The following is a 268,401-nucleotide window of genomic DNA, read 5'->3' on the forward strand; positions in this document are numbered from 1 at the left end:
ATCCAGCTTTTTTATCATAAATATTATGTCATAGTATATTTTTAACTAATTTCTGCCTCTCCTTGTCTTGCTCCACCCTCCCAAAAATGGTGGGAGGGAGTTGGAACAGGACTGTTTGTAATTCAAGTAGACCCCACTAGAGTGCACCAGATGATCCAAAAAGCTAATTTAACAAGAGTTTAAAGTTGCAGAATGAAATCATAATCCTAATCATCAAGGAACAATTTCTGAACATTTAAGCAAATATGGGCCTTGGAAAATAGTGACTCGGAAAACTATTAAGAACAAGACCACAGAATTTATGTTTACTGAATTTGTAACTATTCTGCACCATGTGTTGGCTCCAGGAAATGCGTATGTTACACTTTTCAAAGGTAAAAATCATTTTAACATTTCTGTGTCAATAATGAACAAGCAAGGACTACTTTCTTGAATGTGGACGCTGTAGAATATTACACTGAAAGTTTGGTGGGAATCTATTTTATGTTCTGATAGAAAGGTGAGGGGAGGTTATCTGTCTCAGGATAAGAGAAAGCAAAAGCAAGCACGAGAAAACGTGAGCATTAAAACAGGAATCATGGAGGGCTAAAGCATCTACAGGAACACAACATTAAAACTTGGTTATGGATCTAGGTGGTTTTAAATGAGAAGATAAATGTGCCTAGAGCCCTTGAAGGAAAAGGTAAGGAAAATGAGAAACCCAACTGCATGGACACTACAGGGAGCGTGAGTGATGGGAGGGGCTCAGGTGGAGCAGAGGCAGTGATGACCCTGGAGCACGTGTCATCCCCTGGGCTCTCAGAAACCTGATGTTGTTCTGAAGGTTAACAATAACAACAGAAAGTGGATATTGGTGAACATGCCAGAGCAGGAAAAGGGGGAGGCATCTGATATTTGACCTTTTAAAACAAAACAATGACTAGCTGCTATAAAACCCAACCCAAGAGGTCTTTACACTGTTCAGACCTCTATCAAAATCACTGAAATCCTGCTCAGGAGGCAAATCATATCCCTGGAAGCCACTTCTCAGGAAGAAGCAGAGAGTGGTCAAGACTTGGGAGGGAATGAAGGTGAATTGGAAGAAATGGCTCCCTGACTACATAATTCTAAGTACAGAAAACTGCAAGTGATTCCACGAAAAAATGTTTCTCCAGTTAAATGGACTTGACAGCGAAATATGCCACATGTTGGGAAAATAAGAAGAATTTATAAAGAGAATCAAAGTAATTGAAAAGATGAACATCAAAAGCACAGGCCAGTCAAGAGGAAGTTGTGCAGGTGCAGCAGCCATAAACTCCTGCACAAGTTTTAGATTCATTCTTATTTTTAAAATTATCTTTGAGTGGCTGAGCCACAGAATTCATGCACCCAGAAATAATGACAAATCATCAAATCTTTGCGCTTATTTATAAACATGATACAGTATTTTACTGTGAAGGGCTTCAGATCAGCGAAGTATATAAGAAATGAATAGTCCAGTGTAACTCCTGTGAAGGCAGCAAGAAAAAGATCATTTAGACAGGAATTTAAGTATTCCAGAAATGTTTAGGAAGATGCTACTAGAACTGACTGAGAGGCTATGGACACCTGCTTGAGCTTTGTAGTCTACTGGGAAAAGCAGCAATTCCATTGCTTTGGGAATTATTGAAAGGTAGGAGGTCTCATGGTCTGGATCGACATCTCCAAGTAAGGGCGGGTGGGGGGGGGGGCGTAAAAAATCAAGAGGCTTTTGTGGGGAACATCTGCAGAGAAATCTCACAGTAATGCGTGTAACCAGAATGAAACTGACATTCCGTGGGCTTCACTGCCCTGAAAAAAACATAACAGTTATAATCACAGAGTGTTTTGGAGACCTGAATTGAGCCTGTATTTTCACCAAATGATTGCCTTCTAGATACTTAGTGTATGTTTTACCCATAGGAATACAATGATAACAGCAATTTATGAATAATTTAAGTTGAATTGAAATATAAGCAGCAAGAGCTCTGAGACAAGTTGGTAATTGGAGTGGTTTACTTTTATTTAAAAATCAGGAGAAAAAACTTCAAAAAATAGTGTTTTGTTCCTAGTAAACACTTCTTCAGTCTTAGTCATTTTGCTTTTGCTTTCTTTGCCCGCCTTGACAATTTCTCAATTAAAATTCTTTATAAACTGGTTGAAGTTAATATGAGGCTGTTCAAAACATACTTTTAAAAAACTATGTCAGATAATTCAAAATAACTGAATTCAAAGAGCAGTCAGATCATTCTATAAAAGGAAGAAGGCAGACAGAAAAGAACTACTTGAAAATGATTCTGTTAAAGATAACTATGACATATTGTTACATGAAAAAAAAAACTGCCAATAGTATGTATAGTCTAGCCGCATTTAAAAAGTGACAGAGTATAGATAGGTTACACATGTACACAGTTTAAAGTACAAAAGAACACACCCAAATTATTTTATATTAATGATACTTATAAACCTATTAATGGTATATTTATGGCCGATTCTTGTTTCTTCTTTTTACTTATTTGCATTTTCCTTATTTTCTATAGTTACTATATACTACTTTGAAATAAGAAAATGATTTAAAAAAACATATTTAAAAGCAAAACTACTCATTTTCATATAAATGCCTATGGCATAATCCAGGATATCAGAATTGGTGACACAGAATGGTACTGTTGGATCTGACTGCTGTATTTGGGGAGATTTTTTCCTTCTAGCGAGTCATGGTAGTTTACACAAAGTGAAGTCGGGCAGGCATCTTTCTGGCGGAGCTCATCACTTCAGGCTCTCTCCTCACCCTCCCAGACCCTCAAGAGCACACCAAATCTGTTTAGAAGAGGCCTCTTGGCCTCAGTACCCCATCTGCGTGATTTATTTTGTACACACCCCACTGTGCAGCCAGGCCTTCCTCCACCTGTGTCTAACTGTCTTGACTCGCACCTTGGTTGCCTAATTATTTCCTTTCTTCATTCTTATCTCTAGAGTTGCCACTTCCATTTTTGCCTTTTACGTGACAACTTATGTCTTGCAAGGTGGCTTGGCTGAGTTCCGACTAGACATTGCACCTGATAGCCCTCTCTTTCTGAAGATCTCTTGAGGGGTCTTTCATGTGGGGAAGGATTTGGGGGTGCAGATCCTGGCCTAGCCGACCTATTTGAACAGCTTGATTCAGGATTCAAGCAAACACCCGGCACTACATAGAGGAAGCCCCAGCTGTAATGAAATTTAAATTCAGCGGGCTGGTGGAGCTTAATAGTCACGGGGACAGTGCAGGTTTATAATACCAGGAATCCAGACAGGGTGGGTGGTGGTTCCTGGGGAGGTCTGTCCACAGGATCAAGGCTCTAGCTAATAGGTTGGGTTTACAGGACACTGTCCAATCTTTAGGGGAGAGCCAAAAGAAACAGGCAGAGCCCTGGTACTCATATCATACAACTGATGAACTAGGCAGGTTAATGGAAGGTCTCAGAAATGGGGCGGGGGGAGGCAGGGAGGTGCTCAATGTTAAGAACTAAGGACAGGGGAGCTCAAATGCAGGAGCCCTATGCTCAGAGTGCAAATATAATATTATTCATACAAGAGGCCAGTTGCAACTCTAAGACCTGGACAGGAGCTTAGGGATTTAGTACCAAATCTCACCAGAGGGGGACCGAGGCAGATAGCATTGTCTCAGAGGCTGGGAGAGGTCAAAGAGCAATGCCAGGGAGAGGCTTAGCAAATGCGTAGGGAGCCCAGATTGAAACTCCAAGGGGAAAATGGACCAAGAAAAATTAAAGTGGATCAAAATCAGAGAATTCTGGATGCTACTGAGCATTATTCAACCATATTAATTCATTTGACGTTAAATTTTAAGTACTCAAATAACATATAAATATATATTTGTTGTAAAACTTCTAAGTTATTACAGATAAGGTTAAAGTCCCTTTTTTATACCATCCCAACTTGGTCCACTCCCCACCATCCGCCAGTGATATCCCAGAGATATCACCGTTACCATCATTCCTGACTTTGTATGAATTTATATGTGGATTTTTAAGGTCAAATATCCCCAAAGAAGATCTTTCCAAATAGTTAGCAATTTGAAAAATGACTAAAAAGAAGTAAGCCTCTTGTACCCATGTTGAATGGCTTTTGATGAGGCTACCTTGATATTACTTTTCCTGGAAAGCGAGCTTGCTGTCTTAGCTCTGCGTGCTGGATCACCAAAGGCAGCACTCAGTATCTGGGCTATGGCATCAGAGGTAAACAGAGGCCCAAACATAAAGACAAAAGAGTATGCTTGGAGGTATTTACTATTGATATTAATACCAATTCAAGTAGACACTATTAGAAAAGCCAGATCTTTGTTGAAGTCCTTGCATTTATTTTTTTGGTGTAACACTATTTTTATTTTAAATGACAGATAGAGAAAGGGCTGTATGATCTCAGTGTTTGAAGCCTTGGAGGTCCAAATCTGCAAACATGAAACAGGTCACCGATGTCATGATGTGATGTCATGTGATCCACATATCCCTCTTTTTTACACCTGCACCCCACACCCCAACCAAACTAATTTGAGAATTTCTTGCTGTAAAATTTAATCCATTTAGTTTAAGCGTTTGGTCCTCATAAAAAATGTAAATAATTGAGAAGATGAGTCATACAGTAAAGGCTTGTCTATCATGGATAGGTGGGAAGGGAGAGAGAGGATGCTGGGAAAGAAGCAGAAGAGGAAAGAAATGAGCCCACAGTCAGGAGATAGAGCCCCAAAGACAAATGTGACCATAGTCTTGATTTGCCTGGGACCAATACTGCATCTTTAGAATGAGCTTTATATTTCCTGCAATCTCTTTAGCAAACAAATGTGCACATAATTCTATTGGCTTCCCTATGGATTTTAAGCGCTGGTCTCCAAATAATTTTCTTTCACAAGAAAGTAAAACAGAGGATAATTAGGAAGCAGTGAATAGTTTCTTGCTGTACGCAGACAGTATTACCAGAATTTTCTATTTTATAATCCTCCCAGGAAAATATGTATACATAAAAACTAAGTGAGAATGGGGATATTTTAAGGAGAGAACAATGGGGAATAGGAGAAATGACTGAAAGTTCATATTTGTCATAATTAGCTTCTTAAGATAAACCAAGGTTTGTGTAAGTAAGCCATGGCAGATTTTTTTTATTTCAATATTAATTTAATATATATATATATATATAAAATATATCAATTTATTACCTGTTTACATGTTTGTGTATAACTTAGAGATTTAAATTTCTCTGTGAATTTATTACTTCAAATTAGGGAATTACAGCATAATCTTACTCAAATGTAATAAATATTAACAGTCATCATGCCAGTGAAGAGCTTGCATATATAATATTATTATGAAATTCAGAAAGGACATCCAACCTTAAAAAGCATTTAAAGTTATTTTTAACCGAATGTTAATCTTTCAAAGGTACTTGGAAACATCACTATATTTGTAGAATCACTAGTAGTAACTGTCAGATGCAATCTTGGACTTCTTGTGAAGAAAACTGACTCCCCCAAATTCTTATCTTTATTTTAAAATCTAAGTGCATAGTTAGGAAGGAGTGTATTTTTCACATGTTCAAGTGATCAGAATTTTACAGGCACAAAAGTACACATTTACTAGTAACTCAAAAGAGTTCTCTGTGTCTCAAGTACACATTGACTAGTAACCTAGTAACTCAAAACTGTTCTCTGGGCTCTTCCCTCAAATCTCTCCCACAAACCTATTTTATACTCCAATACACCTGTGAATATTTTTTCCACAAATCATACATGCCCTTCCACATAGTCTTTAACTTGATAGTGACCGTGTTCCTCTAACCAAAGTCCTCAGGTCCCTTAAGAATTAAAATATTAAAAATACTCACAGGACTCATAAAGATTGAGCGTAAGTAGTATGAAGAACCTAACATAGATCCCTGAACTAAGAACCTAATATAAATTCTTGAACCCTTGACTATTACACTGTTGGTTTTTGCTCTATAACAAACCACCTCAACTCTTAGTGACTTAACCACCATTTATTTAGCTCATAGTGAGGAAGTTCAATAATTTGGACTGGGCTCAACTGAGCCATTACACTGATTTGGGCAGGCTTGACTCATCTCAACTGAGGGTCCCTCACAAGTCTGCAGCTGGCCTCCAGGTCATCTAGAATTTTGTCAGGCATTGACCTAAGTTCACTGACCTGCATTTCCAAGATCCACCCTTTGAAATCTGACTTTAAAAAAATCATGGCAACGTTTTTCTATTTTTGGTACCTGAACCCTTCGCCATGAACCACTGAGCTTACCCACAGATTCTCTGTGATCATATCTCTAAGAATCGTAGTGTGTTATATGTCAGTTATATCTCAATAAAGCTGGGAGAGGGGAGAATCTTGAGTATGATTTGTGTTTACGAGGGCGGACAATTAAGTTCGCAAACTCATCCTGGAAAAGTGCTACCTACCTCATTGCTGAATATCACTACAGTCACCTTCAAAGTACTCCCCTTGGGAAGCTATGCACCATCGCCAGTGTCTAGTCCACCCTTCAAAGCAATTTTGGAACTTTTTTTCTGGAATGGCCATCAGAGCTGTTGTCGTATTACCTTTGATGTCCTGAATGTCGTCAAAATGTCTTCCTTTCAATATTTCCTTTATCTTTGGGTAAAGACAGAAGTCATTGGGGGCCAGATCAGGTAAGTAGGAAGGGTGTTCCAATACAGTTATTTGTTTACTGGCTAAAAACTCCCTCAGAGACAGTGCCGTGTGAGCTCGTGCAAGAGCTATGAATTGTTGGTGAGAAGAAGTTCAGGTCAACTAACTTTTTCACGCAGCCTTTTCAGCGCTTCCAAATAATAAACTTGGTTAACTGTTTGTCCATTTGGTTCAAATTCATAATGAATAATCCCTCTGGTATCAAAAAAGGTTAGCAACATCGTTGCAACAAGTTCATTAACTTAATTGTCAGGCCTACCTGGAGTTTTAAAGACATTTAAAGAAGCAAGTGATTTGCAATGATTGCCTCTCTGAAACTGGTCTTTTGTGCCCTCTTAACTACATTAGTCCCAGTTTTTTTCATAGAGAAATAAAAAGAGAGCTCAAGAGTTCCGCCTTTTCTCTGCCATCTGTTAATAACATACCATCTGCCCCAAGTCTTGACCATATCTCTTTTTTTGTCGTTCTTGCTCTGAAATTAGCTTAAGAAAAAACCACTTGAAACCATTTAAAAATTTTTGTTAGCATTTCTAAGACTCAGCACATCCTACCCTTAAGGTTTTCTGATAATTATTTTCCTAGGTTTATGTCACTTTCACATACTGATGCTTGAAATTTGAGAAATTTAGAAATTTTACATTAGAAGTTGTTCTTGTTGCGGTCTCAGTCTTTTGCAAGATTATAGTGTTAATAATAATAATCTAATGTTCTTCATTTACTGTAACGAGGCTCTCTTTAGATGACTAGACTTGTCGGCTTCAGTACTGTCACATCTGCCTCTGGGTGCATGCATGAGTCACCCATCGTGTACAACTAACTGGACATAGTGTGGAATACATAACAACATCGCTTCTGTTTTCTTCCATTTTCTCTCTTCTCCTTTCACCTCAATGCTCTCCAAACTTTCAAGTCTTAAAATCATGTATTTTCATGTTTCTACCTGCCCTATGTGTTCCATCGGCTCCATCTGAGCCAAGCATGTCCTTCTACTGCTTGATTTTGGCCTCTGGTGCCACTCTGCTATATGGGGTGATGATAATTATAAAATCATCTTCATAATTCTAGTGCTAATAAATCCTAGGCTTTAATTATCCTTCGCTTCTCCTATCCTTCCTCTGTCCTCTTTCTCCCTTATCCTTCCTTTATCAACTGTTTACTGAGTGATTGCTACATGCCAGCTGCACAGGATACATCAGTAAACAAGAACTTATAATCATCGGAGCTTATAGATTTTAATCAACAATGGAACTTTTGACAGTATTTAAAGTATTTATTTATTTATGCAACTTAATAAGTATTATTTATTGAGTTCCTAGCACATACAGAGCAATAGGCTAGGAAATAAAATAATAAAAGTAATGGCATAGTGTGGGGTTGATATACTGAAAGAAAATGTGCTGTGAGGTCAGGTAGGCCTGGAATTGAAACCCAGCTCCAGGACTCTGCTGTTATCCGCAGTCTCTTCATTTAAAAAAGGGTGATTACCACACTGTAGGATGGTTAGGAGAGCTAGAGATGTGTGTTTGTGTTTGTGTCTATGTAACTATTTAATCTGAATAAGACTTTGAATACAGTATCCTCAGGATGGACCAACATAAAGTGTATGTCTTATCTATAAAAAGGGAAACTCATTAGCTTCCCCAAATTAAAACCTGTTTTTCTACTGGATATTTCCTTTAAAATGATACGCCAGTCTTCTTTCCAATAAATTGAGATATGGGTTTCTCAGTCTGATATTCCACAGGAGGAATCATCAGGTTTTAATTTTAACGATTGTAACATTGACTACTGTTATGTTATAGATATGTTACAATTATGTTGTTTTAACATAATTTTGTGTAGAATACTTTTTATTTTTGGAAGTATTTAATGATGTGTTGTCCTTTTTACTTCATGGACAAGAATCATATATAGGAGAAAATGGTACAAATGCACTATTGATTTAAAGTTTTAAAGTTCTTTCAGAATCTTTATTAAAATCCTACCACATGAATCAGTGTGGGCAAAAAAATCTTTCTGCATTATATTTTTCAAATTGGCACAAAACAAAACAGCATGTTACCCTACACCCTCTCATTTTTTCTTCACTGTGCTTCATAATTAAGACTTTTACTAATGAAATAAGTACATTTAAAGCAAAATAATTTGTCAGATGATATCATGGCTAGTGTCTTTCCTGGGGAAGAAATGAAGAAATAGCGATGAACTCAATATGCCCACAGCCTCCTAAAACTTCCAAATGTATGCAAAAATCATATGTTGGAGACATGCCATTTGAAGGTCACTTAAAAGGAGGAGTCAGAGTCCTCCTGCCCATAGAAATCAGTTTGTCCCCTTCAGGAAAAGCCATGGCAGATGGCAGAGAACTTCAGAGACTTCATGGTCTCATAAATGTTGGTGTCATTGTTATAAGAGATTAGATAAGATACTTCTTGGTGAGTATATCTAGATAGTATGCACAGTGGGCAGCATACAAACCCTGGAAAATGACTGCCTATGTTTAAATCACAGATCAGCTGTTGAACAGCTATGCAGTCCTGAACAAGTTACTTAACATCTCTGGGCAACAGTTTCCTCATCTGTAAGATGGTGATAATAACTGTACATACTATAGATTATTAAAAGGATTCTAACAGTCATAAAGAGTTTTACAGGAGTGCATGGCATAGTAAGTGTTTAATAAAAATCAGACATTATTAGTATCAAACATACTCAACAGAATAGGCAAACCGTTAGCACATGTACTGCTACATCCCGTACCAAGAGCACACTCTTCTGTTGAACTCAAGACATACACATAAGCACTGAATCCTTCTAACAGAATCCTTCTGACCAGAGCCCCAACCAGCCACTCCCATTTGACTCAGATGAAAACTACATCAAAAGGACCAGACTACATCGCAAGGAACGGACAGCGCTAGAAATAGTACTTACTCCAGAGCACACCCTAAAATTGCATTAAGAAAATAGTATGCACAGGTATTTGAGGTGGTTTTCATGGTGTGGGAGGTGAGTTGTCTGGCAGAAATAGGGAAGGCAGGCTCCATTTGGCAGGCTCTGACACACAGCGCTCCCATTTCAGTGGGAGATTCACGTGCATACGTTTAAACTTTGACAGTGATCATGTAAAATGCCTTCCCTGGATCACACTGCAACTGGTTTTCCACAGAGATTTTGTCTGTAAAATTATCCCCTGTGCTTTACATCCTTCATCTCACTTCCTTTCACAAAGATTATTTTAAATCAGATGTGAAAAAATAGGCACCAGGCTTTGTACCCAGGGCCTGAAAGAAGGCAAGACAGACCTCATGAGAATTAGGCAGTAGACATAGAATTTTAGAGGCACAGACTGGTTAAATACATGCATCAGCTGAAGTTCTTTTAGCATTTACTTTGTATCAGTAACAGGGCTATCTATGCATGAGTGATGGAGAAATTAATGTGATAGGGTTCTTATATTTAAGAAGAACAAAATTTTAATAGGTGACAAAGATACGTAGGCAAATAATTATAAAAAATTCTAATAAAAACATGATAGGTTTGGTGTTAGCCGAATTTTCAAATAGATACAAGCCCAAATAGAAAGGATAATTAAATGCGCTGCTCAGTGTAAGTGGTCAGTGGCAGGGTGGAGAATAGAATTAAGTGCTCTGCTTCCAGCCCATTGTCCTTACCTCAACAACAACTAATAATAATTCAATAGCTTAGATCTACATTTACACTACCTTATGCTGCAAGCACAAATCACTCTCACATAAATTAGCTCACTTTTCATAAAACAATCGTGCCCTGCTTCTGGTTTGGTTAGCTAAATCGTGGGTATCTTCACACACTCTTGGGGTATCTGCTGTAGTGAAGGCATCGCAGTCTCATTGTCAGTGATAAGGAGAAGCATTAGGATACTCAGGAGTGTCTGGAAGAAGAACTTCTAAATTTTAAGAATAACCAATTGATATACAATTTCTGCCACCTAAAGATTTTTCAAAACTATTTGCATGCCTGGTGTAGAAGACAAACGATGGACAAGAATAAAAGTTCAGGGAATAGCCTGATAGTTCAGCAACATAAGGGACTGTGACACAAGGAAAGAACATTATAATGTTTCATCACAAATGACAAAAAAAAATTTTTACATTTAGCATGGAATTTTTGAGATGTGATATACTTTCACCAATGTCAGTATTAACTGAAATAGAAGCAAAAAATAATTAGAGGGGGGAAAATCAATACAGTGCTTGCTTGGGCTACTGCATACTGAGTATTGGTTCTAAAATCTAAGAGGAGTTGTCAGTGGAAAAGTTAAAATCAGTATAGCTGTTTGAGAACTGAGCAAGGGAAAGAAATGTCATGCAGGTAGATTCAAAATATTTTTTAAAAGTTTGAGGTAGGGAGCCATCAGTCTTGCTTTTTGATAGAAATCTAAAATCATCTTAACAAAGTTCTTAAACCTCTTTATCACAAGGTGGGGAGTAAATCAATGAATTGAGTGATATGAAAGAAACAATCAAACACATTCTTTAACTCAAAGGAAGAGTCATCTTAGGAAACAGACACATTGGAAAGCTCAGGTAAGGAGAATATTTATTATTTCCTTGTCTCTGGTGAAGATGCATTCTATTTGTGAAAACTGATTTAGGTATTGACAAAAATATTATTGTTCTTCTCCAGGACCACAAACTACTATAGTTTTATTTTGTTCTTCCTCTCACAGCACTAATGATTTTGACATGGTATATATTACATACCAAATGGAACATAATGCACCAAATCTAATCATCACTCAAGACAACAAATACTACCTTCACGGTTGTGGTTTGGAAGAAACCACAAAACAGCATGTCATTAAATATTCAGCATATTTCCTCGCTTCTCTTTGTCAGAAATGGAGTACTCCATTGGAGTGTACTCAGACTGTCAAGTTGGTATGTTTTTCCTAATAACACACCTGTTCTCTAAATAGAGCTGCTTCTATTTAAGGAGAAACCAAATTGAAGTTATATCCTGCTATATTCCTTGTTTTTGAGTTGTGTTACAGTGGATTGCTACAAGGAGCAAATTGTACCAAGTCCAAGAAAGCATGAGTTCATGCAATAACTATTTTTGGTCAAATCAGTGATTCATATTGCTCAAAATTTTAATTGGTAAAAGCATAAGTCTGCAAATATTCTCCCATTTCTTTTTTGAGGCCAACACTGTTTTCTTTATTTATGGAGTCAGAAGAACTGGGTTCTAGTCTCAGGTTTGCTGCTAATTAGATGACGCCCTGGTCAGGTCACTGTGTTCACTGTCACTCACTTTCCTAACCTGTAAAGTGAGGTGTTTTATGAGACGTTTCCTAAGATCTTTCCTACTAAAAAAATTCTCACTCTGTTCATGAAATTGTACTGTAACACATTCTTTCAGCATTTCTCTGACCACATAAACAATAACTAAATATTGATAAGTTAGAGACAGTTACAGGTCTTGTAGGACATATAAATCATGATTTGGGATTGGGTCTGGATCAAAATTATTTAGAGACCTCTATCAGTTTCAGGAGAAAATAGATTTTAACTAGATTCAAAGACTACATTGATGTTAAAACAATGAAATATTACTTGGCCATAAGAAAAGATGAAATACTGCCATTTGCAACAACATGGATGGATCTTGAGATTATCATGCTAAGAAAAATAAATCAGACAGAAAAAGTTGAGCATCATATAACTTTACTCACATGTGGGCTATAAAGCTGAAAGCAACAAATGAACAAGACAAAGAAACAAAAACTTATAGACAGAGACAACAGTTTAGTGGTTACCAGAGGGTAGAAGAGGGAAAAGGGGGTCAAATATATGGTGATGGAAGGAGAACTGACTCTGGGTGGTGAACACACAATGCGTTATATAGATGATGTATTATAGAAATGTACACTTGAAACCTATATAACTTTACTAACCAATGTCAACCTGATAAATTTAATAATAACATTTTTTTTTTTAAAAAAGAAAACATTAGGTCACGGTTTGGTTTGTCAAGTATTTGAATTCCATCTAGTCCTGTGGAGGTTTTCTAGTGAAGAGTCTCTAAATGTTAATTTTCTTGTCATTAAAATCAGTAGAACTATTATGCATATTGAAAAATTGCTTTTCTAACACCTCTCAGAACCTTTCTTCAGATTTCCTCTGTTAGACCTGGGGGAGGAACAAACAGTTTTGGAAGTTAAGGCCTTCAAAATGGAGCAAAGGGGAGAGACTGGTGATAGTGACTGGGCCACTCTCCTTGAATTGGTTATAACGTGTAATAGAAACAATGTACTATGTCCTGTGCTTATTGAATATTCAATAAAGGTCTCTAGTGAATTTTTTGAAGGAATAAACTTTATTGTTTAGAGTAATTTTGGATTCACAGAAAAATTGAGTGAAAAGTACAGAGTTCCCATATATCCCCTGCCCCTCCAACTACTAACACCCCCCACCAGAGTGGTACATGTGTTACATTTGATAAACCTACACTGACACCTCATTATCACCCAAAGTCCATAGTTTACATTAGAATTCATTCTTGGTATTGTATGGTCTATGAGTTTTGACAAATGTATCATGACACATATCCACCATTGTAGTATTGTACAGAATAATTTCACTGCCCTAAAAATCCTGTTCTCTGCACATTTATCACTCACTCACCACTAACCGTTAACAACCACTTATCTTTTTACTGACTCCATAGTTTTGCCTTTTCCAGAATGTCATGTAGTTGGAATAATACAGTATATAGACTTTTTTTGAATGGCTTCATTCATTTAGTAATATGCATTTAAGTTTCCTCTATGTCTTTTCATGGCTTGATAGCTCACTTCTTCTTATTGGTAAATAATATTTCATTGCTTGGATGTATCACAGTTTATCTGTTCACCTACTGAAGGACACATTGGTTGCTTCCAAGTTTTGGCAATTATGAATAAAGTTGCTATAAACATCCATGTGCAGATTTCTGTGTATATATAAGATTTCAGTTCATCTGAATAAATACCAAGGAGTGAAATTGCTGGATTTTATGATAAGAGTATATTTAGTTTTGTAAGAAACTGCTGAACTGTCTTCCAAAATGGCTGAACCATTTTACAATCTCACCAGCAAAAAAAGGAGAGTTCCTGTTGCTCCACATCCTCACCAGCATTTAGTGTTTTCAATAATTTGGATTTTGGCCATTTTAATATATGTGTAGTGGTATCTCATTGTTGTTTTAATTTGCAATTCCCTAATGACATATAATGTTGAACATCTTTTCATATGCTTAATTGCCATCTATATATCTTCTTTGGTGAGGTGTTTGTTCAAGTGTTTTGATCATTTTTTAATCAGGCTGTTCATTTTCTTATCGTTGAGATTTAACTGTTCTTTGTATATTTTGGATAACAGTTCTTTATCAGATGTTTCTTTTGCAAATATTTCCTCCCTATCTAAGGATCATCTCATTCTCTTCACATTGTTTTTCACAGAGCAGAAGTTTTTAATTTAATGAGTTCCAGCTTATCAATTATTTTTTTCACGGATTGTACCTTTGGTATTGTATCTAAAAAGTCATCTCCATACACAAGGACATCTGGGTTTTCTCCTAGCTATCTTCCAGGATTTTTATAGTTTTGCATTTTTTTATTTTTTTATTTTTTTTTACATTTTAGTGGAGAAGGGGAACAGGACTTTATTGGGGAACAGTGTGTACTTCCAGGACTTTGTTTTTTTTTTCCAAGTCCAGTTGTTGTCCCTTTAATCTTTGTTGTGGAGGGTGCCATTCAGCTTCAAGTTGTTGTCCTTTCAGTCTTAGTTGTGGAGGGCGCAGCTCAGCTCCAGGTCCAGTTGCCATTGCTAGTTGCAGGGAGCACAGCCCACCATCCCTTGCGGGAGTTGAACCAGCAACCTTGTGGTTGAGAGGACGCACTCCAACCAACTGAGCCATCCGGGAGCTCAGTGGCAGCTCAGCTCAAGGTGCCATGTTCAATTTTAGTTGCATGGGGCGCTGCCCACCATCCCTTCAGGGAGTCGAGGAATCGAACTGGCAACCTTGTGGTTGAGAGGATGTGCTCCAACCAACTGAGCCATCCGAGAGCTCAGCGGCAATTCAGCTCAAGGTGCCGTGTTCAATCTTAGTTGCAGAGGGCACTGCCCACCATCCCTTGCGGGAGTCGAGGAATTGAACTGACAATCTTGTGGTTGAGAGCCCACTGGCCCATGTGGGAATCGAACCAGCAGCCTTTGGAGTTAGGAGCATGGAGCTCTAATTGCCTGAGCCACCGGGTCAGCCCCAATATAGTTTTGCATTTTATGTTTAGGTCGATAGTCTATTTTGAATTAATTTTTGTGAAGGATGTAAGGTCAGTGTCTGTACTCATTTTTTTGCATGCAATGTCCTGTTGTTCCAGCACCATTTGTTGAAAAGATCATCTTTGCTACATTGTATTGCCTTTTTCTCCTTTTCAAAGGTCAGTTGACTATATTTATGAGGGACTATTTCTGCCTCTTTCTTCTGTTCTATTTATCTATTTGTGTACTCTTTTGCCAATACCATAATATCTTGATTATTATATCTTTATAGTAAGTCTTGAATTTGGAAACAGTTAGTCCATCAACTTTGCTCTTCTTCTTCAATGTTGAGTTGGCTATTCTGGGTCTTTTGCCTCTCCATATAAACCTTAAAATCAGTTTGGTGATAATCACAAGATAACTTGTTGGGATTTTGATTGAAAGGTACTTATTTTATAGATTAAGTTGGGGAAAACTGACATCTTCACAATATTGAATCTTCCTTTCCATGAACATGGAATAATTATCCATTTATTTAGTTCTTCTTTGTATCTTTCATCAGTTTTGTAGTTTTGCTCATATAGATCTTGTAAATTTTTATTAGTTTTATAAACATGAATTCATTTTTGGGGTGCTAAAGTAAATGGTAATGTATTTTTAATTTCAAATTCCACTTGTTCATTGCCGGTTATAGCAAAGAGTATTTATATATTAACATTGTATCCTGCAATCTTGCTATAATCAGTTATTAGTTCCAGGAGTTTTTTGGTTTTCTTTCTTTCTTTCTTTTTCTTTTCTTCCTTCCTTCTTTCCTTCCTTCCTTCCTTCCTTCCTTCCTTCCTTCCTTCCTTCCTTCCTTCCTTCCTTCCTTCCTTCTTTCTTTCTTTTTGTTAATTCTTCTAGATTTTCTACATAGATGACCATGTTATCTGCAAACAAAGCTAGTTTTATTTCTTCCTTCCCAATCACTATACCTTTTACTTCATTTTCTTGTCGTAATGTGTTAGCTAGGCCTTCTAGTAAAATGTTGAGAAGTAGTGGTGAAACGTCCTTGCCTTGTTCCTGATCTTAGCAGGTAAGCTTTGCATGTCTCACCATTAAGTATGATGTTAGCTGTTGTTTTTCTGGTAGATTTTCTTTATGAATTTAAGAAAGTTCCCCTCTATTATTAGTTTACTGAGAAATTTTATTGTGAATAGGTGTTGGATTTTGTTAGATGCTTTTTCTGCATCTAATGATATGATTGTATGATTTTTTTCTTCTTTACCCTGTTAATGTGGTGGGTTATATTAACTGGCTTCTGAATGTTGAAACAGCCTTACATACCAACAAATCCCACTTGGTTTGGTGGAAAAAAGAAAAAAAAAGAAAAAAAATATATATATATGTATGTATAATTCAGCCATAAGAAAGGACATCCTGCCATTTGCGACAACACAGATGGAACTTGAGGGCATTATGTCAAGTGAAATAAGCAAAACAAGAAAAGACAAATATTGTATGATCTTACTTATATGTGGAATCTAAAAAGAAAAAAAAAAGGAAAGGAAAGTCAAAGTCATAGAAACAGAGGGTAGAAAAATGGTTGCCAGGGGATGGGGCAGGGGGTGGGATAGGAAAGGTTGGTAAAAGGGCACAAAGTTACAGCTATAAGATGAATAAGGTCTAATGTAAAACATGGTGACTATAGTTGATAACACTGTAGTGTAGAATTGAAATTTGCTAAGAGGATAGAACTTCAATGCTCTTACCAAAAATACACAAAAAAGATAAATATGTGAGGTGATGGATATGTTAATTAACTAATGGTGGGAATCCTTTCACAAAGTGTATATATGTATATCCTATCATCACTATGTACATTTTAAATATCTTGCCACTTTATTTGTCAATTATACTTCAATAAAGCTGAAAAAAATATGGAATTCCCCCCAAAATTCATTAGATTTTTACACAGCATAATTGTTATTCTAGTCAGCAGTTTTCTAGCTTTGTTTTTCATAAGGCAAGAATTCAAGAACCAAATGTGAGTCCTCCTCTCACTTAACAAGTCAAAAACCACCCTTCTTGGAAAGTTTGGTCCTCTCCAAACAAATATGCTTTGGGGACTTTTTTCTTTCCCAAGATAATCTTTTCATGACAACTATCACATAGATAATGAATTTTTGCTAACACCTAACATTTTATCATAGATTTTCAACTATTTCCTAAAAGTTTATTAAAATAGCCATGCTTCCAACTACAAGCAAATGATCACTTCTCTCTATCACTGTTTTTTGAATCTCATATAATTGTATTAATTTCATTTACCAACTAGTATTTTGAGAGCCCTTGTAAGACATTCTTTCAAGATAATGCTATTAATAAATCCACACAGTAGTAAATAAGAGTTCTACTTCGTGGAATCATAAGTCATAATGTCAATTTTGCAACAATAAACTAATCATTCAGATACAGATTAGAAAATCTTTGTCTTACAAATTTTCTCTTCAAGTATTTATATTTGATTTTTGCATCTCTTAAAAATATTTAGTAATCAATTTCCTAAAGCCAAAAGTATTTCTTGACTGCATTTATTTTTTGCTATTGAAGTTTGGCTTTTATAAATTACATTTGAAGTTCAATAGAGCATTTAAATTTTTAACTTCCTTAATTAATTTCATCATTTTAGCACCATGAATTTACAGCGTTCCTTCGGGCCTCTGTTCATTTGTACATAATTCACAAAGGCAATACCACCGAGCAGTGGCCAGAGTGAGCCCACAGGAAGGAGGGTATCAGGCCCCTAGGGTCTAGGCTAGTGGTAGGAGAAACGGTTTCCTAGTTCCTTTCTGGCATGGACTTAGTCCTGAAGCAAGCAGAGAAACCTAGGGAAAAGGGAAGTTGGTAGTCTAAAAAAAAAAAGACTTATTTACTTTTTTCCTTTCTTTCCCTCCTACAATTCTCCTCATCAATTCCAGCATGTAGGTGTTTTTCTCAGAACACCAAACAATTCTTCAACACCAGCTGGGTGTCCTACAATTCAGCTCAATCCTGACACTATTTACCTGGAGATAGCATCAGATGCCAGCGTCAGATCCCACAGGTTAAGGGCTCAGTCCCACAAGACTGCTTCCTCCCCTGACACTTCAAATGCCAATCATCACAAGTCCAGGTTGGCACCTGTGCTTCTGACCTACCGGCTATAGATCAGATTTCAAACAACCCCTTCCTTGAGTTTGATTAATTTGCTAGCATGTCAAACAGAACTCAAAAAACATTTTATTTACTAGATTATGGGTTTATTATAACAGGATGTAACTCGGAAGCAGCCAGATGGAAGAGATGCATGGGGTAAGGTATGGGGAAGGGGCATGGAGATTCAGCCACTCTCCTCATATCTCCACATGTTCACCCATCTAGAAACCCACCCTTTTGAGTTTTTATGGAAGCTTCATTATATAGGCATGAATGGCCATAGGTGATTGATTCAACCAGCAGGCCCACTCCCCTCCCCAAAGGTCAGGGGTGTCATTTAAAATAGCAACCCAACATGTTTGGTTCTCCTGACAACCAGTCATAATCCTAGGGTGTGGTCCAAAAGTCACCTAATTAACATAACAAAAGCTATTTTAGGACATTCCAAGAGTTTTAGGAGCTCTGTGCCAGAAACTGGACAAAACCAAGTATAATCATAAATCACAATGTCACACCTCCTCTTCTCTCCTCTCTCCCTGCTTCAGTTTTACTTAAAGAAACAAATTCATTCAGATTAGTTCTCATAAAGATTTAATGGGAGGTGAGGGTAAGGGGGATCGAATATATGGTGATGGAAGAACTGACTCTGGGTGATGAACACACAATGGGATTTATAGATGATGTAATACAGAATTGTACACCTGAAATCTATGTAATTTTACTAACAATTGTCACCCCAATAAATTTAATTAAAAAAAAAAAAAAAAAAAAAAAGATTTAATGTTAGAATACTGAGAATCCACCCCAGAGTTGGATTGTGATAGGAACCACAGAAGACTCTCTCTCTCTCTGTCTCTGTCTCTCTCATTGTATGACTTTTCTCTTATGACATCTGTTTTTCTTTGTGCACCTGCTCTATTTACATCTATTAACTGACTTCTCATTATTATAATTTTGGCTTCCACCATACCTGTGTCTTGACTCTGCATCATACCATCATCCTCTTCCTAGTTTACTCAATTTCTCATTCCCCAATGCTGAAGCCCCAATAAATGAATCTGATTGGCTCAGTTCATCTTTACAAACCAGAGCATTGACAGTCCTAATCTACTGGGTTAGGGTTGCATGGTGCAGAAGGGGTTATGAGCAAGGCAGGCAATGATCAACACTCTAGCATAGTCTCCTAGCTTTCTCTCTTTATTTTTTTTCAAATAGTTACTCTTCTAAGCAGCAGGGTTTTAAAGACTCAGTCTCTGCTTTCAAAAAGCTAATGGTCCAGAAGAAGTGAAAAGCACTCTAGCAACAGCTATTAGGTACTGTCATAACTGCTATAATAAAGGCTGCTAAAGAAGCACTCAGAAAGGGCTCCAAAAGGAGGGCATGCCAGGAGGTTCCTTAAGAAAGATGATACTTGAGCTAAGTCTAAAGGAATGAGTAGGAGTCACCCAGGTGATGGGAGTGGGAGGTTGGTGAAGGGGAAGAACACAGGGGATTCCTGGCAGAGGAAGTCATTGGTGCAAAAGCACAGTGGTCAATGACACAGGGTAAACTCCCGGGTCTGAAAGTGGTTTGGTAGTGCTGGATGCCTGGCAAGAGAGAGCGACTAAGCGGTAGTCAGGGGCTAGATCATGAAGTGTCTTGTAAGAATTTAGAAGATAATGAAACCACTGAAGAATTTTTAATAAGGCTGTAACACAATCAGATTTGCATTTTATAAAGATGTCTCTGGTAGCAATGTTGGCAGTGGATTGGGCAGATGCTACTGGAGACTGGAAAACAAGTTAGGTCACTCTAGGCCTCAAGGTTGGAAATATGTAAGGACCAGAATTAAGGCAAGCCATGGAGTGGAGAAGAACGGATGGATTTGAGAATCCTTAAGAAAACAGAATACACACACACACACTAACCTAAAAGAAAAAGGGGGTCAGGGGTCTGGTAGCTTTTCCTCCTTAAATACTCTCCAAACCCACCCCTTAACAGAGGTCCTAGTGGAAACCCCAGTTCTTTCTTCCGTGTCTTGCCATGGGTGTGTGCAATGCGTGAGAAGAAGCAGGGAGGGGATAAGGTTCCTCTTTAGCATCTAGGGAGAAGTGCTTTAAGAACTTTCCAACTCCCTTTACAAAACCTTATCCATTTTCATCCCTCAATTCCGCTTCCCTCTGATTTCTCTGGCTCCTAGCCCATTATTCCATGCTCTATTTTTCTTCCTTGGCTGCTCTGCTCTCCCATCCTCACTTAACTGATATTGGCCAGAAATTCCTCACTCATCTATTCAGTCAATATTTACTAATTTCCTGCTATGGTCAGAGAGGAGAGAGTGATCAAAGAGCAATTTCTCCATGACATCACAACCACTTACTATAGCTACAGAGCCAGGTGGGAATGTGTGAATGCACTGGGATTAGCAATAAAATAACCATCCAGTGAGGCTTTAATAAACTCAGTGTGCACACCAAATGTTACTGTATCTCACTTTGTAGAAACCAGAGGAGAGTTGATATAGGTTTCCAGATTTTATTGTTTATGGTCAATAGCAAGGGTAGGGACAAATATAATTTTGGACTGTTTCGTTTGGAGGCCCCTCTGGCCTATTTTACCTTCATGATCTCTTAGCTCTGCTTTCACTCGCCAGTGTGTCAGCAATAAATAAAGTGACTGTTTAGGGCTGAGAACATATAACTTCCTCAGAATCATGAGAGGTTACCATCCTCACCCCAGATAAATGGTTGCTGTACTCAAGCATCACTTGATCTTTAGCCATAATGACTCCCTGCCAACAGATTTATTGTCTCCAACATGATAGCCAAGGACAAGAGGGCGGGGAGAGAGAGACGAGAGAGAGAAATATGAATTGGGAGAGGATCCTTGTATAGAGTTTTATACTAGGCCAACCTGAAATCAAGCTACAGCCCTCTGTCTCATAAAGCACCTCACATCAAAAAGCAGAGCAAAATATTTCTGGTTCATTTCTGGAAGGGAAACAAAGTTGTGTGTGATTTCACGTCCACCAATAAGGAAGGCACAGGAGGACGAACAATGGCAGAGCACACCAGCCTCTGCTTCACAATGACTGGCAAGCAGGGCAGGCAGCGTATCAGTACATCTAATGTCTGATGAAACATTTCAAGGTGTGACTGAAGTACAGTTGGGAATAATTTAACATGGTTGCTAACAGCTGGGAAACATAATACCTGACAAAAAATTCCTGAGGGTGATATCAAGGCCAGGACTTTTGTGTTTGGACTGAAGTCGTACAAAGGCTACAAAGACAAAGCTTTAAATCTTGCCCAAGACACTGACATGAGGTTACATAGGGGATTCTTGTAGCCAACCAAATTGGACTCCTCTAGAAGTTAGGTAAACCATCTCTGTCTTGGCTGCTATGACGGCAATATAAGGTGGCCAAGGACAGTCACAAAAAAGTTTTCTGCAGTTTCCCTTAGATTGCCCGCTGTCTCCAATCTCCAGAAGACTAGATGTTTCCCCTGAAGAGACCATGACCTTGAGGCATGGTCCCTCTGGCTCTCCCCTGGTCCTGTTCCCCACTTGTTCAGTCAGCTGTATAGAATATACAAACATTTTACCACATTTAGGGCAGGTGATTAAAGCTACATGAACTTGTAGCAACACACTCCTTTGACATAAGTTAACATATGATGGCATTTTATGGCAATTTTGGAGGCCCTTTCCTAATATGCTTCTACTTCCATCTTCCTTGCAAACCAGAGCAATTTCTCTCAGCTTCCTTGGTTAATGAGAAAGTGAAATTCCTTCTCTTTGAGCTATAGGTTCACCTCTGGTTCCAGGTCATATCCACTTAATTGCTTGAATCCATTTGAATTGTCACTTAATTTACTTATAAAATTATCCCCAATTACATGTCTGTGGGTCAGAAATTCACAGCTACCCATGCCATAACCACTTCTTATTCTAAAACCTTCTCTAAAAGATCCAAAGTATTTTTCAAAATTTACCAATGATTCTTTCTACCACCTAGGGTTTTCTCCATTCCCAGGGAGCCCCTGCTCCAAGGTCAACATCTGGTCTGTACTTCCTCCTCAACAACACGTAAAGCATCGCCACAGCACCTCTCCTGATTGCCCATATTATTGTGTTACTGTCTAGTCTTCCTTTGATTTTGTTGAGAGATGGGAGTTTATTTTGCACCATTGTAGTTAAGCTGTATTGGCAGGATGGATGGGAGTCAGGGAGGTGCAAGCCACTGAAGTATAAGCATAGAAGGTCAAAGTTGTCAGAGAGAGAGATGGGGGTGGGGAGAGAGAGACAGAGAGAGAGAGAGAGAGAGAGAGAGAGAGAGAGAGAGAGAGAGAAAGAGAGAGAGATCTCCTTTGTAGAAAATCCCCACATGCTGCAGTGGTTAATGCTTTCTAGCCACCTAATACAGTGTTAAGTTAATGAAGGCAGTCATTTTCTTTTTCTTCCTATAGAATATGGTGATGATATTTTTTACAAACCTGGACAACCTACCTATTTTATTAGCCAATCCTCCCCTATAGTCATCGCTGTCTGAAACAAAACTCTCACTGTTCAACACAGCCATGTCATTTCTTTTGTTTCATTACAATGCTTATTTTTACCAATACCCAATGGCCTATTAGTGAAGGCACATTTTCAGAAATCTAACAAATAAGCAAATGCATCCTTAGATCACAGACACAGCTCTCCTATCTTGTTTTGTACAAAAACGGAAGTACTTATCACACCTACGTACTATTTTCTGTTCCTGTTTTTTTATCCACTTAAATGCATTTTCTGGAGAAGTGACACATGATTCCTAGTTTTTAAAACCTTAACTAGAATTTCCATCTTGGGCATTAATGTGAATACCTTCTGAAAATCTATGATGATATTCAAGTCCTCTTTCATGCTTTAAAATAGCTCTATAACTGAGCAAATAAGAAAAAGAAAAAGAGGTATGCAGGCTAGAGAATAACTAGAAGGCTGTAACAGTAACCCAGTAGAACTTTTATTCGGGAAACTGCACCGATAGCATCCCTAGTGGATTCTTCCCAACAATTAAGGAAGAAATAATAGGAATCTTACACAAACTCTTTGAGAGCATAGAGAAACAGAAAACATTTCTCAACTTGTTTATCGTGCCAGCATAACCCAGGCAACAAAAACTGAAAGGGACATTATAAGAAAAGTTATAGCCCAATCAATCTCATGAACATGGATGTAAGAAATCTTTTAAATAAATGGTTTGAGATCCATATGAAAAAAAAAAGAACCTTGACTTGTAACTCACACTTATTCAAAATGGATTGTAGATCTAAATGTAAAAGCATGGCGAATAATAAAGCTAGGAGCATAAAACATGGAATAGTCACAGAAAGACTGTTGAACTTAACAAGCTGACACAAAATAGTACATTCTACATTTTATAATGTTCAAAGAAAGACAAAACTAATTTATGATGACAGTTTTTCTAAAAAAAAAACCTCCCAAATGATTTTAATGTTTATCTAGGTTTGAGAACCACTAATATAAAGAGGAGGTAACCAAGGTCCCAGGAACTGAGGTGATTTGACTACATTCTCTTGACTTCTACCTTTGTTTTAATTGTGCGAACAATACTGCCTCTGCTGTCTGGGAAAAAACGATTTCACCAGTACTTGATTACATGTGCTATAGTTGGACTCCCAAATCTTAAGCTATTTATATAGTCCCACAAAACCCACTCGATGTAGATTCCGTAGACTGCCTGAGAGATCACTTTCATTTGAGTGAGTCAACATTTCTGTCTTTTTCCATGAAAAATCTCTTGGACAATTTCTATTACTTTTAAATGGCATGTGTGTAAGAATGTCCATAAAGAAACAGGAAGGAAGTAATATATATTTCTCTCAAATGTCATTTCACATCTCTACCTGATACTAGTTAAACCAATGTTCTGATATTCCCCAGTGTTCATATTCTAATTTTTTGGCTTTAACTTTCTGTTCATTTAAAAAATCATTTAGAAAGATTATGAAAAGACTCAGGGAAAGGCAATTTTCTCTCTCCTTCAGGAGAATGAGAAACATAGTTATTGGTCCATTACAAAATGCTTATGAAGAACAAAGCTGGAGGCATCAAGCTCCCTGATTTCGAACTATATTATAAAGACGTAGTAATCAAAACAGTATGGTACTGGCATAAAAACAGATGCATAGATCAGTGGGATAGAATAGAAAGCCGATAAATAAATCCATGTGTATATGGTCAATTAATTTATGACAAAAGAGCCAAGAATTATATGATGGGGAAAGGATGGTCTCTTTAATGAATAGTGTTGGGAAAACTGCAGAGTTACATGCAAAAGAATGAAACTGGACCACTATGTTACACCATACACAAAAATTAACTCAAAATGGATTAAAGACTTGAATGTTAAACCTGAAATCATAAAACTTCTAGAAGAAAATATAGGGAGGTAAGCTCCTTGGCAAAGTCTTGGTGATCATTATTTGGATTTGACACCAAAAGCAAAGGTAGCAAGTGCAAAAATAAACAAATGGGATGACATCAAACTAAAGTTTTTGCACAGCAAAGGATATCATATATCTAATAAGGAGTTAATATTCAGAATATATAAAGAACTCATACAACTAGATAGTAAACAAACAAACAAACAAAAACCCAACATTCTCATTTTTTTATGTGGGCAATAGATCTGAAAAGACATTTTCCCAAAGAAGACATACAGATGGACAACAGGTACTTGAAAAGGTGCTCAACATCACTAATCATCAGGGAAATGCAAATCAAAACCATGATGAGCTATCACAAAGGTGATAGAATGGCTATTACCAAAAACACAAAAAATAAAAAGTGTTATGTTGGTGAGGATGTGGAGAAAAGGGAATCCTGAGCACTGTTGGTGAGAATGTAAATTGGTGCAGCCATTATGGAAAACTGTATGGAAGAGCCTCAAAAAAATTAAAAATAAAATTCATATGATCCAGCAATTCTGCTTCTGGGTTATTTAGACAAAGAAAATGAAACACTAATTCGAAAAGATATATGCACCCCTATATGCATTGCAGCATTTTTTCACAATAGCTAAGGTACGAGAACAACCTAAGTGTCCATTAAAGGATGAATGGATAAAGAAAATGTGACACACACCACACACACACACACACACACACACACCAAGGAGGAGGAGCAACACGGATGGACATCAAGGACATTATGCTAAGTGAAGTAAGTCAGACAGAGAAGACAAATATAGTATGATCTTTCTTATATGTGGAATGTAAAAACAAACAAACAAAATTTAGCTTATAGATACAGAGAACAGGTCGGTGGTTACGGGACGGATATGTAAAGGGGGTCAAAAGATACAGATTTCAGATTATAAAATAAATAAGTCATGGGGATGTAATGCACTACATGACAACTATAGTTAATAACACTGTATTACAGATTTGAACGTTGCTAAGAGAGATCTTAAAAGTTCTCATCACAAGAAAAAATTTGTAACTACGTGTGGTGACAGATATTAACTAGACTTATTGTGGTGATCAGTTAGTAATGTATATAAATATCAAACGATTGTGTTGTACATCTGAAACTAATATGCTATTGTCAATTATGCCTCAATAAAAAAAAAATCTTATTCTGTTCAGTCAGAGCCTTAATTCTACATGAGAAATGAAAAAGGCAGAAAAATGCTCATATTTTCTGCTTTTGGTATGAGCAATGTGGAATACATTCAAATCAATAAAATTCAAGACTGTCCACAATATAAATAAAACAGATGTATTATCACTTTGCACATCTAGTAATTAGCAATCATGACAAATAGTTCTATGAAGGAAAATCAATTGACACATTTCTGTGTGAAAAAGATTGGAATATTCACAGCTGAAATGCAGAGATAGATGACACCCGGAAAACCCAAAGGAAAGGTAAGATAGTAAGAAAGACTAATAAGGAGAGTGACAATAATAAGCCTTATTGCAACAAGTTATATTGGTGCAGATAACCCCTCACTTTTTTTTTTCCTTTTCTCAAATCTTTATCCCTTTCTAAACTCCTTTCTCTCCTTTTCCTCATCCTCCTTCTTTTTTGGCTTCCAGGGTGTTGTCACCTACACAACATGCTCAGTGGGACGAGAAATATATTTCCTTATTAGTTTATCTGAATCACAACTAATTTTCTTACCAGGGAGAGTACTGGTTCTCAACCTGTAGCTTTTCTTTTACATTAAGTACATCAATGGTACTAAGCCATAGCCATCCCATGCCATTTTCTTTAGAGTTTACTATTTCCTCGTACTTCTCAACATGCCTGATACATCACACCCATGTACTTGTGACTTCCTTTCCACAGGTATACCATCCTGCTTCACAGCCAGAACCAGGGGCTCTCTACACTTCACCCACCCCCAGTACTGCAGTCCACATTGCCAGTGGGATGGCAAGTGGTCCAGCTCCAAAGCCCCATCTTATTACCTGTGTGCTAGTACCACTTCTGATACTGTCTCAGGTTGGCTTCTCTGGGTGTGGAAATCAACACATGTGTAACGGAAGGGCAGTGGCAGGTCGGGCTTAGGGAAATGTCAAACTGTGGCACAGAATGACAAAGCCTCAGCCAATCTGCCGTATGCTAGAGCACATGCCATAGTTAATGATCGTGGTGCCACACTGGACCCTTAATCCCTGCCACCATCAGTTACTGGATGTGGCCTCTGGGAAGGGGCTGCCTGCAGCTGAGCAAACGCAGAAGGTGCTGACAGCTGGAGCTTCAAGTCCTTCCTGGAAGGGGGATGGTTTCTGCCACGGAGATCCATGAGGCCAGAATGCAGAGTAGGTCAGGTCCGAAAGTGATCCCAAGCCTCCAACATGACCCCAGATCACTTGAAAGACTATAGGTTTCATTCTGGCCTGACCTTAATTTGCAGCCCAGAATGGGGGCCCAACTTCCCCATTTACTTTGGAAAATACTTCGAAATCTCACTGACCTAAATACTTGGTGCACTATAAGGTCACTACGAGGGTTTTTTTTAAATGCACTTTTAAAAGAGATTTCTGTTTGATTTTTCAAGAAAGAATGCATATGAAAAAAGATTTTGGAGGAAAATGGTGTAACTCTAACTAAAAGTGATTTAATATCATCAAGGGAAAAGGATTGGGGGAGAAAAGAATTCACAGCCTTTCACAGAAGTATGTTCAATCTTAGGCCCTGCTTTAAATGTTAATTTCTGAGCTTATGAGCTTCAGCCAGGTTCTAGGGGTCTAGGGACCATTTTTCGAAAAATCTATAGCCTTTTCCTATCTCCCCAAACCACCCAGATCAGGATCCCATAAATCTGAAATTTAAACTCCATTCTGGGAAAAAATAAAAAACAACAAAACTCCATTCTTGGCACTGAAAAGCTTTAATCATTAAATCTAGTAGACATTTAAAAATTCCTAATTTGGGGGCATTAATTCCTTTCTTTCTTGAGAGTTTCCTTTGTTCTGCCTCACCATAAAACTGAGCTCTATATTACCACTAAGCTTTCTCTGCTTGAAACCGCTGCTATTAACCAGCAGAGCAGCTTCCACAAAAAGGTCCACTAGGCAGAAAGCATGGATGTTACCTTGACAAATGACACACCGAAAGGGCACACTGGGCAGGCACCAGAACCCTGCTTAAGCGACTCCAGCTCTGTAGGTTCAGCCCCTGCACAACATCTCTACTGTAGTCACGACCAGTCCTTACAACCAATCAGCCTGAGGATCAATCCCTCTCATTAATGTGCAAACAGCAACCAAGGCTCAACTACAAATGAAAGGCACACACAACCCACACGAGTGACCAAGTGACACACCTGGAGCACCCAGCTCAGGTGAGTAGGGATACTGTGCCACTGGGCCCCACAGGACACCTATTACATAAGACCACTCTACTAAGACTAGGACACACAGCAGCTCTACCTAGTACATAGAAACAAACACAGAGAGGCAGCCAAAATGGGGAGACAAAGAAATATGTCCCAAATAAAAGAACCAAGCTCCAGAAAAAGAACTAAACAAAATGGAGGCAGCAATCTAGCAGATGCAGAGTTCAACCCGCTGGTTATAAGGATGCTCAGTGAGAACTTCAACAAAGAGATTGGAAACAAACAAAGAAATGAGATAAAAAACATAAAAAAAAACCAGTTAGAAATGAAGAATACAATAACTGAAAATAAAGAAGACATTAGAGGGATTCAACAGGAGTAGATTAAGCAGAGAGTCAAATCAGTGATTTGGAAGATAAAGTAGCAGAAAATACCCAGTCAGAACAGCAAAACTAAAAAAGAATCCTAAAAAATGAAGACAGTTTAAGGGCCCTCTGGGACAGCATCCAGCATACCAACATCCACATCATAGGGGTATCAGAAGAAGAGAACAAGGAATTGAAAACCTATTTGAAGGAATAATGAGGGAGTCCTTCCCTAACCTGGCAAAGGAAATAGACATACAAGCCCAGGAAGTGCAGAGAGTCCCAAACAAGATGAACCCCAAGAGGCTTACATGAAGACACATCATAACTAAAATGCCAAAGGTTAAAGACAAAGAGAGAATCTTAAAAGCAGCAAGAGAAAAGCAGTTAGTTACCTACAAGGGTGCTCCCATAAGACTTTCAGCTGATTTCTCAAAAAAAATTTTGCAGGCCAGAGGGACTGGAACAACATATTCAAAGTGATGAAAACCAAACACCTACAACCAAGATTACTCTACCCAGCAAAGCTATCATTTAGAATCAAAGGCTAAAGAGCTTCCCAAACAAACAAAAAAAAAGCTAAAGGAGTTCATCACCACCAGTATTATACGAAATGTTAAAGGGGCTTTTTTAAGGAGAAGAAGAAGGAGAAAAAAAAAACCATCAAAAATATGAATAATAAAATGGCAACTACATATCTATGAATAATTACTTTAAATGTAAAAGGATTAAATCGTGTATGAAAACACACAGGGTGGCTGAGTGGATACGAAAACGAGACCCTTTCATACGCTGCCTATAAGAGACTCACTTCAGATTGAAGAACACACACAGACTTAAAGTAAAGGGATAAAAAAAGATAATTTACGAAAATGGAAACAAACAAACAAGTTGGGGTAGCAATACTTACACCAGACAAAATAAACTTTAAAACAAAGACTATAACAAGAAATAGAGAAGGACTCATTAATCCCACATCTGGGTATTTATTAAAAAAAAACCCAAAACACTACTTCAAAAGGACATTGGCTTTCATATGTTCATTGCAGCATTATTTACAATAGCCAAGCTATGGAGGCAGCCTGGGTGGGCATCAATGAATGAATGGATAAGGAAGAAGTGATATATATATATATATATATATATATATCTAGGTCCAACATGGGTGGACCTAGAGGGTTCTGTGCTAAGTGGAGTATGTCAGACAGAGAAAGACAGATGCAATGTGATTTAGTTTATATGTGGAATCTAAAGAAAAAAATAAATGAACAAACAAAACAAAAACAAACTCATAGATACAAAGAATACTTGGATGGTTGCCAGATGAGAATGGGGTTGGGTAGATGGTGAAGGGATTAACAAACACAAATTTGAAGTTACAAAATAGTTACAGAGATATAAATTACAGTATAGGGAATATAGTCAAAACTATTGTAATAACTGTATTGGGGGAATCACTTCATAAATTATATAAATATATAACCACTATCCTGTACACCTGAGACTAATATAAAATAATATGTCAAGTATGTGTCAAGTATAATTTTTAAAATTTTTAAGTAATACAAAAAAAATTTTAAGTATAAATTGTTACAAAATAGTCATGGGGATGTAAAGTATAGCATAAAGAATACAATCAGTAATATTATAATAACTATGGTGTCAGATGCATAGTAGATTTATCAGGGTGATTATTTCTTAAGTTATATAAATGTCTAATCATTATGTTGTACACTTGAAATTAATATAATATTGTATGTCAACTGCAATCAAAAAATTAAAAATTAAAAAAGAAAACAATGCTCATGCTTTAAAATTCAAATAAATGTAAAAAAATGATACTGTATCTATAGCTGGGTATGCTGATTTATTTTAAATTATGACAAAGCATATTATCACGGAATTAACTGGTATATAACCAAAACTTCATATAATCATACTCTATAATAAGTTCTTTTATAATCATAACATTAATAACTGCATAATTTTTTATTGGGTACCATAATTTATTTAGTCATTCTTTCATTTGTGGACACTTAATCTGTTGAAAATTTTTACTTTTCAAATAAAGAGGAGAAAATGATCATTGCAATAAAATTTTGTTCATATTTTGGCAAAGAAGCATTATGAAATCTTTGATACAGACTGACAGACTGAATACCAACTCTTTACAAAGACTTCCCATCTCGTCAGAAACTCACCAACCAACCTTTAATGTATTTACTAATTTGATTAGGGAAAATCAAACTTCATTGTATAAATACAAAATAAAATTTTATATTGTATTTCCCCTGTGAATAATTATTTTTTCCAATGTTCATTTATCTACTAAAGTTCCTGGCATTTTTCTCATTGATTTAGATGTGATATTTATAGTTACTATATATATTGTTTTTGTTTTAATCTATGTTGCAAATGCTTTTTTAATTAGACATTTTAATGTAGAGGTTTTTTCAAAGAAAAAATTTATATAGCCAAATCTATCATTTGCTTACTAAATTCTTTGTTTATATCTAGGCTTAGAAAATATTCTCTTACTCAGACATATATTATTTATTTCTATTTTTGCCTATTTTCTGTCTTTACTTTTAGATTCAACTGTTTAGTCCGTTCGGAATTGATTGTGGTATGTAATATGAGATGAGAATATGACGGAATTTTTTCAAATTATGAGCCAACATTTCAAAACAGTTTACTGAATCTTTTTCTTTTCTACTCAGTTATTATACCACACACAATAATTCTATTGTCTGTTTCTGGGCTATCTATTCTTGAGTGGGCAACAATGTTTTTATTATTGTAGCTCTATGGTATGTTCACATACATGATTGGCAACTCTTCTTCTTGCTGTTTTCCTATATATTTTCAAGGTTTTGGTTTTCTAATTGTTAATTTCTAATATTCTATTATGGTGAGGCATTTTTATAGGTATTGCACAGATAGTTTTGGAATATCCTGGAATTCCTTCTTGCCTTGTACAGTGTCAGTTTTTGTAAATGTTCAATGTGAGCTTAAAAAAAATGTGAATTCTCTGATTGGAAGGCACAGGGTTATATGTATACCCATTAAATAAAGCTTTTTTATTTCATTGTTAAGATCTTCCATATACTTACTAATTTTATATCTACTTGATCTATGAATTTTTGAACGCTGTGTAAAATCACTCATAATGATTGTGGACTTGTCAAATTTGCTTATTATTTTCTTGGTTTCAAACTACTGTTTTTCAACGTATTTTGCCTTTTCTCTTTGGTAGTTTTAACAATTTTTTTTTTCTTTAATGTTCTATAGTTTCACCATGGTATCTCTTACTTTGAATTTATTTATTCTGCTTGATAGTCACAGTGTACTTTTGTTATGAGAACTCGTATATCTTTTTGCAGTTCAGCTATTATTGCTTTAAATATTATTTTTCCTCCATTCCCTTCTTCTGGAACTTCTATTACACATGTGTTAAGCTGCTATATCTATTCTGCATGTGTCAACTGTTCTTTCATATATTTTATCTCTTTATCACTCAGAGATAACTCTTCAGCACCATCTTTTAATTTATTAATTCTCTCTTTAACTTGGTGCAATCTATGGTATATTCTATTTCACTTTTTAATTTTAATACATATTTTATTTTTTATAATTTTTAAATATTAATTTTTTATGTCCAATTTTTTTACTTTTACTTTCTATATTGTATTTTCTTGTTAATCTGATTCCTTCATTTAGTTCTTTTAGCATTGTACATATATTTATTTTAAAGTTTTGTCCAACTGTTCTATAATATTGTAATCTAAGGTCAATCCATGTCCCATTGTTGATCCTGTTAGATGGCCTTGTGAGATTAAATTTCTTCACACATTGTAAAGGTTTGGTCATGTATCTGAAATTAAATCTCTTCATGTGTGGTAGAATTTTGTTTTTAGGCTCAATTTGATTGCAGAAGTTTGGTTTTTGTCTTGTTTTTTTTTCTCACTCTCTGCTTTTCGCTATTTACTTAATTTTGTATTACATTTTATTTAGAATTTCTATATGTTTGAAATGGATGGGATGGGGAAATAGGTCCTTATCAGTTAATTTTGTCATAGGTCTTCTCTTTATCTCTGTTAATTTTGGTGTAAATTCCTCCAAATGTCACTGAGATTGTGTTTAGATATGTTAAAACTTTAATTTAATTTGGGAAGAATTGATATTCTATTTAGATTTCCCAACCAGGAACATCAACTATGTGAATTACCATTTAATCAAGTCAGTTTTTTCTACCTCTTAATACGCTTTCATATTCTAATGCTTTCTGGAGTAGTGAAAACCATAGTACTCAAAATAGGGTTATTGATTAACATTACTAACTTAAAATTCCTGGAATGTAGCCAGGATGTGAGAACATTCAGACTTGATGTGATACTTCTCCTTAATCCCTACAAGGTTTCTTATATCAATGTCACTCTTGATTTGTTTCTTGCCATCAAAGGATGCCATGAGCAGTGCTTCAGGCTCTGTAAGGACATCTTCTTGAACTAGTTTCCTAGTCATTTGTTTCCTCTTTTAAGGACAATGTCAAGGCCCAAGGCCAGAAACACATGGCATGGCCATCAGCCAAGAACAGAACTGGCCTATAGGGTAGAGCAGCAGCAGTTGTTAATAGAAGGCATGTGTGGGTGTGTGTTTGTGTGTATTTGTGCATGCTAAGGCCACCTGCTCATAAATCTTTGGAAGAAGGAATCTTTTCTCATAATTGTCAAGCTCTACTGCCCCTACCTTGTACCTCGCATTTTGTTGATTATAAAGTATCTGAATGCTAATTATCTGCTGGTGCGGGGGAGAGGGAGGGATTACAGCAATCTAATAAATAAATGTCATTATGTTCATACTTCATTTAAAGTCGACTTTTTATTCAGAAATGGGAGCTTTCTAATGTTTTGGCGTACCAATATGTTATACGCTTTGACCTACTTAACTCTTTTCATTTTAATTTACTTAATGTCATATCTGCTATCTTCAAAAGAAATGTCACTCGGCCTACCACTCATCAAGGCAAAATTTAAGATATAAACAATTTGTTTTAAGATTTTCCAAACCAAGAAAAAAGTTTACAAAATGTAATAACTTCTGAACTTTTTCTCGAAATGACAAATTATGTATATCTATGTGTGATACATATATACATACCTATATAATTTGTTTTTCAAAATAAATATCCTAAAGTTTAGACTGAATCAAAGTTTCAAGATCTATAAAATTCCTGATGACAACAACAACAACAACAAACAACACAAGATCTCAATAGACAAGAACAAAGCCAACTTGTCTTGAAATGAAATATGTGCTACATGGGTCATCTCTTTTGGAGTCACAAAATCAATTTGCCACAGGATAAAGTAGTTTCAAGTAAGCATTTTAAATTATACTAATTTACTACATCACCCATTTACTCTAATGAAATAACTAAACACAGCATTTATAGACACTTAAGAACTTTAAAAATATATACCAACAATTATACTTAAAATTCCACATTAAAAGAAAAATTCTAAAACACAATAAAGTGAGTTATTATAAGAAGGAACTTCTGAAATGTTAGTCGTTCCTCACTGATTACACTGTGCAACAAACACTTCAGGGGTCATGAAAAGACAAACCAAAAGAGATTCAGAACATTCCTTTGGCTGAATTATGTCCTTGTAGTTTGCCACAAATCATTCAATTAAAATAAACAGCCTTGAGGAATTATAATAATAATCTGAGTCTTTGAATCTGTTTATACTGAATGCTTATAATTCTATCCTATGAACACCACTGAAGTAGGAAACAATAAATATGCTATTACATTGGAAAATTTTGAGACTAGGTTTTGATAATCGATCACAGAAAAATCCTAGTTCAGAAATCAGCTTTCCAAGAATAAAAACAAAAAAACAAAAAAAAAACACTTTAAAATGTCTTACGTATACCTTTCATTCTCAAAGACCAGAAACCATGTGAGTCCATAGTTATTTCTCTAGGTTCTGCAATGTTCCTTCAACATTCCTTCTGAGGATTTAAATGGATTTAATTTTAACTGGAATGAAATTTAATAAAACTGTTCCTCATTGCAAAAAATCAGTGATTGGAATAGTTACTGTAACACAAGCTTTCAGCTTCTCATCCAACTTTTCATTACTAGAGGATTTAATAGTAGCACCTTTTTCAAGCCATCCTCTTAGTCCTTAAATATCGACTGTCTTCAACTGTTGTTCTAACATCTTACCCAGCCCTTTCTTATTCCTAATCACAGAGGCCCAGTTAATCATAAGCATGATACAGAAGAGAAGTAACAAGTAGGTTCTACAGGTTCAGGAAAGCATGCCAAGTTGTGAATCTCCTAAGAGGACAATTTGAGTTATTGACTTTCAGTATTGGGATAGATGTTAGACACTTAGTCCAAATTCTCACCTCCTCTGTAATATTCCCAACAGATGGTATACAGTATCTAGCTAAACCAATTTAATTCCAAGGAATTCATCATCGTTCATGATAGAGCATTTTATTTTGAATAATACTAACGTGACTATTTAAAAGGACTCCTATATTTAAATAAAGAATGCCTATTCTGTCTTCTCCAAGAAAGCACTTAACATTTTTTAACGTAACTGTGTATCTACCTACTCCCATGTTGCCTTCCGCTTTCCAAGTTAAGCATTGGTACATTCTTCAGTTTCATTCCTTCACCCTTAATCTTATAAGTCACCACTAATCTTATAAGTTTGCTTATATCCCTCGTAAAATGTGGCTTCCAGAAAAAAATAAGTTTCAGATGTCGTCTGATCAATGACAACTGAGATGAGGCTGCCACCTCCCTATGTACGTGTAAATCCTGTTCTAGTGGTTTTGCTCCATAATATGGAATTTGCTTTTTGGCAAGTATCATCAAATTGTTATTTCATTTTGAATGTACAGTGAATTAAACTCCCAGGGTCTTTTTATCTGCTGTCAAGCCAGTCTCTGTAATCCAATATGTACCTTTTTGGACATGTAGGAAGAAATTTTCATTGTTTTCTTTTGCACTAAAATTAACTAACAAAAAAAGAATAAAAAATACTTAAATACCCACAATTCTACCAATATAAGTCGGTCAATTCAACTATTTAAATTTTCCCCTTAAGTCTTTCCTATATGCTAGTAGCAATCATATCTTAGATACTGTTTAGCATTGTTATTTCATTTCACATTATGTCATAAGTATGTTTCTACATGGAGTCCAACATTTTCATTTTTAAAAAATCTGCAAAATTTTCCTTTAAGTTGATATACTACAGTTTCATTAAGCACGTCCAGTTTTTATTGTTATAAATAACTCTACTTAGTTCCTTGGAATAAAATCCCAGGGTTATAAGGTTAAAGGGACACCTTTATGAATCTACAGCAGTATTTCCAAACTGCTTCCAAGATGGAAGAAGATGCTTGTGCTAGGTTTTCCCTAACTCTCCAGGAATGACCATTTAAGAATATCTGTTTTGCTCAGATTATAGGATGGGTTTAACTCTTAATGTTAGAAAATGAAGAACAGTTATTATCCTTTTCTACTTTATGCCAAATTTTCTAGCAAATGCTGTGCAAAGTATCTTTTATAACATGGCCTCAGCTTACCTTTTCTGGATCATTTACTCCTGCCCTCCTCATTTCCTCCTGGTAGAGTTAATACCGTCTACGTCTTCCAATAGTCCTTTGTGCCTGTGCATGAGTAAGAGAGAAGGAGTAAGATATACAATTCATCATATTGTTTCATAATTGTCATCTACGTGTTTGTCTCTCACCTAGACTGTGAGATTTTCAAAGGAAAGACGAAGTCTTCATTTTTATGTTACCAGTAAATACTAGTGTACCTAACATAAAGAATAAGTGTTTTACGAAGGAATGGACAAACATACTCATTCTATCTTGTCTACAATGATAGTACCGTTATTCCATCTTGTCTACAATGTTGTTACCATTTTAATGGTACCTGGTTATTTTTCAAAGATGTGTTAAACATTATTCTTAATGTTGAATATTTTTTCACGCTTATTCAAGATTGAATCATCTGTTGTCCGATTGTGCTCTTTGCCTATTTATATGTTGGGATAAGCTTTTATATTTCCCTCATCAATCTGAATGTTCATTTTCAGTTAGCAAATGCTTATATAGCATTTATTATTTGCCAGGTATTGCTCTAAGAGCTTTACAAATATTAACTCATTCAATCTTTGCAAAATCCTTGGTGCTATCAGAGGCACCGAGAAATTAAGAAGCTTGTCCAAAGTCACACAGTTAGTAAGTGGTAGAGCCAGGATACGAACTTAGGGACCTCAGGATCCATGCCCCTAAGCCCTATTTTATGCTACTCCTATTTATATTTTCAAATTAATGTTCTGTAATATTTTCTATAATCACTCATCTAGTCTATGGTTGTGCTTTTTACTTTAGCTGCTTTGTTTTCAGTTGTATTAACACTTTGGAAATGATTTCAGTGTCCAGGAAAATACAGACCAAAGCTAAGTTATGATCCACAAAGCCCTTCTTCTTCAAATAGGTTGGTTGTTTTCAATGTTGATTTGCCCACCCTGGCTTCTGGCACCCTAAAGTGGGCCCCAGGCATCCTCACACCCACTGACTCCTTCCCCCACACTCTCACGTGCAATCCTGACTGTGGAAATTTTACTTTTTTTTTTTTTTTTTTTCGGAATGTAATTTACTATCTTTCATTTTGCGAGACCCGAGATCCACTTATCTGTAGGAATGACTTTCTCCAAAACTTTTGTCACACTCCACTGCTGGGGACTGGCTGCTCCTCTGGCTGGCTATCCTGCTCACCTCAGTTAGGTCACCTGGACACTACTAGGCAGATGGTGCCTTCCACTGAGAAACTCCTACTGCCTTGCTTCTACTATCACACAGAACCCTTTGCAACAATAACAGGTTTCCTTTGAGGCTGAGCCAACCTCAAAGCCCTTCAAAGCACCTTTGGGTGTCATGATCTTAAACTGCCATTTATGACCACAGAGACCATGGCATTCCTTAGAGTGCTATGTGGATGCCGACCATCCAAAGCACTGTACTGATATACAATTCTATACTCCATTCTGCGTCCTCTGCCATTTCTCGGCTCACTCAATTCCCATTGGTCACAGCCCCTCTGTAGGGATTCCAGCCTGTCTGGCTGCATTAAGAGAATCTATTGCTCTTTTTCTTCATGTTTTGTTCTCTTACATCAAAGTTTAGAAAATTGTCAAACACTGAAAGACACTGGGACTAGAAGGCAGGTGTTATGCTCTTCCTCTAAAATTTAATCTCATTAATTTTGACCTATTATTAATCCACCTTTCATCATTTTTCTGAATATGAATTCTGTTCCTCTATACATTCACATCAGCAAATTTATCATCTAAAACTTGATAAAAATAAATGCCTCTTCCATTTTCATCAAAACTGCTGGCTTCATACAAGATTGCTTACATATACTCAGGGTCTCCTGTCTCATAGCAATACCTAAGGATACACACAGCTGTACTGTAACCCGGTTTACATTTATCTCTCTTATCTATTATATTGTCATTACATACTTTGAAAAATGCTGTCCAGAAATCCAGGTAGATTGCTTATATAGATTTGCCTGATAAAACAATGTCTTTGTGTTAAGAAAGGAAAAGATGTCCCTGGGGATTTTGTGATGTGTGTTTCATATATTTTTTTAATCTTTCCATATTCAGAAGTTGTAAAATTGATGTGGGATACCCCTACATGACTGCGGATCTTCTTTCCATCTTAATAGTCTCTGTAAGTTTCAGAGGTAAGGCTATCTACTACTAAGGTCCCTAGTTTTATAATTTCACAAGATTCCTTAAGTCTGGTAAATTTTTGAGAAGAACCATAAATATTTCAGAATGTTAAATTGACTGTTACTTTATTTGGCTCATCAGATATTTCTTGATCATCAGATTTGCATTAAAATAGCTTTCCAATAAGTATTAAAAGAAGGCAGATTATTTATTTAAAGTCATCAAGATATTATAGGATTTATTTTGAGAAGAATACAATGGAGACTCTTTTCATATAAAAAGTAATTTTGTCGCTTTCTTAATTAAGATATTTCAGTTGTTTATAAAGATAAATCTCTTTCCACTTTATCCCAGATGACTTCCGTCTTCCTATGAAAGACCCTTGCTACTTCTAGTCCATTATTTCATCCATTTCAGGTGAAACTGGAAGTGCACAGTTCCAGGAACAATTAACTAACAGTTCAGTGATCTGATCACTTAGAGAATTTGACTTCTGCCTCAGACATTATTTTGTATTACAAAATAAATTTTCAATGGCTCAGCTATAAGAAAGTAGGTTCACAGCCAGGGTATTAAAATTTGCAATTCAAGTCCTGAAGTGACTGCATGTCATAAATTCCACCCTGACCCACGTTAACCCTAGCAACAGGGCAAGCATAATAGACATGAAAACCTTTCACCTCCCCTATGAAATTCTTGACATTTTCCCATTGTTATGGGGATTTTCTCAGCTGAATGCACACACGCAAAACTCCAAATTAGTATTTGCCCTTAGCAAGCTCTCATGATATTTTTCTCTGGTTTTCCAGAGCTAGAATCATTAGTTTAACCCCTCACCATTCAGAAAACAGAATCTAATACAGATTTCTATTTTTAGGCCTATGTGTTTCTAGGGCAATGTTTATCCTATTCATCCTGACTTTCAGTAATCTCTCATTCCAGAGAACAAGACTGAAAAAAATGAACATCTTGTAATTAGGAAATTCACGAACTACCCCACTGAATACTAGAAAGCATAAAAATTAGAAAGCTAGCACTGGTTTTAGTTCCTTAAATGCAGCGTTTTTTCAGTGACTCACTGGCAACACCAAGTGAACAACTAGTTCCTGGTATGAAAGATACCCTGTTACTTTAACTTGTCATAAAGAGTAACAGGTTAAAAATCTACTCTTCAGTTTGTGTGTTTTTGTGTAGTGTGGAATCTTGGCCATTTCCCCTCAAAATAAACCAGCAACATATAACTGTTTCTGTAGTCACACACATTTGAGTTCAGTCTAGTAATGCTTATAAATGGGTAATTAACACCTTTGCAATTAGCTAAAGAGCCTGTTTCATTGTGATGTTAATCATCTATTTTTTTTATCATGATTAATTTTATTTTAATGTAGTCATAAAGGAAAGCAATAACATGAGAATATGTAGTTAGAAAGATATTTGTGGACACTTTAGAAAACATTAATGGTTTCATTTGCATGTATTACAGAGTGATGAATGCAATGGAAAATGTTTAATCCCCACATTGTAGTGACAGGTAAATTTTGCCCTGTGGCAATACAAATAACTGAATAAAACAAATTCACCCTTTGCTGTGTGCTAACAGAATTACTACTGGTCATACACCATAATTAGTAACACTTCACACTCTCAGGAATCTTGGAGTGTAGAAAGCAAGTGGAAAAAAGAATATTATCTAATGCAACAACAATTCAAATGTGCATGTGATAAAATGGTCACTTTTAGTATAGCATGCATGGAATGAGATCTTCAGAATTTCTCAGGAGCAGGTGTTAGATATATAAATATACATACAGAACTGTACATAGGGCCTCTCTGTGTTTGTTTCCCTTTCTCTCTGTTACTCTGCTTTTTGAAGCCACAGACTTTATTGCTTATTCAAGAACAAGTTACCTGAAGTGACTGTTAGCATAACCAATGTACATTATTTTGTACTACTATGAAATCCATTTAGAATGCCCTGTAAGATAGATGAATTGTTTATTCTGAAATAGATGACTCTTCAGCTATAAGAGCTCTGTCTATTTGATTATTTTCAATATAGAATTAACTGCCTTGTACACAATCTTCTGATTTAAAACTCTATGAAAAATACATTTTGTGCAGTGTGCCTTTGACAGAATTACTTATTGGCCCCTGAGGGTCATCATCTGCTCTTAAACAGGATATTTTGCAAGGTTTGAGAAATTACATATACCAGATAATGAAACTGACATTTCCTCATCTGTTTCATTCTGAAGAACTGAAATATGACTTTATTATCTGTAATGCTATACTACATGCTTAGTGATTGATAAGACTCACTCCAATGATTGAACACTGCACAGAAACTTCCAAATAAAATTTGGTTAACAAGCTCAAGCTGGGCTGCTAGTGCCACAAGCTCAGCATCTATTTGCTTACTATACATGCAACATCTAGGATACAGTCTGGCACAGTATGGGATACCAAGAAAGATAGTTGGGAACTGAGGGCTGAATGAGCAGCTTCTGAACAACAAGAGAAAGAGATAGAACAGAGCAGGTAGGAAACTGCAGAGCACTCAAGGAGCCGCAGGAACTCTGGTCTGATAAAGCCAGTAAGCACCGTTGTTCACACCCCTCCTCTTCCACAGAGTGGGAGATGGGAGCTCTATTTAGGTGCTCTGGATTCCCTGCAAGATCACCTCAGTGCTTTTCCAGCAACATTGCTTGGAGGCTTTTGCACTGAACAAAGGCAGCAAGCAGGGTATCACCACACCCACCCCATGCCCTGCCTGAGAGCTGTTCTGGCCCTGCATGTCAGTGACCCAGGTGTCATAAGAGCCTGCCAGGGTCCAAGGGGCTTCCCAAAACTATTCAGCATGTAAAGCCTACACAGAGGTCTCTTCTTCACAAGACCACTTTCACTACAACAAACAAAAGAGAGACAGCATAGAGAAGACTGGAGAAACGCGGGAGCTCTCCAGGGACTTTGGGAATTTTTTGGGGTTGGAGGGGCCAGTGAGCACCATTGTTTATGTCCCCTTCCACCTCCATAGAGTGGGCAAATGCTCTATGAAGATGCTCTGACCTACCTGCAAGGTTCCTGCAGTGGGTTCCTGCAGTGTGTTCCTGGATATATCGCCTGAGCCCATTTTGGCCCAAACAAAGGGAGCAAGCGGGAGCAAAAGGGTATTACTTCATGCAACTGGCCTCCCCACCTGGAGCTGCCTGGGCTTGATAGGCCATTGCCCCCAGATGCCTTAGGCACCCGCTGGGTTCCTATCTGCTTGCCCAAACCACTGACACACACAACATATACAGGCTGTTTCTACATAAGGTCACTTTTTCGAGACTGGGAGAGATAGCTATTTTGCCTAATTCATATAAACAAATATAGAAACTCCAATAAAATGAAGACAGGATCACATCTCTCCAATGAAGGAAACAGAAAAATCTCCAGATAAAATAACCCTAAGAAAATGGAGATAAGTAATTTGCCTGATAAAGAATTGAAAGAAAGGGTCATAAGGATGTTCACTAAACTTGAGAGTGGAATAGAGGAACATAGGAAGAACTTCAACAAAGAGTTAGAAAGTATAATAAAGAACCAAACAGACATTTTGGTATGGAGAATCCCAGATGGCAGAGTAGATACATGCTGTGCTTGCCTCATCCCATGAACACATCAAAATTACAGCTAAATTATAGAATGATCAACCTGGAGAACCATCTGAAGTCTAGCTGAACAGAAGTTTTATAACTAAGGATATAAAAAAGAGGCCACACAAAGACTGGTAGAAAGAGCGAAACCTTCATGTGGTGGATGAAAATTGGGAGGGATATCTCCGCCACAGACGTTCCCCATGGAGGAGAAAGGGACCCCAGCCCCACGCTGGGCTCTCCAGCCCAGAGAACTGGTGCTGGGAAGAGGAGGCTCCACAACATCTGACTGTGAAAAACAATGGGGATTTTGACCATCTAGCTGTGATGGAAGTCACATAGGAAACCCAGATGTCCTCTTAAAGGGCCCTCACAGACTTGCTCACAGGCACTCACCCTGGGCTCCAGTGAAGGAATGGTAACTCAGGGGGCCTTGGAGACATGTGGGGGACAGACTGAGGTGAGTGGCTTTGAGGTGTGGGCTGGAGGATAGGTGCAATTTTCCCTGTGTGGGCTCCTTCTCCCTTGCAGCCAGCAGGCGTGTGCAGTCTTTCAGTGTTGCTCACTGCCCCACTCCCATGGCCAAATCTGAATCTGATTGGTCTGGTGAACTCTGCTTGCTCAACCCTGGTGACTCATGAGACCCCACCACACCCAACTCTACTGCACAAGGCTTTATCAGCAGCTGAAACTTATGGGAGCTGGCAACCAGCAGCGGGGCTTGGTGTGTCCTGACTTTATGTGGAGCTACCCTAAACCCAATACTGGCAGTAGCTTCCTCAGTTTACAGTGTGGCATCTCCCACACACCTCCAGGTGCAGCACAGGCAGTGACCAATGGTGGATCTCCAACAGGTCACAGGCACTGGCTGACCTGTGTGTGCACTGGAACCCCTCCCAAGAGGACCCAAAACCAACATACTTGGAGATTGACTTCAGACCACAGCAGATATCCACCCAATTAACCCTACAAGTGGCACACCCAAGAGCCTGTCTAAACAGGGACCAGTGCACACTGGGGGGAATCCTACCCTATGTAGTAAGCCCCTGCACAGCAGCTGTGGACATGGCCAAACCCCACAGAATTCAGCCTGAGGGTCAATCCCACCCACTGATGTGCCAATAGCAATCAAGGCTCAAATATAACAGGAGACATACACAACCCACACAGGGACTCTCCTGGAATACCCAGCGTGGGTGACTAGCGAGACTGTGCCACTTGACCCCACAGGGCACATACTACATAAGGCGACCCAGCAAGACTAGGAGATGTAGCCCATCTACCTAATACATAGAAATAAACACAGAGAGGCAGCGTAAATGAGGAAACAAAGAAACATATCCGAAATGAAAGAACAGGAGAAGACTCCAGAAAAAGAACTAAATGAAATGGAGGTAAACAACCTACCACATACAGCGTTCAAAACAGTGGTTATAAGAATGCTCAAGGAACTTAGTGAGAACTTCAACAAAGAGATAGCAGGCATAAAAAAGGACATAGAAAAAATAAAAAAAGAACAGTCAGAAGTGAATACAATAACTGAAATAAAGAATGCACTAGAAGGAATCACCAGCAGACTAGATGAAGCAGAGGATTGAATCACAATTTGAAGACAAGGTAGCAGAAAACACCCAATTGGAACAGTAAAAAGAAAAACGAATTTTAAAAATGAGTTTAAGAGGCCTCTGAGACAACAAGAGTAACAACATTTTCATCATAGGGATACCAGAAGGAGAAGAGACAAAGCAAGGAATTGAGAATCTATTTGAATAACTAATGACTGAAAACTTTCCTAATCTGGTGAAGGAAATAGGCACACAAGCCCAGGAAGTACAGACAGTCCTAAATAAGATGAACCCAAAGAGGTCTACACCAAGACACATTATAATTAAAATGGCAAAGATTAAAGACAGAGAATCCTAAAAGCAGCAAGAGAAAGGCAACTAGTAACTTATAAGAGAGCTCCCATAAGACTGTCAGCTGATTTCTCAACAGAAGCTTTGCAGGCCAGAAAGGATTGGCAGGAAATATTCAAAGTGATGAAAAGAAAAGATCTACAACCAAGACTACTGTACCCAACAAGATTGTCATTTAAAATTGGAAGGACAGAGAAAGAGCTTCCCAGACAAGAAAAAGTTAAAGGAGTTCATCACCACCAAACCAATATTGCAATGAATGTTAAAGGGACTGCTTTAAGATGGGGGGAGGGGAGATTTAAAAAAATAGGAGTAATAAAATGGCAATAACTACACATCTATCAAAAATTACTTTCAATGTAAATGGATTAAAAAACATAGGGTCCAATAAAAAAACATAGGGTTGCTGAATACGTTAGAAAACAAAACCCTTACATATACTGCCTTCAAGCAACTCATTTCAGACTGAAAGACACACACAGACTGAAAGTAAAGGAATGGAAAAAGTTATTTCATAAAAATAGAAATGGAAAAGAAAAAAACATCTGGGGTATCTGAAGAAACCCAAAATGCTGCTTTGAGGGCACATGTCCATCCATATGTTCATTGCAGCATTATTTACAATAGCGAAGATGTGGAGGCAGCCTGGGTGTCCATCAATGGATGAATGGATAAAGAGTAGGTGATACATATATTCAATGCAATATTGCTTGGCCCTGGAGGGTAATGGGTTCTTTCCAGGTGGCATGGATGGACCTGGAGTGTATTGTGCTGAGTGAAGTATGTCAGATAGCGAAAGACAAATGCAATATGATTTCACTTATATGTGGAATCTAAAGAACAAAATAAACAAACAAACAAAACAGAAACACACTCATAGATAGAGAACATTTTGATGGTTACCAGATGGAAAGGGGGTTGAGGAGGTGGGTGAAAAATGGGAAGGGATTAAGAAGTACAAATTGGTTGTTACAAAGTAGTCAGGGATATGGGGTATAGAAGAGGTATATAGTTAATAATATTGTAATAGCTATATATGGTGTTAGATGGGTACTAGATTTATCGGAGTAATAGATGGGAGGGATGTGGGACATGGTGAAAAAGGTGAAGGGATTAAGAAGTATAAATTGATAGTTACAAAATAGTCATGGGGATGTAAAGTAAAGCATAGGGAATATAGTTAATAATATGGTAATAGCTACGTATAGTGCCAGGTGAGTACTAGACTAGTCAGGGAGATCACTTCTTAAATTATACAAATGTCTAACCAGTATGCTGTACATCTGAAATTAATATAAAATAATATTGAATATTAACTGTAATTGAAAAATTGAAAAATGGGAGGAAAAGTGAAGGGGAATAAGAGGTTCAAATTTCCAAATATCAAACAAGTCATGGGGATTTAATTTACAGCATGGGGAATATAATCAATAATGTTTTGATAGCACAGTATGGTGTCAGATGGTTGCTGGACTTATGGTGATCACTTCTTTAGGTATCTAAATGTTGAACAACTACCTTACACCTGAAACTGATAAAATGTTGTATGTTAGCTACATTTTTAAATAAAAGTCTTTAAAATAAATAAATAACACACTAAAAAATGTCACAAAAACAAAACAAACACCAAACAGACATGAAGAATATAATAACTGAAATGAAAAACACATTAGAAGGATTCAATAGCAGATTAGCTAGCACAGAAGAATGCACCAAGGTTTCCATCTCAGATTCCACCTTAAACTGAAAGCAAACCATATGATATGTTCTTGCCTTTATCTGGTTTGTGAAGGATCCAGTCTCCTAATATGGTAAATAAGACTGTATTATAATAGAACCTTCAGTTCTGACATAACTATTTGTTCTATATTGACCTGTACAAACATGGCTTATGGCTTATAACTAACCTCAGAAATTAAAACTTCACTACGAGCTCAACAATATTACTTTATGATCATCAAAATGATATTTAAAATCATTTTTATTTATAGAAAAATGCTCTCATTTTAAACAACATGGGAAAATTAGGATATCATTTGATCACAACCATTTTTTAATTATTAGAAAAACATACTAGAAAAAAAGATACCAAAATAACAAGTGATTATCTCTTGGTGGTAGGATTATTCATATTTTTATTTCTGCTTTTCCATACCTTCCAAATTTTTTACAATAAACAGTTACTATATGTGTAATTTCAAAACTTTTATGTTGAAAATATTACCAAATCACTATTTATTTTTCACTTATTTTAGTTCCAGGTAATTATTCAAATCACCTCTGCAACTTAATCGTGATCTATTTTTCCACAAATGGCTAAGATCATAATTTTATTTGCATGAGTGGGTGTCAATGCTCTTCTGAGAATAGAAAGGAAGGCTTTCACCAGAACATGTCACCACAAAAAGAAAAATGAATATACACTTAGAAATGTCAATCCATTTCTATATTCCTTTTTTAAAGAAAGGAATACAACTATCTCATCTGTGTTCTATATTTCCCCATGCTAACCTGAATTTATGGCAGATGTTAACTATAACTTAGTATGTGGTACTTGGGAAGGATCACTAAGAATTGCTTTTATTAATTTTCTTTTTAGAAAAGAAGCTACCATTTGAAATTGCTGAAAGTTCCAATTTCTAAAGTGGAAATATCAATTAGGCTTTGTAATAAATTCCCTTTGTTTTGGGAAATTCACCAGGATAGAACTTTTTGTTACATAAACATACCTACCATTGTTCCTGAAAAGAACTGTGAAGTCACCATAAATCTGAATGTAGTCACTGCAGGACACATCCTTGTTATGTCAGGTAATACAAATGGCTGCATTTTCAGGCAGACTGTGACTTTGCAGAGTTAGAGAAATGTTTTCCCAAAATATGGATTTACACTGAATGTCAGTGCCCTACACATATCAAGATTGAATTACTCAAAACTTGGGAAACACATTTTCAACTATTGTGATTGTATTATCTGAGCCTTGACTGTCAGCCCATGCTCTGCGTCTTCTGCTAAAGGAATGGGAGTTTCAATGTCAATCTAGCTGGGACAAGAATGGATGGGCCTTGGCGATGGGGAAGGAGGGAATCTTTTGAGATATGGGGCTAAAGAAGTGGGGGCCTGAAGTGAAGAAACGTGGAGATTTCTCCTTGGCTGGAGTAGTAAACTGGCCTCCAGACACACAGGAATCTGTAGAGGGATCTGAGCTACATACAACCCTGACAGTGGGTTCAAACATCCAGGGTAAATTACTTTGGCATCAGATATTATTTCCCAAACATTCAGTAAAGCCTTCCTAAGCAACATTGACCCTCACCTCAAAGGGATTTAGAAGGATTAAGAGGGGAAAAAAATGTGTCTACAGTTGGAGCAACTCTGTCCAGCATGCACTGGGTCAAGTCTTATCAGGAGTGGCCACAGGTAACTCGGGGAGCTGTGGAGTTCAAAATGGCCTGCAGGATGAGTTAGAGATGTGGAAGCATTCCCTAGTGATTCCCAGGAATATGTGAGAAGAGGAATCTAGGAAAGAGATTGTAGATTGAAATAGGGCAAGTAGGAGTCACCAATAATTATAGCTTTTGAATAGTAAAAATAAATATGACCCTCAGTTAGAGAAGAGAGGTGTGTTGTCTATGCATATATAACCTAGTCTTTATAATATTTTAAAACAGAGTTTGAGACTTTCAGTCAGTCAGATGACCCATTTTGAGTTCTCAGTTTTACTTGTTAAAATGTGTTTAGCAAACACTTCACCAAGAAAAAAAAAATGTGTTCCGTATTGTGCTTTCATTTCTACCTAATTCCTTTTCTCTGTGGCTTCACTAAGAGATTGTCATTCCATTCTTGTAAGTTTCTTACTGTTAAAAAGTTCTTTCTAATACATTCTTGTCCAAGCTAACGGTCTCTGCTATGTATAAGGAAAGAATTGTGCCCTCTGCTACAAAGAACATACCAAATTCCTTCAAATAATAAAATAGAGTAAGTCAACTTTATGTTCCCGATGGGCTGTAGGAGTTCATAAATTATCAAAATCCTATTAATAGTCTCAGCAAGTACACTTCTGAGGAAAGTAGCCTAAATCACTTATTTCCTGCATACACATTATGGCTCCCACCACATGGTTTCAGTGAAAACAACCCTGGTCACCACCTCCAGGAGAGTCCAAGGTGGAGCAAAGGTAAATAGTGGCAGGTGACTAAGAACCACAGAGGCAGAGGAAGTGTCCAGACACCCTCTTCATGATGTTTAGCAAGATTGACTTCTAGTTCTTGAAGAGCAGAGACAGGGCTCCATTACTGTCCAGTGACACCAGGATCCAGGCCACTTTTTTTGTATCACCTATCAGGTGGAGGCCATTTATCTACCTTATCCTCAAACTAGTAGTAGCCTAGAGAATTCTAATATGTTATTATTAATTGTTTGTGGTGGAGGGAGGATGAATACAGTGAAGTTACTTTCTCTCTCAGAGCTTTGTGGATGAGACGGGGCAGACATGGGTCTATAAACACCCCCTGTTCTGCTCTTGCCTTCTTGCCCCGGGGACTATGGATTCCCTTATAAGGCACTCTCTCACTTAGCCCCTTAAGGACTAAGGCTGAGCTCTGAGTGCAGTTCACCCGTGGGGGTCCCAGGGCACAGACTTGTGTGCTGTGTGAGGGACACAGAGGTGGTGGTTGGTTGGGGCGGGGAGGGCAGCAGATTACTGGGTCTCTGAGCCTTTTGACGACTTTCTAAGGTCCATCAGGCACACACTGCCTCTCTGGGAACACAAGGGCGGCTGCCCCAGAAACACATCCACGGACACTGTGCCTCCTTCTAGTGTCAGTGAGAAACTCATTCATCTCACAGTCAGGGACTATAATTGCTTCCACTCTGTGAAGTTTGGAATTCCACTTCTTCAGATGTAATGACCCTTTCTTCGTGGAGAGTCTTGTGTTTGTGAGTCACACCAATATTGTGTTTTCATTTCTCTTTTGTGTTCCATTAATCACTTCACATTCATTTTGCTTTCCCTCTGTCCTCGCCCCCATTTCCCGGTAAGTTTTTCTCTACCTCAATACTTTCCTTCCTGAATTATTCATTTTGTCAAGATGCACTTTATTCCTCCTAATAAATTGAAGGATATCAGCCTGAATTTAGAGCATATGTAACCCCAAACCAAGAGACAGACCTGCCCACACCTGGAAGATCCCTGCACATTTGCTTCAGTCCCTCCCTGCTTCCTGAATCCCAAAATTTGGGGATGGGATGGAGGAATTTTCTTTGAAGCAAAATATATTTCTTTGAACCACTAGGTGAGTGTTGTGAACACCAGGATTTGGAAAGCCTTCCATCAACTCTGACTCCGTCCTGGGTAAGGACTCCGTGCTTTCTATCTTTGTCACCCAATGCCCAGAATAGTGTTTGATCAAAAGTAGGTGTTCAGTAACTGCATATCGAATGAAGAACTAAACTAATGAAGGAATGACCAAATTAAATAAATAATGAAGTACCAGTCATAGGCAAAACAGTAAAAAACAAAATGTATTCATTCAGCCTATCATGTTTACCACATTTTGCCTGACCTCCGAATGGCTCTAACATCTTCCATTATACTTGACCTCGGTGATCCTCATAAGATCCTGAGTCCTTATCCCTCAAATGAAATATTTTGATGCTATAATTTGCTCTTTAAACATTTTTACCAGAACTTAGTTGCTCATTATTTGCTTCATCCAGGGCCAGAGTCTCTGTGCTTTTTATGATGACAGCTCCCTAATGTAATAAATACATACATCTGGTAATTGTATAAAGGTAAATAAGTTTCCTCAAGAGCATTCTCTCTCTGTGTTTAGGTCTGGTGAATTCATCTGAATAGGGTCTTCAAACAACAATTAGATACAATGTCTTTGTCCTCGTAAAACTGCAGACTTCCTGGGAAGTAAGTGAAGCAAAAAAGCATTGGGAAAATTCATTGGCTAAAATAAAGTACTTTATTTATAGCACTTGTTATAAATCAGAAAATGGCCTTTTCATCTTTTGTTGTTTTTTAAAGAAGATACTACTATGGTCATTCTAAACATTTTGCATATATTTAAAACTAAACTTTTATCTCATATTATGGTTTATAGATTAAATTTTAAGCTAGAAAGAAGAATGAATCTTTTACTTTTGAAAAAAATGACTATTAAATCTTATTAATTACAAAGTGAAAATTTTTATCTTTAGTTTTTGCCACCAAAGAATTTTTAATCTGGTTTACATTTTTAAAATTCTGTATATATATGATATATTGTTATATATACCTGATTGTTGCATTACTTTTTCCTTCAGAACAAAATAAAATGTTTTAAAAAAATATAAACCCACCTAAATATACACTAAAATTTACTGTTGGCAAAGATAACTATGACATAAGAATAAGTGAGTCAGATAAACAACATTAAAGATTCAAAATGTAGGCCAAGATCTGAGATAATAAGGAAATTGGAAATCAACTAACACGTTGGGACAAACATTTGGATCATCAAGGGAACCCAGTGGAATGAATAATCAAAAGAGCTTATGGAATTTATTTCTTGAGTATGAGAGAGAGAGAGAGAGAGAGAGAGAGAGAGAGAGAGAGAGAGAGAGAGAGAGAGAGAGAGAGAAACTCCCTAGCTATAATAGGATGACTTAACTGGATTGTTGACAGAGGTGGGAGGATATACTAGATAAACATTCGACTATCTTGGGCCCAACAATCCTTTATTCTTACACAATCTTCCTATTCATGTGGTCCTGGTATTTCAAACTAGACCATTAATTTATTTTTTTCTGTAATATGAAAATAAGCACTTTTTAATTTTGTTTCCAAGATTTGGTGATATGCAAGTAAATTTAATTCAATAATTTATTTTACTTGGAATAGGACCACAGGAAAGTTTGGAGCCTCTGAACATGGTTTGAGGGCCTTTGGGTGTGACCCTATGACAGTGATAGTTGACACTGATTAATTCCCACCACACACTTTTATTTTTCTATTATAAACACAAAAGGACTTAAATGTACTGGAGATACATTAAACAAAATAATCTATACATAAATTTTTATTTTGTTCAGGCTCCCACAGCAATAAATCCTAAGAAAAAGGCAACAATCCAGTGATAAAAAGACTAGGAAAAAAAGCCTTGCGATTCACATATAAGAAACATACATATCAGAGAAGAACATTTCAAGACTGAATATGTTCAATATCAATAAAAGATAGAAGAACTCTTTTCTCTTAATAAGGAAAAAGAAAGAAAGTAAATCAGAGAGCAGAAATACATACCTCGCTGTTTCCATTGCAAGCATGGTGTACCCACTAGCTTGGCTGTAAGAAAGACTTGCAGCGCTGAGGGGGTGCCATCCTGGAGAGGAACTACAATCCTTGCAGCCCAGTGTTCTGCTGCTGCAGAGTCGACAAGGGGTTGCTGTGAAAGGGCAATATAGTGTAAAAAAGCACGAATGTAGGAGCATGTGTAGGATGCTATGGGAATATGGAGGATGGGCATCCAACTCAGCTTGTGAAGGGACAGAGGTGGGGGCCGAGGGTCTCAAATGTCCTACGTCAGTACATCCTGCTGAGGATCTGGACTTAATCCTGAGGTTAGTGAGAATTCCCTGGAGAATTTTAAACTCAAGAAGACTGTGATCAGAGATCTCTTTTAGAAAAATCACTTTGGCAACAATGCAGAAGATCAATTAGAAAGGAATGGCAGAGTAGAAACAGGTCTATGAGTTGAGAAGCTATCCAGGAGAGAAATGGTGGTGACCTAAGACAGAGACAGGTGGAAAGTGAAACCTGTGAAGAAAGGAAGGTATTCAGGAGGCATTAGGGAAGTAGTAGATTGCCTGTGGGAAACCAGGAAAAGGAAAGAGATAGAGTGGAGTCAGCTAGTTTGCTATGGATAACTGGTTTCCTTTGGGTCAGTTGTCTTGTGAAGACACCAGTTTGGGAGGCAATATGCTGAATTAAGTTCTTCATCTCAGTCCTGATACTTGAAAATGTCTGTGTACAAGTGAGCCTCAAAACCTATTTCTGTGTCAGGACAGGTTAGATTATTCTGTGAAAAAAAAAAAAAATCGCTCAGAGTTTCAGTGACTTAAGTAAAGGTGAATTATTTATTCATGCCCTATATCCTTAATGGGTCAGCTGGGAGCTCCATGTTATGCCCACTCAGGGAATGGCTAACAGATGAGCTGCTACCGGAAGCACTGCCACGTGCTGTGGCAAACAGAAAGAGAAACACGGCCAGTTGTATGCTGACTCTTAAAGCTTCTTTCCAGAAGTGACAAATGCTATATCCACTCAGTTCATGAGTCAAAGAAGGTCACATGGCCACACCAACTTCAAGAGGGCCAAGAGGGGTATTGGGGGAAATAGAAAGTTTGGAGAAGAACACTAATTGCTACACTTCCTAGTTTGTAATCATTATCTAAGGAGACTCATTGCCAACTATCTATAGATCCATGAGAAGAATATACCCCCAAAAAGTTGCCTGAAGATCTTAATAGTCCTTCCACCTCGACCGTTTAACTTAATACTAGATTAAGTTCATTCAAGGAAATAATATTTTTCATTATTATTTTCCTACCCTAATCTGGTACATTCACTTTTCCTAGCCCAACAATAGGAATCCCACCCCATTTCAAGCATGCTTTATTCCCTCAACAAATTCTAAATATTTACCATGTGTCAGGTTCTGGGGATATACTAATGAATAGGGCAGACATCAGACAACATGGCTATCATCAATTTGCTTAAGGTCTATAAGGAAAAATACAAATTAAACAAATAATTACAGAAACAATTATTTACTTATGATTGGAATAAAGACTGTGAAGGTAAATAAGGTGTGTAATGAGAATCTAAGAGCAGGGGATAGTTCAGGAGGTGGGGGTGGTCAGCTAGTTGGGAAGTTGGTCAGGTAAATGTCCGGGGAATGATTACAGGCAGAGAGAAATGCTTGTGGGAAGGCCAAAAAGTGGGAAAGCCATTGGTTTACCCATGATTTCCCATTCATTCATTTATTAAACTCTATGAGCATGTATTCAAGAGGGAAGTGAAATAAAACCAGCATGGTTGAAGCAGAATAAGCAAGAGAAAGAGGCGGAGGGCTGGAGGTCGAGCCAGGGGTGAGATCAGAGGTTGTCACAGAACAGATTAAGGAGATTGCACATTATGCTAAAGCAATAGGAAGTCACTGAACTTTTAGGCAGGGGAATGACATCATCCATATAGAGAAATATAGACATGTGAGGGCTGTTCAAAAGGACATTTACAAGGGTAATTAATGTATTATACACAACAGTGGCTCATTCGCCTTCAAGTCTTTACTCAAATGTCCCTCCTCCATGAAACTGCCCCCACTTTTGACCCTCCTACCTAAGATTACATTGCCACTTCCCTCATATCAGCCTTTAGATCCCACATACTCTTTTTTCTATAGCATGTGTCACTTGATAACATTTGAGACAATTTACTTATTGTATATCTTCTCTTCCCAGGATGTAAGCTCCACTGAGGTAAGGATTTTTTTTTTCTAGAAAGTGCTTAGCACATGGGTTTCCAACAAAAATTGTTGAATTCTTGGCATATCATATTATTTAAAGCTATATTGTAAGATAGTATACCTATCGGTGTTCATGATTCAACATACTTAGTTTAAAATAACTAGTTACTAATTATGTGGTCTCTAGGCAAAGCATTTGCTGTGATTTAATTCTTAAATATGAAAATTGCTGCTGCTGCAGAAATTCATCATCTACTTATTCAGGTTTATGGGAAATATTTTTAGTTGATAAAATACAACATACAAATATATTTAGCTGCTAGGAAGACACTGAGCAAATTTTAGGAAGAAAAGATTATGAACTTGGTCATGAATCATGAGTCACAGTGATAGCTTAGCTATTTTACAATGTTGCTACATACTCCTATCAAATTGTATTGCCATGCTAACAAAATTATAGTATTTTCGAAACACAGCAGTGATTAACCCTTTGAACCTGCTTTTGAACAATGGTAGCCTTACTTGAAGGTGTTTTAAGGACTAACATACAGTTGGCAAGTTGCAGCTTGTGACAATGTCTAGAATTCTGTGGAGAAAAGCCAGTTGATTTGTAAAATGTGTCAGGCAATCTTTTAATTTCTCTGTGTACCTGGCCTCATAATCAAAAGGACCTTAAGAGTTTCCTGGTTTCACAAATTTATTTCACAAATTAAATTTTTCAGAAGAATTCGCTCTCATTGTCACTGTCGTTACTATCCATGATTTCCTATTCATTCATTTATTAAACTCTATGAGCATGTACTACTATGTTTTAGGTACTATGTTAGATATTGATCCACTCATGCATCAGCTCACTCATCAGACATTTGTTTACCTGTATTGAGGAGAGGCACAAATTTTAAGAGATAAAATGGGGTAATTACATAGATAGGAAATTAATTTATCTATAAAAATAGAGAAGGCTTAGGTAAATAGAGGAAGATATATTTGGTTTTTATAAAAAGAAAACTTATTCAATTAGTGCTAGTTCTAAATATTATTTTAGCTGTAAGGCTGAAAGCAAGAAAAGGAGACTATAATTGAAAATCTTTATATTAAACATACCGGGGGTGACAAAAATATGTATACACATGACTTGTAGTCATCTTTTGTTATCAGTATATATTGAGTATTACAATTTTAATGGATTTTTCCTTTGTTAAAATGTGTGTACACTTATTTGGCACCCTTTGTGTATAGCTATATTAAACCAAATATAAACACCAAAAATTATGTTATTTTGATTAAATGTTTAGCACTATAAGTAAATGTGTTTTCGTATTATCAATCTATTTTCTAAATCACTTGAAGACATCTTACACATGAAACTATAATACAAGATAATACAACTGAAACAGGCCACAATTCTGGCTGAGCTTGATCACTTGCATCTGCACCCATTCTTTCAAATTGGGCTACTTTATTCATATTTGCAGTATTAGTGTTACTCCAAGCCTGAACCAAACCAGGTAGAATTTAAGAATGACTTTTAGCTCTGGTTCTACATTTTCTCTCTTACCAGCACTCCAACCAATGTTGTGGTCTTGCCCCTGACCGTGCCCTGCTGACTTACGGCTCACTTACCTGGACAACCCCTACTTGGTTCTCAGCTCACATAGTGTGTGCAATTTTGGCTTAGGCACCTATCCCTTAACCCCTAGATATGGGCTGATGTCCATATCTCATTTTTTTCATGTTTCTGTAGCTGAACCAGCCTAAATAAAACATCAGAATATATGTTTTCAGCAACAGTTAAAGCAATCTATTCTACATAAACTTGCTCATAGTTGATAAACATAGACAGAGATAATGCCAGAATATTCTTCTACACATGTAAGCAAGTAATTCATTGCATTAGCCCAAGATATCCTTCAGGATTATGATGATAATTCCTATTATTTTATTTCTCAAATAATTCTACTAATTGCTGTTTTTCTTTAAGTTTCCACATAGGAAGAAATTTGCTCACCATGGAATGAGCATATCTCTACTGACATGATGTAATGCAGGGTCTCTGGTCCTGCTCCCTGCACCAGAACGCAGGATATGGTGAGGCCAAAAAGGGACACCAACGGGGCCATGGATGGGGGTTTCATACCACTATAGTCTCCCCGGCAGCAGGGTTGGAGACACAGGAAGCAGGCTCCACATGATGCGCAATCCGCTGTTGGCTTCTCTGCCAACCAACCAACTCCTTGTGTAGCCACGGCAGTTATACTAGTGACTAATAGCTAACTGGTAACACCTGATGGCCACCCAGCCACAGCAGCTGGCCATCTGATTACAGCTGATGGCCATCTACTACCCGAGCCAACACCTTTCCACGTGAGGCCAAGAGCCTGGAAACTGCTCTCTGGGGCTCTGTCCCCACAGGCTGGAAGCCCTAGTATATTGCTTGATGATGGGTACTTTAGTTTCCTAAATTGGGGAGCCTAGATGAAGCTGACAAAATTTAGAATCGGTGAGGTATTAAGCTCCAGAGGTGTGTGTCTAACTTTTCAGATGACAGTGACACTTAAACTTATCATAAATGTCACATCCTGCCTTTGAGATGGTCACTATGGAGAAAAAAGTGGCAACAGAGACTCTCCAGCAATGAGTTCCTTGACTGTGGCCTATCATTAAAATGATTGCTCCTACACACAGCTGTAGGAAACGAAGCAGTTGAGATAAGGATATGGAAATGCTTCCATGATACCCAGCTGAAACTCAGACAACTGCAACTACAGAAAGTACAAAACATGTAAGGACTTATCAATGCCTACTACACGGCAAGGCTGTGGGCCACTAGAAGATTATAGCCCCTGAAAGACAATATACGTAAGCAGATATAATCACTATCAAGGGTTTAGAAGCAGGAGAGTGTGTATCTGAGGCAGATCTCAAACAGAGGCAGCCACACAAACCATTACTATAGTTGGAAATCAATCAACAATATTTATATACACAGTTCAGAAAGGGCTATGGCTCCATAATAGGGACCATGTGGTAATGCAATCAATAACAGCTGCAAGTGCAAAGGACAGCAACCAGCAATAAACTATGCAGCTGACAAATAAGGTCCCTCACGGGGTAGCACCCGGCTAAGAGCTAAAGCCCCCAACAAAATTTCAAAGATGCAAATAACAGTATGTGTTATCTCAGAACTAATGGACATCTTCAACATTTTGTGGACTATTAATGAAAAATACTTTCATATCCCTAGGAAACAATGTTACATAAAAGCTGTTTATTGATTTTCTTATTTGATTCATAATTTATTCCTTTTTCCCGTGAAATGGAAGCTTTAAGGTTTTCTTGTAGTGTCAATGTTTGTTCTTTCTTATCCGCAAAATCCTAAGAAAACTTGACAGGGGCTGAAGAATAAAGTCAGTAACAATGGAAACAAATTGGCTCTCTCTCCACATCTAGATATAAGAGATGCACCATCGACACTGAGGTGTCAAACCAAGTTCACATCTCTGATAATGCCTATCTAGAAGCATCTTATACAGAGAGACATAACAAGACTCCAAGTCCACTAGTGATAAATGCCAGGGAATTTCTTGCATTTTGTTTTAATGAATACATCTAAAATCATCTATAATGACAACAGAATTAACCCTGTTTTAGGTTGAGTAAGACACAATTTTAAGGTCAAGACATCCATTGATCAAGTCTGTAATAGTAATAAATTTGGGAAAGTACATCAACTCATTCTTTAGTTTCTCCATGGGAAATCATTGGCACCCTAGCATTGTTTTTTACTATTTTCCTACTTAAAAGTGAAAATATGATCCTCCATTGAAAACTTGGGTCTCCAAAGTAACATTTTTTTAAAAAGGAAATTATATATTTTGTTTCATTATGCTTTTACCTGGGGGTTATTTTGGGAACTTTCTGACATGAGGCTAACATAAATATTTGAATAAACTACAAATGTAAAGTCTTCTAATTTTCTAAACATCCCACAACAATGCTCTGTGCTGTGTAATGAGTTGTGAATGTCTGACGCATTAGGTCTTGGACAAAGGAAAGTACTCAAGGCAAGTGGAAAGAAATTCAATATTGTTAAATGTACTATGCTCTAGAAAGAGTAAGGCCTTCCTTGTTCCAGACAAAATTAGTTTAAATAGTACCACAGCATTTCATTCTCATTTGGTTGTACTGAACATCAAAAAACCATAAACTTTCTATTTCTTTTTAATGTTCTCCTTATTGGAGAAACAGAAGTGGTTGACTGACATAATTATAGTTGGCAATTATATAATTATAATTATAGTTGATCTGTATAATTATTTTTGCATGAGAACTTTTTTAACGGGCCAGTAACATGTATATGTTCCAGTTACACAATTTGAGGGAGTGTGAGAATATCAGCTCTCCTCCCAGTACGCTGCTGTGTTCCTGGAGCTGTACAAAGACAAATGCATAGCCTTCTACAGCACTCATGCAATGGATTATCAAGTAGAGCCCAAGTCATTCTCCCTAAGCAGCTGACAATGTAAACTGAGCTGTAGACAAATACAAACAACTGAAAGTAGAGGAGAAAGTAAATTAATAAGAGGAAAACTTAAAGAGATATACACTGGATAGTGAAGTACACTAGCTCAGCCCTCACATGCTTTTAAGTTAGTAAGTTTATTTGGGAAACTTCCTTCTGCAAACAGACATTCCTGATTATTCCTCTCCCTTCTCAAAGAAAAACCTTTACACTCCCAAGAATTTCCTTGAAATCATCTCTTTAGATTGGAAAAAAAGAAAGAACAAAGTGCTGTTTATAACAGCATTACTGTGCAATGACTATTTCTGAATAAAGAGCTAATTAATATTATGAAATGAAATCTAGTATAATATTATCATACCTTTATCAGAAGCAACAAGTGCAGTGGAAAGAAAACTGGACTGGAAGTTCAACAACTGGAATTTAGGACTGGTTATACCATTATCTCACTGTGTGATAGAGGGAAAGTCACTTAACTCCTAGTCTTAAATTTCTTCATCGGTAAAAGGAAGGGGCTAAAATAGAGGATTTGGGGAAGATCTGCTGATTATATACAACTCGATGTGAGGTCTTGAAGGATGAGTAGGAGTTGACTTGGTATATGAGAGAAAAGAGTCAAACCAAGGGATATACATTGTTATTTTAATGTATGCTCAAGTAATTTTTGATCAGTTGCCAATTTGGGGGGTATAGTGTTCAATGAACCTTAAGTAAATTACTCAACCTCATACTTCTGAAAGTATAGGTTTCTCTCTATAGATTCTTCACAAGGGTTTACTTTTGCATGTCACTGTGATAGTTGGTCCCACAATGAACCTCCCAGTAACAGTCTTCTCCCCTTGCATCTGCGCTGTCTCTGTAACTTGCTTTTGACCAACAGACTACAACAGAATTGATGCTACGTGACCTTGCAGGTCATAAGTACCTCACAGCTTCCACCTGTGTTTCTCAGAACACTCCACCTTGGGATGTTCCTGCTTGGAAGCCAGCCACATGAAGAAATGTGACTACCTGGACCAGTCTGCCACGAGGAACCCAAACCACATAAAGATGCCCTGTATTTGTGTTCTGGTCAAAACCTCAGTTGAGCTCTCAGTGAAAAGCCAGAATCAACTGCCAGACATGTGAGTGAATAAGTCATATTGCGCAGTCCGGTAGAGATTTCCGATGACTGCAGCCCCTGTTGTCATCTGATTGCAACCACATGAAAGACTTCAAAGGAGTACTACCCAGCAGAGCCCTGTTAATTCACAGAACTGTGAGAAAGAATTCAAAAAAATTTTTTTTAAGCCAGTTTGTGGTGCAATAGGTAACCAGAACATTCACATTAGATTTAAAACAGGGAAGCAAAATGAAAATACCATATTTAAATTGTTTTAAGTATTATTATACATGTAAAATAAACATTTTCCTTCCAATATGTCAGTTGTCATGCAATTTATTTCTAATTTGAATATCAGGCAGAACAAAACTTAATAAATATGTTTGTCCTGTCTTGGAATATACTGCCTCTTCATTTATTTTCATTCTTAAATAACTTGAATCATTTCCTGGATAAAATGTTGTATTTCCCTAAAGTGATCTACTTGCTTGAATCTCAATCTTACTGATACTATGTGCAACCTACTATTTTCTTGCTACATTAGAATGCTCATCAGTTTTATGATCTCTTTCATGCTGTCTTATAAAAGAGAAACGATCTTTTCATCTCCATATAAGTGCATTCAGGATATCAAAATTGCTTGTTGTTGTTGCCAGTTGCTTTTGAGTTTGGATAGACATGTCACATTTGTGTGTGGTGGGGGTCGGGGGGATATATTCCAATATAGTTATTTCTGCACCTCACATATTTTTTCTACTTTGACAGAAAAGCACCCCTGGAACGAAATCACCCTACAGTTTTACCATACGAAGAAGACTGGACTTTTTAGAGAAAAAATATGAATTTCCAACCTCTACCTCAGGTTGCTACCTGAAGCAATCAGATGGCTCTTAGCTTTATTTATGTTTTCTTTTTTCTTTTACTTTTGTTGTCTCTTACAAATAAGCTGAAACCAAGAGCTTGAAGACATTTGCCCTCACATGTTGATATAAATTGTCAGTCTACATGTAATTATTGTTGGGTTTTTTTCTCTAGTAAATCTGATACTCAGAAGAAAACATGTTTGTTAAACCAGAAACAGAAAATAATCTGTACAGTGACATATATGTACATTAGCTTAGAAAAAAAGTTCATGTTTTTCTAAAACGCATGTTTTGAATGTCTATTGCATGTGATTTCTTTTCTGACCACTGAAAGAGATCAAAAGATCTTTCAATTTGTAAAAATAGTGAAAGTCAATGCTTATTCTTGCTTAAGATTTATTGAATATTATTTATTGTGTGCCTGAGTCTTCAAAGGGAATACATCAATAAGGAATCATTTTTCTTTCTGTGAATATACTTCTTTATTTTAAACAGTTTTCTTTCTTTCAATTTAATATACAACATTCATGGTTATATTTCTAAGTTTTCCTGGATATGAGAACCTGGTGCTTCTTAATCTTTGCCACTGGAAGTATGCTACTATTTTCAAAACTCAGTAAGACTTTCTTCCAAAATGATCAACAACATTTCAAAAGTTGGTACTACCCTGGACATAATTTACTAATTTGATACTTCTAGAGTTGGGAGATTTTCAAATATTTTTCTGCTGCCACCCATGGTGGAAGGGTGTCTATGTGTGGGATACTTTCCCATGAATAATACCAGAGATAAGAGCAACATACTAAAGATAGACTATGGCTTCCCATACTTCTCAGTGCTATCTGTACATAATTTACTGTATGTAATTAATTTCACAGTATTATAGGATTGACTGTGAATCCGCTCCAATTTATTTTTGAAAAGTAAATTACTCATAGGTTGTATTATTTTAACCATTATTGGAAATATGTTAATTGCTCAAAACCTTTTAACTAATAGCAACATATGTGACACAACATTACTATCGGACAATTGGAGAACCTCTATTCTACAGTATTTCCTTATTTCATGTAAATTGTCTAATTTATTGGCATACTGTTGTTCATAACATTCTCTTATCCTTTTAATGTCCATAGGATCTACTTACTCTTTAATTCTTAACACTGAAAATTTGTGTCATCTCTTTTTTTCCTTGCTCAGCCTGGCTTGGGAGCTTATCAATTTTATGGATCTTTTTTAAAAAGCAAGCTTTCAGTTTCATTAATTTGCCTATTATTTGTCTATTCTCTCTTTCACTAATTTTTACTCTTTATTATTTCCTTCTTTCTGCATGCTGAGTTTAATTTGTTCTTTTTCTAGTTTCTTGAGGTTGAAACTTAAATAGTGATTTTCAGGTCTTTCTTCATTTCTAATATAAGTATTTTAATGCTAAAAATTTCCCTCTATTCACTGCTTTACCTGCATCCCACAAATTCTGATATGCTGCATTTTCATTATCATTCAGTTCAAAGTAATTTCTAATTTTCCTATGGGAAAGTTAGACCCATATTTAGAATGTGTTGTGTAATTAGCAAATATTTAGCAATTTCCAGATATGTTGTTGATTTTTAGTTAAATTTCATGGTAGTAAAAGAACATGGTTTGCATGATTGTCATCCTTTTAAATTTATGAGGCTAATTTTATGGCCCAGAATGTGGTCTATCCTGGTAATGTTCCATGTTCACTCAAAAAGAATGTATTCCACTGTTGTCAATTATGTAAAATTGGTTGGTATGGTTATTTCAAGTCATCTATGCCCTTATAGGTTTCTCTATCTGTCCTATCAATTACTAAGAAAAGAGTATTGAAACCCTTAAGTATAATTGTGCATTTGCCTGTTTCCCCTTTTAATGCTATTAGTTTTTGCTTCAGCCTATTGTGAAGCTCTGTCGCTAGGGAGATAAACATGTAGAATTATTACATACGCTTGTTGAATTTTTATCTTTAAAATGTGATGATGTGCCTCCCTACTAACATTGTGCCTCCCTACTAATATTCATTATTGGGAAGTCTACATTGTCTTATATTAATATTGCCACTCTAGGTCTTTTTATCAGATCTCTTGAGGTATAATTTACATGTAATGAAGTTCACCAATTTTAAGTGTACAAATTGATGTTTTGAGAAACATATGCAATTGTGTAACCATCATCACAATCATGATACAGAACATTTCTATCACTCCAAAAAGCTACTTGCAGCCCCTTTGCAGTAGATCTGCTCCCTGACCCCTGGCATCTGATATGCTTTCTGTCTCTATATAGTTTTGCCTTTTTCACAATGTTAGTTAAATGGAATCACAACAACATGTAGCATTTTGGATTATGCTTCGATTTAGCGTCATGCATTTAATATTCAGCCATGTTCATCTGGTCCTTGTTATTGCTTATTAGCATCCCATTGTGTAGACATACCACTTTTTGTTTATCCATCTACCAGTAGAATAACATTTGGGTTTCTTCCAGTTTGGGGCCATTATACAAAGCTACTACAAGATGGGAGTGCAAGTTTTTTAATGTAGATGTGTTTTTATTTCTCTTGGATAAATACCTAGGTTGCTATTTCTAGATCATATGGTAAGACTGTTATTTGAGACCTGACAATGGTGGTTTGGGGCAGTTTTTCTTAAGTCATCACGCTTCCAATCAATGTTAGAGTCAGTCCCAACAGTTATGAAATCATACTGAACATTGCACCCGGCAAAAGAAAGGAGAGCACAACAAAACCTTGATATCTATAGACAGACATTTTACTGCCTGGAGGCCAAATAGAGGCTACCTGTGGCCAGGAAAAAAATGTCAAGAAAATTCACAACCGAAGTTCTGATCCTGATTCTACATTGAGAACTCAAAAGATTTTTTAAGGTAAAGGCAAAAAAAAATAAAAAAAAAAAAAAAAAATTGAAAATGTCAACACATGAAACTATTAACCAAGTCCAAACCCATTTAGAAATTCACGTATGCAATTCAAATATACTTAAGACATTCAAACACTATATATAATTGGCAGAAATTACTTTTTAAAGGTACAAAGCGTTTTCCTTACACACCCAAATGATTACTTTAATATAATCTGGGACTCGATTAATGGCTTTGTTAATTATTCGTCCTTGCAGCAGACCTTCGTAGCCGTTAAGACTCAAGTGGCTAGAATGACCTGCCCATCCTGGATCCCAATTGTAACTAAAACAAGTAGAGGAGCTTCAAGAAGTTGAGGACGCACAGGTAACGGGTGCGGTTGGCCCGCAGAAATCTAACATCTTAAAATCCCCCTGCCCATCTGGGCCAGGACTGCGTTTGACAGGAGGGCGTGTGTGAGACAGAATGTCGGGGAGAAGGGGCTGGACTCTGACAGGCGGAGCGCGACCACGCCCTAGCCTTGGCCTTCACCGAGCAGAACTCCGGAAGCCCACTGGCTGGGCTGCGCCGACGCCCCCGCGGATCCCGGCGCATCCCGCAGTCGGCGGACAGGTGTGTGCGGCGCGCGCGCACGCAGTGCGTGCCGGGTGCGGGTCCAGCGGGCGGGTGGAGGGGCTGCTGGGCGCCTGGCGGAGGGTGATTTGCTGGGTGGATGACGGCCTCCCTGCCACCGTCTCTGCTCGCGCTTGCCGGGGATGCTCGCGTGCGGCCCCCCCTTGCCTGTAAGCTCCCGGCCCGAGGGGACGGCGTGTGTGAGTAGCTGGGAGGGGGCAGCCAGGCGCTCCGTGGAGAGCTCGCCCGGGTTTGTCTGTCGTCGTCACCTGACTCTTTGGAGCAGCCACAGCTGAGGTGGGGGCGGGGATGGGGACGCAGCGCGGAGTGCTAGAGAGACGCGGCGGCTCTGGCGGAGGCGGCGGCGGCGGGCGGGCACTGGCTCCTGGGGCCACGGGCTGCGGGCGCAGGGACCGCGGAGCTGAGGGCGGGGGCCGGGCTAGGGCTGGAGGCATCGCGCCCCGGGGTACCGGGTCCGCGCGCGGCCGCACACACCCACCCGGCGCGGCTTTCCTCGGCAGCCCAGGCTCCGCTCAACCTGCGGCGGGCGGGGTGAGTACCCGCGGCCCGGCTCGGCCCCCTCCCTCGTGGAGGGCATGCGGGGATCCGGAGAGGATAATCCTAGGGCGCGGAGAAGGGCAGCGGCGGGGTGACAGCGCCGCGGCGCGTTCGAGGGCGGGCTGGGGGCTGGGCTGGGCTGTCAGCCCGTCTCTGCCCGGCTGCCAGGAAGGGCGAGGCGCTCGGGGTCTCTGGCGCCTCCGCAGAGCGGAGAGGCGCCTGCGGCGGGGATTTGGGAGCTAGGGGAGGGGGCCCGGGCGTAGGGCGGCGGCGGTGGCGAGGCGGAAAGGGGAGGCGAGGGCATAATATGGCGCAACGTTAGGATAATCTGTACTGTGACCGAGGGAGGACGAACCCATTGCTGCAGCAGCGCGAGGAGGAGGAGAAGGAGGGAAGCGGCCAAGGCTTGAGTATCCGATTCATTCTCCCAAGCCTGCGGGCTGCAAGGAGGCAGCGCTGCGGCGGGGCGGTGAGAGGTGGGCACCCGGAGGGTGCGGCGCCCAGGGAATAACCCCGACGCACGCCACTCCGGCACCCGGGGATCAGGTTGCAGGCAAAGTGCTGATTGACAGGGGGGCGCCGAAACAGTGACGCGGGGCTGGGACGGGGACGGTGTCACCAGGTTGGGACCCGAGCCCGCGCTGGGGTTCCGTGATGGACCTACCCTTGCTCAGGACCCCCAGATCGCGTCGCAAGAGCGAGGCTTCACGCGTTGCTGGCTCTAGACGTGGTACCAGGGCGGGCACAGCGAAGAGAGCCGCCGTGTGGCTGGAGGAAGAAAGGCCTGGGTACTCCGAGGGTAGGGTCTGCGGGTTAAAGCGGGACCATCTCCCCCTTTCTTCCCCCACAGAAAAGGAGACAGTAGAAGCAGACTGAGAAAATGTCGGGCCAAACGCTCACGGATCGGATCGCCGCGGCTCAGTACAGCGTGACAGGCTCCGCTGTAGCCAGAGCAGTCTGCAAAGCCACCACTCATGAAGTGATGGGCCCCAAGAAAAAGCACCTGGACTGTAAGCATCTCTTTATATAAGTGGGACATGCGCACGGCATACGCGCCTTGGATGCCTGCGGTGCAGCCTCGGCTCACTGTCCATAATGCTGCGGCCTTCAGAACTCCCAGCGGTGTTGCCCCTGGGCTCAAAATCTCCAACTGTGGAGGTGTCTCCTTGGGTCAGCCCTGAAACCTTGTCTCTGAGCCTTTTTTTTCCCTATTGACCTCCAAGGTCTTGATGGAGAAACATATATAAATACTATAAGATACCGAGAAATTGTACGTTCTGGATTAGGCATTTTTCGCTTTTTTTTTTCCTTTCTCCAGACCCACCTCTTCCAGGTTAGAGGAAATCAGGGGTTGCACGATCATAATAACAACAAAAGATGGATTCATGGAAGGTCAAACTTGTCACCCTAGTTGTTTCCTAAATATGTTTTGGATAGTTTTTGAATAGTGTCCTCTTTTTCAGTGTGCTGCTGAGATTTGGTCTGTGAGTGTGGGTGGGTGAGTGTCTGTTGTATGTAACCACACCAAACAAATAAATTCAAGCTATTGAATGAGGAAATTGCACTTCATAGATAATGGCGATTTCATTTGACACTTCCTGGCACACTTCTTTGTCCCATTCTCAGAAACTACTGGGCGGAATGACTTTGCTGTGGTCACAAAATGGATGTACTTTCCCAGCATTTGAGACAGTGCGATTTTAGATTAAAACATTTGATTCATAATATTTTTTCCCCATGTTGGTTATTTGATGGAAAAAGTAACTTGGAATCTTTATATTTCTGAAATGTTTATTTGATTAACAGTAAATCTTTTGTTATTGAAGGACAAATAGGGACCCTTAGAAAAAGGCTTTCACCTGCTTTAGCCAGTGAGGCTCCTTATTAAATAAGGTTACATCAGAGTGTATTCTGGAGTTGCTGTTCAGACTTTTTGACCTGCTTAGGATCTGTCCTGTTCCGATGTTTGTTGGTAAAGGTCAGTGTTGGTATGAGAAACACAGGTATAGCCATTTCTCATCGGGCTTCCTTTGCCCATTTCCTGGTTTTCCTTTGCTTCAGGCCTTCCCCAGTGTTTGCCTTGTTGCTGCTGAAAAAAATGGCACCAGTGTTAGAATTGACTCTAGTGCTATTAACTGTATAAGCAGACTTGAAACTTACAACTGGACATTGAAAGGGTTATCCAGCCATGTGAACCTGTTGTCTCATTAGATTGAATGGTTTTGCTTCTATTAGCTTGTTTAAGGAAAAAACACCAGTATTCCTTTCCTGGGGGAATTTTTAACAACATTTGTTTATTATGGCATCATGTGTTATGTATACAATACAGAATGAGAGAGACTACCAGGGCTAGGGCACCTAACAGAAGTGGAAATTACAAATTCATGACCAGCTTGTCTTGCTGCAGCATGCTGAATCATTTAGCCATCTTTCCATCAGTTTCCCCAACTCTGGAAAGATGACTCATATCTTAAAGGTATGTGTCAGTCTAGTAAAGCCTCATAATAAAAAAACTATAGGTTATGGATTTGCTAAATGCTATGAATGTGATAGATCGATATATCAATGCATTTCACAGAATATTTGCATTTTGAGCATCTCATGAAAATATTATTCAGGTAAAGATGGACTTTTCCATATCTGTATATGTAGTCACCTTAATCTTTTAGACCTGGAAAAGTCTCTTTAAAATTTTCAAGGTGGGAGGTTTTCCAGCATCTGCAGCATATGTTAGTGAGTGGGGATTTTAAAGATGTGGGACATAAGGGTAAGATTCCGTATTTAAAGCAGCTGAAGTAGGAACTGGTATTGAATTATTAATTTGAATAATCCTATGAGCGAAACGTTTATTGAGCAGTTACTATATGCCACGCACTGGGCTTTACATTATTAATTTATCACTACTTAACAGATTCATGGAGGGTAATTAACTCTCAAAGCTTTTAACCACTGCACTAACTGCCATCTGCAGTTTATTTAGTAACATTCTCTGTTGAGAGAGGGAGAAAAAGGAACCATATTAGCCTGAATGGTCTGATTTTCAAAACACCCATCCTGTTTGCATGGCTTTGTGTGAAATTGAGCATCACAATAAACACACTCATTGCATGTGCACTGATACGCACACTATGATATGCATTAAAAAATTTTAATTCTGTTACTTAAAAAAAAGATCAAATGCCAAGTACTGAGGAGTATTGGGTTTTCTTTTCAGCATTTTAGTTTTCCATTAAGTCATAAAATAAATTATATGCAGTTAAAACCATCATTAGGGTAGAATTTTGGAAGATAAATATCACGTTACTGATGTGTCCTATTTTAAGAAAAGATGATATGGGAAATTTGAGTATATAAATAATGGTTATATGCATTGTAAGAGGGCATCTTTGCTCAAAATTCCTTGTGAAGTTCATATTAAATAACAGTAAACTGCCTTAGTAATTTATTCACAGGATTTTAGTAATATATCAGTTATAAAAGTGAGTCACACCTGGTGTTAAACATGCAAACACGTAACTAATTTTCCCTATAGACACTGAAGCATTCTTAAAGTTAGTGTTTTAATTTTGAAATTATTGAGTACTAGTTGGGAGGAAAAGAGCACAAAATGTAGAGTTGGGGATTTGAAACAAACCAAAAAAAAAAGTTTATAATTAGTTTGATTTGTGTATAACTTTCTAGTTTGGAGTTTGGATTCAAAGATTATATAAGAGTAGGGTTTATGGTTCTGTGATTTTTTTTCTCTTAGATATCAGATTAATTGAACAGGCTCAAAATCTTTATGAAAAGTGTATTTAATGTTATTTAAAGTACTGGTTTAAAAGATAATTTTTTTTCTCTTTAGGTTAATAGGCCAAGAAAATTGTTAATTATGGTGATTATAAAATGATACTTAATGGTACATGATTTATACATTTGAAGAAATTATTTGTTAACATCTGGGGCAGAATGACATATGGTGAGAAGGTGGAGATAAATTAGACATTCTCAGATTTTTTTTTCAATAACATTATGTTCCTTAAAGAAAAATATATTCCGTAAAGCTTCACTATAATCAGCATTGATATAGTAAATGTAAAGGTTAAGGTTAACCTAATCTAAATAAGCATTACATATTTTAAAGTACTTTTGGATTATGTAAAACTTTTATTCCATACTCTACCCTACTATAATAGTGTTGCCCTGTGCCCATGAAAGTTAAACACCTAATCAATGTTAGTTTGACAGTTTTTCTGGGTCCCTCTGCACATCCTCACTTCCTTTCCCTTGTAACTTTGTATACTTATTTGATAGTACATAAAACATCCAAGACCCAGCAAGTATTTGCCTCTTGGTTACAACTGTTGTACATTTCAGTTGCTTTTCTTCTGTTTTGTAGTTGATGGCATGAAGGATAGCTCAAGTCAAATAAAGTAACAAGATCCAGTAGGGCACCCAGTACCTACCCAAATGCTGTGTCAAGGTTAAAGAACAACAGCAAGAAAAAAAATAAAGTTGGCCAAAAGTGTAACACCTGCAGAAGGAAAATTTGGAAAGTTTTGCAGCCCTGATACAAAGATTCATTTCGGTTAATAGTTCTTAGGAACAATAGGCTGTAAAGTACCTTATTTAAGATTATCAAAATTCAAATTTAGACTTTACTACTGACATCAAACCAAACCTTATGAAAAGCCAAATTGATTATTAGTTATATGTATATGTATGTATTCTAAACCTCTTGAGGGTGTTTAATAATGAGCTTATCCCACATAATAAGCAGGTGATTCAAGCTCTGAATCTTATGTTTGAGAGATATTTTCATTTTATAAGTGATTCTTTTCCGCTCACGTTAAAAAAAAAAAAAGACTGTATTTATTATAAGAATATCTGATAAAGGTAGGGTGACATATGGTCTGTGTTTAGACTCAAGGGAAATACTGGCACATAACCACAAAATTCCTGCTGCTTTAATTATATTCATGAAATATCTGCTAATAAGTAAAAAAAAAAAAATTGTGAGTAAACAAAATGAAAACTTAAACCTAAGTTCATTTGCTTTAAATAAACTTGCTTGGTATATACATAGGGTGCCAAAAATAAATGTATGCACATTTTAAGAAAGGAAAAAACTGTATTAAAGTTGTAATACTAAATATATACCAATAACAAAAGATAAATAATACAAGTCACGTTTGACTTCTGCAATTACAAGAGGTGCTCAAAGTGGTTACCATCAGCGTCCAGACACTTCTGATTACGGGGAACTACTGCTTGAGCAACGCTGACCAAGGTGTCCACTTTCATCGCTGCACATGCCGTTTCAGTTTGCTCACACAGTACCATGCACCTCAAACTTACAAATGTGTGCAATTGTTAGGTGTGTTGGAGGTTCTGTTGCACACTCACGCCTCCATTGTCATTGTGCTTTGTTAACATTCTCGAATTTCAAATACCACTTCAAAATGGTCTTGTGCTCCTCAAACGACAACAGTGTTTCTGCCATTTTCTTTAACTTGCTGTCGCATGGTGACACTTAGCATTCATTTGATTAACGCCATCTTTTGAGCGAACACCATACTACACATTGCTGCCGTAATTCAGTTCAACTCGAAAAGTAATACATGGCTCTTAACATGTGTATATGTTTTTTTGACACCTCTGGTATAAAATATATTTTGATTTATAGAAATGCTATTTGCGCACAAATTCAGTTAAAACCATATTTATATTTGTGGGAACTTAGAGAGCTTTTTACAATGCTAAGATCCAAAAAGTAAGCAAAGTTTATTAAATAAAATTAATTGGAACAATGTATAAAAGTTTACTGAACACTAAAGCAACTTTCAATATGAGACATACACTAGCTTGCTGTAAATATATTTTACTTTGGTTCCAGTTATTCTCATTTAACTATTTATTATTGTCTAAATATATATTTCGTTTTTCTGTATCAAGGCATACTCCGTTCCTTCTTAATTTCATCAGAAGACCTAGTCTAAATGTGAAGATGGTTTAGAACAATCCATATTATTTGTTAGGCACTCAAGAAGAGATGAAGAAGATACACTTCTGAAAAGCTTTCAAGCTTATTATTATTATATCATAAACCTATAAGGGGTCCAATCTGCGTGGTCCTGTGATGTTTTCAGTCTATGCTCAGCATCCCAAGAAGGGAGAGAAGGGATCATGCGAGATTCAGGGGTTGGCAGGAGCCAGGGAAGCAGAAGAGTGGCAAAGAGTCTTAGGCAATAGTAGGGAGCTTGCTTCTAAAATGACTTGAAGTAATTAAGGAGGCTTTTTACTAGCCAGTGGAACAATAAGGATTTCTTACTGGATCTTCTTACATCTTCATTTTCAAATAAATATTTTTTTTATGGTATAATGTTAAATATATTGGGGTCATTTTAGATGTTTTTCCCCCTTTGCCAATCAATGTGGTTAGCAGATATTTTCTTAAAACCATTATGAAATTGGTAACTCAAATTAATTTTTTGAAAGTTGCTCTAGTGATTTAAAAAATTGCATATATATAAAAATAAGTAAAATTATGCATGTAGTAGGTAAATTCAGATCTTAACTACAAAATTAGCTTGTAGCATTTTAGATTAAAATCTAGATTTTTGGTACATTGCCATATTAGTTTCAATGTTTAATAGATGTCCACTGAAGTCTTATTTGTAATTTAATCTGGATACTTATTTGCCATGGATCTCTCAGCTTTTCACAAATAAATATCCTTTAAATATCTTACTTCCTCTCTTCAAATTTATTGATGCTAGGCTAGAGTGTTCTTTGGAGCTTATCTTGGTTTCAATAACTTGGTAAGGAGGGTCAGAAGTGACATACTGTATCCCGCTATTCCCTCAGGGTCAGGGATGCTTTCCTCACAGCGTTGTATTTTAGGTGACTCAACTCCTGAGCCAGCAGCTACTGAGAGAACCTTCAAGTATAATCATAGTGCAGTTAAATAATTTGAAAAGCCACGTTTCTTGCCATTAAAAATATTGTAAATCCCTTCCTCTTTTCAGAGGAATATATTGTTTACTTGTGAAGGGAAATTTTGGCTGTTTTTTCTTAGGTGTTTATGTTATGTGCTTTATCTTTTGTTTCTCATAAAAGGGAGAATAGTTGAATGACATACCCAATATCAATTGCATGATGACCTATAAGTAAAAAATGATGGAGTCTTTCTTAGGGCACAAACCAAAGAGAATTGTACCCTAAAGCCCACAGCTTTCTATAGCTGTCTTCCTGCTCTCCCAAGTGTGTGAGGACCCCCTACCGCCAGCCCACATGTCCTCAAGGTTTCTCTCTTATGCACCTTTAAGAAGGGTCTAATATCTTTTTTTTTTTTATTAACGTTTATTGGGATGACAATTGTTAGTAAAAGCTACGTAGGTTTCAGGTGTACAATTCTGTATTACATCATCTATATGTCACGTTGTGTGTTCACCACCCAGAGTCAGTTCTCCTTCCATCACCATATATTTGACCCTTTATACTCTCATCTAGGATCTAATATCTTCTAAAGGATTTTATGATATACTATTTCTGGCTACTCAAGAGTGAGAAGCTGGATCTTTGCCTGCTTCGTGTGGTTTTGCTTTTGGGCCTCATCATTTGATTATTTTTGTAGAGTTAGCAATTTTATTTTAAATTATAATTCTCCTTTTTCCTTTATCATTTATTCCCTCTGTCGTCTGTATGTTAACCTCCCCTTCTATCTCTCTTATAAACATTTTCAATTATCTCCATTTAAAACAAAACCACCTACACACAACTCTGTTTGGACTCTATGACCCTTTCCAGCAGTCAGCCTGTCATCATCCATTGCTTTTCTTTCACAACCAAACTTCTTGAAACAGTAGCTCACCATTCCAAAGAACACAAACACAACTCTACCCCTCTTTGGATATTGCGACTTTGATTGGCTTCATTCAAACATTAGAATTGCTGTTAGGTACTAGGCATTGCCCACCCATATGCGCAAGCCACTGACCTGGGAGGTATCCCCCATCTCTCTAGTCCAGAGGGTTATTAATTATTAAAAACTCTCTGAAGTCTCCTTCTTTAGCTGTCTTCTGTCTTCATTTAGATCAGAAATAAATCTCATCTGTAAAATGAAGATTAATAATAGTAGCAACCTCACCTTTGGTGAGGAACAAGAGAGATAATGCGTGTAAAAGACCTAGCCCAGATCTTGACACATAAATGTAGAAAAAACATCAGTTGTCATTACCACTACTGTTAACCATAACTAGTACAATTGCTGTTTTTGCTACTGTTGCTGCTACTACCGTGTTTCCCCGAAAATAAGACCTAGTCGGACCATTAGCTCTAATGCGTCTTTTGGAGCAAAAATTTATATAAGACCCAGTCTTAATTTAACATAATATAAGACTGAGTCTTATATAATATATAATATAATAATATATGATATAATATAATACCCAGTCTTATTTTAATGTAAGACTTGGTGTAATATAATACAACACATAATACAATACAATACTGGGTCTTACATTTTTGCTCCAAAAGACATGTTAGAGCTGGTGGTCCCGTTAGGTCTTATTTTCAGGGAAACATGGTAGTATCATTACTGCTCCTACTACCACCATAACTACTGTTATATAATCATTAGTGATTTGCCCTTACCACTTCTCCATGCTTGTTTTTTGCCCCCTCCTTTCAGTTACTTCAGTTTTTGCTTTAATTCCAACTTTCCCCTTCAGTAGTTTGGAAGCTGTATATATTATTTCTGTTCTTTAGTGATTATCTTTAAAATTTGAACATGCATACTTGAAGTCTAAAGTAGATCAGCGTCTCTTTTTTTTCCTCCCAAAGAAAAGAAACTTTTAACTCCAATCACCCACTTCTTACTTACGTGCTATTATTGTCCAGTGTTGTAATTCTACCATGGTTTTAAACCCTAAAGCTAAACGTTATTATTCAATATATGCAGTGTTTATTTAGTTGTATCCACCTTGACGTCTTTGCTCACCATTCCTTCATTATGTCTAAGATTTTCTTTCTTCCTTTTTCTTTTTAATTTATTTTTTAAATTATAGTTGACATGCAATATTATATTTCAGGTGTACAACATAGTGATTAAACATTTATATAACTTAGGAAGTGATCACTTAGATAACTCTAGTACCCATCAGCCACCATACATAGTTGTTATAATATTATTGACTATATTACCTGTGCTGTACTTTATATCCCTGTGACTATTTTTATAACTGGAAATTTGTACTTCTTAATCCCTTTCACCTCTTTCACCTATCCCCCACTCCCATCTGGTGACCAATTTGTTCTCCATATCTATTGTTCTTTTTTCATTTATTTTGTTTTTTAGATTCTGCATGTAAGTGAAATCATATGGTATTTGCCTTTCTCCATCTGACTTATTTCACTGAACATAATACCGCCTAAGTCCATCCATGTTGTCATAAATGGCAAGATTTCATTCTTTTTTATGATTAATATTCCATTATATATATGTACCACATATTCTTTATCCATTTGTCTATTGATGGATACTTAGGTTGCTTCCATATATTGGGTATTGTAAATAATGCGGCAGTGAACATACAGGTGCATATATCTTTTCAAGTTAGTGATTTGGATTTCTTCCTTTGGCTAAATACACAGAAGTGGAATTGGTGGGTCATATGGTAGTTCTATTTTTAATTTTTTGAGGAATCTCCATGTTGATTTTCATAGTGGCTACATAATTTACAATCCCACCAGCAGGGCACAAGGGATCCCTTTTCTTCACATCCTCATCAGCATTTGTTTGTTGATTTATTGATAATAGCCATTCTGACAAGTATGAGATGATACCTCATTGTGGTTTTAATTTGCATTTCCCTGATGATTAGTGACATTGAACATCTTTTCATATGTCTATTGGCGATTTGTATGTTATCTGTTCAGGTCCTCTGCCCATTTTTTAATTGGATTTTGTGTGTGTGTGTATGTCTGTTAAGTTGTATGTATGAGTTCCTTATATAGTTTGGATAGTAACACCTTATTAAATGTATCATTGGTGAATATCTTCTCCCATTTAGTAGGTTGTCTTTTTGTTTTGTTGATGGTTTCCTTCACTGTACAAAAATGTTTTAGTTTGAGGTTGTCCCATTTTTTTATTTTTTCTTTCGTTTTCCTTGCCTGAGGAGACATCTAAAAAATACTGCTAAGAGCAAGGTCAAAAAGTTTACTACCTATGTTTTCTTCTAGGAGTTTTATGGTTTCAGCTCTTACATTTAAGTCTTTAATGCATTTCAAGTTTATTTTTGTATTTAGTTAGTTTGTCCTTATATGCAATTCTAGATTGACAGTTATTTTTTTCTTTGAAGATAATATTGCATTCTTTTGGCTCCCATTGTTGCTCTTAAGATGTCAACTATTAGTCTTCCTAATGTCTTTAGGTACCTTTTTTTGTTTTTGTGGTGGCTTTTAAAATCTTGTTTGTCTTGTCCTTCTGTAGTATGTGTGTGTTTAGATATAACCTTGTTTTTATTATCCTATTTGGAACTTGGGTTACCTGAATCTGAAAATTCAGGTCTCATAAATTCTGGAAAATTCTCAGTGTTTCAGTTACCATTAATTGTTACCTACACTCATTCTCTTTCTTCTCTCCTTCAAATATGATTATACATATGGTAGGCCTTCTCATTATATCTTTATATCTCTAAATACACCTTTCATAGTTTCTAATATTTTCTTTACTGTTCAGCATGCTTTGTTTTTCAGATATCTTCCATTCAGTTTATTAATTCTCTTTAGCACTTTCTTGTCTGCTTTTACTCATCCTTAGTTTTTAATTTTATTCATTTATATTTTTTCATTTTGAAGCTTTTCAACTTTGTTCTCTTTTTTCTTTTTTTTTTTTGATCACATACATTTCTTGCTCACATTTTTTAATTCCTCATTTATGTCTTTTACCATTTTGAACACAATTCTTTTTATACTCTGTATCTCATAGATAGATCCATTACATGAAGTTCTGTTTCTGCTGTTGTTTTTGCCTCTCAGTCATGATTTGTGTCCTCGTGTGTTTTGTAATTTTAGACTCTGAGATCACGTTGACTAGGATTTCAACTGTGGGAATTCTGGGAAGCCTAGGATCATCTAAAGAGGATTTGTGTTTGCTTCTGTTAGGTCCTACAAGTGCTGCTATTTTGGGGGCATCTTAAGTTAATGTCTGCTATTGGAGTTTCTTATGTAGCTAGGTCCATGATTTGAAAATGCAAAAAACTCAAAAGACCTTTTTTTTTGTAAATTATTTTATGGCAAAATTTGACCTGATATAACCATTATACTACCTACCATGAAGTTTCATGTGTTGAGCTATAGAAATGTTGTCATATTATTGTGTGCTGTCCAGATTATACTGGGGTGTTGCTTAATATATGGTGTATGTACCATATTACTTTTGTAAAATCTGAAAAGTCTTAAATTTTGAAACATGTATGACTCTGAGGGTCTTGGCTAGAGGAATATAATTCTTTAGTCAAAATGTGAATCACAAACTTGAGCAAGGAGAAAGCCATGGTTACAAATGCCCCAGAGATATTTTTTCCCTTTTATCTACTAAGAATCTAGACTGAGTGGGACAAGATTTTCTGTTGTCTTTCTTTGCTGGGAGATGTTCTTCTTCTCCCCCCGCCACACCACACCCCCCCCCCCCCCGCCAAGTTTGCTAAGGGAGTAACTCTTTGAAGATCCCAGCTTTATGTGGAGGTCTCAGTTCCAAATAGGCACCTTGCTTATGTGGAAGAATGCCTATCATATTAATCTAGGTTATGAGGTATTTTTTTTTTCTTGATAGTCTACCTGTACGCTAGAAATGGAACCAGCCTGTTTTCCTATCCTCTGTGCTTGCCTCTCCCCCACCAACCTTCTTCCCCCCAACACACACAACACAGTTCATTCCTGAGCAGCTTTGAAAGTTATTAGATTCACTATGCATTATTTTGGGACCTTTGCAATGCTGTTTCTGTGTTGTAATATATTTTTTAAATCTCATATCTAAACCCTAGCTTTAGCCATTCTTTCTCAGGGCTTAGATGGGTTGCTGTGCATATGTACCTCTACCTGTCAGATCACTCAGAGAGCTGTGGTGGGATTCTATTCCATGGTTTTCTTCTTTGTCTGGTCTGCACTTGCATTGAGGCTGCTTATCTCTAACTACCTTATCCCTAAAACCATATGACGTGAGCAGGTTTTGGTAAACATTTGTTGAATGATTTTTTATTACACATTTTACAATTACCAAATTTTAGGCCCTTTTTTAAAATAAAATTTGTATTTAAAAATTTTACTTGCTAATCTTCCAGAAGAACAAGGAGTTGAACTTGATCCACTTTCTCTCAAAGTTATGAAAGCAATAGAAGTATGTAATATTGGAGGAAAACAGACAAATAAAAGAAACATAAAATTGCCAATGTAGATATTAATGTGCTTTTCCTGAAGGTCTCTCAGCGCTTACATTCATATGATATGATAAAAGTTTAGTTTGGGGAAATTTATATTCTTGATATGAAGAGAGTTTTGGTTGTGGATTTAAAAGCTTGTGTGCACGTCTCTTGGTGCATATCACCAATGATTAGATAGTAGATATTAGGTAGTAATACAGAGAAAATTCTTTGTTAGTATTTTGTGTGTGTATGTATGTATGCACCCACTTGCTTTAGTTTGTTCTGAGTTGGGTTGAGTTTGGTAGCATTGCTTTTCAATATCCATTCTATAATTCGTAAGTATGTACATTATAAATAGTAAGGATAGTTATGGGAGTAAAGCATTATTTCAGAAGTAGCTACATACTGTCAAGTTTCACTGAAATGATGTTATGTACTGTATATAGTGATACTATTCCCTAACTTGATAATATTACCATTAACAACTTAAGGGTTTTAGAAAAGCAGTAAGGAAAGGAGACAAGCTTAAGCTAAAGCTTCGGATTGTTTTGCCTTTGTAAAGAGAGCAATAAATGTTACCATATTTAATTTGGCCTTTAATGACCTGTTTGGAGAAATTATAAATTACTTCCAGTATTGAGGCTTTCAGTAGCTTATTTAACACAATCCCATTATTTATTCATTTAGCAAATATTTGGGTATTTACTAAATACCAGGAATTGTTCCAAGAGGCAGGGATACCATGGTGAACAAGATACACACAACTCTTAGCATCAGACAGCTTGCAACTTAGTAGGGGATACAGAAAAATAAAACAAATAATTACAAGTCGTGCAAAAAGAATTATATTTTTAACAGGGGAGGCAAAGACTACAGTAGAGGTCCATTGCAGAGGAAGTGATGTGTAAGCCCGACTTGAAGAATGAGTGGGATTTAACTTCAGTAAGGTGTGGATAAGGGCTGCTGCATTGTCTGTGATCTAGGAAGAAGCTCAGAAAGAGCAAGGCATATTTTAGGAATTTAAAGAACTTAAGTGTTGCTGAAAAACTGAGTTTAAGATGGCCGAGAATTTTAAGAGATGAGAGCTGAGTTGTAAACAGGGGCCAGATCTGGGAAGTCTTCTAGGCTGGAGAGACTCTTAGAAGTTGTCCAACCTCTTCATGTTTACAGATGAGGAAGCTGAGCCCCAAAGAGGCAATATCATGCATTACATATGTCTTAATACTGAGTAATTCTTATCTGCCTAGAGCAGGTGCCCCCGTGGGTCATTGCTGTGTTCATCTACTTCTGATTGCTGTATCTATGCCAGAAAATATCGATATTTCATTTCCTACCCAGGAAATGAAAAATTATTTAAACATATATGTGTATGTGTGTGTATATATATGCATACAAAGTCTGACAAGTTCGCAAACTCATCCTAGAAAAAGTGCCACATACCTCATAGCTGAATATCACTATGGTCATTTTCGAAATACTCCCCTTGGGAAGCTCTGCATCAACACCAGTCCACACTTCAAAACAATTGTGGAACTTTTTCTGGAATGGTCATCAGAATTGTATTGTATTACCCTTGATGTCCTGAATGTCATCAAATGTTATCAAATGTCATCTTCCTTTCAATATTTCCTTTATTTGGGGGTAAAGAAAGAAGTCATTGGGGGCCAGATCAGGTGAGTAGGAGGGTGTTCCAATACAGTTATTTGTTTACTGGCTAAAAACCCCCTCACAGACAGTGCTGTGTGAGCTGGTGCATTGTTGTGATGCAAGAGCCATGAATTGTTGGTGAAAAGTTCAGGTCATCTAACTTATTCACGCAGCATTTTCGGCACTTCCAAATAGTAAACTTGGTTACCTGTTTGTCCAGTTGGTACAAATTCATGATGAATAATCCCTCTGCTATCAAAAAAAAGTTAGCAATGTTGTTGCTACAAGTTCACGAACTTAACTGTCAGATCTTATACCACACATACACACACACACACACACACACACACACAAACAAACATTTTAACAGTCTGAATTCAGAGTCACCATAAATGCATCACCCAGGGCACTCGTGACACAATGCACAGCATCAGTCAGTTCCTGATGGTCTAGGACTCCTCCTCCGAGCCTGACCTCTTTGTATCTTTTCCCACTTCTTAGCTATTGCTTGGTTCTTGAGTCATGGTGCTGACACCAGAGAATGCTACCTATGCCATTAGTAACAGTGAAGACAAAAAAGATTACAGACTTAGGTAATTTAGTTGAAAGTCTTCTAAAAACTGCATGTTAAACTTTAAAGGCTATTTAATTTGGTTTATGATTGTGGTGACATAATTTATAACATTCCTAAGTATCATCACTGAAATCAGAGAATTTTATATATTAGGCTTAACTATTAAAAATTTGAAACACTAAAACAAAATAAACCCCCCATCACCATATATACTGAGTATATCTAGGTATTTTAATGCCATACTTCACTGGGTTTGTTTGTTAGTCTGTTAACACTAAAGAACAAAAGCTAAAGTTAAAAATTTAGGTTAAGAAAATATCCAAGTGAAGAATTTTACCTTTCTCCTATTCTTTCCAAAGCCAGTTGTTTTCATGTCACCATCCTCTGTAATTGTTTTCCTCAAGATAAATATTTAAAATATGTCATGAAAGATTCTATTGATTCTTCCTGAGATGAAATTTTAAAACTTCCTGTAATTTCCCTATCAACTTAATTAGCATCAATTTGTACATCTTACAAATCATCTATCATCTAGCTAAATAATTCAGTTAGACCACAGCTTGATGAAATGTTGTTCTTTTTGTCTCCCTAACGCAACAGGGTTGCAGTCTATTCAGGTTTTTCTGGTCTCTTCATTAAGTATTGTAAGGGTTAACATTCTGTTTTTGGCTACCCTTGAATGAGCATAACTATAGCCGTGGAAGTTCAATGGAAGGCTGATTTGAGGCTGTGCTAATGAAACGGCTGGACTGTTAAATACCTGCATCTCCTCATTGCTTTGTGGTTTTCTATTCTGTTTTTCCCACAAGAATTCTCTTATCATTGTTCCAAAGGAGTCATTTAACTTTTAGTTATATTTTACTGTATTTTGTGAAGAACCGTGTGCTATCTAGCAACATTACTCTGTCGAGGGTCTGTTCTATATATGTATCTCAGTGGAATGGAGATGTGACTTGGATCCTTCTTGTGGGTCATACTAATCATTTCGTTCAGCCTGCTGTGAACTCAGAAGTGTTTCTGAGAATGCTCCCTATGCCATTGGTTGAACTCAGCATTACTTTTTCAAATGGAAAAAGAAGAGTGTAAACTGGGCACTCAATTGGTGGGAGTGTAAATTGGTACAAATATTTGGGAGTGTGGATTCGTAATATTGATCAAAACTCTTGAAAATCCTTTGATCCAGCAATTTAACTGCTATAAATTTATCTTAAATAAATGGAAAAATAGAGAAAAATATTCATTCAAGGGTACTTGTTGCAGCAATATATACAGTGTATGGGAATGCAAAATTAAATACACATAAATAGTTGATTAAAAAATGGTGGTGTAGCCAAACAATAAGATACTGGGAAACCTTGGAAAATGAGATTCTTAAAGCATATTTAACATGGAAAGACAATTGATATGATCTGGTTTTCATTTCTTTGAAAGTGTGTATGCCCATAATATATATTTTGGTAGAATATATGCCAATATTTTGTCTGCGGGTTAAAGATGTTTTACTTTCTATTTTATATCCATATTAATCATGACTTTTTATTATGGGTTACAGGAACATAGGTCAAACTAGTTCAGGCAAAAAGAGGATCATTTTTGCCCTTGTAACGGAGAGAAAGACAGGGATGAAGCTGGGCCTCTCCGGTGCTCGCTCAGTATTCTCTCCCTACACCTCCTCTTTCGCTTACCTCCAGTTCACACAATAGTGATGGAGCACCTCCTTAATTCTCACAAATGGACTTTCTCAATGAGTCTGGAAACATGATGGACTAAGGCTCACATCACCACAACCTCAGCGAGAGAAAGGAATTCTCTTCCTACAACTAGAGTTATACAAAATTATAGGGAAGAATTCTGATTTGCTTTGGTTAGGTCATGGTTTACATGTCTGAATTATGTGGCATAAGACTATGATTGTCAGTCTCAACCAGAACTGCCTAGTTGGGAATCCCAAGAGATAATGGCCTGGTACAAATTTTATTTCTTGCTCATATCACAGTCTTCTGTGGAAGGCTTGGTCTATCTAGGGATTTTATCACCTAAAGTTCTCCACTGGATTCTATGTATCTGTCTGACAGAGGGAGGCAGAAAGGGGAATACAGCAGGTCCTCAGATAACGGCACTCCTTTCAACTCTGTTTCATTATTGATGAGATGCAGTAGGAGGAATTCAGCTCTTGCTTATATCTATGGTAACATTGGTTTCATTATATGTCATTTCACTTCAAATTGCAGAACCTATGTATGATATTAAGTGAGGACCTACTGTATTGTGGGGGAAGATTTAGGTCAAGGACTAGACATCATTTCCCCTGTATTCCATTGGCAAGAATTCAGTGGGCTCTCCAATAATGTAGGCAAAGGTGGGAAATGAAGTCTGGCTGTGAGTTCAGAAGGAGAAGGAAACGGGATGTGAACACACAGCATTAACTTCACCGTGTCCATAGAAAAAGAAATTGGATTGTGATTTGTCACCTGTATCTTAAAAACACTTATTTTGTGCCACTGAGTTTGCCCCAGAGATTTCACTGCCACCATCACGTGATCATTAGCATCTAGTAATGGGATAGCTACTGTGAATTTTTTTTTTTCCAGTGAAGCCAGATGATTCTGGAAATGGATAACTAATGGCTGGTCAGTAGACTCACCATATATTCCTCCATTTTTGGCAGACATGGCAAATTGATCCTGACATTCTTCAAAACTTTCACTTGACCTCAAAGTGCATCCATATACAGTGCTTTGAATTTCTGCTGTCAGTCATAGGTGACAGTTAAGATGAAATAGATTTGCCATAACTTGTTTAGGCAATTTATCCATACTGGATACTAATGCAAATTGCTCCCTGGATTTACCTAGACACCAAGAATTGGCCTTCAACTTGGATAGTGCCAAGTGCAGGATTCATCTTGGTCTGTTTGATAGCAAAAGGCTGATTTTATATTTTGCATTTAATGGAGACATTTATAGCTATTGTGAGACATGGAAAGGATGTTTTGAATTTTTCATTTAGATTTTCATCTAAACTTTCTGCAGCCATCAAATTTGATACTAATCAGTGCTTTAAAAATGCAAGTTACACAATGTACATTTGAATTTTAGTACCAGGAAATTTTCTTTGAGTTGCTACTCAGGTACCTACATGGATATGGTTTCTTTTTTAACGTAAGGTGATTCTTGATTCCTTTGTTTGATGTATAATGCATTAGCAGTCTGTCTTTTCCCGTAAGATTTAAGTGAATTAAAATAAAGGGGTTCTGTAAGAGTGAAAGCAAGGCTTACATACTGTGCTTGGCACATGTATGCGATCAATTGCTGTTATCCTCACAAACCCCTGGAAGGGAAATACGTTTATTCTTACTTTCCAGGGGAGGAAAACAGGGCCCAAAGAGGCTAGGGACCATCCAAGGTCCCACAGCTAATGAGGGAAGAGTTAGCATTTCACCAAGGATACTAATTGCAAGACATTTTTTTCCTTTGCAGCATGTTTTTTGCTTGTTGTCTGTGTCTCCAAGTGTCACAAGTAGCAATAATCCAAAACAAAACCCATTAAAACATTATTTTGGGGAATGAAAAATGGGGTGAGATCTCAAGGCAGTTTATTAGTTAATTAGCTAGGTGGACAAATCCCCTGCAAAGGCCCTCCTCTGTCTAATTAGTGGGTGGGAGAGTGGAGAGGGTGGGTGCAAATTACTGGAAACAATCTCCCCCCACATCAGTTATGTCTTTTGATGATTAGCTATTGAGGCCTTTATTTTAACATACTTTTTAATTAAGGACTTTGGGTGGTGATGGAAAGTACAGCAGAAAAATTACTGATTTGTGATCAGAGGACCTAGTATAATTCCAGGCTCTATTGCTTTCTGGCTGTGCTCTTGGACCAATTAACTCAGTCTCTTTTCTAAGGCAACGTGAGGATATGGTAAACTTTAAATGAATATATTTGTTAAAAACAGCAATAATAACCAAATTTCAACTCTAAATTGCTCTATAAATTATTGTTATTGGAGGAAAAAGCATTTTGGGCCCCAACAGTTATCTTTCTAGGTATCTTTCAGGTACTGTGTGCAGTAATAATATGCAAAACGAGCCCAGCCTCAGCTGCTCTGTGCTTATCTTTGTCATCTGCTTAAGAGATGATAGTTTATTTCTAGAAGATATGAAAACATATGGGGGCAGTTAAACCCTCACTATATGGGGTCATGATCTAGTTTTTGTTCTGTTCGCAAATGGTAGCACGGATTATTAAAATATAACTTGTGTTTGATTAAAATCATCTCCTAATTATTGAGACTTGGTAAATAGTTTTAGACTTAACATTTTTTCAGATATTAAACTTTCGAAATACAGAGTCTTTTAGTAAAAGAGAGTTACTGCTTCTTTAAAAAAATAATGGTAGTTATCCACTGAAATGTTTAAGACACGTAGGAAGTGATAAAACTAAAATATGTGGAGTGTATATTGTTGGGCCTAGATTCTTCATGGTTACGGTTTTGTATTATTCTCAGGTTATAGTTGAAGACATGACTAGAAATGGAGAGCCATTAAATATATATTGTTTTGCATTAAACAGTAGTGAATTGTCCTTGAAGAAAGGCTTTTTAAATATTTAGTAAAAACTTTGAACTGATTACAAAGTTGATTTAAAAGTGAGATCAGTTTCATAGTGAATCTCAATTTATATTATATATACTAATAGTGAAATATATTTGAAGGACTTTGACAGTTTTTAGTACTAATAGAAGGTGACCCAAACTTATCAGAACCATATAACAAAATTTAGTCAATAAATAATGTTAAGGATGCTGAGGTTCATTGTTTGGATTGAAGGCTTTTTGAAAAATTGTTAGCTGGATAATTGAATCATTTTAAATTTTGCATGTAAGAATTTAGTCCTTATAGCTAATAGTAAGTTATGTAGTTATGGTTAAGAATTCGTGACATTTAATATACTATTTGACCAGGTATAATATAACTTCAGAGAGGTTATAATTCACAGAGCTTATCACAATCTTAAGTATGTCATAATTATTCACTTTTTTATTTTTAAACTATTTGTGTGTGTTTTGCTATGTATTTCTTAAAATTGCTAAACTTGGCCAGTTTCTGTTAAAAGTGTGAAAAGGATGAACATTTGCTTTGTCTTGGGAGTACCAATTTTGAATTAAACTTTTAATCGTAAAAACCCGAGAAATTGTCTGTAATAGATCATTAGAATTGAAATACATAATAGAATATTAGCAATTTCTGCATCATAGTATGACTCATTATATATATCTTGTTTATCTTATGTAAAACTGTTATATTGTAGTTTAAATAATTTTCTTTATATGATGTGAAAGTTCTTAGAAATATTAGTGCCTTTCCCATACTAATTTAATAATTATTTTTGGACTGTAGTTAATAGGGGGCCCAAACTAATGTTACCCATTTCATTTTTATTGTAGTGTATAGCAGAAGAGAGGAAATTGAAGAGTTTTAGGGCATGAGGTAGAAAAGCAGAAATTGCCAAAGTTATAAGACTTAACCTGTCTCTGTCAAGCTAAATATTCGCTATTCCTGTTTCCAAACTTACTCCTATGAAATATACACAGGGTTTTGACTGTCAGCCTTCTCTTTCCTTGGAGGTACAGATATAACCAACGAAACAAAACAACAGGTTCAGTGTGCCTATTGCTTTAGCAGAGAATTAAGTATTTTATTATTAATGTGTGACTGAGCTGAATTGTGTTTCCTTAAACCTACAAACCTTTCAATGAATGCTTCCTAAGTAATTTTGAGATCTCAAAATTTGTTCTGTCTCTTTATGAGTTATATAGCAAAAGGAGGATAATAAGATCACAGGTTTCCTAAAGATCTGTGTTAAAGGAGAGGTGCTTCAGGACTATGTTACATTTGTCTTGAATCACAATATTATTCATTCCTCAAGAAGAGATATGATCCAGCATAGTAGTGTTAGGAAGTACTCCCTGGAAAAAAATTAAAATATTCAAATTAAGTTATTGCTGTCCATAACCATTAGAAAAACCGCAGTACATGATGCTCCCTTTTGTCCTTATGCTCAAGAAAACTTACCTGAGAGTATTAATATAAAATACAAAAAATACGTTTTTTATTTTTTACATTAATTATAATGCAAAGAAAAATGTAACTGTTTAGAGATAAGGTTGAGTAGAAGGAAATTGTTAAAATTAATAAAATCTTTTAGTATATAAAAGAAAATAAGGTAATGATGAGAAATGGCAAGGAAGTAAATGGGGAAAAAAAGTGAAGAAAATTACAGTAAGCCACTTAAGACAGCATTTTATAACCTGAAGAAAATGAGGACAGTTAAATGTCGAAATAGAATGTGTAAGATAGAAAGGTGAGGCAACTGACATGATGAAGAAATGGGAGGTTTGGAAACAAGTATTTGACATGGATTAAAAAGAAATTAAAGTATGATATATCTAGAATCTTTTTGAGGAGTAATATCAAAGTCTATTAAATTATTTTTTTAATTTGAGACCTCATTCTTTGTTATCTTCTCTACTGACCTTTGTACTTATATTACAGAGTGAAGGGAGCAGCGTCATGCTGAAATTGAGTTAATTTTTACCAGGTTTTTAAAAATATCCCAAAATTACTTTTAACACGTGTTTTGTGTTTATTTTTTCTAGTAATCTACCATAAATGTTCATTTATTATCGCTATATTCAACAAATGTTTATTGAGGACCATAGAATATTTTGCTAGGTATTGGCTTTCTTGGTCTTATAGATACATAGTTTGGTATGAGTGCTACGTAGTTTCATTGGCAGGAATTGGGCAGCATGAAGCCTGTGTCAGCCTTTCTCAACTGGGGTTCCTCATCTGAACCACAGAACGCAAAATATAAGTGACTATTTTCTCAATCCTTTCAATGATGGTATATAACTAATATCATTCTAGATGCATGAAAGGTAAGTTAATTTGTTACATATAATGGTTGTTTTAGGGTAGTGGGGAACCCAAGTTGAGAAGGACTGGATTATATGAAACTGTTCATTTCCATCAGTAGAAATATGAAGACCCATCGTTTTTCTTTATCTCGGAGATTTAAATAAATGGGAGAAGAGAGCTGAAGAGAAACATAGGAAATAGACATCTCTCTGTCTTTTTGGACTACAGGGTCTTAGGAAAGCTATGAGGCTGCGTATTGTTCCACGGGGCCTGGATAGGTGGAAAACTTCATCAGAAACAATGACTGCTGTTGGGAAAAATGAAAATCCAAGTCAGTAGGACCTGAGGACCTTAAGAGAAAAAGGGGCAGTAGAAGTCGAATAGTTCAGTAGGATTTAGTGGGGACCTATCATTGCTACAGAAATGATTAGGTTGAATTCTGTGAAAGTGCTGATGTTGTTAAATCATTTTTTGACTTCCACGATGGTAATTTTGATAGTTCAACCAAATGTGTTTCTCATTCTAAATACACTTGTAAACTCTTAAATTGTAACCCCTTTGAAAGCTGGAACTGCTATCCTTGATCATGTGTGAGAGTCCCTTTTCTGTGAATCTTATTTGGTCACAACAGCAAATGCTATACATACTTGTATATATTCAGTTCTTACAGACTGTTATTGATACAACATAGTTATTTGCCTACAGCAGAAACTAGAGAAAAGCTGGGACAGCTTTCCCAGGCCCTACTCTGGCCTGACTTCAGGTCTTGAGATCTCCAAACTCTTACTTTAGACAAGCCGTTCTTAACAGGGGGCAGGTTTGCCCCAAAGTGAAAACTTGACAATGTCTGGAGATGTCTTTGACTGTCTAGACTGAGGAAGGGAGGGCGCTACAGGCATCTTGTGCGTAGAGGCCAGGGAAGCTACTAAACCTCCTGCGATGCCCAGGACTGTCCTCCACAACCAAGAATCATCTGGCTCATAATGTCAGTACTGCCAGTGTTGAGAAACTTCTAGACTAAGCACCAGGGAACTTAAGAAAGCACACATAAAGTTGTAGATCATACTTCTCAGTGGTGAGCATGAAAAGTTTGTGAGGAGGTACGCAGAAATAGGAAAAATAGTTTGGAGAGAATATAATGGAGCAAAACTGATGGCCAAAATATCCTGCACTTGTGAAGCTGCTTATCTGCAGGGCACACTCAAAGCTCTTGACATGGACAGTTTTAAAGAAGAGTTGGGGTTTTTGGTGGGATGTAACAGTGCCAAGTTTTTCATACACTTGAATGAAGGGAAATGAAAATTAGAAGATCGGACGTTATGGAGTAGGATAAGAGGGAAGTAGCCGCAACAGAAAGTTTGAAAACTGAAAACTTTACTTGAATTATATAGTTGATGTATCTACTACTATGGTTATTAATGAGTGTAAAGTCCTAGAGAGGTACTGGTATAGGTATGAATGGAAAAATAAATTGTGATAGGATAAACTCTTTAGTCGTAAATTTTTAGATTTTATTGATGCACATGAGAGAAGTTTAGCTTTTTCTTTGACATAAATTAGCTGTATGACCCAGAAGATATGGTAAACATATTTGACTTAAGTTGCTTTTAGCTCTGAGAGCTATGAAGGGAGGTTAAATGGTGTCCTTGTAAAGAACTGTTCAGAATGAATAATAATGAAGCACTGTATGTGTGTTATGAAAAAGATGGTTGCATTTTGATTTAGCTCGTCTGTATGAATAAAAATATAAGTGGACATGGGTAGTGTGTAACTTTTTGTTGCCAATTATGAACACTGAAGGTTTGAAATCTTAAAAACCACTTTTGTCTAGAACAGTGTTCTGATAAGTATTTAAGTTCTCCAGGTATCTTGCCAGAGCCTGTATTAATCATAATGTACCTGAACTATCGTGAAGTATAGGATTGAATTACTAAAGAAACTAATTGTTACGATGTTGTTAGGGTGGAAATGACTGAGTTCCATTCTGAGACATCAGAAAGATCTTTCCCTACTGGCCCCCCAAACTACAGTGGCACTAGGAACTTGATTCTTTTTCTTCCTGTTGGATAGAAGAGGTAGTGTGGGGTACCTGCTGGGGCTTCTCAGGTGTGCAGGACTTGGAGAAACGGAAGGGGCGGGGGGTGGCCTGGGGTCTCGGGCTGACCTACTGACTGACCTCGTTACTGCTACAACCTGTTATATCTAAATTTCTGACCACTCTTCATTTTTCCCCCTGCATTCCTTCATCAGTAAATGTAGTCTTAGAATGTTCTCTAATGCAAATGTAAAATCTTTTCAGTTTTTTGTTTTATTTTTTTTCCCTAGAAATTAAGGCTATGAAGGAGAGGCTTTTATATTCTTTTCATTTCACTTAAAAATTCTTGTTCTCTCTTTCACTGCAGTAAAGATAAAGTGATCATATACTTAATGTGTGTGTATACATATACATACACATATGCGTATACATATATACATATACATATATGTATATATGTTGTATGCTGGGTATTTCAGAAAGAAAGTAAATTGGGGTCTTTTTTGGACATTTCCTTCTAGGAAGTTCTGTGGAAGGTTCTGAAGAATAAAAGCAAGACTTGGGAAGGCCAAGGATGGGAATCATGCTAGGAGGTGTTACCGAGGGTTCTTACCTAGGAGAGGAGCAGGAGTAGATGGTACATTACGAGGTACCCTGTACTAGCCTTGGAGTAAAAACCAGATCAGCACTGGGGAGATACCCTAGAGACTGGGCTGTAGATACAACAGAGGAGACAAGTCCTGCATGTCTGCAGCAGGAGTTACCATTTAGGGATACTGTTTATTTTTAGAAAACATGTTTCACATATGTGGGTAGGGAGCTTGATTGGAACAGAAAGCGGATGCCTCGTTGCTCTGCTTAAGTCCTAACTATGAAACATTGCTTTTCTTTATGGCTTGAGAACGTTTGAAAAGGAGCTGTTGAATATAAAGAGTTAACTGAAGGTGAAATGGCTGTTTTTTTCTGAGGGCAGAATAGCGAGTAATGGGCTATGGTTAGAGCCTGAAGAACTTGGGTTAGATATTAAAAAGACACGCAGGGTTAATCAGTGTTGGGATATGGTAAACTTACTAACGTGGCAAATTCTTCTCTAGAGACTCGTAAAATATTGTTTTTAGAGAATATTAATGTAAGTGCCTTAAGCTTATCTTCAGTCCAAGGCTCTGTTAAAAAACAAACAGCAAAAAACAAAACAAAACAAAAAACATAAGGCTGTCATGGAAATAGGACATGAGTTAATTTATCTGACACACTTGAAGACTAGACATAGGTAGTTGATCACCCTGTAGCAGTAGCAGGAAATCAGAAACCCAAGCTGCACATATCTTCTAAAATCTCCCTGGCAACGAAGTCAGCAAAGGCCATCCTTCCAGCAATTACTGCCAGCCAGAGACCTGGCTTGAGATTGTTTGTGGATTGCCCAGAACACCACGATCTTCTGTTTCAGTGGTCAGTTACAAATGTCATCTTCTACCTCTATAATACTGTATACTTTTAAGTTTCTGTTCATATCAGTTGTCCTCTGGTTGTTAAAGCACAGAGTTCTTTTGAGAACCCTATGATAATTTTTAAGGAAACAATTGGAAGAGGGTAAAATATAAAAGCAACATAGTATGGCCAGTGGACGTATGTGATGATTTCTATCTCATGGCTGAAGACACTATGCTAAAGAAATCCATTGATTTGCCTAAAGGTTATGGTGTTAATGCCAGAACTAGCTGTGTACAGATCCTAAAAAACAAAAAGTAAACTTCCAGTTTTTGTCCTAATGATTTTTACCATCCTAGAGTGAACTGAGGATGCAATATTTGACACATGCATTGCTCACTCACCCCTTACCCCAATCCCAAGCAGTAGTGGGACATGGCCCTGGATTCAGAGTCATGCCAATTGGCATTTGGGCAATTATGTTGGCTCCTTGAAGCCCTCTGAGTTGTGATGCTGCCTTTGGGAGGCATCATAGACAGTCTCTGTTCTATTCCAATCGGTCAGAAGAATCATGGTAAATTCATAATATTCGTTTTGAAAAGTGGCTGATGCCTGTGTCTCAGACTGGCCCATGTTTGGGGAACTTTGGAATATAGTTTACTATGATGCTTAAATGTTGACATAACTCTGAGGACATCCTTTTCTGTATTCCAGACAATAGTCATACCTTTGCATACAGCTCAGACATTACACAGGGCATGGGGCTCCGTGGGGTTGGGAGTGAAGTCAAAGAAGAGAGTGACAAAGTAGGTGAAAGTGGTGAAAAGAGAAATAAGCACTTTTATACAAGCACATGCCTCACCTCCACTGCTTGAATGTCTTTCCCAGAGGGAAAACGACGCCGTTCATCCAATTGTTCAGCTGCTACAAGCTTATCATTCTTGTCTTGTCTGTAGCTCATGCCTCCCATCAAATCTACCAGCTAAGCCACTTGGCTCTACCTTTCAAATATCCAGAATCCTACCTTTTGTTTTCCTGCTTCTGTCCCCATTGCACACTGATACAAACTCATTATCACTTCTCACCCGAACTATTAAAATAATCTCCTTTGTCTCCCGAACTCCACTCCCCCCGCCCAGTTTGCGCTCCATGTAGCCACCATAGTAATTCTTCAAAATATAGGTTGGGTCATGTTACTCCCTTGATCAAAACCTTCAAACAACTTTTCATTGCATTGTAATGAAATACCAAGTCCCACCTGTAACCTATAATGCATTGAGTTACCTGGTCCCGATCAATTCTCTTTTTGCCACTTTCTCCCTCGCTTGCTGCTCTCCAGGAACACTGGCTTTCTTGCTGTTTCTTGAACCCATCAGGCATGTTCTCACCCCAGGACTTTTGCATTTGCTGTTTGCTCTTCATGGAACGTTCCTTCACAAGATGACTGAATGGCTGGCTCCCTCACTGCATGTGGGCCTCTTTAAATGTCATTTCCGTGGTGAGACCTTTTCTGATCACTCTGTCTGAGAAAGTACTCACTAAAACTCTCCATCCCCTTATTTTGTTTCTTACTGCATTACTTATCCCTGCCTCACATTGTATATCTAGTTGTTTGTGTCCTCCATTAGAAAGTCAGATCTATGAAGGCAACTATGTCTGTCGTGTTCACTACTGTATTTCTAACAGGTAGAACAGGGCCTGGCACATGATAAGCATTCGGTAAGTATTTGTTAATGAATGAATTGATTGAATTAATTAACAAAGTATGCTGTCTTTTTTGATATAGGTAGGCAAAGGATGGATCTAATTATAATTGTGTGTGTTTGTACCTATCCCTTTTAGTGTATACTATACTATGTAGTATAATATATCTCTGTATACAGAGCGTGCCAAAAACATGTATACACATTTTAAGAAAGGAAAAACTGTATTAAAATTGTAATACTCAATGTATACTGATAACAAAAGATATTCATGTGTATACAAGTCCTGTGTATACATTTTTTGCCCCCCCCCCCCCCCGTATGTTTATATTGCAAGCAAAGTATCTAGCACAGAGTCTGATATGCTGTAAGGGATGGATATAGTGTATCAAGCTCTGTGCTAGTACTTTGATATCCTTCCCTTAAAATGTATCAGTCTCTGTGCTAGATAGTTTGCTTGTGTTACCCACTTTAATAAAACAGCTGTCACATAAGTGCTATTATCCCCATCATGGCAATGCAGAAATGTAGATGAAAGGGGGCAACTTTGCTCAAGATCAAACAATTATTAAGTAACAGGTTATAGTTGAACTGCGCCTGGTCTGGCTCCAAAGCCTTAACTGAATGACTTAACTGTGCTGTCCATTTACTGCATCTCCTAATTTTAAATCTGCCATGATCCTGTAAGGGAACAAAGAGTATTAAAAAAGGAACTTTTGTAGTATATATTTCTACAAAGGACTACAAAAAAAATTACAAAATATACATATTTTTCTTTGAGATGAATGAAATTACCTAATTTAGAAACTAGATTACATTAATGATCACATGTAGTAATATAAAAATAAAAGTCACCATATAGTTGACCCCCTTTTACCTCCCTTTGTCTTCTGGTAACCATTAAACTGTTGTCTGTGTCTATGAGTTTTTGCTTGTTTGTGTTGTTCATTTTGTTGCTTTCAATTTTATATCCCACATATGAGTGAAATCATATGGTTCTCGACGTTTTCTTTCTGACTTATTTTGCTTAGTATAATAATCTCAAGATCCATCCATGTTGTTGCAAATGACAATATTTCATCTTTTCTTATAGCCTAGTAATATTCCATCGTACATATGTACCACATTTTCTTTGTCCATTCATCTGTCAAAGGATATTTTGGTTGTTTCCATGTCTTGGCCAGCGTGAATAATGCTGCAGTGAACAAAGGGATACATGTATCTTTAAAATAAACATTTTCAGATTTTTGGGTAGCTATCCAGAAGAGGCATTGCTGAGTCATATAGTAATTCTGTTCTTAGTTTTTTTGAGGAGACTCCATACTGTTTTCCATAGTGGCTGTACAAGTTTACATTCCCAGCAGTAGTGTATGAGGGTTCCCTTTTCTCCACAGCCTCTCCAACACTTGTTATTACTTGTTTTGTTGATAATAACCATTCTGAAAGGTGTGAGGTAGTATCGTATTGGGTTTTTGATTTGCATTTCCCTAATACCTGGTGAAATTGAGCATCACTTTGTATAATAGTATAATTTGAAGCCTGGGTGTGGGATACCTCCAGCATTGTTCTTTTTTCTCAGTATTGCCTTGGCTATTCAGGGTGTTTTGTGATTCCAAACAAATCTGGTGATTTTTTTGTTCTATTTTTTAATAAAAAATGCCTTTGGGATTTTGATGGAGATTGCATTAAATCTGTACATTGCTTTGGGTAATATGGACATTTTAATTACGTTGATTCTTCCAGTCCATGAACATAGAATGTTTCTCTTTTTTGTCTTAAATTTCTCTTAATAATGTCTTGTAGTTTTCATTGTACAGGTCCATTGCATCCTTCAAGTTTATTCCTAGGTATTTTATTCTTTTTGTTGCAATTGTAAAAGGAATTATTTTTTCTATTTCATTTTATGAAAATTCACTTTTAGTATATAGGAACACAATGGATTTTTGTACATTGATTTTGTATCCTGTAACTTTACTATATTTGTTTATTGTTCCTAATAATTTTTTGGTGGAGTCTTTAGGGTTTTCTATATAAAGAATCATGTCATCTACAAAAAGTGACAATTTGACTTCTTCATTCGCAATTTGGATGCTTTTTATTTATCTCTCTTGGCTGATTGCTTTGGCTAGGACTTCCAATACTATGTTGAACAAAATTGAGAGGGGCTTTCAGTTTTTCACCATTAAGTATGATATTAGCTGAGGGTTTGTCATACATCGCCTTTATTATGTTGAGGTACTTCTATACCAATTTAATTAAGTGTTTTAATCATAAATGGATATTGTGTCTTGTCACATGCTTTTTCTGCATCTATTGATATGATCATATGATTTTTATTCTTTATTTTGTTTATGTGCTATATCACATTGATTTGCATATTTTGAACCATCCTTGCACCCCTGGAATGAGCCCTATTTGGTTATGATGTATAATCTTCTTAATGTATTGTTATATTTGATTTGCTAGTATTTTGTTTAGGATTTTTGCAGCTGTATTCATCAAAGATATCGGTCTGTGGTTTTCTTCTTTTGTGTTATCCTTGCCAAGTTTTGGTATCAGGATAACGTTGGTTTTATAAAATGAGTTAGGAAGTATTGTCTCTTCTTCAATTTTTTAGAAGAGTTTGAGAACAGGTATTAAATCATCTTTGAAATTTTGGTAGAATTCACTAGTGAAGCATCTGGTCCTGGACTTTTGTTTTTGGGGAAGTTTTGGATGATTATTTCAATTTCCTTGCTGTTGATAGGTCTGTTTAGATTTTCCAGTTCTTCGTGATTCAGTCTAGGAAAGTTGTATATTTCTGAGAACTTATCCATTTTTTCTAGTTTATTGAATTTGGTGGCATATATTATTTCATAGTATTCTTATGTGATCCTTTGTATTTCTGTGGTATCTGTCATAATTTCTCCTTTCATTTCTGATTTTGTTTGTCTTTTTTCCTTAGTGAGTCTATCTAGGGATTTGTCAATTTTATTAATCTTTTCAAAGAACCAGCTCTTCATTGCATTAACTTTTTCTCTCTTTTTTTGTTCTTTATTTCATTTAATTCTCTAAATTTTATTATTTCCTTCCTTCTGCTATCTTTGTGCTTCATTTGTTCTTTTTCTAGTTCTTTAAGATACAATGTTAGGTTGTTTTTTTTTGGATTTTTCTCGGTGGGTTTTTTTTTTTTTTTTTTTTTTTGTCTTTTTTTTTTTTTTTTTTTTTTTGAGATAGGCCAGTAATGATATAAACTAGAGAGAGATTTTTATTTTCTTTTTAAATATTTTTTAAATGGAATAGAGGATGCCTTTCTAAATTTAGGCTTCTGATAAAAGTATACCTAAGAATGAAATAAAAGTAACTCTTCTTGTCTAATTTGGTGATTCAGTTGTGTCTAGTAAAAGTTATGGAAAGACATAGGCCTCTAAACCCAACTATTAGATTTAGTATGAAAGCATTTTAGACTGAGGCAGACTAATGTTAAGCTAGTAATAGCCCTCTCATTTACTAAGTGTTTTTTATATGTCAAGGCCTATGTTAGGTACCAGGGACCCAAAGACACAGATATGACTCCATTTTTCATATTGGACCATGAGCTACAATGGGGCAGAGACATACGTAAATTAACAATTATAATTGTGTGTGATAAGGACTATAATAGAAGTACATATGATAAGGATTAACACAAATGTCAGTATCTGTTCTGTAAGGTAGTTATTACTCTCATTTCTAGGTAAAAAAGCAGAGCTGCAGAGTGGTCAGATTAACTTGTCCATAAGTAACAGAGTCAGGTTGTGGTCTAGGTCTCTGGCTACAAGTCCAGTGTCCTTTGCCCCATTCTGCATGGAAGAAAAAATCAAAGCCTGTCTTTCATTTGAGGGTGATGTCAGAAAAGACTTTTTGAAGGTTATAGTGTTTAAGATTGTTCTTGAGAGATGAGATCTCAAAAGGGTGAGGGTAGAGACATTCTAGGCAATTAGAACAGCATGAAAAGATATCAGTACAATATTGTTGACACAGTTTGTAGCCAAGAAAATATTAGGAAGGTAGCTGAGCCTTCTAGTGAAAGACCTTATACTTATTGCGTTGAGGTATTTATATTTAATTAAATGGGCAATAGGAGGCCCCAGGGGTTTTTTGAGTGGCTGCTATGATCAGTTATTTTACCACAAATATATCTAGTTGAGCTGGAGGTGATTCAGAGAACAGGTTATAGAGCAGTCCAAGCAAGAGGTAATGAGGGCCCTGTTGTGGGCTACCTTTTCATTTGGTTCAAGTGGTTGAGAGTCTGATATAATCGTGCAAAAAGTAGGTGATCGCAAGTTTGAGAGCTATTTGGGTTTGTTGCTATTTTCTTTTTTAGTGCACAATTATTTACAACTCTTAAAGTTGTTTCCCACTTACATCTATTTCTTTAATTCTCTTATTTTGATGATACTTTCTTACCTTAGAGAGATTTTCTAACATATTTTCATTGCTTAAAACTATCAAAAAGAGAGATTTTGTGGCAAAATGTAGTGGGGTTTATATTTACTTGCCTACCTAAAACAACTGAGACACTGGACAGAGTTTATCAAGTAACTCTTTTCACTGTATTGGACGTTAAGCAGTAAAGGACAGTGATCTGTGAGAAATGGAAAACAAGCAAGGTGATATCTAGGATTGTCCCAGCTTACTGCCATGAGAGAATTTCCAGACTATAGCAGAGTATGGAGGACCCCATTTGGATCCTACTGATCTCCTGCATTGTGGAGGAGATAGATCTTTGAGAAGACGGAGAAAATTGAAAAGCATTTATTCAGACCAATCAGAAAAAGGAAAGAAGACATAAATTACCAATAGCAGGTAATTATGAGAGAGGTGACACTACTACTGATTCTAAAGATGTGTAAAGGACAATAGGGAATTCTACTAACAACTTAATGCCAATAAATTCAACAACTTGTATGAAAAGGACAAATTTGTTGAAAGGCACAAACTACCATGTTTCCCCGAAAATAAGACCTAGCCGGGCAATCAGCTCTAATGCATCTTTTGGAGCAAAAATTATTATAAGACCTGGTCTTATTTTACTAAAATATAAGACTGGGTATAATATAACATATTATAATATAATATGATATAATATAATACAATGACTGGGTCTTATATAGTATAATATAATATAATACTGGGTCTTACATTAATTTTTGCTCCAAAAGATGCGTTAGGGCTGATGTCCAGCTAGGTCTTTTTTTCAGGGAAACAAGGTACCAAGGCTCATTCAAAAATGAATTAATAACCTGACTAACCCTGCATCTATTAAATAAATTGAATTTACGGTTGACAGACATCTGACACACAAAACTCCATGCCCAGATGACTTCATGGGTGAGTTCTACCAAACATTTAAGAAAGAAGTAACCTCAGTTCTATACAAATTCTTCCAGAAAATTGAAGATGAGAGAATGCTTCTCAACTTATTCTATGATACCAGCATTACTCTGATCTCCAAACCAAAGACATTATGAGAAAAGAAAAATTATAGACCAATATCCCTCATGAACATAGATGTAAAAATTCATACACATTTTTAGCAAATCAAATTCAACAACAGGTAAAACACCATGACTAAGGGGATTTATCTCAAGAATGCAAAGTTGCTTAAACATTTGAAAATTAATCAATGTAATTCACCAAACTGAAACACTGAAAATGAAAAACTTTGTGATTATCTCAATAGATACAGAAAATGTATTTGACAAAATTCATTATCCATTCATGGTTTAAAAACAAACCTCTCAGCAAATTAGGAATAGAAGAGAACTTCCTTAACTGCACATAAAATAATAGAACATCTATGAAAAACTTATAGCTAACATCACACTGACTAGTGAAAGACTGAATGCTTTCTCCATAAGATCAGAAAAAAAGACAGAGATGTTCTCTCTCACCATTTCTATTCAGATTACACTGGAGACCCTAGCCACACAAAAAAATATCAAAATCACAAAAAACTGATTTTATCACAAATAACATGGTCATCTATGAAGAAAATATGATGGAGTCTACCAAAGAGAACGGATAAATGAGTTTAGCAAAGTTGCAGGATTGAAAATCAATATATAAAAATAAGTTTTATTTCTCATTATTGGCAGTGAGCAATTAGAAATTGAAATGAAAAATACCATTTACAATATCATCAAAAATGAGAAATACTTTGGGAATGTATTTGACAAAATATGCATAAGACCTGTAAACCTATATACTGAAAACTACGAAACACTGTTAAAGCAAATCTAAATAAATGGTAAGACCGACCATGTACACAGATTGGAAGACTCAATATTGTTAAGATGCTAATTCACCCAAAATTGATCTATAGATTCAACAGAATCCCAATCAAAATCCCAGCAGACATTTTTTGTTAAAGTTTATAAGCTCAGTTTAAAACTCATATAGAAATACAAAGGATCTAAAAGAGCCAAACCAGCTTTGAAAAGAAACAAAGTTGAAAGGCTAACACTATCTGATTTCTAGAACTATTATAAATTTGCAATAATCAAGATAGTGTGGTGCTGGTGTAAAGATATACAAATAGATCAATAAAACAGGATAGAGTCCTGAAATAGACCCAAAGATTTGTGGTCAATTGATTTTTGACAAAAGATTCAAAGGAAATTCAGTGGGGGAAAGAAAAGTATTTTCAACAAATGGTGCTGGAACAGTTTAATATCCAAATGCAAACAAACAAACAAATCAATCAATAAATAAATCATTAGTCATACCTCATACCAGTTATAAAAACTAACAATGTATTATAGACCTAACTATACAACCCTGAAACTATAAAGACTTCTAGAAAAGACGTAGGAGAAAATGTTTATGACCTTGACTTAAGCAAAGATTAATTCTTAGATATGACAACAAAAGCATGATCCATAAAAGAAAAACTTGATAAATAGGACTTCATAATTAAGAACCTTTGTTCTTTGAAAGCTACTGTTTGAGAGAATGAAATGAGAAGCCACAGACTTAGAGAAAATATTTGCAAATCATGTGATAGAGGCCTTGATCTAGAATAACTCAGTAATAAGAAACAATCCAATAAAAATGGGCAAAAGATATATAGCAATGGCAAATAAACTAATGAAGAGCATATGAAATAAACGCGCAACATCATTAGTCATTAGGGAAATGCAAAGAAAAACCACCAGAGATACCATGTCACACCTATTAGAATGGGAAAAAACAAAACAAAACAAAAACAACTGTAATGCTCATGCACTGCTGGTGAGAATATAACATGACATGACCATTTTGGAAGTAGTTTGGCAATTACTTAAATATTTACTTTCAAATAACTTAAACATTTCACTCCTAGGCAATTACCCAAGGGAAATGAAAGCACATGTTCATAGAAAACTTGTGCACTAATGTTCATAGCAGCCTTACTTGTAATAACCAAAAACTGGAGTCTCCCAAATGTCCATTAATAGGTGAATGGATAAAAAAAAGTTTTGGTATGTCCATATAACAGATACACCTCATCAATAAAAAGGAATGAACTAGTGATACATGCAACAACCAGATGAATCTCAAAATAATTATGCTGAGAAAAAGAAGCCAGACTTTTCCCCTATCCACCCCCACCCCCAAAAGCATGATTCTCTTTATAGAAAATTTAGAAAATACAAACTAATGTATATTGGCTGACAGCAAATTGGTGATTACTAAGGGACAAGGGGAGGAGAATGGGGAGGAGTAAGGAAAGAAGAATTATAAAAGGGATTGAGGAAATCTTTGGAGGCGATGGGTATGTTCATGATCTAGATTTTGCTGATAGTTTTATGGGTGCATATGTTTGTCAAAACTTATCAAATAGTGTACTTTACGTGCAGGTTTTAGTATGTCAATTATACTTCAATAAAACTTGTTAAAACTACCAAAAAGATATCTATAGCCCCAAGTTTAACTAAGACTTTGAAGTCTAAGGATTTCAAATATGACAGATATTTGGCATTTAGATTCTCACAATTTTTAGTATTTTTTGTATATTTATGTTTATGCTTTGTTTAATTTTTTTGAAATTCTTTAAATGGAAATGCTTTATATGGTGAGGGAGTAAAACAGTAGAAACTCATAAACTACTGGTAAGAATATACAAGAATTTACTAGTAAATTGGTACAATCACTATGTAAAACCATTTCGTAAAGTGAAATATGTGCATACCCTACAAAACTAGCAATTGTCTTTTTAGGTATAGACCAGCAATAGCAGCTCTCAAACTGGTCCGAGGACTTTTTTGTACTCTTAAATTATTGACGAATTTAAAGAGCTTTTGTTTATATGAGTTATACCTCAAGATATTTACTTTATTAGAAAACAAAACTGAGAAATTTTAAAAATATTTTTCATGTTAAAATAACAATAATAAATCTATTGACATTTTAACACAAATAATACTTTTAAGGAAAGTAATTATTTTCCCAAACAAAAAGTATAGTGAGAAGAGTGATATGATTTTATATCTTTATATATCTCTTTAATATCTTGCTTAATAGAAGATGGATAGATGCTTATATCTGTTTCTGTATCCAGTCAGTCGGGATTATGTATATTGCTTTAGTTAATGTATATAAGGAAAATCTGACCTCACACAGATGTACAGTTGAAAAACTTAGTAGCCTTTTCAGAAAATTGGGGATATTCTTCTTTGGTACGACACCATAACTTTCTAAGTGGTAGTTTCTTAAATTTAAATTGCAATGTTGAATCTGAAACCATGTCAGTGAACTTTTTACTCTGCCATTAAAATCCAACTTTTATACTCTGTTATATTAAAATCCATTCTCATTGGTCTGTCTGTACTTTGAATGAATTGAATGCGTTATTTTAAGTGTAATAGCTACACTAATCATTTGGAAAATACTGGTTCACTGAGTTATTCACAGCTTCCAAAATTTTGACACTTTTCATTATATAATATCAACAAATGATATTCATTAATGTCACCAGTGACCTTATGAGAAAAGTCTTAAAGAACTGGAAAATTATCAGGTTTACGGTTGCAGACACAAGTTTTCTAAAATTCTAGCTTTTACTTGAAAGATTAAATTTTATCATTGGCAACCAGTGCTGTCATTCTTTTTTTTTTTTTTTTTGAAGTGACAGCTCACTTTCTTTATTTTCAAGAAAATAAGTCTGAATCACCATTGGTTTGAAGTCTGTCAATCAGTCTTTAAAGTACAATAGTCTATGACAAAAGTGGCTAGTTCAGCTCAGTTCAGTCACATGATTGCTTATCCTTGAGACAGCCATTGATTTTTGTTATACATCAGAAGTGCTTTATGCATACTTTCTACTTAGTGACAGAACAGGGTGGGCAGATATTTTCTATAAAGGGTCAGACAGTAAATACTTTAGGCTTTGGTAGCAGTTTCCTAGTTGTACATTCTGTTCTTGGGAATCGGCTTGCTAAGATTTTCTGTAATATTTGACCCTGGTGACTCCCAACTGCTTCTTGGAATTTTTGAAGCTCCCTTCTTAGTTGGCTTCCACAATTTCACTTTCCTGGGCTTCTCTTTACCATTCTGACTGTTCTTTCACTTATGTTTCTTCCATTCGTCTCTTAAATGTTGGTCTTTCTTTTCTTTGATTCTTACTTTTCTTATTTATAACATACAATTTTCATGATCTTTGCGTGATCTTTGGGTTCCTCTTCTACTTTGAGCTCCAGTTTCGTTACCGATCACTCCCAAATTTGTATCTAGGCCAAATGTTTCTCCTGAGCTTTAGAATATGCTTCCAGTCTCCTATCAGACACCTCGAATTAGCTCTCCAACAGCAACCTCAAATGTATCATGTCCAAAATAGTTTATGTCTCCTTTGAAAACAACTTTCCTTCTATTTCAGTAAAAAGCATTTACAGGATCCCAAACCAGAAACCTTGATTTGTTCAGGATTCCTTTTCCCTTCACCTCTTAATATCCATTTACTCACCTGTAAATCCTGTCAGTTGTACCTCCTAAATACCTTTCTGCTCCATTCATTATCTCTTCCACCTCCACTGCTATTTCATTAGTTTAGGTTCGTCTCATCTCTGAGTCTCAACTGAGCTTTCTAACTTAACCATTTTTCTGTCTTGTAATATCTCTAGGCAAAGAAGATTATTCCTTGTCCTGTGCTTCTGTTTACCTTGTAGGTAGTATTTAGCAGTTGCTGAATAATGTTGTTGACTGTAAAAATGAAATCTTATTGATACCTTTCCAGGGTATCCGCTTAGTCTGTAGAGTCCAAACTCTTTAATGTCACGTGTGAGATCCCTCACTGGCCATTGCCTAGCCCTTAAGTTCCTGTCCACACCCAGCCCCCAGACCACCACAGGTCTCCAAGGACACAACACCTCTTATGGGAGTGTTTTTGCATATTTACTAAAAATGTACTTCTCACTCCTCTCTCGTGTCATAGTTGACTTTAGGGTCTTCCCATGGAGTCCTTCCTAATCCATGTGTTCTCATAATGCAGTGCACTCTATGTATAGCATATTTACAGACATTTATTTTGGATGCCTACTTTTTTCAGACCATTTGCAATCCTATAATAGCCCTGAAAGGTAGTAATTATTACCCCCATTTAAAAGAGACATTAAGGAATTTGCCCAGAGTCACACTTCTAGGCAGGAGCTAAGCTGAGTTCTGGATGGGCTCTTTCTGCTCTATTATTGCCTCTCTTTACTTATCTCTTATAGGAATTTCTCTATTATCTGAATATGTATTTGTCTCCTCTGACCAGCGCTATGTTTCTGTATCTCCAGAGCTCAGTTCAATAAATAAACAAATAGAGGAATTTGTAACTAACACAGAATTTCAAGTATAAAATGGTCCCATGATATAGTCTCAGAAAACAATGTTATAATGTAGTGATTTTTCTTTTTCAAATAACTTCATATTTTGGGCTAAAATGTGGGTTTTGTACATTTTGTTCAACAAATTTTTATTGTGCATAGTGCTCTGAGAAGTGCTGCACAGGAAACAGACATTGGTATGACTGTTTGCATCCTCAAGGAGCTTTGAAATCATAGGAACTTATGACACATACACATCTAATCTGAACATCCAGCAAGAACAAAATGCCGCAGGTTTTAAAGCAGAGGGAGGTCACTTGGGGCTGCATTTAAAAGGGACCAGGAAAGATTTCTTGAAGGATGGATAGCATTCCAATAAAGGAAAATATTGAGGGAGGGGTGTTAAGGGAATAGGGATGAGGACTGGAATTAAAAAAAATATGTATGTAAAGTAAGAAATAAGCCTGGTTTGGTCCATTTATAATTCAGAACAATTATTGATACCCTTTAGTCTAGAAGTTAAGAGCTATTTCAGTGATGGAATATCAGCTTTTTAAACCTTGTTATAAAATAAAGAAATGCATAAAACAAATGCACCGTTTAATGATTACTGAGTATGGATTTTGAGTAAGGAAAAGCATGGGTTTGTCTCTATATTTGTTGTGTGGGATTTCTTAGGAACTGGGTATCATATGCAGTTCTCTGCATGGCGGATATCGCCTGCAAAAGACGTCATAGGGTATTGTTTTCTCTGACATCCACGCTGCCTCAGTGTGGCTTAGCTTCTCTTCTTAGCACATGATCTTTGGTTGCCTCAGCTAACTTTTTGACAGCACCACCATGTTTTCTGAATGCTAGGCAGCCCCTCTTGGCCACTATATAAAAATAATTTGTCCTGAGATACACCTGGAATCATACTGATTATATGTAGATGTGGACGGTGAATATATTTTAAAGGTTTACTCTCTTAGCAATTCAAGTCAAATTATAGTAATTTAATGCATGCATGATGTTCTGTAAAAGCTTAGATGGGTGTAGTAGAATTCTTTCCTGTTTTACTTGCTATTTGCTCTCATTCTGCCACTTACAGGACAAGTATATTTATTAGCATCTGTCAAGATTGTATTTATTAGCATCTATCATGATTAAAATCCAAGTGAAGTATGCTTTTAGCTATAGTATTTCAAAAAAATACATTCATGTTACTGACTTCAAATGGAGCATAGAGTAAATGTCCACGTATTTGAAGCAATTGTTCTTGGAGGGAAAACAAAAAAGATTAATATGAGGCTTAGATTTCCTGGAGTTTGTAATTTTCAAAAATGACATTGGTATCAGAAAAGAGATAAATGACATCAGAAAAGGGTACAGAAGAGGATTCAATAGAAAAAAATAAGTTCAAGAGAAAACAAATACATTGGGTAACAAATATATTTATGTATCCACAAAAATATGTGTGAAAATATTATAGTTTAATTCTTTTACATTTTATGAGCTATTGTCAAAGCAATTTCAGATTCATATTTTAGTAAATAGGTTTAAAAATTTTAAATTTGAAATGAATTTTTGTATGTAACGATTAATATCATTAATTGATATCTTCTATTTTCATAGATTTGATCCAGGCTACCAATGAGACCAATGTTAATATTCCTCAGATGGCCGACACGCTCTTTGAGCGGGCAACAAACAGTAGCTGGGTGGTTGTATTTAAAGCTTTAGTCACAACACATCATCTCATGGTGCACGGAAATGAGGTAAACGAAGTAAACTTCTCTTTCCTTGGTGGAGGAGGGAGGCTTTTACAGAAGACTATGGTGATGACTTAAGGCCCTTTGCATTTCCACCAATTAGAAGAAAAAGGGGAAATCTGTGGTTGAAAATCATCTCGAGTACAATTTTAATCTTCTCTTTAGCTATTTTCAAAAAATGAAAGTTAAGTTAGGCATTTTCTTGGATTGAACTATTGAATATTACTGGTACCTGAAATGTATGTACCATGTAAATATATTAGTGGGCAAAAATGTTAGGAGAAAGGAACAATAAGATTATTTTTCCCATAGGAAATATTCCTTGTACCTTTAAGTGAAAATTGCTGTTATAAAAGTGTTTAATTTTGGAAAATATTAATAAAATAAAAATTACCCATTTATATGGGATGCTTACTGAGTCCTATTAAATTGCAGTGTTTCTGTTATATACAGAAATGAAAGATCATATAATTTAATTCTAATTCAGTGAGTATTATTTAGTTTTTTTATTCCTCCTTCAGAGAAAGCAGACTAGGAAGCTTCATAACTGAAAGAAAAGAGATCATAGTGAGAATTTGTAAAAAATAAAAAATTCCCTTTAGAATCAGAAATTATTTAAAGGTATGATTTGAGAATACTGGTGTTTAATTCTAGTGTTTTTGTTTTTCAGAGATTTATTCAGTATTTGGCCTCTAGAAATACACTATTCAATCTCAGCAATTTTTTGGACAAAAGTGGATCCCATGGTGAGAATACTTACATTTTATTATTTTGTTGCTAATGTTTTTGATGCAGATTATTTTTATTTTTGAAGTGAGTTTATTAATCCGAAATCATTGTAATCGATAGTTCTCTTGGGTGCTTACGAAAAAATGTAAAAGCATATAGTTAGTTTATAGTAGCTTTAAAATATTTTGTTGTTAGATAACTTCGCATATAAATTATATGTTGATTTTATGTGTGTCTTTTTCAGTGTTTACCTTAAAAAGTGGATATGTTAGACCCACAGTTGTTTGTTTATGAAGGTGCAGGAAGCAATGAAATGAAAGATACTTTGTGAATTTAAAAAAAAAAAAAAAATTCCAGTCTTAAAGAAATGTTTGTTATAACTTAATAAAATTCGAATTGCAATCATTTGTTCATTCATCATATTTACTGGTTGCTGTTATGTGTGAGACAAGCACACCAAGCAAGCGGATAGTTATCAGAGAGCTACACGTGTTAAGTCTGAAACAGGCGGTTATTTGAAACAGTGAACGAAAATGCAAGGAAAAATCTGAGCAGACAGTCTGCACAAGGAAGGTAGCATAACTAATCTGAATAGTCCTGGAATGTCTCATGCCAAAAGTATTTTTGCCTGTAGTAGGATTTTAAATGAGGCCTATCTGATAACACTTATTGACCTCGTCCTGGAATTATTTACATTTGGGGCGTTAAAAAAATTGGTACTAAGCAAAGCACAATTGAAGGTATTTTATTAATTAGTTTAATTTCTTCTGCTCCTTCCCCCAGGTTATGATATGTCTACCTTCATTAGGCGCTATAGTAGATATTTGAATGAAAAGGCTTTCTCTTACAGACAGATGGCGTTTGATTTTGCCAGAGTGAAAAAAGGGTATGTTTTTTTCTTTCTTACATGTACTTATTTGAGCAGAATAAGTTTTTGAAGCAACCTTTATTTTAACTAAGCTTAAATGCCAACTAATTTTGTTTATGAAGGACAAGTTTACAATCACCCGAAAAAAGAAACTTGATTAATAATATTATAGAAGTTAGCCTTGAAGTTGCAATATGTGTTACTTTATTTATATTTTCATGCAGGAAATCTGTCTTTCTGCTCAGAGTTGACATGGCATACCATTTTATTTGTTAAAATCAATGCAAAATTCTTAAAAACATATATACCTTTAAACTTTAAATGGGGAGAATTTAAATATAGTTCATTTAGAAGCACGGTAGGTATAGATCACAATAGTTATTTCAATGTATTTTGGTTGAGGTGAAACTGAACTGTGTATACAAATAGAGATCTGTTTTTGAGAGGTCATACCATCTGGTATTTCACACGTGTGCACGCATGCGCATACACACACTATAATTGTACTAATCATTAATACTAACCATTAAATAAACCTCATTGAAAATTTGCATTTTAATTAATAATTAGTATGTACTTCCCTCTAAAAAGATGTTTGAATTTAATCACAAGTGTTCAGCCAAAAGTTTGTGCAAATCTTGTATCTGTTCCTAACTTGAAATAATAGCAAGGTGTTGTAGGTGTAGGAGGCTTAATATTTTAGTCTGAAGAATCCACACAGAAAGCTAAATTCTATTTTCCTAATAGCTCACCTAACCTTAACTTTGAACTTTTTTTTTAATCATGGTAGTGAACAATATAAAATTGCTTATTCAAAATAAATTGATTTCTTGTGGATGACCATTTTATAAAATTACAGAATTGTACACCTGAAACCTATGTAACTTTACTTACACTTGTCACCCCAATAAACTATAATTTAAAAAAAATAAGATTTTTACTTCCTCCCCTTCTTATTAGAGATTATTCCAGTCCATACACCATCTGCTGACTTTTAACGTAGCCATGGGCAACAATTGTTGATGTTCCCACCTGCACTGTGGCCTCTCTACCACAGGTCCACAGCCTTCTTAGAAACTTCTGCACCCGTTCATGGGCACGTAAGGACAGTTTGGGGTGCTTTCCTTACCGCTGAAGTGGGAAAGATCTGGAAAGTTGTCATTATCAGCCTGTTCACTTCACCTTGGTATTTTCCTGAGCTACTTCAGTGCTGCGAATCCTTGACCATCACTGGATACAGGGACTCCCTAAGAGACCTGTGGGTGATACGGGGTTCAGTGCCCTCTCTGACACACCCTCCAGCACTAACCTCCAGTTGTGATCTCTACAGCTAGTGAAGCTCTTAGCTCCTTATGGCCAAACTACGCACATCCGCACGCATGTTTCTTCACTGATGCTTCATAGTGTAACGGCTGCTCCCCGTCCTACAGGTTTGGAAGACTTCTAAGACATGTTTTCGCTCCCTTTCTCAGAAACAAACTGACATTTAGGAAACTTGCATTTTTAATAGTATTATCTCTGTTATAGATGTAGAAAAATCCTTTCCGAAATTCAGCTGACCTCTTTTATCCAGGCCACACTGCTTTCTTCCTGAAGGCCGTGCCGATGTGAAAGAAAGCATTGCCTGTGTGGTTGAAGAATGAGAACAGATAAGAGGAAGTAGTGCAGAGAGGGAAGTCGAATATAACCTCTTCGGGTCTCAAAATAATCCCACAAAATTCACAAGGAAATAGGGGAGAAACAGCTTAGAACAATGCATGTTGTCTTGAATTTTCCATATACGAGGAAGTTTTATCTTTCTCTTTTTTTAAAAAATTGTAGGGCTGATGGCGTAATGAGGACAATGGCTCCTGAAAAGCTACTGAAGAGTATGCCAATACTACAGGGACAAATTGATGCACTGCTTGAATTTGATGTATGTATCTCACTGGCAAGCGTTTCTCACACAATCAATATTGTCTTTTATTTGAAGGTGGACTCTAGATAAAGCTGGGAATATCCTCAGGAAGCAGATTTTGATCTCTTTCATTGAAATGAATTAGATAAACACTTAGTTTAGGCTGTTAGCACAGTAGAGATGATTTGGGCTGCCCAGATTGTCTGAGCAGTTTACCAGTAATTTACTTAAGTCACGGAAAAATATGAGTGATGCATTCTTGGAACCCCATGTTTGGAGCAGGATGGTAGTCGCCTATTGTGTTTGAGAGGACGTAGCTGCAAATGTACCTTCAGGAAGCTAAGCAACGCCACCTGCTGTTAGAAGCCATTTTATAGAGACTGCTTAAATGATACTGTCCGCCAAAGGGAATTATTTTTGTTCTTTCTTGGTCCTTCTTCCTGGCAATACCAACATGACTGGTCTCTTAAAACCATAACTGTATCTTGGTTGTGGTAGTAAATACACTAGCCTCACATGTGATAAGACTGCATAGAACTGAACACACACACACATACACACATACACACACACACACACACACAAATGAACACAAGTGAAATAGTGGAAATCTGAATAAGATTGGTAGATTGTATCAATATCAATATCCTGGCTGTGATATGGTACTATAGTTTTACAAGATATTACCATTGGGAGAAAATGGGAAGATGGTACATGAGAATCTCTATATTTTTTACAACTGCATATGAATTTACAGTTATTTCAAGATAAAAAGTTTAAATAAACATATCTGATTCATTCAAATAAAATATTTTGACATGTAGTAAGATTCTTAACTCACATCGTTAGCTTTCCTCTCTTTTGGTGGTTGTTTAAAACAATTTTCTTCAAATATTAATAACTTAAAATCTGTTACAATTGCATGGTTTAATCTATAATTGAGCCTTAGTCACAACACCCAACTCCTATGACATTTCAGTAAAAGCAGCAAAGCATCTTGTTTTTTGACAGATGATATAGTAAGGACTTCACTAGGTATTTATGGAATTACTTCTCTCAACTTTTTTTTTCTTTTTGTGCATTTATTCTTGTTTGCCTTTCTTGCCCTTAGTAATGGTACTACTATCTTCAAGGAGAAAAGTCATAAAGGGAAAAAGAACAGAGCTTGAGAAGTTGTGAATAAGGATTGGGGGATTATTCTTCTTTGTGTTGGTGATTAGAGTATTTGGTGGATGGGTGAATGCTGTGAGTCTCAAGAATTGTTTTAGGGGCAGCTGGTAACCTATTCCCCATGCTATGCTTCCTCACCGAGTCACTGCAGGCCCCTGGAGCCCGAACCCTTCCTCAGAGAACATTCCGTAGGGGAAGTGGAAGAATGTAATATAACATAGTAAAAGCAACAAAAGACTAGATGTTCAAAAGCTGGATTTGAGTAATCTATAGCTCACTGATCAAATAGAATGTATGTGTCTTATAATTTAGTAGGACTCACTGCATTGTATTAAATTGAAGCAAAAAAATGAAATCTATCTTTTGATATTGGTAGGGTTACTAAAAGAATTACACAACATTTGTAGAATATGAAAGAATTTCTTAGTAATCATTTAAGATATTTTAACGTGCTCTGAGAAAAACTGTCATTTGATGATATGATTTAACATATTAAATTTTCATTTCGTTTTAGGTGCATCCAAATGAGCTAACAAATGGTGTCATAAATGCTGCATTTATGCTTCTTTTCAAAGATCTTATCAAACTTTTTGCTTGCTACAATGATGGAGTTATTAACTTACTTGGTAGGTAGAACTACTGAACAGTGTCTTTGAATAAAGACTTATAAGAATGCAAAGATTTGGATACTGCAGACGAAATACATAAAAATCTAAATATATGATTCATTCCAGTCACATTTATCTGTGGATTTTGACATCAGTCAAGATTAAGTGAGGGAAACGGAAAGTACTCTAGATGTTTTAAGCAGGAAGGGATTTCATACAGGGATTTTGGTGCTTACGAAATTCTAGAATGCCTGAAGGAGTAGATTCTAGGTTTGTGTCTTGGAATAAGTCCCATAACAATAAATAACTGCTCATCTCTGCTAACAGCGACCGCTGATACCACACCCTGGGGATGTGCAGGAAACAAGAAGCCACCTCATTAAGTATAACAGTGAGAGGGGCCACTCTCGCTCCTAGATTCTCAGACCCATGTACTCTAGCTGTCATGAACAGTGTACCATATACTGATCAACAGTTCAGAGTACATACTAGAATCCCTGACTTCTTAAAGTATATTTATAGAGCAGGTTTGAAATGGATTCTTCTGCAAACCATTCCATCATTATGTAAGGCCAGCTACTTATGGACTGATGGAATTCGTGCTAAGACTGATGAATTCTGTGGGGTGAGTCTGTTGTCTCACTTCTTGTGCAGTAAAAATAGAGACAGTGTTGTGTGAGATACCATGATGGTGAGTAATTCCCCAGATGGTTGTTCTGGCAGAGCAATATGAGCAGAGATAGTAAATCCATATCCAGGATAAACTGTTACAGTATAGAGAGATGGCTTCTCTCCTCCCTAGGAATTAATCCTTATCCTGTTATCTGGTGGATGACTCCATACTCCCTGGAGTATGATGCGATGGTGGAAGTTCAGCATTGATCTTGAGTATTGACAGACTAAAGACTTAGCAATGATAGCACATATATCAGCCCATGTTGTTGAACCTATTCATAACCTCCATTTCTGATATAATAGACACGTTGTTCATCAACCTATGGATCCCTCTTAGCCTCCAATTATTTAGAGCCTTTTTTGATGTATATGCCCTTTGGTCTGCATTTGCAAGGGATGAAAATAGTCTCATGTTCTTGATTTAGTTTGAGAGGTCAATCCACTACCTTTTCTCAAAACTTTCTTTCACCAATCTTCCAATTTTATTTTTTCCAAGTCCTTGGTTATCCAGGCCAGCAGTTAGTTACTGCACATAATTTCATGTAATTCCATACATCTCACCATCTTTCCTTCAACATAAAGTGGAAAATCAGATAGATACACTGCTTAAAGCTTGGCTTATAATACAAGATTTCTTTCTACTGTCAAGGCCACCCCTTTGTGGGGATATAATGATTCAGCAAACCATTTCAGCTGGTGCCAGCATGAGAAACCATCTCCAAACCAAGTTTGAGGTCTATTTTTCTTCAGCTAGCTGGTGATAGGCAACTCCCCAGAGATCATAGGTGAGATTTGAGGGAGAAATGGCAGTACAGAAGAGTAGGTGCCCTGAGAATAAGAGCCATCTGTTCCTACAACCTACATGGATATTCAGGATGTGCTTGAGGCTGACCTCTGATGTACAGCTTCAGTGTCATGGTGGAGCACTCCTGCACTTGTCCAACTTTATGCTTTGGTATAATACCTGAGATCTTACGATTACTTGGTATTCTGTGGTCAGAATCTTAAGTCTCTAGAAGCAAGCCAAGAGCAAATATTCTGAAGGGTATCAGTTACTGTCTGAAGCAGAGGTGGCTCTGCTCCAAAGCACTGGAGCTTCTTCTACTTTCTTATCCTATTCTAGTTTGTCAGAGGCATTCTGCAGCTTTCGGATCTGCTGCCAGCAACTTGAGTGCCTTCAGATCTGCTGGAACAAAGGCCCGTGTGGCACTAATTTGGAGCAGTTGCAGAACCTTCCCTTCATCTGGACCCTACTTATGTTTGACACCATAGCGGATGCTCTGTTTAGAGCAGTACGTGCATATGTACAAGTTACCACCAAAACCACAAAAGCTCAGCAAACTTTTGCTTGCATTTTAGTTATAGGGAGGGCAAGGTGAAGTAATTTGTCTTTCACACAAAGGGGACTTTTGGACCTCCAGAAACTTCACTGAGGTATCAGGTCCCTGAACTTTCATAAATTCTATCTCTTTCCCTTTGATTTGCATGTGTCTTATCAAGGCTCCTAGCATACCTGAAATTCTTGCCCACTGGATACAAGCAGCCTAATGTCATCAAAGTGATATCCCCTGGGATTATGACAGCCAGAGAAGTTGATATCCTTGAAATAAGACAGTGAGAGTGTACTGGCATCCCTGTGAGATGAAAGCTGACTACTTTTGATGGGGTCTGTTTATTGGGATAGAGATAAAAGAATTTTCTAGTTTGATAGCTGCCTGTCGGGAACTGTGCTGATATTACATTGCTAAGGAGGACATTATCTGGATCTCTGCAAGTAGGGGGTGATCACTGATTAAGTTTACAGTAACCTACTGTTACTCTCTACAGTCTATTCATCTTTTGCACAAACCAGACATCCAGGTTAGCTGGAGATATGATGGAATGCTAGCCCTGTATCTTTGCAGAGATTAGGAAACCAGTGGGAGAACTCTGCTAGTTTCAAAGTATATCTATTCCAACTATACATACAACTGGGGAAATAACCACAGATATTTTCATGCATCCACTGGACATAGTTTTCCTTTATCCTCTAATCCTCATGAAGCCTCTACTCAGATTGATAGAACGTAAGTGACATTTTGGGTCCCTACTGAGTAGCATCAGCTTAGTGTGTCCCTGAAAAGTATGTCCTTTTCCCCTGTGCATAGTCACTCTGATAACGGTTCCTTTACAGGAGACGAAAAAGAGCCTTGGCCATGCTTCTAGGACCTTCCTCAAGAATACTTGGAGGGCTTATTGAAATTCAGGTTGCTAGACCCTAACCCAGAGTTTCTAATTCAGTAGGTCTGGGGGAGGGCCTGAGAATTTGCATTTCTAATAAGGTCCTGAGCTGTGCTACTGCTGCTGGTCTGGGGACTTCAGTTTGTGAACCAGTGTGTTAGAGCCACTTCTAGGTGCTCAGGCTAGCATTTTGAATCCCCACTTTTTGGTATGTTCACCCAAATTGATAAATGATGAATTACACTCTAAAATCTAATGTAATAATCCTTCATTTCTGCTCAGAAGAGGGAAAAAATACAAGGCGCCCAGCTAAATTTGTATTCAGAGCAACATGAATGACTTTCCTGTATTAATACATGCAATATTGGGGACATGTGCATACTAAAAATTATTTGTTATTTACAATTTAAATTTATATAGTGTCTTGCATTTTGTCTGACAATCCTATTGCGAACATAAATTTACAAAATCTTGCACTTCTTTTAGTATGTATATTTTTTCCTCTTGGGTCAGATTTTGTGCTGGTCTCCCTCAAGCATGCTGGAATTGCTGGATTCTAATTTCATTCTAGGTACTGAGGCACTTGGCAGGGGGAAGGGGTAAGAAGTAGAGGGATAGGGCAGGAGGAGAATTTTGATTCCCTCATGAGAGGTGGGTTGATGACAGGCTCTCCAAGGAAGGCAGGACCAGCTTCTTGAAATTGAGAGGGAAAAGATTTTTCCAGCATGTATAGCTCATTTGGGTTAAAGTCTATCCAAGGGCTTTTTTTTCCAGTTTTCTTTCATAATTAATATCTTAACTTTCACAAAGGAGACCATGGTGAGGCTAGAAATTTAACTTACCCACATATGTTATAATTTGGCAGCTCATGAGATTAGACTCTCTATCTGACTTTCAGCTATGACAGCCCTGTGTCTGCAAGAGTTAAGGTTATTTTAGGGAAGCTTAAAGTACCCCCGTCTGAATGGAGCCTTGAGTCAGTAATTTAAAATCTTGTGTTCTCATTTTCCTTTTAAGCTTTCCAGTAAAGAGCAGCCATCCACACACAGTTCTGCTTGCCTTGGTCCCATCATGGCGGTGTAGCCCAGCAGTTACTTGGTTCGATAAGCTTCATTCTGGGTGCTCATTTCAGAAAATGATAGATGATCATTTAAGTAATTATTTTGCTCCTGTGCAGCACAGACTATGAGACTCCAATTTTCCAATAGCTGCAGGGGCTCCTCACTGCCTTGAAATCCAATCAGATTACATCTCTAATCCCAGATTCCCGTTTTTGAGGGTCTGATTTCTACAACCACTTCTTGTACTTAGTGCTATTGTCTATTCAAGCAACAGAAACTCTACATATTCTAAATAAAAAGGGATTTAATACATGGAGTTGTGTGTTTATGTAATTATTGTAAGTCTACAGGAACTGGTTCTAGACTCAGCCTCCTGAGATAACTACTGAAATAGTAAGTTCTTACCCACTAGGGAAGCGACTACTAAGGCCACCACTTTAATGTATGCTAAAAACAAGAAGCTGCTGCTACCACCTCTGCTGCTTTGCAACCCTAGGAAACTGGAGAATGGATCCCAGAAGCTATAATCCAGGTGGTAGGGAGCCAGATCAAATGGCTACGACCATAATCATTACTCCTCAAAACCCAGGAAGCTGGTGGGTAGATTGTAGAATGCTGCCAAAAGATAATCTCACGTTTCCAGGCTCATAAAAGCTGTGTTAAGAAACAGCTAAAAAGGTACAGGAACGACAGCTTCTGCCTCAGTTTCACCTTCCAGATCTTCCACAGGTCTGTCTGATTTGCAGAACTAACTTTTCGTCCAGAACCCTGCCTTCCGTGAGTCTAAGGGAAAAGATAGAATGGAGGTTCGTGAGCCAGTCACCCACACTGAATACAGTGCTCTTGGAGGTTTTACCTTCAGTGGGGAAAGATTGTTGTCCATAATATGCGGTTCAAAACCAGTTACCTTTATTTCAGGTGGGAGAGTTTATCGGTGATCCAAATAAGATAGATTTTCCCATTTTCATTTCCTGGCTGATCTTACTCTTCCGTATTTCTCCTAAATGTGAGCTTTTGCTAAAGGTAATTTCTAGTCATCTACCGTTCTCTTTCTGTAGTATGTTCTTCACTGGAAAACCTATTATCTCCATTATGATGAGTCCCAAGTCTATTATTTCAGTCCTTACCTTTATTCTGATCTTTAGTTTTGCATGAAAGTATGTTTTACCAGAATAAGTCCTTATTTTCAAAAGTTTAAACTAAAAAAGATTTATTCCTTTATCACGCCACAATTCTATCTGTATCATTAAAAACCAGGATAGAGTGGAAGAAGAAAGCATCCTTAGATGTGCCTATTTTTTAAAAGACTCACTTCCCTCTCAAATCTTTACATGTAGAACACAGCATGTGTTTATTTTCTTGATCTTTTTGCTTCCCTTGAGTACCCTACAGGGGTGGTCCGCGCTAAAAGTAAAATTATGAAAAGACTATCAACAGGAGGTAATGAGTAGCTACCCTCAATAATTAGTTCTTTGTGTAATTATATATTATTAAACCTTTCTTGAAAAAATTAAAAATACTTTTGAGCTAGTAAAATTACATGCTGAATGAAATCAAGGACTTTAAAGTATGGGAGAATACAGAAATAGCATGTGTTTAACCATGTGCCGATATTAAATAATGGAGATACTGAGCCATCGGTTGTGACCCAAGTTGCCTTGGAGCTGTTGTAGACGTTGGCCTACAATATCTCCATCTGCAGTGTCAGTAATTATTGACTGAGTGACTTAATGAATGACTGGCTGGCAAAAACACTGATAAACTGCTGGTTTTCTTCAAAACTGTGGAGAAAAATACACTCTCGTGCTGAAATTGTAATGGAGCTTAGTGTAATGTACCTTAGTGACTGTGAAGTCTAATCTTAGGAGTGCAGAAAAGAACAACAGCAAATGGATCCTCTGCTTTTCTGTCTAGAAAGCTACAGGTTGAGCAAGAGGATACAATTATAGATTGGAAGGTCATAAAGAGTTTAGTAAACCAAATGTTTTTCACAAAACTTCACTATTTTACAACTAAAAGACACTTTATAATCTTTGAAAGAATTAATTTATGGTCAGTAAAGGAAGTATCAATTTATACAGGGTGTAGATAATTTAGAGAATTCTTTAATTCAGGGAACTTTATAGATGATTGCTTTATGATGTGTAAATTATTGGTTTATAGTGAGCTAGTAAGAAAATAAGAATGCTGTTGAATGCAGTCATAACTTTTGAGATTGTTATAAAGAATTCGATGCTGTTTTCCAAAACAGAATACTGCTATATATGGGACATGAATTGAATCTGTTGTGACAATTCTTATGTTCTGCTTTAACTGTGTTTTCATTATTTGAATTGTTTCATGCGACATATCTTAGAACATAACACCTTTTTTAAATTACTCAGGTCCCCTTGTTTAGGTGCTTAGAACCTCATAGATTTTAGTGCCAAATGTTTTGATTCAAACATATTTAAGTTTTAAGTAATACTGTTAATATAAGCTTTAATAAAATCAAGTATAAAACTCTTTTCAAAATGTCCATCTCTTCTAGAAAAGTTTTTTGAAATGAAGAAAGGACAATGTAAAGATGCTCTAGAAATTTACAAACGATTTCTAACTAGAATGACAAGAGTGTCTGAATTTCTCAAAGTTGCAGAGGTAAGTAATATTGAGCTTTGGTGGGACTATGATTTTGAAATATTAGCTCATGTACCTGGAGTAAATGATAAAATGTATAGTCTGGCAAGACATTCTGCCACAGAGTTACATTGTATTAGGGTTGGAAGTAACCTTAAAAATCATTTCATCCAACTTTTCATTCAGAGCTGTACTTTGCACTCCTACATCCCAATTAGATGATCATTCTGTCTTCAAATAAAGGTTTCATGGATATGAGCTCATTTACTGCTTTGCAAGGTATCCATTCCTCCATTCTACCTAATGGTGATTTTTGATTGTAAGAAAGTGCTTACTTTTTACTGAACTCTAGAAAAAAGCCTTAGAACAGTCTGTCCACCATTCTTAGTGTGTAAATGATAAATCATAAAATATCTGACCTTTCTTACTTGTCAATGATTGAAGCAATGAAAAAATAAAACATAAAAAATATAATAGATTTTATAAAGTTTATAAATTGTTTCATAAGGATGTTTTTATACTTAATCAAAATAACTGTAACCATATAGTGGATGTTCTTGGGTTATCTGTAAGTTGGTCTTTTCTCTTATAAAATCCAATTATTGATTCATACTTATATTGGGAATTACGACATTGTTATTGTAGTCCTTTGGCAAGATGACAAATGGGTTTTTATCTTGCATGTCAACTAACTGATTGCTAGGACTGGCAGAGGTGCTCTGTGCAGGGGGTTCTGAAGCTAAACATCAAAGCATATGATGCCTTGGACGTGGGCCATTCATGCCATGTTTTTGAGGATTTATGTTTTTGCTATTTTGAGGAGAGAGCACAGAACAAGCATATATACAATTTCAAAAGCCTTCTAGCCCATGTTATACTTTAAGTCTCATTTATTCGCAGGAATAATAATTGTCAAATTCGAATTCTGAGGCCAAAATAATATTGTAAAATGCTACCTCTTCAACTTTGGTCCATATGGCTTGTGATCAGAGTAAAACTATTTTTTATGTAACATGGGAAACAAAAGGTAAAGATTAGCTTATATAAATTACATATATAGTAAAGCATGTTCATGTTTGGTCTTTAAGGAAGGATAGAATTACTTGAAACTTTTGCTTTTGCTGTTACACAAGTTTAATTTTTTGTATTTGGTGTGATTTTCCCAGGGTTTAACTGTAATTATCAACATAATATAGTAAAATTTGCCTGATTTCTTTCTGTGAAAATATCAATTATGCCTAAGCACCCAGAGCGGGTTATTTCATTGTTCCACTAATTCCTGGTGTACATGCTTCCCAATTTTCTCATTTGTTATTGTTTATATCGGATAACTAAGGAGCTGGGTATGTGACATTTGGGATATGCATTTCTCTAATCAGCTTAATGACGCTGAGCTCAAAGTCTCCATGAGAAAAGGGGTAGTTGTTTATCAGTTCCTTCTATTTTTACATGTAAAATTTTACTTTGTGTCTCTTGACGTTAGCATAGGCCCAATTCAGGCCATTGTAAATGAGAGCTACAAAAGTCAAGACATCGTTTTGAGAGCCTGTCTTTAAATAACTGAATAATAAATATTTTACTTATATTTGAACATTACAATTAATGTTTTATGGAGTGGATATTAATTTACAAAACTATTTTTAATATAATAAACATTAAATTGCAATGGATCACCATAATCATTTGTGTTTTCTTTCACATTAAAATTACTTTGTTCATAATTTAAATGCTAATTGTTTGAATACCCGTGTTAGTGGATTGGTTATAATTGATTAATACAGAAATTTTTGACAAATGTACAAAACTTCTTTCTCTTCCAGTTAGTACTCGTATAATGTATGTGGATGTATGGACTCATACCCAATATCTATCCTGTAGTTAGTACCATTTGCCTGAAGAGTGTGTAGAGGACTTCCAGAATGTCATTTAAAAAATTTAGCTGTCTTGGGTATTTGGCAAATGTTAGCAATAAGTTGTTCATCATATTAAAAGAAATGTAGAGTAGTAGAATGATTTCTATGGAAATAGTCAAATTTCCCAAAGGAATTCATTGAAGTGCAGAAAACTTACCATGTTTTGTGTTATTAAAGAGTCATTGTCCCTCAGTATCCACAGAGGCTTGATTCCAGGGCCCCCTACAGATGCCAAAATCTGCAGATGATCAAGTCCCTTATATAAAATGTCAAAGTGTTTGCCTATAAATTACACATATCCTCTCATATACTTTAAGTCATCCGTAGATGACTTATAATATCTAATATAATGTAAATGCTATATAAATAGTTATACTGTATTCTTTAGGGAATAGGACAAGAAAAAAGAGCCTATACATGCTCAATGTAGACATAACCATCATAGACCTAACTACATACCTCGTACACCTCAGCAGCGACTTAACTTTTTACTACAAATATTTTCTATCTATGATTGTTTGAATCCATGGATATGGAGGGCTGACTGTATGAAAGAGTCCTAAAGCAGGCAACTGAAGCTTTGTAACATGTTGGTTTTACAGGTAATAGGCATTTCTACTGAACACACTTCCCTTTTATAGAACCAAGTTATTTTCAGTTTGCTATTTCAAGGTAAATACCAAGTCGTAGGAGTTATGTCTCCCAGAATATTTGCAGACGGAAAGTGAGGAGATTTCTGCAATACAATCACACCTCAGCTCAATCCTCTACTTACACTGTGGTTCAGAAGTTCAGGGTGGTAAAATTAGCAATGTCAAGGAAGAATTCCTCAATTGTGTCTTTAACCAAATTATCCATTTAATAGAAACACATCATCCTTTACCAAAGTGACTCTAATATTAGGGAGACATAATATATTTATTTAAAAATGCTGACTTCTCCATGACTATTTTATAACTACCAGTTTGTACTTCTTAATTCCTTCACCTTTTCCAACCAGCTCTCCAACAGCCCTCCCCTGTGGCAGCACTCAGTTTGCTCTGTGTATCTATGAGTCTGTTTCAGTTTTGTTTGTTCATTTATTTTATTCTTTAGATTCCACATACAAATGAAATCATATGGTATTTGTCTTTCTCATTCTGACTTATTTCACTTAGCATAATACCCTCTAGGTCCATCCATGTTGTTGCAATTGTATGTATAGTGCAAGGTGGGTAACTAGACTAACTGTGGTGATGACTGCGTAAATTATATAAATATCTAACTACTATGCTGTACACCTGAAACCAATATAAAATAATATTGAATGCCAACTTTAGCTGAAAAAATATTTTTTAATATTTATATTTATTAAAATATAATAAAAAATGCCAACTTCATTCATATTAATATTTTAATGGATCATCTAAAGAGGTATTAAAATATGGAGATAAATGGAATGAAGTTGCCTTAGTTTATAATTTCCATAGTTTGTATAATAGAAGTGATTATAGGGAAGCATCAGTGGCTTCCCTAAAGCCAGAGTTCAGTCATTAGCAGTTAAAGTCTGTACTTTGGGGAGGAATCTCCAGAGTAATTTGATTTAGTAAGTTGAGGGCCAGTATTTCCTACACCAGTGGTTCTCCCCATTGGGCAGTTCTGCTCCCTTCTCCTCCCCAAGACACATCTGGAGACATTTTTGGTTCTAACTACCAAATAGACAGCAATACAATAATAGTAGGGAAATTTAATACCCCACTTATATCAGTGAATGAATAGAGAAGATGGGGAGGGCTACTAGCATCCCGTGGGTAGGGATCAAAGATTTTGCTAATATACTGCAGTGCCCAAAACAGCTCCCAACAAAGAATTATTTCAAAATGTCAATAGTGTCCAGACTGAGCGAGACTGATCTAGTCATAGAAAAGGCAAAGGATGATGTATTACAGAAACATATACTTGAAACCTATATCATTTTAGTAACCATTGTCACCCCAATAAATTTAAATGAATGAATGAGTGAATGAATGAGAAAGAGAGAGAAAAAGGAGAGAGAAAAAGAGGAGAAAGGCAGGCAGGCAGGCAGGAAGGAAGGAAGGAAACAAAATTAACAAACCTTTATTTAGACTCACCAACAAAAAAGAGATAGGACTCAAATAAATAAAAATAAATGAAAGAGATATTACAACTGATACCATAGGAATACAAAGGATCATAAGAGACTATTATGAACAATTGCACGCCAACAAATAGAACAATCTAGAAGAAATGGATAAATTCCTAGAAATATACAACCTACCAAGATTGAATTAGATGAAATAGAAAACCTGAACAGACTGATTACTAGCAAAGAGATTGAATTAGTAATGAAAAATCCCCCAACTAACAAAAGTCCAGGGCCAAACGGCTTCACTGGTGAATTCTTATAAACATTCAAAGATGAATTAATATTAGTTTTTCTCAAACTCTTTCAAAAAATACAGGAGGGGGAAACTCTTCCAAACTCACTTTATAAGGCCAGCATTACCCTAATACCAAAACCAGATAAAGCTGCCACAAAGAAAATTACACGCCATTATCTCTTATTAACATAGATGCAAAAAATCCTCAACAAAATATTAGCAAACTGAATTCAACAATACATTAAAAGTATCATACACCATTATCAAGTGGGATTTATTCCATGGATGTAAGGATGGTTCAACATCTGCATATCAGACAATGTGATACAGCACATTAAGAAAATGAAGGATAAAAATCTCAATAGGTGCAGAAAAAGTATTTGACAAAATTCAATATCTATTTATGATTTAAAAAAAAAACTCAGCAAAGCAGGTAGAGAAGGCATGTACTTCAATACAGGTCATATAAGACAAGACCACAGCTAATATCGGACTCAATGGTGAAAAGCTGGAAGCATTTCCTCTAAGATCAGGAAAGCACAACGATAACCACTCTCCTCACTTTAATTCACCATAGTATTGGAAGACCTAGCAAGAGCAATTAGGTAAGAAAGAAATAAAGACCATCCAATTGGAAAGGAAAAAGTGAAACTTACAATTCGCAGATGACATGATATATATAGAAAACCCCAAAAACCCCCATCAAAATTGTTACAAGTAATAGACAAGTAAAGTTTGAGGCTACAAAATCAATACACAAAAATCTGTTGCATTTCTTTACACTGATAATGAACTGTCAGAGAAATTAAGAAAGCAATCCCATTTACAATTGCATCAAAAAGAATAAAATACCTAGAAATAAATTTAACCAAGGAGATGAAAGACCGGTATACAGACTATTAACGAAAGAAATTGAAGAACATACAAATAAATGGAAAGATATTCCATGCTCATGGATTGGAAGAATTAATATTGTTAAAATGTTCATACAACCGAAAGCAATATATACGGATTCAAAATTCCAGTGGCAATTTCACAGAAATAGAAAAGACAATCCTAAAATTGATATGGAACCACAAGACTCCAAGTAGCTAAAGCAATCTTGAGAAAGAAGAACAAAGCTGGAGACATCACATTCCTTGATTTCAAACTATGTTATAAAGCTTATAGTAATTAAAACAGGATGGTATTGGCATAAAAACAGACACATAGGTCAATAGAACATAATGGGGAGCCCAGAAGTAAACCCACACCTATATGGTCAATTAATGTATGACAAAAGAGCCAAGAATATACAATATGGAAAGAACAGTCTCTTCAGTAAATGGTGTTGGGAAAATTGGACAGCCAAATGCAAAAGAATGAAACTGGACTACTCTCTTACACCATACATAAAAATTAACTCAAAATGGATTAAAGATTTGAACATAAGACTTGAAACCACAAAACTCCTGAAGAAAATATAAGCAGTAATCTAACATAAGTCTTGACAATAATTTTTTAAATCTATTACCAGAAGAAAAAGCAACAAAAGCAAAAATAAACAAGTGGGACTACATCAAACTAATAAGCTTCTGCACAGCGAAGGAAATCCTCAACAAAATGAAAAGGCAACCTACCAAATGGGAGAAAATAATTAAAAACCATATATCTGATAAGGGGCTAATATCCAAAACATATAAAGAACTCCTACAACTCAGTAGCAAAAAAACAATAATCCAATTTACAATAGATCTGAATAGACAATTTCTCAAAGAAGACATACTAATTGCCAACAGATACATTAAAAAGATGATCAACATCGTTAATCATCAAGGAAATGCAAATAGAAAATGAGATATCACCTCATACCAGTTGGAATGGCTTTTATCAAAAAAAAAAAAAAAAAAAAAAAACACTCAAAAAATAACAATCATTGGTTAGGATGTGGAGAAAAAGGAGCCCTTGTGAACTGTTAGTTGGAATATAAATTGATACGACCACTATGGAAAACAGTATAGAGGTTCCTCAAAAAATTATATAATTTTACTAACCAATGTCACCCCAATAAATTGAATTTAAAAAGAAAAAAAAACACAAACCAACCAAAAATGCCAGGAATGCAAGCTTTCCCAATCAAATAAATAAATAAATATGAGATGAGATACTTTAAAAAACATAGAAACAGAACTACTGTATGATCCACTAATCCTACTTCTGGGTATTTATCTGAAGAAAACACTAATGAAAAGATATATGCACCCCCATGTTCATTACAGCGTTATTTATATTAGTGAAGATATGGAAACTGCCTAAGTGTCCGTTGATGGGTGAGTGGATAAAGAAAATGTTACATATACATTAATAATATACACAATGTAATATTATTTAGCCATAAAAAAGAATGAAACCTTGCCATTGTTATAAGATGGATGGACCTCGAGGGCATTATCCTAAGTGAAATAAATCAGAGGAAGCAAATGCTGTATGATCTGTCTTATATGTGCAATCTAGGGAAAAAAAAGAGTCCAAGGTCATAGAGAGAGAGAACAGATTGGTGGTTACAAGAGGTGGGTGATGGAGGTGGGAGAAATGGATGAACTGTTTTTTGAGGGGTTTTCTGTTTAAATAAATTGAGTAAGTTTTTTTTTTATTAAAAATAAATTTAAAAAAATGAACATTGCCTGTACAGGAAACTTACTTGGCATAATTAACTATTTAAATTTAGTTGAAGCATTGTTTTGTTTTTTTCAGTGTTTTAGCTGCTGTTAACCATGGAGGAAACCTTTAAATTTTACACGTCAGTTTCTTAAGTTCTATATTTTGGTTCTAATATAATTCTGTACACCTGTGATATCTATATTAATAAAATCATTGTTTTATCATATTGATGGAAAACTACACAGAGCATATGCTCAAAGCGAGATTAATATACCAAGTTTGAGCTGTGGTTTTAACTAATTCTGTGATGCTCTTCAATTAAATTAAGAGAAGTTACATTTATTAAATTCCCACTAAGTAATGTCTTTTTCTTTTCTTTTTAATGCACAGCAAGTTGGCATTGATAAAGGTGACATTCCTGACCTCACACAGGTAAGTGATTCTCTGAGTGGAAGATTCAGTGTGCATGAAATTATTATTCCATAATTTGCCATAAAAGGTCTTACCTAGGCCATAGCCTTCTAAGCATTTAGTGTATTTTGAATTTAGGCCAACCAACTTTCTTAGCAATTATTTTCGCTTATTTTTTCTAGCTATTTGAATATATTTCTGGTGGTAATATGAAGATTTTTCTGTCCTTATGACAGTCTCTTCTTTAAAGGCAACTGAGCTTACTTGTTGAGCTCATCTTTTCATTCTTGAACTTGAGTCCAAAGGAAGCCTTGAATAATGTTAAAAAAGTGTTGTATCTATGAAGATGATTATTCGTAGGCATGATAATCAGAACATTTCAACTGTTCTTCCTATTTGTGCTTCTAGATTTCGTCATATTCTGAGGATGAAGGAGGGGTGTGAATTGTGTGAACTCTGACATAGTTCTACTACACTGATTCTTGTCTCCCCTTTGAAGTGGAGGAATTTCCATTATAAAAGAATCTTGTTTAAAAAGTAGTAGTGGTAGATGAGTGATTTTTCCGGGGGCCATCTAGTAAGCAAAAACAGTAGTGGGCTTCCTTAGCAATCCTTTTATTTGTCAAGAGGGTCCTAAGGTGAAAAATCAAGGTCATTCACATGTACAAAATTACTGTATGACCTTTTTCATAATTGGCAGGAACTATTTTTATTTAATCAGCTCTTCATTCTGTTGTGGTAAATTTCTATCCCAAACATTTCTTTCAACTAGACACAGTCGAGATAGTAGGAGAGATTATAGAGCCGTTTTATACACCAGTAATGAATATATAAGTTTTCTGTCTTTGTAAATAAAGAAATCATTGTAATAGAAGAAAAATGTCATAATGAACGATTATCCACTTCACTTTTTAATAACATCAAAATGTTTTTAACAATTTACGTTCTTTAATTCCTTAAAATGTTTCCATATTTAAAATAATGTTAACCTTAAATTTTTATTAAAAATTAGAGAAACCCAATGTAATTGGTCTCTGTTTGTATATCATTAAAATACCAATGAAATACCAAGAATTTTTCATAAACAAAATTCACAGAACAGTTCAGAATATGATGGCATTATATTTTTTACTTAAAAGTTAGAAGAGAGCTCCTAGAAGACAGAATATTAGTATAAAATATTTTTGCTAGTATGAGAAGATGATCAGATAACTATCTGAGTAAGATATTGGTATCATTTTGGATATGGCTAAAAAATTAAGTGTGCACAAAGTACTGTTAAAAATCTCTTTATAAAAAATTCTCTTTATTAAATATAGATTTTTGAATTTTATATCACTAATAAAAAGCAAAGAGAATTGTTGTGTTTTCATTTTAAGTTTTGTAAAATAGCCCAAATAAATAATGCATGTTAACCTAGAAAGTTGGATATTAAAATACTTAGCTTAATGAATAGCTTTTAGAAATGCTAACTCATCTTTATTCAACTCTACAGACAGCTCACTGTAGAATAAAAGAAAAACTAGCTGTATTGTTAGAGAGGCTCTCAGTTAATAAGAAAATAGGTCCTCATTTGTCTCAGTTTGGGCATAGTCTGAAGAGAGACAAGAAAATGTTTGAAAGAATACATACTACCTTTTTGTTTTTAAAATTAGAAGATTATAGTATATCATTGAAAGAAGGATTCACATACTTGGGTTTAATTTTTAATGATACTATATATAATATTATAATTTATATAATCTCTTCTCTCAAGAAGTCCAGAGACAATATTTTATTTAGTGATATACATTGTGTATTATCACAATTTGGGGAATAGAGATCAAATCCTTAAGGTAAAATCTTGTCCTGGGTCTAGGTAAAAGCTTTTTGTGGTAGAGATTCATTAGAATCTGTTATCTCATATCCTCTACTTTTGTTATGACCTTAAGAGCCACATAAACTTAATTATTAACATTTATTTTAAAATTACCTCCTCATTAAAAAAAAAAATCTGTAGTTCATTTCCTTAGCATATATTTATGTCTCAGTACAAGAGAATCGTGTGCCTCTGAAATTTCTTAATAAATTACCCAATTGTGGTTTCTGTTGAGATTATGAGCAACAGAACTAAACACTCCCTAATTCTTATTTAGAGCCCCTTCCACAGGTCTAACGGAGAACTGTAATTGAACTGAAGATTTAGACCCACTCTGACAGTATAGACAGGTCCAAAGTGGAATGTAAGCTGCTCTATGTAGGGTTAATCTTTTAGAGGGTGCTAGACCAGCATTAATCTGGAGGTGGGTCAGAAATGCCAGGTTGTGTGGACTCAGTTTAACACTTTTGAGATTAGGTTCTGCTCTCTGCCAAGTTTCTCTGTGGCCACGATGGCACTGAATCTAGCCATGGCAATGAACAAAACACCAAACATGGGAGATGATTAAAGAGGAGATGGAGACCAGAAGGGCTACCTATTGACTGGGAGTTAAGATATATTTTAGGTTAGAAAATGCACAATAAATACTAGTATGGACGTCTGTAGCCCTTTTTAAATTGTGCATATAATATCATCTTAGCTGCATTTAAATGATTTATGACTATCAGTGAAAAAATTTTAAAAACATTGAAAAGTGCTGTTAGGGGTAAGAAGTGAATATGATATCAGAACTGAAATATTTCTCCTCAGCACTTTCAATTGGTTTCTTAGATCTAATGATCAAAATTTTGAATGATTTTTTGGTTGCTTTTTTTTCCCATTTGGTTTTAATGATGCTTTAGAATCTAAAGCATCTGAATTGTAGATGAATGCATCCGTTTTGATTCTGGACTCAAAATTATCTATGAATTTGTTCTAAGAAAAGGACTTTCAAAATATTATTTCCTGTTTGGTGTGTGTGAGTGCACGATCCAAATTTAAAATTATCTCCGTTTATGAAAAACATCTTAGGTTTTGATGTCAGGAATTCTGGTTGATCTGAAAACTACTGGTAAAGAAAAGTCGCCTTTTAAAGACTGTACCACTGATGAATCGGTAACCATGATATATTGCTGTTATCCCTTAGCTTTCACAGGCTGACTCTTGCTCTTTGGGCTGGTGTTTCCAGCTGATTGGTCTATTGACTTTGGCATTTTTAAAAATAAGCAACTAAAGATACTGATAATTATACTTTGTTAATATTCAATTCCTTTTACAACAGCAGAGGCATTCTCAAAGCTTTTCCTTGGACATTTGAGACAGTATTTGTTTATTGCCTACTACTTACTGCCTAATACATTTGAAGAATTTATTTCTATTAGATTTCATAAGTCCTTATAAATAATATAAATGATGAAGAATTTTTAAGCCTCTAAGGTAAAATGCTCCAAATTTAATTTATGTGCAATGTATTACAAAATATCTTCCCTTAAAAACAGAACTCAATTTTGTAGTCCGTGTTCTTGATCAAATAACTATTGTGACTGTTGTGATTGTATTTTAATTTTTCCCCCCTTAAATTATTAAGAAATTGCAAAAAGAATGAAATTGCAAACTATCTTCCTGGTTCTGAGTTTTTGTTGTTGTTGTTTTTAGACAACTAAGAAACATTACAGAAGAAAATACTACCTCTTTTTTTTGTTATCCCATGTTGTTCTCTATTTTATTACCTATAAATAGCATTTTTGTAACAGGTTTAGCATAAAATCACATTTTTTTTTACATTGTGTTTAACATTCCGATGACCTAAGTCTTCTAACTAGAGAAAGGATCTACAGCTTGATAATATTTTTTCCTTATTGTGATATCAATGAAAAAAAGGGAAATATGAAAAGTTTGAAGTTATAGGCCCAGGCTCCTAGGTTCCATTAATATGACAATTATAATTATTATTATGATAATTAATATGAAAGTTTGTAGATATCAGATGTGAATTCACCTAAAAATTATGATAATCATTTTTATTTTCTTTTTAAGGTTACAGTGTACATTCTCTTTATTAAATGAGCAAATGTTTATAGTTGACCATTCTATAGAGCAAAATTTCTTTTATCTCTTAAAAATTCATTTTTTTATACTTGGAGACATACTTCTAATTGTAGTTTACTGGAATTTGTTGAGTAAATCCACTTTCACCTGAGTTACAGTTTAAACTTTTATTTTTATAACTTTCTAAACTTATTATATCCCCTTATAGTCCTTATTCGTTGTACACTATAGTCCATAACATTTTAGATAATGTTCATAGAGCTGTTTCTTTCTACCTTACCTTCATCACTTTGATCATATTAATATTTTGTTCACTTAGTAATTTATTTATACTTATAAATTTATGTTTGGTTCACTTAGTAATTTACACTTACAATAATCATATAATTACATATATAAAATCACATAATTGCTGTTACAGTTTATGGGTCTATTTGGGAAATTAAAATGAATGTTAAATAAATAAACCTAACTTTCAGAATTAAAAAGTTTAATACGAATTTTATTTTTGTCATTATAGGTACAATGTAAAATGTACAGTGATACGAATTTCCTTGAATTATGTGAGCTATTTCAACAGTTACATACTTTCAAGTCCTTCAAAATTAATTTCATATTAATACAAAGAACAATTGTCAAAATTCAATGTAACTATAAATGTAGTTACATATTTCATTCATGCAATGCTATTTTTTGAATGCCTACGCTGCTGTTAAGGTCTCATTTAGGTTATAATGATTTGAGAAAGTTTAATTTAAATTTCTAATGCTTGAGGAATAGATGGGCTGGAATATTTATATGAACCTATTATTTCTCTTTCTAATATACAGTAAAATGCCATCACTTTATATTGCTTAAACTATAAAAACAGTCAGTTACTTTTTTATAAAAACAGTCATTTTTTAAATAAAACAGTTGAAATATATCAAATCTGCCAATACACAGTCAATTATAACATTACTATATTTGTTAAAGTAACTTTATTATATGTATAAATTAAATAGTTCAATGAGAAAATCTTGTTGTTTATTACTAAAGTTGTATTCTTCCTTCCAACTATCACTCACCCACCCCCCTTTTTAAAATATAGTAGCAATTTTCCGAGTATATCAGTCAAATGTGGATAAGTGAGATTTTACTGTATTTTCAAATTTCTGTAAGTTTGTATTTGGGCACTTATTTTGACTTATTTTTGACTTGGATACAAATACCTGTTCTTTTTTCACTGTGGTCTTATGGAAACGTATGGTGAACTTGACTAAATTGGGTTTACTGCATATAAATAATACCTTAGGAAAAGTTTATCCAATGTAATCTGTACACTGAAACCACGCTGTAACACTCTTTGTTATTCAGTGGAGTTAAGTTTATATAAGATGGGACTGTCTGAGATTCCATAGAATTTAAATATTTAAATACTAAGAGAACCTGGAATGAAATTATCTCACATGTGTATTGGGGTCCACCCACAGACTTCTGCCATACAAAGTTACAGTGATGTTCCAGTGTATTTACCTTGAAAGCAAGCAATACAGAAATTTATTTTTATTTTCTTATTGTAGGCTCCCAGCAGTCTTATGGAGACCCTTGAACAGCATCTAAATACGTTAGAAGGGAAGAAACCTGGAAACAAGTACGCATTAGTTGTATATTCTAAGTAAGATGAAAAATGCCAGTCGTTCTTTATACAATGAGATTTATCATGGTACAACTTATACTTACTACTACAGTTTTAGGGTATGTTTTATTGTAATTCTTCTGGGTTCCCTCAAAATCCCCCTCCTTCCCATTAACTTATAAAAGTGTGACTCTCATGTATAGGCTGTCTATCTACAAGCTAATGCAGCAAATTAATAGGTTCTACCTATGTTGACCGCACTTGCCCTTAGAAGGGATTCACAATACACAGAGAAAGAGTTGCTAATGTTTAAAAACTGGGGCTGTTATCATTGGGGATGAGTGAAAAAAACAACCAGAATTTCACAAACAGTCTTGAACACTGAGATGTTAACAAGCCCACAAGAATAGTTTTGTTATGTTGTTAAGCCCTCAATTATAGTGTTTTAGACTCAAGACTCTCACCCACTTGAACCATTAAGAATGGCATGCTGCTTACATTTTACTCAGAGATCTTTTAATAGAGAGAGTAGCAAACAAGCAGCAATAAATGCAGTTTTACTGGATTGTCATAACTTTGTGTTGTGCACTTACATTTATGAGTATTTTTCCTCATTGCATGCAAAAAAAAAAAAAAGGTCCAGGTTCCATTTCTTTTCTTCACTCTAGCAGGTGTCAAACTTGTGTATTTACGAGACCCAGTACTTTCCAGTCTTTGTTCCTTGCTCAAATGATAATTCTGCTATTCTTGGATGCCTACCCTCCTTGTTTCTGTCTGGGCTTATACATCCTGGGAGGGCCATCTCATGAAGCCTTCCTTAATCATGCCCTTTGTTTGGGCAATTTTTTCCCCACATATGTGGTTTAAATAGATTTTTCTGATTCTAAAGGTCAGGGAGTATTTTATGTTTCATTATCTCCACCTGAACACTGTGTAGCTCTGTCTATAGAGTCAGCTTGAAATGTCTTTGTGGGTTCATTTATTCCATGTAGATTGACAGTAGAAGTAGAGAAAACCTAAGAAGTGGTCATTGCAGGGTTGTAGGCTGATGGTGGATTTTAACTATGATATAACTTTCAAAATGCAACTTCTTTCTGCTTTCTTCCCTCTGGGCATTCGCCCAGAATCTAGATTCAAGTCTTGATGTTACTTTTTTGTTTCTCAGTTTATTAGCTAAGTGTTATTTCTATCATCTTTTCCAAATCAGTATACAAATTATTGCATGTTTTAAATTTTTCAGTGATAAGCCACAGTGTGTGTAGGAGTCTCAGGCAGTTATGGCAGAGCTATTTGGAGTGATGGATGGCAGGATTTCTCAGGGGCTCTAGTAAATTTGTTCCCACAGGCCACGTCTGCCCCAGCTTCAGTGAGGCTGTGGAAGATCGGAGTTTTGTGGATAGGTTGATGTCAGCTAGGAAGACATGAGAGTATATTAAGTCACAGTAGAAGGCACCCACTTCCAGTTACTGCTGGAGCCACCTTGTAGGGTATCTGGGAAGCCAAGTGAGTGAGCTGCGTAGGTTTAAAGCAAAAGGAGGCAGGAAGCCTGAGAAATATCCCTGCTCCTGCGGCAGAAGAACCTCTTTAGCTAAGGAAATACAGCGCATATCCCCAAGACTTAGAGCCTCTCCCTTGGGCGATGCAGGATGCGCATCAGTGAAAAGTCACCTTCTCTGCACTTTCTCCCCTTCAGGGTCTCCCACACCCTGCACAGATCCACGCTTTTCCCTTGTTAAATCTCCCAGGGCTGCAGTCACGGGAGAAGCGGCCTTCTGGAGTGGATTTCATTAGCCCTTACTTCTAGTCCAAATTCGCCCCCTTGTGGCTGCTGCAAACTATTTTTGGAAGATTCAGCTATGTATAGTTACATTTCTAAGAGCAGTGAAATAAAAACTTCTGTTTTTAGTTACCTTTGCTAAGCATACATTTTCTCTCTCTTTTAAAATCAATTTATGCTTGTCAGATTTCTTTTCTGAGTTGGCTGAGACCACATATGAACTTGTCTTTTGCTTATTCCCTATTTTTAAAGTAAATGAACTGTAGTAGTTAACTGTTTTCTTCTTTGTATGTTTGTGCTTACCTGGGAACTTAAGTGAAGGGTGAGTACTGTACTGAGTGACTTTTTTGCATTTAGTTATTGCTAAAAATGCAAAAAACACTCTTAAGAGCCCACATGTGGTATTTAGAACATTTTAAACTGATTTCTGTCAATTTTACACACCTGTGTTTTTTCACTGTACTTTTATTTGTCTCCCAAGGTGACTAGCATAAATGGTTTTACTTTATTTTGGTCTTCTTACATCAAGACTAACAATCTCTCGTAGGTATAGATACATATTTCTTTCAGATTTTAAAAATCAAAGGTTTTTTCATTTGTTTCCTAAACAGAAGATTTTTTTCATGTCACATGGCAGAAGTGCCCAAAGATAATTTTATAAAGAAAATGAGTTACTTAAACTTGTTTTCTTTATCTTCCACTAGAAGTATAAAGTTATTCTACCCTCTAAGTCAAGTAAATGGATAAAACAAAGCCTTTTCAAATGTCTACTATAAAAAAATATGTATGCTCTTTATATTTATCGCCTTATATCCACTGATATTTGTTTTTGAAATTTTATGCAGTATTGTATGATACACTTTTGTATATTGTCTCTTTCTATGATTCCACAGAACAAAAGAGAGAAATTGATTTTATTTTACATGTGGGTTTACGAAGCGTTGAAGGTATAGAAAATGCAAGATAATTCTATTGTAATTGAAATTATTTGGATGACAGATTTTTCACACCTGTGTTTTGGTTTTTGTTTGTTTTCCTAGCCAGCATTTATAACCAGAACTATGTAGGGGTTATTGTTGTGAATAAGAAATTTCACAAAATTTCCTCTTTTGATAGCTTACTATTAACAACTTGGAAGTAAACCTTGGCATTTGCTGTGTCCATTGTAAAAACCCACATACTTGTTTGTAGCATTTTACAGAATTTAGGGTAGAGTACTATATGGTTATTGATTCACTTCTAAAATTATATTCATGTTTTATTTAATTTCCCAACATGGTTTCACTGTGTACTAGATTTCTCCAGCTGAAATATTTAAAATAAATATTGATCTTTAATAAATGTCATTATCAGTATATAAAATATTGTAGTATTTTCTTTTATAAAGGAGAAATAACCAATGACTGGTAGGGTAGAGCACTAACCCAGGTATAGGTAAAAGGAAGCAATTTATGTATTGTTTAAGAGAGGAACAAAGGTGCTAGGCTCATCTGTATTTCCATCAGGGCAGGCTGGAATGTGAAATGAGCACAGGCTTCAAGCATCAGACTTGGACAGGAGTCTTAAATCCACCATTAAAGAATAATGAGACTTTGGCAAGTTGTTTACCTCTCAGTTTAATGCAATATTTTGATAGGCTATTCTATTCAAGATAGAATCCCTTCACAATGGTTCTCACCTTTTTGATAAAATCTTGGTAAAAGGCTGGATCTGATCCATGGGAACAGAGGCACACATCCTGATAATTTAGTTTCATGCAAAATAATATTTAAGACTTTTGGTTAATTTATTTTTTTATATAAAGAGTACATGAATTATTGTCATTTAAAATTCAGATAATACAGAGATATAGGTATTTCAGTACCTACACAATACCAGGAGCTCTGTAAAGTGCTGGGGGGTATGAAACATTGAGATGGGTTCCCTCACTTCAAACAACTTAGCATCTACTGGAGAAGCCAGAAACTTGAACAGAGAATTAAGATACAGTGCAGTAAGTGGCATGATAGTTTGACATAGACAGTAGGCGATTTTCATGTCCGCTTAATCCATGGGTTAATTACAAGTGTCATTTAGTAAATAGTTGTTCATGTAGGAGCTTGGCAACTGATGTGCCAGTTTTGATATTTTATACTTAGATTTGAACATCATGTTCTTTAATAACAGGTAGAGCAGGTCTGTCATTTTTACTATATTTTTATTCTTGCTATGGAGGATAGAATATGTCAGAAATTTTTATGTATTAGTTTGGAAATATGTCAAAAAGTTCTTGGTTATCCTCACTTCTTTTTTGTAATAGTATTTCTCATTGTGTCAGTACCACTGAGAATTGGTTTTGAAAATTGCTTGAGAGGTAAACAAGTTAATTTCAATTTTTTCATTCTTAGGAAGTGACCATGCCAAATGGCTTCTAATTTTTCTTTGCCATTATTTTGTTGGATTTTTATTTAGATTTAACTCCCTTCCTTTGCCACATATATAAAGGAAAAAAGGTAGGAGTGGAGAAATTATTAGTCAAAAACTCATTGGGGAATTTTCAACCTTATGCTGTAGTAGGTTTTTAGGTGCCTGAGGACTTTTTGTAGATACAGAGAACACTGTGGTTTCATTTGTTTCAGTAAACTCTTTGAAATGAATAATATAGATAAATGTATATTATTTTCTTCATAGGATATGCTACTCTTAAGGTAACATTTAGCCAAACTACACATGACTGAATTAAGTGTTACCCTTCTGCTTCTACCTTCATTATATGTCAGAAATCTCTGTGCCCTTACTTTATGTTATTTATGTTCATTTTAAGTAAAAACTAAATTGAAACAAAATGGCAGACATGTTACGAGTATTTAAAATGAAGTTGAATGTAAAAGTATTAAGCGGGCATATAATAACTGCTAGATTTCTTTTGCTACATCAATAAAACAAAAATTCATGATGTTGTATAGAATTTCAGTTACTAAATCTCTGCTAATTTTGTTCTGCTACTGCTACATGTGGTATTTTCTCTGTGATAAGTAGTAAGCCATCCCTGCCATTCTGTAGGACCCTGACAGTAGGCTTCTTATTGAAATACATTTTTTATTCATTTTGTTTGATTATTAATTTTTCCTCAACTCAGGTTAGTAACATGTAAGCTGTTTAGGCAGTTATTTCTAAAGCACTTTGCTGGAAATGATGGGCACTAATCACTGCTACTCATAATCTAACTAAAAAAAATGTGTACTTCTTCCTAATTTTCCTTCACTCCGTTAGAAACAAGCATTGAAGTCACTGTTCTTTTTCAAGCTCCCTCTAGTTCTAACAAGATAATAGGAATGTTTTTCATAAATTTCATTACAGCCATAAAAGAACAGACAAGGTTCAGGAGTGTGAACATGGACACTGAGACACGTTTCAGGCACAGGGCTCATAGGGATTTTTTTATTATTATGATTCTGGTGTTCCTTTTATGCAACACAAATAGGATTAAATGAATCACAATGTACTTTGACCTAATGAGTTTTCTAACTTTTGAAAATAATAAACCAGAGGGCTTTTCTTTTTTAATTCTATAAAATATTTTCCCAAATCTTGGCAAAATGTTTAAAATTCCAATTGGGACAGTGTATTTTTGATGGACATAAGCAATAATGATCAACTCGAAGAATTGAATTACTAAAGACATAGAAAAGAATTTTAAATGTAAGAATTTCTAGTACTAGAAATTAAGTGGATGGAAAATATTAGAAGAGGATGTCATAATTGAGTAAAAGATAAAAAGTATTTTTTAAAAAACAGTGTGTCCATTACTAAAAAATTTATATTTAAACAAGTTAATGTTTGACCAAGTGATATTATCAAATTTAAATGTTTCTGTAAATGTACCTGAGTACATTCAGTTTTAATTTTTTTGTTGCCTTTTAGATCTGGTGCTCCCTCTCCTTTAAGTAAGGTAAGTTTGTTCTTTTGTTTTAACCATTTTAACCATTTTTGAGTGTACAGGTCAGTGGCATTAAGAGCATTCACATTGTTGTACTACATCCTATCATCCATTTTCAGAACTTTTTTATCTTCCAAAACTGAAATTCTGTACTCTTTAAACACTGTGTCTCCATTTCCCTTTTCCCAGTCTTTGGCAGCCACCATTTTACTTTGTCTCTATGACGTTGAGTACTTTAGGTACCTCATAAGTAGAATCATCCAGTATTTGTCCTTTTGTGACTGCCCTGTTTTTCTTAGCATATCTTTAAGGTTCATCTATGTTGCAGCATATGCCAGATTTCCCTTCCTTTTTAAGGCTGAATAATAGTCCATTTTATGCATGAACATTTTGTTCACCCATTTATCTGTTAATGAATACTTGGGTCGCTTCCACCTTTTGGCTATTGTAAACAATGCTGCCATGAACATGGGTGTACAAGTATCTGTCCAAGTCCCTGCTTTCAATTGTTTTGAGTATGTACCCAGAAGGGGAATTGCTGGATCATACAGTAATTTTACTTTTAATTTTTTGATGAAAATTAAAGTAAGTTTATATATTCTTTATATTTTTGAAGTCCAATGTAATATAACAGTTTACTTAGTCCTCTATTTGGACTTAAATTTTTTTTTAAGTAGAAGAAAATTTCATACATTTCTATTACAACTGAAAACATATCAGTATAACATTTTACTAGTTACGAAACACTTTTCACATGCCTGTATCACAGCCCTATGAGATAGGTAAGGCATATAATATGCATGTTTTAATGCTAGAGTAGCCAATTGCAGTTGGGTATCTTTCCACAAGCATGCCTTTTACACAGTATACTTTAATAAATTTAATAACCCCTTCACCTCCCTGTCTCTTTTTTAGCATGTTGAAGGACAGGATTAGGGTTATCAGTGACAAGAGCATTTACTTCTGTAGGTCTGTGGTTCATATTTGCCATTGTATTTTTCAGGCAAAAAAAAAAAAAGTGATGTTTTCTTTCCTCTTTGACAAATTTCCATTATATAATTGCTGTCATTACAGACATGAAGGATGTCATCATGGTTGCACTGGTGGGTCCCAGACACCATATTCTGTGCCAGTGCCTGGCTGGCTACCTAAGACTCCTTAGGGAAGCTAGAACAAACAATCAAATAAAACAAACAGTGGTGATTCTGATACAAAGCGAAATTTAAAAATCATTATGTCTATGTGAAAAATTCCAATATATGACTGTTGAGAAGAGTGTGGTAAAATTATGACATCCTTTGGGATGGTCTGTTTCTGCATTTTGGCCAAATGGAATTTTACTGACTTTTTATAATGGATTATTTTGGTTCTGTTTCCTAGCTCTCTCATCTCTTCAGAAATTGCTGTTACAAGGCAGATTTTAATGGGCCTTTGAAGACCTTCGTTTCTGTATTTATGTTTGTAGATTCATTGCTGTCATTAAGTTCTTGGTGGTATTTCATACACCTTTTTAAGCTCATTTACCTGTGTTTCTTTAAAAAAAAATTTCTTTTGGAGGAATTTTCAGTGTCCTCAGTGAATGACATGCAAATTAATTTTAGTTAGCCCTTTCTTTCCATTCCATTGATAATCTTTCACATTCCATTTGGAAAATTTGAATTTTGAGTGAAGAGAGGATAATAATGTTTTCTGAGTAACAGCCGTAGTGCTTATACCTTTGTTTTTCTTGAAGGGCTGAATATTTGACATTTGTGTATCTATTGAATTTTGACTTCTTAATTAGTTATATTAGTTATATTCTTGCACAAACAGGCATTGGACAGATACTAGTTACGTCTAGAAATTTCTATAAATTTCTCATCTCCTCAGTCCTTTTGCTTAAAATATTCTGTTGAAATGTCCTTTAAGTTTGGTCTATTTAAAGTCAGATGTCCAGTTACAGCTATATCTAGGAGCCCTTGCTTGGTCTTGGTCTTCGTGTACTTTACTTGCTGTTATATCTCCTTTCCACTTACAGAACTAAGTATCAGTAGACTGTTTTGAGATGTTCCCTTAATCTTTCTCTTGTGACTATGTGGAGAATTAAATATACAAAATAAAAGACAGTAGAATTGGCATAACAAGAATTTTAATTTATAAATATGTTAAGCTGACTGTTAAGTCCTCTTCTTAAAAATAAACCAGTCCAGGACAATACATGTTAGTTTTTATTTCACTTTTTTAGTTTGATCTCGGTCATATCGGTGATGAGATAGTCATGATATCCTCAAGCTATCAGTGACTTGAATCTTTTTTGTGAATTATTCTCTGCCATCTGTGAACTATTTTGTAAGTTAGATTTCTAGATTTTTTAAAGGCACCTGAGAAGACTTAACATGAAATCTGTTTAGGATGTGAAGGAAAGTGGATGGCCTTGATTTTATAACAACTATTGCAGCTGGTAATTTAAAAATTTTTTGGCAGTTAGGAAAATCATTCCCACCTATTTTATGTCCAGGAAATACATTTAGCTTTGTTTTTAAATACATGAATAGAAGTCTTTGCAATGTTAAGCCAAATCTTTTTATCATTTTATACAAATTACATTTAACTTTTAAAATTTTAAAGATGTTTTGTCCACTATTGATTATTTATTACAATTTTTTATTTCAAATTTTCTTGAGTGTTTTCTCCCAATATGAGTTACCAAACAATTAATGTGAATGTCATAGGTCTGCAAAGTGAAAGTCCTGTTGTTCTGTGTCTTGTGGATTCGTATTTGACTAGAGTGTGTTGTGCATCTTCACTTTCAGTCTTCTCCAGCCACAACTGTTACATCTCCTAGTTCTACACCAGCTAAAACTATTGACACATCCCCACCGGTTGATTTATTTGCAACTGCATCTGCGGCTGTCCCAGTCAGGTTAGTTAACGAGTATGCAGTGAATTGTTTATTAATATTTTGATGAAATTTTTGTTTTGCTTTTATGTACTGAACCCAAATTATTTCAGACAAGTGAAAGCTAGTCCTAACACGGCATATTTTTTTAAATTATTTTTAGGCACACAAATAAGTTATTTTGTACCTTTTACAGTTACTTAGGCCTGTACCTCTCAAAGTGTTAGAAAGACCTAAGTTGTGATCACCTTGTTGCTGACGCATTTGGAAAAGGAAGTGGAAAAATGATGCACACACTTCAAGTTCTGAAATTTGCTGATGTGGAAAATGTTTTCTAAAGTAGTTTTTTCTTATGGGAAATTAAAAGGGTGTCTTAAAGTGCTTTTTAAAAAAGCTCACAGTTGGAGATGAATTAGCTGGTGCATCTGAGGGACTCAAAACTCTGGTGGTGGGAAGAGACTGCCGTGGTATCCCTAATCAGTTTTTAAAGCACGTACGGGTAAGGAATGAGAGAGGTGGGGATGACTGAATTCTGTGAAATCTCAGGGCTCCCTAAAATGAAGCCCCAGCTTATGGGAGCTTCCTCAAATAATAATTTTAGGTCAACTCTTTGTTTGACTCTTTTGCCTTGAAAGGATTCTAACCTCATTTTAGAGTATCTGTGACTCTGATTATGAATGTCCTATATTTTGAGACTTAAATTTTGAACTGACCAATAAATCCAACTAATGTGCCCATGTTAGCTACTTGTATTACCCTCTACTTGCTTAGTTCTGCTTTTTATATCCTCATGCTTGGTAAAACCAAGTCCTTTCTGCCTCTATACTAAATCGCTTCTTATAAAAGCTTTCATTTGGGTCTTAATAAATGTTTCCCTATCCTGGCACTTATACCAGTTGTGTTTATGAAATGGACATCAAAACTAGGCAAGTTTCAGGGGTTTTGAAACTTTTTAAAGCATCATAATCCTTTCTTCAAAAGAATATTAGTTGAAAATCTAATATGTGAAAAAGATAGAGATGGAACTACTGTTTACAAAGAGAGGTGGGGACCCCGGGACCCTGATGGCTTGGTCCCTGATCTGGTAACCTTTAGGCCAGTGCTCCTTAAACCTGAATGTACATGTGAAACACCTGGGGTCATGTTAAAATAAAGTTGTGATATAGTAGATATGGGATAAGCCTGAGATGTTGCATTTCTAACAAGGTTTCAGGATGCTACTATTTTGGGAGCGACACTTTGAATAGCAAAGCTCTAGGCTCCTCCTTAGAACTTCTACAGATGAAGGGGTATTGAAAAACATAGCCTCAAGTGAATAAGAATAAAAAATATAGAAGTATTTTTAGATGAACCCTCTTAACAGGCTAACTTGATATATTGTAGTTTATTTAGAGAAAAGTTACATTAGTAATTATTCATTTTAGTATCTTTGGCTTATAAATTATTTTTCTTCTAAAGACAAGAAATTTTCCATACAAAAAAAGAAATACTTAGAAAATAGACAAAAGGAAAAAAAATTACCCATAATTTTATTACTCTAATATCTTTACTATTTCGAGTATGTTTCCTTTGTCACAGTCTTCATAATCAGCATTTCATAACATGTTTAAGAAAATTCCACCTTACTTTGAAGCATGTAGGTTCTCCCTTTTAATTTCTGCTCTATGACTTGGTGAGTGACCCATTGTTTGAAATATGTTTTAACTGTTATTGTCTATAGAGCAAGAGTTGGCAAACTTTGACCCAGCACTCAAATCTAGCCCACTGTCTAATTTTGTAAATAATATTTTATTGGAACAAAGGCACATTTCTTTGTTTATGCACTATGTCTCATTCTACAATGGCAGAGTCAAGTAGTGATAGAGATCATCGTGCACAGAAACCTAAATACTTAGCATCTAGCCCTTTACAAAAGTAGTTTGCCAGCCCTTCATAGAAGGACATATGCTATACTGCTATATTTTCCCAAAATATTGTCCTCTTATTTGACTTAAAATATACAAAATCTTTGATGTTTTTTGCATGAGTCTTTATTTAACAATATATTTACATTATAAAATGTCAAAATCTGATTTTAAAATTATATTTTCCTTTCAGCACTTCTAAACCATCTAGTGATCTCCTGGACCTCCAACCAGACTTTTCCTCTGGAGGGGCGGCAGCAGCTGCAGCACCAGCACCACCACCCCCTTCTGGAGGAGCCACCACATGGGGAGGTGAGTGAAATCAGACAGGAATGCCATTTTTCTCTTCAGGGGTTTTTATTCAGGCTATATAATTGTTACACTTACCTTCTGAGGATCCAAAATGGTGCTAAAAACTTTGGAGAGAAAATGCTCAGAATGGCATATATTGATTGAAATATATGGACAAAAGAGAGAGACAGAGACAGAAGAAGTACCTATTATACAGTAATAAAGTACCTGTAAACGTTCAAGTAGTCATATAGTTGTTTTTTCATATGTTAGAATAAAGGCATTCTTTTCTTGCTATTCTAAAATTCTGATTATTTTTGGTAGTTGTTCTCTAAAGTTCAGGCTTTAGAGAAGTAGGTATTCCTGCAAATTTATGAAATTACTCAAAGGCAGCATTTCTAGTTTGGTTTGTTCAGATATAGCCACCTTCATGGATTCCTTTAGACCTGAATTGGTTTTATTGACGTTGTATTTGACGTAATGCAGTTGAAATCTGGGATAGATTCTTCTTTGTGCCAGGAAAGATCCAAACTAAACTGATTGAGAGGACTGACACCTAAGTGCTTCATTCCCATTTTATCCTTATATTTCAGGGGGGAAAAAAAAGGTCTTATAAGTATTTTATTTAAAAAGCATATATAATGCTAATATAAAAATTAATTACTGCATAATTCTCAAAGGTGCACAGAGTTGGTTTTAATACCTTGCCCGACTGCATCAAACTATGAAAATAAATTTTTTTTAAGTTTAAAACTGACTCACTATAGAAACAATACAGATAAAGTGACATAAGCAATATGGTGGAATAGGAGGTGCTCCATCTCATCTCCCCACAGCAACAATAATTTGACAACCTTCCATGGACAAAAGTACCTTTGTAGGAGCATTGACATCCAGGTAGGAGGCTGCAAAACCTCAGTGAAGCCCAAGACTGAGGAGGGTTGTTTTGAGAAGGCTAGCCTACACCTGTGGACCCTGAAATGAGCTGTGATTCAGCTCCAGCCCATTTCATTCAGGGTCTAGGAGCAGTCCTGCCTGCCCAGGGATCCAGTGGGATAAACATTGGTCTGTGCCACCAGAGGCAGTCCCACTGACCTTTGTCCAACCTCAGATCCTGAAGCAGTCTTATGACTCAGCTCCATCCCCTCCCACCTCAGTCAGGAAGTAGTTGTACCCAACCAAGGGGCCGGTGGGAGACACACCCTCTAACTAAGTTCCAGACACACTGAGATGTGATCCAGGGCTACTCCTGTCTGCCCAGCAACCCAGCAGGAGCCACATCCATCCATGCCCCTGGTAACAAGCCTGCCATCTGTGTACCCAACTGCAGACACTGAATTGGACCCTTATCACAACTCCAGCACTAATGACCAAGGTCCTGAAGGTAGTCTTATCCACCCAGGGATCAGACAGGATCCATACCCACCCAAGCCCCTTTTATAGATCCACCAGCCATGGACCCACAGCAGACCCAGCAACAGCCACATGACCCAGCTCCATCCCCATTCAACAGCAGTCCTGGATGCAATATCATCAGCCCAGAGACCTGACAGGAGAAAGTCTTGCCCTGTCAAAACCAGTTTTTAAAGACTGAAAGAGGTGTTTGCTTTTTCAAATGTATAGATACCAATGCAGGGCTACATGGATCACAAAGAATCAGGCAAACAAACATGACACCACCAAAAGAAACTAATAAAGGTCTAGTAGCTTACTCCAAAGAAATGGAGATCTACGAATTGCCTGACAAAGAATTCAAAATTATCATCTTAAAGGAGCTCAATGATATGCAAGAGAACATAGCTAGACAACTAGATGAAATCAAGAAAATAATACATGGATAAAATGAGAAGTTTAATAAAGAAATAGAAACCGTAAAAAAGACCCAAACAGAAATCCTGGAACTTCAGAACACAATGAATGAACTGAAAAACTCAAGAAAGTTTCAACATCAGGCTTGATCAGACAGAATAAAGCATCAGCAAACTCAAGAACAGAGCATTATAAAATATCCACTTAGAGGAACTAAAAGGAAAAAGAGTGAATAAAGCATACAAGACCTATAGGATTCCATCAAATGAACAAATATATGCATTATGGGAGTCCCAGAAGAAGAAAGAGAGAAAGGGGAAGCTTATTTAAGGAAATAATGGCTGAAAACTTCCTAAGTCCTGGGCAGGGAATGGACATTTACATTCATCAAGTTCAAAAGTCCCAAGCAAGATCATCTCAAAGATGATTACCCCAAGACACAGTGTTAATTAAATTGTCAGAAATCAATGACAAAGTGAAAATTTTGAGAAAAGGAAGAGAAATTTGACCTAGATTAGATACAAGGGAATCCTGGAACAGCTATCAGCACATTTATCAGCAGAAACCTTGCAGACCAGAAGATAGTAGGATGATATATTCAAAGTGCTGAAAGAAAATAACTGCCAACCCAGAGTACTATACCAAGTAAATCAGACCTTCAGAAATGAAGGAAAGAGAGACGTTTCCCAACAAACAAAAGCTGAGGAAGTTCATATCCACTGAACCTACCTTACAAGAAATGCCAAAGGGAGTTCTTCAAATTAAAACAAAAGGATGTTAAGTAACAACAGGAAAATATATGAAAGTATAAAATGCATTGGTAAATATAATATATAGTCAAATTCATAATATTCTAATACTGTAATAATGGTAGGTAAATCACTTTTAACTGGCATAAAAGTTAGAAGACAAAAGAAATAAAAATAACTAAAACTATAATAACTTGTTAATATATAAAAATATGTTAACGGGCAGCCGATGGCTCAGTTGGTTAGAGCACGAGCTTTGAACAACAGGGTTGCTTGTTCGATTCCCACATGGACCAGTGAGCAGTGCCCTCCACAACTAGATTGAAGACAACGAACTGCCTTTGAGCTTCCAGAGGGGCAGACGGATGGCTCAGTTGGTTAGAGCGCTCAACAAGAAGGTTGCCAGTTCAGTTCCCACATAGGATGTGTGCCCCCTGCAACTAAAGATTGAAAATGGCATCAGGACTTGGAGCTGAGCTGTGCCCTCTACAACTAGATTGAAGGATAACGACATGGAGCTCTGATGGGACCTGGAGAAACACACTGTTCCCCAATAATTAATTAATTAATTAATTAATTAATTAAAAAGATGTTAAGTGTAATAGCAAAGCATAAAATATAAGCGGGAAGAAAAGTAAAAGTGTAGAGGTTTTATATGAGATTGAAGTTAAATTGTTATCTGCTTAAAATAGACTGTTATGTCTTATGTAAGCCCATGGTAAACACAGAAAAAAACTTCTAGTGGATTCTAAAAGACAAAAAGAAAGGAATCACAGCATACCATTGAGGAAAATCAACTAATCAAAAAGGAAGACAGCAAGAGAGAAAGAAAAAAGAAACTACAAAACAGAAAATAATAAAAAGGCAATAGTAAGCCTTTACCTATCGATAATTATTTTAAATGGAAATGTATTAAATTCTCCAGTCAAAAGACAGAGTGGTTCATGATCCAATAATATGCTGGCTACAGGAGGCTTACATTAAGTTTAAGGATACTCAGACAAATGCTAGATACTATTTTTGCTTTTTACCTTTTTTTCTAATAGCAAAAATCCTCTTCGGATTTCCTTCATTTAGCAAAAACAGCACTATTGTAGGTCTTTTGTAAAAGTACAGTGGCAAAAAGTGAACTTTTGAGAAGTGGAAGATACCTGTATATGTTCTTCTCAAGTATGCACATAACATTCTCCAGGATATTAGGACACAAAATGAATCTTAACAGTGTTAAAGAAGATTAAAATCATATCAGATATCCTTTTAGAACTCAGTGGTATGAAACTAGAAATCAGTAACGGAAGGAAAATTGGAAAATTTACAAATATGTGGAGATTAAATAACATACTCCTGGCCAGCCAGTGGATCAAAGAAGAAATAAATCAAAAAGTATCTTGAGACAAGCGAAAATGGAAACACAACATACCAAAACCTATGGGATGCCACAAAAGCAGATCTAAGAGGGAAGTTAATAGTGATAAATGCCTACATTTAGGCATTTAAGGAAAAGAAAAAGCAAGATCTGAAATAAACAACCAAGCTTTACATCTGAAGGAACTAGAAGGACAGACTTAGTCCAAAGTAAGCAAAAGGAAGGAAATAGTAAAGATTTGAGCAGAAATAAATGAAATAAAGACTAGAAAGACAATAGAAAAGATCAAACTAGAGTTGCTGTTGTTTAAAAAAAATAAAAAGATTTTTTAAAATGACATACCATTAGCTAGACTAACCAAGAAAAAAAGAGCAAGGACTCAAAAGTAAAATCATAAATAATGTTACTACTGATACCATAGAAATACAAGGATCATAAGACACTGCTATGAACAATTAGATGCCATCAAATTGCATAACCTACAAGAAATGGATAAATTTCTAGAAACATAGAGCTGACCAACACAGAATCATGATGAAATAGAGATCTGAACAGACTGATAATGAATAAGGAGATTGAAGCAATAATCCAAAACCGCCCACCAAAAAAAAAAAACCCTGACCAGATAGCTTCACAGGTAAACTCTACCAAACATTTAAACAATAATTAATGACAATCCTTGTCAAACTCTTTCAAAAAAAATTGAAAAGGAGGAAACATTTCCAAACTTATTTTTTTTAAAGGCTAGTATTACCCTATCAAAAACAGATAAGGAAACTACAGAAAAGTTAATTAAATTACAGGCCACTCCCTGGTGAACATAGCTACAAAGATCCTCAACAAATATTAAACCCAATTCCACAATAAATTAGAAGGATATACACAACAATCAAGTGGGATTTATCCTTAGAATGCAAAGATGGTTCAACATATGCAAATCAATAAACATAACACACCATATCATACATATGAAGGATAAAAAGTATATCATCTCAATAAGTGCAGGAAAGACATTTAACAAAATTCAACATTCTCTCATGATCAAAACTCCCAACAAATTAGGTATAGAAGGATTGTACCCCATAATTAAGGTCATATATGACAAACCCACAACTATCATACTCAATGGAAAAAAAGCTGAAATGTTTTCCTCTAAGATTAGGAAAAAGACAAGCATGCCCACTCTCTCCACTTCTACTCAACATCGTACTGAAAGTCTTAGCCAGAGCAGTTAGGTAAGAAAAAGGAATGAAAGTCGTCCAAATTGGAAAGGAAGAAGTAAAATTGTCTCTTCAGATGACATATATGTAGAAAGCCCTAATGACTTACATGTATAAAGGCCTAAAGACCCCACCATGAAACTAGTAGAACGAATGAATGAATTCAGTAAGGTTGAAAGATACACAACATACGAAAATCAATTGCATTTCTGTACACTAACAATAGACTACCTGAAAAAGAAATGAAGAAAACAATCGCATTTACAATGGCATTAACAAAGAATAAAATACTTAGGAATAAATTTAACCAGAGAAGTGAAAGATCTGTATGTTAAAACTATAAAATATTGGTGGAAGAAATGGAAGACACAAAGAAATGGAAAAATAACCTGTGTTCATGTATTGGAAGAATTAACATTGTTAAAAGGTTCATACTACGCAAAGTGATCCACAAATTCAATGCAATCCCAGCATTTGTCTATAAATAGAAAAAATAATTCTGTCATTCATACAGGCCACAAAAGATCCCAAATAGCCAAAGCAATCTTGAGAAAGAACAAAGCTGGAGGCATAACACTTCCATATTTCAAGCTATAGTTCAAAACTATAGTAATCAAAATGTTATGGTACTTACATAAAAACAGATACTTCAACCAGTGGAAGAGAGAAGAGCCCAGAAATAAATCCACACCTATATAGTCAACTAACCTTTGACAAGAACACCAAGAATGCACAATAGGGGAAGGATAATCTCTAATAAATGGAGTTGGGAAAACTGGATATCCACATGCAAAAAAAAAAAAAAAATGAAATTGGAACTTTATCTTAAACCATACACAAAAATTAACTCAAACAGATTAAAGACTTAAATATAAGACCTTAAACCATAAAACTAGAAGAAAACATAAGGGGAAAATTCCTAGACTTTAGTCTTAGCAATGAATTTTTGATAAGACACCAAAAACACACGCAACAAAAGCAAAAATAAGCAAGTGGGACTACATCAGACTAAAAAGCTTTTGCACAGCAAAGGAAACAATCAACAAAATGAAAATGCAACCTATGGAATGGGAAAAACATACTTGACACCATCTACCTAATGAGGGGTTAATGTCCAAAATATATAAGAGAATTCAATAGCAAAGAAGCAAATAACTTGATTAAAAAATGGGCAAAGGACCTGAACAGATATTTTCCAAAGAAGACATACAAATGACCACAGGTATATGAAAAAGTGCTCAATATCACTAATCATTAGGAAAATGCAAATCAAAACCACAGTGAGATACCACTTCACACCTGTTAGGATGGCTGTTATCAATAAGACAAGAGATAATAACTGTTGGTGACAGTGTGGAGCAAAGGGAACCCATGTATACTGTTGGTGGACATGTAAATTGGTACAGCCATTTGGAAAACAGTATGGAGATTCCTCAAAAAATCAAAAATAGAACTACCACTGAATTAACCAATCCCACTTCTGGATATATACATGTGGATTTGGATATGGATATGGATATAATATATTAGGATATAAATAAAAGAGATATTTGCATTCGCATGTTCGCTGCAGCATTTTTCACAATAGGCAAGATATGGAAATAACCTAAATTTCCTTCAACGGACAAAAGGATAAGGAAAATGTATTATATCTATATTCAACTGAATATTATTCAGCCCTGAAAAAAGAAAGAAATCCTCCCAGTTATGAAACGTGGATGAGCATGGAAGACATTATGCTCAGTGAATAAGCCAGACACAGAAAGAGAAATACTGTATGATCTCACTTACATGTGGAATCTAAAAAAGTCAAACCCATAGAAGCAGAAAGTAGAATGTTGGTTGCCAAGGGCTGGAGGTGGGGGATGGGGGATTGAGGGCAGGGTACAGGATGGGGAGATGTTGACCAAAGGGTACAACTGGTCACTTGTAAGATGAGTAAGTTTTGGAGATCTAATATATGGTTTTGTGACTATAGTTAATAATACTCTACTGTACACTTGAAATTTACTTAGAGAGTAAATCTTAAGTATTCTCACCACAAAAATAAAGATAGTAACTATGTGAGATGATGACTGTATTATTAATTAGTTTGATTGTGGTAATCATTTCACAATATGTATATATATATATATATATATATATATATATATATATATATATATATACACACGCACCATATTTTGCCATGTATAATGCACACTTTTTTGCCCAAATTTGTGAGGGAAAAATAAGGATGCACATTAAACATGGGTAGTACTAATTCCATATCTATATAAATGTTTTTAATTCTTTTATTTATGCTTATGAGTTAAAAGTATAACTCTGGAAATCAATAATGATATCTGCATGCAAACTAACCTGGAATACGATAATCAGTTTTGTTGAACTTGTAAGGAACTTGCAACGATGAAGAGCTCTTGGCCTTCTATGATCCATAAATATGATAAATTTGTTACCAGTACATAAAATTTCTTGTACCTTGTATCTGTTCTTGTGTTTTGTAAATATTTGTTACATGAAATTTCTTATAATATGTTAAAAAATAAGTGCTAAATGCCTTTATAATACGAAAAACAAGTACCTAAGTGTAAACAAATAAAAATTTGAATTAAAAATTAAAACAAAAGACTTTTTTCCTTGAAACTTTAGGCCAAAAACGTGGGAGTGCATAATACATGGGAGTGCCTTATACACTGCAGCATATGGTATATCAAACTACCACATTGTGCATCTTAAATATATGCAATTCTTATTTGTCCATTATACCTCAGTAAAGCCAGGAGGGAGAAGAAACAACACAGGTAAAAGACATTAACTTTCTGATGAGGAAACAAAATGTTAACGCTAGTTCAAAGAACACTTTGAGGAAGTGAGTATTTATAGATATTTGAAAAGGAATATTAGAATAAGGTGGCTTGGATAGATACAAAACTGGTTAATGTTTGATAGTGCAATAAAAATCATATCTTGAAGTTATCTTTTCTCCCAGACAAAATATTTGCATCACTAACAGACAAGATCTGTAATTTTATATATCATCTCAGATTCAGAGTCCTTAATTAACAAATTACAAATTCAAATGCAGTCACATTCCCCTAGATAATGAAATAATCCTTGGGTGGGCTTGGTAAATAGTTTGTTGGTATGACATCCAAAGTACGTAGTATAATCTCTTTATTTCTAAGTTTTTTTTGGTTACAAAGTAAACAAAAGATAACCAGCTCTGAAATAAAGTTGCTAACTATAAATGTGAGCATTTTAAATATAGGTGGTTTTCCATTTTAAATATTTAAACCCATTCCTATGTTGAAATGTTCAGCTCCAAAGCGTACAGCTACCAATTTTTAAATAAAATTGTTCTTTCCACTTCATTTAACTTTATTAAATTTCAGTTGGTAAAGGAAAATTATGCTGAAGAGACTTTATAAAGGCATTCTTCTGGTTCATATGTTTTCATTTTGAGCTTCGTTTTTTTAAATGTTTGATTTTTTCAATTTACTAATAATTTATTTTCATCAGCACAGTGTCTTATACAATACAGTGTATTATATTTTCCTATTTAAGATCCTTCAAAACCATATTTTTAAATCATACTTTCTCCATCATAAAATTCATATAAATAACTTCTATAGAACTTTTGTGCTTTAAAATTTAGTGTTAATTATAAATTTATGGGGTTATAAATATATTTTTTTCAGTTTTATATGACTGTATTAACTCTGTAATTCAACTGTTTAAATCAGTATGTATTTCACTCTTCGTGCTTTTTAGAACTTACCAAACATTTAGTGATTTATTTAGGACTTTAATGAACCGTGAAACTGCAAACTTATCTCCTTTAATCTTATTCTCTAGCATGAAATTGAAGAGAAATTTTATCTCTTTTTTAACTTTCGGCACCAAAAGAATGTCAAATAAAAAATGTTGACATAAGAAACGTCCAAACCTGTAGAGAATTTTTATGAGTTTATTTGAGCCAAACTGATGACATAACAGGAAGTAAGATCTCAGATGCTCCCGAGAATGGTGGTTTTGCAGTTTCTTTTATACCTTTGGAATTAAGAAGGGATCATAAGGAAGACTACATGAAGATGGGAGAAAGCAAGGCAGGGAAAGCTCTCTGATTGGATTACAGGATACTTAACAAGATTATGTCCCACCTTGAGGGTGGTTACTGCCTCTGAGGGGTCTGGAAAGGGGGATTACTTTGGCATTTCAAAGATGTGCTAACCTAGATGTACAAGAACAATGGACAGGACTTGCTTAAGGCAAAGATAAACCTTTTACTAAAGAAATTATAGGCCTAGGGCTGACTCCCCACCATGACCTGCTCAGTTAGGAATCTATGATCAGATCACCCTGTGAGGTTACTTTCAATCACCATTACAATCACTGATTTCAATCACTAATCACTGATTTCAATCACTGATTACAGAGACACGTTTTCATTTACAAAAGAAAAACCTAGGTGAACTCTTTTTAAATTTCAGTATAACATTTTTATTCATACTCACCTCCAAGGACTTTTTGCTAAAACATAATATTTATAAGGAATAAGTTATAATAACTAATTTTATTAGAATACATTTCAGTCTTGTTAGAAATAATAGTTACTTGTTAGAAATAAGTAACTATTGATAATTGAAACATCCCAGTATCGGTGGATACAGAAGAAAGCAGAATAATGTGGTTTTTCAGCCAGGGCTGTCTGACATGGACATGTAGTTTGTGTGATACTCAAAGGCAGAACGGGAGGGGTTCATATCCAGCCTGCTTCTAGCCAAGCTGAGAGCCTGCCACAATCCTGGAGAAAGAGGTGCTTTTCTTTTTCTAATCTGCTGGCACTTTTATTTACTTATTTATTTATTTATTTATTTATTTATTTATTTATTTATTAATAATTAGTATCGAGCACCTTGTAGGCTACTAGAAACCTTACTTAGAGCCTCATGGTCACTTTTTGATGATTAGACAGCATTAATCTTCTGTCTCAACAAAACATCTACAACTGCAGTATTGCATAGTAGTAGAAAAGCCAGGTAGGGAGAAAACACTAACAAATACATTTTCTAAGCAAAACAGTAAAAATTATAAACCTTAAGAAATTGGAGTAAACTAGTGTAATAGTTACCTTCAGTTTGCATTTATCCTACAGATACTTGGTCGTGATTGAATAGGATGGTAGATTGTAACAAATATGTTTTGGGTCATTTGACTAAGCAGAAAAATAAAATAAAATCACGTTCTCAATCTTGTTTGATGAGATCAGGCTGCTTCTATTATTGAAGCATATTTGATTTTTGTATAACTAGACAGTAAAATACAAACTTTAAAACTTTTTGGACCTATTTGGATGTTTTTATCTGACCCTAACCATAGTAAGATTTCATTTTCCAAAGACTATCACCACTTCAGGTCTTTATGAAGTTCCTTTGGAAGTTGTAGGTACTGGTAAATACTGCCATTAGGGGATATTTTGTAAATTACATTAATTTTTCTTGTTGGTGTAAAGCAACCAAATTTTAGTAGATGCACATTTTAGTAAATTTAATTTAAATAATGCATATAATATTTGGCATCATGTGCAGTAATAGTAAACATGTTTAAAAGAATACTAAGTGTGTTTAAAATTCCTATCTTTGGACCCATAATGGGTAGAGCATTGTTTTCGTCATAATAAATTAATCTCTCAGCACAAACAAATGAATGTGTGTGTCATATTGTTTTGTATTTTAGAAGTGGGAAAACAGATAATTTCTTACTATAAATGCTTGAAGTGAAATTTTTATTTTTTGGGAAACATGGAATTACTGCTAGGGTTTTATTAGAATTAATAGACCTAATAGAAATTAATTATCAACATACATTTGAAAGCTCATTAATATTATATGATCATATGACTTTAATAGTTTCCATGTGGAATATTAGCTATAGTACAAGCAGGTTTTGCAACCCATATTACTATTTTCTTGTTAATTAAATCTAAGGGACATATTTATAGTCTGTTTTCATTCACATGCAAATACGCAAACACACATACACACAAACACTGAGAGATTTATAGAAGCTTTGAAATTCACAGTTCAATAATGAAAATCATAATTTGACTTAAATATTGCTTGTTACTATTATTTGCTATCATGGGTAAGCACGTAATAAATATATTAACACATTTAATCTTCATAATAACATAAAAGTTTATCTACATCTCAGCAGAATATAGATTTCCTTGTTAATTTTGTTGTACTTCTGTTTCCTCAATTACAATGAATATTTTCTAGTAATTTCTATAATGCAAAAACATGTCCGATTATGTACTACTTATATATGAACTGTGCTGCTGTAGGTTTTTTGTATAGTTTAGTTCTTTACAAAAAGTGGTAGTTTTGAGAACTATTTAATAACTGTCCCCATCATCCTAAATGAAATGAAGGGACTTCCATTTGTAGTAGAGAAAAATTTACATAAAACAAGGAATAAGTAACATAAGTTATAGTTCATCTAGAAAATTAAGATTTTGGAGACTAAAACCTGCGGTTCCCAGGAGTGGAAAAAGTTTTTCAGTTTCAATTATCCACCAATATACTTAATTATTGCACAATTTCCAAGGAAATTTTATTTTCTTCTTCCATCATATCATTGCAGGAAATCTCAACACCTTACAGCTAAACAAAACAGTAGTCAAAAGCAAAAACTAATATTTTAATCTTGTATACTTCTTTTTAAAAATCTTTTTATTTCTCTCTCCTTCTAGTACACATAGTAAGTCTATTTTTCCCTCACTTACCAAATGTATGAAATAAGCTGCTCATTCCCTATCATAGGCAATAGCAGGTCTGCAAACTGCAAATCACATGGCTGTTAGCTCTTTTGCTATGTGACACTGCAGCTTGAAATAGCCATTGATAAGGGCAGGAAGAGGGAGGGTCCCACAAACACCAGGAGAAGAGAGTAGCCAAGTCTATCTGGCTTCTGATGACTCACTTTGGTTTCTAATTAATATTTTTAGGAAGTGTGACTATGGAGTAATGCATGTATTGACCCAGGTACTATTGAAGAATTATTGGAAGAACCTTCTGTTCCTTAGGATTTGGAACCTGGCCATCTAACAGCAGAATATACCCTAGCCTCAAGTCAACATAGATCCTTTTTTGACTCTATTTATTAGGTATACATTCTCACGTTTCAAAACTGTTTTTAATGTCAAGTAACCATGTGCTGTAATTTTCTAATGTTGTTTTGAAATAGGTAAGATTTGGTTAGGAAGAGTCTTGATTATCTTACCATGTTTCCCCGAAAATAAGACCTAGCCGGACCATCAGCTCTAATGCGTCTTTTAGAGGAAAAATTAATATAAGACCCGGTCTTCTGGGTCTTATAATATAATACCGGGTCTTATATTAATTTTTCCTCCAAAAGACGCATTAGAGCTGATGGTCCGGCTAGGTCTTATTTTCGGGGAAACAGGGCAGTATACCTGTAGAGGGCTCTACATAGTATTGGGTTTGCCAAATGCACAATTAAATGAATGTGATTAATTTTTATGCCAAATTCATGTCTCTCAGTTTTTTAAATGTCTTCTAGAACTTTTGGTTTACTGAGTTCTCATTTGTTTTCAAAACTTTGAAAAAAAAAGTCTTTCCAATGAGTCTGGTAAATTTTTTTATGATAAAATTTCCAGTAATATTCATGAATTCAAATATCAGCGCTGAGGTGTATTATGTGGCTGAGAGTAGAAGAATGTCATTAGACATGCTAAGTGTTTAACCCGAAGTCATAGTATGGTTAAGAATAACCCCTCCTAGCTTTTTATTTAGGTTGCCAACTGTAATCTCACTGTTGAACACTAAGAAAGTATGAATGCTGACCTTAGAAGGGCTAAAGAGTTTTGATGATGTATAATATGTCACATTTGTCTTTAAAATAATTCTCATGTGTTATTACATAATGTTTCTAAATGTTAAGATTATGCATCAAATTTTGAAGTATCTGATAATGTGAAACTTATGAAGAAGAAAATGGTTTAGGTTAGGGTTTCTTTTTTCTAACCCCTAAACTTGCATTCATTTCTTTGACTATGTTTTGTATGTATGTTCTACATCACATTATAGCTATTATAAAAGCCTCCACTTATTACAGGCTGCAGCAGTAAATCAAATAATAAAGATCAATAAAGTATGGTTAACCACAGTTTCTTCAGAATTGACATTTATAGTATAGTACAATCAACCAAAGCCAATGACATGGTAAATCTGCTAAGAAATAAGTAGTTTGTGAAAATTGTGTAGAACTGACTTAAGGTAAGTATCTTGACCTCCGTTGTTCTCAATTTTCCCATCTGTGAAATTAGAAACTTGGTCTAGAGAATCATTAAGGTCCCTTCCAGCTCAAAAGTTCCATGATGATAGTACATAATACAGTCATCCCTCAGTATCCACAACACATTGGTTACAGGACCCCCTCAGGTACCAAAATCTGCAAATGTTCAAGTCCCTTATACAAAATGGGGTGTATTTGCATGTAACCGACGCACATCCTCCTGTATACTTTAAAATCATCTCTGGATTACATGTAATACCCAATACAATGTAAATGCTATGTGAATAGTTGTTTTTTAGGGAATAATGACAAGAAAAAAGTCTGTACATGTTCAGTACAGATGTAACCATGGTAGGCCTAACTACATAGTACATGTCAGCAACAACGTAACATTTCTCTTCAAATATTTTTGGCCCATGGTTGGTTGAATCCATGGATGTGGAATCTGCTGATACAGAGGGATGACTGTGTGTTGACTTTTCTGATACAAATGGTCTGGAAAGCTAAGATTTCTTCAGTTAGTGCCTCACCCTGCTTGGACATTGGTGTGGTTGAATGTTTCAGCTTTATCTCTTTGTTTCTTCAAATGCTGACACATAATGGACATGGATAGACCTTTTGGGAGAGGGTGAGTAAAGCTTTATTTTAAACTTTTGTTTTGAGAGACTTCCATATCTTAATAACTGTCCTCATTTTGATCATTTGGAGCCTGGTATATCTTTTGTCCTTTCCTTTTCTTCTATTTTCCTCCATCTCTGGTGCAACATAGATTCTTTGGCTACACTTTCCTCTGTTCCCTCTGAAGCTCAGATTTCAGATCCATTTGCACCAGAATCTACTCCTCCTCCTACAACTGCTGAAATTGCAACTGCTTCAGCTTCTGCCTCAACTACTACAACTGTTACTGCTGTCACTGCTGAAGTGGATCTCTTTGGAGGTTAGTTAGTCACATACATGATTGCTAAAATTACCTTAGAGTTAAGGTGTTCAGAAAATTGTACATGTGTATATACTAGCATGTCACAGTGTTTAAGTACTTTTTAAATGTTTATTCATGTATATATATCTTCACTTAATTTTAGTGGTTTTAGAGCAGAGGTTGCACTGCTTTAGAGCCGTTTAATTTTCCATTTCTTAAAAGTTAGGATTTAAATTGCTGCTAGAACTCTTGTCCCATACATGCTCCTATCCTCAGTATCCATATGAATGGTACCAGACTCTCTCTCATATTTAGGTTTGGCGTTTTGGACGGATTCAAACTCACAGAGAGAAAAACATTTGGGGAATATGGGATGGGAAATCCTGCCCTAAGTTATTTCTTAAGATTTAGGACAAAAAATTGTCTGAGAGTATTTCAAATTTTGAGGTCTCTGAAGAGAGTTCAGGTATGCCCATTTTTACAACTTTAAGCTTGTTCCGTTTAAGCAAAAGCTTGGATCATCTTTGGATTTGAGACTTTGAAAGCTTATTCAAATCAGCATTTAAAATAGATTGAAAACAGGTTTAGGTCAGACTTTGAAATGACTGTCTGAAAATACGCTTTCCATGCAAATATACATTCTAACTCAGAGTTGATTTACAGCTGTGGGCTTGAGTCAGATATCCTAGACTCTGCCAGTATAGTGTTCCTGGATCTGATGAGCCATCTGAAGCCAGGTTCTTTATGTGTTCCCTTGTGGGTGGTGCAATGTGCAAACCTGGAGAAGTGCTTGTATCAAATCCATCGAGTAGTGTTCTATTCATCATAGTTTTGTGTTTCTTCTTACAATATAACATCATTCCCAGGGCATTTTGAGAATATGGTAAGGAAATTGGAGGAAGCAAATGTGGAGAGGGCAGGAGAGATTTGGCAGGGTCTGGTGGAGTTAATATATGACGTACACTCCTGGGAGCATACACTTACACACTGTCACATAGCACTGTGCTACATGCCGTACTCCAGGCTTGGAAGTTTGCCAGAATTACCTAAGACAAGGAGCACTCAACTAGACACAGCATCACAGCCACTGTTTCATACAAGGAATTTGCTGCTGCCTTGCTGCCAGGAATTTGCAAGGCCATTCCTACTACAGGAGAAACATGTTGTTGTTTTTTTGTTTTTTGTTTTTTTTAAATAAAGAAGGGGGGCTTGGTTTGCAGACTCTCGAATAATTTATTATAAAGCATTATCCACTGGAGAAAGTTAGTTTTTCAGTTATTTCTCTATAAATTTTGAGACCAAAAAATAAAGTTTTAACTTAAATTTATAAAATCAGCTTCTTCACACCTTCTTTCCCCTTTCCTCAGTAAAGGGGGTAAGGTACCCCTCCCCCCTTTGTTGGTGTTGGGTACGGGTGGTTTCTCATAGGCCCCTATTGACAGAAAAACTTCAAGAAAAATATTGGCAAGAGAACAATTTTGTGCTTAAATATTTCTATACCTTTGGCTATTTAGATTTTTGTTTTTCCAGTCTACTTGTAAGGAGCTTCATTGCCTCTAAGAAATCAATCAACTCCATTGCTTCCCTCATGGCTCTCTAGAATAATAAAGCTTAAGATATTTCTTTGAAATATTCTATATGCCATTGTGCTGTTTGTATTGTTCATTTATTACTGCTTTGACTACATCCGTCAAGTAGAGATGTATGTATGTTTGGAAATATTTTCATGATGGCATTCTTTCTACCCTAAAATGCAAATTTAAAGGACTAGTATTGCAGAAAATCATATAACTTAATGTCTAAGAATGGGGCTCTCCTTGTAATTTTACCTACATCCTTTCTAGTCATCTGGCTGGAGGTTGAGTACATCTGCAAATCTCATCACAATTATTTTTGTTGACCTGTATTGTATAGTTCTGTAAATGGTCTCCTGGCTTCTGACAGCTATAAAATCTCTATGCTTTATGTTTCAGGAGTCTGTCTATATGTGTCACTGTCTGTTTTGCAGTTTTCAGTGACATTCCCTAATTTTTTTCATGTTCTTTATTGATTTATAAGGAATCATCTAGAGATGAGATTTTAAGATCTTGTTTTTAACTTTCTTATTTATTTTAGTGTTGTTTATCCAGAAACCATCAGCTCCAACTCAAGTAGTTGTTTCAGTCTAGTTGTGGAGGGTGCAGTGGCCCATGTGGGGATCGAACTGGCAACTTTGTTGTTAAGAGCTCCGCTCTCTAACCAACTGAAACCAACTGAGCTAACTGGCCGCCCCTAGAGATGGGATCCTAAATAAAAACTTAAACTAAATTTTCTTTGGACATTATGTATGGCCATTTTAAAAAAAAAATTATCTCTATAATGGGCAAGTGGTAGAACTCTGGAATAACGAGGGCACTAGTTATATTGTTTACAAAACTTTAAAACATGCTCTTTTGAGATTTTATGTAACATGTACAGCAGTATTAAGTAGATTTCTTCAGAAATAAGTTTAAGGAGTTTTAATTTCTGAAAAAATGGCTAATTGTTTAATTCCATGGATATGAAATATTAAAACATTAACATTTTTATGTATTTTTATTTTATATTTTCATTACAAATTTAAAAAATAGGAAATGTCTGTTATTTTTAAATATTCAGATTTTACCCACGTAACATTTTAGTTACTTAGTGTAAGTTATTAAAATGTTCTTTTCAGAAATGTTATATTCACTAAATGTTTTATTTTTTAAAGAACATTTAAATAAAATCTGCTTTCTGTGGTTATATGTAACAGGACTACAAGGCAATGTTATGTTTAAAAATTTTAGTAAAACTTACAGATATAAAATAAGAGACAACATCCTTAAAAACATTCTATTTTTTATTTATGAAAATCTTACCAATAGCATCGCATTAGGTTGTAACAACACAGGGTTTTCCTAAGCACTAGAATGCTAAATTGATCCTAATTCCTTTGCACAAGCCCCAGGGTACCCTTTCAATCGACTGTGTCAATTTGTGAGCAAGCCTTCATAAGAATGATAGTCTGAACACAAAACCAAGTGGCTGGGAAACCAAGAAACTTACCTCACAAGCCTGACTTCCTTTGTACATGTTGGTTAACAAACTGAGTTTAGAAGAAAAGGAACGGGAATGGTGAATCTTGGGTTGTTGAGAACTCTTGGGCTCATAACTTTTGTGCTGAGTATGTGATTTAAAGACGACTTATGTGGCTGGAGAAGATGGGGAGAGTAGTTCAGTCTGGGGAAAATGATAGCTATTAGAAATATTTAGAGAGCTAGTCACATGATAAAAAGTTTGAGAGAAAATTCTTCCTAGTTTGCTAGAAGGAAAAGAAGACTAGTCTGCATCAGTGTTAGAGAGACTATTTTGCTGGGTAAGGCCTTGACTGAGTCCATAATTATAGAACAGCAGGGATATGCATTTCCAGGAAATAACACTGGTTGAAATTGGCAGAATATAGAAATGCACTACAAATGGGTAACAAGGGAAGGAGAACTGGATTGGAAATAGGTTTAGTTTTCAAAACTGGAAGGATAATGTTGCCATTGACAATGAAAGAAGGCTAGGTATTAAAAAAAATTGTTGTTTTTTTCAAAAAAAAACAAAATTTTATCATCTCCTTCAGTTCTGGGCGCTGACTGAGCTCAGCTGGATGGTTCTTGTTCAGGATCACTTCTGTGGCCACATTCAGACGGTGACTGGGACTGCAGTCATTTGCAGTCTTGCTCATTCGTATCCCCACCTCCTGGACTGGCAATACTTAACAGCCTGGGGCTAGAGTAACTGGGCTCCTATCCTTAAAGAAGTTTTGATGGGAGTGAAAGAGTTGAGTTTATAATATTTATTTTTAAGAAACAGGAGAAGCATTAAAAGGAGATGTCTTGCTGACAGGAAAACAAACAAAAACCACCTCTCCTGAGGCTAGAGCTATAAGTATAAGTCTCACCTGCTTACACGTAAGTAATAATTAAAGAGACCAGCAAGTCAGCCCATGAATATTTATTTGACCCCTAGTACTGATATAAGTGGTGCTTATTTCATCTTACACGGAGGAAATAGTACAGTAGAATGTGGCATAGTTCATAGCATCATAGTGTGGTGGTTAAACACACAACAATTTACGGCCAAATCCATGTTCTGCCCTTTGCTGACTGTGTGACCTTGGTCCATTCACTCAGACTCTCCAGGCGTCCACTCTCTTATCTACAAAGTGGAGATAGTAGAACCTACATCACAAAATATGTAGGAATTAAATTTAATAATGCATATAAAATACTTAAACAGTGACTGGCACATAAATACTAAATGGTAATATTACTGTTTCTACTGTTTCCAATATTATTAGCCTCAGTTCCAGGTTTTATTAGAATAAAAAGAAAGAAAATAGACCTGACTCACAGCAAAATATTTTGAGCCCTCCCAACTGCCTCTTAGACTTTTCTTGTATTCTGCCCCAGCTTTTAGGGTTTTCATGTTGCTCTGAGTCCTCTATTATAGTGCCTTTAACATGGATCTGGGGAAGGAGGCATGCCCTATCCCCTGATGTATTGTTCATACTCCAGTATTATTATGTGGCCTCTTGCCTAACAACCTCTACTCAGAACATATATTCACTTAGTGTAGCTGAGAGAAGCAATCAGATCAAATAAACCTGTAAGATATGAATAATTGATTGTCCCTTCTAGGGATGTTTGTGTTTTTGTGAAGGACCTTTAAAGACATTACTAAAGTGTGTTTCATATTCAGATCAGTTTGGAACATACTTAGTTAAACTGAGAAACAGGTGTTTTGACTGTCGGACTTCCTACAGCCTAATATACTATGTAAATGTCCGAGACAGGCGATATATACAGTGTAGGATTTCCCAAGCATAATTAAGTTGTTTTAGTGACCAGATGAATACGTTCTAAGGAACGCTGGTAGACATTATGGAGGTAGTATTTTAGAATGGGAAGTTGAGCAGGTAAATGGCAGGTTCTAGGAGAGTTTTGGTCCCCTCTTTCCAGGAGTTTCTTCTCCTAAGCAAGTCATACTTACGATGGCTTTATTCGTTTTGTACTTTGGAACTATAGAGTTGCTTTGAAAACTCCAGGATTTTTCTTTTTACCATAATTAACATGGTTTATTGGTAGAAACACATTGCAAACCATTTATATACTTAAGTCATTTATAAATTTGGGTTGCCTGTGTTTTATTGGATTTTCTACTCTATTTAGTAATAAAACATATTCTTAAAACATAAAACTATATTTTAATCTGTTGAAAATAGATCATTTTCCAAATAACTAGAGCAATGCAATATTTTAAAAGAACAATTTAAGTCAAAATAATGGCATTATGGTGTCATCCCCTAATTTTAGTATCTCTTTATTTCTTTAAAACAGCTCCTTGGTTGTGTCTGCAAATGCTTTTCAAGGATAATGAAGATTTAACTTTTATGAATACTTAGTAAACCTTTCATATTAACCATATAATTTTGCCTGTACTAGACGATAAAAAATTTTAAACTAGAATTGTTTGTTTACATTACCATCATATATTTCATTTTATTGGCATTAAAGAAGACATCCATGTTTTCTAGAAACCACTAGTCAAAGACTTCATAGTAACATAGTGAATTAGTATTACCTGGACATCAAAGTTTAATTAATGTCTTAAATTACATAATAAAGTTATTTTTGTGTTTTAATTTTCATATCCATTAATTTCTAATGATACATAAAACATGCTTCTCAGAGCCCTTATACAATGAGAATCTTGTTACCTTTTGAGTTCTAATAGGCCTCACACTATTAGCACTGTACCACTTGCATGTAATTAACATGAAGAGGCACAAAGAATTGTTGTTTTGTGATTGCCAACAATGCATGGGCCATAAAATGCATTTTAAGAAATTCATGTTGTATAAGGGAGCCTTTTTCACAATTTAACTTGGTTCTTTTACTATATTTTCTTCTCTTTTTATTCCTTTAATTTCTGCTGTTTTAAAAACTGCACCCAAGATGCCTTTGCAGCTTCTCCTGGGGAGGCCCCTGCAGCATCCGAAGGGGCCGCCGCACCAGCTACCCCAACCCCTGTAGCAGCCGCACTTGATGCATGTTCAGGAAATGGTGGGTTTAAAGTCATGAGCCCGTCTCTTGTTTTTCCATCCTAATTTGAAACTCCCGTAGTAGATGTGGCCATGTGTTCTTCTGATTTTAATTTCTTCTGGTATAAAGTATCATTCATCATAACTGAATAAATAATGCTGACACTTAAAACATTAAGACAATGAAGTGCATACTTATCAAAATTGACAATTTCTCAAGATTGACAATTTTTGTCAGTGCAAGTATGCTCACTTAATGTTTTTTTCTCTAATGCTATATTGTACTCTTTTGTAACCCAGAGTTCAATTATATAGGCATGTTTTAATGAATTTTCAAAGCTACCAGATTGTCACATTAAATAAGGAGTAGAAGAACAATCTCCGATGCTAGACTATAGGTGAATCTTACAGTACTTTGAAGTGTTTCAGTTTCTTAACTTGTGGTACCTGCTAAATTTTTTTTTCTTTACAAAAACATCCTAATCACTGACCCTCTGCTAATAGGATAGTAGTTCAATGCAAGCAGCCCAGTGCCTAACTAGTGTGTAAATACCTGTGTCAGGTGTCTCTTACCCATGGTTATGACGCCTCTCTCTTGTCTCTTTCTTTATCAATGCCGTATGTGTCTCCACTTTCCTTTCCAAAGACCCCTTTGCCCCGTCTGAAGGTAGTGCAGAGGCTGCACCTGAGCTGGACCTCTTTGCAATGAAGCCACCTGAGACCAGTGTTCCTGTAGTTACCCCTACAGCTAGCACAGCCCCTCCGGTTCCCGTCACTGCTCCTTCTCCTGCTCCCGCCGTTGCAGCTGCCACTGCTGCCACTACTGCTGCTACCACCGCCGCCGCCACCACTGCCACCACCTCTGCTACCACTACCACCACCACCGCTCCTCCTGCTCTAGATATCTTTGGTGGTAATTTTTGTTGTTGTTGTTATTGTTGAACTCTTTCCATCTGGTGGATTGAATTCTGGTACTTGAGATATACTGCATTCACAACTATTACTGCATGAACACTGTGTAATGAAATGGTTCCCTGGAATCCATTTGCTACTTATTTCAGAATTCTCTAGAGTGCTAATTCAGAACTGGAAAGTGATAACTGTTTCAGGCTAGTGTGTCAAACTGAGTAAAGGCATGTCTGTTCTTGGTCTTAGATTTATTTGAGTCTGCTCCTGAAGTCGCGGCAGCGCCTAAGCCAGATGCTGCTCCTAGCATAGACCTGTTTGGTACAGGTAAAACAAAGCAACCCCTTTCTTGCATTGGTTTTCCTAGATGTTTTCATGGTTAAGCTCTTTGTACTCACCTGTGATAATGCACTTGTTAGATGTTTGACTTTGATTTCAGCTTTCTACTTACTTCTGCTTGGTTTTGATTTTTCTTTTGGAAGATGCTTTCTCCTCTCCACCACAAGGGGCCTCTCCTGTGCCTGAGAGTTCTCTCACTGCTGACCTCTTATCCGGTGAGTCCTTTTGCCAAAGGCAAGCCTTCAGAGATGTCTTGTGGGGGTTATGTGTGGAGAGACCGATATGAACACATGCGGGTTTGTCTTGAGTTCCTTTATACTCAAAAATCACTTTTTAAAATCTCATTCTTTGGCCCATGACCACTGATGGGGGTTAATGTTTCAGATCTAACACAATGAAAAGACAACACTTTTTTCACACTTAAACCCTCTGACCTCAATAAGTCAAATTTTATTTTATTCTGAAAAGTGTGTATTTTAAAATCCATTTGCTTTCCCTTAACTGTTAAGATTATCTGTAGTCTTACTGTCTGCAGTTAAACATGAAATCTCAAAAAGCTGTTTGTCCGGCTTTGTGTTTCATTTTTCCTTTGGGTGACATGCAATTTTTCCTGTTATGTGCTTCACTGCAGTGGATACATTTGCAGCACCGTCTCCTGCAACCACTGCCTCTCCAGCAAAGGTGGATTCTTCAGGTGTGATAGACCTTTTTGGGGGTGCGTATCTCTCCTCCTTCCGTACTTAAAGAATCTATTTTTTCCCTCAGAATAGTGTTTAGATCTTCTGTTTCATTATATATTTTTTGACCAGTCATTTCCATCTCTTAAATATAAACCTGAGTTTTAAGATCTTTTCCACTTCTTTTCCATTATCATCTTCATCCTCATCAGTTCATCATAATTTTCAGCACGTGGCCTAACAACACCGGATCATTGTGTTTTTAACTTTCTGTTCATCCTATCAGCTCATTGGAATGTTCTTCTACTTTTCTTCCTTGGTGATCCTGATCTGTTGGCTAAATCAATGTTTCTAAGTTCTTAAAAGTGATATAAAAATTAACTAGATAATTCAGAATTGAAAACAATAAGCCACGCAAACTGAAAGTATAAGTCTAGATGTCATGCATTATTCTGTAGAGTGTATTTATGTTGAGTTTAATGTTTCAAAATCTCTCCAGAGAATTGGAAGATGTTTCACTGACTTAAATGTATTCTCTTCCTTTATATGTTATTTAAAGGCAGGGACGTTCGTTGAATTACCTCTTGGATTACTCCTTTGTATGATACATTTAAAGTATTCTGTTAGCCGTAAATTTATAGGGAAAAGTACAGAATTGAAGTGCTTTCTTCATGAATATTCATAAATGTCTTTGCTATGGGCTAAAATACCATCTTTTGCAAGTTAAACCCACATTGAGTAGCTACTATACGTTGAAACATCATGGTATGTGCAGTGATGGGTAGGGTACATGAGTGCAAAGATGTCATAGTCTCTGACATTCAGAGGCTCAAAAATTGTGGCAAATAAACACTGAGCCTTGATACATAGGTACAAGAGGGCTGTTGCTGCTGCTTGAATTAAGTTTGTTTCCAAAAAAAAAGTGTGTGTGTGTTTTTTTAAGTTTAATAGAGTTCCAAATGGGAAATTCTATTTTATTACCTTTGGGCAAAATTTTAACACCTTGATCCTATTTTCATAGATGACAGGATTTAGTCCAAATGTTTTATTCTTAAAACAAAAAATTCTCTTACTCTTACAAAGGTGTTAATTCTTAAATATCCTAGAACTTTTTTTTTGAGAGAATAAACTGGTCAGAGCATAATTCAATTTACTCCATCATTTCACATATCCACAGGAGAAAAGCTCACCATACAAAGCTCCACATCTATGCGTTTCTCTGCAAAACACTTACATTACTTACTGTACTTACTGTTTACACTGTTTTACTTTTTTGCTGCATAATGGATAATGGGTAGATGCATTTGGAAGTAGTGCTTCTGAACCCCAACCTGCACCTCAGGCTGCTTCTAGTTCGTCAGCATCGGCAGACCTACTAGCTGGTAATTTATTAAATTAAAATAAAATGATACTGTATGGAAGTTAAGTTTGGATATATTTTTTATAAGTAACAGATATATAAATTTTAAGATGCATGTTTTCTTTGAGACTTGAAATTGGAAAACAAAACATTATATAATAGAGGGTTGATTATGTCCCAGGATTTTATGAAATTAGTCTTAAAATCACATCTGTATACAAGCCACTCGTGGGTGGCTCCTAATCTGCCATACTTTCAGGGAGCACATTTCCTTTTGTTTATTAAAGAGATAATATGTTTGTATTAGCAGTTTTTTTATCTTGTGTTACCTACGCCCATCTTTTTTTTTTTTTTTTTTCTTTTTAAGGAACTTGTGGGAACAAGTACTATGGTGTTTGACAATTGTTTCTATAATATATGAGCCACACTAGGAGAAACTCTTGTAGATTTCTGCCATTGGGTTGAAGCTGCTGCCACATATGCCAAGCTGATCAGTTTTCTATCTGAAAACCCGTGGGTGATCCCAGTTCCTCAGGACCGTGTTGTGGAATAGATGGACACAAGATGCCGAGGATTATTACTTAGTGCCAGAATGGGATAGGTAGAATAAAGGGAAACATTTCAAGGACTCAAAGACGGTAACAGCCAAGTGTCAGTCTTCCTTAGGAACAAAGCAAAGTGTGCTTAATGATAACCAGAGTTAGAAATTCTTATTTTTATAGGCAAAGCACTTGCCAATGGCAAGACCGCAATAGTGAGTTTTAGGTCCCGGTTGTCAATCACATTCACAAGACACTGCTGGTTTACCTCATTCTGACTTAGAAGGGTACATGACAGAAAGCACAGCAGCAGCAGCAGCACAGAGGCCTCAGATATTCAGATGCATCTTCTGCTGTCCCTCCACCATCACCACAATGGATGCATTTGGGTTGGCAATGGTCATAAGGTTGGCAAGGGGCTGGTAAGAATGTGGGTCCCATCAGCACAGGGAAGGCACCATGTCCAGAGTCTCTCAGCTTAAATTCCCTGCTAGCCGTGTAACAGTTGATAGGGTTAGTGCTGGCTGTCATTTTTTAGAGTAATGAACAATCCTGACACCAGGTATAGCAGGCTAAGGAACATTCATTTTTGGATCAGTAATGAATAAAAGCCTCATTAAAGGGCCCTCATCAACCTTCAGAGTTGTAGGAAGACATTTGACATGAGGTCAGGTCTTAAGGGGATGAGGAGGTAATCACAGCCCTACTGTTGACCTTTCCTTCCATCAATAATTGAAACTGTCTATTTAACAATCTTCCCCAAGTGCGATAGCATTCTTTGTGTCTTTCCCATCCTCTCCCGGAAACATGATAGTCCTATTTGCTGAATCCATTTCATACCAGTGACTGCCAGCTGGCGTTTTCCTGAATGATGATGTTCCAGGGTTTCACTGTGGGCTTTGGAAGTTGCAGATATGATAAGAGGCACTGCACTTAACCTAAGCCACAACCGATTGCTTGGTGAAAAAATACTAGCTTATCTGGCTTTTGTCCTGGCCCAAATAGTCTTCATAATAGCTTCAAATTGTTCAAAGAAACTTTCAAGCTCTTACTAAACCAATAAACTTAACGCAGATTTTCAAGTGTAGCCATAGATTTTAATAGGTTGCAGAAATAGCATAGTTTAAATGGCTATTTAGGGGAAATGACCTTGTCAGTTTTAGAATGAGATTACTGATTATAAGCTTTTGCTTTGAAGTTATAATTAGGTTGAAATGGTATATGTAATCAAGTGTTCTGGCTTTTTGCAGAATTCCAAGAAGTGTATATTTTCTCTCTGGGTATTCTCTCCAAGTCGTTGAGATTACTGGTAGGAAGCAGATATTATCCATATCTCAAATGGAGTCTGCCTGGAAACTTGAGAGTTAAGTTTATAACAAATAAAGGAAAATATTATTTCACACAGAGAAAAATAAAGCTGTCAAACTCCTCTCATGATATGCCAGCTCAAAATATAGATGTTTGAAAGATATAGACTGATACTGGATGACGGATGTAAAAATGGATTGTTAAGGGAGATTAAGTGTGTTGAAGGATATGCCTAACTTGTGAGGTTGACACGAAGCAGGAAAACCATTTTTTTCCGTAACAGACACAATTATAGAGTGACTGTACCATAAATCTGTGCTGATACAGGAATGTGTCACATCCTATCTTTAATTCCAAAGATAGGTAAGAGTATGAGCCAGCCTAATGAGGCCCTTTCAGTTTTGTATTCTCTGTTAACTACATGACACAAATGACTTTTTAGCAGAGCCATAGAAATCCTTGAACTGATTTAAAATATTAAAATATTCAGTGTTGAATTAATAAATAATAATTTTCATTAAATGGGAAGGCCTACAGATGACCAAAAATTTCATCCTCCCTCGGTGTGGGAAACAGCCTACAACGTGTGAGACAAAAGGTTCTCAGGCTATTATTGCTAGAAATACTGACTCAGATTGATCTTGGTAAATGGAATGTACCACTGAGAATAATTGAAATGACATCATCTTTAACACAATGGAGCAAATGTGGATGGAGAGACAGTATGTGTGGGAGTTTGTTTATCTACCAATAGTTTCAAATTTTTACTCTCTTGACCCAAATGATATGATGTGTTATGTAGACTGCAAATGTCAGTTTTGCTATGTCTGTATTCATAAAACTTTATTAAGTGTGTAGGCTGTTCTCTTTTAGAGAGATATATTTGTCAGACAAATCACCTGTGACAAAAGGCAGTGAGTCTGCAGATGGTTGAGCGCCTGAAGATAGCTGGCAACTCAGCTGTAGTGTAGGACAGTTCAAACATCCAAACGCCTACTCATTACCTTACTTTCAATTCCATGGAACACCTTTCTTAGCATAATTTAGAACCACATATAAAGAAAAATTAGAGGTTTGTTTTTTCTTATTACCTACCTTTACTCTAGGGTTCTAAAACTGTCCACTGAACTGGAGTTGTTCACCAAATTTCTTATTAATGTCTATAATTTTCCTATTTAGCTCTTCATTTAGAGTATAGCAATAGATTTTTTTCTTTAAGATAATCAGTTGGTTATTTTATGTCACTTTTTAGCTTTTAAATTAGGTTTGTGAGGGCACTTATTTCATAAGAACTGAGTATAATGGAAAAAGTCATCTGTCTGAATCTCTGTCAAGTGTGTAAACCTGTAGGAAGGGTCAACTCTGGCGTTAGTCCTGGTTGTGGGAAAGAGGCCGTGTAGTATTGTGGTGACGAACCCAGGGTTTGGAAGACTCCCGTGTGGAATCCTGGCTCTGCATTTGTCATAATTTGACCTTGGGCAAATTATTTAACCTCTCTGGCCTCAGTTTCCTCATCTGTGAAACTTCACGAGGTTGTTGTGAGGATTAAATGAGCTAATATATATTTTAGGTTGAATGATATAAAATTGCTGTTTGTCTAGGACCAAAATGGTCAGTTGGAAATTCATGTGGTTCATATGGTTCAACCTAAAATAATGCTTAGAATGGTGGGTGGAACTTGGTGAGCCTATGCTAATTTGGCTTTGTCCTTCACTTGCTTAGAGAATGCACTAAATTTTTTTCATTGAATAGTGTTATTTATTCACCTATGGATGTGATCTACTTATCTTATGGAATTCAGTAGCACTAAGCAGATGAGCCCTGTGTAAATGTACGTTTTTCTCTGTATTTTTTTTTTGCAAGCAGTTTCTGAAGAAAACGTTTAGCTATATTAAAAAGGAACATATATATATATATGTATATATATATACACACACACACACACACACATATATATACACATACATATATCATATATATATATATATATATATATATATATATATATATATATTCAAACTGAGTATAAAAAAGACTTCTGGTTATAATAAATTCTTTGATAATAGGACATGATCTAATGCCTTATTAAGAAATCACTTTCTTCACAGTTGCATATTTTTGTAGAGAAGCGATACAGATGAGCTCTGCTTCTGCTTCTGTTTGTTGATTGAGAGAAATGATTTGCTTCCAGCCTTCAAAAGTTGAATATTTAATTTGAAGTTTGGTTACTTTACAATAGTCTGATTTCTCCTCACCTTTTATATTCAAAAGTTTCCTTAATTCAATAAACATTAATTCAATATTTTAGGCATTTTGCTCAATATTAGAGGAAGAGATGGGAAAAGAAGACACGGTTCCTGACATTAAAAGACCATCCCTGGCGTAGGGAGTTGGGGGTCAGAATAAAGAAGTCTGATGGGACTAGAATGGAAATGTGTACCAGGTGCTGAGGACACAGAAACAGAGCACAGAACTCGTATGCAGTGTGGACGGGGCAGGGGTAGATGTGACTGATAGCAGCGCGTGACAGTGTAAGGCAAGAAGCCCTTCCAGAGCAGGCATCTGACTCATTGTGATGGTGCATAGGCAGCAGCATAGTTTGCAGGAATGGGAAGGCAGCCAGAGACAGAAAAGCTTGATTGCTCTAGAAAGGACTCTGCATTCTATGGATCTGAAAGTTATGAGGAGTCAGGGAAGGATTTTAGAGAAGTAACTTGGTCAACATTTTCCACTCAGAAAAATCTTGCACTGCAGGGACTAGATTGGAGGAAGTCCAGACTAGAAGCCTCTTGGGTGACTTGATGACTCCTGAGAGCAGTGTTGGGAGAGCCTAAACGTGGCAGTAGCAGCAATGGGACTAGAACATATATGGAAGAGATTTAAAAGGATTTGGTGGCTAGTGCATGTATATTTTTCTGATTTGTATTTTATTATTACATTGATTTAGTGTGGACAACTAAATATTTTCTAACTATCTAGTATTTTGATTTGAAGAAACAAAATTTAAATACAATGACAATAAGTATCTGAATTTTAACCCTAGTGAGACCTTCTTAGCTTTATGAACTCCATTGTAGTAATAGATTTGGTTGCCACAGGTTCTCTTGACAAGGGTGTATATTCTTGTGTGCTGTCTTATTTCTGATTAACTAAATCGCTCATGAATACATGACAAGTATCAAGATACTTGAAAAACTTTTTAAAAACTAACTTCCCAGGTTTCGTTACTGACTTTTCATCTACAAGCATTCAGTTCCTTTTTGGGCTTCTATAACTTTTTCTGACTGTTTTTATGGCCTTTACCCATATTTAGTTGTTTCTGCTTATAGTTTTCTGGAACTATTTTTTTCCCCAGGATTTGGGGGCTCTTTCATGGCCCCTTCTCCATCACCAGTGACTCCAGCTCCGAATAACCTGCTACAGCCCAATTTTGAGGCAGCTTTTGGAGCAACACCTTCAACTTCTAGCAGCAGCTCCTTCGATCCATCAGGTGAGGCAGTGATTTTCAGATATTCTTTTCATTTTTTCTGACTATGAGATAACACCATCTAAGGTTAGTATGATATCAGGAAATGTATGTACAATATTGAATGATGACCTGGTTTTACAACTGTTCAATAACTCTCTCATTCAGTAATCTAATAAATCTCTCATTCAGTAACCAAGTAAATATTTTCAGTACATTTTGATAGCTTTAAGAATAACCTGCAGTCCCTTTTTGTGTTTCTGTTTTTAATTTTTAGCAGAAATTTAACTTAACACGCACACCATCTGTTCGACTGACCTTACATTCCCATGGTTTAGAGACGGTTAAGGGAAAAACAAGTACTTTACTAAATTTTTGCACAGTGTCTGAATATATGGACATTCCCCCTGCTGTTGCTTACACCCTCTGATGCTTGCATGGCCCTTGGTTTTATGAAGTTGAGACACAAATACTATTCTTTGCCTGCCTTTAACCTTTCATCCTGCTGTCATTTTGTTTGTATTCTCTTTCATTCTACTCTTCCCATGCTGGGTCCTTACTACAAATTTTCAATTGGTGAGTTTTTGGCAATTAAATGTGTTTCAGAAACACCCTAAATATATCCCCTGCCTGACAATTTGGTTGCTTCTATTGCCAGTGCCTAGTTGAATGCCTAGTTCAATTTAGATTTCTTGTATGTATAGTAAATATGCATAGGTTTTTGATAAAAATTAAACACAAAATTTTTGACATGGATATTAGTGATAACTTATGCAAATACTATGAGTCTGCATTTTGAATGGTCTTTGTGTATTCTAGGAACTAAACAAGTGGTAATTTGTTACATGGTAATCAGGAACCATTAATAATGGCATGACTCCTATTACTTAAAATAGTGTTTACTTTAAATATTCCCTTAAAGTTAAAACAAAAGGTGATTGTTGTAATGGGAGAAAAAAATCAAAATTGTTCTAAAATATGGTCAACTGCTTTTCAGGTACTCATTACTAGGTACTGACCATTAGATCAGGTTTTATTCCGACAACTCATTTCACAGGAAACTAGGAGATTGAGCCTTCTTTTCTCATTTAAGAATTGCTTCAAAAGTAAACATTGTAGGATTTTAGAGTAAACCATTTAAACTTTGCTAAATCGCTACCATTTTGAATAAAAAGTGTTTTAGTGATAGTGTTTAATAAGAATAACCATAGCTCCTACTTATTGAGTGAGTGCCTTATATAGTGCAAACATAATAAAGACATGATGTATATTATATAATTTAATCTTCACAATAAATCCATGTAGTAGTGGTACTCTCCCTATTTACAGATAAGAAAACTAAAGCTCAGATAGTAACTTTCTTAAGGTCGCACAGCAAATGCAGCATGTAACTGAGTTTAACCTCAATTCTGACTCCAAAGTCTGTGTTCTTTCTGTACATTACACAGAATTTTTTTTCCATCTTTGTTCATGTTCATTAGTATTTCCATACTTTATGAGTAGACATATGTAGAGATGTTCTTTTCGCTGTTCTAGTCATGATAAGTGTGAATTACATGCCTTCTTTTATAAGATTATACATTCACTTGTTTCCATAGTTTTTTTTTTCAAAAGACAATTTCCCTTCAATTTTCCGTGTGATCCTTTTTTTCCTTCAATTATTCTGAACCTGTTGTATTTGATTTCCAGTGTTTGATGGTCTAGGTGATCTTCTGATGCCAACCATGGCACCAGTGGGGCAGCCTGCACCCATCTCCATGGTACCTCCCAGTCCCGCAATGGCAGCAAGCAAAGCACTTGGGAGTGACCTTGACTCGTCTCTTGCCAGCTTAGTAGGCAGTGAGTAATATAGTTTTCTTTAATTGAATCATATGTGATTTTTCCCCGTCCTTTCATATGTAGTGTGCCTGGATTCACTGTGGGTGAGTGTATTAATGAGTGGACAGACATTCTTAGTGCTTTACTGAGTGTAGTTCCTTGGAAGATAAGTAGTTACTGTGTCATTGTCTCACAAGCACTGCCCAGGCCATTTTTTATCTAAATTACCAAAGGAAGAATTAGTATATACAACAAGTATGAAACTAAGTGCATCATGTATAATAAGTAATTGATTTTTTTTGAAATGAGAACATAGAGTAACTTAAATGCAGTGTATTTGCCAATTGAATATCCAAGTGAGTCTCAGTGATTCATTCAACAAATATTTATTGAGTACCAGGCACTCTTTCAGGCTCTAGAGATAAATTAGTGAACAAAACAGGTATCCATTTCTGTTCTTACGGTGTTCGGGAAGGACAGAAACAAACCTTAAACATTTTCAAATAAATAAATTCTACAGTGTGTTAGGTCATAAGTGCCATGGGGAAAAACAGAACAGGCCAAGAGGGATGAGGAGTGCTACTGAGTGGGAGTTAGAGCAGGACTCACTGGGAAGGTAAAATCTGAGCAAAGATTTAAAGGTAAAGGAATGAACCATGTGGATATGTGAAGAAGAACATTTGCGGGCAAAGGAGAGAGCCAGTGCAAAGGCATTGGAGCAGAAGATTGCCAGGCACATTCAAGGAATATCAAGGAGACTGGTGTCTGGAGCTAGGTAAGTGAAGGAGAGAGTCCTAGGAGATGAAGGCAGCTGTGATAAAGATCAGCCTTTTCTTTTAACTTTCAATTTGATTTTTTTATTAAGGTGAATGGGTTTAGCATTGAAGATACCTTTCATTTTACTCAAGGATACATCAAAGGTTTAGCAGATCTTTGATACAGGTTTTTTTTCCTATGCATTATCCTGTGGACATACTTTTGTTTCCCATTCATCATCCTTGAGCTGGGCATCCATGAAAATGCTTTGATGATTCCTATGGAGAGGTTATTTGAATATTTCTTCCTATTCTAAAATTTCATCTCACTGATAGATAGTCTGCAGTGGTAACTGCTTTTGCCAGACACTATAATGTACCACCTAGATCCTTCTCCAGAAATACAGAATTTCTACCTCCAGCTTCTGAGAGTGCCACCAGCACACAGCCCTCAAATACTGTCTTTGAGAATTCTCTCAGCTGAAGAAAGTGAATCCACTAGAGGAATAGCCAAACTATCTTTATAAAGAAGAACAAATTTCAAGAAGTCACACTTTTCAATATCAAAACTTATAGTACAAAGCTACAGTAATCAGCACAAATGGTACTGGTGTAAAGATAGACCAATTAGATCAATAAAATAGATAAAGAGCCCAGAAATATACCTGATATACATTGTCAATTTTCTGCAAGATGCCAGGACCATTGAAAGTGGGAAAAGAGTCTTTTTTTTTTTTCGAAGGGGAACAGGACTTTATTGGGGAACAGTGTGTACTTCCAGGCCTTTTTTCCAAGTCAAGTTGTTGTCCTTTCAGTCTTAGTTGTGGAGTGCACAGCGCAGCTCCAGATCAGTTGCCGTTTTCTAGTTGCCCTTGTGGGAGTCGAACTGGCAACCTTGTGGTTGAGAGGACACATTCCAACCAACTGAGCCATCCGGGAGCTCAGTGACAGCTCAGCTGAAGGTGCCGTGTTCAATCTTAGTTGCAGGGGGTGGAGCCCACCATCCCTTGCGGGCTGGAGGAGTTGAACCAGCAACCTTGTGGTTGAGAGCCCACTGGCCCATGTTGGCCCGGAAAAGAGTCTTTTCAAAAAATGTGCTAGGACAGCCAGATGGCCACATGCAAAAGGATGAAGTTGGGCCTCTTCCTTATGCCATCCACAAAAATCAAAGTGCATGAAAGACCTAAATATAAGACATAAAGCTATAAAACTCTTAGAGAAAAAACTTATGTGTAAATCTTCATGACCTGAGATTATGCTGTGGCTTCTTAGATATAATACCAAAAATACAAGCAATCAAAGAAAAAAATGAATTAATAAGAATTCATCAAAATTAAAAACTTTTGTGTTACAAATGATACCATCAAGAAAGTGAAAAACACAACGCACAGAATGAGAACAAATATTTCCAAATCATTTATCTCCTAAGGGACTTGTATCCATAATGTATAAAGAACTCTTACAATTCAGTAATAAAAAAAAAGAATTTAAAAATTGGCAAAGGATTTGAATAAAAATTTCTCCATAAAAGATACAAGTGGCTAATAAGTATCTGAAAAAATGTTGAACATCATTGGCCATTAGGGAAATGCAAATCAAAACCACAAACACAGGCTACTTCACATTCATTGGGAACTCCATAGTCAAAAACAATAACAAGTGTTGGCTAGGATATAGAGAAATCAGATGATTTCTGGTAGGATGAAAAATGATGCAGCCACTTTGGAAAACAGTTTTATAGTTCTTCAGAAGTTAAGCAGAGAGTCACCATATGACCAGGCAATTCCATTCCTAGGTGTAAACCCAAGAGAATTGAAAGCGTAGGTCCACATGATTTATACACAAATATTTATAGCACCAATTGTCATAATAGCCATAAAGTGGAAACTACCTAAATGTCCATCAACTGGTGAATGGATAAACAAAATGTGGTATATCCATAAAATATAATTATTCAACCATAAGAAGAAACGAAATAATGATATTTGCTACAACATAGATGAACCTTGAAAATATTTTGCTAAGTGAAAAGCCAAACACACACACACACACACACACACACACACACACAAAGACACATAGCACATAATTCCATTTATATGAAATGTCCAGAACAGGGAAATTTTTAGAAACAGAAAGTAAATGAGTGGTGGTCCAGGGTTTAGGGCAGGAGGGAATGGGAGTGACTGCTAATGACTATGAGGATTCTTTTGGGGTGATAAAAATGTTTTGGAATTACAGTGTGGTCATGTTCACAATGTTGTGAACATACTTTTCGCACTGAATTTTACTCTCTAAAAGTATGGATTTTATGATATATCAAGTTTTTTAGGAATATCACCTCACTATACACCCATTTGAAAGATTAAAATTTTGAAAAGAAAGAATACTGATAGTACTATATACTTACAAGGATGTGGAGCATCTGGAATTCTTAAACTTTGCTGATGGAAATACAAAAAAGGTTTAGCCATTCTAGAAATCAGTTTAGCAGTTTCTTATAGTTAAACCTATATTTATATGACTCAGTAAACCCACTTCTAAGTATTTATCCTAAAGAAATGAAAACATGTTCATGTAAAAATCTTTACATGTATCTTTATAGCAGTATTACTGAAAAATTCCAGAAACTGCCGAAATGTCTGTCCTTCAATGGGTGAATATATAAACAAACTGTGGTAAACTCATTCAATACAATACTACTTAGAAATAAGGAATGAACTGATGATATACGCAACTTGTATATGAGTCTCAAGTACATTATGCTAAATGAAAGAAGCCATGCTGTATATGCTGTAGTATTGCATTTATATGATTTTTTTGTTGTTAAGGCAAAGCTGTAGGGACCAAGAATATATTCATTGCCAGGGTTAGGAGTAAGAGGAAGTTTTAATTACGAAAGGCAGCAAGAGAGTATTTTTGAGTAATTAAATTCCTATATATACTGATTGTAGTGATGATTACATGAAACCATGTATTTACCAAAATTTGTATAAATGTATCACCCTGCCAAAAAAGGCCAATGAATTTCACTATAAGTAAATATTTTAATTAAAATATATTCCAAAACTGAAAAGAAATTTACCTACACATGCCCTATCAATATTCCAGCTTACTTTTTTATAGAAATTGACAGTCTGAATGTAAAATTCATACGGAAATGCAAGGAAGACAGAATAATTAAAACATCTTGAATTAAAAAAGGATAACTTGATAAGACTCGCACTTCATGATTTCAAAACTTACTACAAAGCTACAGTAATTAAAACAGATGGTAACACATAGGGACAGGCATATACATCAATGGAAAGTCTAGAAGTAAACCTATATATCTCTGGTCAATTAATTTTCAACAAATGTGCCGAGACAATTCAGTGGGAAAATAATCATCTTTTTAACAAATGGTCCTGGGTAAATATATCCATATGCAAAAGAATGCAGTTAAATTCTTGACTTACTCCAAAGTAATTAATCAAAATGGATTATAGAACTAAGAGTGGGAATCAAAACTATAAAACTTTTAGAAGAAAATACATAAGTAAATCTTCATGATCTTTTATTAGTAATGTTCTTAAATATGGCACCAAAAGCACATGCAACAATATTTAAAAAAATAGATAAATAGGACTGCATCAAAATTAAAAACTTTTGTGCTACAAATGATACCATCAAGAAAATGAAAAACAAGGGTGGCCAGTTAACTCAGTTGGTTAGAGCATGATGCTCTTAACAACAAGGTTGCCGGTTCGATCCCCACATGGGCCACTGTTAGCTGTGCCCTCCACAACTAGATTGAAACAATTACTTGACTTAGAGCTGATGGGTCCTGGAAAAACACACTTAAATTAAAAAAAAGTTTTTTAAAAAGAAGTGAAAAACAAACAACAGAATGAAAGAAAACATGTATCTGATAAGGATTGTATCCAGAATAAATAAAGAACTTTTACAACTCAATAATGAAAAGACAAATAACAAACAAAGAATATGTGGCCAATTTGCACATGAAAAGATGTTCAGCCTCAGTCATTTGTGAAATACTTATCAAATACTTATCAAGACCACAATGAGATGTTACCTCACACCCATTACAATGGCTACAATAAAAAAGACAGATAATAACCAGTATTGATGAGGATGTAGAGAAATTGAACCCCTCTAACACTGCTGGTGAGAATGTAACATTGGGCAGCTACTGTGGAAAGCAGTTTGGCAGTTTCTCCAAGTGTTAAACATAGAGTTACCATTAAGCAGAGAGTGCACCACATGACAGCCGAGGAAGCTCTTCCCCCAGATCTCTACTCAGCTTTGCACAAGTCTCACCTTCTTCCCTGAGCATCCTATTTAATACTGTCTGCTCCTCACTCTCATTCCACCCCACCTGATCCCTCTACCCTGTCTTCCTTTTCATTTTTACAGAGGCTGTCCGTATCACCTTCTAGTAGGCTACATAATTTACTTTTTTATTGTTTTATCATTTTACCATCCATCTCGCCCTATTAGAATGCAAGTTATCCAGGATTAGAGTTTTTATTCTTCAGTAACATATCCCAAGTGCTTGGAATGGTGCCTGGCATATGTAAGGGCTCAGTAAATATTTGCTGAAGAAATAAATGACTGAGATTAAAGCAGAATGATTAAGCCAGTTGTGTCAAGGTCCCCAAGATCTTACGTTCATAGGTTCACTAGAGGGACTCAGCACGTATTTGTGTTCACAGCTGAGATTTATTACAGCAGTCTAGTAAGGATGCACAGCTGGGTCATCAGGGGAAAAGACACAGGCAGAGTCTGGAAGAATCCACACACAGACTACTTTATGCCTCCCCTTTTTGTGTGAGGGGAAGAACATGCAAAAATGTCACAACACGTATGATTTTTCTGCCCAAGGAAGCCCTTTAGAGACTCAGCACCCAGGATTTTTATTGGATGCTGATTGCGTAGGCGCTCTCTGCCTAGCATGTACCAAAATTTCAGTCTCGTAGAAGGAAAGCAGGTGTGCAGCACAAACCACGTTGTTTGCACTGTTTAGACACAGTAAGCCTATCATTAGGAGAAGTTTCATCTCAGTATAGAGAACAGTTTACTAGCCAGCTTTCCAGATGCCAGCCAGCCACACAGACCTTTCTAGGGCAGCAGTCTCAAGCCTGCTGTGTTTACTCTCTTCTGAACACTAGTTGACATTAAAATGTGATCCTTAAGTATAACATGAAGTAAAAGAAAATGTTAGATTTGTGAATGTTTCCTAACATAGTTACCCTTTGTAAAACTGAATGCAGTCATTCCTAGGCAAAATATGGACTTTTTCTAGACCTCTGATTCTTTGATCTTTTAAATGTCATATCATTTAAGCTGAGTATAGAGATTTAAATTCTTTTTTCTTTTATCCATTTATAGATCTTGGAATTTCTGGTACCACATCCAAAAAGTAAGTGTTTTTTAAATTATCTAGTTTCCTTGTGACAATGTATTTGTATTTATTTGAGACTATCAAACATTGTACTCATTGGAATAATTACTCATTCTCAGTCTAGGTAATTTCAAAGTTGGTTTGTATTTCATTCTGGATTTTTGTTTTTGTTGTTATTCTATTTAAACCTCCAAACTCTTGATTCTGGCAATGAAAAGGAATAATCTATTTCAGGCTCCCATATTGTCACTAAGTTATGTCTAGAAACAGTGGGGGATTTGGTTTGAATATTTTAATAGCTTTAAATTGAAGATCATTATACTGTTCCTGACTAACATTGATTTTAAAAAGTCTTTCGTGGAGGATCAATTTTAAGGAAGATAATAAGAATGGTAAACAGTGTATCCTTTTTTAGATGCATATTTCAACATCTGAAATTGAGATCTATTTATAATAGATTTTATAATACGATCGCTTTAAGGCAGGTTGTAGTCATGATACAGTTGTGTGAAACCTTCTATTGAACCCTGTAAGATCCAGTAAGTGCTATCATGGATGCATCTTAAATTCAAGAAAGTATAGGTATACAGTATCTATGATATACTTTTTTGGAATTTTTTATAACCAGTGAGGAATTCAGTTGAATTTTGTGACATATTTTTCTATTAGAAGTGATAGAAAATTCCTGTTCTCATTGAGGTCCAAACTCTAAATTATTTTTGTCAAACGTTATTAAGCTTTCTTAGGTACCAACATGGTAAGACTCCTTTGTAAGTTTTAACCTGTTCTCTTTACTACCACTTGACTCAGACTACTTCTCACCCCAAATAAAAGTTATCTAAGGTGCCACCTACTATTTTTGTCTGATTAGTGTGTTTTTGGTTTTTTGTTTGATTTGCATGTTTGATTTTAGGGGAGATCTTCAGTGGAATGCTGGAGAGAAAAAGTTGACGGGTGGAGCCAACTGGCAGCCGAAAGTAGCCCCAGCAACCTGGTCAGCAGGGGTTCCATCAAGTGCACCTTTGGTATGTAACCACCAGAGGCCAAAAAAGTGGGGGCAGTTTGTCAGTTTCCACGGGTATAGAGCACAGCGCACTGTACTTAATTTTGTGACTGACACTTCTTCATCCACACTGAGGAAATATAAACAAGATGCAATATTTACCAAAATGTAAATTTTACTCACTTTTATATTTAATAAAGATTATGACCTATTTTTTAAATAATTTTAATTATTTCAATACAGTATTTAGGCTTCATGAGCAATTATATTTGTACAGTTATGGAAATAATTTTTCAAAAGCACTTAATATCATTGATAATTGTCTATATTTTATTACAGTTCTTGCCCGAACTTCCTGATTGTCTTAATAAGTAATGCAAACTTTTTTTTCTTACCAGAAAGATTGGGCAGTTTTCTATTGTGTAAGTGAACTTTCATTTTAAAACCCTACTTATTCTGCTCACCATTTTAAAAATTGAAATTACTAACACCATCTTTTCTATAGAATTTAAATAGGTATTATTTCTGTATATTAAATTTCTATTAATATATTAATACCACCATTCACTCTATGAAACAGCATGTCACTGGAAATAAAAACTAATTATTATTTTGTGAAATTTGCCACCACAAAAAGGACATTACCAGCGTAGCAAAACTTGTTGTTTTCCTGTATTTGCCCCATGTTTAGCAAAACTAGGCTAATTTCTGTTTCCCACGTTCACTCCTAATTTTTCACTTTTGCTTACCACCTTCATCATTCTAAATCATACCCATCTCAAAGGCTTTCTTGATGCCATCCACTCCTTGTTACCTAAATTAATTCCTATCACCCATCAACCCCAGCCAAACAACATGCATGGAAGTGAATTAATATAAATTAAAATACAAAGTTTAGATAGACTCCATTAAAAATATTGTGTTCCAGAAATTAATTTAAATATCTGAGTTTTAGAATTTGGAACAAAGTATCTTTTAAATAATTTTATAAATAGTAATGTTTGTATATATAAATAAAAATATATATATAAATAAAAGTTCAAACCAATCTGAAAAATACCTTTCAAACCAAAATTTACCACTAAGCAGAGCTAACAGTATTAAATGAATTACAATCTATACCATAGTTTCTATAGGAAAATACATCCTGTGCTCGGACTTCGGTTCACGAAACCGCTTCTTCCAGTAACCCCCCCAGTCGGTGGTGGTAGTAAGAGCAGGAAATTCAAGGACTAATAGTGTCTCCCTTTGGTGAGTTCAAAGTCTGAAAGAACTTAATTTTAAGAAGTGATTTCTAGCACATAACAATGAGAAAACTGCCTATTGTATCTAGGTATTTATCCCTTCAAATCTTTTTTTGCATTATTTAAAAACAATGCTTAAGAGGACTGTTTTTGTATTTTGCTATAAAATGAGAGTTCTATTTTGTTTTTACAAAGGATACTTAGTAGAAAACTGCATTTCTCTTTGAAACTGATTATGCCTGGGATTACCATTTAATTTATTATTGTCCAAACCATGACTTATTTGAAGGTGAAAGGGAGCATAAGTATTACCCTGGGACACCAAGCATATACCTGTAGCTAGTGACTCAGATTGATGCTAAGATCATAAGCAGGTAGCGCTCCAGGCGTAGGGGGCTGCACCCCATTCTTAGATATAAAAACATCTGACAGCGAGCCACTGTCTCGTTGAGGGTAAAAGGAGAGTGATTTAATAAATGTAAATAAAATCTCCAAAGAAAGAAAACGCTTCTTTAGAACTGATCTTATAAATCTATTAATGCTATATATTCATATTAAATCTCACAATTTATATTATTATTACCAAATTAAAGGAACGAATTTTCCTATTCTGTGCAAAATTAAAGAAGACATATGTGCTGTTCTGAGGAGTTTATACTTTAGTAGTTTTGCCCTTATCAGCAGGATAGTTTTTAATAGTTTTATAACAAGTTAGTTTCAGAACAGTCAGGTGATAGCAGAGTCTAAGATGGAGTGAAGGAGAGTGGAGAAAGGGTGGTAAAAATACTGATATCCGTCATATCAGCTGTAGGTTAAAAAAGAAAAAAAGAAAAAATGGTTGAGAGCCTGAGGTGAAGGTGAAAAGGAAGATAAGAAAGAAAATTCTCAGGTCCACGTGACGGGAGATCATTGTGAATGAAGCCATGAAGACAGTGGTTGCCCAGGTTTCTTTGTAGGACAGTTTGCTAAATAATGAGGCCATTAACCAAAAAGAGGAACAAGAGAGAAATACTTTAAAAATAGTATTAAGTTGGAGACCGTCCTTGGCCATCACCTCCTCTGAGATCGAGATTTTAACCATACAGTATCAAAATTTGAACTGTACAGTTTCAAGATTTTAATCATATAGGTTAAGAATTCATCAAATACTTTATTACAACAGTTTTGCGTCTTCAGGGCAACAGGACCACCAATTGTCTGATTGGCAGGCACCATCGCTGAGACTGAGATTAATATTCTCATGTTTTTTTTTAATCTCAGAAGCTAAATGTGTTTATGATGCAGAAAACTTGAAGTTGTTATTATTTAAACTCCAGAAAATTAAAAACAGTAGATTTTAGCATAAAGTAGCCACAGCAGCTCTGGAAAGAAATTAAAACAGAAATAATTTAATGGTAGGGCAGAGTTATGTGTAGTTCTATTTCTTTTATTTGTTTTCCTTCACATCTAGGCAACAACACAAAGGCTCTCATGCAGAGCGATTGTATCCTTATTAACTCACTTATTCTTATAGGTATTCTATATAACTTCACTACCATTTGCTCCGTTTACTGCAAAGCTCTTCTTCCTTAAAGCTCTGGCTTTGCTTTTACCTCAGAATTCACGCTGAGGGCCTTTGGCTTCCCTCCACCCAGTTCTCACATAAAACGCCTTTTCCATTTTCCTATTCCTTAAAATATGTTTGAGTTTCTTTTTCTAAGATTATTCAAGAAGAGGAGAGGCCACCGAGACTTGGGCTTGAGAAAGCAGCAGAGCAGAGTTTACAATTTTCCTGGTAATCTGTAGGACTTGCTCTTTGAGTAGGAGATGAGGGGGCAGAAGTGGGGGTGAGGAACCTTCTGCTGCTTTTTAAAGTTTTTATTAGTAGACAAGAGTTAAAGTTGCTTTCCCCAATTTGTGTCGAATTTCCCTCAACTGCTACTTGGAGGTACAACTACAAAATTTTTCAGATCAGAAAACCCATGTCAGATTTAGAAACCTTAACAAGACTTGTATATTTGAAGTACGTCTGGGGCAGGGCCCTCAAGAGCCTTGTTTCCAGAGCTATTTAGCTCTGTTTCCCAATGCACATGAGACCGGTTAGGTTTCCATCACACAAAGTGAGACGATGCTTGCAATTCAGAAATACGTACATTTTACAGAAGGCCACAGAATCTGCAATTCTCTCTCTGAAAACAATCCTTTATGTCTATAGATAAAATATCCAGGTGAGTGTTAAAGAAAACAATTTCAAAACCTTAGGGTAAATAATATTTGGAGAGTAATTGTTGGGTTAATCTACCATTTGAGAAAAATGACTAACTTAGAAACTCTTTACAAATTATTTGTCCCATTTACATTTGATCAGGAATTTCTGCAAGCTCATTTTATTTTGATGACTAATAAAAAACCTTTTTTTCTTTCATAGCCTTAAGTCCTAATGATACAGTCTTGGTAAATAATACGATCATTATTGTATGATTCAATTTTGATAAATGACACAATTCCAGTAAATGATACAATTCTGGGTCTGGTGAATCGCTTACCACCTAGCCTGTTGAAATAATGAGAAAAAAGAGAATCTGAAGTATGTGTGTGGGGGAGGAACATAACTTTCCCTCTACTGTTCTGAGTTCTTGGCTAGAACTCCTGAAATAAAAGACAGATTAATAAGAGAAAAACATAAACTTTTCCACAATAGCTGCATTATTTTACATTCCCATCAGCAATGCATAGTGTTTCAATTGTGGTTTTGATATGCATTTCCCTAATTACTAATGTTGTTAGGGATCTTTTCATGTGCTTATTGGCCATTTGTGTATATTTTTTTGGAGAAATGTCTATTCACATCCTCGCCCGTGTTATAATTGGGTTGTCTTTTTATTGTTGAGCTTTAAAAGATCTTTATATATTCTGGATACTACTAGATGCTAATCAGATATATGATTTGCAAATATTTTCTCCCATTTTGTGAGTTGTATTTTTATTTTCTTGTTAGTGTTCTTTGATACACAAAAGTATTTAATTTTGATAAACTCCCAATTTGTCTATGTTTGTTGTTGTTTGTGCCTTTGTTGTCATACTTAAAAAACTATTGCCTAATCCAAGGTCTTCAAGATTTACACCTGTGTTGTATAGTTTTATCTCTTACATTAGGTCTTTGACCTATTTTAGGTTCATTTTTATATATGGTGTGAGATAGGGGTCCAAATTCATTGTTTTGCATATGGAAATCTACTTGTCCCAGAACCTTTTATTGAAGAAACTATTCTTTCTTCAGTCATTGGTCTTGGCATACTTCTAAATAAATCAGTTGACCGTAGATCAGGGATTATTTTCAAACTCTTTATTCTGCTCGATTGATCTATGTATCTGTCCTATGCCAGTGCAACACTGTTTTAATTAATATAGCTGCATAGTAAGTTTTGAAATCAGGAAATGCAAGTCCTCCAAATTTGCTTTTTGTTTTCAAGATTGTTTTGGCTATTCTGGGCCCCTTGCATTCCCATATGAATTTTAGGTTCAGATTGTCAATTTCCAAAAGAAGCAGTTGAAATTTTGTTGTTGTTGTTGTTGTTAAACTTTTTCTTTTTTTCTTTTTTTTTAAGATTTTATTGGGGAGGGGGAACAGGACTTTATTGGGAAACAGGACTTTATTGGGGAACAGTGTGTACTTCCAGGCCTTTTTTCCAAGTCAAGTTGTTGTCCTTTCAATCTTAGTTGTGGAGGGTTCTGTTCAGCTTCAAGTTGTTGTTCTTTCAGTCATAGTTGTGGAGGGCGCAGCTCAGCTCCAGGTCCAGTTGCCGTTGCTAGTTGCAGGGGGCACAGCCCACCATCCCTTGCGGGAGTCAAACCGGCAACCTTGTGGTTGAGAGGACACGCTCCAACCAACTGAGCCATCTGGGAGCTCAGCGGCAGCTCAGCTCAAGGTGCCATGTTCAATTTTAGTTGCAGGGGGCACTGCCCACCATCCCTTCAGGGAGTCGAGGAATCGAACTGGCAACCTTGTGGTTGAGAGCCTGCGCTCCAACCAACAACTGAGCCATCCGGGAGGCAGCTCAGCTCAAGGTGCCGTGTTCAATCTTAGTTGCAGGGGGCAGAGCTCACCATCCCTTGCGGGACTCGAGGGATTGAACTGGCAACCTTATGGTTGAGAGCCTACTGGCCCATGTGGGAATAGAACCGGCAGGTTTCAGAGTTAGGAGCACGGAGTTCTAACCGCCTGAGCCACCAGGCCAGCCCCAGCAGTTGAAATTTTGATAAGGATTGCACTGAGTCTATAAAGCAATTTGGGAAGTATTGCCGTCTTATCAATATTAAGTCTTCTGATCCATGAATACAGGATACCTTTCTATTTATCTAAGTCTTCTTTAATTTCTTTCAATAATGTTTTACACAGTTCAGTGTAAAAGTTTTGTTCTTCTCTTGGTAAATTTATTTCCAAGTATTTTATTATTTTTAATGTTATTGTGAGTGAAATTGTTTTTGAAATTGCATTTATTGATTGTTCATTGCTAGTGTACAGTGAAGATTACACTGATTTTTTGTATTGATTTTGTATCGTGTAACTTTGCTGAACTTGTTTATTAACTCCGATAGTTTTTTGTGTATGGATTCCTTAGAGCTCTCTATTTATAAGATCTCAACTATATATATGTACCACATCTCCTTTATCCATTCATCTATTGATGGACAGCTAGGTTACTTCCATATCTTGGCTATAACTAGTAAATCTGCAATGACATAAGGGTGCATATATCTTTTCAAATTGATATTTTTGTTTTCTTTGAATAAATACCCAGAAGTGGAATTGTTGGGTCATACGGAAACTCTGTAATTTTTTGAGGAACCTCCATACTCTTTTCCATAGTGGCTGCACTAATTTATAATCCTACCAACAGTGTACAAGGGTTCCCTTTTCTCCACGTCCTTGTCAGGACTTGTTATTTGTTGATTTTTTTGATGATAGCTATTATCAAAGGTGTAAGGTGATACCACATTGTGGTTTTGATTTGCATTTCCCTGATGATTAGTGATGTTGAGCATCTTTTTATGTGTCTGTTGGACATCTGTATGTCCTCTCTGGTGAAATACCTATTCAAGTCTTCTGCCTGGTTTTTAATTGGATTGTATTTTGTATATTTACCCCTTGTCAGATGTATCATTGGAGAATATCTTCTCCCATTCAGTAGGTTGTCTTTTCATTTTGTTGATGTTTCCTTCGCCGTGCAAAAACTTTTTAGTTTGACGTAGTCCCATTTTCTTTTTCTTTTTTTCCTTTCCCCAGGAGACACATCTAGAAATATATTGCTAGGAGCAATGTCAAAAAGTTTACTAGCTATCTTTTCTTCTAGGAGTTTTATGGTTTCAGGTCTTACATTTAAGTCTTTAATCTGTTTTGAAGTTTTGTTTTTTTATTTGTTTGTCTGTTTGTTTTGTATATTGTGTAAGAAAGTAATCCAGTTTCATTTTTTTCTGTATCTGTCCAGTTTTCCCAACACCACTTATTAAAGAAACTGTCTTTATCACATTGTATATCCTTGCCTTCTTTGTCTTAGATTGACCATGTAAGCCTATTCCTTCCTATCCTATCTGGATGCTATTTATTTCTTTTTCTTACCTTATTGCCCTGATTAGAACTCCCAGTACATGTTTTCCTTGTTCAGTCATTCAGCATTAAATACAATATTAGTCATGAGGGTTCTTTGTAGATGCTCTTTATCAAGTTGAGGAATTTCCCTTCTATTCCTAGTTTGTTGAGCGGTTTTGTTGTTGTTCTTGTTGTTGTTATGAAAGCGTGTTGGATTTTGTCAAATGCTTATTCTGCATCTATTGAAATGATCATGTGGGGTTCTTTGTTTTTTCCTTATATCCTATTAATAGGACATATTGCATTGGTTGAGCCTATCTTGCATTCCTGGGATAAATCTCACTTGGTCATGGTGTATAATTCTTCTAATATACTGTTGGATTCAGTATGCTAGTATTTTGTTGAGAATTTTTGCAACAGTGTTCATGAAGGATATTGATCTGTACTTTCCTTTTTGTTGTGATGTCATTGTCTGGCTTCAGTATCAGGGTAATGCTGGCATCAAAGAATAATTAGAAAGTGATCTTTTTTTTAGAGAGAGAGTTTGAGAAGGATTGAGTATTAATTCTTCTTTATACTTCCAGTAGAATTTAGCAGTGAAGCCATTTGGTTCTGGGTTTTTCTATAATGGAAATTCTTTGAGTAATAGTCTCTTTATTTGTTATATATCTATTTATATTTTCTATTTTGTTTTTGAGCCGGTTTTTGTAGTTTGTGTCTTTCTAGGAATTTGATCATTTTGTCTGTTATCTAATGTTTTAGCATATAACTTCTCATAATATTTCCTTACAATCATTTTTATTTCTGTAAGGTTGGTAGTAATGTCCCCAGTTCCTTCCTTATTTTGATGATTAAGTTTCTCTTTTTTTCCTTGGTTTACCTACTGAAAGTTTGTCTACTGAAAATTTTATTGATCTTTTCAAAGAACAAGCTTCTGATTTCTTCATTTTTCTCTTTTGTTTTTCTGTTCTCTGTTTCATTTATCTCCACTCTAATATTTATTATTTACTTTCTCTGCTTACTTTGGATTTAGTTTGTTCTTCTCTTTTCTAGTTTCTTAGGTGGAAGTTTAAGTTACTGATTTGAGTTCTTTCTCCTGCATATGGGCTATACATTCTTTTTATATTTTTCTTTAAAATTTTTATTGGGGGATATTGGGAAACAGAGTGTTTCTCCAGGGTCCATCAGTTCCAAGTCATTGTCCTTCAATCTAGTTGTGGAGAGCACAGCTCAGCTCCAAGTCCAGTTGCCGTTTTCAATCTTAGTTGCAGGGGGCGCAGCCCACCATCCCAGGTGGGAATTGAACCGGCAACCTTGTCATTAAGAGTGTGCGCTCTAACCAACTGAGCCATCCAGCTGCCCCTCCAGAAGATCAGCAGCAGCTCGATCTAGTTGTGGAGGGTGCAGCTCACTTGCCCATGTGGGAATCGAACCTGCAACCCTGTTGTTCAGGGCTCGCACTCTAACCAACTGAGCCATCTGGCCGCCCCTCGGCTATACATTCTTGTTTCTTTGCGTGCCTCATAATTTTTTGCTGAAAGCTCAGAATTTTGAATATTATAATGTGGCATCAAAATTAGATTGTACCCCTTCCCCAAAGGTTTGTTGCTACTTTTTGTAGTTTGTATTTTTTTGTTTAGTGAACATTCTGAACTGATTTTGTAGTCTGTGTTCTTTGTCAGTTGTGACCACTGAAGTCTCTTGTTCCTTTAAGTGGCCAGCTAATCATTAGATAGACATTACATAAACTCCTAGAACTAAAAATGTCTCTCAGCCTTTGCAGAAGGCTCAGAGTGTGTGCTGGGACATGTCTTCAAACTCAGTCGGGCAGTTTGCAAGGCTCCCTTGGCAACCACTTACTGCTCGCTCAAAGCCTCACGGTCAGCCAGGGCCTTCTCGTGTCTTTCCTGAGCGTGCTCACAGCCCTGGGTATGTGCATGGCCTTTTACATCCCTAGGAGCGTGTCTGAGCTTTTCAAACTCTAAATCTCCAAACCGTCTCATTCTCCAGCCTTTCCTTCCGAGCTTTTTTTTAGTCCACTGTTTGCCCTAACTGTTATCCATTGCCTCAGTGAGCAACAACTAAAACATTTGCCTATAAATATTTTCCACAAATGGCTTCAGGTAACAACCTTATCACTAGGTACATTCTCAGTTTGGCAAAATAAAGACAAGCCTTTTGAGCCACTCTTTCCAGGGAGCCACCCAGACAAGATAAAACAAACAATGAAATATATTTTGCTCACTCTTGTACTATTTGGAGTGTATGCTATTATTTTCAAGACTACAGCTGAGCTGGAAAACAGTACATGGAACTAGGGTAAGTTAAATGCCTCAAAGCTCAATATTCTTGCCAAGATTCAGCTGGTTTTCTTGAATAAGTACCTTCTAGGTTGCTGAAAGCTCTTAATTTCCAGAGTGCCAAAACACTTGAGTATGAGGTTTTGCCTGTTTTTCCATTATTTTTATGGGGGAGGCTTTTAGAGTTCCTTACTTCACTATTTTTGCTGACATCACTGTATTATTTTCTTTTTTAGTTAGGGTTTTGCTCTAATGGTTAACTGAAATTTAAGGCGTTGCAGTAGGGTTAATTTTAAACATAAAGGAAATATTAGGGGGTTTTGATGTATGACTGAAAACTATTAGACCTGTACCTGAAATGGGACATGTGTGCTATATTATGTGCAGTCTTTTAAATACATCCTAAAACTGAGAATTAATTTTGGTCCTTGTATAAATCTATAACCGTCAAAAGTCAGAGAGAAACAAGTATAGCACAGAAAAGAATAATTTAAAAATGGTGTGGGGGGGGGAATTGGAAACCAAACACTGGAAATGTAAATGAAAACACATTCCTCAAATGTCTAACCCAATGCCTCTCAGAGGATATAATGACAAGAAAAGACAAGCTAAGAGAAATGTGACTCATTTATAGTGAGGGTGTAAGGTAGTAGAGAGGAAACCCAAAGTTGTGTGTAAATCGGCTAGCCCATGAGCCCAAATAACAGTACAACAGCGAACATATTAACCTCATTTATATAAATAGCATTGCGCTAGAGCCAATTTTTAAAACTTAAAACTGAAATTTACGATTTCTTTACATATCCACACATACCTAAGGGGCATGCATTCTAAAGATTATATTCTGTCATTTTAAAACCAAATTATGTTGGTTCTTTGTTATTGTTTTGTGTGTGTGTTTGTTTTGTGGTTTTTATGATAGCAAGGAGCTGTACCTCCAACCAGCTCAGTTCCTCCTGTTGCCGGCGCCCCATCTGTTGGACAACCAGGAGCGGGATTTGGAATGGTGAGTGACGACCTGTGCTAAAAATTGTAATGGACATCTAAGGCCTTTGCCAAATTCCAGAGTGACAAACACTGCTATAGAAATATAATTCTCCCCAAAATGCAGTCAAGTAAAACTTAAAAAGTTAGGTCATCTGCTTTCGACATTAGTAGTGTACACATGATGTGATAAAGTCACAGATAAAATACTTAAAATTATTTCCATCAAAATAATTTCTGTAGTACGTTGTGACATTATTTTTGGAGTAATATTTATCAAGCATATTCTTATTTCAATCATCAAAATCAACTCTTAATCACTATACTAGGACTTTTCACTTACTGCTTTTATCACTAGCAAATTTTAGGACCATTTTCCCTAAAGAAACAAGTTTTTATCTCTTCCAAAATTATGCTTATGGAAGACAGACAGCAACAAAGCCTGGTTGGGGTGAGGATGCCATGTGGTCAGCCAGGCTTCTACTGCACCTCAGTGCTTCTCTGCCATCCGGAAGCCACACAGCACCCAGCGTTTAAAACTACAAATTATACTTTCTCATGGACCTGGATTCCTCAAAATTGTTCCGAAGCATATTAAAGACATAAATGTCAGGGCCTTGCCGTAGTGGATTCCACTCGTGCTGTGAACCATGTTTCTTTTTCAGCCTCCTGCCGGGACGGGCATGCCCATGATGCCTCAGCAGCCAGTCATGTTTGCACAGCCCATGATGAGGCCACCCTTTGGAGCTGCAGCTGTACCTGGCACACAGGTCAGCTTTTTATATGTCCACAAAATAATGAAGCAATAAGTTACAAGTATAAAACTGTTGTTTGGAAAACTGTTTTAAAATGTTTTCCTTACTATAAGCCTCATATCTGTTGGTTCAGAAGTAAAGGTAACATGGAAGACAGATTAGCAATAGTGTGAGGTTTGGAAGAAAATTCTAGAAATAACTAACTGTTCTAAGGGCCCTCTGTTCCACTCCTACTTAATTCAGAATGGTTCCTGAGAACACTCAGGCATTTAAAATATCTATGCACTTATTCCAGAAAAATGAGCACTTCTGATCCATAGTTATATGTTCCTAGAGTTAGGCAAACTCAGACTGCCAAGTTTGCCCAAGACTTGTGACACTGACTGCAATGAATTTACAAAACTGCAAAGTCTGGGGGAGCAGTCTCCATAAGACTACCCTCACTTCAGACAGTAGCCACAAGTTTGGGAGTCCCATGGGCCACCCTCACTTTAGATCATCTGCCTACAAGTTTGAGTGTTCCCAGGACCACCCACAGATTAGACAACTTCCAGAAGACTCACAGAGCTCAGGAAAATACTAACTACAGTTACAGTTTTATTATAGCGCAAGGATGCAAATTAGATGCAGCCAAAAGAAAAGATGCATAGGGCAAATTCTGGGAGGGTTCCAAGGATGAAGCTTTTTTGTCCTGAGAGATGTGTTACCAACCTGACATCAATGTGTGACAATACGCATGCAATATCGCCAACCCAGGAAGCTCACCTGATCCTCAGTGTGCAGTTTTTGTTGAGGTTTCCTTGTATAGGGATGGTTGAATTATTACCAGTGTGGTTGAACTCAGTCTCCAACCCCGCTCTCTCCTTGAAGTCAGGCTAATACCATGTGGCCTAAAGACTTAACTGTCTAATCATACGGTTGGTCTTTCTGTCATGGCTAGCCCTGCTCTGGGATATCTTGTTAGTGCAAACTTACCAGGTGTGCTTCCAAGAAGCCACACTGAATAACAAAGACATCCCTATCATCCAGAAACTACAAGGGTTAGATGTTACCTACCAGGATCCAGGACAAAGGGCAAACCTCTTTTTAGGTAAGGTCAAATTTCTCACTACACGATGTGCTTAACTTCATTTACAGTGGTGCTAAAATATATGCACTTTGTTGAACTGTTTTTGCTGCTAATAGTTACAGTCATGCTGATGATAGTCATGCGTCAGCCTTTTTTTGATCCCTCTTATAAATTGTCTGGCCAAGGTCGAGGTATGTGTAGAACCAGAGAAGTTTTCATTATTAGAAAAAGACTTGGATAGAATCAGGACACCAAGTTATAACTTCACTAGTGCCATGCTGAGCAAACCAAAACAAGTAACTCAAATACATTTTAATGATATCAGTAAATGGTTTCACTTCTATATTTTTAACTTACCAGATGGGTATTTATATTGTCTTATCCATAGGAGTCCTACTGTGAACTTTCTGAGTGTATATGAATCCCCTTTTCTTCCTTGAATCATCTCTAAATCCATTCTCTAGCTATTCCCAGAATTTGCTTTCAACTTCTTTACTTCAGCCTCTCAAAAGCCACAGTGACCAGGAGAGAGCATTGTAGGTATTCAAAGAGATGAATTTAGAATATGAAAAAGCCTAGCTCTTAATGCCTGTACCCAAAGCACTGTCTTCATGAGAAATTTTCTAGTCTGCTCTGAGACTAATGAACCCTGCCTAGAGTTGTTTGTGGGGAGAAAGAAGGTTTGGGGGGTAATAGTTGGAGTTAAATTTAGTATAGATATATTTAAATGCTAAGAAGGCTCCCATTAATTAGGAGTGTTTCCTTGGTGGTTGAATATATCCATGACTATTTACCACCTTTTTGAAAAAAAGGACGAATGTTTTTATTTTTATGAAGTTGGAAGAATGTTATTGAGATTTAAAAAATCTGTTGTATTTGGTGTGCTAAAAACTTTAGAAATAAATTCATACAATTGTATTATTTAAGGTAGTTGTCTTCTTGCATAATGCCAGTGTTACATAGCATCAATTTACTTACCGCCAAGAATGAAAGTGAAAAATAGATGATATGAAAGCATGGTGTTTCAATCATTTAATTGAATTTATAGTAATTTAAGAAATGGTATGCCATATTTATACAATTTTTAGATTGTATACCCTATATCAGAAAAGAAGCATAGCTGTTTATACTAGATAATAAAACAAACATGACTTTGTAGCTTCAGAAAACAAAACAGTTTTTCATTACTGATGTCTGGACTATTCCATTATTCCTCAGTTGGTTGGTATCATGATGTTGTTGTCATCTCACCTAATTATTAATTATGGACTAATCTTTGCATTTCTTATCTTCCAAATAAGTTCAATCCTTACACTTATTTTTTCCTGACCTATGATATTTGAATCAAGTTTTAAAAATGGAAATCTGACTGATAGATTCTGCAGTAAGTCAGCAGTTTCTGGACATAGGAGCAAATCTGAAAACCCTTACTGCTGGAGCTCTGTTTATGGAGCCAATAGAAACATACATCCCTGCCCCACAATCCCAGATTATTGAGAATTCCGTGTGTTATAAGCATAGGAGATTAACTGGACTCAAAGGACACGTGTCAATTATTGCTCTATATCGATTACAGACATTTTCAAGGCCTTGTACCGTAACATTCCTGCAAAGCCTGCTCCCAGAGTTTATTTCTGTCACACAGTAAAATAATTTGGGTGTTAATTAAACAGAAACAAGGTAAATGAATTCCTTGTTGCTTTTGCTGCAAATTAGGTGTGACTCTTCCCTATAGTGTTTAATAATTAGTCTTTGCTGCAAACTGGACAGGCAATATTGAAATTTAGTGGCATTCATTATTTAGGAAACTATTTGCTTGTCCAAAACAAGCAGTGCCCCAAACTTGACTGGTTTTCACTTAAAATACTTTATATGAAATCTTAATATAGTTAGCTAATAATTTTAAGAAATTTCTTATGTGGCTTTCCGCAAACTGTTTACTTTCAATTTTTCCTTCAAACTCACTCTCACTATAAGAAAAGTCACTTAAATTCCTTTATTAGTTCAGTGGTACTCATAACTCAAAGTCAGAATGCTTTTGTTTAGAAAAAGTGTTTTGTTTACTATATATTCGTAATATCTTTATGTGACTAGTTTTTCACATCTTCTCTAACTCATCTCCGTATTGTTCTACCAGAGTCCTCAAATTCTACTTTGGCTACATCTGACGTCAAAGAATTTCAAGAAAGCCAAATATCATTTGCAGTGTCTTTTACAAATCCGAAATTAAACACAACTGTGACTAAGTAGAACAAAGTAGATTTTATAAACCTTTAGCCATCTAATCTTCTGCATGTTTGTTTTCTGTGGTATGTGCTCTGGCTAATGCTTGTCTATCTCTCTGTTTGCTTTCTGTTTCTGCTCTCTTGGGCTGGCTTTTCCACATTAGCTTTCTCCAAGTCCTACACCTGCCACTCAGAGTCCCAAGAAACCTCCAGCAAAGGACCCATTAGCGGATCTTAACATCAAGGATTTCTTGTAAACAATTTAAGGTATCTAATGTTGAGCTTTACCTGTGGGATTGTAATAATGGTCTATGTAATGCTTAGCTATTTCCGGTATGATATTTGTACTTCTGTGTTTTGAATATATGTTAATAATAATAACAACAACAACAGCTTGAATGTTTATACTTTAAAATCAGTATTAAAAGCTATCAATGACATTTTTAAAATGTCAATTTACAAAACTAAGAGGTAAAGAAACCTCCAAATGGTCTCTTTTGGAGGAAAGCACAGAGATTATACTGATAAAGCAAAAAGTTGTCCAAGCTACCTGGTAAATTAGAAAATTGCCACTTTATTACTTGATCATTGGAATTTATTGAAAGGTGACATTTATAATACTGTATTTATAAAACATCTAAGAATATATTTGGATACATATCATATTTTTATTTTGTTTATCCTTTTTTGGCCTCATCAAATAAAACTTCAATTATTATCCTTTGCTTTTCTGCATTCAAGCAGAATTTTAAATTTTAACATTCTAGTTTTAGATTTCTAATGTAATTTATGAAATGATTAATAATGAATTGATGAAGGAAAAAGTTTACTATTAACTCCAACACCTACCACAGTGGGTAGGTTCTCAACAAATCCTTGCTGACTGTGGATGAACAGTAATAATGCTGATTTTCATTTATACAGTACTTTTTCTACCTTCCCAGTCCTTAACTTCTTTAATCATCTCTGAAGGAAATCAAATCCTGTGAGATAAACTAGCCAGATACTTTTGTCTCCATTTCACAGCTACAGGAACTGATCCAAGGCGTTAAGTGATTAGCATGAGGTCACACTGAAAGGGCAGTAAGAGTGCGGAAGTTTTTGGACCACTGTCCAGTTATTTTTATTACACATCTATACATATATATAATTTTTTTAACTTTCTCTAATGCCTACTAAGATATTTTGAATTCCTGACTTATGATTCTTTTTCTTATATAAGATTAATACTTTGTCATTTTACGACCTTGATATCTCAGCCAAGTAATTTCTCCTTTTGTCTAACTTTTATATTCCACTTTGCGTTGGACTGGGCTGATATAGGCATAAATACGACAATGAGCACTTATTGTAGCAATTGAAGTTTGAGGAGTGACCAAGGACACTGCATAGAGCAGACTTTTATCTACCTCTTATTCAGTAAATATTGCTCTTATATGCCAGGAATGCTGATAAGTTCCCAAAACAGAGATCCTTAGCCAGTCCCTGCCCTTAAAGAGTCACAGTCAAGAGGGAGACACACACTATTTTCTGAAGAAGAGTTACCCACAGGGCTAAGCCTTAAGACCCCAGGAAAGGTTTCTTGGCAGAGATGACTGCTGAAGCTTGGATTAGCCAAGGACATAAGTGGGGAGTCGAGTAAGTGAAGGTATTGAATCACCAGGAATATCTCCCTTCTCTTCTCTTCTGTTGCTTGTTCAACTGTTTGGTGACTCATTAAACACTGTAACTAATAATAATAATAATAATAATAATAATAACAATAATAATGGAAGTCACTGACAGTCCCTTTTTTCCACTGCCCTTTTTATAAAGGTTAGCTGTTCTTAATTGAATGCTGAATTGAAACTAAGGTTTTTAAGTCTCCAAATTTCCAAAATTTTGCTGATACAATTTTTCTAAAACAAAACTATGCTTTAAAAGGTTTTTAAAATTGTTTTCTGCCTGAAATTTTAAGTTTGTTTTAAATTGCAAACAATATATAAATGTGATTTTGATAATATAGAAACGGTTTGCGTAAAGATTTTTCGTACTGACTGTGAAATAAAATTGCAAGGATGGTAAAAATGTTTGAGGAATATGTAATGTTTTTTTTTTTTTAATTTAGTGCTTTTTATCTTTACAGCTGCAATTTTTGTGACTGAATAGGAAAAAAAATGAGTTTGGAGACTTCAAATAAGACTGATGCTCAGAGTTACAAAGTGAGCCACCAGTACCAAACCCAATGCTTACTCATAACTTCTCTTCCAAAATGTGTAGCACAGCTGTGAAAGTGAACATTAGGAATGTGTACTACCTTAGCTGTTATCCCGACTCCCAAAATTGTAGTGTATCTGGGTTCTTTGTGTGTTGTACGATGTAAACAATGAATGGATGTTGCTGATGCCTTTAGTGCTTTTCTGGACCTCACCCATGGACGGATGATGAAGCTGGTGTGTGGTGAGCCATTTGGAAAGATGTGTCTGTGTTTTTGAAGGTTTCAATGTATATATAACTTTTGGACAAACCTAAACTCTCCCCATAAATTCTCTTTTCTTCTGTATCTCTGTTACAAACATAGTGTGATAATATCAAATAGTAAGGAAAACACTTAAATATACAAAACTTTTTTCAGTGTGGAGTACATTTTTCCAATCACAGGAACTTCAACTGTTGTGAGAAATGTTTATTTTTGTGGCACTGTATATGTTAAGAAACTTTATTTTAAAAAATGTAAAGGTTAACGTCCATAATAAATATTTCTCCTTGATGATACCTTATCAAGAATGAAAAAAATAATATGGGAAGAATTCCATATTTAATCACTGCTATATTAAAATATATATTTTAATTATGTTTGACAGGTTTTGCATCTAAATTGACCTACTTATTCATTCTTGATTAAATGCACTGAAAAATAAAGGGTCCACTTCTATCATGTCCATGCAAATGCAATTAGAGATGTGCTATTCAAGTGATATTATGAAGGCACCTTAGGTATATTTGTAATTTAAAGATTACTGCAAATATTTTAATTTTATTGTGAAATTTATGTACATCTGTTAATTTAGTATTTCTTTGTATGTTCTGTAGACTAGTTGTTCTTCCATCCCTTACTTGAGCTCAAAGTAGGTTTTGTTGTACCATTGTGATTAGAATTTAAACTAATTCAGAGCGTTGTATCCTTTACTGTACATACTGTATTCTTTAATTTTTAATTTGTTGTCATACTGTCTGTGCTGATGGCTTGGCTTAAGATTTTGATGCATAAATGAGGTCACTGTTGATCAGTGTTGCTAGTGGCTTGGCAGCTCTTTGTAAAAGCATATTGGGTTGGAAAGGTGTTTGCCTATTTTTCAAATTATTTAATAGATGTATGGTACCATTTAAAAGTGGTTGTATCTGACTTTACTGTGGGGATAACATACACTGTAATGGGGGAAAATTACCTAAAACCAATTTCAAAATGGCTTTCTTTGTATTTCAGTTTAAAAACCCAGTGCATGTACGCCCTCTGAGATGCAATAAACACCTTGAACAAAGAAAATGCAATCATTATCTTTCTCTCTGGTTATTTTTTAGGGGAAAAAGTCAGTTTCTAGTGATACACATAGCACATACAAAATATTGAAAATTAAAACAAAATTAAGGGTGAGAAATGCTGTCCATGCAGACATAGTTTTGATAATTCTACAATAAATTAAAAACAAGGAAAAAAAGAACAATTTTAAGCAGCTATCATTAAACTTGGGACTCTGTGGCTCCTGCCAAATAAACTGAAATTCCATATTCCAAAAAAGAAAAGAATGAACTTTCTTTTAAAATAACACAATGAAATTCTTATAATAGTTTCATGAGAATTCTCTATGGAAGTTGAAAAATAACGTGACTTTAGGTTGTCGTTCACTCACACACTTGCATGCAGTCACTCAGACACAAAATTTAGATTAGCCTATTACAATAAAATTGGATGATGTTATGTTTACAACTGCGTTGTTACATCTCAAAAAGTAGTCCAATGTCAAATAGAAGTATTAATCAATTAGAAGCACACTCTCATTTCTAAAACTATCTTTTCCTTAGTTACCTAGTTTTGTATCTCGAGACCTGCTTTCAAAAACTAGTATCTGATTATGTAATAATAATGGGTTTTATCGATTACATTTGATCATATATTACTTTGTGGGCGTATTGTAATAAAAATGTGTTAGATTGTAAATAATTTTAAGTTTAATATTGACTATTTTAAAAGAAGTTTTTCTCTTCATTGAATGGCCATGTGGTATAAATTCTTAATATGCAAAGCTATGAGAGCATTATTTTTAAATCAGACCCTGGATCCTTGAGAGTGAGAGTCTTGGTGTCCTTGTGGAGAAATTCTCTTATAGATGAGATTCTGGATGAAGTCCCTTGGGTACTTAAAAAATTCATCTCTCTGGATCATTTTCAGCTCAGATCCCGTTTGTCTGTGGTGTCCCTTCACATGGTGAGATGCCTTTCTAGCCTCACCTCTGCCTTGGTTCCACCCTCTGTACAAGCACACTGTTCTGTGTGTGGCCGTGCTACTCATTCAGGGGAAGCAAGTACTTTGCCGACCCACACAGGGCCCTTGACCTAAAATTGCCTCACTAACCCCACAATACAGCTGAATCCCACTGGTCCAGCACGACTCCCCACCCTGTTCTTGTCAGAGCACAATTTTCAACAGCCTTTATGGCACTTAACTTACTGTGTTATAATCAGCTATGAAGGTGGCATCTACTCTGGGTGACTGTGAGCCTCAAAGGCAGGAAACATCTCCTCATATCCTCAGCCCCTAGTACTTCAGTAGGTGCCAGGTAAGTGTCTGAAGGATGAATATGGTACTTCAGTGCTTAGAAGTTGCTTCACTTACATGGTTGCTGCTCGCCTGTTATTTCTGATGACTAAAGAATAACTTAACTCTTGTGCTTTTATTGTCAAATGTTATGAGAGTTTTCATAGCTCTCTGTCAGCTCATTGTAATAGAAGAACTAACACCAATTAAAAACATCTTGAGATTAAGATTGGAATCACTTTACATATGGTGTAATGATTGCAAGTGGTTCTCTCAGTATTAATGTGTCTCCTTTGTTCTCTATTTTTCATGTCATTTGCTGTACTTAAAAAAAAAAAGTAAAGACAAAAGACCAAAGACTTTTTGGGAGGAGTCCTGAGGATCAGAAGAAGAGGAAAGGAGTGGATATGAAAAAAGAAATAAGAACTTGACTTGCAGAAGATAAGCTGTGCAAAGCCTTCGTTGTGCCTCTTCAATAGACACCTTTAACAATAATGTCCGCAGATTGTTGTTGGTGGAAAAGGGGCATGATCTTGCAACACTGATTACAGTGTTTCTTGTGTGGAAGTAGAGCTATTTTAGTTTAAAAGTCAGTCATGTTGGTCTATATTTTTGAAGCAACAAATTTTGTGGTAGTTTGTCCTTCATATCTTGGGCAGTGAGAAAATTTCTGTTTCTTATAGACCTGCTGACAGCAGACTTCACTACTGGATACATTATTCAGATCTCCTCTGTGAGTGGAAATGCATGAAGGAGCAATGTTATGTAATCACATGGTATGGTAATTAACCTTAACTAAATTCTCAGAGCTGTAGTGCTAAATCTTCCACGTTCATTTCTACTTTTGACATGCATGTTCAAACGATTCTGAAAAATAAGATTCTATAATTGAGTCTATAATAGTATTCCATAACTCTGATTTACAGAACAAAGGTTTTCAAACTCTTTGGTCTCAGTACTAAAATTTAAAATATATTGAGGACCTCCACAAGCTTTGTTTATCTGGCTTATATCTGTCAATTCTCAACTATTTTAGAAATTAAAACTGAGAAAATTTTACATATTTGTTTAATTCATTTGAAAATTAAAGTAGTAAAACCATTATATAGTAAGAAATGACATATTTTTATGAAAAATTGCAGTTTCAAAAAAAATAATTTAGAAAAGTTTCGCCATCTTTGCAGATCTCTTTACTGTTAGACTTAACAGAAGACAGCTGCATTCTTATATATGCTTTTGCATTCAATATGTTACATACAGTCACTGGAAAATTCCACTGTGAGCACACTTGTGAGAAAATGAGTGTCTCAGTATTATTATGAAAATAATTTTTACCTCACAGTATTGTTATAAAAATAAGTTTGACCTCACAGACCCCTTGAAAGGGTCTCTGGGAATTTCAGGAGTCTCCAGAACATACTTTGAGAACTGCTTCTTTAAATCTAAAAGAATTGTTCTCCTGTTCTTTGAAAGAAAGAAAATTGCTAATTAACAGATTGCATTGCTTTGTGTGTGTGTGTACAGAATAACCCCACCACTACCACTCTTTTTTGAGTCTTGTGCAGGAATGTGAGTCTGCATCGGCCTGCACGGAAGGGAATCCCTGCTCAATCATCCATGGTTACCTAAGGCAAGTTCCTTAACATCTCTAACTTCAGTTTTCTTGTCTGTGGAATGGAGAAAGTTTCTATCTATGTGCTTATTATTTAATGAGATCATACATGGAAAACACTTGGCACAAAGTAGTGCTTGATAAATATTGCTGTTATTACTTTAAAAATGGTTATTTTTGCTACAGTTTTTGTCATTTGTTTGCAGTTGTAAGGACATTAAAGGATGAAGACAGGAGTATAAAAATAGTCAATAATCTCAATTAATATTAATATTATTAAGAAATATTCCTTAATGAAGAACTAAATATGTTTAAAAATTTGGGAAATATAAATGCCTATTACACATATAACTACAACTCACAATTCAACACAAAACTGGAGAATTAGTGCATCCTCAGCTGGCAAAGGGTGTCTCGACCAGGTGCAAACCATATGCACCACTAAGTTAAACTCGGCTTCCCAGATATTCCTTCTCAGACAGAGTTTCCAATATCTAACAATACTTTCAAGAACATAAATGAAAGATGCTGATATGATAGATGCTTTTGGCCAATAGTAAAATTAAAAGTGTTTCTACTTGGAAATCAAGAAGTTTAACAAATATACTTTGACAGTGGCTTAAAAAAAAAAAAAAACTAGAAGAAATATTGAGTGATGATTTGACTGAGATGGAAGATGCTGCTGAAGTTAAAAATATCCAGAATGGACATAGCATGTGCAGGTGGCAGCCAACAGGGCTGCAGGAGTGGGAAATTTTTGAATGAAAGCCTGTGGCTACAAGAGACTATAGCCTGGAACAGAACCCAGGCCTGCAGGCAAGAGGCCTACAAAGGGCCAGGACCTAGAAGGGTCTCATCCCAACAAAGGGAGGAAGAGACAATCATTCTTACTGATTGTGTTCTCTGCTGTTAACCCAATCTTTAATAGTAGATTCATTTCCAGATTCCCAGACATCCTGTGGTTTGTCTCTCTCTCAGAGTAGGAACATTTGGGGGTAAGTCAACTAATTTTATAATTTATAATTATCTTTGTGAAACATAAACAGAAAATTAAACCTTACAGTCTGAAAAGCCTTATAAATATGTCCCAAGAAAATCTGGAATTACTTTTTTAAATCATCTGCTATTTTGGGTCATGTGGACTTTGGTGCCCTGCAAAACACATGCACCACTGAGTTGTAACCATGTATGTAATAAGTCAGATGTAAATTTTGGATGACATTTTTAGAAAACCTATCCACATTCTCTCAGGTTAAAAAAAAGGCTTCAAAGCTAAATTAAAAGGAGCATTTAGTTTAGAATAGATTGACAAAAGTGTGTTTGTTATTTGATTGGGTTCAGAATAAAATATACCATGACTTACTAGTTGGTTATGTTAGCTAATGGATTAGTTCACTATAAAATTATATAATGTTAATTATTTAACTTTCTTGTCATTGCTTCTTTGTGTATAAGTGTTATCAATCTTATTGATGAATATTCTACAAAAATTTTAAACTTGCATGTCTAAGAGTGAACTCATTTTTTTCCTCAAGCTTAGTTTTTCTGTCTTGGTTGTTGGTCTTACTACCTAGTCTCTTAAGCCAGAAATTTGGGTGACATGACACCCTCAACTATTCTCTCCTACATTCAGTAAGTCACTAAGTATACTGAACGTTCTGCTCTCGGAATGTCTCTTCTGCCATTCCCACTGCCACTTCCTTAGTACAGCAGCTCTTTACTGGGCTCTTAGTCTCTAATCCCCACAAAAACCCACCCCAACCCAGCCATTTGGTGCTGCCAGGTTTCCTTCTCAAATTTCCCATCTGATCAAATTTCCCATCTGATCACATTTCCTGCATCAATTCTTGGTCATCTAAAGGTTAACGTCCAAACTCTTTAGCATGGCATTCAAGACCAGAAGTCTATCCATGGCTAGAAGTCTAGATCAGAAGCCTCATTTCTTGCCATTCATCGCCACTAGGAGGAGCTAACCTCCTATAGCAGCAATTCCCAAGTACTTGCTGTATCTTAAACACACTGTGCAGTGTCTCACTCTCATCATACCTTTACACAAGCTATTTCTTCTCCCAAATATGCCCTCCACTACCCTATGCTCCCCCTGATAGGCTGGCAAACTCTGACTCATCCTTCAAAACCCAACCTAGGTGTCACCTCCTTTGGGAAACCTGTCTTTTCATCATATCTGCCCACCCTGATACAGTTGATCCTTCTTAAATGTGTTCCTTCAGCACCTTATATTCACTTCACTTTTTCCCCACTATTATTTTAAAAAATATATCTGACTTCTTTATTATGAATTCTTTGAGTAAGGTAAGAATCTATGCCTCAACTCTAGCATCTACCGTATTGCTCCGAAAATAAAACGGGGTCTTATATTAATTTTTGCTCCAAAAGATGCATTAGGGCTTATGTTCAGGGGATGTCATCCTGAAAAATCATGCTAGGGCTTATTTTCCAGTCTTATTTTGGGGGAAACACAGTATGTGCCTAAGATTGGACTCAATAAAAGTTTGTTGAACTATATTGAATTAATGTAACCTATATTGTAAAGTGGATTAGGAATAAAAACATATATATGTATGGTACAGCAGTTCCATGGTTCTTATCCATGGTTCTGCTTTCTGGGGTTTCAGTTGCCTGCAGTCAATCTAGGTCTGAAATATTTAATGGAAAATTCCAGAAATAAACAATTCATCAGTTTTAAATTGCATGCTGTTCTGAGTAGCATGAAGAAATCTCACTCCCATCTCACTTTGTCCAGCCCATGACATGAATCAGTCATCCCTTTGTCCAGTGTACCCGCGCTGCATATGCTACCTGACTGTTAGTCACTTAGGAGCTGTCTGCTATCAGAGTGACTGTCGCAGTATCACAGTGCCTGTGTTCAGCTAACGCTTATTTTACTTCATAATGCCACATTCACATAACTTTTATTACAGTATATTGTTTAAATTGTTATATTTTATTAGTTATTGTTAATCTCTTATTGTGCCTAATTTATAAATTAAAGTTTATTATAGGTATGTATGTATGTATGTATAAGAAAAAAGCATAGTGTATATAGGGTTCAGTAGTATATGTGGTTTTAGGCATCCATTGGTGGTCCTGCAACATACCGCCCTCAGATGGGGGGATATGTATCTAATTTCCAGCAAATAAGAAAAATTGGATTTTGCCACTGATTGAAAAATGATCACATATGTTCAGAAGTTTTGTAAATTGAACTCATTTCTTACCATCATAAAACACTATTATGACAATGTTATTGCTAAAATATACTTTCATTTTATAAAAATACTGAAAAGAATACCATCTAAATATTTGATAGTTTTACCACCACATTCCTTACCAAAGTACTTGAGGTTGTTAACAAGAAAAAATATAAAGGCAGGTGAAACTGTGAAGACATTTAACCTGGAAGAAAAAGGAAAACATCATTGTGTATAAGGGAGAACTGTAGGGGGTGGAAGAACAATTAGTTTAGGAAAGATAGGTTGTGACAGTGATTCCCAAACCTGGATGATCACCATAGTTACTTAGAGAGCTTTATCAAATACAGATTTCTGGGCCTCACTCTTAGGGATTCCAGGGAAGATCTTGGTGAGGACCTGGAAATGGGCTTTCTAAAATTCCCTAGGTTATTCCAGTGAGCAGCCAAATTTGAAAACCACTAGGCTAAGGGAAACCACTGACATATCATAAACCCAGTGGACTCACAGTGTGTAGCTCTGTTTGAAAGTTACAGATGATTCCAGCAAAAGAGAAAATTTCAAAATAGGAAAGCCACAAAGAGTATTTTGTTTAATCTAGCCTAAAAATTGACACATTGAGTTACTAGTTATAAAAAGGTGGTCCATGTAGCATTATGATACACCAGTTTTCAGGAAAACCCAAGCTTTCATTTGGGAGTATGTGCAGGAGAGGCTTACTGTTATATGTGGGCCCAGGACATCGGTTTATGGAGCCACATCAGTCATGTACCAGTCTGCATGAAGTGGCACAACTGTCCATTTGGTGGGTGCAATAGTGTCGCTTATTTTGTCAGGCCACAAAGAAAGCTTTTAAAGTAAACGTTCCAAGTGCAGTGGCAGAATACTAAATTCAGTTCTCTCAAAAATAACACATTTTTATTTTTAGGCAATTGCTTGATGAAGTGGTACTTTCGCTTGGCAGTTGAATGTTGGCACCAACTGCATCCTGATTTTTAAAACAAAACAAAATGAAAAAATGAACGGCACTTTTGCAGGTATTGCAATGAAAAAAATTGGAAAATTTAAAAAGTTGTATCTTTTAAGTTGTTAGCTACAAATTTTTCTAACAACTGATCCATTTAAATAAGTTTGAGGAAAAAAATTCACATGTCCTCCCAGATCTCTCTGCTGTATATTAGTACAGTTTTTTGGTCCTATATCCTGCTTTATGTTGTTCTGTGATCTGGTGTCTGGGTCAGTAGCATTACCTTAAATTCTAAGTAAAATAAAAATTGCATAGTCAGGACTCCTGTCAACTAATGGGAATGAAAAGACTGGTAAGAGGAAGAAGGGTGCATAGAACAGAAAGGGGATTCTCTTCCCCATCTTCCAGAAACCTCCGGACTCTAAGGATTATTCTTGTGAAGTCCATGAATTATTTATCTAGTGGAGAAAATACAAACTCCTTAATAGGCAGTTCTTAGAAAACCACTGTGTTGTTAGCTAAACACCAGTAAGCTAGAAGTTTAGAGTAACAGAATGGTGGAGAGGGGAGGATGAGTAGTTTCAGAGAACAAGAGCTGCCTCGCTACAATCCTCCCAACACGTACACCAGCACACACACTCACACACACACACTAATTCTTCTGGGATAAACGATTGCTGATCTCTGCTCTTAGAGTATGCCAGTCTTTCTTTCTTTCAATTATATCACTTAAACCTACCTTGGCAAACTTTCCAGCTTCCAAAACTGTGAGAAATAAATTTATATTGTTTAAGCCACCAATCTATGGCAGCCCAAGCTGATTAAGACAGTAACCTACCTGTAGGTAAAGCAAATTAGCCCAGACTGGGAATCACAAGTTATTTTGGCCACCATGCTCTAGACTGCTTCACTAATTGGATCAAACTGCCACAAGGGAGTGAACAGGGAATTTTCCTCCCTAAGCTTTACTTATAAGTAGAAGAAAAAAAACATTTGAGGCTGTTTCCCCTCCTTAGTTGAATGGTAAATCGATAAACAATTGTGAATCTGCCGATACACTAATGCCACCTGATGAGAACAGGATTTCACCATTGATTAGAATAAATCTCCTAAACATTTCTGAACTTTACAATTTGGCCATTGAGGAAAGAGCAATTCTAGCTGTAAAGGTCACTCTACAAGGTAACCATTACCCTGATTCCAAAACCACACAAAGATAGTACAAAAAAAGAAACCTATAGGCCAATATCCCTGAAAAACATAGATGCAAAAATCCTCAACAAAATATCAGAAAACCAAACTCAGCAGTACATTAAAAAGATCATACACCATGATCAAGTGGGATTCATCCTTGGTATGCAAGGTTGGTGCAATATCTGCAAATCAGTCAACGTGATATATACCACATAAACAAAATGAAAAGTAAAAATATCAATAGATGCAGAAAAGCATTTGAAAAATTCAGCATCCACTTATGATAAAAAGTCTCAGCAAAGTGGGAAAAGAGGGAACATATCTCAACATAATAAAGACCATACATGACAAACCCACAGCTAACGTCATACTCAATGGGGAAAAGCTAAAAGCATTTTCCTTCAGATCAGGAACAAGACGTCTACTTTCACCACTTCTATTCAACTTAATATTGGAAGTCCTAGCCATTCTTTCTATGAAATAAGCATTGCAAAGAATTCTTTGATTTACAGATAAAAGTAGTGATTTGTCCCGAACTCTGATCTTGGTCATAAATACATTTAAGTCTTTTTCAAAATGAACTTTTGGGATTTAATTAAGAAGCATATTAAAAAGGAAAAAAGAATGTCTCTTCTGCCCACACATCTATCCTTTTGAGCAAGAAAAAAATTATAAATATTTGGGTAAAGAAAAAAACCCACAATTTTAAATTTCAGTAATTCTGTAAGTAGTTATTAGAATTCAACCATGACTTACTGCTTAGTTTCTCTAAACAGTAAGTCAATATATAGTCCTTTGCACAAAGTAGATGTCATATGTGTAGAGTATATTTGTTTAGCTAAATGAATTCAAATTAATTTTCTATTTCAAATCTGTTAAGCATAACAGAACAAGTATATGAAGTATAACTTTCTGAGTAATGTAGTAGATATCGGTGGTCCTAAATAGCTCATATACAATTCATGATTCAGTTAGAAAAAAGATGAGAGAATCAAGTAAACCTCTGCAAAGAAAATGAGCTAAATGTATTTTTGAAAAGTACAGTCATTTTAAGGAAAATATGTATATTCAGAATTTAACCTTAAACACCAAACTATTGACACAGCACTCTAAATTAATCCTAATTTACTCAAATCCCAGGAATTTTCTAAGAATCTAAGATGAAGATTGTGTGTGTGTATGTGTGTTTGCAATAAGTGTGAACAGTTCACCCTGAAACATTTTTCGTTGCAGTGATCATACAGATGATTCTCTGGGAAAGATCTGAACAAAACTTGCAAGTCAGTAGCCCTGTTCCGCTAGTACCCATGATAAAATACTACTCAGTGAGATGTGTTTAGAATTAAATAGAATCATTTTGAAATAAATGACAGTTAATACTTGCTGAAACCCTGTATATAAAACATATGCACATACAATAAGAGTTATAATTCATTTATTTCTTAATTTTTATTGAATGACTTTTAACTGATTCACATTACAAAAGAACGTACACTTGTATTGAATTTCAGCTATTTTGGATACCATTTACAAGATCATTTTATTGTAATCTGATCAAACATTCCTTTGCATATTGGTCAAGATACAACACCCCTTTCTTAAGAAAAAAAAAAAAAAAAAAGTAAAATAAATTTGAACTCCAGCAGAATCAGTGACTTGGGTGTGTGATGAGAGAAAAGAATGTGTGCTCTAGAAACCGCCAGGAAGAGAAGACCAAAAATTAGGCCTGCAGTTCCTAAATTTTATGGCTCACTCAACTACACATCACTACAAACCCTTTAAACATAAGGGCCTGAACTAACGCTCTTTTACAGACATTCGGTAAATATCTGTTCATTCAGGAAATCTGGATTGCGTGACCCAGGGCAGCCACTGGGCTCTCTCTGTCTGCTTAGGTTGCCATGATGGCCAGTGAGTGTACAGCTTGGTCCCTAGTCAAAATAATCAGAACCTTCTTTTAAAAATTATATTCATAATTATATTCATTTTTAGGAATGGACATATCTAGAATTACTAATTAGGGAATTCACCAACATGATATGCCTATGGCCCTATTAAGACAGCTGAATTTGTCAAGGGGGAGAAAAAGGTTCTCTTGAAAACAATTAGCAGTCCTTGTCCTAAAATTTTAACATCTCATACATAGGAGGATGTGGAGCATAAAGTGGTGTGCCTTTCAACGCGTGACCATTTATCATTTTGGAGCTGTCTTCCCTATGTATACATGAAAAGTCCATATTTTGAATATTAATTAAAAACTTCAGTTCTTAAACTGTCTCAGCTTCCCAATATTTTTGAACTAGATTTATTTCACAGAACAAAGTACTTCTCTCGTTTTCATATAATACACACTTGAGCTGATACTTTTTAAAGGGGTAAAATAGTTAGTAGTTTTGTTTATAAGGTTTGCTGTTCCTTATAATCCTTTAAAAAAAAAACCCAAAACTGAAGTTTCTGAGACCCAACAGAAAACAATACAAACACTATGGGCATGAACTAAATGGGTCCTTCTCAGAGTGGTACTAACTGTTGTAAATTTTAGTCTCTAACTTGATTCTAATTATGTGACTGTCTACCTCTGTATATGCAGTTTCACATTTAATATGCAATGGGCATCCTATTAGATTCTTCTTAGAGTAGGACCCTGAGAATAAGTCCATTGAGAAATCACATATTAGTTATAGTAAGTACCAGCTTGAAGTTTTAAAGTGTCTAAATTTTTAAAAAGCCAGAAAAAAAGATTTCCAACAAATGAAGCTTATCACCATGTAAAGAAGAATATAAGAATATATACTTAGCATTGCAATGCCCATCTAGTTTCAGTCTTTACCTAAACATTGTTAAATGTATGAAAATCTGCTAAGTTTGAAAAAAGGAAATTTATAAGCGTAATGAAACTCTTATTTGATAGGGTTCAAGCCCGAGCCTAACCTGTGAAGTGATCTTGCTACAAGAACCAGAATTGGTTTTCTGTGCGATCCAGATAATCCACGGCCTGGTTTCGGGTGTCTGTCACCCGTAAGTACAGTTGGCCTCAGTTCCGTGAATCCAGAGGCAAATCTGGGCGAACTTGAGCGGCGTGATGCGGACGGCCACGTTGTAATCCTTCTGCACCCCGTGCACGTCCACCCACTGGTGGCCTGAGTAGACGGCGATGATTTTGCGCTGCCAGCTCTTCGTGTCGGGCTCTTTGAGACGCAGATAGACGCCGGAGCCCGTGGAGCCCGACTCGGCGTCGCAGTACTGGTACAGGAGGTCACTGGATTCGTCGGACACGCTGCAAAAGCGGTAGACCAGCTGATCTGCCCGGTCGTGATCAAAGCCTGAGAAGTGAATCATGCCGCCCGGCAGCTTCCTGATGGTGGGACTGATGCCGAGTTCCATGTACTTCTTTTTGTGAGCACGCTTCAGCTCCAGAAGAGCGTAGTCATAGTCCAGAGCGGCGTGTCCCCTGCCTCCTGTAGCCCAGCCTTTGGGGATGTGGGTGTTCTTGACCCGGGTCCACTGGAAGGAGGGCCTCCCCTCAGCGACTCTCTGACCCCGAGCCTTTCTTCTTCTTCCCGCCGTGGCCCTCTCCTTCAGATTCTTGCTACCCTCTGCCTGGTCACCACCATTCGCTTCTCTCCTGCTCTTCTTAGATCCCCTACGCTTCTTGCCACCGCCTTTATTTCTCATCTTCAACAACCCTACCCTAAGCTTCTTACTCCCTTTGATATAGTCCTTTCCATCGTGAACGCAGTGGGCAGCTGTGAGTACGTGATTCGGGGAGATGAGAATGCCACTGCAGCCCGTGGAGAGCTTCACGGCTGTATTGAAAGGGAAATTGGTTAAGAATCTTTTGTCCAAGATGCTGAACCTACTGTCTGTGCCATACACCTGTCTCTTTCTCCTAACAGATGCTCTTTCTGTGGTGGTGTTTTGCATTGGCTCGAGGACCAAACCTTGAACTTTCACTCTGGTCAAGGTTCGGGTGCCATTCTCAAAGACAGTCTCGTATGAGAGAGAATCTTCCAGTTCAGCAAGGCTGGGAGCTGGAAGTTCTTTCTGGCATTCGATGCCACACACTCTCTTTAACACCATCTTAGCGTCTGCCTCAAATGTGGGGCTGGTGAGATGGAAAGTCCTTTCATTGACAAGCCGGGGTATTTTTCTCAAGTGCCACATAAAATCCTCTTCCATCTCTGATCCATCAACGATGGTCCACCCAAGCATGAAACATATCAACCAAAATAGCGTATTTTCCATTTTGTTCTTCTTTGTCCTTAAAAATAGAAAAGGGGGTGGGTGAAGGAGAGAGAAAGAGAGACTTTACAATGTTTCCTTTTTAAATGTTATTCATCCATTTCATTTAGACCTTGGGTGCTAAATGCACCTTCACCACAAATAGGATTCCTTATTTTCACCATACTTAGGTTTTACTGAGATTGAACACCCTGCTAAGTAGGCTTATCCAGATTTCCAAAATCAGTCAATTGTTTTTTACCCAGCCTTCCCTCCACCAGCCCTAACCCACCTCCCTCAACCCCCCCCCCGATGCCATCTCCGCCTCTACCTCCCCAGATAGCACAATGCATGGGAGAGTAGGAAAGGATGGTTAACTGGGGCCTTTGTTGCCTACCCCACACTCTCTTCCTTCCTAGGTGTCCTACAACCTTATTTCCAGATGACTTAGATGTAAAGATAGCAGCAGATATCCTGCACTTTTCCTGTCCTTAGCTCCTTAAAAGCAGGGACCATAAATTCCTCATCTCTAGAGTGTAAATGTCTAACACAGAACTCAAAAAATTCATTGGAATACAGTGAATTTCCCTGAACCATCGTTTGCAGACCTAGCTGACTGACGGTGTAATGGAAATCACCAGATAATTCTAAAGTCAGTAGAGGTTTTTTAAATAAATAAATAGGTTCATCTACTATTGACCTGCTTTATTTTTACAAGCAGAGCCCCTTATCATAAAAAAAAAAAAAAAAAAAAAAAATGTCCACAGGCCATTTTAGGCTAAAGAAAGAAAAATGTACCCTGTACTTTTTTTTTTTTTTTTTTTGGTTTTTAAACAGCATTGTGCCTGGAACTACCATCTAACCAAAGCAACATAGAAAAATGCTTCCTAATGGGATTTTATTGCATGTTAAAATTAGTTGTAAGAATTTATGGAGCACAGGCTGAGTCTGAATTAGCCAGTTGGGGGAATATGACCATGATTAAATATACTCCCTTTCATCACGGGTCGCATCATTGAAGAGCAGTGCTTTTGTGTTAAGTATTTTTAAAGTTGTCAGTACAGTAGTTGATAAATCATCATACATCTTCTTGCCCTCTTTTCCCACTTCTCTAGGCTCACTGGTATGTTAATCTTTTTAGTGGAACAGATGTTTGTCCGTTGTGAGAGTGCGGGGAGTGGTAGCACTCTTAGGAGCGGCAATTTTGAAATCATAAGCTAGGCTCCAAGTAGTTTTTCACTAATAGCTAAAACATCCCGGCTTAGCAAATGATTTACACTTTGTAAATTCAAGGTCAGATTGTTCCTACAATATTTGCACTCTCAATGCTTTCTGACAAACTTTTTTTGCCTGTTAGGAATGTTCCTCAACCCAGGGTACACGCAGGGGATCCTGGGCACTGGCATGAAAAGCAGAAGTTGTCTCTGATGCAAAGTTGAATATGGGCATCTCTTGATATGAGTTCATTTTGCCATATGTGAGCACAGAATTTTATTAATAAACTAATAACATCCTTTTGATAAAACAAAAAATATACATGAACCCCTTTATTGTTTAAACATGTATTCACCAAAACATGGCATAATTTATTTGAATCACCATACATTTGAACATGTTAAATAAGTTTATATTAGGTTGGTGCTAAAGTAATTGCTCTTTAAGAGGTTAAAAAGCATTGCAAAAACCGCAATTACTTTTGCACCAACCTAATAGTAATCTCTAGCATACCTTGACATCAGCAAGATTACATAGAACTTTTTCAATTTCCATTTTTTTTATCTGCTCACACTTGAATGCTGAGTAATGGTGACACTGGTTAATATTAGACTGTATTGTTTGCTAAGTAGCTTGTAATTTGTTTTATTTGCGTGACGGCATTCTTCTGTAGAGAGTGATGGATATTATCCAAAAAATCAATGAAGAATGCATTTTGGAAAAAAATTCACACTTAACCGTGTTTCTCCTAAAATAACACCTAGCCAGACCATTAGCTCTAACGCGTCTTTTGGAGCAAAAATTATATTATGTATTATATTATATTATATTATATTATACTAATATTATATATTATATTATATATTATATAAGACCCAGTCTTATATAAGTCTTATCTAAGTTTTATATAAGACTTACATAAGTCTTATATAAGACTGGGTCTTATATAATATATACTATAATATAGTATAGTATAATATAATATAATATAATATAATATAATATAATATAATATAATATAATATAATATATATAATATAGTATAATACCGGGTCTTATATAAGACTGGGTCTTATATTAATTTTTGCTCCACAAGACGCGTTAGAGCTGATGGTCCGGTTAGGTCTTATTTTCAGGGAAACATGGTATGTCACCATTATTTTCTAATCCTTACCGTGGCAAATTTAACTTTATACAAAGCAGTAATTATATTGATAATGATTTTATTGAGCCACATAGTATTTTCTTTTGTGATCTTTTATGCAATTTTCACAATGAACATTTCATCAATTTTATTTAATTGTATTGGAGTGCAAAAAGGCTAACTCAGTAATTCTACTGAGACCTTGAAATCCTATGTTTAACTGGGTAGTTACCAAGATGAAAAATTATGCCTTTGCCAAAAAGAAAAAAACAACAACCTAAAATCAGAGAGTTATATGCTGCCTCTTAGTTTACCAATACACCAAAATAGAAGATTAAAAAGATATATATATATATATATTCTATCCACTTGATTGTGACCAATATTTCAATCAAGGGAATTTTTTGGTCTGGGAAACAAAAACTTAAAAACCGATTTTTCATATAGCCCTTTAGATAACAGCTGTCTATTGCATACTTAATATATGATTACAAATCAAAGACTGAAAGTCAGTCAAATATCCTCATTGAAAAATACATACAATCACTTTGTACATAAACAGTTGATACTAATCTGTCGAGTAATAAACGTGTACAAGTCATTCCTAGGCAAAATAGAGGATATCTAAATCATCATAGTGTGGTATTGCTTCCCCAGTTAGGTATAATTGTTTTCAGTACTTAGTCTTGCAACTTTTTAGCTAGCTGGGGATTAGAAAGGCAAAATGCAAATATTAAATAGCTCACAAGATGATCTTTTACTATACAAATCATTGAACTAGCATATCAACCAAAAATACATAAGTTCCCCAACTCTTTACCAAATAAAACATGCACTCTGTGCCATAATTTTGTAGGCAGACTTAAGAAAGCCCCATGTAATGGTTAATTTTATGTGTCGACTTGAATAGGCCACTGGGAGCCCAGATATTTGGTCAAACATTATGCTGGGTGTGTCTGTGAGGGTCTTTTCAGATGAGATTAATATTTGAATCGGTAGATTGAGGAAAGCAGTTTTCCCTCTAATGTGGGTGGGCCTCCTCCAATCAGTAGAAAGCCTGTATAGAATAAAAAGGCTGGGCCGGCCCGGTGGCTCAGGCAGTTAGAGCTCCATGCTCCTAACTCCAAAGGCTGCTGGTTCCATTCCCACATGGGCCAGTGGGCTCTCAACCACAAGGTTGCCAGTTCAACTCCTCGAGTCCCACAAGGGATGGTGGGCTCTGCCCCCTGCAACAAAGATGGAACACGGCACCTTGAGCTGAGCTGCCACTGAGCTCCCGGATGGCTCAGTTGTTTGGCGTGTGTCCTCTCAACCACAAGGTTGCCAGTTCGACTCCCGCAAGGGATGGTGGACTGTGCCCCCTGCAACTAGCAACGGCAACTGGACCTGGAGCTGAGCTGTGCCCTCCACAACTAAGACTGAAAGGACAGCAACTTGACTTGGAAAAAAGGCCTGGAAGTACACACTGTTCCCCAATAAAGTCCTGTTCCCCTTCCCCAATAAAATCTCTAAAAAAAAAAAAAAAAAAGAATGAAAAGGCTGACTCTTCTGTAAGAGGAAACTCCTCCTGCCTGACTGCTTTGAGCTGGGACAGTAGTTTTTGCCTGCCTTTGGACTCAAAATGAAACACAGTCAACTCAAAAGATTACTAGTTTGTTAATAAAATTCAGTACTTGGGTATGGCAAAATATAAATTCTGTCATATCAAAGGATGTCCAGCTTGTAGTCCCCAGACCAGCAGGGTCGGAATCACCTGGGAACTTGTTTAAAATGCTAATTTCAAGGCCCAGTCACCTACTGTCCAAAACTCTCCAGGAGTGGAGCGGGTTCCTAACCATCTACGTTTTAACCAGCCTTCCAGGCAATCCTGATACTCATTAGTTTGAGAATCCGGCAGCAGCCAAGGCCCTGGTGTAACAGCAGCTTGAGCCACACCCCAGAAAGCAGTCTTTCCAGGGATGACTGCTTAACCGAATGATGTCTGCCTCATGTTTGTGTACAAAACAAAGGTATTCTGAACTTTGCTCTTTTGCTATGTTAGCAACTACTAATATTGAATGGTTCCACCATTTAATAAAGGGGAAAAAAAGATTCAAATTCAGTAGGCTTGTATGTAATACCTCCATCATCCAATGCCACAGATCATGCAAGGGCATCGGTTCGCCAGCCCCATCTGGTGCCTTTTGAGGGAGCTCTGTTGCAGTGCCCCACAAAAATAAAACCATGCCCACATCTATCCTTGGGCATGGGAAGGGCAGAGCCTTGTAATGTGACCTCAGAATCACAGTAATAAGAGGACATGGATTCAGTTAGCCTAATTTGGCCTGTAATTTAAAATTGGGCAAATGTTTAAGGACACTTTCTTTTGGAAAATCTAAGTTTGCCTGTGGTAAAATGTCAATGTAATGTAAATGACAGCTTTTACTGATAGGGTAATCCATGGTTCTGTGGATACAGCTACATATACCCATCATCCTAAAAGCACTAAGTCATTGATCTAAAGATACACAGTCCCAGCTGGTGGGGCAGCTGTAATATTTTGAAAATCTTACTGTCCCTTGTCTTCCCTCATCCTCCTTTTTCCTATCATTCATTATAAATGTGACCTTCGCTGTCACTTTCCGGATGGCTTGGATTTGGGGCTTCAAATTCCAATTTTGGTTAATGAAACTGAGGGTGCAGTCATGGCTCTCCACCACGAATCAGTGAACACACCGCTGATGATGGGTTGGATGGACCATGGAAACAAATGGAGTGGAAGGGAACTAGGAAGGAAGAATATCAGGATATGCAAATGAACTTTTACTGATACAGCAACTATTATTCCGAATTTGTACCTGGTTTATATTAATAGAAATAACCACACATAACAAAAGATGACTATTTTTTGTTGGTTTGCTTATGCTTTCTCAGAAATGTGATTGCTGATAGTATAGAATATTTGAGTATCTATACCAGCCTAGTGGTTACAAATGCAGACCTTCAAGAAATGAGAAGACTTGGGCTAAGTCTCATCTTTACCACTTAGTAGGCATATGAATTTGGACCATTCGTTAAGTTCATTAAGTTCACTTTAGTTTCAGTTTCCTCACCTGCAAAGTGGGGGCAATAATGATATTCTACCTTTACAACATAAGTTTGGGGGTTAAATGAAATGATGTATGCAAAAAATCACCACTGAGCCTGAAGCATGGTAAGCATCAATAATAGGCTCTTTTATCACTACGGTTCTACCTTAACGGGTAAATAACTGCCACTTTAAAACAATTTATGCATAAACCAAAGTTACAGTGCTTTCAGTTTTCTAAAAAAAATCAATTATACAAATATTTTTATTTCAGGATGGTTTGTAACACTCTCAAATTTCCTTTTTTCTTGATTCTGTTTTCCTTTTTTCTTTATTCTCTTTTGCTTTGTTTTGTTTTGTTTAAAGACAGCTTCACTTTAGAAACTTCCCAAATGAATTTTTTCCTAATTACTCCCTTCTATGAATATCTGTGGTTTTGTAATATATTTTTCTCGTTACTATTAAACTTCAGTATGATCAAACATTACCCAGCCACAGAACACTTGAAGTGCATTTCCTGCATCTTATTTATAGCCTGGGTCTACATTAGGAATTCTGGAACGGAATCAGGCCCTCAGCCTATAAAGAAACAGAGTCCATGTCAAAATAATTATTCTAAGGGAATGACTTACAGTGAAAGAAAAAAACTAACTTTTTGAGAGAGTGTCTCTAGAGTATTACTGTGGCATGACATATTTATAGTTTAGCTTCGGTAGGGCAAGTGGACTAAGAAAGATTAGATGATTCCTCACTACATTAAACATTTCAAATGAATTTTCTTGTATATGAAAAATGAGGCTGCTGACTTACCATCAACGATCTCCACTGAATTGCTTTCCCTCACCAGGTGTTAGTTTCACACCTACTCAGGCCTGTCTTTTCACTTGTCCCTTGTAATGTATAGTTAGGTAGTTGTCCATATTCATGTGTATAGAATGCTGCATGGAACACAATTTTGCATTAACCTGTTAAACATTTTTGGGGAGGGGGCTGGTGTGGGTCAGGGACTGCTCAGTCAGTTCAATGACCTTACAGGGATAACACCAACTTCTAACTTAATGTGTATGTTAGGACACACCAATGATTATATAACCACGTTTTACAACTTGCTGGTCCTTTTTTTAGCCATCCCCGATCCCAAGCACCCTCCAACATCACTGCCTACATTTACATATATACATTAATGTGAAAACATGCACCAGCCATCTTCCTCCCCCACCTGCTCAGTAAAGAGTGACACACAACAGATAGATACTTGGCCCAGATATTCTAAATAAGTGCAGAGAGAAGTGCTGGTTTTGGCAAAGGCCACAGCGAGGGGGGTGGGGGGGACATGACTAATTAGAGTAAACAGGTGTAAAGCAAGTATTAAATGGATTCGGTTTTGGAGAATACTTGTAAAAACTTTAATAGTCACTTTCACAAATTGGGGGCAGATGTAGAGAAGGATAGGTATTTTATAAAGTTCAATTCCCGACCCCCTTTAGGCCCTCACTGACTGTTAATCACCAACTGGAGCATTGAAAGGTGTACGAAATTACAGCCATGAGCAAATAACAGTGTTAGTGACGTTAAGGAGCATGGGGAGTAAGAACTAAGGTATTTCAGTCATTATGGAGGCAGTGGGCACTTTAAGTACACTTGCTACATCTTAGCTGTGTGACTTTTTGAAGGTTACTTAATCTCTCCAAACATTATTTTCCGCATTTGATAAACAGAAATAATATTTTAGAGTATTTTTGTGAGGAACTAATAGGATATAATATAAGCACAATGCCCAGAGCGCACACACAAAAAAAACATTCAACAAAAGGCAGCAATTATTATTGCTAATATCAAACGATGGGAGTCCAAACATAGGTAGGTATTTACAAGGGATGTCATACACCGCTGACTACTGTGTCCCTCATTGTGTATGCCAAATAATGGCTCCCAAAGAGAGCCACATTCTGACTCCCAAAACTTAGGAACTGTTCCTTACAAGGTAAAAGAGCTTTTGCAAATGTGATTAAGGATTCTGAGATGAGATTAGCTTGGGTTATCCAGGTGAGCCCAATGTAATCACAAGGAGCCTCATAAGAAGGACACAGGAAGACCTAGAGTGAGAAGGAGCTGCAAATATGGAGGCAGAGGTCAGAGTGATGCAGGCTCACAAGCCAATGAATGTGGGGTGGCCTCTAGAACCTGAAAAAAAGCAAGGAAACAGATTCCTTGAACTTCCAGAAGAAATGCAACCCTGTTGACCTGCTTTAGACTTCTTGCCTACAGAACTATAAGATAAAGTGTTATTTTAAGTCACTAAGTTTTCGGTAATTTGTTACAGCAGCAATAGGAAATTCATACACTTATAAAGGTAAGAATCTAGTTTTGTTAAATTGTCTGCCCTGAATGTTTAGAAAGAAAAAAAGTAGTAAGGAGTGATACAAAGTGGAAAAGAATGTTTGGTTCAGAAACTTAAACATAAATGAAAAATTTCATTTTAAGGAAAAGCATCCAAACATGCAATTTTAGAACTAAAAACGTAAAACTTTATGGTGGCATGCAGCAGTATTATAAGAGAGAAAAGAGAATTGGAACAGGGTAGGTAAATTTGTTTATTCAACAAATTGGATATTGAGGCCTATGCATCATTTCAAAGCCTCTTTCCTTGTTTAACAATCCCTGGAAAAAGTCGAGAACCATATGATTTCACTCATATGTGGGGTATAAGATTGAAAGCAACAAACGTACAAGACAAAAAAGAAAAAGACAAAAACTCAGACATTGATAACAGTTTAGTGGTTACCAGAGGAAAAGGGGGGAGGGAGGTAGAAGACGATGAAGGGAGTTAAATATATGGTGACGAAAATTTGACTTTGGGTGGTGAACACAGAATGTAATATACAGATGGTGTATTATATAATACAATTGTACACTTTAAACCTATGTAATTTTATTAACTAATGTCACCCCAGTAAATTCAGTTTTAAAAAAGAACCTATAATAGTTCTTCTTAGCTATTGAGTTGCGCTAGAAAATTTCTAAGATCTCTTTCAGCTCTAAAGTCCTATATTAAACCAAAATGAGAAAACACAAATAACATAACTCATCAGTGATCCATCCTCAAGAAACCGCAATTCCTAGTCCTCGGGAGTTGGAACTTTCCTGCTATCCATATTTCTACCACTAGATGGCAACGTTAGCCTGGTGATGGCAAATCTAAGAACCTGCATTTAAATTGTTTACATTCACCGAGCTGTGATATAGAATTTATTTAAAAAGCATATGGGATTCAGCAGGGGGAGATAATAGTACAAAATTATTATGTAATATGTATTATTATGGCTAATTATTATGTATTATGTATTATTATGGCTAATAATAATACAAAATGGTTGTCACATATGGAATTTATCACAGTTAGAAAACCCACCTACAGGCCATAGAGCCCATCCTGATGAACTGAGAACTGATAATTCTGTCCACAGCCAGACAATTTTCTGGCAGGTGGTTTTCTAAAAACTATTGTAGTGCCAGCACATTTCCAGTATGACCTACAGCACTGCTAAATAGTCCCCAAATGGCTGCAATGCATTTCAACACGAAGGAAAATCTCCAACCTGCCAAATATTTCACATATGTTTATCAGATACTTTATAATCCATTCCTAAAGGATATGCTCTCTGCTGATTTAATGCTGAAAATAAATGGCAAGAAAGTTCATTGACAATGTGCCAATGTCTATTCAAACTATTATACCATAGCACTATTTTCAAGTTTAGTTTCAGGAATGGAGACAAAGTAATGTCTGCTTTAAGAGTTTGGCAGTACTTGGGGGAAAAGAAGACGGTAAAGTTACACAGTTGATTATTTTACGGTAACCCACATCTTCTGTTTCTCATCACAATAAAAAATACCTTCCCTTTGTTTTTTAGTTATTTTTCCAGGACTTGTACATTTCAATTTATGCAATGGACATGTGACTCGAATTTGGGGTGAATGGCAATAAGGGAGCACCAAGGGAACCCTCTGCTGGTTGGCTCATGCACTGACAGGAAGAACTCAACATACAGCTCCCGACTTATATTTATATCTTGCAAGTTGATCTGTGAAAGCAAAGAATGTTTGTAAATGTATTAAGTGTGTACTTTTCAGGCTTTAAAGCATTGTGTGATCGCAATGATGTTCACTAATCATACGTCAGTTTAACCTCTTTGAAGCTTTAGAAAAACTTTTAATTAAGCAAAGTTATAAAATAATACTTATTATTAATAAGTGTTATTAATAAGAATTAATTATAACAAGTGTTATTATTTTATAACTTGACTTTGCTGTTTCCTAACCTGTCATCTCAGATTTCTCATCTGCCAAGTGTTAGGTGAGGTAGCTTCAGCCTCTAAAATTCTGAGTATGATCCTGCTGTTAAAATGCAATATGCTTGCCTTGAACTTTGGGCAGAGAAAGATAATCTACTCAATAGGGAAAATTAATTCCCATTAGCAATTGTTTATTTTAACATGTAATGAGCACATAGGCTAAACAATCTCACGTTTAAATACATGAAACAGATTCTTAAAAGTGTACAGGTTTCTGAGCTGTCTGGAAGAAAAGTTTAGAGAGTTTAATCTTTTCTCATACTAAAGGAGCTCCTCTAATATTTCCTTAAAAAAAATAAAATTCCAAATGATGCTTGGCCACTACTTTCAAGCCTAGCTGTCTTATTTGGCTGGGACTTTCACATTCTTTCTTCAAATTGTAAACCAGATTCTAAGCATAATTCTCCAAGCAGCAAAATATGACTTTTATAATCCTCTGTAGAGACAATTTTCTTGGGATAGAATGAGAATTTCAGAAGTGAGTAGGAGTAATAAAAGGGGGGAAAACACCTAGATAGGACGTGCAGCCTCTTTTCAAATCAATGACTCTATAAAATGGTCAGAGGAATCAGGCCACAATGTTTCTACAACTTTCAAAAACTTTATTATAGGAAATGTCCAAACTACACAAAAAGTAGAATGAAAAGTATTTTAAGAAGTGGAGAAAAAAAGTATATCCACATGTGCTCATCACCCAGCTTTAACGTTTCAACAGTTATCAATATTTTGCCAATCTTGTTTTACCTACCTCCCCCCTTTTTTTTTTGCTAGGGTGTTTTAAAGCAAGTCCAAGACTTTTTAATTTAATTTCACCTTCTTTAAAAAAATGTTTTCCACTGTTCCTTTTTCTGACCTGTGCAGCCAACTTGTTTAGAGAGAGGGAGGGAATACAAGAAAAGAAGAAAGAGGAGAGAAAAGAAGACAGAAGAGAGACTGATGGATTCTAGCTTTCATAGTAACCCTGCCAAAGAGGCTTTCAACAACAGTAGACTTGCCAAGGATGCGTTTTACACCTTTTTCAATGGCATCTGTTAATAATCATAAAAATAAAGAGGGTCCCCTCCGGTACTGCTTAAGTAGAAAGAATTCCATTTATATTCCAATGCAAACATTTGTTACTGTAACTGTTAAACTGTGCAGAGGCCGAATGGAAGAGAAGTTCGTTTCTTTGAGGACTTAAAGTGCGATGTTTCATCGCTATCTTTAGAGCCCTTCAAAGAAGCTCTCCTCAGATGGGTTCTGCCTTTCTCAGAGAAACTTCCAAGTTCTAGGGTCTCGCCCTGGGGTGGGGGTGGGGCGGCTCCATCCTTACCTGTGAAGCTTATTGAGTCCCCGGGGCGCTGCCCAGCTCAAATCAAAGAGCCCCCGAGATGGTCACCAACGCTGGCAAGGAAGGGAGGGCGGGGGCGCTGCTGCTAAGAGCCCAGCAGACTGCCAGAGCCGGAGGCCGCCCGCCACTGCCCGGCTAGCACCAGGAGCTCGCGGCAGAGACTGCGGAGGAGGCGAGAGCCAAGCGGCGCGCCAAGGAGGGGAGATGGGAGGGGAAAGGGGGCGATGACGCCGAGCGGACGCGGGGGGAGTCAAAGGGGGAAGGAGGTGGGCCAGAGGAGAGGAGGGAGAGAGGGCGAAGGAGAAGGAGCCAGGGGGCGAGGGTGGGGGTGGGGGGCTTTACTTGGAAGGCGGGGCAGACCGGGCAACCTCCCACCCCAGAAGCTTTGTCCCAGGAGTGAATTAATTAAGCATCAGGAAAAATTCATGAATGGGTTCACAGGAGACGTCTGATCCTATGATAGTATGCATCCCTAAAATATCTCAAGAAGATAGTCTAAAGTGTGTGGGGACAGGAGAGTTCTTTGAGCCTCATTCCCTCCGCTCCCTGTTTAGACCCCAGCCATACAGGAGAACCAGGGGTTCCAACCCCATCTCAAGCCAGCCTCGCTTCCCAGGGCACACACCGCACAGGGCAAATCCGATTTGTTCCAGGACCAAGGGTGAAGTCACCTGTAGCCCAAGGTTCCCGCAGGCACCCAACACCCCACAGGAGGACCCGCGACCGCGGACTGAGCTGCTGAGTCTTGTGGGCGTCCTGTGCCGCCTCCAGGGGGAGCGCGTCAGTTTCCATTTGTCAGTAGGGCGGTTTGGGTTTTTTTTCTTTTTTCTTTTTTTAACTTTTGGCGAGTGTTCTTTAAGATCCTTGCCCTTCCCAGTCCACCTGAATACTAACTTTATCCTTTTTCACTCTTTTATTCTCTTCCTTAGGAGAGAGGTGCTCCTTTGGGGTGGGGACAGAGTGCGGAAGGGAAGTTTATTGATTCAACATCTCCTGAGCTTCTACTGGGTGGCAAATCTGGGGCAAGATGCACAGATACAACAATGAACACAAAAACTCTGGCCTGCCCCTGGAGGCAGGGAAATCAAGTAAGTGCACAAGTATTTATGACACAAGGTCTTAGCATGTCCCGTAACACTTGGTTCATTAGTGAGTTATTGCATTTCTCAAGTTCCTATGCGTTTTCTTTAACAGAATGAGATCAGAACATATACACAATGTTGTTTCCTGTTTTGTTTTTCACTTAGCATTTTCATTTATGCACTTACCACATAATTAAAATCTATTAGTAATTTTTATCTGGTATAATATAATTAGTTCTGAAGCTCTCCATCTCGCCAATTAGATCATAAGTTTCATTTGTATGTATCTTTGAATCACAACCCTCTACCCCAGAGCCTGGCATATAATGGGTGCTGATTACGTGTTGAACTGAAAAAGTTTCCCAGTGAAATGGAGCGCGGGAAAGTCATAGAGAAAGCCCAGAACCCAGAATGGGAAGTCCCCTCTGACACTAAATAGCTGTGTCCTGGGCCTCAACTTCTTCACCTGTAAATTAAGAAGGTTGGGTGGAAGGAGTTCATTAGTCTGCACTTCTCAAACATTTTTGAGATTCTAGCGCTGCGTAAATCCAGGAGGATTTAATGTCAACCCTGGTCTGATTCAGTCAGCACCCCTCCCGGACCTCACGTACAGCTGACTTCAAGGGCTCTCACGTTTTCCAGGTGGTCTTCCTGAGTCTTTTACCCCAAGCCCTCCTTTTTCCCAGCTTTATTGACATACTTTATTGACATATGACACTGTGTAAGTTTAAGATGTACAGTGTGATGATTTGATACATGGATACATTGCAAAATGTTTGCCACGATAAGGTTAGTTAACGCACCCTTTACAGCACATAATTACCATTTTGTTATTGTTGTGGTGAGAACATTTAAGATCTACTCTCATAGCAACTTTCAAATATACACTATAGTATTGCTAACTATAGTCACCATGCTGTACATTAGATTCTGGAACTTATCATTGAAAGTTTGTACCTGTTAACCAACATTTCCACATTTCCCCTACCCATCAGTCCATGGTAACCAGCATTCTACTTTCTGTTTTATATGAGTTTGATGTTTTTAGATCTCACATATGAGATCATACAGAATTGATCTTTCTCTGTCTGGTTTATTTCACTTAGCATAATACCCTCAAGATCCATCCATGTTGTCCCCAATGGCCGGATTTTTTTTCTTTTTTATGGCTGAATAATATTTATCTGTGTGTGCGTGTGTTTGTGAGAGAGAGAGAGAGAGTGTGTGTGTGTGTGTGTGTGTGTGTTTGTGTGTCACATTTCTTTATCCATTTATCTGTTGATAGAAACAACAACTGAGGTTTCTATGACTTAGCTATTGCGAATAATACTGCAGTGCACATGGGCGTGCAGATATCTCTTAAAAATAGTGATTTCATCTTCTTCAGATATATACCCACAGTGGAATTGCTGGATCACATGATAGTTCTATTTTTAATTTTTTGAGGAACCTTTATACTGTTTTCCATAGTGGCTGTACCAATTTGCATTCCCACCAAGAGTTCACCAGTTTCCTTTTCTACACATCCTCACCAGCATTTGTTATTTCTTGTAGTTTTGATAGTAGTCATTCAACAGGTGAGAGGTGATATCTCATTGTGGTTTTGATTTGCATTTCCCTGATGATTAGTGATGTTGAGCACCTTTTCATGTACTTGTTGGACATTCGTATGTCTCCTTTGCAAAAATGTCCATTCAAGTCATCAGCCCATTTATTAATTGAATGGGGTTTTTTGTTTGTTTGTTTTGTTGTTGTTGTTTTTGCTTTTGAATTGCATGAGGTTTTTTTATACATTTTGGATATTAACCTACTAACCCCCTATGAGATGATGGTTTGCAAATGTTTTCTCCCATTCCAAAGGTTGCCTTTTCATTTTGTTGTTTCTTTGCTGTGCTTTTAGTTTGACATAGTCCCATTTACTTATTTTGGCATTTGTTGCTTGTGCTTTTGGTGTTAAATCAAAAAAATCATTGCCAAGACCGATCTCAAGTGGGTTTTTTGCTCTGTTTTCTCCAGGAGTTTTATGGTTTTAGATCCTATGTTAAGTCCTTAACCCATTTTGAGTTAATTTTTGTGAGTGGTGTTAAGATAAGGAAGATAATGGTCCATTTTCATTCTTTTGCATGTGGATATCCAGTTTCCCTAACAAAATTTGTTGAAGAGGCTATCCTTTTCCCATTAAGTATTCTTGGTTTTCTCATCAAATATTGTCCATATATGTGTGAGTTTATTTCTGGGTTCTTGGTTCTATTCCAATGTTATATGTATCTGCTTTTACGTCAATACCTTACTATTTGATTACTGTAGTTTTGTACTATAGTTTGAAATCAAGATGTATAATGCCTCGTGCTTTGTTCTTTCTCAAGTTTGCTTTGGCTTTTTGAGTGAGTGTGTGTGTGTGTGTGTGTGTGTGTGTGTGTGTGGTTACAAATTTTAGGATTGTTTTTCTATTTCTGTGTAAAATGGCATTGGAATTTTCATAGGGATTGCATTGATTCTATAGATGGTTTTGTAGTGTGGACATTTTAACAATATTAACTCTTTTGCTCTACCAACACAGGATATCTTTCCATTTATTTTATTTTCTTTAGTTTCTCTCTTTATAGTTTTTGCTATATAAATATTTCACTTCATTGGTTAATTTTTTTCCTAAGTATTTGATTGTTTTTGATGCTATTGTAAATGAGATTGTTTTATTTCATTTTCAGATAACTGCTTATTAGGGTATGAAAACATAACTGATTTGTGTATGATTTTATATCCTGAAATTTACTAAATTTGCTTATTATGTCTAGTTTTTTGGTGGTATCTTTAGGATTTTCTACATACAAGATCATGTCATCAGCAGAGACAATTTTACTTCTTCCTTTCCTATTTAGATTTAGATTTATTTATTTATTTATTTATTTATTTATTTACCTAATTGCTCTGGCTAGGACACCCAATGCTATGATGAATAAGACTGGTAAGACTGGGTACCCTTGTCTTGTGCCTTATCTTACAGGGAAAGTTTTCAACCTTTCACTGGAAAGTATGGTGTTAGTTGTGGACTTGTTGTATGCCCTTTATTATTTTAAGATATGCTCCTTCTAAACCCAGTTTTTTGAGAGGTTTTTATCATGAAAGGATGTGAATTTTGTCAATTGCTTTTTATGCATCTATTGAAGTGATCATATGATTTTTTTAAATTTTATTCTACTAATATGGTGTGTCACATTTATTTATTTATGTATGTTGAACCATCCTTGCCTTCTAAGGGTAAATCCCACCTGATCATGATGAATGACCCTTAAAATGTGCTGTTGAATTCGGTTTGCTAGTACCTTGTTGAAAATTTTTGCATCCATATTCTTTAGGGATTATTGAGTTCCAACCTGTTCAGGAGCTTACCAGGTAAAACCTGAATCTGGCCCCAATATGCAGAGAGCAGAGAGAGACTGAAGGAAAAGGTAGACTACTCCAGATTGATAGGTGGCGAGTTTCATAAGTCAGGGAATTTATTTATGAGACTTGTCTTGTGTGGCCTCAAGATGAGTAGTTCTCCACATTTTATGTAGTTTAAAGCCTCTACATAAACTTTTAAGATTTGCATACCAAATCTTAACTGGGGTCAGTCACACACATAGGAGGCTTTAACTGGGGTCAGTTGTATAACCAGTCCAGATAGTCTCAACACTACATTTCAATCTAAAGGCTGTATCCTTGGAGCAGGGAAGGCAAGTGAAGTACACATTCCAAAACACAAAGGAGGGGGTGAAGAGCTTCTGATTGCCTGGGTCCAGCTCATGTGTCAAATGAGTGGTCACATCTTGATGACCTTTCCCAACATTCTACTCCTTGTGACCAGCTCTTACAATCATGTATGCCCCCCTCTTCTGCTGTGTGCCCTGAGCAGTCGACAAGGGCTTTCACTAGCATGGAGGTGACTTGTTTGGCAGATATCTGGCTGCATTGGAGGCAGATGCCACAGTAACAGTACAGGCACGTGTAAGAAAAAACACAGCTTAAGACAATGATTCCCATAATCAATTACAACATTTTCCATCAAGAATCCCATGATCTAAACCATTGACTAATTAAGTCTTCTAGGCTGGGGGTTGGATCACTCAGCGTGTCCACTTGTGCCTTCCTGTGATTTAACAGATGACACATTAGCAGATTCATCAGGTATGAAAACACAGCCTTCTGTTCAGATAATGGCACAGGTGCCTCCTTGCAAGGCAGTAAGAATGTCCAAGATCATTCTGTTTTGGAGGAGAGCTTTTCTCAGAGACAGCTCAGTGCTCAGTAAAGACAGGCTTTGTTGACTATCACTCAAAGCTTGCCGGGTTAATTTAGTAAGGGCTTCTACATGAAGATGGCAGGCAAATGATTGTATCAGTGGGAAACAGAACATGCCCATGTGGCCTTGAGGAGAAGGAGGTTAGCAACTTAAGGAATTTGAGTTGGTGGTGCATACCATACATGTTGGCTGGGAAAGGCAACACTGTCAGGGGCGAGCAGATGGGCTGGGGGCAGCATGTGCCAGACCAGAACCCCATATTCTCCCTGCTCTCAATGGTATGTGTTCCATTCCAGGTATAGTGCATTTAAATGTTGGGTGCCTTGGCAGAGATCCCCAGTTCCGGCATATGTGGCAATAGGCCCTATTGATTGATCACTCAAATGAATTAAAGTCTGGGATTGTACACTATTCCACCCAGCCAAGGTGGTTTTACTCGTTAGTAAATGAATCTGCTGCTTTAATATTCCATGTTTCCTTTTTATCAACCCTGCTGCTTACAGATTATACGGGGCATGGAATCTCCATTCAATGTCATGTTCTTTTGCCCAGTCTTGCATATCATGACCTTTGAAATGTGACCTGATCATTATCTATCGGATAAGGGTATACGTACATGGTACTCAGCTTCTTTAGTCCCCTAATGGTGGTAATCTGGTTTGCTCAGCAACAGAGAAAATCTTGTGTTAAACCAGATATAGTGTCCACACACCCAGGGCATATTTGGGAACTCTGATGGATGGCCTAGCCTCCTTGGGCAGTTGCCTTGGGCATTGTTAAGAACACATAAGGCATGCTGTTACTGCATTAACCATGTCATTGTATTTCAAGGGCAAGTCAGCATCCTTGGCAATATGCCATGCCACCCAGGTGCACGGTAGCTATTCTTTCTATGCACCCAATCTGCTGTATCTATGGAAGGGTCAGTTGCTAGAGCTCATACCTCAGTTAGGGCATCAGCTTCTTGATTGCCAGGAGATGTCAATACCTTATGAGCTGAGACATGGGAGACAGTGAGGATTGCCTCAGGCTTACGTAGGTAAACCCAAATGTCCCTCTACGTGTCCTGACCCCATAAGGACCTACTCATGAATTATCCGCCCCTCCGCTTCCCATTGTCCAAACCATAGGGTTAATCTCTTTAGAACCACCTGTCAGTGCAAAGGATGAAAAAGCTCATGTATGGTCACCAGCCAAAACATTCTGAGTTCAGTCCATTGGCTGCTGAGGTTCATTCCTGCCTGAGAGGCTCCCCCTGGAGGAGTGCTGTATACACGGTTTGTCAGGAGCTCCAGCTCTGTGGGGGTGCATCAGGTTTCTGACCCCTTCCAGAGCTGGGACCAAAACCTTAGGGGCACTCTCTCCTTCTGTTGTCTCTGCCATGGTTCCAGAGTCACAGACACATCTAACTCAGATGGTAGCCCTGCTTTGGAAGCTATCCAAAGCTTTAATCTGCTTCATTAGTATTTTTGCCTTCTCAAAGGGTAAGGCTTATTGCTCTGAGCCCCAGTCCCACCTAAGCCCTTCCTTTACCAGTAAGTGTAAGGGAAGGAGGAACTGTGCCAGGTGGGGTATAAAAGTTCTCTACAAAGGCTTGCCTCTCCTTTACATTCGTAGGATTTGGATAGGCTAGCCTCTCATCAAACCTAGTTTCTGGGACAACATGGGTCTTACCTGACCTAACAATTCCTAAATACCTTCGAGCAGGGCCTGGGCCTTGAATTTTCTGTGGGTTTACCATCGGTCTTTCTGTGGGTTTACCATCCTGGCATATATTCCAGCAAAGCGTGCAGTGTCCTGCAGCAAAGGCAAGTCTTCACAAGTTAACATTTTGCTGAGCTGGGGGAGGACAACAGGGCCAGGTCCTGGGCTACAATCCCATGACCTATTATGGGGCTGTGCAGGCGGCGTTGGGGAAGCATTTGGAAGATTATCATTGTCCCTCCCACATGAAGGCAAATTGATCTTACTTATCAGAAATCTGTGCTTGTCAGTCTGTACTTGTCAGTCTTTCTATGAATCTCCTTGAAGATCAAGCATCTTGGCAGGAACACTTTTGCAAAGGCATCAGAGTAAAATAATAGCAGTCTGCAAATGACAAGACGTGAAAATGTCCATGATTAAGGATCTGGTGAGAGTTCACATATAAACCAAAATGATGCAATTGACTTCGTTATCCATTCCACCCTTGGTCAGCTTGAGCACACATAAAATTCTTTTCTCAAGCTTCATTTTCCATAAACCTTCTGCATATACCCTTCAGCTCTTGTCGACCCTCTCCTTTTTTATTTTGAAACAATCATTTTACTTTAGGACAAAATTATTTTTTTTCCTTTACCAATAAACAACAAAACAAAACAAAACAACAAAATACAATGTCTTTTATATTGTTCCTTAGCCAAAAAACACATTCTATTTTTCTTTCCCTCAACAAAAACGCATCTCCTTCTTTTCACACCTGCTTTTACAGAAAACATAGATCCTACTTTCCATATACAGTCATTTTCTTTCATCCTTATTATGTTCTGGTAGTTTTGTAAAAAACCTTAGCTCTTTTACAAATCAAATTTGGCTACAGCAGTCTGTATTTTAAAAAGGCCTCTTTTAAACTTGTTTCCTGGGCAATGTTTTGGTTAGCTCTTGGGGTGTTTACATTTCAAAGACATGATAAGATTCAAAAGTTTCAGAGACAGAAAGAATGCAAGTTTTCTCCTAGAAGTTTTGGGATATATCTCCCTATTATCAGAAGTCTAGGGTAATTGCTATTTAAAACTTTCCTTTGTATTTGGGGCCTGACTACCTAGGCCACTCCAAGTGTTTCATTGTCAATTACCATAACATCTTCCCCTTTGTTCTCACTTTCCCAGGGATTCTACCTTTTAGCCTCCCAATCAGTCTAATCTAGTTTGAAAGCCACTTTGGCAGGGTTACTATGAAAGCTAGAATCCATCAGTCTCTCTTCTGTCTTCTCTTTTCTCCCTCCCTTCTCTCTCACTCTTTCCCTCCTTCTCTCTCATCAACTTGGCTGCACAGGTCAGCAAAAGGAGCAGTGGAAAACATTTTTTTTAAATGAGAAGGTGAAATGAAATTCAAAAGTCTTGGACTTGCTTTAAAAAGGGGCGGGGGCAGAGACATAGATAAAACAAGATTGGCAAAATATTGATAACTGTTGCAGCTGGGTGATGAGCACATGTGGATATACTTTTTTTCTCCACTTCTTAAAATACTTTTCATTCTACTTTTTGTGTAGTTTGGACATTTCCTATAATAAAGTTTTTGAAAGTTGTAGAAACATTGTGGCCTGATTCCTCTGACCCTTTTATAGTGTCATTGATTTGAAAAGAGGCTGCACGTCCTATCTAGGTGTTTTCCCCCTTTTATTACTCCTACTCACTTCTGAAATTCTCATTCTATCCCAAGAAAATTGTCTCTACAGAGGATTATAAAAGTCATATTTTGCTGCTTGGAGAATTATGCTTAGAATCTGGTTTACAATTTGAAGAAAGAATGTGAAAATCCCAGCCAAATAAGACAGCTAGGCTTGAAAGTAGTGGCCAAGCATCATTTGGAATTTTATATTTTTTTAAGGAAATATTAGAGGAGCTCCTTTAGTATGAGAAAAGATTAAACTCTCTGAACTTTTCTTCCAGACAGCTCAGAAACCTGTACACTTTTAAGAATCTGTTTCATGTATTTAAACGTGAGATTGTTTAGCCTATGTGCTTGGCACATACTATGTGCTCATTACATGTTAAAATAAACAATTGCTAATGTGAATTGATTTTCCCTATGGAGTAGATTATCTTTCTCTGCCCAAAGTTCAAGGCAAGCATATTGCATTTTAACAGCAGGATCATACTCAGTATTTTGGAGGTTGAAGCTACCTCCCCTACCCCTGCTGCAGGCCAGGTGCAGAATGTGTGGCAGCACCAGATCCAGGGGGGCATGGTGGCTTGTCAGCTCAGGCCATTGGGGTCTACAGCATCAACAACCATACGGTCGTTGATGAGCACTACAGGTGATATGCAGAGGCTGCCAGAGTTGTTTGGATGCTCTGTAGCACCTCCGAGTACAACAGCTAGCGGCAAGGGCAAGCACTGGTAGTGGCCATAGCCACAGTGGCTCAGCTGCAGCGAGCGGTGGCATGTGCCTGTGTAGTGGCAGGGGCTAGTGGCAAACACACATGTAGTAGTGGGGGCCAGGACAGGCAGCAAGGGTCAGGGCCAACTATGAAAGCCAATGAAAACTGCAAGGGGTCCGTGGTGGTTGTGCTGGCCATTGGTATTCAGTGGCAAAAGTTGCTGGATTTGTCTACAGAGCAGGTCACTGGGAACCATGATTACTCCCACTGCATTGCATGGCTGTTACTGGTAGCCCCTGCTTTTTTCCCTTGTTTCTAGCCATCTTTATACGTGTCAACTTTGCTAGTCTTTGGGTGGGAACGAAAGCAGGACCTTCATGGGGTCCTATGAAAGCCTGAGGAAGCTGGTCACTCACCTCTTTCTTCATTTCCCTGTGAGGGCAACTCATTAGCTGGGCAGTTTCCTCTTGGTGTCAAGCAATACAAGCTTGGGGTATGTGATAATGCAGGTAAATGAAGCTGTTCTTTCTTCCCTTCTGTGTGGTTATCCTGAAGGGTTTTTGTTCCATTGTGTGGCTGAAGTTTCTTAAGTGAACTCTAGAGCTTTTCCAGATCTGTTTTTGTTCACGGATAGCTAACTGTTGATCTTTGTGGAGGATGGAGGCTGGGGTCTCCTACTTTGCCATCTTGGTGACGTCACTTCCCTATTGCACTCTACGTCTGGATCTGTTCGAGGTTGTCTTAGCATCAACTTGATTTTTTAAAAAACTAATGAACTAATTAATTTCTAGTTTTAACTCATCTGCCCTGATGCTTGATTATTACTGCTTCTCTGGTTCTAGGATTCTGCCTTCTCTTAACCAGGATCCCCTCTCCTGGCTGGCCTAGCTCAATCCCTCAGGTTTTCTGTAGCCTTGTATGAGCAATGAGCAACCTGTATGCTACTATATCCCAAAAAGGCCCCTTCCCAACCGTTTAAGTTCCCCTACTTTTGTCCTATTATTATGATCCTACAATTTTCCAATGCTCTTCAACCAGTTTTCTACATGAGAATGAACACTTCATACTATATGACTCCTGCTATTTTAGTAAATAATGCATTGTAGGAAATGTTATAAATTTTTTTAAAACGCTAATAATGAAATTTATAGCTTTCTTTCCTCAATACTCCTACACTTGGTCGTCAAATATTGTGACCATCGTGACCAAAGATTTCATCAAATTACTCTGATACAACCTAAACCCTCCATTAATGCAGCAATAGAATTCAGAACTACCTATTATGTGTGGGGCCCCTTCCCTAATGGAGACATTTGTATACCTCTCCAGAAGTGGGCCAAAAGGTCTGGATATATCTCTTGTCATATGTCAGGCCATTGGGGATATTCTGACGTGGTGACCCATGCCAGGCCTGGCCATGATTGAGGCTATACCACTTTACCTTCTTTTCCAAGATTTGATTTCTCAAGAGACTCAGACCAAAATAGAACAGCTCCCTTTCCAATGATAAATATTATTTGCCATGGAAATATACTTGGAAATTTTTAACAATGGAAAGACAGGAAGAGGTGATGCTTCATGGTCCATGATAAAGGTCTAAGTGATGACTCAACCTTGTAGAAGGGGCATGGCTTGCTGTGGCTGGAATCTTCCCTGTTAAATTTTAATTCCAAGGTTTGAGCAAAACGTTTTGCTCACCGGGTAGTAGGAACATGGATCTGCATGTTTAAAAACCCAGGGCCCCTTGGTTGAGACAGACTAAGATAATTAAGCAAATGCAATAATAAGAAAAATTAGAAGAAAAGGTGTCATTTGTCCTCAGATTATACTTACTCTGAAAGGAACCACCTACAATCCGCTAATTTGAGGAAGAGTCACTGGCTTTCTACAAACCTGCAGAGCAGTTGACTTCCTCCATCTTTCTGTGTGGCCCAAGAATAAGCAATTATGTCCTACCAAAAAAAAAATCTGAAAGTTGGGTCCCTCGTTTCAGCCATGGTGTAACCCCATCCTCCATTTTGGACCTGCTCTCTCTGGTAGACAGTGTCGATCTCTCCTTCCTGTGTGCCAGCACTGAATCTGAGTACGTGTCACACTTTCTAGGAATTACTTGTTTTCCATGTCTGCCTCCCAAACTGGACTGTGAGAGCCTCAAGGGCGGTAAAACTTTCATATCTCCAGCACTAAGTGCAGGATCTAGAATTTAGATGTTTAATGAATGTTAACTGAGAAAATGAAAAGGTCTCCAAAAATGGACCAGAATCAAGAGATTCTCTGCCATCCTCACCTGTTTTTAGAGAGAGTAGAGAAGGTAATCAGAAGAAACTGGATTTCCCACAGAAATCACTGAGAGTTAACCTAGAACCATCACAAATAAGTGTGAAATAAAAAAATCTGAAGAGGACATGAACTCCAGGGAATGCAGCTAGGACTAAAATATTGGGTCCGAACCACAAAGTCTCCCAGAGATAGGATTTCATAGGGCACTGCTGGAGGATAGAGGCTCTTGTAAAGCTGAATTTATAAGAACGTTAATTTGAGGCTGATGGGGCAGAATCATTTATACTACAAACTTGGAAGCTCATGATAGCTTTTTATTTATCATTATCATATGTATTTTGGTTCTGCAAGAAGTGATAAGTAACAATAGGACGTGTGAAAATCTTCAATAAAGATCTTTGTCAGGTTCAAAATGATCCAGGGCAAACTACACTTTCAATAATGTTTCCAATTGAGAACAAAGGCTATTCCTCCTCCTTTTATGTGGTCCCTGAATATGGCACTTGATCCATCTTGGGCTTCTCACAACAATGCACTTAATGGAAATGTATTTGGCGTTGGAAGACTAAAGTTTGAAGCTTAACATTGCTATTTATTAGCTATGTGATTTTGGGCAAGCCACTTCACCTCTCAGAGCCCCTGTTACCTATTTGAAAAGTTGGCCTGGAATAGTGGTTATGAAGCATAAATGGGAAATGTATATGAACATCCTTAACTGTGGCCTGGCACACTATAGGTGCTCAATGAATAGAGCTAGAATTCCAACTCCATAGACCCAGAGAAGTAGAATAGAGTATAATGGGCCAAAAATGCAGAGGTCATTACTTGACTCCCAAGTATAATCAGAAGCTGATTTCTGTAATGGCCCTGGGGGCCTCTAATTGTTCTCTCTGTTATGTGTTCCCTTCTGTTCTTATGATACCCCAAGACTGACTTTATCCAGAGACAAGGCATCAATTAAGTTAAGCAGCCTTCAAAACATTTAAATAACCTCTAGAGGATGAACAAACAGGGACCACCTGAGGTTAGAGTAGGGGGTGTGAGGAAAGGAGCAGAGGGTGATGGGAATAACAGATCAGGCCACATTTGATACTCAGGACAAATGTTTCAGATTGCAGATGGTTTGATGCAGCTAGTAAATTGAAATGTTACCATGAAAATCCTATTTCCATTTTTTTGTGTGTGAAAAATTAGAAGATCAGGCAGGTCTGCTCCACATTCCCTCAATCCCCTCATAACAATAGTTTATCAGAGCTAAGTAGGAGTTAACAATTTAAATGGAACAGGTCCGCTTGAGCTTGAAAGTTGTCTGCACTCCTTATTGTCTGCCCTGTATCCAGTCTCAGTATTTGTTTCATTTGTCATCTCAAATACACTATTTGTCTTGGCCAGCTGTACTATTAGGTTGGTGCAAAAGTAATTGCAGTTTTTGCAATTATTTTTAACCTTTTAAACCACAATTACTTTTGCACCAACCTAATATTTACATGGTAGGGAACTATCTGAAAACATAAGGTCAGTTTGCATATTAGAAAGATAATCATGAAAAGAGAAATATTTGTTGTTGGGAGAGGGAGAGAAAGTCAAAGAGAAGGATTAAATTTGAAGTAGGAAGATCAGCTCAGAGGTTATTACAATAGTTCAAGCTAAACATTATGAAGGTACCAACTAGGCATTAGCCCTGGAGATGGGGCGAAGACCGATTCCAGAGATAATGTTGGGGATAAAACTGAGTGAGTTGGTGACTGAGCATGGAGAGTAAATGAAGAAAAGGGAGGACTTCCTGGCTGAAAATAAGTCGAGATTACTGTGTTTCCCCAAAAATAAGACCTAGCTGGACCATCAGCTCTAATGCGTCTTTTGGAGCAAAAATTAATATAAGACCCAGTCTTTAATATAAGACTGGGTCTATATAATATAATATAATGTAATATAATACTGGGTCTTATTTTAATGTAAGACCAGGTCGTATATAAGACTCGGTCTTAGTTTAATATAATGTAAGACTGGGTCTTACATAATATAAGACCAGGTATAATATAATATAATATAATATAATATAATATAATATAATGTAATATAATATAATACCAGGTCTTATATTAATATTTGCTCCAAAAGACACGTTAGAGCTGATGGTCTGGCTAAGTCTTATTTTGGGAGAAACAAGGTATGTACAAAAATATTCATTGCAACACAGTTTTTGTGTAGTAGCAGAAAAATAGCAACAAAATGAAGTGCCATCAAAGCAAATTAGTTGATTACACTATGGTATACCCATCCATACTCTAGGACATTATGCTGCCATTATGAGGAATAAGTCAGATCCAAACCAGCTGCCTTGGAGGGATTTCCTCAGAGGATAGTTAAGTGAAATGCACTGAGCAGCATATATAAGATGTACCTTTTTTTTGCCCCCCGAACAGCAACAACCAAAAAAATCTGCGTATCTATGTATATGCGGATATATATATATATATATGTATATGTATATGTATATATGTATTATATATATGTATATATATGTAAATGTGTGGGTATATATATATGTGTGTGTATTTGTTTATGATTATGTGAGCAAAGTGGAGGAGGAAGTAAAAGAAAAGTAAAAGATCTATATTCTAAGGCATCTTTGAATTTTTAAAAAATGCGTATTATTGTGCTTTTGTCAAAGTGCATATGTGTATATAAACATAAAAAATTGCAAGAAATGATTATATGGATTTTAAGGGATTCCAATTGATTTTAATCTTTTTCTATTGTTAAAGATTATTTATAAAATTGCTTTAAAACCCCCACAATATGTGAACCTAAAATTGCTTAAAACTGAAGTTTAATTTTTAAAAAAATCTTCAATAGATCTATTTTCCTTGTAGACAAACACAATCAAGGTATATTTTTCAGTCATTTCAACTTTCCTCTCATACTAAATTTAAATCCTGCCACAGCCATTTACCAGCTGGATGAACTCAGGCAGTTTACTTAATCTCTCTTTCATCCTGACTTTTCTTCTGTGAAAAATGCGAATGATAATCCCAACCCTGTAAAATGGTTGTTAGAATCAAATAAAAGAATTATTCATAGAGTGCCTGGCCCATAGGAAGCTCTCCTCAGATGGCAGCTCCTATTTTTAGTACTCTTTAGAACATTCCCCCCAACGCCCCAAGAGTGACATGATTGATTTCAGCGTAGCCTTCAGTTCCTCCCTAACCTCCACTGATACTTGTCTCTTCAGTTCCAGGGATAAGGTCCCTCCCCTTTTCTCTAGACTTGAATCAGATAGTTGAAGCCAAAGAAGGAATTCTGGGCCACTGGCCAGTGAACAGGCATCAGGGCTCACACATAGTTTCTTCCTGGTCCTATTTTTAGCTAATCTGACTTCTTAGTTTAAAATTTACCATCAAATTCAAAGTAATTTTCAAATGTCCTGTCCACATTTAACAAGTAAAAGCTTGTTTTTGAAGTTTTTGCAAGTTTTAGTTTGACAAGTTTTGCCCATGATGTAAAGAAAAGATTAAATAAACATGGGATGTAGGTGTGATAGCATTACTAAGTGCTAGATAACTATAGAGCCCCATCAAAAATAATAGAAATGATTTGAACTTTTGACACAAATATGATCAAATCACTTTGGAGGAACTAAAAGCACCTTATATTTGCATATTTGTTTAGTGTTTGCACTCCTGGAAAAAACAGAGATATTCAGATGTTTCAGGTAAAGCTGTACTATGTCAGCATCAAAGGTACTTGAGGACTTCAGTCTTAGTTTTAGCCAAAAAGTTACACATAAGACCGAATAAAACTTAACTATTCTATTTGTTGAGTTCTCTGTTTCAGTTCTAAAATATATCACTGTTACAGGGGAAATGTATAAATAAGTTTATAAATGTAAATTCCAATCATCCCTGAAAGTGAGGTTCATAGCACACCCTGTAATAGAACTAGAGTCTGTCCTAGCCAGAGCTTTCTAAAAGGAACAGCAGTGGCCCTTTTATAACTAGGAGTTAGCCTGTGGGTATTTTTTCAATTTGTCGATTTTTTTTTTCATATTTTATTTCTATAGGAATTTTATTTCTGAATAGTTTCCTTCTTTTTCTGTCTTTAAATTACACTTTAATCTTCTTCAAACAGCAGAATATTTTAAATATTTTAGAAAGCAAACATTCAGATGTGGCCACTGATGGGTAAAAATTTTTTTTGTTTAGTTTACTATGATTAATATAAAGATAGAAACCAACATTTACTGTTTACAATGCCTCAGGCATTGTTCTAGACCAGGGTTTCCAACCTTGGCACTGCTGACATTTTGGATGTTGTGAGGGGGCTGTCCTGTGCATGGAATAATGTTTAGTAGCATCCCTGGCCTCTACCCACCAGATGCCAATAGCACACTTCCACCCTCCCTGCCAGTTGTGACAATCAAAAATGTCTCCGGACATTGCCAAATGTCCTTTGAGAGGCAAATTCACCCCCTGTTTAAGTACCACTCACTGTTCTGGACACAGTCACACAGGTAATTTTATTTGCTCTTTACAACAGAGATGATGAGAATTTATGTAATTTTTCCCAAGGTCACATCGTGAGTTAGTGAGTAGTTTCCTGGGATTCAAGTTACAGTTGGTATAACTCCACAGCTCCTCCTCTTTTAGAGATCCTGCTGGGGAAAAAAAAAAAGGAAAAGGAAACCTAACTTAGATTCAACATTTCTTAAAACATAAAAGTTAGTCTGAGTGCTATTCATAATACTTTCTATATCTTCAAACCACATGTTGTCCCCAGGATGTCTTTTAGCCGCCACCACCTTACAACCCTCCCTTCCAACAAATATCTCATTTTTCCCTGAGAGATCAAAAATTATCTAAGAGATTTTTTTTTTATTTTTTTTCCGCTTTTTCCTCATTACCTCAACCATTCTTTCCCATCCTTCTTTCTAAGGCCAATCCCTATACCTACGCTGTGATCATACCCCTTTCCCTTCCCTCTAACCTTGCTTCATGTGTTATCCCTATTACAGATTATACCTATTACAAACCTTCAGTTCTTCCCCTCGGCCTGAGAATATGAATATCCCTCTGTAATGGTTAAAGTTATGTTTGTCATTTAGGCCATGGTATGCAGACATTTGGTCAAACGTTATTCTAGATATTTCTGTGAAGGTATTCTTTTTCTAAAAATGACATTAACATTTAAATGAATAGACTTCGAGTAAAGCAGATTATTCTACATAATATGGGTGGGCCTCATCCAATCAGTTGAAGGCTGACCTCTCTGGAAGAAGAGGGAATTCGGTCAGTGAATTACCTTAGGACTCAAACTGCAACTCTTGTCTCCAGCCTGCCAGCCTACCCTTAAGATTTTGGACTTGCCAAGTCTCCACAATCATATCAGCCAATTCCTTAAAATAAATCTTTCTATATATCCGATTGGTTCTGGTTACTCTGGCGAACCTTAATACACCCTCTTTCAAAAAAATCCTTTCCTCCCAAAGCTACTCTGCATCTAAGCTCAAATAGCCCGTTCTCCACAAAATCAACTCTATTACCCCCCTCCCTCTCCTGCTGGTGTTGCTCTTATAGTCTGCATAAGATGTTTGAAATGGGATTTCTGCACTGTGAAACAAGGACCTTATCTCTTTCATTATTACGTTTCCAAAATATGTCTAGCACAATAACTTGAAAATTGTGGATAATTGAGTTTAATCATTTGAAATGTGAAACCTTTCCTCTAAACATCTGAAAAAGAATGCAATGATAAACATTTCCTTTTGATATTTCTGTAGTTAAATGTTTGAATTTGAATTTTATTTATTAAAAACATCATTTTGGGTGATTTAGTCCTCTTTTTTCTTAAAAAACAAAAATGTTTTTCAGACTTTTAATAAAAGAACAACCCAATTACAGAAACCTGTGGCTTTGTTTATGGAACTTCAAGATCAGAGGAATCATTCCCCAAATTCAAGCGCTGATGAATAGATGTGTGGTGAGTGGCTGGTGGGCACTTTTTAATTCTTTACTACAAATTTAGCTCCTTTACTCTTGCTCATAATGCTAATATACCCTTATAAAATTAGAAAATTGGGAAAAATTGAATTAACTACTTGTTTAGCTAGATTTTTAAAAAAGTTAATAAGGTGAAAATGAAAAAGAAGCAAGAGGGTTTAGAGAAAGAATATTTCTGCTGTTAGTGAAAAACAGTTATTTTGGATGGTATTTTTGACCTTTAGGCTAAAGACCCGAAAGTGAGTTTTAAAACAGAAACACATTTTTAGAGAATTACAACAAGCTTTTAAAAACTCAGTGGGGATTTACCAACACTGATGTTTTAGAAAAGTTTTCAGCACAACTCAAAGATTTCTAAATTGAAGAGGAAAAACTTACCCACAATTACAAAAATACCACAAATTAGATCATATCCATGTTTTATGTTTGTCTCTGATTCCATAGTCCTTGCTCATATAGATTTATATTTTTCCAACATTTGATTATAAAATGCTTTGAATACATCATTTCTATCCATCTTTTTTCTTAAATGTGTTTCAAAGTAAGTTCCAGACATCAGTATATTTCATGACCAAATGGGATTTGTTCATTATTCAAGGCTGGTTCAGCATTCAAAAATCCATCACATAAACAGGTTAAAGAAGAAAAATTATGGTTATACTAAAAATGCTGAAAAACTATTTGACAAATTCAACAACTGTTCATGATAAAAACTCCCAGTAAACTAGGAATACAGAGGAATTTCCTTAACTTGATAAAGAACATCTATAAAAAGACCTATAGCTACACTCCCACACATTTTGTCCCCATGCAAATATTACTTTGAAGCAAATCTGATAATCTTCCAAAACCGCTTTTGTACATGTTGCTATCTCTCTTTGATTGTCATTCCCTGGCCCCTGCTTGTTTGATAGTCCTCTAGAAGATACTATCAGAGCCTTAAGGTAAAGTGAGAAAAGAACAGGAAGCTAACATATCCAGGCACAGAGAAGAAACTAACATTAGCGGTCTCCAGGGCTATTGTCTCTCTAGGGATTCATCTGGGACAGTACTCAGCTTGTGATCAGAATGCAGTAGTGACCTGTGTCATGTGTGGGGACAGAGCCCCAGAAAGTAGTTTACAGGCTCTCGGCCTCACGTGGAGGAGTGCTGGCTCGGGTAGTAGATGGCCGTCAGCTGTGGCTGATTGGCCGTCAGCTGTAGCCAGTTAGCCAATTAGCCGCTAATATAACTGCTGTGGCTACGCTAAGAGGAGAGGGAGAAGAGAGAAAGAACGGGGGCTAGCAAGAAGATGGCGGCTGGGCTGGCAAGTGTGGATGGCGGTTTGCGGACAGTGTGGATCCAGCCTCCAGTGAGAGTATAGTGCCGCCAGAGAGAATATAGTGGTATGACTCCCCTACCTATGGCTCCGTGGGTGTTCCTTTTTGGCCTCACCATATCCTGCGTTATGTGGGGAGCGGGAGCAGAGACCCCGCAGGCCTCCCAGCACGACATCATGTGTCACCTGTTTTACTCAGCTCTTGCGCCATTCCTCTGGATTCATGGGTTGGGGCTCAAAAAATAGAAGTCCTGAGTCTCTTTATTGTATTTGTATTGAACTTCTTTCAAGACAGACCTCAAATAATTCCTGGCACGTTTCTGAGGAATGTGAGCTCAAAGGGGAACAAGACACGTGGGCAAGATCCAGGAGAACCAGAACATAAAAATTTAAATATGTTTGTTAATATGTTTAAAGAAATAAAAGAGGATATTGAAAATATGTGTAAGAATCAAGAGATTAGTTTTTTATTAAATTTATTGGGGGTGACATTGGTTAATCAAATTATAGAACTTTCAAGTATGCAATTCTATAATACATCATCTATATATTGCATTGTGTACTCACCACCCAAGGTCAAGTCTCCTTTCATCACCATATATTTGATCCCTTTACCCTCTTCTACCATCCCCCCTCTCCCCTTACCCTCTGGTAACCACTAAACTGTTGTCTGTGTCTATGAGTTTTTGTTTGTTTGTTGATTTCAGTTTTATATCCCACATATGAGTGAAGTCATATGGTTCTCAACTCTTTCTGTGTGACTTATTTTACTTAGCAAAGGTTTCCTTAAAGACGAAACAGATTTGAAAGAAGAACCGATAGAATTTTTTGAAATGAGACTGTGATAACTGAAATTAAAAACTCAGTGGATACTGCCATAAATAAGATGCTAAAAATGCTGAAAACATTGAACCTGAATGTGATTAAAACTCTAATGCCAATTATCAGTTTATAGGAGCTGGAGGAACTTAACCACAGATAAGCAATTGTCCAAATCCAAACTGTGGAAAATTCAATAGGAAAAACAACCCATTTTCTTAAAAAAGATTGCAAGGAAAAAAGAAAATATGGATAGCCTGTTGATTAAATGGTAACTTAAAAGGCATAGTTAACAATTGTAATATTTGTATTAATACTTTATTTGGATTCTGATTCAAACAACTTGTAAAAATTATGACATTTATGACACAATTAAAATTTTGAACAGTTAGAGGATGTTGATCCTACGCATTGGTATTATCCTGTGGATAATAAGGGATTATTGTTCCTTTTGGATGTGATAACGGTATAGTAACTCTGTATAAAAATAAGAGCTTTTATCTTTTATCAATACATACTGAAATATTAATGAGTTTCTATTTTAATTGCCAGAGATTAGAGTAACCAATTATCCTGGTTTATCCAGGACTGCCCTAGCTTTAGCACTGAAAGGCCCTCATCTCAAGAAACCCCTTAATCCTGGGCAAACCGGGATGGCTAAAAACTCTAGCCTAATGTCAGTTCTTTGAAATTTGTTGAGTTTTTAAATTATGATTAGATTATTCTTGTTATGTTGTCCATTTGAATGTTCTTTCAGTGAGTTAAAATCTCCCACTTTTAATGTGCTTTTGTCATTTTATTCTTGTAATTCTATTTGTTTTTGCTATATATATTTTGAGGCTCTATTAAAAGACATAGAAGTTTATAATTGTTCTATCTTCTTGAATTCTTTGATTTCTTTATACTATTCTATCTCTATTAATGCACTTAATTCTAAATTTTATATTATGTTAATATTGTTACATCAGCTTTCTTTGGTTAGTACTTATTGGATATATCTATTTTTCTACCTTTATTTTCAATCTTTCTGGGCCATTTTCTAGTAATTTTGTCTCCTGTATTTAGAATATTCCAAGATTTATTTTTTTAAATCAGTATGATAGTTTCTATCTTTTAATAGATGAGTATAGTCCATTTAAGTGTGTTAGAATGTTTATCATTAGAATTTTTCTTTCTTTTGCTAAAATAATTTTAAATTTTCAATTACAGTTGATATACAATATTATATTAGTTTCAGGTGTACAATATAGTAATTAGATATTTATATAGCTTAAAAAGTGAACACCTCAATAAATCTAGTACCCATCTGACACCATGCATAGTTATTACAATATTATTACCTATATTCCCTATGCTGTACTTTAAATCCCAATGGCTATTTTGTAACTATCAATATGTACTTCTTAATCCCTTCTTCTTTTTCACCCATCCCCATAACCCATCTCCCATCTGACAACTATCAAAATGTTGTCTGTATCTACAAGTTTGTTTTTGTAATGTTTATTCATTTATTTTGTTTTTTAGAGTCCACATATATGTGAAATCATATGGTACTTATCTTTATCTGTGTGACTTATTTCACTTATCACAATACTCTCAAGATCTGTCCATGTTGTCGTAGATGGCAAGATGTCATTTTTTATGACTGAGTAATATTCCATTGTATATATGTTCCACTTCTTTATCCATTCATCTATTGATAGACACTTAAGTTGTGTTCATATCTTGACTATTGTAAATAATGCTACAATGAACTTTTGTAGCATTATGCATGTGACTTTTCAAATTAGTGTTTGGGGTTTATTCAGATAAGTACCCAGAAGTGGAATAACTGAGTCCTTCTTTGTCTCCTGTTATTCCATTTTTATTATTTATCTTATTTATTGTTTTATTTTTCAATTACAGTTGACATACAATATTATATTAGTTTCAAGTGTACACCATACTGAATAGACATTTATACAACTTTTAAAGTGATCACCCCAATAAATTTAATATCCATCTGATACCATACATAGTTATTACAATATTATTGGCTATATTCCTTATACCCTACAACCCCATGACTATTTTGTAACTATCAATTTGTACTTCTTAATCCCTTCACCCTTTGTACTCAGCCCTCACCCCTCCCATCTGGCAACCATCAAAATGTTCCCTATATCTATGAGTCTGTTCCTGTTTTGTTTGTTCATTTATTTTATTCTTTAGATTCCACAGATAAGTGAAATCATATGTCATTAGTCTTTGTCTGACATACTACACTCAGCACAATTCCCTCTAGGTCCAGCCATGTTGTCACAGATGGCAAGATTTCAGTTTTTCTTTATGGCTGAGTAATATTCCATAGCCTTTGTTTTAAAGTCTATTTTGTCTGGTATGAGTATTACTACCCCAGCTTTTTTGTTTGTTTCCATTTTCATGAAATATCTTCTTCTATTCCTTTGCTTTCAGTCTGTGTGTGTCTTTCAATCTTAGGTGGGTCTCTTGTAGACAGCATATGTATGGGTCTTGTTTTCTTATCCATTCACATACCCTATGTCTTTTGATTGTATTATTTAATTCATTTTCATATAAAGTGATCATTGATAGGTATGTTGTTATTGCCATTTTATTATTCATATTTATGTTCTTTTTTTCCTTCTTCTTCTTCTTCTTCTTAAAGAAATCCCTGTAACATTTCTTATAATTCTGGTTTGTTGTGATGAACTCTTCAAGTTTTTTCTTGTCTGGGAAGATTTTCCTTTCTCCTTCAATTTTTAAGTGATAGCCTTGCTGGATAGAGTAGTCTTGATTGTATGTCCTTGCTTTTAATCGTTTTGAATAATTTGTGCCAATCCCTCTTGCCTGCAGAGTTTCTGTTGAGAAATCAACTGGCAATCTTATGGGGGTTCCCTTGTAGGTTACCAACTGCCTTTCTCTTGTTGCTTTTAAGATTCTCTTTGTCTTTAACCTTTGGCATTTTAATTATGGTTTGCCTATTTGTCCCATATGTTTGTTGTGTCTTTGTTCCTCCTTCACTGCCTTCTTTTGAGTTAATCAAAAATTCCCCCCACCATTTTATCTATTCTATTATATTAACTTGAGATATCTTAATGATGTAGGGAATAAATTACTAACTCAAAAGCCTTGTGCACCAAAATTCACGTAGTAACAGTTCTTACCTTTATACTTTTTCATTGTGGTTATTATTTTTTTCTATGTGAAACTGTTTGGTCTTGTATTACATGGTATATGTGGGTGGTGCATGTGTGTAGATATGGATATGTGTGTACATGGTTGTGAGTGGATATGTGTTATGTATATGTGAGTGTGTTGCATATGTGCAAGTATGTGTGCACAAGTGTGCACAAGCATGTATGCAAGCACATGTGTCTGCATGGATAATGTACCATGTGAATGTTGCCTTCATGTCTAAATAAATAAATGATGAATTATAAGAGCATATTTCATAATTTAATTATATCCCTTCATTAATTTCTGAGTACAATGAAGTAATTGGTTAAATGACAATGTAGTGGTCTATCAGAATAAATGGTTTTGTCAAAATGTTTTCACTTGTAAGCCAGAATTTAACTCAATTATTTGAAGAAAAAGTTGTATGTTCATAAAATCTCTCAAGGGGCAAATATGATGTCCTAATTTAATTAAGTATATATTTCATTAAATCTTACAACAAAATTCATGAAAACCATGGTAAAATGTTAGGTCTGCCACTTCTTTCAGGAGAAATGTATGCTGTTTCAGTTTCATGTCAACTTTTTTTTTTTTTTTTAACTTGTTTCTTAAGGAAATACCTTCCTCTCCCTCTGGTAATATGGTTGAACTTTGGAAAGCCTCAAGGGAAGAGAGGTTTTAAGAGAGGTTTGGGACAGACTGCATAGAGGAACCTGGTCCCCTTAGTGATTGATATGATCCAGGCTTGCAGCATACAAGGTAAGATGCAAGTCTGTGCATGTGTAGAGAATATGCTGAACCCAGGGTTTGCTTGGTGAAATGGAGGAAGTAAACTTTAGGGAATTTGAGAAAAAATTCTGTGAAATAAATTTATAATTAAGGTATCTTTGGTGTGGAAAAAAGTCTTCTTTATTAGCAGTAATTATATTAATTTATTTTACCTTGATTTTTGCACAGTGATAAAGACAAAAAGACATAGACATTCAATAGATTAATTCACAAATTTTAAGTATGTGCAGTACTGGGGATTCTGCCAGGCACTGCGGGTAATCTGAAATGTAAAAGCCTAAGTTAGTGCTCAAGGAAGACACAATCAAGTGGAGGAAACTACAATATGAACACAGATTATCATAGGATAAGGTAGAAAGTGACATACCTCTTACGCTGAGCTAAGTGCTAAGGGAGTTTAGGGGGATAAGATTATTTCCCATAGAGGCTGGGCTAGATGAAAGAATGCTTCGTGAAGGAGGGGACATTTGAGTTGGGTCCAAAAGGATGGGTAGAAATTTGATAGCTACTGATGAACTGGAGGGTAGACTCATGGCCAAAGGTACAGTGATGAGTTTAGGGAAAAAGGAACAATTCTGTTTTGTTGGTGTATGAAGTATAAGTAGGAAAGTAGTAATAGATCATTCAGGAAAGGTAAGATGAACCATACCAAGGAAAGTTTTAAATGCCAAACTATCATTATTACTAATTAAACAATTAACTTTTTATTATTCCCCTTACTGTGTGTTAAAAATAGAACTACCTGCTGTGTGTAGACATATATATATATATATAAAATAAGGAAACATGGTCTATATGTGTATAGGAAATAAAATACAGTTTCCCAAATTTAAATTGTCTTCAACTTCATAAGTATTCTGGCTTTTTAAAATGCTTTGTTTAAAATGGTATACACCTGTAAAAGACAATTTGGTATTTTCCATTAATGTTACTAACATATTTACCCATTAGCTCATCAATCCCACTCTCAGAATTTTTCCTGTCAATATATCTGTACACATACAGAAATGATATGTGTATGTATTATAACACTGCTTATAATAGTGAAAGTTTGGAAATAACCCAAATGTCCAATTGTATGGAATTGGTTAGATATTAAGATCTAGCCACACCATGAAATACCAAGAACCTCTCTACGTAATGATATGAAAAAATCTCCACTCTATATTATTCAGTTGCTTTTAAAAAGCAAGGTGCCTAATAATGTACATAGTGTGCTAACTTCCGTTAGGAAATAACAGGGCATATATAGGTGCATTGCTTGCATTTTCAAAAAGAAGCACTGTAACTACTAAAAGCAGTGACCTATAGGAGAGAAAATTAGGAAAACAGCTGAAGGGACACTTTTTATATTGTTTTGATTTTTGAATTGTGTGAAAATATTGCTATTTTAAAAATAAAACTATTTGAATAAAAAGTAAAACAAAATGCTTTGTTCATATTTACATTTAGTTATATTTATAATTAACTTTGTGTTTATATTAGATTGCTACTTACCTATCATTAACAATTGTATTGATTGGAAAGCTAGTTCAAATAGCAAAATAGGTTTCCATGGACCTACCCATGGCTACTTTTATCAGTACCTAGACTATTACTTATTGAGCTTTAATCTGCCTAGGTTATGAAGATTCCATGACTTGTGTTCTCTTTCCTTAATTTTTAAGCATGTAAGAGTTCATGAGCCAGATATAGTAGCCAATATTTAACATTAAACATCTAGGACATATACGGCCACTACTTAATAATTCCCCTGACATTGACTTTCTATTCTATATTCTCCCTAGTTCTAGTCTGTTGTAGGTGGAATTTGCCTCCCCAGATTCCTGACTCCTAGTGTGTACACACTTTCTTCCAGTTATTCAGTCAAACACCAATCTAGGTGTTGCTATAAAGGAATTCTGCCGATGTCACTTAAGGTCCCAAATCACTTGATCCTAGATTGTCTGGGGTGGAGGGCTGACATAATCATATCAGTCTTTTAAATCTGGTTCTGGTGGTAAGAGATAGGGGAAGTCAGAGAGATTTTAAACATGAAAGGGACTTAACGGAGAAAATCTCGGTTGCTGGCTTTAAAGATAGAGATAGGTGGTTGCTCATGTGCCGGGGAATGCAGGAGGCCTCTAGTTGTTGAAAATGGCCTCTGGATGAAAAGAGGATGGACTTCTGTCCTACAACTGCAAGAACTGAAATTTGCCAACAACCTGAATGAGCTCATGTTCATATTTATCAGGAATATTTTAATGGTATATTTTTCAGATAGTTCCCTATAGTGAGTTGCAGTCAGGTTCATAATATTTTTCCTTTTTGTCTTTCTTTTCAAAAATTATGAAGTATTTCAGACATAAGAAAAACTCTAGAGAATATTATAAGCAAACACTTTGTATCCCTTATCTAGATTAAGAAATAAAAATAAAATATCACTGACCCCGAGGAAACCTCTGTGTACTCTGCCCCAATCCTGTTCCCCTTGCTTCCTCACTAGAGGTAATCACTATCTGGAATTTGACGTTTCTAACTCCACGTGTGCTTTTATACTTTCTTTAACATGTACATATCCATAAATAATATATGACTATTATTTAGGTTTTTTAAGCTTTTACATAAATGGTATCATGCTGTCTGTGACTACAAACTGTTTTGTTTTGTTTTTGTCCCCAATGTTATGTTTTTGAGAACAGTATTATTGTATTTGAGCTCCTAGTATCGCTGGCTGAATCCTGAGCAGTCCCCCACGCAAGAGTTTATAAGAATGTTGGGAGCAATCACACATAGGCAACAATGAATAGGAAATAAAGTTTATTGCTCCATAGAAAGGACAAAAGTACCCCAGGAAAAAGGGTCAGGTCCCCTGGAAGTGAAGCAAGTGTGTGGCCAAAAGAATGGATTGGGCCTTTATGTTAGGTAGGGGTTGAGGCTAGGGAAGATTTCTTTTGCACAGGCTGGAAGTTTGTAAGGTTTGAACTTCCCACTGGTGCCAAAGGATGAGTGGTGCACTGGCTTTCTTATCTAAGTTGCCCAGATGTAGGACAGGCAGAGAAGAGGAATGAGGATCTAAAAACTGTCAATGGTCAACCATTGAAAATGGAATAAGCCTCTATATTACAGCCATGTTGGGAGATATAGCTCTAGCTCATTTTTGTTGTATAATATTCTATTTTGTAATTATGTCATTATTCATCAGTTTTTCTTTTAATGAATATTTAGGTTATTTCTAATCCTTAGCTAATCTTGAAAAGTGCTGCAGAGAACATTCTTATATGTGACTCCCTGTTCATATGGGAGAATTTCTCAGAGTATATACTTAAGGATAGAATTGCTAGGTCATAGGGTATGCATATTTTCTACTTCACTAGATAGTTTCAGTTGCTCTCCAAAGCGGCTATACTGGTTATTACCCTTTCTAGTTGTGTATGGAGTTCTTGTTTTTTCACATCCTTCCCAATACTTGGTATTGTCAGACTTTTTAACTTGTACCAATCTGATGGGTATGATACAGAATCTCATTTTTTAAATTTGTATTTCTTGACTGTCAATCAACATTAAGACTGAACATCCTTTCCTGTATTTATTGTTTATTCCATTTTCTTCTTCCATGATCTAACCTCTTTTACCCAATGGTTTGATTTTATATTGGGATATTTGCCTTTTTTTGGTTAAAAATCGATCTATAGGACTGTTTTTACATGTTCTAAATATTAATACTTTATTAACTATATGGCCTGTGATAAATTTCTTCACTTTGGGGTTTGTCTTCATGTCATTTATGGTGTCTCTTAGTGTACAGAAATTTTAAAATTTAACTTAGCTTAGTTTATCAATCTTATCCTTGGGTGGTCGTTTTAAAATCTTGCCTAAAAACTATCCTTTCCTAATCCAAGGTCATAAAAATATTTCCTGTATTTTCTTCTGAAAGTTTTAAAGTCTTTTTGTTCACATTTACATCCTTTATTCACCTCAAATTTGTTTTAGGGAATGATATGAAGTTGAGATTGCAGTATATTTTCTCAGTATGGACAACCAGCTATCCCAGCATCCTATCTGCAGTGATTTGCAATGTCTCTTCTGTTACACGATAAGCTTCCATATATAAGTGGATCTGCTAATAGGCTTCCTATCAGTCTATTTGTTCTATCCCTGTGCTAGCCTTACTCTGTCTTAAACCGCATTGTCTTATTTATTATAGCTTTAGGATACACGATACATGATATTTTAAAGAACAGATGTCTTATTGAGACTTCCATCCATGAACGTTTGTTTCTTTAACATCTTTCAAAATCTTTTTTCTTTTATTTTTATAAATGTCTTACTTGTTAAAGATTTATTTCTAGATAACTTACATGTTATATTGCTATTATAAATAATACCTTTAAAAATTGTATTTTTGAACTATTTGTGGCTGGGTTTTGGAAATGCACTTGACTTGCATAATCATTTATCTGTTGGTTCCTTTAGATGTTTTTAGGTACAAAAGCATAAGAGTTGAAAATAATCACAGTTTTATGATTTTTTTCGTATTCTTTTATCTCTTTCTCTTAGTTTTCTATTAGCTATATATTATATATATAGTAGCTTAACACTTTGTAAGCGGGCATTTTCCCGCCAAATCGCGTCGTAACGCGGGGCTTTTTTGACATTTTCTCGCCACAATTAGACTTTCCCTAAAATATTCATATATTTCGATCTATTTGATATTTTTCTATGAAACTTTCAGTGTTTTAGTTTAAAAAGAGGTCTCTATTTATTTACTTTGCAAAATTTTTGCCGGTTCCAACTAGAGGCGATATGACGAGTTTACTCGTTTCCCACAAACAATGTATTAATATAGTATATGGTATAGTATATGGTATATACCATATGTATGATATTATAATCCTGTAGCTATATTATATAATGATATACTAATTATATACAAGTATGTTATATAATACAGCTATAGCAATAACTTGAATATTGTTAACAGATACTACAAGAAGAAATGCTGTCTAACCTATAAAGGGCTATCTGTGATTCCTTTTTAGTGACAAGTAGAGGAGCTAATTTAAGTTGCTAGGTTCAATAATTCATAACTAGAATTAGACCTGTAAAAACATTCCAATATTTGCCTGAAATAAAATTGAATATGCTGCTTTTCAGGATCCATTAGCTTAGGCTCAACACTTTAAGTCAATTTTCCAGAAATGTCAGTAAGTTTATATTGACACAGCTGACCCTTGTTGGTAAGTGTTCCTCTGGACCAAAGACAGTGTAAAATATTAAGTATGAAAGGATAGTGCGTTATCCTGCTCAGGCTCCCATAACAAAATACCATTGACTGGGTAGCTTAAACAACAGAAATTTATTTCCCCACAGTTCCGGAGGCTAGGATTTCTAGATCAAGGTCCAGCAGGGTTGGTTTGTGGTGACACCTTCTTCCTGGCATGCAGATAGCCACCTTCTTCCTGTGTCAGATCAAGGCTTCACCCATGTTACTTCATTTAACTTTTAATTATTTCCTTATTTCAAATATGGCCACACTGGGAGTTAGGGCTTCAAAATATGAATTTGAGGGGACACATTCAGGCCATAACAGATTGATGTTTAAATGTGCATTGCCCAGGTTAACTGGCCTTCTCCATTCCCTGTATAAAAGGCATACATCCTCATGGCATGACCCATGCTGGTGCTCAGAAGGCTGCTCGCCATGCCCCACACTACCACGTCCACATGTTGTGTGGTGAGCTCACTGAGAGTCACTTGTGTTGATTCCCAAATTTATTTGTGCCATTTTGTAACTTAATTTAATATGATGCAAATCAATATATATATATGAATATCAAAAGAAAATGTTATTGTTTCTATGAAAACTAAATGGGCAATTCCTGAAAAGATGTAATAGTTTTAAAAAACTGTTGTTGAAATAGTGAAGACAGTTATAAAAGATTAGAAAACGATACGTTAACATTTAAGATCTGCATCAAGATTTTTTTCTCAAGAGTCATTAATTCTCATTCCACTGTAAAGAAACTGAAACTGAATATTGTAGCAAATGCATTATATGTATTGTTTATACAAACATGTGGATAACATGGAACCCCCAAAATCAGCAGAGTCAAAGAATAGATTTTAATAAGGGCTGACAAATCATGTGCAATTACACATTTTATGTTAAAATAAAATGTTAAGGCATATTTTTGTTATTTTTAACTGCTGTTAGTATTTTTAAGGCATATTTTTAACTGCCTTTAGTAACCTTCGAAAAAATCTTCTGTCATACAGCTAACCTGGGCTGTGTTGGGGTCATATTTAGTATGCTATTGATGACTTAGTGTCTGAGCCGCAGGTAAAACTCCGGTCTTCAACTGTGTCTCTCTTGTTTGCTTAGCTCAGCGGCCGGCTGCCAACATGCATAAATAGAGGAGGTGTGTGCGAACACCAGCTATCAAATGGTTGTGCTTTTCATTCACACCATTAATTTTTGAAGCCAAAAGATAATGTGGTGATTGCACTAACAGATACTACTACACAGGATCCCAGGAGAAATGATCCTAGGAAAAATAATATATTCTAGGATATTGCTTTTTGTTTTAGCTGTGGTGATTAAAAAGGTCTTAATTTCTTAACTTTTGTACATGTCATGTGTGTCAAGTGTTCCACAATGGTAGATACTAATAGTGCTCTAGAGGTAGACACTACCTTTCATCCAAAGGGTTCACAGTTTTCATTAGATGCTTTCCTTTGTCTCCACAGCACTACAATGGGGGTAAATAGCAAATAATTTAGGTTTTCATTTTCAAATAGGGGTACCACACCCAAGAGTAGCCCAACTGCTTACTCAGATTCTCCTGGGATTCTTCCAGTTCTAGTCTTACTCTCCTCCTCCAGACCCACATGTTCAGAAAGTTGACATGGAGGCCAGGTTCTCTAGACACTGCTTGGGACCCTTCAGGTATTTGCTGCCTGTTGCTCTCTCTTTAAAGACAATGTTAAACAGCTGCTGGAGAACTGCTTCTCCTCCAGTGTTCCTATTCCCGTGCCATCCCAGCAAGACTTTCAGTTAATCCCAACAGGACAGAGGTTGTGAGAATGGAGAAGAGAGCCACTTCAGCTGCAATCTGACAGGGCAATGATTGCCTTTAACTGCTAACTAGTAAAAGCTTTGGCCAACTACGTATTTCCAGATTACTTTGTGTGATCAGCATCATAGTGACAAATACATTAAACTGACTCAAGGGGCTCTTTGAATTCTAACCAGAATGGGCAAATCATAGTTAACAGGGAGTGTTGAGGTTAATCTCTGGTTCCTTTGGATTGTCTAAATGAAAATGATTTGGGCTTATAGCAACCATAATTGAGGGAGAGAAATTTCTAAATCAGTGCAAGACAGTGGTAAACCAAAAGATTCTTAGAACTGGGAGGAACATTGGAAACCATAGTCCAAATGCTTGTTTTACAGATTAAGAAATAGCCAGCATGTTTCTTGTCAGGAACACTGTGGACATGTGGGTGAGACAGTTCTTTGCCTTCAGGGACAATCCCACACGTTGCAGGATGCTTAGCATCCCTGGTACCTGCCCACTGAATCCCAGTAACCTTCACAGTCATTATGACAACCAAAATGCCCACACAAATTTCCCAATGTGCCTAACAGAGTTGTACCTCACCCTTTTGGAAACTCCTGAGCCAAACTGCTCACAACCAGAAAACATATGCTAACACAACTGGTTCACTAACAATACTTTTTAAACTTCAATGTGCATGAGAATCAACCAGAGATCTTGTTAAAAATGCAGATTCTGATTCAGTAGGTCTGGGATGGAGAGAGAGGTTGTGCATTTCTAACCAGCTTGTAGGCGGTGCCGAGATTGTTAGTTTATGGATTCCACTTTGAGCAACAAGAGTCCAGGCATCTAATTGAGAGGATGTCTGAACTGTCTTGATGTCCTTTTCAGTTCATTTCCCACCTACAGTTGTGACTATGGGATGCCAGAACAGGGTATCTGCTCTATGCATGGGCTTCTCAGGAGATCTGTTCTGGCTTTGCCGTGACGACTCTCCCCTAATCTGTTCCTTTGCCTGGGTGACCTAATGGCAAACTACGCCTTCGCCTTTCTGCACAGCAGGCTTCAGACAACTTTTTTCTTTCCAGAGCCTGACTTTATGTAAGACCCTCTATTTATAGTGATGCTCTCACCTGTCCAGGTGCACCTCCTGGAAGCCCAGCTGAGACCAAAACCAGGCTCCTACTTGCTAGGTGAGATGGTAGAGGTGGTTGGGGTCTGGGAGAGCCTACGAGCTGTTATTTGTCTTGGTGACAGAGCTGACCAAGAGCCTGAGTTTCCTGACTCCCTGCTCAGAGATCCTCCCCAGTGGCCCATGTCCTCATTTCCATTCTATTCCTACCATTCAGTGAAACTATGTGTCACTCAGTACATCTGTTTACCTTACCAAGAAACTACCACCCACTCTCCTTTGGCAAGAGGGCTCCTTATGGATCAGCTTCCTGGTTGAAGTGCAATGTAGAGAGATTTTGCAACACGTGACAAGTGGCATACTGAGAAATATGTTCCTGCAGGCATTGCTGTCTTTTATTTATTTATTTATTTCCATTTTGGCACTTGAAAGTAGTTGGTGGGAAAACTTCGAGATCGGTCTGGGTCCATCTCCTGTGCTGATAAAACAATGAGGTATAAAGGAATTCAATTATTCTTTATAGGAGATCAGCTCCATATTCTCCACTATCTTTTCTGGTTCCCTCCATCCCTTTTCAGTCAAAGAAACAAGCCAGAAAATCATCTACATAGGTGGTAGGCATTTTATCAGGAAAAAGATACTCTGTAACCCCTCTGTAATGTCTGTCTTAGACTGGGTTCCCCTGAAAGCAGAGCTGAAAACAAAGGTTTGTGTGATTATAGCTTATTTGAGAATGGAGATTCCATGGAGAGGCAGGGTAGACAGGGAGAGTCAAACAGAGGGAAAGCAAAACAAAGCTACATTGTCAAGTTGGCCACTGCTACAAGTGACTGGAGCTGGATTCTGGCTGGCCCCTCTAAGAAGCTGTACTAAGTACACTCAAAAACTCTCTTACTAGCAGACGAAAGGAAGACATGATTTACCATCATCTCCTGTACCCCTTAGTCACAGATAAGCCCACGGGTGTTGAATGCCCTGAACTTCCAGATTCTGCAGGTGTGAGTACCCAGAGGGTTCCCGAAGGACCTCACTACATCAGGGCAGAGCCTTTCAAAACCTGTGAGGAAGTGCTAGAACAAGAGATGGAGTTGAGAGAAATTGTAATTACTGCCTAAGAGGCAATACTACTTGAGATAATGGAGGATATTTGGGACAGCTCTGGGAGTTCTGAGAAATGGAGACATCCTATTTGAAGTGTCTTTAGTGTGCTTAGCACAACCTCTTTTTTGAATGGGAGCCAATTCACTGATTTTCCAAAAGTTATGCTTCTAACCAGCATCCTGTAATCCTGCTTTATCACAGCAAGGGCCCAGATGGGGAGTCTGGAAACTCGGTTCTTAGAGAATTACAAACTCAGTTCAGACCATTTCCCAAATGTTAGTTTCTCATACTCAACTTTGAGTATAGGAAGACTGGACATAAAAACAACTTTGGAAAACTGGATATACATATGCCAAAGAGTGAAGTTGGGTGCTTACTTATACCATATACAAAAATTAACTCAAAATTCATCAAAGACCTAAACATAAAAGCTAAAACTATAAAAATCTTAGAAGGAAATACAGGGAGAAGGATTCATGACTTTTAATCTGACAACAATTTATTGGATATGACACCAAAGAGAGGCAAAAAAAAAAAAAGTGAAAATAGCTAAATTGGACTATGATGAAACTTAAAAACTTCTGTTTATCAAAGGACAATCAACACAGAATGGAAGTAAGCCTTTGCAAATCATATATCTGATAAGGGGTTGACATCTAGAATACAAAAAGACAAAAGGAACTCCTACAACTCAACCACAAAGATACCAAAAGCTCTATTTATAAATGGGCAAAGGACTTGAGTAGATATTTCTCAAAAAAAGATATATAATTGACCAATAAGCACAAGAAAAGATGGTCATCGCAAACCATTAGGGAAATGCAAAATCAAAACCATAATGAGCCTTTTGGATGGCTGCTGGATTAGTTTGCTAGGGCTCTTGTAACAAAATGTGACAGAACTGGTGGCTTAAAAAGCAGAAATTTATTTTCTCACAGTTTCGGAGGCTGTAAGTCCCAAAGTGTGGCAAGTTTGATTTCTTCCGAGGCCTCTCTCTTTGGTTGCAGATGGCAGCCTTTTCACTGTGTGTCTTTACATGGCCTGTCCTCTGGGTGTGTAGATGTCTGGTTTCTCTCTGTGGGTCCTAATCTTCTCTTCTCATAAGGACACTGTCAGATTGGATTAGGGCTCACTCTCGTGGCCTCGTTTTAATTCAACTTCCTCTTAAAGGGCCTATCTCAAAATATGGTTACATTTTGATTTACTGGGGTTGAGACTTCAACATAAGAACTTTTGGGGTGGGGCTGGGTTGGAGGGGAAACACAATTGAGTCCATATCTACTATCAGAAAACCAGAAAATGAGGAATGTGGAATATTTGGAACCCTTGTGCAGTGTTCGTAGAAATGTAAAATAATGCAGCTGCTATGGAAAACAATGTGAAGGTCTTCAAAAAATTAAAGAGAGATTTATGATCCAGCAATTCTACATCTGGGTAGAGACCCAAAAGAATTGAAAGCAAGGTCTTGAGATATTTGTACACACATGTTCATAGCACCATTATTCACAATAGCCAAAAGATGAAAGTAACCCAAGTGTCCATCGAGAAATGAATGAATAAACAAAATGTGGTCTATACATACGATGGAACACTATTCAGTCTTAAAAAGGAGATAAATTCTGACACATGTCGCAGCATGGGTGAACCTTGAGGACATTATGCTAAGTGAAGTAAGACAGTCGCAAAAAGACAAATACTGTATGATTCCACTGTATGAGGCACTCAAATTCATAGAGATAGAAAGTAGGATGGTGGTTGCCAGGGGCTGGGTTGGGGAAAGGGGTAAACGGGGTGTTGTTTAATGGGTATAGAGGTTCATTTCCACAAGTTGAAAGAGTTGTGGAGGTTGGTTGCACAACAATATGAGCATATTTAACACTACGGAGCTGTACACTTAAAAATGGTCAGGATGGTAAATCATATGCATATTTTACTACAGTTAAAGATAAATAAAATAAAACAAAATTTCTGTGGCGGTGATAGAGGAGGAAAGCCATCAGAAAATGCGTGAGGAGCTGGTTAATGCACGAATGAGATTGAGCAAATGGAAAATTTTAAGCCCTTATAAAACTGTTTTATTACTCAATGATGATGATTTAAACTACTAAATTTTGCTGACATAAATATCTCTGTTAATAGTTCCCGTTTTCATTACCCAGAAATCTGCTGCAAGGGCAAGAATGTGCCCAATAAATCTTGATCCCAGGCTTTGCTCACAAGGCCATGCTGCATAATGCTTGCAATCAGACAATGCACTTCAAGGGCAGTGACAGAACCATCCAAGCGGCTTAGGGGTGCCTCTAGCTCCTGCTGCATATCTACAGGGTTCTCTTCGGGAACTACTGGTGCAGGATCCTAATGAGCTTTGTCTAGCTGTCCTTAAATTAGTAATGAGAACAGCATGAAGACATCAGCTTGCAAGCTATTGCAAACTGGAAAATCTGGAGAGATGGTTACACTCTTAGTACTTGTTAATGCAGTAAGTCATACCTCTAATGCTAGAATTATGTGGCCTAACATGCAATCATCTTTGACATCCACCAGAAACTAAACATCATTGCTTATGTAAGGCCATGGAGAAGTGGGAAATACAAAATGCTTACAAAATTCTTTTACATTCTGAATAGGCTGATTTTCCATTTGAATTTTGCTGATCTTTATGCCACTTGCTCGGAACATTTTATGGACACGGTAATCTTTTCCAAAGACATAAATAAGATAGCATGTAATTCACTTTGGTTACATAGTAACTGTTTAATTAATTGATTAATTTGTATAAGTAGTTACAATTAGTAGTGAGTTTTCTTACTCATAGCAAAGTTAATTAATAATATTCACAGTAAAATTAGCATTTATGAAGTGTGTAAGAGACATGACAAAACTCAGAATGAAGGGAAGGGAAGTTCATTTACATGACTAAAATTTGAGTTCTTACTGTGTTCTCAGAGTTGTTGCTATCAGTTTTTTTGGTTCTTATAAGGCAATTATTCCCATTGTTTTAAAATGTTCTTTATCAATTTAGTGTCAAGAAAGATTAATCCCACGTAGCAGAATAAAATCTTAATATAAAAAATGCAAAACCCAGTTTTGAGCACTGGTCTTTGAGACAAATATAATTTAGCACGTACAGGTAACAGTAACTACAATGAAAGGGCCTAGAATCATTTTATGTGATAAATGATTAACAAACCTAGGAATACTAATGTAGAGAAAGTTTGAGAGACAGGATTTGAAAAGTTATTGGGTAGAAGATAAGTTATGTTTCTATGGTACCAGTGGGTAGAAATTAAACATTTTGGCTAATATAAAGATGAAAGTTCCCATGGCTAGTAGGAATTTTTAAGTCATATACTAAGCTCTACAAAACGTAATTTTTTAATATGTCTATCTCATTTTATCTCAAGTCCCCATTTGCAAGAAAAGTCATTTCAGGGTAAACTAGGCCAGTTCAAGATTCCCCAGCAGGAGAGAATTTTTCTTCCCACAAGAAAACCAAGTTGCACACTAGGGAGTCAGAAGCGGCCACGCACAAACTGCAAACCTTATATAATAGCTTCTGGTTGAGCAGGGGAGCCAGGTGGGCAGGGAACATTTAGTCTCTCACTCTATCTCTTCTTTTACTTCCCCCCTCCCTTCCCTCAGTTCAGAGGATCATTATGTATTCAGAGGATGGGAGGAGGCAGGGTAGGGAGGAATTCACTTATTTATCCAGATCCTGCTTGAAGAATTTGACATTTTGAAGTCTTGCTTTAATTTGAAGTTGCTGCTTTAAGGCAGTGGAAGCTTTAGACTGCATTTCTAGTAGCCCAAATAGGTGAGAGGCACGGGGTGAGAGGTCTGAGGTGAGAACCCATCATATATATGGCAATCATCTTTTACCTCACCACCATTTATTGATGCTCAGTGTTGCCAAACATTGTTCTAGGCACTTTACATTTAATCCTTACCTATGAGGTAAACATTTTAACTGCATTTTACAGATGATGAAAATGAGGCTAACAAGATTAAGATCTCCAATATCACAGCTTTATAGAAACAAATCTGAGATCTGAAACTATACCTGCTGATCCAGAATTTGTGAGTTTGTGTTTTCAGTTCTATGTGACAGCCAATGCTGTGTATACAGGAATACATCAGCTTTAAACCACTGTGCTACCTTAGAATAGACTGTGGTCAGAGAATTGAAAATTCTTGATTACCTGGGGCATTTAGGCAAGAATAGAAGACCATTTGGCCGAGATAGTTTCTATTGGACAGCCATCTGTAGCTTCATTTCAAATAAATAGAACATTAAAGTTCAAAGAAAATAATCATTTAATGCAAACAGCCCATGAGTCAGAAGCATAATTTTCTTGTCTAATTCCGTAAAATACTTACTAAACTTTGGATGCATGGTAGTATTTATGAAACTGCAGTAATGCTATGACTGCAACAGAAAGTGTGTGTGGTTATATATACTGTGGCTGAGCACAAAACCATTGAAAAAGACACCTTTCCAATGAACAGCTCCTGTATCTGAACAGTGTTGACGGAATTCTAGAGTTATTTGACCTGCCTCACGATAATGTACAATCTCATAAAAAGATGAATTGATCAGAATATATGAGCAATGGAGACTGGGCATGAGCAAACCATGGCCACACTGCCTACTGGTTGTGACAGGCCCAGCATGACACTCTTTGGGGATGTGCCAGGAAAAACTGTGTCAGTTACTCAGTGATCATAAATGGTACAATGTGCCGTAGCCTCAGATGGGCCATGGGAGCAACCTGTTTGGAGCTCTTCTGCTCCACCCACTGTCTCTAGAAGTGAGTGACAGCTAAGAGTCACTGCATCTACTACCATGTTGCATAATAAGGCAGGAATGCCCTGGGAAATGACTGTTACTTTTGCTCTCTGTCTTTATACCAGTGAGTGTACAGTTGTGTTAGCATGTAGAGCATTGCTTTGAAAAATTGATATATGATTTTGAGGATTACAACACATTCAACTAAGGGCACATTCAACATACAGCATATAAAATGCAATACATAATAACAACTGCCTTTAAATATAATACATAATATAGACAACCATATTTACCTCATTGGCCCATTTTGCTTAAATGTTTCTGTTTTGTGTTTTGTTTTGTGTTCCTCAAATCCTAAAGGTGATGTGTTTTTAATATCTTCTACATGCTGATGACTCTCCAATGTAAATCTTGAACTTGAACCCTTTCCTGAACTCTAGATTCATATTATGCTGTCTGTGCCTAACTGACATCTCCTTTTAAACTTAGCTCTAATCCACTTCCCTAAACCTATTTCCCCCAGTGTTCCCCTAAAGCTATAAATCTAAGTGTCTTCCTTAATTCCTTTTTACCCTACATATAATCCATTCACAAATTAGTATCCTTTTCAAGTATATCCTGAATCTGTTCATGTCTTTCCCTCTCTATTGCTACCACCCTAGTACAAGTTACCATCACATTTTCTTCAGATCTTTCTAGTACTGTCAAGACTGCTCTCTTACTTCTACTCTGGCCCTTTGCCATTCTTTTTTTCACAAACAATCAAAGTGATTATATGTATACCGAGGGTGTCAAAAATATGAATACATGGGAGCGGCAGGTTAGCTCAGTTGGTTAGAGCGCAGTGCTCTTAATAACAAGGTTGCCGTTCAATCCCCACATGGGCCTCTGTGAGCTGCACCCTCCATGACTAGATTGAAACAACTGCTTGACCTGGAGCTGATGGGTCCTGGAAAAACACACATAAGTAAATAAAAAATTGATATAAAAAATTGTATACACATATTAAGAAAGGAAAAATCTGTATTAAATTGTAATACTCAACATATACTGATAACAAAAGATGAATACAAGTCACGTTTGACTTCTGCAATTACAAGAGGTGTTCAAAATGGTTACCATCAGCATCCAGACATTCTGATTACAGCGAAGTACTGCTTGAGCAATGCTGACCAAATTATCCACTTGTATACATTTTTTTGGCACCCCTGTTATTGAAAGACTATCAGCCCTTTTTTCTTTTTCATTGACAAATGTAATAGTAAATTTCTTGCGAAGGTGAGAATGGATATTGAGTCCAATCAAATTTTCTCTTTTTTTCACTTTAGAATATATACAATTCTATTTGTCAATTATACCTCAATAAAGTTGGGGGGAGAAAAAAAACAACTAAAAAAATGAAGAGAGACTCTCTAGGAGAAGAGGGAAAGTTGAAATCATTACCTAATCCAGTCCTCTTGAATTTTCCTTCCTCTAAATATTAAATTTTCTCTTGATGAACAAGCATGCATTGTTAGGGTAGTCAACCTTGGAGACTACTAAAAACTTACTAATAATAAATATATTAGTTGGTACTAATATATTTGAAGACAGAATTTGGTTCTGATTTCATTTACAAGAGGAAGGAACCCCCACTTGGCTTTCCCGCCAAGCCAAGCTGTGCACTCTCCTCTCTTAGCTACTAAAGTCGACATGCAACGTGGTCTCTATCAGAGCTACTCAACAGAGCAGTGAGTTCCATATGTTGCTGGGAAGCAGAGAGACACACTTTCAGAAGCACTTTCCTTGGGTGGCCCTCATAGGAGCACAGAATAATGATGCTTCTAATGATGGCCATCAGCTAGGAGTCTCTGTACTCCCAGGCTATGCCTGGGTAAAGCACTATGTATCTCTCTTGCCTGTTTGGAAAATCTGCGGTAGAAGAAGTTGAGTCCTTAAAAGGGCAACTAGTCAAGGAGGAGAAAAACCAAAGGAGTGTGGTGTCCTAGAAACCAAGGAGGATATGGCCCACCGAGTCAAATGCTGATCGTACTCCAGGGAGATAAGGACTGAAAGGCTTGAAAGGTTCTAAGAGACTTTGGTAGGAGTGGTTTTAGTCAAGTCACATGAGCCCTAGCGCAAATTGCCACAGGTTACAGAGAATGGCAGTGAGAAGTAGTAACAGTAGAAGTAGACAATTCTTCCGTAAGCTTTGATTGCGGTTCAGTGTCTTTCGGTTTCCTGGCTTTTTTGTTTTGCTGTGTGTGTGTGTGTGTGTGTGTGTGTGTGTGTGTGTGTGTGTGTGTGTGTGTTTAGATGGACAACTATTAAAACCTACCCCATAGGATTTTGGGGAGGATTAAAAGAATTAACATGAATTTTTTTTCTGAAAATTATAAAGCACCATAAATTTATAAATGTTTCTATGTATTACTTGGTATTTTTAGTTCTGAGGAAAGTCTGTGATTCTTCACATGGTGATCCCACCCACACCCCAAGAGCCATCTGTTTTTACATCTGGTTTAAAAAAAGTAGTGAGCTAGGAACAAGGGCTGGATGGAACCAACATTTCTTGACCCTCTTTGGTCCTCAGGTGGTAAAAGAAGGAAATGTCCTGTGATGCCACTACAAGAAAACCACCCCAAAGAGTTGTCTCTCTACAAACTATCAGATTTACTTTCTGAGAAGAAAGTATATTTTATTAACAGTGATTTGACTTTGGCAAAATGCTGAAAAGAAGCCAAAACATATGGTGATTAATTCCCTGAAATTTGCAGAGACTGTAAGTTCTTGGAAGATCTGGGAGCATAGATTTGGGCTGTGAGTGGCCTTGGCTGAGCATGAAATTTTGAATGGAAGTAGATCACTGAAAGGACCCACCGTGAACCCAGGTCCACAATTCCAGGCCTAGATGGCGTTAACTTTGATGTTCAGCTAGAGGAAGAGGTTGTCCCCAAAAGAAAGTGTGCCCAGTTAAAAAGCAATGACAACAACAAAACCTTGGCTTCTTTTCCCATCATGTTTCCAAGGTAGGGCAGTTAAACTGGGTAATAGGTATGTGTAGCGTTGAAGTGATATCAGGCATAGCTACATGTCATTGCAATTCTGTACCCTATAAATCCTGGAGTTGGATTTACTTTCACAAACAAGCCATTTCACTTTGCCCACATAACTAGATGATTCAACAGGTGGTTTATCTTAAGAAAACATCAAAACAATTTTCAGTATAAACTAACACACTATTTTAAATGACTGTTTTTATTTTCTAAAAAACAAAGCAAAAATTGCACCAAAGTTAAATTGGCAGGAAGAACTTTATTGAAGGTTATTACATTAGGGGAGAAAGATGGCAGAACTAACTCCAAACCCAACTTCACTGAGGCAGAGAGAGTAAGGTTTTCTAAGGGTTGGAGTAAGCGATTGGAAAGGGACTAGAGCGCGTTAGAGGGAAGTCAGCCATAGGCCATCTGTGCTTGGTAGTTGGCTTTATCCAGAGAAAAAATAAATTCCTGTCTTTATGGGACTTTTGCAACTTGGAGCAAGGTGCCTACTGAAGTTTAGGCTCTTACCCTCTCAACAGAACCTGGGCGATAAGGGTGCTTTCTTCTATAATGATTACATTTCAAAGAGGTGGCTCCCAGATCATTGAGAAAGATATTCCTGGGTTGTAAAACTGGCAAGAGGCTTTCAAAGACTTAAGTATAGTTCAAACGGACAGAGAAATAATTTACAATTACAAGTTTTCTAAAGAAAATTATCGAACAAAAGGGAGGTCAGAGGTCTGAGAGTGAGGCAGAAGCCTGTCTAAAGTTTAGTCATGCTGATGGGAATTTTAAGGTCGCCTTAGTCACTGGTCATATGATAAATTATCCTTTAATAGTGAAATAATTTTTGCTCAGTTGAAGGACTCAGTGGTATATCAAACTCCACTTTTGTTTTCTCCAATGAAAAATACGATCTGTTCTAATTGTTGCAAACCTCTAATTCACAATGGAACATTCTGCAACGATAAAAATGTTCTGTCTTCTGCACTGTCCAATCCAGTAGCCACTAGCCACATGTGGCTACTGAGCACTTGAAATGTGGCTCGTCTGACTGTGGAACTGAATTGTTCATTTTAATTGATTTAAACTTATATAAATGTGGCTAGCGACGGCCATATTGGACAATGCAGCCTCCAAATCGATCTCACCATCGTTTCATCTGCAGAACAATCACTATTACCAAATGTTGTGTCTATGACCTGGGTCATTCTTCAAGTAGGAATTATCAGTGGAGTTTAGGGATTCTTAAACTCACTTCGCAGGATGGTGGTAAGAGTTAAGTAAGATACTGTAGGTGAAAGTGCCTAGCAAAATGCCTACTACAAAATAGGTACCCAACAATGTTACCTTCCTTTTCAGTCTCCTTGCAGGGGCACATAATGAATTTTGGCAGGGTCTTCACAATTTAGAACATAACAAATAATAGGGCTTTGGTTGTATAAGTGTGATAGGAGCAGATGTGTTAATGTTCCTTCATGTTACAAGGCACAGATGCTTTTGCTGTTTTGTGATCTACAGGAAGTCACTTCTTCTTGGAAACAATCATCTTCTTTATATTGACTCAGATAAAATGCCAAATTTTTAAATGCCAAATTTGTATTACTCTCAAGACATTTCAGATTAAACATCCATTATTTCATGATATTGTTGATATACTCTTTTCCTCAGAAGAATTAAAATGAACAAAAGCTGTGAAAAGGCTAAGTCAGAACACCCATCCTCTGAAGATTTCTCTGCTGTAAAGACATGATTTTGTATATTATATGTTTTTAAAGGAACTTATCTCTTCTACTGACAGTGAATTACATCTTTAAAAATGTGAGCTACACAGAGGAAAAAAGGAAAAATAGTATCTATCATGGGGGAAAGAGAATGATTTGGCAAATGTGTTTCAGCAGAATGAGAGGATCTTGGCATACTGCAATTAGCCTTAGTCTGAAACGAAGCTGTAGCCCCAGCCATGAGGAATTCACGTTATTAAGCTATGGTCATACAGTGGCTTTCTCCCAGATACTGTGTTCTTTCCTACGTCTGGCTTGGCTTTGTCACCAGTATCGGTCAATGTCCTGCATTTTCACTTGTTTTCAGTAGTTCCATCTCAATTTTCTCGTGGGAATTGTACATTGATAAGATGCACCAAGAGATGGTAAAATTTTTATAACTTGACCAGGGTATTTATATTAAGAGAATAATTATTTTGAATGAACTACACTTATTCTTTCTGATTCAAGAGTTTGGGGTATTGTATTCAACCAAAAGCAGAATAATGGAACACCTGGTTTCAGATACCACCAGGTTGACACTTTAGAATAAATGAATTTTAGCGGTTCATTTCATAATTGGTCTGAATAGGAAGGTGTCACATACTGCTTTTTTTATTTGGAATTTTATGCCAAACAGATATGACCTATTACTCAATAGTTAAAAAGATTTATTTGTTTAAGCAAAATTTACTTAAAACAATTCATATTTATATAATGTCAAAATGATAAGTTTATAAATTTGCTAAATACCACTAAAACAAATTCCAATAATCCATTTCAGATATTTAGTTTACAAAATTTCAATTTATACTTTTAAGGGACATATGTATCTATGTAATATAAGACACAATTATATGTTTTCTTTTCCAGAAATTGAACTTATAATAAACTGAGGAAGGAAAATAACATGCCAGACAAATTCTATGTGCCAGATGCACATATGAAAAGGACTCTTAATCCAGTTTTGTCAATGTATTTTTAGTTCCCATTTACCTTGCCCTGAATTCACTTGACTTTTTCACTTTCAACCATTTCATGATTCCTTTGGATACAAGTCATGTTTATGTTGTGACGACTGACTAAACATGCTAATATTCTACAAGCACATTGTAACTTGCTTTCACTATTATTTTTTATCAATTAAGATGCATATTAATTTCACATGAATATCTGCTGAACTCAGCATATAATTTTTTTTTAATTAAATTTATTGGGGTGACAATTGTTAGTAAAATTACATAGATTTCAGGTGTACAATTCTGTATTACATCATCTATAAATCCCATTGTGTGTTCATCACCCAGAGTCAGTTCTCCTTCCATCACCGTATATTCGATCCCCCTTACCCTCATCTCCCACCCCCCACCCCCCACCCCCCTTTGCATATAATTTTAAGTATATTTTATAGGAATATACTTATTTATAAGCGTTAAAAAACTAAGCCAAAAATAATTAAGCCAAAAATTAGAAAATTGGGAGGTGCTTAAAATTTCAGAAAAAAATCACTCACGAAGTTAGTCCCTTATGATCTTTTAAAAGACATGGTGTATTGTTTTACCTCATCATAGATAATCTCTTCGCATAATATTTTTTGTCTACAAATTCAAATGTAACTCCTTTTAAAAACCTGAGGTAAACATTTCTGGTAATGAATTGCTGACCAGTATCTGGTTTACATTGGCCCTTTAAAAACACTTCAGTGCTTGATTAAAACACACACACACAAACACACACACACACACAATTCTGAATATATTCAAGATGTAAGGTAATAGGTAGCTTCAGCATAACATATTTTAATTTTGAAGTTATTTGTATCAGTTAATCCTATAAATGCTAATACTGTAATAGGTAGACTAATTCTTTCCAAGTGTGACTCCTGGGACATTGCCAGTATCTGTTTCTTTTTTTATTGTTTGGCTCCTTTTCATGTTTATCACATAAGCTATACTTAGACATTCACCCAAACAATTATCATTCCGATCACTGTACAATTTGCTTACTTTATTGAAAACTTTCCATCTTACAGTTTCAAAGTTGTCGGTTTTATTTTTTACTTGTGGACTACAGGAGCTATTGCATTCGAAACACAAGTATATTTCTGTGTCCACCTTCCACACCATCCAGCTAGAATGAAAGGATAATGCCTCGACAATTGTGTTAAGTTCACATTCTTGGGTTCCAAGCAACACTTTCAGAAAAGGTTCCCTTTCTTCTTCGCTATTTCCAAAATAAAGAAATCCTATTATAGAATTAGTTCCTATCATGAATGGGCTGCTTCTATCATGGAATCATAGAATCTTAGAGTTGGATCCAGTCCAGCATCCCGCTCAATTCAAGATAACGTTATTTAGCATAATTTAGCACCACTAATGGATGTAGCCTTGGCTTCAGTTCACCAGTGATGGGAAATTCATGAAAACCTTGTTCCATTTATGGCATACTGCAAAGCCCACTGGTTTTGGAAAGAGAGAGGCTGGATTACAATTCCAGTTCTAACAACATGAGATAGGGCAAAGTTATTTGCCTTCTCTGACTCTTGGATTTCTGGCTTATTTGTGGCATATAAGTGCTCAAAATATAACTAATGACAAGCTATGAAGGTAAAACAAGTTAATGTAAAATATGCTCAATGATTGATAACTTCCCTGTCCCTACAGAAAGAAAATTATTTCTTCTGTTAACCCCAAATCTAACTCTCTGTGAATTAATTCATTCAATAAATATTTATAGAACAATGTTCAAGGTACTGTATATAACACTGAACAAGGCAGAGGGACCTTATTCTCAGGGAAATTATATTCTAGGGAGAAGAAAAAGACCAACAAGCACTAAGTAAATGAATTAAATTTACAGGAAAAAATTAAGTGACTAGATGATAACTTTTATAAAGAAGACATAGGGTTATATATTCACTTCCGGGTGGCCACTTCAGGCAAGATGCTGAGGACATGTCACTTAAGCTGAAGTTTAAATGACATTTCTATCCTGTGATTCTAGTTATGCTCTCTGAAGCAGCCCAGAAAACAAAACAAAACAAAATAAAACCTTTCAAATTGTTGAAGGCAAGTAATATGTCTTCCGTTAGGTTTTTCTTCCTTAAGCTAAATATCATCAGCCCCTTCAACTATTTCTTATATAACATGATTTCAATCCAATATTTCAACTGGGAAGACTCCAGTTTTATCAACATTGTCTTTAAATGTGCCCTTAGGATGAAAACAATATTCCAGATGTAGCCTGAACCATGTGGAATAAAGAGAGAAGAGCATCTCTTGCCTTGATCTGGATTCTCTATTTCACTAATGGTGCATAAACTGGCACTGTCTTTTTTTGGAGTGACTGCAAATCAACACAAAGTTGTCATCAACTAGAAGTGCCTGGTCTTTTCCATAGAACTTTTGAGATATATTTGCCTCCTTCCTATGCACACAATTGTTTTCTATACCAGAGCTTTGCATCTACTTTTGCTATAGTTTATCTTGTTAGTTTTAACTGAATTCTTCCAGCCAGTGGAGAGTTTTTGAATTTCAAGTCTTTCTTCTACTACGTTAACAATTCTTTAATTTCCATGTCATTCATAAATTTAATTAATATGTTGGTAGGCCTATAAAATAGGCATCCAACAAATACACAAGTATTTCAAAGCCATGCTAAATTATTTACGAAATATAATTTGCCCATGAGAAAGAAAAGTCATATTACTATGGACGATATCCTCCTATGTTTTCTTTTTTTTTTTTCCAATTTTTTTTTAAATTGGGGAATATTGAGGAACAATGTGTTTTTCCAGGACCCATCATCTCCAAGAAAAGTCATCATTTTCAAAGTGCGACTGTGGTGTTATGAGCACTGTGCTCTAACAAACTGAGCTGCCCCCTCCTATGTTTTCTAAATTATCTGTATTAAACATGAGCTATTTTTATAATTAGGAAATAAAGTTAAAAAATATATATCACATTACTTTACAAAATAATATGCCTTTTACATTTTCATCTAAAAAGTTGAGGAGTGTTAAAGAATAAAGACAATGATAAAGCCCTGTATCATTCTATTAAAGATTTCCCTCCAGGCCAATACAGGGTTGTTCGTTCATTATTAATGTTGTTAATTAAATCCAACTCTTCCTGGGCAATTGTAACATATTAATAGTTGTATCAATATAATATCGTTATCAACGTAATGATCCAGAAGGATGCAGGCCTTTCATTCCATGTTCTTATATTTGTTAGAATTTCAAAAAATGGGATTGTCTGCAGGCATTTCTCCTTCTACTTCTCAGTTTTAAAAAACAATTTTCTCAAGAATTTATAGAAATAATGATTAACTATTTGAGTCAGTCAAGCATAAAAAAATAATATTCTTTTCTGCTATAGTGTATGCTTAAAAAATTAAACAAAAGAATTTAGAATTAAAACTTTGAAACTTGGCATAAAATGACTACTCAGAGGACCAAGAATGCATTTCTGAGTGTGGGAAAGCATTTGCCTTTGAGAAAAATTTAGAATAAAAAAAACATTTTGCTGGGTTTGGTCTGAGAATTAAGACCTTATTCAGAGAGAAAGAGTTACATGATATAACTGTTTTGACACAATATACACACAGAACACAATGACCTTGAGAAGTTCAGTTCAATTTGAATTTTTAATGTCTCCTTTTATTTCCCAGGAGACCTGACCTTTGAAAGACTTTTTTTTTCCGTTTTTTGGTCAACTTTAGCTTAAAACTTAATTTGTGTCTTTTTTCTAAAATTTGCCAGTGAAGCAGGGAAAAGCAGAGATCACCACCTTAATAACATGGCCCTCTGTTCTCCATGTCTTCCAAGTCACTTGCTTCTCTTAGGGTGAGAGCTGAGGTGGAACATGATAGGTGAGTTGCTGCATAAGCTCAGGTCAGGAAAGAGGGAGGGGCCTGAGATGAAGAGTGATTTTTGGCTGATCAAATATGGTGATGTGTTTCTTACAGTTTTCCTTGGAAAGATTACATATAGTCTTGATAGAGATATTTATTACATCGTATCAGATCTCACATAAATGATAGTCATTGATTTTGACTGAAAGCTACCAGACGAAGATGTCATTCTGCATCGTATTGCTTAAGATGGAAGTTAGGTAAAGTCCTGGGCATGTGCAATCCCTCCCTAGTTAGCCTATCTCTTCAAGTGCAGGTTAACAAACATTTATGCAACCTCTACTAAGCCCCAAGCACTAGGGATTCAAAGATTAATGAAGTAGAGGTCTTGCTCTCGAAGAGCTCGCAATCAAGTAAGAAAAAGATACACATAGATGTGACAAACACAATAAAGGTATGCCCAGGTTACTGTATGATCACAGAGGGGCACCCCCTTACCCAGCCCAGAGGAGTTCTAAAGGAAGTAATACCGTGTAAGCCCAGATAACAAACTTCTCAAAACAGCATGTTCATCTCTGTCTCCCTGGCACCTAGCACAGGGCCTAATAAGTGCTTGATAAATATTTGCTGAACTGAACTGAGTGGACTTTATTGACATTAAAAGCTTTTATGCAAGATAAGAAGGGCCGATTTAAGGTGCATTGTATATTTGTATTAAAGCTTCAAAGAATTCAAGTATATCCTGCTTATTTTCTCCGCGACACTTATCACACCAAAACTTGTATACATTACTGTCTTTATTTGTCTGCCACCCTGTAACCCCTAAGAATGCGAGCTCCTTGAAGATGGGACTTGTATTCCCATTGCCTATAACTGTGGGTGGCATCTAGTAGATACTCAGTAAATATTTGGTGAATGAATATGGAGTCCAACAATAGTTACACAGATGAAAGGGACAGTTTAAAAGAAAATTCAGTGAATTTTGCTTTACTTTCTTTTGGCTATATGAAGTGAATTTATGAGACTCTATATGAGAATTTAGTGCCTAAATTCTTGTTACCTAGGACAATGGTTCTTGGTCTTTTGAAAATCTGATAAAAGCTATTAACTCTCTCTATAGAAAAATACACCTCAAATTTTGACACCAATAAATATACAAAAATATCTGGTTGAGACCCTTGACCTAGTGGAGAAGGGCAAAAATTTTGGAGAATTGACTAGGACTTTTTTGTGGATTTCAGTTTTTTGGAAACAATTTTAATGTCCATCCATAACTGCCCTTTATCTTAATTTGTAAAATGGGAGATGTTAAATGATAGATGTGTCAAAGAAGCTATATTCTATTATATTATCTTGCTCAATATTGAAGCATATTTTGAAAAAATATATTTTTATTAGATTTGTCCTCCTTCTGATTCCCCTTAACTTTGTTTAGCCAAAAAACTGTTTTAGGTATATTGTATTCATATTATATCATTAATAAGTGAAAACTAGGCAATTATTTTAAAATGCATGAGATATAAGAAATTATTCTCCTCAGGTTGTTTCTTGAATTTCAGAGCACACAAAAAAGCACATTTTATTAAAAGAAAACCCACTAACTTTTTTATTATTAAAAGTATTGGGGTAACATCGGTTAATACCATTATATAAAAATTTCAGGTGTACAACTTTATAATATGGCATCTGTATACTCTATCATGTTGTTCCTTACTGAAAATCTCGTCTATTTTTGTCACCTTGTAGTTGACCCTCTTTTAATACCCACTAACTTTTGAAAATGGTTATCCAAAAGTGTCACAATCTGAAAAAGCTCGAGTTATAGAGAATTTCCCATATCAGGAGAGGTAGGCAGTATCTAAAATGGCTCCCAAAGATCCCTGTCTCCTGGTGTTAATATTTTGTGCAATCTCCTTCTTTGATTGTAAACTTAACCTAGTGACTTGCTTCACAAGAATAGAAGATGGCAAAAGTGATCACTGTCGCTGTTGAAATTAGGTTATAAAAGACTTCCATTCTACTCCTACTTTCTTTCTCTGGCTCTCCTCGCTTGCTTGTTGTGATGAAGCAAGTTGTCATGGGTGCTCTGCTCTATAGAGGGCCTCACATAAGAAGCAAGCCCAACCAGGAACTGAATCCTGCCAACATCCAGTCGGTGAGCTTGGAATCTGATTCTCCCCTGGTTGATTCTTGAGATGCAAGTGGCCCTGGCCATTACCTTGACTGCTGCCTTGTCAGACACCTAAGCCAGGGTACCCAGCGAAGCCTCCTCCAGCTTCCTGGCCCACAAAAACTGTGAGATAAGTATTACTGTAGGCCACTTAGTTTTGTGGTAATTTCTTACATATTAGTAGATGACGAATACATCAAGAACTACCTTACCTACAGCCAGGACACTCTGATGTGATAATTTAAATATTATTAAAATGGGCTTTAGGGTCGATGTCAATAAAACAATAGTATTTCATAGTAAGAGCAGCATATTTCCAGCAAAATTATCCTTACTAAGACTTCGATTGACTCATTTAAAAAAACTATTGAATTTCTTAGTTCTCGAGACAACCACCGTCTTGTCCCCTCCTAAGTTTTTCTTTGTAGCATTCTGCTTCTGTTTCATTTCAACAGGTTAAATGGGGAGAAATATTATCAATGTCTTATTAAAACTGATCAATTTGATAGTTTCATTAAATGACTATATAGAAATAAGGAGATATCTGAAAAGCAAAACCTATTATGTTTATAAAATAAATTTACATTTATATCTGTTGCAATTATTGATGGTTTTAAAATAATTGCCATGTGGTAGAATATTTATATATAAATTTCTAAAAGGAATCCCTCTAGGGAGATTTCAATTTTAGGCAGGGTTTATTAAATGCTCTTCCTCCTGTGAGAAAGTTATAGATTATAAAGATTGTCATAAGTCGAACTGGGAAAGAAAAGGAACTTAGAGAAAAGTAAACTGTATCACTGAAGGAAGACATAACTCTTTCCTCTGTGTT

At 36.3% G+C, this 268,401-nt stretch overlaps 2 protein-coding genes across 16 annotated transcripts; one reads left to right on the forward strand and one right to left on the reverse strand.

Moving 5' to 3' along the window:
• Nucleotides 1-63,057: 63,057 nt before the first annotated feature.
• On the forward strand, nucleotides 63,058-194,292 carry SNAP91 (synaptosome associated protein 91). Of its 14 annotated transcripts, none has more exons than XM_088795575.1 (30): nucleotides 63,058-63,217; nucleotides 64,626-64,785; nucleotides 102,906-103,048; nucleotides 103,713-103,788; nucleotides 104,555-104,657; nucleotides 106,461-106,554; nucleotides 108,221-108,332; nucleotides 114,801-114,907; nucleotides 122,211-122,252; nucleotides 127,740-127,810; nucleotides 133,476-133,503; nucleotides 136,284-136,393; nucleotides 138,467-138,585; nucleotides 152,644-152,658; nucleotides 152,800-152,967; nucleotides 158,955-159,062; nucleotides 159,687-159,953; nucleotides 160,196-160,273; nucleotides 160,429-160,500; nucleotides 160,917-161,000; nucleotides 162,261-162,344; nucleotides 167,525-167,659; nucleotides 169,325-169,474; nucleotides 175,600-175,630; nucleotides 176,526-176,637; nucleotides 177,014-177,037; nucleotides 186,651-186,734; nucleotides 187,378-187,482; nucleotides 190,926-191,028; nucleotides 192,887-194,292. In XM_088795575.1, exons 2-29 carry the CDS (start codon nucleotides 64,656-64,658, stop codon nucleotides 191,016-191,018), a joined length of 2,745 nt encoding a protein of 914 aa, XP_088651701.1. In that variant the 5' UTR covers nucleotides 63,058-63,217; nucleotides 64,626-64,655; the 3' UTR covers nucleotides 191,019-191,028; nucleotides 192,887-194,292. The 14 variants fall into 14 exon arrangements, with proteins under 14 accessions (XP_088651701.1, XP_088651699.1, XP_088651703.1 ...); XM_088795573.1 differs by having other exon boundaries at nucleotides 63,212-63,387; XM_088795577.1 differs by lacking the exon at nucleotides 63,058-63,217 and adding an exon at nucleotides 63,390-63,514.
• A 9,667-nt stretch (nucleotides 194,293-203,959) lies between these two features.
• Nucleotides 203,960-218,086, reverse strand: PRSS35 (serine protease 35). 2 transcript variants are annotated; one of them, XM_019729540.3, is made up of 2 exons: nucleotides 217,856-218,086; nucleotides 203,960-206,802 (listed from the first exon to the last, which is right to left on the reverse strand). In XM_019729540.3, the coding sequence occupies exon 2, from the start codon at nucleotides 206,784-206,786 to the stop codon at nucleotides 205,554-205,556; it is 1,233 nt and encodes a 410-aa protein (XP_019585099.3). In that variant the 5' UTR covers nucleotides 206,787-206,802; nucleotides 217,856-218,086; the 3' UTR covers nucleotides 203,960-205,553. The 2 variants fall into 2 exon arrangements, with proteins under 2 accessions (XP_019585099.3, XP_088651708.1); XM_088795582.1 differs by lacking the exon at nucleotides 217,856-218,086 and adding an exon at nucleotides 212,999-213,145.
• Between the last annotated feature and the right edge of the window lie 50,315 nt (nucleotides 218,087-268,401).

This window comes from Rhinolophus sinicus, chromosome 2, assembly GCF_057876585.1.
Source record: "Rhinolophus sinicus isolate RSI-liver-muscle chromosome 2, RSI-T2T, whole genome shotgun sequence".
In the NCBI taxonomy this organism is placed as follows: Eukaryota; Metazoa; Chordata; class Mammalia; order Chiroptera; family Rhinolophidae; genus Rhinolophus; species Rhinolophus sinicus.

What these genes read in the sequence shown, in the direction of transcription:
- SNAP91 (XM_088795575.1), top strand. Translation starts at nt 64,656, where the DNA reads ATGTCGGGCCAAACGCTCACGGATCGGATCGCCGCGGCTCAGTACAGC. An exon ending in CATAGACCTGTTTGGTACAG is followed by an intron (nt 160,274 to 160,428) that starts GTAAAACAAAGC and finishes TTCTTTTGGAAG; the next exon opens with ATGCTTTCTCCTCTCCACCA. An exon ending in ATTGGGCAGTTTTCTATTGT is followed by an intron (nt 177,038 to 186,650) that starts GTAAGTGAACTT and finishes TTTTTATGATAG; the next exon opens with CAAGGAGCTGTACCTCCAAC.
- PRSS35 (XM_019729540.3), bottom strand. Translation starts at nt 206,786, where the DNA reads ATGGAAAATACGCTATTTTGGTTGATATGTTTCATGCTTGGGTGGACC.